Raw genomic sequence first — 286,593 nt, forward strand, 5'->3', positions numbered from 1 at the left:
AACCGTAAATCTGGTAACACCTTTTCCAAAAAATTCTGACCGCAACTCCAAACAATTAAGGGAATTGGCGAGAACAAAGGGACGGTCCAGATTAATCCAATTTAGCTATCAACGCCCTAACGGTAGAAGCTTCCTAAACCTCCGTTTTCAAAGCGTGATCGGCATTTCCCGGAAAAAGGGAAGGACTGTTTCGTACCGTCTCACTGGGAGAAATTTTTGTTATCTCTAATCTCAACATCCCTTTTCTCCAAACATCTCCAACACCAAAAGAAAAAAAAAAAGGCAAATATAACACAGCAAAAAGGGTAGCAAATGCTACGCCACACTCACCCCCCGCCCCGATCCCGTTATTTTACTGCAAAGCAATTTTAACTAAAAGGAAAAAAAAAGAAAAAAAAAAGCCAACTTGTGGGCCGAGGGGGCGTGCACCCCAAAGAACGTTAACTTCAAATCAATGGGGCGCTGATGATCGGCGGAGACCCGAGACTGGAACCGAAGAGAGGAAGCGGGGAGGAAGGCTCCCCCCGATCTGCGGAGGGGGAGGGGGCCGAAACCCCCGCCACGCGGCCCGCGCTCCCGCGACCGCCTGGGAGGATCAGCGGCCGCCGCCCTCGCTCCCACGCGGCGGTTGAGCCGGCGGCGCGGCCTAGTTTGGGCCGGAAAGCCCGCGCGGTACCCGCCATCTTCACCCCTTCCCCTCCCCCCGACCCAGGCCCCATGCGTCGCCGCAGCGGTCTTTCCCTACCGCCTGCGGCCTCCCCTGTACATACCTGGTATCGTCGGCTACGTTTCTCACGAAGAGAGACGTGTTGGGGGGGCGCAGGTACCGGGACATGACGCCGGCGTTGAGTCTCCGAAGGGACACTAACGGGCTCAGCAAACCGTCTGCAGCTTCGGCGCCGGATCCTCCTCAGACACACACACAGCCAGAGGGCTCCGCTACAGCGACCGCCTCTTCTCGCGAGACTTCACTCCCGCTCCCCCACCCACTCCCCTCCTACCTGGGCTCCACGCCGGGACCTGCAACGGTTCTTTCCCGCGAGATCACTAGGCGTGCGCCTGCGCACACGGGCGGCCGGTGTACGTGCCGCAGCCTCGGTCTCATTCATTGGCTTCTTGAGCTACCTCCCCCCTTTGCCCGCAGCCCGCTCTTTCTTTCTTTAAGGCTTTATTTTCCCGCCTTTTCCTTCCTTGCGTCGCTTTCCCCTCTCATTCACCCCTCTAAGTCAGGAAGCAGATGTTTTAACTTGTGCGCCATACTGTACAGTCGTTACAAACTGGACAGAGTTTTAAATGTTATCATTCGGAGAGACAGGCCTTTTTTTCTGTCTGGTCCATGGTATGTCCTGGCTTTCACGAGATCGCTGACCTGCAAGAGAAGAATTTACGGCCTCTCTAGTATTAGTGTGAGAGGGAAGGACATGTGTGTCCTTGCAGAGAGATCGGCCTGCCTCTCCGGTGCTTTCGGCGGATCCACTCCCTGGGGGCCTTTGCCCCGGTGGCCCCTAGCCACCACCCCACTTGTTCTTTTCCCTCCACCCATCCACGCGGTTTCCTCTCCATGAAAGGCCAGTTCCTCCCCAAATGGGACGCAAACCTCACATATTAGTCACCATTGTCATCTACACCGTCTCTGTTGCTAATGGCTTCCTGAGCGTGCTTCGTTCCTGTATTGCAGTGTTTCTCCAAATTTTTGGTCTCAGAACTTCACACTCTTAAACAGATTATGGGAAGATTTCAAAGAGGTTTGTTTATATGGGTTGTCAAAGTGAAAGTCGCTCAGTCGTGTCTGACTCTGCAACCCCGAATTCTCCAGGCCAAAATAATGGAGTGGGTAGCCTTTCCCTTCTCCAGGAGATCTTCCCAACCCAGGGATGGAACCTAGGTCTTCCGTATTGCAGCTGGATTCTTTACCAGCTGAGCCACAAGGGAAGCCCAAGAATATTGGAGTGGGCAGCCTATCCCTTCTCCAGCGGATCTTCCTGACCCAGGAATGGAACCGGGGTCTTCTGCATTGCAGGCAGATTCTTTACCAACTGAGCTCTCAGGGAAGACATGTGGGTCATAGCTATTAATATTTACTTAACTTAGAACTTAAAATGGAGAAAATTTTGACACAACACAGAAGCACATATCCCACCATCCTTCATCACATATCTTGTAGCCTCTGGGAAACGGCAATTGTGAGAGACTGGACATGAAAGGGCTTCCCTGGTGGCTCAGATGGTAAAGAATGCCTGGCGGGTCCATGAGGTTGCAGAGAGTGGGACACAACTTAGCCACTAAACAACAACAACAAGGAAATTAACATGTGGATAAATGTTTAGAACAGAGTCTGTTGCATATTGAGTGCTCTATAAATGTTAATGGGATGGCTACATAATTTGTGGGACTCAGGGCAAATTGAAAATGTTCAAAAATTAAGATGACAATGGCAGCACTCTAAGCCAAGGGCAAGGTGATTCTGAGTGTGGGCTCCCGTGCCTGGAGCCTGCCCTGAATGTTAGCAATTACTATTGTTACTCCTAATGCCTTGAGAAATAATAGGAGCAAGTGAATATAATAATAGGAGCAAATATTTACTGACTAGAATCACTTTCTTCCTCACATGCCAGAGCCCCTTTATCTTTTGTGCTTTAGAATCCCAGAGTCTTGAAAAGATGGTATTGGGAAAATAGAGAAAGTAAGCACTTTTTAGCTGGGGCTTGAGCTGGGCACTTTACCAAACTAGCAATCTGCTGCAGGTGGTGGTGGGAGTGGCAGAGGCAGGTGGGGGAGGAGATATGTCAAAGAATTTTGGAAGTGCAACACTTCCTCACAAAAGTGCTTCCACGTGCGGTTAACAGCACCGTATTTCTTTGTGAGCACAATGCCAGAGTTGGTAATTTTTTTGAAAGCCAAATGTTAACCTCTGAAAACCGTCTGCTGGCACTGCTTCACTTCTTGAAGAAATTATGTTTCATTGGGATTTACATCAGAAAACCACTCTCCTTGCGTTCTATTCTTAGAATTGCACAAATAAGATCCAAGTGTAAAATACATACCTATGAATTTCCTTGATGCTGAAACAACTCTCTCCTGATTTGTGGGTGATGGTACAGACATCACACCTAAGAGGGCTGTGCTGCTTGTTGGAGGGAGGCTCAGGGATCAATTCTGTGTTGTTATTAAAGCCTTGGAATGATGTTATGAGCCTGTCTCCATAAACAAAACCAAAATCTTGAGTCAGTATATCAAGCTTAAGTTTATTGCTACAGTTGTTTAATTCAGACAATTGCCCTGCATGGTGCTCAGTACTGCCTCTGTCTCCATGAACAAACAATCAGTTAGAAGCATGCTCTTTAAATGTGTTTAATAAGTCATGCCTGGTGTTTCCCTCTCACTCTAATGAGTAGGCAGCAAGCCAAGTTCCCCACATTGAGGACTCCGTGTTCCCTTTTAGACATTCCTTACCTGTGGATTCAGAAACTTTAGGACACACATAAACATAGAATCAATTTATCTATGTACAGTCCCTTTTTTGAAGTCCAGCTACCACTAGCTCTGCTGTGTGAGTGAATTCACCACTAATGTAACTAATTTATCTTATTCCTTAGATGATTTGTGCTAGCACGTGGATTGCTACTTTAAGTCTGCTTAAGATAAAAATCATTTGTTATATCTTAGCCTCCTTTTAATGTCTCAAAATAACATCTTTCCCAGTTATAAACGTCCTATATTTATTGTTAACATTTTGGAAATAGAGAAACTTTTAAAGACAACAAACATTACCTGTGATCATATCTCTCAGAACTAATTCTTTCTAAAACTTTTCCAAATTTCTGAGCATTTCTTTTTTTCCATTTATTTTTATTAGTTGGAGGCTAATTACTTTACAATATTGTAGTGGTTTTTGCCATATGTTGACGTGAATCAGCCATGGATTTACATGTGTTCCCCATCCCGATCCCCTCTCCCTGAGCATTTCTATAATGGTTTAAGTTGGGGTCATACTATATATACAGTTTAATGAAGTGTTTTTTCCCTCACTAAACATTTTATAAAGAATATCTTCTCTGACCATTAGAAAGTTTTAATAGAGTTTTTAATCATTGCAGTATTAATTATGAACTCCATTAAATTACCTGTAACAAAAACTTGAAATAATAATAGTGTTGCTCATGATAGCTTACACGTTATTGAGCACTTAAATGCCAGACATTTTTCTCACAAAAGAGAAAGAAGTAGCAGATTGTTACAACTTTTAGAGGTCATTCTGCTCATAGTTTTCAATTATTTTAAGTCACATATATTAACTATTTAATCCTCATACCAAACCTATACACTAAGTTACTATTATTCTCTACATTTTATAGATGAAGAAACAGGTATACAGTATGGTCTAAACAAATTAGAGTTTCACTTATTTGCTTTTTGTATGTTGAGAAGTCAGGAATAGGGAGTCCAGGAGTGGTATGGCAGCTTCAGGCTATCCAGGCTTCTCCTTCTTTCTTCTCCACTATCCCCGCTGCTGGCTTCTATACTCAAATTGCCTCATAGTCACAAAATAGCTGCTGGAGCTTCTGGCATCATGTCTACATCCCAAGAAAAAAGAAAGAGTAGAAGAAAGTTCAAAAGACATATCCTACTTGAATCATCACCTACCCCACAGCCTCAGCCACAGCACCTTCAGGATCCAGTCCAAGAGCAGAAGACCAATGTCCCAGTTCAATCAGTTAAGCAGGTGAAGTTCTCTCTTACCCAGTCTGTTTCAGACCTTCTATTCAGGCCTTCCATTGATTGGATGAAGCCCACCCACTTAGGGAGGGCAGCCTCCTTTACACCACACTCAGTTCTGTTTGTAAGGAATAAGAGGGAATGTAAGGATGTTATGGATACATTAAAAGAATATATTTTATTACATAGTTGTAGTATAACTGATTTATGTAGAAATGGTGATGATGACAATAAAAGTGAACACTGGATAAGAACTAACTACATGCATATACTGTATGTAGTTACTGTTTATCATTTTATCTGCATTATCTAATTTGATCATTTAATCCCCATTCTACAGATAAAGAGATTGAAACTTTGAGACCCTATGAGGCTTCCTGACAATATATAAGGCTAAGGGGATAAAAGATAATTTAAGATAGTTGCCATGTTTTCAAGGAGTTCTTAAGTGGGTGAGGTACACAGTATTTGTAAAAGTGAGTTTCAGGTTAGTTTTACATGGTTCATAATTGGCTTGTTTTAATTTTAATCAAATTAGTTTTATGTTGTCCAAAATACCAGTCAACTATTATCCAATCCCAGAGTAACAATAGGCCAAGTAAAAAAGCTTGCTTAAAATATCTACATTTTTTGAGTGTCGCTGAGCCTAAGTCAGAGACTATCTCAAGCACAACACACAAGTAGACAAACAAAGTCAACTTGACCAAGTTTTGCTGTGCCAGATATTTGGTCAAACATTATGTTGTGTGTGTCTGTGAAGATATTTTGGGAGGAGATTAACATTTGATCAGGTAGACTGAGCAAAGGAGGTTGCCCTCCCTAAGTGGGTGGGCTTCATCCAATCAATGGAAGGCCTGAATAGAAGGTCTGAAACAGGTTGGGTAAGAGAGAACTTCACTTGCTTAATTGATTGAACTGGAACATTGGTCTTCTGTTCTTGGACTGGATCCTGAAGGTGCTGTGGCTGAGGCTGTTAGCTAACCTCACATAGGGTCGGGGGAGGCAGGAGGGTCACTCTAAAAAGGAGACCTAAGCAGCACATTTCTGTTACCAAATGCAAGTTCCAAGATCATGTGCCAGATGCACAGTGAGGTCAAATAAACCGAAACATTGGAGTTTTAAGCTGAGAAAGATTTATTGCAAAGTCATGCAAGGAGAACAGGTGGCTCATGCCGCCAGACCCTGAACTCCCGGAAGGGTTTCAGTAAATCATGTTTAAAGGTCAGGTGAGGGGTGAGGGTCGCAGGGTGTGTGATCACCTCATGCTCATGTCTCTCATTGGTTGATGGTGATCTGTCTTTAGGTGCCAGAAGGTCTGGGGCTACATGCTCATGATCATCAAATGGTTAATTTTTTCCATTTGGTGGAGGCTTTTAGCATCTGAAAAATTCAGGAAATATGTTTGAGATACTATTATCTGGTCCTTCAAAGAGGGCTACCTACAGCAGAGGATACGGGGAGGGGTATGTCCCAGGAAGGCCCCGTAGGGTCCTTCATGGTTTCACATCCATGGTGGCTAAAGTCCACGCCTTGATCTATGCAGATTCCCTTTCTCTTATATTATTGGGAAGCATCTCCTTCGTGGGTCCCATGACTCTCTTACTAAGGGGAAAACTTGGACGAGGGAGGCTCATGGGATCCCGTAGCTGCAGTTGGTCTTGGGCCACATCTGGCATTTTTCCTCTCCCTCCTCCTCTGTCTTCACACTCAAGTCACTTCTTCCAATCTTGATGGCTTGCCTGGTGGTGGTCTGCGCCCCTCATCACCGTGTCCTCAGGTCAGGGTTGCAGCACTTGTCCACTCACAGTACAGTTGTCAGGGGACATCAAGGGAGACCTAACTAGGTCCCCTGGGTTCCACATGCAGTCCTCCCAATGCCAGTGGTATCACAGTAACCCTTCCTCTTGTTGCCAAAGGGGTCGACCAGCTGGTTGTGAGACACTGTACCCAGGGCTAAGCATTGATCTTTGTTTCTGGCAGATTGGCAGCAGCTAGGTTGGTCTTGATAAGTGGAAATGTATGCCAGGGGTTGAAAACTACAGCCCTTGGGCCAAGTTGGGCTTGTAGCTTGTTTTTGTATCATCCTCATACCCTGGTGGCTCCGATAGTAAAAAATCTGCCTACAATGCAGGAGACCTGGGTTTGATCCTTGGGTTGGGAAGATCCCCTAGAGAAAGAAATGGCAACCCACTCCAGTATTCTTGCCTGGGAAATCCCAAGGACAGAGGAGCCTGGCAGGCTACAGTTCATGGGGTTGTAAAGAGTCAGACTTGAATGAGCAACTAACAGTTTCAGTTTCATATTAAGAATGAGTCTTACGTTTTTAAATGATTGAAATGATTGAAATGATTAAAATAAAAAGATTAATATTAATTTGTTTATTACCCAGATCCCTCTGCTGAATGTCTGTTTCTTAAAAGCATGGACTTGTCTATTTTATTCATGCTGGGACAGTCTCACATCGCAAAAGCATGTAAGAAAATGTGAATCTATGGAACCTTTGTGCATTGCTGGTGAGAATGTAAAATGGTGCAGCCACTGTGAAAAACAGTTCAACCCTTCCTCGATAAACTTAACATAGAATTATATAGAACATAAACATAGGAATACCCAGCAATTCTACTCCTGGTGCAGATACTCCAAAGAATTGAAAACAGTGTTCAAACAAAAATTTGGACATGAATGTTTACAGCAACACTATTCACAATAACTAAAGATGGAACAACCCAAATATTCATTAATTGATCGCTGAGTAAATAAAATATATTATTCATGCAGCTTAATATTATTCAGTCATAAAAAGGAATGAATTACTACCACACGGATGAATCTTGAAAACATTATACTAAGTGAAACAAGCCAGACATAAAAGACCACATGCATTAATATGAAATATCTAAATAGGTAACTATAGGGACAGAAAGGAGATTGTGGTCACCAGGGGCTGCTGGGGAAGGCCTGCTCAATGGGTACGAGGTTCTCTTTTGGGGTGAAGAAAGTGTGTTGGGAAGAGGAACACGAAAAGGAAAGAGGTTGTAGTGGTGGCTGCACAACAATAACATTGTGATGTATTAAGTGTCCCTGAATGGCACATTTTAAAACGGTTAAGATGGTAAATTGTATGTTATGTACATTTTACCACAATAAAAAGAGGTCATTAAAAATAGGAAAAAAATTTAATGTATTGCTGAATGTTGGGACATCTGCCTGGTTTCCAAATTTTCTTTATGAAAACTAACCCTGAGATGAATATCTTTGTACATTTTGGTTAGGACAAATTTTTAATTTGTTTTGAATCACTGAGTCAAAAAATACGAAAAACTTCAAGGGCTTGATAGACATGATCAAAATGCCCTTTGGGAAGCTGTATCGATTATACTCTTCTTATTCATTCAATACGAAACATGTGCAGAATTGATACTTTCTGCTAAAACTGGGAGTACACTGAGGAATAAGACACAGTTCTCAGGGGATCGAAATTTAACTGGGTGATACAATATGTTAGGAGGCAGTAACAATAAGGGATAAGAAATGGAAGTTTAGGGTGATGCTGACACAAAGAGGGACTTAATTCACGGTTGGTTTGGAAGGGAGGTGATATTTGGCAGACCTAGAGGATTTCTCAGTCTGAGGCAGCCACTGTCACCAATTCTGGACATTATTTTAAAAAAGAAATTTCAATTTTCTAGATTTTTCTGGATTAAGATTTTTGCTTCTTTAAACTTATATCTATTTGATTTCTAGTGAAGATGAAGATTTTCCCCATATTTATTGACCATTTCTATTTCCTCTCTAGCCCATTTTTTTCCATTCGTGTGTAAACATTTTTCTTGGAAGTTTGGAGAGTTCTTTATATAGTAAGGATAACTCTATTCTAGTTATTTTCATGGCAAATATATTCTGCTACTTTGTAATCTGTCTTCAAACCTTGTGTAGGTTAGTTTTTAAAGATAGTTTTATTGAGGTATAATTTACATACCATAAATACCCCCATAGTAAATGTACAATTCAACAATTTTTAATAAAATTTAAAATGTAAAATGTAATTATTTTTATGTATATACATTGGGCTTTACTGGTGACTCAGCCAGTAAAGAATCTGCCTGCAATGCGGGAGACCCTAGTTTGATCCCTGGGTCAGGATGATCCCCAGGAGAAGGGAATGGCTATCCACTCCAATATTCTTGCCCAGAGAATCCCATGAACAGAGGAGCCTGACAGGCTACAGTCCATGGGGTTGCAAAGAGTCAGACATGACTTCTTTCTCTCTCTCTCTCTCTATATATATATATATGCACACACATATATACAGGGCATAAAATATATAGTAACTATATAGAATTGTGCAGGATGTTTTAAAAATATGTATATATCTTTCATTTATATAGTCACAGTGTTTTTGTTATTATTTTTGAGCTCAAACTATTGTAGAGATGAAAAATACCAGAAAAAAAGTCAACATTCTTTCTGGAACCATATTTCATAATCCATTGTTATTTATTTTCCTGTCTGGAACATGAGAGGAGACACATAGCTAAGAGGAAAAAACATCGCATTCGATTTTTTTCACGTGTAGAGACCTTAGGCATGAAAAGCAAAAACGCAGAGGTTTAATTGTTTAGCTTCAAGGCTGCTGTGCTGCGACTCTGACTTGGTTAGCAGGCAGCCCACAGGCCTGTGGGAGGATCAGATGACTTGGAGCCCTGGGTGAGAAGTTGCCGCGGTTACCCAATTCTGATTTCGGGCAAGATGACCTCTGTTTCAGCACTGCCCTGCGTTTTGACTTCCCTCCCTCTCCTGTGCAGCCAGTGTCCTATTTTAAAGCATCTTTCCCTTTCTCCTTTCCCTTTCTTTCAGTCCGACTCTTTCTAGAATCCTCTGGGCTTAGTGATAACTGTTGGAGAGGAATGACTTCTGGATGATTCCCACTTTTAGAGGGCATTTCAGCTCAAGTCCTGGCCTTGATGATCAGACCGTAATCAGCTCCAGGCCTGCGCTTTACATCTCCTCCCTCCTTTCCTGGGATTTCGTCCTCCTTTGCCCCATCCTGCCATACCACTGAGGCAGGGAGGCTGGGCTACCCAGGTCTGCCTTTGCTTCCTGGTCTTTCACTCTGTGAAGTCAGGATCATTATCTCTTTTTGCAGTTGAGGAAGCTAAGAGGAGACAAGGTGGGGCCGGGGAGGAACTTCCCTGGCGGTCTAGTGGTGTCAAACTCCACACTTCCACCGCAGCGGGCACAGGTTACATCCCTGAGCAGGAAATTAAGATCCCACATGCCGCACAATGTGACGGAAAGAAAAAAAAAAAGACAATTCAAGGGATTTCACCAAGACCCACAGGTTAAAGCAGGGCAGACACTGTCTTTTGTTCTTGCGCATGCCCTGTTTGGGGAATCCCCTGTTTTCCATGTCTTGGTTAGAGGCAGAGCCTGTCTCACAGTATGGATACTTGCTTTCCCAGTCTCCCTTGCCGCGAAGGTGAGGACCTGTGACCTAAGCTTCACCCATCACACGCCCCTTTTCCAGGGTTAGACAGCAGGCTGGAACCACGCAGGAGCAGGGACCCCAGAGAGCTCTCCCTGGTGGCAGTGGCCGTCACGAGAGTGGCCCGGACCAGTGCCCAGCCACCATGCAGTGTTCCGAAGGAGTGGCTCCTCTGTTGGAAGTGAGGCATGGAACCTGGGGTTTAAACCTCAGCATCATGGGAGTCTTGGGAGTGAGTGAGGTCCCCAGGGCTGGGCTATGAACTGTCATCTCTTTTTAAATATTTATTTTTGTTTTTATTTATTTACTTATTGGACTGTGCCAGGTCTTACCTGCAGCATGCAGGATCTTTGGTTGTGGCTCGTGAACTCTTAGTTGCAGCATGTGGGATCTAATACCCTGATCAGGGATCAGACCAGGGCCCCCTGCATTGGGAGTGTGGAGTCTTAGCCACTGGACCACCAGGGAAGGCCCTGAACTGTTATCTTTCAATGGGCCACATAATTTTAGTGTCTTTTAGTGTCAACCTCAACAGACTGAGAATCAGAGTACTTTCCCCCCAAATTTTTGGGATTACCTAAGCACCCCAATATGCAAATACAATTCTGGGCAAAGCGGAAGGAGGTGGGCCTCTACATATAATGAAGGTTATATTTTTTTTCATCCGCATAGATAAGAATTCAGAGCCAGATAAAGAATCCACCTGCAACGCGGGAGACCTGTGTTCAGTCCCTAGGCTGGAAAGATCCCCCGGAGGAGGGCATGCAACCCACTCCAATATTCTTGCCTGAAGAACCCCCATGGACAGAGGAGCCTGGCAGGCTATAGTCCATGGGATCACAAAGAGTCAGACATGACTGAGTGACTAAGCACACACAGAGACAAATAAAGAAAACATTGCGTCTTGTATCCAAGTGGTATGGAGAAGAAAACATTAGCTGTGTATGGGAAATAATTCCCATGTTTTAATTTAGAGCTCCATTTTCTCCTACCCTCATAATCATAGTCATAATGAATGATTATTCATATTGAGAAGGAAAACCTGGTCTGGATCTAAAACTTCTATGGCTGTTCATTAGGACATCCTCTAATTCTATCGAGTGAAACTGAGCTGAAAAGACAGGGTCTATGTAGGAGCCAGAGAGCATCCATCCTTCCACTTCACCCCCGGCTTGACCACATCTCTGACACCAGCCCACTTTAGGGATGCAATGGACGGTTCACTGGGAAATCCAGAAAGAGCTGGGGACATGAGAGGGAAGGGCAGGGCTGCTGATAATAAGCAAGTGTCTCAAAGCCTACAGATCTACATGGAATAAGCTCTCAGACCTGGGATCTTGAGGATGAGGGAGAAGAAGTATAGGAATGCCCTGTGGGAGGCTTAAAGAAACAAGAACCACAAAGAACTCTGTTTGGTGTCTGAAGTGATCACAAGAGTGGTGCAAGAGTTTAGTTGGGGCCAAAAAGACTAACAAAAACTCGGAGAATGCAAATAATTAAGTGCTCATTGCCGTAGGAATTGTTAGTACTTAATTATCCTAAAAAGGTCCCAAGACATTACCCCCATCTGACAGATGAGAACACAGGCCCATCGAGAGGTAAGCCCATTTCTAGTTAGTGACAACATCAGCATGGAAATGGGAATGTTGACTTCTTTCTATGGTGATTATGCAATATTACTGCTGTTTCTGGTTAATTGAATGTCCTAATTACTTGTTCTTATTCACTGATATCACCAGAGCATCAGGCTTGTTGGGAGATTATGGAGCTTATATAACATTTTATAGAAAAACTCAAACGAACTTTTTGGCCAACCCAAGAGTAAGTGTCATGGAAGATGGAGTGAACTTTTGAGTCACAGGTGGCTTTGAATCCTTATCTCGGCCACTTTCTAGCTCTGGTTAGGAACCCTTGGGGTAGTTCAGTTAGTTCCCCTGAACCTCAACTTTCTCATCCAAAGATAAGAATGAAACTTTTATCCCTGATAAGATTTCATAAAGATTAGATGTAGTAATAATGTAAAGAGTCTTGCACATAGGTGATCAATAAATGTATATTAATGTTAATAGTTTCATTTCTTATCCATGATTAAAAGTTAATCAATAAGAGAATACTGGGACTTTTCTAGTGGTCCAGGTGCTTGGGGCTCTGTGCTCCCAATGCAGGGAGTCTGGGTTTGATCTGTGGTCAGGGAACTAGATCTCACATGCTGAAACTAAGACCCAACACAACTAAATAAATAGATAGATATTAAAAAAGGAAAAAAAAGAGTACTTAGATCAGTACCAGATATTAATGTAGTTTTATTTCTGCTGGGAGGGACCCAAGGTCAAGAAACAATGGGTATTAAAAAAATAAAAGGTGAGGGACTTCTCTGGTGGTTCGGTGGTTAAGACTCTGTGCTTCCACGCAGGGGACATGGGTTTGATACCTGGTTGGGGAACTAAGATCCCACATGCTGCATAGTGCAGTCAAAAAAGAAAAAAAGTACACCATACATTTGAAAAAAAAAGGGAAAATAAAAGATGAAAACTTAAATATTTACAAAATTGAAGAGCACAGTCAAGGCTGCTGTGTTTAGATGTTCAGATTGTACATCACACAACACAGGGGTATAGTTTACATAGACTATAACGTAGATGGTGGCCTCTGGATTTGTTCAGTGTACAAACTGAACCATCACGTGTGGTAGCTTTCAGTATAATGGGTAATTAATAACTTATTAATTCAATGAATTAATTGGGTATTTTGTAAAAGGAGACCAGAAAGCAGTTAAAGATGTCTTCAGATTTTATGATTGCAAGGGCCCTTGGGGATTATCTATCAATAATCTGTCTATCTGTGTTCTCATCTGTCAGTTCAAATTCCTCATTTTTCAGATGAGGAAACTGAAATCCAGAGAGAGAAAGAGACATAGCTCATCCCAGGCAGAACTGGGACAAGAATCATGTCTTTGGTTCTTTGCTTCTTGCCCTTCCTGTTGATGAAGAATTTTTTTTTGTTGGTAGGAGCTAATCATAAACTTCCATAGAGAAGGAGGGTTTATAGCACCTTTGCTTCTTTTAATCTTTGTCAGTAGGAGACTCAGGATGGCTATGCAGAAATTTGTTCAGTTCTGAGTCTTTGCAAGTTTTCTCACAATTCCTGTTGAGCAACACCCTCAAAAACATTTTGTTTGCTTCTGCTTTGACTTGATACTAGCTGGCAAGCTGTGTGGCTTAGTAATACCCTCAATCAGGTTGCTAGCTTGGTAGTAATCTGAGAACAATATCTCTGAAGGCCAGCTGAGCTCCCTTGAAGTTTGCTATGGAAAGCTGACAAACTGCTGCAAATTACAACTCGGAATCAAACAGGTGGAGCCTAGTGGGGCCTACGGGAGGCTGCAGGAAAGCTGATATCAGGCAGGCAGTAAATGCCTGGGCTTCAAATTAATAGCTGGCTATGCATTGCCAATTCATTTTCTCTATCTTCCACTGCCAGAAATCAGTCGGTAAATGGATAGGTTGGAAGCAATATGCCACTAGTTGCCATAGGGGTGCCAGGAAGGCTAATTGGTCACTATCAGTGGGATAGACGTGAGGAATTCAGAGGGTGGAAAAAGTCCTGAGGGCTGGTGCCTTGGGGAGGGGACGGTGAGCAGGAATTGAACCTGATCCATGGTGAGAACACTGGGTAGGCTTGAAGCACAGGAGGTAGAAAAGATGAGATGGGGAATGCGTTCTGGGTGGGGGAAATGACAAGCTCAAAGGCTTAGAGGTAGAAACATACAAGATGTGTTTGGGAAATGAAATATGGATCAATCTAACTGGGATAGTGAGAAGTGAAAGGAAGCTTGGTCTAGCTTGGTAGGTTCTTAACCTCCAAACTATGGGGCTTTAACTTTACACTGAAGATAATGGAGACCTATGAAAGGCTGACTTGGTGGGTAAAGATTCTGCCTGCATTGCAGGAGACACAGGAGATGCAGTTTCAATCACTTTTTCAGGAAGATCCCCCGACAGAGGGCATGACAACCCACTCCACTGTTCTTGCCTGGGAAGCCCATGGGCAGAGGGGCCTGCTGGGCTATAGCCCATGGGGTCACAAAAAGTCAGACATGACTGAGCACACAGCACACGTGAAAGGTTTCTTAGATGTAGGCAGCATTGGTAAGTAACTTCTATTCAGTCTTTGAGTCTAAATCGAAGTAGAAGAATGGGAAGGGATGCTCCGTGACCAAGAGGGTAGCCTGTGCTGGTCATTTGTTTACTGCTTTCAGTCCTTATGCTCTGCTATATATCAGTGAGAGAGAAATTATATTTTCCAGATTCCCGAGCTAGCTGGTTTCTGTTTAGGTTTTGTCAACGTAAGGCATTGCAAGATGAAAGGAAGAGGGAATTGACTACCTTTCTGACTCTGGTTTCTCGTGGCGTCAGCGACAGCAGAGCAGCTGAGAAGACAGTGTTGGTGGTGGTGACCACTTTGGCTCTAGTGACAATGGCAGCAGTGAATCTGGGTGGTGGCTGTGGACAAGAAAGCAACCACCCGAAAGCGCAGGCTCCCAGACTCCTGCTCAGACAACTGGGCTCCAACAGCCAACAGGCGCCTTAGGGATACCGTGTCCCTGGGCTTTAGGTAACACTTTTGCTCCTCTAGCCCAGAGTGGTGATGGTTTCCTGAAGTTAGTAATCTTTGAGAGATCACCCCTTTCCTCTCTTGCCCCTTCATCTCTTCTAATACTCTTGTAGCCATTTCCTTTATTAATTACTTCTGTTTGAAATGCTTAAAACTGTTTTTCTTTCCTTTAATTAGATCCTGAACCAAGAACTTCCAGATGTTCAAGCTGGATTTAGAAAAGGCAGAGGAACCAGAGATCATATTGCCAACATTCATTGGATCATAGAAAAAGTAAGAGAATTCCAGAAAAAAAACATCTACTTCTGCTTCATTGACTATGCTAAGACCTTTCACTGTGTGGATCACAGCAAACTGGAAAATTCTTAAAGAGATGTCAATACCAGACCACCTTACCTGCCTCCTATATGGAGAAACCTGTATGCAGAGAAACTTTATGCTGGTCAGGAAGCAACAGTTAGAAATGGGACATGAAACAACAGACTGGTTCAAAATTGGGAAAGCAGTATGTAAAGGCTGTAATGACACCCTGTATTGTCACCCTGTTTATTTAACTTCTATGCAGAGTATATCATGTGAAATGCCAGGCTGAATGAAGCACAAGCTGGAATCAAGATTGCTGGGGGAAATATCAATAACCTCAGATATGCAGATGGTATCACCCTTATGGCAGATAGCAAAGAGGAACTAAAGAGCCTCTTGAAGGTGAAAGAGGAGATTGAAAAAGCTGGCTTAAAGCTCAACATTCAGAAAACTAAGATCATGGCATATGGTCCCTTCACTTCATGGCAAATGGAAAGGGAAAAAGTGGAAGCAGATTTTATTTTCTTGGGCTCAAAATCACTTCAGATGGTGACTGCAGTCATGAAATTAAAAGACACTTGCTTGCTGCAAGAAAAGCTATGACCAACCTAGACAGCATGTTAAAAAGCAGAGACATTACTTTGCCAACAAAGTCCTTCTAGTCAAAGCTTTGTTTTTTCCAGTAATCATGTAATGGATGTGAGAGTTGGGCCATAAAGAAGGCTGAGAGGCAACAAATTGATGTTTTTGAACTGTGGTGTTGGAGAAGACTCTTGAGAGTCCCTTGGACTGCAAGGAGATTCAACCAGTCCATCCTGAAGGAAATCAGTCCTGAATATTCATTGGAAGGACTGATGCTGAAGCTGAAACTCCAATACTTTGGCTACCTGATGTGAAGAACTGATTCATTAGAAAAGGCCCTGATTCTGGGAAAGATTGAAGGCAGGAAGAGAAGAGGAGGACAGAGGACAAGATGGTTGGATGGCATCACCAACTCAATGGACATGAGTTTGAGCAAGCTCCGGGAGATGGTGATGGACAGGGAAGCCTGGCGTGCTGCGGTCCGTGGGGTCACAGAGTTGGACACGACTGGGCGACTGAACAACAGCATGTAGCACCTAGCATACTTCATTTACTTGGTTTCTAGGACACTACACAGCTCAAAACATTTCCTTAGTGATAATTTCTATACCATGTTTTACTTTTTGTTTTTCTTTCTTTGTTTGCTTTTTTGGTCTTATTGAACCATGTCTTATAACATCAGCTTTATTGTGTTATTGTGTTAAGCAGGTCCGGGGTTGCACAGAGTCCTTTGAGGAATATAGCTTAGAGTAACTGCAGGGTCAATTGCAAAAGCCAACACAGATATTAGTGAAAATTTAAATTTACCTTGAATAACTTCCTAACCATATAAGCAAGATTTTCTTGCCAACATTAGATATATTAGGTTCACAAACTCTTAGCTACTTCATTGTGGTTAAAATTTTGTCTATATTTTGATCACCTCAAACCTGAAAATTTTGTGCATCAAAGAACACAGTGAACAGAGAGAAAAAGCAACCTATGGAATAGGAGAAATTATTTAAAAATCATATGTCCGATAAAGGATTAATATCTAGAATAAATAAAGAATTCTTAAAACAAAAGCCCCTAAATACTCTGATAATAAATAGGCAAAAGACTTCACTAAACATTTCACTGAAGGTGACATTCAAGTGGCCAGCAAGCACATGAAAAGATGCTCAACATCACTAATCACCAGGTTTGTCCTTTATAATTATGGATATTTATTATTTGTTTTGATGTAAGTTGGATTAGTCATTGTTGAAGAGAAATTATGTGATTATTAATTAATCGGTTAGATTTTGGGAATAGAAGGCTTGGAAATACGATCATCAAAATGAATACAGGGTATCCTATAATTGTTGCAGAGAAATGCAAATCAAAACCACAATGACATATCACCTCACGTTCATTAGAAAGGCTGCTAAAAACCCAGAAAATAAGATGGTTTGGTGAGGATATGGTGAAACAGGAACACTTGTGCACTGTTGTCAAGACTGTGCAATGTTGCAACCACTATGGAAAACAGTAAGGAAGATCCTAAAAAAATTAAAAATAGAACTGAGTGTGTATATCCGAGATAAATGAAAGCAGAGTCTCAAAGAGATACATGCATACAACCATATATATAGCAGCATTATTCACAATTGCCAAGAGGTAAAGCACTCCAAATGTCTGTCAACAGATGAGTAAGATATAGAAGGAAGAAATAAAGGATAAAGAAAATACAGTATATACATACAATGGAATATTATTTAGCCTTAAAAAGAAAAGAAATCTTGTCACATGCTACAACATGGGTGAAAGTTGAGGGTGTTATGCTAAATGAAATAAACCAATCACAAAAAGATAAATACTGTATGATTTCACATATGTGAAGTAGATTCATGGGGTACCAGGGGCTGGTGAGTGGGGCAAAAGTTGAGAGCGTTGTTAAGTGAGTATAAGGTTTCAGATTTACAAGCTGAAAAAGTTCTGGAAATCTGTTTCACAGCAATGTAAATATACTTAACATGACTAAACTGTACATTTAAAGATGGTTAAGATAGAAAATCTTCTGTTAGATGTTTTATACTACACACAAAAAAATAGCCTCCATTTTGCTCTATTTCAAGGATTTTGTGGGGGAGTCACTAATTCAATCTTTACTCAAATTTAACTTGAACTTAAATGTCTTGATAATACTTCCTGTTACTAATTGGCCATGCTAAATTCCATCACAAATAGTATAAACCAGTAATCATTCAATTAACAAGAGTTCCAGTTTAATTCAGTCGCTCAGTCATGTCCGATTATTTGCAACCCCATGAACTGCAGCATGCCAGGCCTCCCTATCCATCACCAACTCCCGGAGTTCACCCAAACTCATGTCCATTGAGTCGGTGATGCCATCCAACCATCTCATCCTCTGTTTTTCCCTTCTCCTCCTGCCCTCAATCAACAAGGGTTTAGAGAGCTTCTTTCTGGTATGCACGGTGGGCATCTGTTAGGTTCTGGAGTTACAGAGCTGAGTAAACCAATTTTGTCCAGGAACTTGCAGGCTTACCCTGTAGTGCTGGCTGATTCTGTCAGAAGCAAATCGGTACAGGCCATCGCCGACACATTCCTGGAAACCTGAATCATGTCCACTCCCTCTGCTGGGTTCAACTGCTGATAGAGCTGTGGGGGCTAAACAGAACTCTCACCGATCAGTGTACTTGGATGACACTGTCTTCTGCTGCTGCTGCTAAGTCGCTTCAGTTGTGTCCGACTCTGTGCGACCCCATAGACGGCAGCCCACCAGGCTCCCCCGTCCTGGGAAGTCTCCAGGCAAGAATACTGGAGTGGGTCACCATTTCCTTCTCCAATGCATGAAAGTGAAAAGTGAAAGTGAAGTCGCTCAGTCGTGTCCAACACTTAGCGACCCCATGGACTGCAGCCTACCAGGCTTCTCCGTCCATGGGATTTTCCAGGCAAGAGTACTGGAGTGGGTTGCCATTGCCTTCTCCACAGCCCAACAAATTTAGGATAAGACTGACTTCTTCTAGAATGTTCTAAGTTCCTCTTATATCCATCAGATAAGTCTGTTAAGAATGATTCTTTCCAAATATGTGGCCAGTTGAACCTGGTATTCCCCACAATCCTCTGGCTTCGTGGTCTGTCTTTGGATCAGCAAGAATTGCCTGGACAGCCACTCCGGCTGCCTTCATTTTTGTCTGCAGCTCTCCGAGCTCTTCTATTTGCAGCAGAACTTGAGCAACTTCACAGAGAACTGCATTTCCTGTGTCAAAACCAAGAATATGCTCGTCTGAAGCACCAGGCAAGCCTCCTTTTGTTTGGCTTGCCCCAGCAACAACATCCTGTGTCAGGAGCTCCTGGACCACAGTGAGAATTGCCTTAACCATCACCTGAAGCTTAACCACTATCGTAGTCACCATGACACGGAATCTGAAGAAGGATAGCAAAGCCTATACCCAGCCTTCCAAGCAGGATTATTTACATCCAAACTGATGCAGGGCTCGGCAGTTTTAGTTGTACTGTCTACATGTTTGGGCTTCCCTGGTGGCTCAGAGGGTAAAGCGTCTGCCTGCAATGTGTGAGACCCAGGTTTGATCCCTCGGTCGGGAAGATCCCCTGGAGAAGGAAATGGCAACCCACTCCAGTCTTCTTGCCTGGAGAATCCCACGGACGGAGGAGCCTGGTAGGCTACAGTCCACGGGGTCACAAAGAGTCAAATGTGACTGAGCGACTTCACTTTCTTTCTTTCTACATGTTTTGCATTATCAGGTCCCAAGTCCTTATAGTTTTCAGCATTATCTGCATAATCAAGTCTCATGGCTGAACCAAGAAGCCAGTCAACTGTTACCTGGAGATCTTGAATCTGGAAAAAACAGTTCATGTCTGTGAGATATCTTTCGAAGAACTTGTCGAGTCAATGCTGTGAATGTTTCATAAAGTCTTTCTGTCTTCAGTCTTATCTGCTGGTGTCTGATGTTCTGGTCTTCAAGCCAAACCATGGTTTCTAATTCTATTTCATCTTTGCACTTAGCTGGTAGGGGTTGCAGTGGTCCTGGCCCCCCAGGCTTCGGCCAGGAGGGGAGCGGGGCGGAGGAGTGGGTGATGCAGGCACTAGCAATATTGTGAGAGCAGCCTGGTGGTTCTTGGGCCTTCGTAACTCCCGTGACCTTACTTCTGTTCCACCTAAGTACCCACTGCCACGGTCACACCCTGGACCTTGTATCATCACCACACCCTCTCATCCTTCGCAATTTTTATTTCTTTCTTTATTTTACCCAGTTGCTCCCACGACATCTGTTCTTCAAACTGGTTAAAATTGCCAAGGTCCTGGCCTCTCCGTGGTCTCCCTTTCTACTCACTTTCCTGTTGGCGGACATGAAGAGACGTCTGCCAACCCCCAGCTGTATCGCAGAGGCTGCTGGGGCTCTGCCCACGTCATCTTGGATTCCTTTCACTGTCTGGCAGCACACAGCCCCCCCATGTGCCTTCACTGCCCACAGCCAGCACCTCTGACTCTTGTCCGAGCTTTGCCCTCAGGCTGCCCGAATCCCTCTCCCTGCGCAGAGAAGCACAGGTGGCCTGGAATTTCTGCCCTCCCCGCCTCCACCCACAAAGGGCGCCTCTTAACCTCTGACTGATGGGTTTGGGAGTACAAATCGCCCAGCAGCCCAGCAACCTTGCCCCATGACTGGAGTGACTCTGGGGTGTGAGAGCTTCCCTGAGCAGGCGGACAGCCCAAGTCAGGGTGCCCTTCGTGGCACTTTGCTATTGTGGCATGCTTCCCTTCCTACTCTGTCTTCCTACTTCCCTTCAGGTTATTCTTGAGGATATTCCGGCTTCCTGAAAGGTCACTCCCCAGGAATCCTCATCTCACCTGCATCCGGTTTTGCCTTCTTTCTCTCATGGAGAAGAAGAAACTCCTTCCTTCAATATAGCCCCAAATATTCACCCTCCCTCTTCTTCCCTGAGTAGGGTAGGAGGTGGATGGGCCTCCAGGCTGGACAGCTGGTATCTGTCAAGTGGAATAAAATTGAAGCTTTGTTTTTCCCCAGACGCTCCAAGGACAAAGGTAATGGCAGAGATAAAGTGCCCGCAGCTGAGGTCGAGGAAAACGTTCCTGTCTGCCCATGCACAGGAAGGCTTCTTGGGGGTCATGTAGGAAGGGGCACCACCCCACAGGCCTGTGTGGTGGAATCCATCTTGGTAAAACTCTGCGCCACACGGGTTGGGGAGGGTCCTTGGATGGATCAGATGTGAAAAAAGAAGTAATTGGCCAAAGGGAATCAAAGACCTGGAAGGACCGCCCTGCATAAGTGATTCACATCACCTCCTCACTGTGCTCCTCCTCCTCAGGAATGATGCTCACAGCGGTGCTCTCTGGCTGTGTTTCTCTGCCTTGCTCCAGTCTTAAAAACAATTTGCTTCTTTGTGTGCTGTCCCACTTGTGCTGTGCCTCTGATAATAAACTTTGCACCTGTTGTTACAGTTGCTGCCTTCTTGAAACATTCTTGCTTTCAAATGGGGTGGGAGGGTGGCAGGAGCCAGGGCCACTTTAGCTCTAACCTATAACCCTTGGTGGTCTAGCAGTTAGGTTTCCCCGTTTTCATCCAGGCTGTTGTTGATCAGCCTCTAAGTCATATCAGACTCTGCAACAAAAGTCAGGCCCATTGAGTTGATGATGCTATTTAACCATCTTATCCTCTGTCGCCCCCTTCTCCTTTTGCCTTCAATCTTTCCCAGCATCAGGGTCTTTTCCAATGAGTTGGCTCTTCTCAGCTGGTAGCCAAAATATTGGAGCTTCAGTTTCAGCATCAGTCCTTCCAATGAATATTCAGTGTTGATTTCCTTTAGGACTGACTGCTTTGATCTCCTTGGGACTCTCCAAGAGACTCTCAGTACCACAATTCGAAAGCATCATTTCTTTGTCTCTCAGCCTTCTTTATGGTCCATCTCTCACATCCATACATGACTATTGGAAAAACCATAGCTTTTACTCTACTGACATTTGTTGGCGAAGTGATGACTTTGCTTTTGAATATGCTGTCTAGGTTTGTCATTAACTTTCCTTTCAAGGGTCTTTTAATTTCACCATCCGCAGTGATTTTGGAGTCCAAGAACATAAAATCTGTCACTGCTTCCACTTTTCCCCCTTCTATTTGCCATGAAGGGATAGGATCAGATGCCATGATCTTAATTTCATCCAGGCTGCCCAGGTTGAGTTTCTGGGCAGGGAACTAAGGTCTGTCTTCAGGACCACTCCCTCCTGTCTCTCTGAGATCACTTCCCTTTGCATCAACACATCTATCCTAGGCAAATTACCTAATTCCCTGGCTTAATTTACCATCTGTGTTAGTTTCCTAAGGTTTCTGTAGGAAAACACTGCAGACTGAGTGGCTTAAGCAACAGAAATTTATGGTCTCACAGCTCCGGAGACTAGCCGTCCAAGATCAAGGTGTGGTGGGGTTGGTTCCTTCTGAGGTCTGTGAGGGGAAAAAAATCTGTTCCATCCCTCTCTCCTAGCTTCTAGTATTTTGCTGGCATTTTCTGATGTCTGTTGGCTTGCTGCCTTTATCTTTCCATGGCAATCTGTGCGTCCAAATTTCCCAGTCATGTTGGATTAGGGCCAACTCTCATGATCTCATTTTAACTCGATCACCTCTGCAAAGACCCTGTCTCCAAACTGAGGACACATCCTGAGATACTGGAGGTGAGGACGTGGGCGAGTGTGCTCAGTCCTGTCCAACTCTCTTGTGACAGGTTCCTCTGTCCGTGAGATTCTCCAGCTAAGAATACACGATCCCCTTGCGTCTGCCGCATTGGCTGGTGGGTTATTTACCACTGGCATGACCTGGGAAGCCTCACCTGGAAGGTGAGGATATAAATTTGGGGGAGACACAGTTCAACCCATAGCACCATCTCTGTGCTTCTGAGCCCATGTAACTCTCCCAAACTGTAGATATGCCTTGTCATCATTGGCCAGATTGCTCCACTTGAGTGCCCCACATAACCCTTCATCTTTTCTGGCTTCTCAGCACTTTTTGCTCTGTTTGGGGAGTTTCTAGCCACTTGAATCCCGTCTCTACCCCAGAGGTGTTTTCCAGCCTCTTTTGTGGTCAGGCTCAGGCCTGTGAGCTCTTCTCCACCAAGAGGACTTGTCCCTATGAAACTCTGATTCAGAAGGAGCAGTTTGAGGAAGGAGGCTTGGAGTGGAAACCACTTCCCGGGCAGTGGCAGAGGCTTTCAGGGATACAGCAACTGCAAGCTGGGTTGAGCTCTTGATGCACAAGTGATGGTGTTACTAGTATGTGTGTGTGCATGTGCGTGCTCAGTCGTGTTCAATTACTTGTCACCCCATGGACTGTAGCCCGCCAGGCTCCTCTGTCCATGGAATTTTCCAGACAAGAATACTAGAGGGGGATGCTGTTTCCTACTCCAAGAGATTTTCCTGATCCAGGGATCGGCCAGATCTCTTGCATCAGCTGCAGTGGCAGGCAAATTCCTTACCATTGCACCGCCTGGGAAGCGCATTACTGGTGTAGCAGTGGTTGGAGTCAAATGGAGAGTCGGACTGAATTGCAGATGGGGGCCTTGGTGCATCCTGGTGGCGGCCACAGTGGCAGAGCAGTAGTTTCTCCATCAGGCCAGGGTTTTGGTTTTAGAAACTTTACTTGGAAGCTTAATCTTGAGCCAGTTTCTTCAGTTCCACACAGATTCTGTGGGCTATTGAGATCATTGTAATACCCTTATTTTCTGTGTAACCAGCCAGGATCAGCTTCTGTTGCCTGCAATTAGGAAAACTGATGCATGTAAAATTTAGTATTTTAAGGTGGTTTCTGGAAGTCACAGGTCCTAATCTGTGGAATTAACTGTGAGGAGGAGAATAGTAGTTAGTGAGGCTGGAAAGCTGGTGCACTTTGTTATGAAGTGGCATTTGGTCAAACTGTTTTTTTGCTACACAATGGGACAGAGTCATAGTCATGCCAATCAGGGCTAGAGGAAATGGTGGAAAAAATTTAGAATATTGATGTTGTTGTACTGGTGATTTCCTGCCCCTTTGGCAAAGTCCTCCAAAACAGGTTTTCTGTAAGAATTATCTGCCAGTTCAAGGGAGTAAAGTCTATTAGCAAAGTGGGCACTGGTCATTTCCTTGTCCACTGCAGCCCTCCCTTATCTATCTTTTTTTCCTTTTAAATTCATTTATTTTAAATGAAACAAAGATTAATATTTTTAATGATAAAGGGTACAATTCACAAAGAAGTTAGACATCATAAACCATTAGACACCTTAACAACAAAGAAACAAAGATACATAAAGCAAAGATCAGAAGAAACATAAGGGAAAAGAAACAATATATGATCATATGAGACATATAAACATTCTTCTGAGAGTATTTTATCAAAGTGCAGAAAAAAATAATAGGAGTGTCTTGAATGACATCATTAATAGTTTAAGTATAATAGATTTATATTTAATTAATTTATATTAATTATATCCTACACAAACATATTTAAAATTTTGTATCTCATACACTGTTATTAGATGTCCATAGAACATTAAGAAAAAGTGCCAAAAAGTTACACACTACTAAATTTCAAAAAACAGAATTCTTTTTTTGTGTGAGTCAGTTACATATACACATGTTATTTTAAAAATTATTTTCCATTACAGGTTATTACAAGATATTCCCTGTAGTTACCCATGTTTATAGTAAATCTTTTTCGCTTGCTCTTTATCTATTTTTTAAAATTAAAAATCTAGCATTCTATTCATACGAAGTCAAACAAGTGGAATCAAAATGTCATAAATTTTTAGTTAGGTAAAAATTCATAAATTTTCTAATATATATTATACATATTATTTATATGTATGTTTACAAAAGCTTTTCTACTATGTCCGATAAAGGCTTGAGAAAGAACATCAAAAAGAAAAAGAGGCGGAGGAATTGGAAAACGTAAACCAAATGAAATGGGAGCTGACTATGAAATAGAAAAAGTGAAACAAACTAGATAAAAGCAAAACATCCTCATATAGTCCAGTCGTTTTTAAACATGGCTGCTCATTAGAAATGTATCTGGACCTCTGGCAGGAAAAAAAACCCAAGCAATACCTGGGCATTTGTATTTTTCAAAAAATTCTAAGATAATTCTGATATGTATCTGGATTTAAAAAAATTATTACAGGTTTTTCTATTAAAAGGTAGCTTTGGTGATATAGAATTTTATAATTTTTCTGTTGACTAATCATGACACAATGGTATTAAGTGTGTAATACTTAAATAATCACAATAGTAAAAGATGTTTGTCAGTTTTCACAATCACTAGCTGGACAAAAAATAAAAGATAACTACAATGGCAAGCCATAATGAGAACACGATTAACCTAACAATATAAAATAATTACATACAATTTGGGGGGTCAAGCAGAGTGATGTGGTAAGTGGATGTGCATACATGCACATGTTTTCATCTGCTCAGCCAGTCTATGCATTTTGGTTGGTGCATTTAATCCACTTACATTTAAGATAATTGTTGATATGTATGATCCTATTGCTGTTTTCTTAATTGTTTTGGGTTTATTTTCTGCAGGTAGGGCTTTTCCTTCTCTTGTTTTCTCCCTAGAGAAGTTCCTTTAGCATTTGTTGTAAAGCTGGTTTGGCAGTGCTAAATTCTCTTAACTTTCGCTTGTCTGGAAAGATTTTAATTTCTCCACCAAATCTGAAGGAGAGTCTTGCTGGGTAGAGTATTCTTGGTTGCAGATTCTTCCCTTTCATCACTTTAAATATGTCATGCCATTCCCTTCTGGCTTGTAGAGTTTCTGTTGAGAAATCAGCAGATAACCTGATGGGAGGTCCCTTGTATGTCCTTTGCTGTTTTTCCCTTGTTGCTTTTAATATTTTATCTCTGTGTTTAATTTTTGTCAGTTTGGTTACTATGTGTCTTGGTGTGTTCCTCCTCGGGTTTATCCTGCCTGGGACTTTCTGTGCTTCCTGGACTTGGCTGACTATTCCCTTTCCCATCTTAGGGAAGTTTTCACCTATTATCTCTTCAAATATTTTCTCATCTTCTCTCTCTCTCTTCTACCCTTATAATGCCAATGTTCATGCTTTTAATGTTGTCCCAGAGGTCTCTTAGGTTGTCTTCATTTCTTTTCATTCTTTATCCTATATTCTGTCCTGAGGCAGTGATTTCCACCATTCTGTCCTCCGTGTTATTTACCGGTGCTTCTGCCTGAGTTATTCTGCTATGGATTTCTTCTAGTGTATTACTCATCTCTGTTTGTTTTTTTCTTTAGTTCTTGTTCAGTTCAGTTCAGTTCAATCACTCAGTCGTGTCCAACTCTTTGTGACCCCATGGACTGCAGCATGCCAGGCTTCCCTGTCCATCACCAACTCCTGGAGTTTACTCAAACTCATCTCCATCAAGTCGGTAATGCCCTCCAACCATCTCATCCTCTGTTGTCCCCTTCTCCTCCCACCTTCAATCTTTCCCAGCATCAGGGTCTTTTCCAATGAGTCAGTTCTTCTCATCAGGTGGCCAAAGTATTGGAGTTTCAGCTTCAACATCAGTCCTTCCAATGAATATTCAGGACTGATTTCCTTTAGGGTTGACTGGTTTGATCTCCTTGCTGTCCAAATGACTCTCAAGAGTCTTCTCCAACGTCACAGTTCAAAAGCATCAATTCTTCAGTGCTCAGCTTTCTTTATAGTCCAACTCTCACATCTATACATGACTACTGGAAAAACCATAGCTTTGACTAGACAGACCTTTGTTGGCAAAGTAATGCCTCTGCTTTTTAATATGCTGTCTAGGTTGGTCATAGCTTTTCTTGCAAGGAGCAAGCGTCTTTTAATTTCATGGCTGCAGTCACCATCTGCAGTGATTTTGGAGGCCCCCAAAATAAAGTCTGTCACTGTTTCCACTGTTTCTCCATCTATTTGCCATGAAGTGATGAGACCAGAGGCCAAGATCTTAGTTTTCCGAGTGTTGAATTTTAAGCCAACTTTTTTTACTCTCCTTTTTCACTTTCATCAGGAGGCTCTTTCTGCCGTAAGGGTGGTATCATCTGCATATCTCAGGTTCTTGATATTTCTCCTGGCAAGCTTGATTCCAGCTTATGTTTCATCCAGTCCAGCATTTCTCATCATGTACCCTGCATATAAGTTAAATAAGCAGGGTGACAATGTACAGCCTTGATGTACTCCTTTCCTGATTTGGAACCAGTCTGTTGTTCCATGTCAAGTTCTAACTGTTGCTTCTTGACCTGCATGCAGATTTCTCAGGAGGCAGATAAGGTGGTCTGGTACTCCCATCTCTTGAAGAATTTTCCACAGTTTGTTGTGATCCACACAGTCAAAGGCTTTGGTGTAGTCTATAAAGTAGAGGTAGATGTTTTTCTGGAACTCTCTAGTTTTTTTGATGATCCAACAGATGTTGGCAATTAGATCTCTGGTTTCTCTGACTTTTCTAAATCTAGCTTGAACATCTGGAAGTTCACGGTTCACGTTCTGTTGAAGCCTGACTTGGAGAATTTTGAGCATTACTTTGCTAGCATGTGAGATGAGTGCAATTGTGCAGTAGTTTGAGCATTCTTTGGCATTGCCTTTCTTTGGGATTGGAATGAAAACTGACCTTTTCCAGTCCTGTGACCACTGCTGAGTTTTCCAAATTTGCTGGCATATTGACTGTAGCACTTTCACAGCATCATCTTTTAGGATTTGAAATAGCTCAACTGGAATTCAATCACCTCCACCAGCTTTAGTTTTTGTAGGTCTTTGGTAAATATTTCTTGCATCTTCTCAATCTTTGCCTCCATTCTTTTTCTGAGATCCTGGATCATATTCACTATCATTGTTCTGAGTTCTTTTTTGGGAAGATTGCCTATTTCCACTTCATTTAGTTGTCTTTCTGGGATTTTATCTTGTTCCTTCATCTGGGATGTAATTTTCTGCTTTTTCATGCTGATTAACTTGCTGTAAAGTGGTTTTGTTTTAGTCACTGTGGGACTGTGGTCCTTCTTTCCTCTTCTGTCTGCCCTGATGAAAGAGGCTAAAAGGCTTATGTAAGCCTCCTGATGGGAGGGTGTGTTTGTGGGAAAAACTGGGTCTTGCTCTGGTGGGCAGGGCCTTGCTCAGTAAAGCTTTAATCCAATTATCTGCTGATGGGTGGGGTTGGCTCTATCCCTGGTAGTTTTTTGGCCTGAGGCGACTCAGCCCTTGGGTTTAAGGCCTCTGTGGTCGGGTTCATGGCGACCTCCAAGAGGTTTTACACCATAGGTGACCTTCCCAGACATCTGTTCCCAGGGCCCCCAGCCCGGCGGTGAACCCCTGCCCACCCACGCCTCCACAGGAAACCCTCAACACGAACAGGTAGTTTGGGTTCAGTTTCCTTTGGAGTTACAGCTCCTTTTCTATGAGTCTTGGTGTGTGCAAGGTTCTGTTTGTACCCTCCAAGACTGGAACCTCTGTTTCCCCCAGTCCTGTGGAAGTCTCATAACCAAATCCCATTGGGCTTCAAGGTCCTGTTGGAGACTCCCAGTCTCTTTGTCAGGTCCCCAGGCTGGGAAGCCTCATGTGGGGTTCTGAACCTTCGTAACAGTGGAGAACTTCCTTGGTATTATTCTTCTCCAGTTCGTGGGTCACCCGGCGGGTATGGGATTTGATTTTACCGTGACTGTGCCCCTCCTACGTCTTGCTGTAGCTTCTTCTATATCTTTGGACTTGGGGTGTCTTTTTTTGGTGGATTCCAGTGTCCTCCTGTCGATGGTTGGTCAACAGCTACTTGTGATTTTGGTGCTCTCACAGGAGGAGATGAGTGCATGTTCTATTCCACCATCTTCCCCCCACCTTTAATTTTGGATTGTCTCGAGACAAAGACCTTTAAATTAAGTGAGAAGTAGGTTGGTGGGATACAGAGGTAAAAAATCAGGTCTTTAGACTTAAAGATTCTGCAGGGGAGGCAGAATTTTATCTTTATTCTTTCTGGGTCTCTGGCTGGGCCTGAGAATTAAATTCACTAAAACAGATTAACAGGAGAAAGCATAAGGATTTTTTTTTTTTTTTTAACTTTTGGCCATGGCAGGTGGCATGTGGGATCTTAGTTCCCTGACCAGGGATTGAATTCACACCCCCTGCTTTGGAAACTCAGAGTCCTAAATGCTGGGCCACCAGGGAAGTCCCAGCATATGGATTTTGAAAATGAAGACCGACCTGCTTCCTGCCCAGAACCCAAAGAGTAGAGGCCTAAGTGCTTATATACCTGGTTGAACAAAGACAGGCAACAGTGGAAAAGTAAAACATATGGGGAGACTAAGGTAAGATGAGTTATTTTAACAAGGTCTGTTTGTATAGATTTCTCCTGCTCCCACTCCCATCTCTGGTGGTAAGAATGTTTCTTTCCTCCTGGCATCTTGCACTACGGAGTTTTGTCTCCTGCTTTCAGGAAGAATAGTACAGGCTGTGGGGAGGTGGGCAGGGGTGGTCAGAATGTCCTTCTTGTACCTTCTGTTTTTCAAATGTCTTTATCTTAAAATAATCCTTATGCCAAAGTAGCATATTTGGGGTTGACATATTCTGCCAATTTTCAGCTCTGGAAAAAAGCTGGCTGGACAAGATCTTTTGATAAGGGTTATTCATAGAACTGAAGCAAATAGAGGACGCCTGCTAAAATCTTAAAAGTTTCGACTATCAAAGAGCCTCCTGGGCTGTTCAACACAGCCTGTGAAGCCCCTAAGGTATTGATGGGACCGGATATGCATGAGCAGGAGTGTCGGCAAAGCTTGACAGATTCCAGAAAGGGCATTCTTCCCAGTGCCTGACTCAGGTGCAGCTGTGGTGATGGGGAGGGAGTAGGATAAATAAAGTTATTTTAATTAAAAAATTCCACTAGCAGATTAAAGCAGAGAGGGAATTTTAAGGGAGTTTGGGAGACTGTTACAGGCTAATGACTACTCAAAAAAAGAATCCAGTAACCTAGCAACAATCTAGGCTACCTTGAAGGAAGACCAGACACATCCTGCGCCAAGCATGCTCAAGCCACAAACCCTGAGAGCTGAAACACAAGACAATAGATATGGGTCAGAATGTTGGCTACATGAAATCAGGGAGTTAATGATCCTTGAAGAGTAGCATCTCTGCAGGCAGCCAAGATAGGACTAGAGGTGAAAAGGGAAAGAAATTAAATGAAAGGGGACATTATACTGAAATCTGAGATGAATTACCAGATTTTAGTACGTCACCACACTTCTGCTAACATACATATGATTTAATTGGTGCCATGACAGTCCCGGTTAGACCATACAGTGTTAAAAGGAGGAATTAATGATGTAAGCCTTGACGGCTACCCACAATGTGAGGAAAGGAGGCGGTCTTCTTCCCCTCCCCACTTTTCTTTTGCTTATAAAAATAACGTCCTCCAGTCTTGGGGCAGAGACTGTATCTCTCACAAGCATCCTGTGCTAATAAGCCCACTCTTTGCCTGCCACGTGGCCTCTCACTGAATTCTTCCTGGCTCTGAGACATAAGAACCTGAGCTTCCGAAACTCCAGGTATCAGGTGAATGGTTTTAGTTAGAAGACAGTGGTTCGAGTCCCCTCCTAAGTCCGGGATCGTGGATTCTTGGCCCAGTCTGAGCTCTGGCTGGGTTCAAGTGCCATCTGGTTTTAGTAGGGAATAGCAAACAAGGAGACTCCCCCCAGGGGCTAGAACAGGGGCTGCTGAAGGGGCTGGTCAAGGAGCTCCACGGCCAGGACCGTGAGTGCTCACTGTCCTGCCCAGGGACCAGGGGCTCCGGGGTGTTTGCCATGCTCCCTATTCCCAAAGAGGGTTTAAAAAATTCATTAATCAATTAACCCATGAATCAGTCACTTGTAGAAGTGATCCTTTAGGTTATGTCTATCTATGTCTGTATGTCTCACTTCTCCTGTTAGGGAGAGAAATTTGTCTTTAAGCTTAAGCTTATGGATCCTTACTCAAGCAATATCTTGGCTCTAAACCTCTAAAGGTCTTGAATTTTGCACTGGAGTCACCAGCTAGCGTGAACTTCGCAGCTCTATTTCTTGGGGGAGGGGTAAGTTCCTTTTATTTATGGGAAGAAGGATGTGTTTGAGTGTTGGCTAGCCAAAATGTTGGACTGGGGTAGAAACTGTGAGTGTTATACCCCAAATATACTTTCTCTTTATTAATTTTTTTAGCAGAGCTTTGACTTTGTTTATGGCTGAAGGTACTGTCCTCTTCAGTCTCCTTTGTAGGCAGAGGTGGCCAGATGACACACAAACTCAGGATTTCCGGGATGTTTTTGCTTTTCTGACTGAATTTATTCCTGTTTTCACCTTCTGCTGCTGCTTGTCTGGAACGTGGTCGTGGTGCTGGAATTGTACTAGCCTGTAGGTGACCAGGGCACATAGATAGGAGGGTAAAGCTCTACACTATAAGGTTGGCAACTGGAAAGACAGAAGGAGCGTGGCTTCCTAATGACAGGGTACAACTTACCAACTCTGGATTGCATACCTCTGGGCTTGCTATATGGGAAAAGGAAACCCAAGAGCCTTGGGTTTTTTTGTTTTTGTTTGTTTTTTTTTTTGCAGCTGAACACATTCTTAAGTAGATACACATCCAAAATGAAACATCACCTTCTCTCTGAAATCCACTCCCCTTCCTATGTTCCCTTGACCATCAGTTACTGAGAAATCAACATGCAATACTTGACTTCTCTCTTTTATTTGCCCTCCCCCAGTGCCTAACAATTTGTTAGTCTTACTGATTTGAAATCCTGCACAAGTCCCTGTGTTCTTGTCCTTAGAAGTAAAATGCTGACTCAGGTGTTAATGATTGGCAAATATGAAGGTGTAGAGAAAAAAAAAAGCTGTTGAGCTGGGGAACTGGTAACAATTTAGACTATAAGTTGCCACATAGCAGAATCACCAAACTTCTAGTTCCCTGAAAGAGATAAAGGTCTGACACACATTACTAGGTTGTTTTTATAGGAAGCAGACCTCCCTCCAGATGAAAACTGCTGACCACAAGAAGATAGACTCTAGACTGGTTGAAACCAGAGGGTTGATGATGCTTGAAACTTCCTCTTGATGCCTACCAGTCCCAGAATTGTCCACAAGCTGATCATGCCCTGCTCCTTGAACACTATAAAACTCCTCACTGTCCCCTACAGGGTGGGTCACACAGTTTTGAGGGCATTAGCCCGCTGTGGCCCCCTTTGCCTGGCAAACCACTAAAAGCTACTCTTTTCTGTGTTACCCCAAATGCTGTCTCCTTTTTTCTATTCGGCGAACAGAGCCTGAGTTATGGCAACAGATTCAGTGTTTAAATCTTTTCCTGTTTTAAGTTGAATTGAGTGTGTACGTACTAAGTCATTTCAGTTGTGTTCGACTCTTTGCGACTCTATAGACTGTAGCCTACCAGGCTCCTCTGTCCATGGGATTCTTCAGGCAAGAATACTGTAGTGGGTTGCCATTCCCTCCTCCAGGGGATCTTCCCGACTCAGGGATCGAACCCGCGTCTCTAATGTCTCCTGCATTCACAGGCAAGTTCTTTACCACTAGTGCCACCTGGGAAGCCTCATAAGTTGAACTGTGTCCCCCCTAAAAGATCTCTTAAATTCCTAGTCCCCAGAATCTCAGAATGGGACCTTACTTGGAAATAAGGTGGTTGCTGGTGTAATTAGTTGAGATGAGATTATGCTGAAGCAGGGTGGCTCCTTAGTCCAATACAACTGGTGTTGGAAGATGATGTGAAGAGACAGAGACCCACAGGGAGAACACAGAGGTGGAAATCGGGGAGAGGCAGCTGCAAGCCAAGGAGCCTGAGGCCTGATGGCCCCCAGAGGCTACGATGAAGGAAGGGTGAATCTATCCAGGGGACAGAGGGAACACAGCCCTGCTGGCACTGGGATTTTGGACTTCTAGCCTTCAGAACTGTGAGAGAACATATTTCTGTTATTCAAGCCACCGTATCCATGGTACTTTGTTACAGCAGCCTCAGGGTACTTAGACACGCCCTGGTGCATTCACTCTCTACCAAGTCACTGGACTCCCATTTTGCTGCAAGTCTCTGAACTGGTCCCCCAGTTTCCAGTGTTGCTTCCTTTCCATTCCTGCCCCAGATAACAGCCTGGATGAACTTTCTAAAGCTCAGATTACTCTCTTGTTTACACATGTTTCAGTGGCTTCTCAGTACTCTAAAGATAAAATTCTGATCTCCCTTACTTGATACAAAAGGCCCCGTGTACCTTTCCAGCGTCCACTGGTCTCATGCTTTTCAGTTCCTTTTGATGCCTGTGAAATTCCCCCAGTGTTCCTACCCAGTTTGACCCCTGGGTTTAAATCCCATTAGATGTCTTTTCTCCCAAAAAGCCATCCTCGACTCTCCCAACACTGATATCGCCCCTGCTGGGCGCTCTCTTGAAGCCTGGTTCTCTATCGGAACACAAATCCTGTTTGTTATGATGCTTGCCTGCTTGTCTATCTGCCTCCTTAGTCTGCAGGCTCCTGGGATCAGGGACTGCGTCTTCCCTGGCAAGATAGCCTTGGTGACCAGGAGTGTCTGCCCCATTTCAGGTGTTCAATACATTGGACTGATGGGAACACAGGGCTGACTGCTTTTATTATCTTTCCCTTGAGTTTCAGGTTTTGAAAGATTTTAACCACTAAACATAATTTACTATTTAAGTTAACCTATTTGGTCTTATCCAGAGGTTCATACATGGCTTTCTTTTCTTTCTTTCTTCCTACCTTCCTTCCCTTTTCCTTTCTTTCATGTTGCATATTGCTCGATTGAAGATTACTTTCAAACCATTTTCTTTTTGAGGAATAACTTGGGGACCTAACAATCCTGATTTTTTAATCTAGTCAATCTCCCTCCATTTAATAGACAAGGAAGCTAAGGCCCCCGGGAGATAAGATGACTTGCTTGAGGTCAAAGTAAGTTAGTAATGTCACCAGGCTAAAACTCAAGTTTTCTAACTTCTATCAGGATTCTTTCTGCTCTTTCACAATAGCTGAGCCAGTTGTGTGTTGGTGCAACATTTAACAACCGGCTCTCAATGGGAAACAAAAAAGAGCCTCGATCTGCAGCATTTGTCAGTTTCTGCCATGTACACGCTTTCACCTTGGCTAATTTCAAGCTACCTCTGTGAAGTCACTGAATATGAGAGTTGGTTCCAGCAGCCTCCAAATTCCACGCTTTCTTCAAGGTTTGTAGCGTTGGAGGCTTCAGCTCCTCTGAAAGTGGCTGTTGCCAGAACTTGCTAAATTCTGGCAATGAAATGATGTAAACGGCTATAAATAAAAGTAAAGGATCCCTAAGGAATGACCTGCTGAAAATGTGACAAGATGGAAAACTCAAATGAACAGAAAATGTTGTTCATTGTCATGGGTTGGAACCAAAAGCTAGTGATAACCTCTGCAAATATGAATTAATGAAATAGAAATACAAGTCCCCAAACAGTCCCGCCTCTACTTGGTAGCTTTTCTGACTTACCTCAGGCAGAAATAATTCTTCCTTCCTTTAGTAGTTCCCATATATTTATAGTCAGTCGCTTTTTCTTATTTTTAGAATTGCCTACAGAATGTATCCAAAGTTCCTAGCTTGGCAAAGAGGTCTTTTACCCAACGAATTTTCAAAGGAGGTGGAGTGGGGCAGCAGGAGGAACACAGGCGATGGGGCTTGTTGATTCTGGGTTCACCTTTTGTCCCATTTACTGCTCTGCAGCCTCAGGCCAGAGTCTTGACCTCAGTTTGTTTCTTCTTGGATACGTTTCTTATAAGGTTGACGCAGGATGAACCAGTGTAAGAATCTCAGGTACCTAACAGGTCACCTCGCACATTCTAAGAGGCAAGAAATACCTGTTCTCTCCTTTGATAGGTTAAACATTTCCTGTCTGTACAAATCATCTGTACGTTTTTTAAGACCTGTTTTTCTATGAATGAATGAGTTCATTTGCTCACTCTCCTAACAAATATTCAGAGAGAGAAAAATGCCTCTGTGGATCAACTCTCTGATCCCACTGTCTTTAAGATCTAGTGGTTTTGCAGAAGAAGGACACAGGTAAGTTCTTGAACTCAGGGGTCAGGGTGGCCAGGTAAGAGCCCAGGAAAGTTGCTCTTAAATGTGGACCAAAGTGCAGGGTGGGAATGAGGAGCCTGCTCATGATTAAGCCTCCCCATGATTAAGTCTCCCCAAAGACTCTGTGAGTTGCCCTAGTGCCCCCACTAAGGTCTGGGTACCTAACTCACAGCCTTATACCCACTCCTTTAACCCTCCCTTTAGCCTCATGGATGGAGAAGGAAATGGCAACCCACTCCAGTATTCTTGCCTGGAAAATCCCATGGATGGAGGAGCGTGGTAGGCTGTAGTCCATGGGGTCATAAAGAGTCAGACACGACTGAATGACTTCACTTTCACTTTCGCCTCATGGGGGTAGAATTATCCCCATTCTGCTGATGAGAAAACTGAGGTACAGAGAAGTCCATGCTCTGTCGTGTTCCTTGTGCATCTACTATGCGCCAGGCCCTGTTTTAGGCATTGGAAAGAGAGCATGGACAGACAGACGAAAAGTCCTGCCCTTGTGGAACTGACAAGAACAAGGCAACAAACAAGATGAATAAGTAAGTATATATAGCATATGTCAAGTGGTGCTAAGTGCCCAGACGAAAAATAAAACTGAGCAGGAATTTTGGGGCAGGGGAGACTGCAGTTTGATGTAAAGTTGTGGGGAAAGGTCTCAGGAAGAATGTGGCCTCCAGGCAAAGAGGAGACAAGTGGGCCAAAGGGATAACTAGTTCAGAAACTTGCCTGAGGTTACTGGGAAGTGTCACTGGGCACTGGAAGGACTGTGTGTCAGGTTCTAAAGCCAAGGCTTTCATTTCATCTGGCCTCTTTTTCAGGAAGCAGTGCTGCTGTCCCCTAAGCACCGTGCATGTGTGTGTGTGTGTGTGTGTGTGTGTGTGTGTGTGTCTGTCTATCTGTGAAAGTGTTCCATTTCCCTGGGCTGATCCCTGTGGGCCCCTCTGAGCTTCTCTGACAGCTCCCAGGGCCTGAGGCCCCACGTTATTGGTTTTCATGGAAACTTGGCAACTTTCTCTCCACCCGCCCTTTGCCCTGCAACCACATTCCAATGGCTTTATTTGTGTGCCTTGGAGCCAGGCCAGGGCTGGGCCTGGGACAGGTTGCCATGGTGATCTCCTACTCCTTCCAGATAGAACTTCTCAAGGATGTTGCCCTTGGGCCTGAAATAGTTCAGGCCAGCTCTCAGCTGCAGCAGGAGAAGCTGAGATAGGGAACCTCACTTGCTCAGCTTTTCAACTCACGCAAACCGAACCCTGGGTGAGAATGACTTCTGGGGGGGGTCGTTCTCCAGGGCACCCTAGATTTAGGATCGGGGATGGTTTTTCCCTTGGACTGCAAGGAGATCCAACCAGTCTATCCTAAAGGAAATCAGTCCTGAATATTCATTGGAAGGACTGATGCTGAAGCTGAAACTCCAATACTTTGACCACCTGATGCCAAGAACTGACTCACTAGAAAAGACCCTTATGCTGGGAAAGATTGAAGGTGGGAGGAGAAGGGAATGACAGAGGATGAGGTGGTTGGATGGCATCACCGACTCAATGGACATGAGTTTGAGTAAACTCCGGGAGTTGGTGATGGACTGGGAGGCCTGGAGTGCTGCAGTCCATGGAGTCACAGAGTTGGACATGACTGAGCGACTGAACTGAACTGAACTGAACTGAGGTGTCATATTCAGAGCCTATCTCTGAGAGTCCTGCAGAAACAGAACAGTTTTTTAAAAACTCTGCTGAGGAAAGAGCATTCAATAAAATGCACCCATTTAAGTGCAGGGTTCCATGAAATTTGACAATGCATACACTCGTGTAACGACTACCACAATTTAAGATATAAAACTTATCCACCCCCACCCCCGCAAAGTTTCTTCCTGTTGCTTTGCAACAGGAGTTCAGTTCAGTCGCTCAGTCGTGTCCGACTCTTTGAGACCCCATGGACTGCAGCACACCAGGCCTCCCTGTCCATCACCAACTCCCAGAGTTTACTCAAACTCATGTCCATAAAGTTGGTGATGCCATCCAACCATCTCATCCTCTGTCATCCCCTTCTCCTCCTTCCTTCAGTCTTTCCCAGCATCAGGGTCTTTTCTAGTGAGTCAGTTCTTTGCATCAGGTGGCCAAAGTATTGGAGTTTCAGCTTCAGCATCAGTCCTTTCAAGGAATATTCAGGACTGAGTTCCTTTAGGATGGACTGGTTGGATCTCCTTGCAGTCCAAGGGATTCTCAAGAGTCTTCTCTAACACTACAGTTCAAAAGCATAAATTCTTTGGCGCTCAGTTTTCTTTATAGTCCAACTCTCACATCCATACATGACCACTGGAAAAACCATAGCTTTGACTAGACAGACCTTTGTTGGCAAAGTAAAGCCTCTGCTTTTTAATATGCTGTCTAGGTTGGTCATAGCTTTTCTTCCAAGGGGCAAGTGTCTTTTAATTTCATGGCTGCAGTCACCATTTGCAGTGATTTTTGGAGCCCCCCTAAAATAAAGTCTCTCTCTGTTTCCATTGTTTCCCCATCTATTTGTCATGAAGTGATGGAACCGAACGCCATGATCTTAGTTTTCTGAATGTTGAGTTTTAAGCCAACTTTTTCACTCTCCTCTTTCACTTTCATCAAGAGACTCTTCAGTTCTTCTTTGCTTTCTGCCATAAGGGTGGTGTCATCTGCATATCTGAGGTTATTGATATTTCTCCCGGCAATCTTGATTCCAGCAACAGGAGTTATTGGATCCTATTTGCAGTTAGTGGATGCTGTTTCCTCAGTAGGGGAAATATACAGAATAGCCCATTCTCAAGGTTCTGAACTTTAAAGGTGTAACACTTTCCCCTTTATATTGAGATGAAAAGTTGCAGAACAGAGAATAATATTTGTTTGGTGGAAGGTTTATGGGAACACGGTGACCTGACCTATGCGGACAGTTGCAAGAACAAAGGATTCCAGCACCAAGAAGTTTGCAATAACTGCCCTCTTTCCCCTTTCAGCATCAAAGAAGCCGCAATTCTACTTCAGGTAAGCTGGTTCTTTGGGACACTGGTCTTCTCAGCCTGCTGGCTTTCGCTCTTCCTCGCCCCAATGCCTGATCTTTCCATTTATTAGCCTGTTGCATAGACAGCAGTACAAGCTTGGGCTCGGTAACATGATCACAGCTTGTCCATTCTCTTATTGTTAGGCATCTGGGTTGTTTTTCATCTTTAGTTATTTCAAATACAGTTGCTATGTACATTTGTGCATAAATCTTTGTGTGAATACACACTTTCATTTCCCTTGGATAATACCAGGACTGGAAAGGCTGGGTCATGTGGTAAATACTGTGGAACGTTAGCAGAAACTGCCACATAGCATGTTTGGCAGTAGCACTGACTGGGTGCAATTGGGTTTTGCTCACAGGGATTAGAACTATTGAAACCAAGCTCCCTTAAAACAGAGTTCCCCTGCTGAGTTCATGGTTAACCTTTCTATCCAAAACTGTATCCTTTTGTTGTCCTGTTCCTCACGATTGAGGAGTATCAAAGAGATGGTTGGATAGCATTACGGACTCAGCGAACATGAGTTTGAGCAAGCTCCAGGAGTTGGTGATGGACAGGGAAGCCTGACGTGCTGCAGTCCATGGGGTCGTAAAGAGTCGGACACGACTGAGCAACTAAACTGAACTGAATTGAAAGAAAAGGGGGGATTGAAACTGAGCAGAATCCTGTGGGACCCTCCCGAGTACAAAAGCCCCTCTGTGTTTCCTGTTTCTTGATTGTAGGAAAAGATCTCAATCTCCTAGGCCTTCCCTGAGTTTCAGAGAACAGACTTGAGCAGTGACTAATTAGGGGGGTGAGGGAATGCAGAAACAAAGGAAAAGCAGTCAAGAAACAAGAGTGTAGGACTTCCCTGCTGATCCAGTGGTTAGAATTCTCTGCTTCCAATGCAGGGGGCCCAGGTTCCATCTCTAGTCAGGGAACTAGATCCTGCATGCCACAACTAAAAGAATTGACATGCTGCAAGTAAGGATCCCGCATGCTGCAACGAAGATCAAAGACCTTGTGTGCTGCAACTAAGACCCCGTGTAGCCAAGTTAAGAAAAGAAACAATACTTCAACAGATGGAGTCCTAGTTCTTCCTCAAGGGATATATCAATACGTAATAATCTGCTGCATATTTTTGAGTTGTTCTGCAGAAACTAAGATCCTCACCCAGTTGGAGGATGCTGACAACATGCTGACCACAATCACGTAGACTCTAGACTGGTTGGAGCCGGAAGGTTGATGATTAAAATTCCTGAAACACCAGCGTGTAACGTCACCACAAACCAATCCAAAGAAAGTCTATGAGCTGCCACAGTCACTGCAAATGTTGCCCTGAAAAACCCTCCCCTGAGCACCATCTGAAGGATCAGGTCTTTTGAGCCTGAGTTGCCTGTTCTCCTTGCTTTATGTCTTGCAGTAAAAGCTCTACTTAACCGCAACCTGATGTCAGGAGACTGACTTTGCTGCACGTTGGATGAGCAGACCCATGTTGGTTTGGTAACACTACCGGTACCTTGTGAAAAGGGCAGAGCGGGGATTTCAAGGTAGCAAGAAGGGAGAGCAGGGGCCTCCATCAATGAGTAACTTATCTGCCTATTTAGGGAAATTTCCGTGAATACTTATTGGTAGGTAGCTAAGAACACGTGGGGAAAGAGTCAGGTAGTGAAGTGGCCACAAGGAGGAATGCTTGAGGGCAGTAGGGTGAATGGGTGAAGGGGATGGTGGGGGCTTTAGAAAGATGTGTGTGTAGTGGGGAGGGGACTCAATTATAGACCCTCAAAATCTCAGTACAAAGTCTGGTTTTCAGTCACTGATGGTTCTCCTTAGGGCAGCTTGCTTTTCTGTCCTTGTTTTCCACTTCTGAGTATGCCCTACTATCCAAGAGAAAGGAAGGCAAAAGGAAAAACACATATTTGTTGTGTCTGGGCACTAGACATACTTTTCTTGTTTAATCCTTCTGAAGACTTGGCAATGTCTGTGTTCTTCATCCAGTCTTTGAGATTAAAAGAATTTTAGTGATTAGCTGTAAATAATCATCAAAGGAGGGTATTAGGCAGAGTCACTGTTCTTCGTAAGAAGGAGATAGCTGGACCGGGGTGGGTGGAGGGGTCAGGCTAGCAGGGGATCAGCAACTAAGAAGGGGAAGATGTGAGAGAGAAGGAGAGATGGTCAGAGACAGAGAGACAGCCAGAGACAGTGGGAGGAACAACTGTGGCAGCTACTGAAGGGAGAGGAATTTGAGGAAAGAGCTGAAAAGCTATAGAATATGTCACCCCAAAACATGACTGTAGGCATTTAGGAAGTGCTATGCCACCGAAGTTCCACTCTAATGGCAGAAAGCGAAGAGGAACTAAGGAGCCTCTTGATGAGGGTGCAGGAGGAAAGTGAAAGAGCCGGCTTAAGATTAAATATTAAAAAAACGAAGATCATGGCATCCGGCCCCATTACTGCCTGGTAAATAGAAGGGGAAAAGGTGGAAGTAGTAACAGATTTCCTCTCCTTGGGCTCTAAGATCACTGCACATGGTGACTGCAGCCATGCAATCAGAAGACGATTGCCTCTTGGCAGGAAAGTGATGACAAACCTAGACAGTGTGTTGAAAAGCAGAGACATTACTTTGCCGACAAAGCTCCGTCTATGGTCTTCCCAGTGGTCACTTAAGGTTGTGAGAGCTGGACCATAAAGAAGGTGGAGCACCAAAGAACTGTGGTCCTAGAGAAGACTCTTGAGAGTCCCTTGGACAGTAAGGAGATCAAACGGTCAATCCTAAAGGAAACCAAACCTGAATATTCACTGGAAGGACTGATGCTGAAGCTGAAACTTTAGTATTCTGGTCACCTGATGTGAACAAACAGCTCATCGAAAAGGTCCCTGCTGCTGGGAAAGATTGAGGACAGAAGAAGAGGGCATCAGAGGATGAGATGGCTGGGTGGCATCACCGATGCAACAGATATGAACTCGGGCGAACTCCAGAAGATGGTGAGGGACAGGGAGGACTGGCGTGCTGCAGTCCATGGGGTCACGAAGAGCAGGATACAACTGGAGGACTGGACAGCACCAACAACACCTGCTTCGTATTCTGCTTCGGTACATCCGTTATTTTGAACTGTAGATACTTGAAAAACAGCAAGGGCGTGGAGAGGCTTTCTCTGAACTTCCCTATCTGCCTAACGATAAATTCTCCAAAAGGAGCTCAAATGCCATAAATCCCCTCCCTGGGAGATTCATCAACCAGGGAAGAGTCATTCTTATCACAGAAGAGGAGAATGGATGTCAATAGACACCCAGACAAGGTTGTCACAGACTATCTTATCTCCCACATAGTCTTCTAAGGGCCCATTCATCTTTCCTAAACATCATGTACCTTAAGAGGCCTACATTCCCTTTCCTCTTTCCCATTAACATAGCATTTAATTCTGAATTCTAAAACCACCTCTTTGGGGTGCTCATTTTTCCCAGGTATCTCCCATGTATACATGACCCATACATGTTAATAAGCTTTTGTTTGTTTTTCTTTTACCCTTTCTTTTTCTTTTATTACAGGGTTCTCAGCCAAGAACTCATAAGTGTAAAAGGAAAATTATTTCTTCCTTTACAGAGTCAAGATTTTGGGGAAGTTTTGCTATGCGATGTGTACTATAATTTTATTTTATTTTTTTGTGTGTGTGAACATAGCTTTTTATTGCTTTTTGGTAGCTATCTAGATATACACTGGGTCACAGGATAATTTTATATGATAAATTTTATATGATAAATTTATAGGATAATTTTTAATTATATTTTATCGATGTGTACTATAATTTTAGGAAAAATACTCATTGCGCATCTTTGCCTTCAGAGGTTGCATGTGTGTGTGTGTGTCTGTGTGTGTTTTAGTGTGATTATGTGTGAGATTGATTTGAAGTCTTTAAAACACTTTAAAATTTTTTTTAAATTTTGGAAGTATGACAACACATTTACAGGAAACTTGGAAAATACAGAACAAAGTTACATATAGTTCCACTGTATATTTGTTATTTTTTAAGTAGATAAATTAAGATTTTTAGTTGGAGTTTCAATTTTAAGCTCTCAAAAATTAATAATAATGAATAGACAGAAAAGTGGAACGATACAGTGGACCTGAAAAGCACTATGAACCAATTCAAAATAATTAAGATTTATACAATTTTCACACAATAACAGGATACAAATTCTATTCGAGTTCCCATAGACTATAAACTGGGGGACACTGGAACATATCCAGGGACATAAAACAAGGTGCAAAAATTTCGTGGTTTAAAGGTATTGAAATCATACAGAATTTGTTCTCTTATCACTGTGGAATTATGTTAGAAATCAATTTCAAAAGATATTTGAAAATAACCCTCTTATTTTCAAGTGCAATGTGACATTTACCAAGTGATCTTTGACCTAGCCATTGAAAGCCTCAATAAAGTCAAAAGACTGAAAAAACAGAGGATGACTGCAGAAAAGAAAGTATTTAAATGAGAAATTAACATCAAGGATACTTTAAAAAACCCATGTATTTGGAAATTAAATGTCCACTTTTAAATGATGGGTTTATCTAAGAAGCCATAACAAGAAAAATTAGAAAATTTTGCAATAGAATAAAAATGAAAAGAGAATTTATCAGAATTTGTGGCACGCTGCTAAAGCTGCTCAATGCAGATAAGTACAATGTGGAATCTTGAATAAAATATGAAAACAAATAATGGATACTAGCGTAAAATTTTGTGAAATTTGAACAAAATTTGTACTTTAGTTAATAATACTGTATCACATGTTAATTTCCTGATTTTTTTTTTTTTACAGCATAGTATTTCTTTATATTTTTAGAATTGGATTAGAAGTTTCAAGCCTCATTCAATTTTTTTTTCTTTTTTAGAAATCACCAAAATAATAAGCTTTCTAATCTTTAGCGGTAATATTGGATGCCAGAAAAAAATGGAACTATATCAAAAGTTTTGAGTGAACATAAATTAGAAATCTAGCATTCTATTTATACTTAGTCAAACAAGTTATTGGAAAACATAAACTAAATGAAATGGGAGCTGTGAATATGAAAAGGAAACAGTGAAACAAACTCGATAAAAGATCATCATATAGGCCAGTTTTTAAATACGGCTGCTTAGTAGAATCACATCTGGAGCTTTGGAGAAAAAAACAATAAATACCTGGGCATCTGTATTTTTCAAAAAATTCCAAGATAATTCTACTGTGCATCTAGATTTTTGAAAAGTGATTGCAGGTCTTTCTTTTAAATGCTGCGTGCATGCACACACCATACCTTTCATCAACTTTTCAAAGCCTTCAGATGCCCCGAGGGTTACAGTGCACTGATCAAGACAGAAAATGAGCAGCCTCTCCTTCCTGCCCCAAGCCTGGAGGCATACACCTCCTGTTTGGGGGTCAGGAGGCAGAAAACCTTCTAATTCATAGTTAGGAGGCAGTCAGGCTTGTGCTGACATGACCTGGAGAAGATCTGGACGACAGGAAGGTCCTACCTCAGTACAGACCCTACCTCTAGGAGAGGTGGTCCTGCTTTGGGGCTCCACAGTGCACTGAAGAAGGTCCAAGAGCAGAGTAAATTCTGCCTCGCCCTAGGGTCTTCTGGATGAGGGGAAGGATTCAGGGGCAAAATCTACAACAGCACCAGGGCTTCCCAGGCGGTGCTTTTTGTTAGCTGCTCAGTCATGTCTGACTCCTTGTGACCCCATGGACTGTAGCCTTTCAGGCTCCTCTGTCCATTCTCCAGGCAAGAATACTAGAGTGGGTTGCCATTCCCTTCTCCAGGGGATCTTTCCGACCCAGGGATCGAACCTGGGTCTCCTGCATTGCAGGCTGTTTCCCTACTGTCTGAGGCCCCAGGGAAGCCCCCAGATGTGGTGCTAGTGGTAAAGAACCCGCCCCTGGGTGGGGAAGATCCCTTGGAGGAGGGAATGGCAACCCACTCCAGTATTCTTGCCTGGGAAATCCCACGGCAGAGGAGCCTGGTGGGCTACAGTCCATGGGGTCGCACAGAGTCGGACACGACTGAGCGGCTGAGCACACACAGGAGCACCAGGGACAACAGTGTGAACTTGGTCTCACTGCGGCGTTGAGCTTACCTGGTCGTATTCACTGTGGTGGGGGTCGTATTCGCTGTGGGGGTGGGTGCTGTGGGATCCACAGCAGCTAAACTGTAGGTGGAACTGTGAGCCAGGGAGAGGCGACCACAGGGAAGAGGGAATCTGGCCGTGGCTCAGTGACAGGGCCTTGGACGAGTGTGGGCAGTGGTCCTCTGCCCAGGGGGAGGTGGTAGTTGGAACTCCTGCTGGTGGCGCACGGTTCCACTGGGGCGGGAAGATGCTCTGGGTGTAACCGCTGAGAGAGTTGTAGTACCAGATACTCAAGCAAAGAGGAAGTTAACTCCTTCCCCTGCCAGCACCTGGTAAGCGGGCAGCAGACTCAGATGCCTAAGTGGCCACTGGGGGTGGTGCTGTCGGCAGCCTGTGGACAAGAATTGAGGTGGGTGGCGGCAGGCAAGTAGCAATAACAAGGTCAGTAGCCCAGGGGTGGGAATCTGGTGAAAGGGAAGAAGAGATGCAAGAACTCTTGTCTCTTGATGACTCCATCCAAACCCATGCACTAAGAGACTTGACCCACCCCAGCTTGGCTTCTAGTAGTTTAAGTCTGTGTCCGTGAGGCCTCGGGGCCCACTTTTGAGTTCCTGTCTGGCAAAGCTCAGGGCCAATCAAAAGAATTTACTGTTTGTTTTAACCAATACCTGATAGAAGTCTCTCACCTCCCTTTCTTAGAGCATTTACTAACAAATTTATTCCTAGAGCATTCATTTTCCCTCTATCCCTTTGAGATGTATATGTAATTCTTACAACTCAGGGGCATCTTTCCCAAGAGAGTCATCCTCTTGAAAGGTATCATCAGAAAGGATGGGACTTCCATCTCCCAGTCTCTTCCCTCCGTACTCCCTCATTCTGTTTAAAATACCCTGTGTGGGTACCCTGTGTGGGACTTCCTATGTGGTCCAGTGGTTAAGACTCTGTGCTCCCAATGCAGGGGGCCTGGGTTTGATCCCTGGTCCAGGAACTAGATCCCACAAGCCACAACTAAGACCCGGCCCAGCCAAAAAATAAATAAATAAATAAAAATGCCCTAGTCACCTCTGCACGAGTATCGCAGAGCTCAGCAATATCCTTAATGTTGGTAGTTACTGAATTAAATTTGGCTTCATCGTTTTAACTCAGATCCAGTTTTGTTTATCTTTGACAGTTGCTAAGGCGTTGGCAACGGCCTGGGGGGCTCAAAGCTCCGGACAGACGAGCGGCGAGTCGGAGGCGTGCCGGTGTCCAGGCCAGTGTGACGAGGACCGGCGGACCGCTGCCTCGGACGGCAGTGGTCTGGGCAGTGTCTGAGGACACAATGGGGGCTGCACACGGGGGCTTTGGTCCAAAAGGGGCAACAAGATGTGCAGTCCGGAGTGGATGGGTGTGGGCAGACAACATGGGAGATTCAGTCTCTTGCAAGCCCTTGGAGAGAGGCAAGAGGGGGCCAGCAACCCCAGAAAGGAGGCAGCTGGCATTCTGCTTCCGCACCGGTGTCAGTGCTGGGTCAGTCTTTCTCTCTGTTGATGGGGCCACATTTGTGCACACAAACAGCAGAAGCAAACCCCTGTTTATTACTGTGGCAGTTCTTAGAGATTCCTGTTCACCCATTATTCTCTTTACTGGACACCGTTTCTAGAGCTCATGATCATTGATCTCTTGACTGAAAGGATTTTTTTTTTCTCTGTTTTTCCCAGCAGGAGGGAAAAAGTTCCTTTTGAGGGGAAAAATAGTGAAAAGAAAATTCTAGTAAGTGGGAAATAACATGGAAGGCCCCTCTCGTATGTGGTAGCTAAATGAATGGGCTCTCAGGGTGAGGCCAGACTTCTGGAAAATTAAGGAAGCCCTATTGAGGGGAGGGGTCTTCCTCGGTGGTGCTAGTGGTAAAAAATCCACCTGCCAATACAGGAGATACAAGAGACATGGGTTTGATCCCTGAGCTGGGAAGATCCCCTGTAGTAGGAAACGGCAACACGCTCCAGTATCCTTGTCTGGAATATTCCATGGGCAGAGAGAGGAGTCTGGCGGGCTACAGTCCACGGGATTGCAAAAGAGTCAGACATGACTGAGTACTTGTCAGCAGTGATTCCAGGGAGGAGATGGGGAAGAGAGTTGGAAACAGGGGACAAAACCGAGAACCCAGGACCAGAAGCCTTTTGGTGACTAAGGGTTATAATTTCAAACCTGAATTTGGAGTGATATTCAATTTTTACATACAGGCTTCATATTTGCTATAGTTCAGCTTGGTTCAGTTCAGCCACTCAGACGTGTCCGACTCTTTATGACCCCATGGATTTGCCATAGTATTTGCAGTTAATTATGTTTCCTCCTCTAGTTTGTGTTAAGAGGAATCACTGTTGATCCAGATATTTTTCTCAGGTTAAGTTGTGGGGAGCACATGCTATGTGAAGTGGGGGTACCCCAAAAGGAGATGGTACTTACCTAGACACATGGCTTCAGGTGGGTGAGTTTAGCCATCTTACAACCTTTCTTCAAAAGTAAACTTCAAAAAATTTTTAAATTTATTTTTTCATTTATTATTTTGAAAGAATTAAAAAAAATTTTTATTTGGCTGCACTGGGTCTTAGTTGGGATATGCAAGATTTTTAGTTGCAGCATGCAGGCTCTTAGTTGCAGCCTGTGGGATCTAGTTTTCTGACCAGGGATTGAACTTGGGTCCCCTGCATTGGGAGTGTGGAGTCTTAACCATTGGACCATCAGGGAAGTCCATAAACTTTTTTCTTAATTTCAAAATATATTTAGGGTTGCATGAAAGAAGCAAGATTCAGAAAGGTGATTCTGTATAATTCCATTGACATGAAGCTCAAAAACAGGTAGAAACTAATATATGATTGTAAAAAGCAGAAGAGCAGTCACCTCTGAAAGAGCTTGACTGTCAAGGGCTCATGAATCTTCATGAAGAAACTTACTGGGTTGATAAAAATGTCTTTCATCTTGTTTTAAATACGGGTATTCTTGTTTTATATATTTTTCAAAACTCAACAAAATACACACTTAAAACCTGTGTAGTTTCTGCATACAAATTATATTACAACAATAATTAAAAAAAATTTTAAAGGCATAGTGAGCCTTCAAGTTTTAGATGAACTAGCTTGGATTACTAGCTTCCTTCCTTGAAATCAAACTTGGAGAAACTATGGAAGCCGGAAGGAAACACAGACTCCAGAATCAATGGAAAATAACCTTGAGGCCACCAAATTAACCACGAATTCTCTCTGTACCTCTCCCCCCACCCCAGACGGAGGCTGCGGTGAACCGGAGTGTGGGAGGTGGGTACCTTTAGGCTGTGACAGATGGAAGAAGCCTGCAGTGGGGGTGGGGTGGTCTGGAGGAAAACGGTTTTGCTTTTTTTTTTTGGATTTGTATGTATATTTGGACAACAGCCTGTTTGATCTGGACTTACTTGGTTTGGTTTATGTGTCTCCTTTGCTTCTCCTTACCCTCTGGTGTCTTAGAACGAATCTTTACCTTCCTCCAGGGTAGGTACCTGTTGCAGGAAAAATAGGGCACAAGATGATGGCCCTATCCCAGGTCTTGGGCAAGTCCATGGGATAGGCTGCCAAGTGAGAGTTCTTGGCTTCTCGAAAGTAAGAGTTCAAGGTCGAGTCACAGTAAGGTGAAAGCAAATTTATTTACAGAGAAACACTCCATAGACAAAATGCAGGCCATCTCAGAATGGAAAGTGGCCCCAGGGTACAGAGTCATCTTGGAAAGTGATAGCACCCCAAAATATGGCGTGATTAGTTTTTATGAGCTGGATTATTTCACAGGCTAACAAGTGGGAGGACTATTCCAACTATTTTTGGAGAAGGGATGGGAATTTCCAGAATTTGGGCCACCACCCAGTTTCGACCTTTTATGGTCAACCTGTCTTGGCATCTGTGGGTGTGTCACAGATTATGCTAATGTATTACGATGAGCATATAATGAGGCTCAAGGTCTACTGGAAGTCACATCTTCTGCCATCTTGGATCTAGTAGTTCTAACCAGTTTTCATCCAGTCCTCAATGGCTGTCATTCTCTTAAAGGTTATGCCCTGCCCCCTCCCTCCTGTCTCATGTAGGGTGATGTTGGTCATATAAAAGCCCTGCTAGGGTTAGAATGCAAGTGGAAACATGATTTACTGTTCTCTCTCCAGTCCTCAGGGCTGGGGAATCAGTTTAGGGAGACTGCTTCCTCTTGAGATTTCTTCTTTCTAAGGGTTTGAGGGGGAAATGTGAGCAGTGTGAGCTGCATGGTGGGGTGGCTTGGTCACCAGGCAGCACTCTCGGTCACCTGGGGATACCTGGGGTGGGGGTGCTCCTGGACCTGGGGTCATCCCCTTCCTTCTTAAGGATTCTGAAAGGTTGATGTAATTTGGACTTTAACTTTCTACTTCTTACTTCCAGACAAATTAGCTGATCCATAGCTAATTCGATTCTGATTATTTAGCCACAGATTAAAACTTGGTTCCATTTTATCAGTCTCACTTTTCTTTTTTTGAAAAGATATTTAAATATTTGCTCACTTATTTGGCTGCCCTGAGTCTTAGTTTAGGCACACAGGATCTTTAGTTGCAGCAGGTGAACTCTCAAACTCCAGCCCCCTGCACCTAAGTGCAGGGTCTTAGCCACTGGACCACCAGGGAAGTCCCTCTTCATTGCTTTTCTGATTAGTTTGGATGGAATAGACACAGCTCTTTTCCTCTATTGCATGCTTTATTTTTTTGTTCTTTAATATCCTTCCCACCTTGGCAATTCCTTTCAGATGCTCCTGTAACTTTCTGTTCCTCATTTTCTCACCTCTTGCAAACTAAATGTTATCTCTACATTGTTACTTTTATAATTTTGCTTCTTACTAGTGCTGTCAAGATTATCACAGGCTTAATGCTTATTGGGTATGATGGGGCCGATAATGTGTGAAAAATTACTTGGGCACAAGATATCAACACAGTTGAATAAGGGACTGTATTGTGCAGAGGCAGGTCTGAAATGACCTTTCGCTATAGCCGGTGCCATCTGTCGGTGGAGGAAGGGTTGACATTCTTTTTTCTGGAGTTCTTATTTCTGTGAATCTATAGACGTTGAAATTTAAATGGAAAAGTTTCTCTATACATATTCATCTGTGGCTTTAAAAATAATTCATTCTTAGGGAGTAGAGGAGGGATGGATTGGGAATTTGGGGATTATATATCTTAATCACTCAGTCATGTCTGACTCTTTGAGACCTTATGGACTGTAGTCCACCAGGCTCCTCTGTTCATGGGATTATCCAGGCAAGAATACTATTCTGGGTTGCCATGCCCTCCTCCAGGGGACCTTCCCAACCCAGGGATGGAACCTGGGTCTCCTGCATTGCAGGCAGATTCTTCACTGTCTGAGCCACCAGGGAAGCCCAGTTTGGGATTAGCAGATGAAAACCATTATATATAGAATGGATAAACAGTAAGGTCCTACTGTATAGCACAGGGAACTATATTCAATATCCTGTGATACCATAATGGAAAAGAATATGAAAAATAATGTGTATATACACATATGTATAACTGAATCACTCTTCTGTACAGCAGAAATTAACAACATTGTAAATCAACTATACTTCAATAAAATAAATTAAAAAATAATTCATTATGTACAGTGGATGTATTTCCTTGTCAGTGCACCTTGATTTACTTCATTCATTTTGTCCTATGTAGTATTCCATGGTATGGTTACACTATAACTTATTCAATCATTCCCCTATGGATGGATACTTAGGTTTTTCCTAGATTTTCTTTCTACTGACATTGTCAAATACATTTCTTTGGGTTTAAATGTACCTTTCTTTAATTTTCATTAAAGCTGAGCATGTTTTTATGTGTTTATTGGCCATGTCAATAAGAAGACTTCTACATCATGATTTTTAAGTACTGTACAATATTACAAGATATGGCTTTATCACAGCTTACCCAGGTAGCCCTTGGTGTTGGAAATTGTTTCTTTACAAATTAAATGTTTTCTTATATCTCTTGAGATGTTTTTTGGCAGAGGTTGGGAGTGGGGCTTTCAGAGCTGCCCAGCTCTGAAAATATCTTGCAGTTAATGAACTGGATTTGTCATGCTCTTGGTTAGGTGGTTTCAAATATTTGTATTTTATTGTGGAGACACAGAAGCCTAGTTTTTGAACTGTATGCTCAAACAATGAGTGCCAGCCAAACTTCTACACTCTCCTTTATTATTCTAAAGAATAATGGTCAAATTCTAGTTGGGTAAGCTTTATATCATAACTACTTGTTTCCTTTTATGATTGATGTATATATTTGGCTAACTGTCTTTTTGATGAAGACTTGCTTTGATTTGTCCAAAGGAAGAGTTAAGATACCACTATTTGTTATACAAGAAGAAACACGGACATGAAACTAATAGGACAAAATTATTTAGTATTTTAAAGCTTTTTGTTTTTTTTTCCTTAGTGTTCATCAAAGGCACTTGTCCAGCTTGTGGAGCTGACTAGAGTAACCTTCAGAGAGCAGCTTGAATTTTGTTTCTTGTTGGTTTGTTCTAAGGTGTTTCTATTGATTGATGAAGCTGTATCATATTTGATAGATCTGAGCACATACTTTGAGCAGTCAGCAGGTGACTATAGACTTTCTGATTTCTATTTTTAAAAATTTTATTTGTTTATTTTTGGCTGTAGTGGGTCTTAGTTGTGGTGTGTGGGCTCCAGAGCATGGGCTCCATAGTTGCAGCGTGAGGACTTAGTTGCCCCGTGCCACATGGGATCTCAGTTCCACATCTAGGGATCTGCTGCGTTGGATTCTTAACCACTGGACCACCTGGTAAGTCCTTAGACTATTTGATTCTTATCATGCTTCCTAAGAAAAGATGCTTACCTCCCTCCTTTCTTCTCTTTTTCTTTTTTCTATTGAGGGATAACACACAGGTTACAAAATTCATAGCCATGCTAATCCTAAATGCTTGATGGATTCTCACATATGTACCTATCCACATGAACGTCACCCAAGTCAAGGTGGAGAATGCTTTCAGTAATCCAGCTAGCTTCCCTATGCCTTCCCTGTCCATACTATCCCCTTGCTGGAGGTAACTGCAGTCTGACTTCTATTATCATCAGTTTTGCCTGTTCTTGCACATATGGTATGTGCTCTTGTGTGTGACTCCTTTTGCTCAATATTTCTGTTTTTGCGATTCATGGAAGTTGTTGAGTGCATGACAGAACCAAACTTGAGGCTGCTCACACATGTATCAGTAAAGCTGATCTACTGACACGAGGCTGCGGTGAAGAAAAGTGCAGTGTTATCCGCGGGCACCAAGCAAGGAGTCCAGGCAGCTAGTGCTCAAAGGCTCCGACTCCTCAATGGCTTCCAGGGGAAGGTTTTTAAAGATAGGATAAGGGAGGAAGATTGTAAGGTGTGTGATTAACTAGTGAACATTCTTCTGATTGGTTGGTAGTGAGGTAACTGGGAATCAACATCATCAACCTTCCGGTTCCAACTGATTTGGGGTCTATGTACTTCTTCCATCTGGTGGGGGTTTCGGGATCTGCAAAACAGCTCAAAAGATATGGCTCAGAATATTATCTATAGCCCTTGAGGAGGAACAAAAGGTCTTTGACTCCGTTTATTGGCTAAGCTATTATTATTTTGTCTTGCTTGACTGTTTCCTTCACTTCTGCATTTTCTTGCTTCTCTGATTAAATTTCTTCTTTGGAACTTGGGGAAGGCCTAAGAGGCTAAAGTTTTTCTATAAACAAGAGACAGGTGGAGGGCGTGGGAAGGTCTGTCCTGGGAAGGTCCCATAGGGTCCCACTTGGTTACAAGTGTACGGATGTCTGTTTCGTTGTTGCTGTTGTGTAGCAACTCATTGTATGCCTCTGCTGCAGTTTGTTTATCCATCATCTAGTGACTGTGAATGTCATCTAGTGCAATAGTCATTGGCTATTACAAGGCGAGCTTTCAAGAACATCTTCTACATGTCTTCTCCTGCAGCCATTTCTCTTGGGCATATACTTAGGATTGGCATTGCTGAATGAGAAGACAGCCGTATATTTAGGTTTAGGAAAATCTGCTAAACAGTTTTCTAAAGTGGTTGCGCCATTTTATATTCCTGATAGCAAGATATGAGCATTTCAGTTGCTCCAGGTCCTTGTGAACATTTGCCAATCTTTTAAACTTATCCATTCTGTAAAAAAAAATTTCTTTTTAATTTTGTTTATTTGTTGGCTGCACCATGCAGTATGTGGGATCTAGTTCCCTAACCAGGGACTGAACCCATGTCTGCTACATTGAAAGGCAGAGTCTTAACCACTGGACCACCAGGGATGTCCCTAATTCAGCCATTCTGATGGGAGTCTTGTGATGTCTCCTTGTGGTTTTCATTTGTATTAATATTTCAAGGCTATTTGGTTTTGTGGGTCACTCTACCTAGGCTTTTACTTTTTGTCTGAAAAGACCTTATATTGTGTGTAGTGGAATATGCCAGTGCTTAAAATGGTGTCTGAGATGACTAGACAGCTTTTACCAACTTCCTTATTCCCAACCTTGGCGTCAATATTCGCATAGGCTTGAGAAAGCCTGTGTGTCTGTGTTTATACCTGGTGTCTGTTTCAGAGATGAAGCTTTCTCTGGAATGTTCTTGGAATATTGTGCAGTGCCAGGTGACTTTGGGCATGTGTGCTGAGTCGAGTCAGTCTTGTCTGACTCTTTGCAACCCTATGGACTGTAGCCCACCAGGCTCTTCTATCCATAGGATTTTCCAGGCAAGAACACTGGAGTGGGTTGCCATTTCCTACTCCAGGGGATCTTCCCAACCCAAGGATCGAACCCAGGTCTCCCACATGGCAGGCAATTTCTTAACCGTCTGAACCACCAGGGACTCTGCATAGACAGTGCCTGCTGGAGGTTGCAGGGATGGAGGAAGAAGAAAGGACTTGCTCCTTCCACTTTGCTTCCTGCTCCTCTGGGCATCTCTGTAGCTACAGATCTTCACCCCGGCAATGGCAGTTCCTTCCTGTAGCTGCAGCTGAATCCACTCTGCAGCGTTTTTTACATCGGCAGAGGCAGCTTCACTGTATCCCCCTCAGAGATACCAGCACCAGCCAAGCAACGGCCCCTCCCTGTCCACCCCTTTCCATCCTCACTATAATAGCAGCTTCTTAAGGGCAGGGATTGTCTGTGTGGCTCACAGAGCTATTCCAAGCAATTAATACTGCGCCTGGGCACTTTGCTTAATAATATTTGTGGGCTGATTGAGTGGGTGTAGGTACATGGGTGGATGGTTGTTCGTTTATGATTTCGTGTGAATTACTTGTTTGGCTGACTTTTCTATTTCAGTTTTTGTTAATTCTGAGCCAAGATTAACTGTAAAATGAGGTTTAAATAAATTAGAATGGCATGTTCTTTTTTTGAGATAGATGCAGTCCCTAGAACTTGGGTGTTTTGACTTAAGGTTCATCTAGTGAAGTTTTGAGGACAACCCCAGATTGGGAGATAGAAAAAGCAGGATAAAACTACTAATGACAGAGACAGAGGAATATTCCTGTGGTCAGTGGTCAGCTCAGGAAATCAATGTATTTAACAAAACATGTTTGGAGACAAACTCATTCTGGACCAACCAATAGCCTTGCACTCTTTTTTTTTTTTTTAAAGACACTAGCATTTTACAGTCAGGGCAAGATCACTGGTGAAAGATTCTGAGTTATGGAGATAGGAATAGAGAACAATCTCTCCAGCAAGAAGCAGCAAGACCAAAAGAAGTCACAGTGGCAACTAGTCCAAACAGAATTAATGTAGTGGTTTTCCACTTGATCAGAGAACCACTGAGTGATTAGGATCCAAGCGCTCACTTCAGCAGCACACATAGAACTACAGTTGGAACAATACCGAGAAGATTAGCTTGGCCCCTGCCCAAAGATGAGATGAAAATTCGTGAAGTGTTCCACAATTTTGAGCTCCCTCACTCTTTCCATTGTGCAAGGACACAGCAGGAGACAACCCTCTAGGGGTCAGGAAGCGAATTCTCATCTGCAGGCATCTTGATCTTCCCAGCCTCCATTTCTGCAGGAAATGAATATTTGTTCTTCAAGCCCAGAACGAACAAAGCAAAACTAAACAAAACAAAAACCCCCACAAAGGTATCTTGAGACACCAGTGACTCAGAAAGTCACTGTTTATAAAGTAACTATCTTTTTTAATGCTAGAATTTTAGTTTATCAGTCACCGTTTAGATAGCTCCAGATTTTTAGTTTGGACCTCTGAAAACTCTTTGAAAGATTTTATTATCTGTTTTTAGAGTTGTAAACATTGTCACAGGCCTCAGGGACAGTTTAGAGTGGAAATGTGTTATTAATACCTAATAGCAGCATGGGCCACAGAGTTGTCTCTTTAAGTTTTGGCTTCCTGTGAAGAAAATGGGATTATTGAGTAATTTTGGTTGCTTTGTTAATGTGTGTATGTGAAGTTTAACTCATGGTGATGTTGCACACAGAGGGGTTTGGTTCACTCATTTTATTACTAGTGTTGTTAATGTCTATTATAAATGCTTAAGAAAAGAGTCTAGTCCTCTGAGTGTTTGTAGGGGGTACATGGGTTTCCCAGGGGGCACTAGTGGTAAAGAACCTTCCTACCAATGCAGGAGATGTAAAAGACTCGAGTTTGATCGCTGGGTTGGGAAGATCTTTTGAAGGTCTTTTGAAAGTCTTTTGGGGTCTGTGTGGGGCCTGTTTTCTTCTTTCTCCCTCTCTTTTTTTCAATAATAAGGTTAAATCAGGATTATTTTTTATGCGTGTCTTCTGACAAGATGGTATGGGTTCTGATTAGTTTACCTGTTGGAGTTTCTACAATGTTTATTAGCCAGCATGCTAAATCGCTCCAATTGTGTCTGACTTTTTGCAACCCTATGGACTGTAGCCTGCCAGTCTCCTCTGTCCATGGGATTCTCCAAGCAAGAATCCTTCTCCATGGGATCTTCCCAACCCAAGAGTCAAACCCATGTCTCCTGCATTGGCAGGTGGCTTTTTAAACTAGTACAAACTTGGAAGCCCTTTATTAGTCAGAGGGGAGAGATTTAGGCCACTTAACATTTGTGGCGGCACATATTTTAGCTAAATTTATCTTCTAGAAAAAAAAATGTTTGAATGCTTCTAAACCCTGGAGATCACAGAGACAATATAAACTGTGTTGAATCAGGAGGAATTGTGAGGTGTTTAAAAACAAATTTTCAAGTGAATTGAGCACCTCTGACATGGAGAGGGTTGATTTCCCGTGGGGATTCATATCACAAAGCAGTTTCTTAGCAACAGTGGCAGAAGCAATATTTGTGTAGAGGAAGGGTTTAATTATCCCAGGGGGGAGAAAAGCCCCACAAAACATCATTTAATTGTGAAAGGCGATTGATAGAAATTGGCCTTGGAAAATTGAAGGAGCATCACTTGGAGATGCAGGAAAGGACCGGGAGACCTTGCTTCATCATTTACCATCTTTACAGGCTGGCCTCATGGTGAACTAAGTTGGACTAAGTGGACTTCCTTGAATGGGTCATCCAGGAATCTGTGTATGAAGAAACAATACTAGCTCTTTGTATATAAGACAAAAGTATAAAATTTAAAAAAACAAAACAAAACTGGTAGGTTTGGCAGACAGTGTAATTAAAAAATCCTGATCCAGTCTGCTGTAAAAACTTCAGAGTCTCATCCAATTTCACTTTTCCCTTTTCCCAGGCTCAGAAGCCTGCAGAGTAGGAAGGTCGTGTGGTTGGCATCTTCTGTTTTTTTTTTTTTTTTTTGCATCTTCTGTTTTTAACCTTCCCTTCCCTCCCCACTCCCTGGATGCTGTTTTGGGTCCCTCTAGGGCTTTCCTGGTGGCTCAGACAGTAAATAATCTTCCAGCTATGCAGGAGGTCTGGGTTCAATCCCTGGGTTGGGAAAATCCCCTGGAGGAGGGCATGGCAACCCACTCCAGTATTCTTTCCTGGAGAATCCCCATGGACAGAGGAGCCTGGTGGGCTGCAGTCCATGGGGTCACACATAGTTGGACACGCCTGAGTGACTAAGCATAGCACGCACGGGGCTGGGGCGGGGAGGCGGGAGGGAAAGAGCCTTTTCAGTGGCTTGACTCGTCATCTGGCATTGTTACTATTCAAGTTGTGGAAGCTGAAGGATGATTGTCCTGTGAAGAGATTTTGTGGATTTTTTTTAGGTCCTTTCTTCGGGGACCCCACTTGCAGTTCCATGGAGTGGACAATGACTCTGTGTTTGATCAAAATGGTTCTGTGTTTGATGGTCTAAAACCCAGCCTCTTTCTGCTGATGTCATCTGGCTTCTGGCAAGAAACTCTCTTGGGCAGATTTCTTTGTAGGTATCCCATTCCTGGCAGTTCCCTGGGGTCTGTCCATGGAAAGCACGAACCTTTAACTTGCTATGAGTCAAACTTCCCCATGGAGACAGGTATTTTACCGGTTTCTTTCCTATCTTTCTAAGGATAGTCTGGGTTATTGTTTGTGCGGTCAGTTAATAATGTATTGTGTCTCAGCATTAAAATCACCCTTCATTGCCCTGCTCTGTGATAGGTAAGCTGGACCCTGTAACTATTTCCCCTCTGTCAGCTGGCGTGATGCTCAGGCTTGTCTGTAGAGCAGGCCCAGGAACAAGACAGGAGGAAGGGGGGCTTCTCATCAGGATTTCTGTGTTTTTTTTCTTGCTACTGTGATGCGTGGTGGCCAGCAATGTGTAGTGACCAGTGGTATGTGGAACAACCAGTGGTGCTCATGCCAATGAGTTTATTTTTTTCAATTTATTTCATTGAAGTATGGTTGATTTACAGTGTGCCAAATTTTTTTCTTTGGCCTTGCCATGGGGCATGTGGGACCCTAGTTTCCCCACCACGGATCGAAGCCCCCGCACCGCCCTCTAGTGGAAGTGCAGAGTCCCAACCACTTTACGTCCAGGGACTTACAGCATCATCGCAAAGGGCTGGTTCCCAGTGAGTTTCAGGGGCGCCACATGGGCATCTTCCAAGTGAGTTCTGCTGGTACCCACTGGGTGGCTTCCCAGCTCTTCGCCAATAAATGGTTTCCTAGTGAATTTTGTTTTCACCCAAGCACGGACTTTTCTGCTTGTCAGCCCTGGGCTGTAGCATCTCAGTAAATGGTGTCTACCAAGTAGGGGGGCAACATCTCTTATGAGGTCTAAATCTCTTCCAGGTTCATTCTTTCCTTGGGCACACTGCTCAGTCCTATAGGTAAGGCCTGTCCCCTTTATCAGTTATTGCTTCATTCTTGTGCATTCTCTTTACACCTTATTTATTAATTATTCTAATAGTCTTGTATTATTAAATAACAATTTTTATATTAAGTGTTCCCTGTTCAAATTACTATGTGGTTTCTCTCTCTTGACTGGACCTTGACTGATACATTTGTTCTTTTTCTTATTGCTTTTTTGGTAATTCTTCGTATATTCTGAGGGCTTTCCAGGTGGCGTTAGTGGTAAAGAACCCACCTGCCAGTGCAGGAGATGTGAGAAGCCCGGGTTCGATCCCTGGGTTGAGAAGATCTCCTAGAGAAGATCTTAATGCTATGTTGTATATTTGTTACATATCTTTCCCCAGACTCTTACTTATATGAAAAGTACACCTATGTATAATGTAACTAATAATTATGAAGAGGACCCTTATATATTCTTCCACCCCAAGGTCAAGAAGTAGAACACTGTAAACACCCTGCAAGCCCCAGCATGTCCCTCCCACAATCACAGTTCCATCTTCATCTGCCCTCATAGCACTCCAGATAACTGCTATCCTGGCTTTTATGGTATACTATCCTTGCTTCATTTTTATTTTTAAATTTCTGTTTATTTTTGTCTGTGCTGGATCTTCGTTTCTACTTGGGCTTTTCTCTAGTTGCAGTGCATGGGCTTCTCATTGTGGTGGCTCCTTTTGTGGAGCAAAGGCTCTAGGGTGCACGGGTTTAAGTAGTTGCAGCTCCAGGGCTCTAGATCACATGGGCTTAGTTGCTCCACGGCACCTGGGATCTTCCTGGACCAAGGACTGAACCCATGTCTCTTGCATTGGCAGGTGGACAGGCTTCCCTCATAGCTCAGTTGGTTAAGGATCCGCCTGCAGTGCAGGAGACCCCAGTTCGATTCCTGGGTTGGGAAGATCCTCTGGAGAAGGGATAGGGACTCCAGTATTCTTGGGCTTCCCTTGTGGTTCACACAGTGAAGAATTTGCCTGTAATGTGGGAAACCTGGGTTCGATCATGGGGTTGGGAAGATTCCCCTGGAGAAGGGAGGCTACCCACTCCAGTATTCTGGCCTGGAGAGTTCCATGGACTAGAACAGTCCATGGGGTCACAAAGAGTGGACACGACTGAGTGACTTTCACTTTCACTTCTTCACCACTGAGCCACCAGGGAAGCCCTGGCTTTACTTTAGAGTTTTAGTCCATTTCTATATGTCTGACTGTTAGCATGACTGATGCCATCTTGGGCCCATTCAGTTCTTTCATTCTTCCAATGACCCTGCCTAGGGATGTACTGTGTAGTAAATCTCTTTGTTGTCAAGGTCTCTGTAGTTAGTAGATATTGTTTCATGATCGTTAGGTCCAGGTGGCCTCCATGCTCCCATGTTTGTTCCCAATGATGAGACCTTGTCTGACGTATTCCCAGTGCTCACCAGCCTAGTTACCCATTCATAGATCTTGACTTAGGAAAGCACTCTGTGTTTCCAAGCACATACCCCCCACACCCTAGGTTAACTATAGAATTGTCCCTATTTTGCCTTCGTGCTATGGAGCATGAATGCAAATGCTTCCGGATTGTCATCTGCCCAGTCCTACTCTGTGAGCAAACTGTTGTGTGATAAACTGACCCATTGAGTTTACGGAGCGGTCTGTCTCATTTTTCAGCCTTAAGGCACTCTCAGTTCCGTGGGCACTGTACATTCTCTTTGTCCTCCAACAGTATGTATCCTCAAAGTGTAATTATATTTATTTTTAGTTCTATATGAATACAGTCTTACTGGATGTGTGTGTGTATGTGTGTTTTATCTGCACCCGCGTGGGATTCCCTGGTAGCTCAAAGGGTAAAGAGTCTGCCTGCAATGCGGGAGACCTGGGTTTGAACCCTGGGTCAGGAAGATCCCCTGGAGAAGGAAATGGCAACCCACTCCAGTATCCTTGCCTGGAAAATCCCATGGATGGAGGAACTTGACAGGCTCCAGTCCATGGGGTCACAAAGAATCAGACATGACTGAGTGATTTCACACGCGGCTTGCAGGATCTTAGTTCTCCAACCAGGGACTGAACCTGCATCCTTGGCAGTGAAAAATGCTGAGTCCTAACCCCTGGACCACCAGGGAATTCCTTGGATATGTTCTTCCATCTGGGACTTCGCAGGTGGCACTAATGGTAAAGAACGCCCCTGCCAGTGCAGGAGATGAAAGAGACACGGGTTCGAGGGCATGGCAGCTCACTCCAGTACTCTTGCCTGGAGAATGCTATGGACAGAGGAGCCTGGCAGGCTACACTCCGTAAACGTGCAAAGAGTTGGACACGACTGAAGCCTCTTAGCATGCATGCACATTCTTTCATAATTAATGTTTATGAAATTTATCCCTGTCATTGTGTGTGGCCCTAACTCATCGTTGTATAGCATTTCGTTGTGTGAATGTGTAACATCTAGGGTATCCATCTTACGGGTGATGGGCAACAGAATTGTCACAGTTTTTAGCTACTGAGAATATTTTCCAATAGGTCTGCTCCACTGGGCTCCCTCGACAGCCAGCGAGCCCCTTGCTGGCGTTGTCTCTGCCTGCAGCCTCCTCCCCACCGGGACATTCTCTACTTGACTGTGCCTCTCTCACGTATCGAGTCTCAGTTCAAATGTCAGCCTCTCAGAGACCTGCCTTGATAATGCCACCTAAAATAGCTCCGTCCTCGTCCTCAATCTCCGGCACCTCACTCCATTCACATGCTGCTATGTGAAGTTGTTAGCTTTTTTCAGTTGATTTTTTTATTGTTGTAAAAATATATGTAGCATACAATTTACCATTTTAACCACTTGTAAGTGCACGATGCAGTGACATTGTACATTCACAACGTTGCAGAACCGTCACCACTATCTATTTCTAGAACTTTTCATCATCCCAAACAGAAACTCTACACCCATTAAATAATAACTCCCCCATCCCTCCTCCTCTCAGTTCTGGGTAACCTCTGTCCCGCTTTTTTTTTTTTTAAACTGTTCTATGAGGCTCGGGGAATCTTAGTTCCCCAACCAGGGATTGAACCCAGGCCAGCTGCAGTGGAAGCATGAAATCTTAACCATTGAACTTCCATGGTTAAGATGGTTAGTCTTAACCATCTATCCCACTTTTTGTTTTTATGAATTTGCCTATTTCTACATTCCTCATTTAAGTGGAATTGTATAACATTTGTCCTTTTGGGTGTGGCTTTCAAGATTCATTTATGTTGCAGCGTGTGTTAGAATTTTGTTCTTTTCAAAGGATAAGTAGCATTCTGTTGAATGTATATACCACATTTTGCTTATCCAGACTTTAGTTTGCTTCTACATTTGGTGGTTGTGAATACTGAATTTGTTTCCGTCCTTGTTTTCTATTGTTTTGGATATATATCTTGGAGTGGAATTAAAATGATTGTTTAGACTTTCATTAGACTACAGTAGACCCCAACGCCTAGAGCAGTGTCTGACTCACAGTACGAGCTTAAAATACATTTTTGAAATGAACAAATTCCTCAGGTAAACTGAACAGGGCATTATTATAGTTACCTACGTCATTGTTAAGGAGATTAAATGCCACATATCCTAGCATGGGGCCCTAGCATCTGATCACGGTTCAGTTTACATTAACCCTACATGATGACTTCACTCAGCCCAAGTTCCTTAAGTTGTTGCTGGTTTTTGGGCTTCTATTTAGCTCTCTGTTGCCAGAAAAGATTATTAGTTTTTTTTTACATTCTCCCATTTGCCGAATGCCCTGAGGGTAGCAGATATCAAGATGGTCAAGGCCCTGCACCTGTTCTCAGGTTTTAATTTTAATACAATTTGTTTCATAACAGACAGTGTGGCTTGGGAGGCCTATTCAACATGGGTGAAAATAGAGCAAAAAATCGTCCACTGTTTGTATTCTGTGACCTATGATGATTCCAGTAGGATCCCAAGTCCTGAGTTAGAAGATGGCACCACCCTTCAGCTTTACACTTCACCGCTGCATGTTGAGTGACAAATTGCCTAAATTTTGCTAAGCTACACTCTTATTTCACATTCCTTGGAATTGTAATGTGTGACTCTTTGGGGAATTCCTGGGTTTGGCGGGGGGAGTGGAGAGATGAAGGAAAAGGAAGCAGGCGGGGGCTGTTAATAACAGACTTTAAACAAGTTTCAAACCAACAGGTTATGATCAAGTGCCTACTGTATGCTGACTGCAATGCGGTGAGGCGGGAGCCGGGGGACAGAGAAATTCTATCCTCAAGGAGTTTATGATTAAGGCAGGGCAGGCAGAACCCCAGGCAGAGGTTAGTGAGTGCTGAGAGCTGAGCGAGTAGCTGGTACGGACCGGACTGTCAGGGTGGAAGGGCACATTGGAATAATCTGATCTCATTTTAGAGAGGGGAAACTGAGGCTCAGAAAGGGTGAGAGGTTTGCCTAGGGCCACACAACTAGATGATGTCAAATCTAGGGCTTGAACTCAGGTCTCCTGACTCTTCCACCAGTGTTTTTTCTTTCTAAAAAAATATTATGTATTTATTTGACTGTGCTGGGTGTTTGTTGCAGCATGCAAGATCTTCAGTCTTCGTTGTGGCACGCGAGATCTTTAGATGTGGCATCTGAACTCTTAGTTGTGGCATGTGAGATCTAGTTTCCTGACAAGGGATCGAACCAAGGTCCCCTGAACTAGGAGCAGAGAGTCTTAGCCACTGGACCGCCAGGGGAATCTCTCCACCAGTGTTTTTTCTATTGACACACAGATATCTCTGTTAATTCAATGGTCTAGTTTAGCTCTGTCCAATAGATAAAATTCTATAGCATGAGCCATATGTAGAATTAAAAAATTCCTAATAGCCACATTGAAAAAAAACACAAAAAGAAACAAGTGAAATTAATTTTAATAACATGTTTTATTTAACCCAACATATTTGGAATATGATCATTTCATCTGTAGTCAATATAAAAATTATTAATGAGCTATTTCATATTTTTCTCATTGTACTAAGTCTTAGAAAAGTGTTAGTCGCTCAGTTGTGTCCAACGCTTTGAGATCCCATGGACTGTAGCCCTCCAGCCTCCTCTCTCCTTGGAATTCTCCAGGCAAGAATACTAGAGTGGGTTGCCATTCTCTTCTCCAGGGTATCTTCCTGACACAGGGATCGAATCCAGGTCTCTTGCATTGCAGGCAGATTCTTTACCATCTGAGCCACCAGGGAAGTCTTAGAAATTGGTGTATATTTTATACTTTGGCACATTTCAGTTCAGACCAGCCACGTTCAGGTGTTCACTGGTCACTCGTGGCCAGTGGCTGCTGCATTGGCCAGGGCCAGCTAGCTATTTGAATTGAATCATTTATGTGCCAGATTTTCAGGGGATATCTTGAAGAACGTGAAAGGTGTTATACAGACATCATGGTTTATAGTCAGAAGAGTCTTAGAGCTGGCAGCCTGGGCTTTGAATCTTAGTTCAGGTGAGACAGGCTGGAGCCTGGGACCCTTTGGTGCGGAGCTGCAAAGCTTGCACCTGAATACACCTCTGCTTGAGCAACAAGATAGAAAGACACGGTATGGGACTAAAAATAGCTGAGCTGGTACATGTGCAGCTGGGGCCAATTCTGGACAAAAGATACAAAGAGACCAAAAAACCCAGCTGCCACTTTTGAAAAGCCTAGAGCAAAAGCAAGGTACTGTGCATGCCTCCCGTACACAGTACCACCTAAGCGGTGGGCAAAACACCTAAGCCACCCCTCTGACCGAACCCCTGGACATACCTCTACTTCACTCTCAGTATAAGGAACAAGCTCGCCACTCCCCTTAAGGAACAACCAAGCAAGGGAAACTATTGTTTGTCCCCCTTCCCCCTGCTGTAGCAGGGGCCCCGACAAAACCTTGCCTGAATTTCTTGTCTGGCCTCTGATCAATTTCTACTGATTAAGGAGGCCAAGAACCCTGGTCGATAACACAACCATTTATTAACTGTGTAGTCTCTAACGAATCAATTAAATCCTTGATCGTCCTTTGGTTTATATCTACTAAAGGGCAATTGTAGAGATCAGTTGGTCAACATAGATAAAATATATTTCTGTATATATATGTAAGTACATAGGGCTCAGTGGTAAAAAATCCACCTGCAATGTAGGAGACGAAGGAGACCCTGGTTTGATCCCTGTGTTGAGAAGATCCCCTGGAGGAGGGCATGGCAATCCCTTCCAGTATTCTTGCCTGGAGAATTCTATGGACAGAGGAGCCTGGTGGGCTGCAGTTCATAGGGTCACAAAGAGTCGGACAGACTTAAGCGGCTGAGCACGTGTGCACTCACATGTAAGTATATATGATGCGTAATTATATATGTATGCATGTATAAAAGTGATTTGCTAGTGCAGCATCTGGTACTCAAAGTATTATTCTTATTTCCTGAGAATACAAAAGATTTAGAAATATCATCATGTGGTGAGCACCAGATGGATAAGACAACTTTATTAAGCAAGTTTAATATCCTGTGAAATTGGTATGAAAGCAAGTGGGAAGCAACTGCAGACGTCACAGGAGTCAGAGCTGGGACAGCCAGCCCTTGTGGTCAAAGTCAGGAGGGGCAAGTCTCACCGAGCCGCCAGTGTCTCTGCCCAGGGCGCCCGACCCCAGCTGCCCGCTGCCGGGGAGATCTGAGCTCTCGGGCCAGCGAGCTGCGTGTTGCGTAATCTATTCTGTTAACATGTTCACTTCAATTTCTGATTCAGAGTTACACAGGGAAAAGCTCTGCTGGAAGCTGAATCGCCTCAAAACCCAGCTCTAACCAGTCCTTTGAGAATGGAGAGACTTAAAATCACCAGTGTAGGCAGGCACGCTTGATGTCCCCACTTGGCAGATGAAAACACTGCATTCTGTTGGGAGATTGGGACTGACATATATATGCTACTGTGTATAAGATAGATATGAGAACCTACTGTATATCACAGGGATCTCTACTCAGGGCACTGTGGTACCTACATGCGAAGGCAGTCCCAAACAGAGGGGATGTGTTTGTATACGTATAGCTGATCCACTTTGCTATACAACAGAAAGTAACACAACATTGGAAAGCAACTCCTGCAGCACAAATTTTAAAAGAAGAAAAAAAGAAAAAACTGAATTCTAGAAAGGTTAAGTGATCGGGCCAAGATAAGTGAGCAGAGCTTTGAACTCACAGAGCCTGTCCCCGAGGCTGCTTTCAGGACCAGAGATTGTTACTGGAGAAATACCAAGTAAACTAGGTCCTGTAAATTGCCTTCCCATCTTCAGAAAGCAATCTGGAATCTGCTACTTTAAATGACTCTGTTTTTAGTTCTCCTAGTGGTCATCCTACACCTCTGAAGATAGATTTGTGTGTTTACTTCTCAATGCATTGATTTAGATGTTTCTACTGACTTCTCATTGTGGGTTATACAATCTTCAGTCTCTTCCTGTTGTCATTTTGATAAGCGGTACGTATTTGAACTTCATAAACATCTTTTCTTCTCCATCAGCTTTCCACAGTTATCTTTTGATCTCTAATACAGAGAGTTTACATATTTATCATTATGTAAATAGAGCCAAGTAATGCGCTAGGATGGCATTTTCTTTTCTGCTAATTCAATGCCACTCAAGAAGAAAGTCCCCAGAGTTAATTTCAAGTGAATTCTTTCATACACATCACCAATTGTTTAAAATCATGACATATTTTATTTTTGGATCACGTCTTTTCCATACCTTTCCCCCTCAGTTTTCTTGTTGGGAGAAGCTAATAAAAATTGCAAATCTTTTTTGAGCAATTACCATATGCTGGGCACATTACAAAGTGCTTTACACATAATGATTAATTTAATTCTCACAGCTAGCTACCCAAGGAGGAAAGTGCAATAGTATCCTCGTCTTATGGACAAGGAAATTGAACCACAGAGAGGTTAAGTGGTGGAGCTGGGGTTTAATGCAGACTCTGATTGGCATCCATGTCCATACGCTTAACAACAATACTGTTCTCAAAGGGGACGTGAGCCATCTTCACCATATTCCTAATCTCCACCCACTCTGTGTATGCTCCCCTGTTCTAATTTAGATCTGTTTCTTTATATTTGGACCACGTCTTTCTTGTCCAGCTTTTAATTTAATAAATTAAAATTTATTTTATTTATTTTTAATTAATTTATTTTAATTGGAGGCTAATTATTTTACAATATTGCAATGGTTTTTGCCATACATTGACATGAATCAGCCATGGATATACAGGTGTTCCCCATCCTGAACCCCCCTTCCACCTCCCTCCCCATAAAATTTATTTTAAATGGGCATGTTTGAAGAGCCTTTATTTTGTCTTCCACATCTGCAGAAGCAGTCCATGCGGTCCTGGAAGTGAGCTGGGACCATTTGACCAGAGAATTCTGAGTTCTGCGTATGCACGGTTTGGAAAGGGGAGATGTCACGGGCTCTGGGCAACCACGTTCCCTTGTCTCCAAAGACTCCTTGGCCCATGGAAAAGTGTGCAGCCAGCAGAGGGTCAGAGTGCTCACGAAAGCATGAAAGTGAAGTGAAAATGTTAGTCACTCAGTCGTGTCTGACTTTGCGAGAAGGGAATGGCCCAGGATGAGTTTCTCATTTTTAAATCCCTTGTAGCATACCGCAGCAGCACCATTTGAGGGTACGCTATGCATAGTTTGGAAAGGGGGACATTTCCAAATGTTCTACGTCTTACGTCTAACATTTCAATAGAAAACCTGCAGTGTTTCTGACCTGAAACCCCAGAGGACAGAGCTGAGGGCAATAACAGCTACTGAAAAGTGAGGGGGAAACCCTGGCAAGGTGAGAGGCAGAGAGAGGGGTTCCTTGTAAGCTCTGTACCAACCTCTGGGCAACCTCGAAATCATACATACGGAGGACAGAACTAGAAACAGACCAGCAAAGGATCAAAGAAGCGCGCTGACATTTGAACTGCTTGCCCAAGGACAGTGTTTGTTATTTTGAGTTCACCAAGTTAATTACCTGACCAAACAACAACTGCCAAAATCAGCGCTCTGTAGGAGTTGTATAACACAATCCAGAGTCTTCATAACATAATACGCAAAGTGAAATCCAAAGTTATGTGACATCCAAAGAAAAGGAGAATGTGATTCTTTTTCAAGAGAAAAGATGATCAAAAGAGACTGACACTGAGATGATCAGATACTGATTTTAAAGTAGGTGTTGTAGCTGGTTCTTTACTATAAAGGAAAGTAGGCTCATAATGAAAGACAGGAAAATCTTGCTAGAGAAATAAAAACTCTAAACATGGCTAAAAACTCTAAAAAAAAAAAAAAAAGAAAAAAAAGAATCAGCTGATAATTCCAAAACTGTGAAATTCAGTATCTGAAATTTAAAAGCCATTGGTTATGCTTATATCTCAAATGATTGTGAAGTGAGGGTGCAAGGTAACATTGATGAATGATGTTATGAAAGCAAAATAAACAGAATCCTGGAACCAGGAACACAGAGAATAAGGAGAGGCTAGATTGGCAGAGACGGGCTGCGTATCTTTTTTTTTTTTGCACCACACTGCATGGCACATGGAGCTTCCCAGACCAGAGAAGTCCTGTGGTAGCTTTTAAAACACTAAAAAGTTTTGTTTCTCTCTCTTGTTTAAAATATAATGCAAGTTTATAATAGAGATTTTGAAAATGTAGATAAGAAAATAAATATCAATTATAATCTCACCACTAGAGAATTCACTGTCAATATTTTGATGCTTATTCTCATCTTCTAAAATATATACAATTTTAATTTTCATTAAATATGTTCACACTCTATAAACCGTTTGAAATCTGCCTTTTTATTTTCAATGTGCTTCTTGTATTTATTTATTTATTTTTCTTTTTTGGTTTTTTTCCCATTTATTTTTATTTGTTGGAGGCTAATTACTTTACAATATTGTAGTAGTTTTTGCCATACATTGACATGAATCAGCCATGGATTTACATGTGTTCCCCATCCCGATCCCCACTCCCGCCTTCTCTCCATCCCATCCCTCTGGGTCTTCCCAGTGCTCCAGCCCCGAGCACTTGTCTCATGTATCCAACCTGGGCTGGTGATCTGTTTCACCCTTGACAGTATACTTGTTTCAATGCTGTTCTCTCTGAACATCCCACCCTCGCCTTCTCCCACAGAGTCTAAAAGTCTGTTCTGTACATCTCTGTCTCTTTTTCTGTTTTGCATATAAGGTTATTTCGTTACCATCTTTTTAAATTCCATGTACATGCGTTAGTATACTGTATTGGTCTTTATCTTTCTGGCTTACTTCACTCTGTATAATGGGATCCAGTTTCATCCATCTCATTAGAACTGATTCAAATGAATTCTTTTTAATGGCCGAGTAATATTCCATTGTGTATATGTACCACAGCTTCAAAAACATGGAACGCTTCACGAATTTGCATGTCATCCTTGCGCAGGGGCCATGCTAATCTTCTCTGTATCGTTCCAATTTTAGTATATGTGCTGCAGAAGCGAGCACTGAAATCTGCCTTTTGATTTTTAATACCTATCCTGAACATCTCTTCACACATCTAAATGTTTTTCATTATTTTTGATGATAGCATACCAGTCATGATATATTTGGACTGTAATTATATATTAAGTATGAGCCTTATACTTTTCATATCAGTTCAGTTCAGTTGCTCAGTCATGTCCGACTGTGACCCCATGAACCACAGCACTCCAGGCCTCCCTGTCCATCACCAACTCCTGGAGTCCACCCAAACCCATTTCCATTGAGCTGGTGATGCCATCCAACCATCTCATCCTCTGTCATCCCCTTCTCCTCCTGCCCTCAATCTTTCCCAGCATCAGGGTCTTTTCAAATAAGTCAGCTCTTCACAACAGGTGGCCAAAGTATTGGAGTTTCAGCTTCAAAATCAGTCCTTCCAATGAACACCCAGGACTGATTTCCTTTAGGATGGACTGGTTGGATCTCCTTGCAGTCCAAGGGACTCTCAAGAGTCTTCTCCAACACCACACTTCAAAAGCATCAATTCTTTGGTGCTCAGCTTTCTTTATAATCCAACTCTCACATCCATATGTGACCACTGGAAAAATCATAGCCTTGACTAGACGGACCTTTGTTGACAAAGCATAGATCACAAATATTTTTCTCAGTTGGTTTTTGCTTTTTAGCTTTATGGTGAGCATCTCCACTCATTAGTTGGCCATGGTTCAATAAAAACCAGTCACCATCCTTCTGGGCAGCTATCTGAGAAATGCTATTTCCCACGTGGGCAGGACCTATGTCTGTTTCAGTCATCACGGTATCCAGCAGAAAGCAGAAAGCCTGGAGTGAAATAGTTATTCAATAAATATATATTGGATGATTGACTAACTTTTGATTTGTATCCCTGAGGGGAAGGCCAGGGTACCATCAGTTGTTTGCTGGCCTCCACTCCTGCCATGTACTAGTCTGCTTTCGACCTAGTAATTCACGTCCTTTGACTTAGTAGTTCCTCTTCTAGATATCTTAGAGAATTTTTCAGAGACGCAGGCAAAGATTTATACATGAGGATATTCATCCCAGTCTTAATTACTAGTGAAAAATTGGAAACTATTTCTGGCAACATGGAAATGATATATAGTTACATGTTAGACAAACATTAATATGGGGTTTTGGAATGTTTTTGGTGGTGTGAAAAAACTTTTATGATTTTGTGTCATAGGAAAAAACTCAAAATGTAAAATTATAAGAGTTCTCAATTCTGTTAAGACTGGTAGGAAATCTATCAAAAACATATTAACAAGTTGTGTGTGAATCTTAGCTCAAAGGATTGGAAAACTTGACTTATGGTGCCTTTTCATGCATACGTTTTCTGGGGATCTGAGAATCTGGCATCAGCAGCTTGGTGATCTTGGGCTGGCATCTCTGCAGTCCTCTTTTCTTTATGGTCACAAAATGGCTGTCCCAGCTCCAGGCATCGTGTCTGCATCTGAGGCGGGAGGGAGGAAGGGGAGCAGTCTGGTGTCTGCAGTGTCTGTCTCCTCTATCAGGAACATGAAGACCCTACTAAAGGGCCCCAGCAGATTTCTCTTTAGGTCTCTTTGACCAGAACTGTGTTCTGTGGCTGCTCCAGGCTACAAAGGAGCCTGGGAAAGTGAATATATCACTTCCCAGTCTCTAGAGTGGAGGTGGTAATGGAGAAGAGGTGAGAATATCTGTTAGGCTAGCTATCAAACAGCTCTTCCATTGTACTTATTTCTGGTTGGCGGGTTTATGGATTTATTTAAAAAAATTTTTTTGAAGTATAGTTGATTTGCAATGTTGTGTTAATTTCTGCTCTATAGCAAAGGGGTTCAGTTATACAAATATACTTTATTTTTCATATTCTTTTCCATATGTTTCATCACAGGATATTTAACATAGTTCCCTGTGCTATACAGTAGGACCTTGGTGTTAATCTATCCTATATATAATACCTTACATCTGCTATTCCCAAACTCCCAATCCCTCCCTCTCCCTCCCCGCCTCCACGGGCAACCACAAGACTATTGCGCTTATGGATATTTTTGCTTTTCTTCTTGGCTCCTTTCTGTCTTGTCCAATTTTTTCTACGACAACCATTTATCATTCCTATCATTGGAAGGATACAACAGATGCTACTTTAAAAATCCCCTGTGGGGTTGTGGGCTCTTGTCTCTGGAAGTGTCCGTCCTGTCATCAGTCAAAAAAGTGCAGAAGGAACTGTTGAATTCTGTGGGAGCTGGATCAGCCCCTCTACCTTCCCCAGCAACTGTGATTGCAGGGAGTGGGTGGGTGGGGAAATCTGCCGTTTATTTCGATCCTCCCAGTCTCCACGCTAGTTACTCGGCAAGCATCCCCTCATTTAATTCTCACAGCAGCCCTCCTTTACAGACGAGATACAGAAATTTTAAATGACTTAACTAAGCCACATGCATCAAGTAAAGCAAAACTGGATCTCAGATTATAAGCGCCAAGCTTTCTCTATATTCTTACCACATAGTAAGCTCAGCCAAGCTTGTGCTGAATGAATGCAGAGTCAATGGGATCACTGGGATGTGTAATTTTTTAAAAAACACTATAGTCATGACTTGATCATTATTTCTTACAGGACACCTCAGTTCAGTTCAGTCGCTCAGTCGTGTCCGACTCTTTGCGACCCCACGAATCGCAGCACGCCAGGCCTCCCTGTCCATCACCAACTCCCGGAGTCTACCCAAACTCATGTCCATTGAGTCGGTTATGCCATCCAACCATCTCATCCTCTGTCATCCCCTTCTCCTCCTGCCCCCAATCCCTCCCAGCATCAGGGTCTTTTCCAATGAGTCAACTTCCCATGAGGTGGCCAAAGTATTGGAGTTTCAGCTTCAACATCAGTCCTTCCAATGAACACCCAGGACTGAGCTCCTAAGATGGACTGGTTGGATCTCCTTGCAGTCCAAGGGACTCTCAAGAGTCTTCTCCAACACCACAGTTCAAAAGCATCAATTTTTCGGCGCTCAGCTTTCTTCACAGTCCAACTTTCACATCCATACATGACCACTGGAAAAACCATAGCCTTAACTAGACAGACCTTTGTTGGCAAAGTAATGTCTCTGCTTTTTAATATGCTATCTAGGTTGGTCATAACTTTCCTTCCAAGGAGTAAGCGTCTTTTAATTTCATGGCTGCAATCACCATCTGCAGTGATTTTGGAGCCCAAAAAGTAAAGTCTGCCACTGTTTCCCCATCTATTTCCCATGAAGTGATGAGACCAGATGCCTATATTACCATTAATTTTAATTCATGTGATTGAAAAACAGCAGGCTGTATAAATTGCCTGCCAGAGACCAATGGCTGTGCTCACTCACCTGTGTCTAATGTCCTTGACAATTAAACACCTTGTGTCTAATTGCTGGATTAATGATTCATATGACTCCAGATGAAAAGATGGCCAAGGGTTTGTTTCTTGTGGAATCTTTAACATTTTTTTTATTATGAAAAAATTCTAAATAAGTGCAAAAGTAGAGAGCATGGTACCCATGTACCCACTATCCATTTCAAGAATTATCAGTGTTTTACTTTTTCATTTATTTCCCTTTATTCCTTTTCCTCTGAAGTTTTTTTTTTTTTTAAACTGGAGTATTTTAAAGCAAACCCAAAGGCTCCTTTCACCATGAACATTTCTATAATTGGAATGAAAAGGCTCTTGTGTGGCCCCGTGTTTCTCTTTCTTTAGATCTGCTAGGACAGGAAGCAGTGCTAGAAAGTCAGCCGGGGTGTGCAAGGGCTTCTGGGAGGCCCAGGAGAGGAGGGGCACATTCCTTGCAGGCTGTGCAATTTGTTTTGCTCTCAAGCCAGGGCCCTTCTTGGCTGAAACGCCTCCCGCCTCAGAATCGAAACTTTTCTCAAACGCTCAAAATAAACTATCTGGCTTCCTCTAGCTAGAGACATCTGGGGAGTGTGGCTTCTGAAACTATTTTTGGCGTGCAAATGTCACCCAAGTTGCTTGAAGTGCTTTGGAAGTTTTAAGGTATTGAAAGCATCTGATGCGCGGTGGCTGAGGCCCAGTGGGGAGAGGTTAATTATCACACAGGCCGGGCATCCTTCCCACCAGGGTTCTTGCTTCTCAAGCGCTTCCTGTTTACAGCTCTCAGTGCTTCAGGCCGAGGATCAGCGCCCGGGGTTGGTGTGTGAAAGGTGGCATCACGGGTGTGGGGGCAGGGGACTGCTGGGGTGATACAGGGGGAACCCACTGGCTGGTGGGCCTTCCTTCAGCCTATGTCTGGCCTGGCTCTCTGGAAGCCCAACATGCCTGGAGATCAATGGAGGGTTCCTGGAGAATGCTGGGACTGTGTGTTTGCTGGTGGGCTTTGCCAGATGGGCTTCCCTGGTGGCTCAGTTGCTAAAGAATCTGCTTGCAAGGCCGGAGACTGGGGTTCGATCCTTGGGTTAGGAAAACCCCCGGAGAAGGGAATGGCTGTGCACTCCAGTACTCTTGCCTGGTGAATCGCATGGACAGAGGAACCAGGCGAGCTGCAGTGCATCAGGTTGCAAAGAGTTGGACACGACTGAACGACTTAACATACACAGATAAGAGACAAAAGTTCCTAAATTTCTAAGCCCCAAAGGTGTTACCAAACCAAACTTGAGTCCCTTCGCCCGGGAGCAGTACAGCCAACTATCAACCGAGGAATATGGTGAAGGAAAATGCAGCATATTTTGTAAAGGAAGGCGGGCGACTTGTGCTCTAAAACCGGGAACCCCCGCCCCCTCACCCCGGAAGGATTTCAGCAAACCTTTTTAAAAGGCGAGGTGGGGGAGGGGCATCCCAGGGTGTGGGGTGCATTCATGCACAATTCTCTGATCGGTTGAAGGTGCTCAATCTTTAGGCACTAGAGGGTCTGTGAGTTATGTACTCATGATCATCAAGTAGTCAATTTTTTCCCATTTGGCTGTGGTTTTAGTATCTGAAAAACTCAGGAAATATGCATCAGATACTATTATCTAGGTACTTCAGAGAGGAGCTAATGCAGAGGATATGGGCGAGGGATCTGTCTTGGGAAGGCTCCATAGGGTTTTGCTTGGTTACAAGGGTACCAGGGATCAGGCTGAACCCAACTGAGATGCTTCCCAGGATGAACCAGTAAAAGAATAACACAAGGAGAAAGTGGGAATTGTAGCTGTGGAAGAATCAGAGGGGTCCAGAAAGCGGGATGCTGGAAGTAACCCAGGCTGGGGGCAGGAGTGGAGGCTTTCGGAGACAGGTTGCGGAGAGGAAGATAAAGTCCAGGCCAGTGGTTCAGGCTACAGAATAGGAAAGAGGTGAAGCTGGGGTACCTGGGTTCACTGGATGGAGTGCCACCAACCACCTACCCTGCGCTCAGGAAACATAGAATGGATGGAGATGGAAAGGAACCCATGGGAAGGTGGTCAATTCATAACTCTGAGTTGCTTTGGCTCACAGCACTTCGGACACAAAATGTGTGAGTTTTTTCAACACCAACAACCAGTTCTCCAAGTCTCCAGACGCCGACTGGGGGCCCTACAGTTCGGTTCAGTTCAGTTCAGTTCTGACTGACCGCACAGAGGGAGAGTCGGCTCCACGGGTTTAAGGGCTCAGTCCCACGAGGCTGCCCGCACGTCAGACACCAGTCCCAGATTATCACCTGTGCTTCTGACCAACTGGCTATAGACCAGGCGTTCCCACGACTCCTTCCTCAGCGGATAATTTGCAGGAATGGCTCACAGAACTCAGGGAAACATGTTACTTACAGTTGCTGGTTTATTGTAAAGGATACAAGTGGACAACCTAGCGGAAGAGGTCCATGGGGTGGGGGGTAGGGGGTTGGGGGGCTCTCAAGTGAACCACCCTCCCAGCACCTCCATTTGTCCACAAACCCAAAAGCCCCTGAAATCTTGTCGTTCAGCCATTTTTAATGGAGTTTTCAGCACTAAAGCATGATTCATTAAATCATTGGCCATTGGGGAGTAACTCAATCTCTTATCTCTCTCCCCTCTCTAGAGGGCAATGGAGGTGGCTGGAGAGTTGAAAGTCCCAACCCTCTAGTCCTACCTTGATCTTTCTGGTGACCACCTCCCAATCGTGAAGCTATCTACGGGCCCCCAGTCACCAACCATCTCATCAGCATACAAAAGATGCTCTTTTGTCTGAAGATCCGTCTGGAGACCCCACCCTGGAGATCCCAAGGGTTTAGGAGCTATATATTCCAAACCAAGAACAAAGACCAGGCAGAAAGTTTTTTTTTTATTTTATCACGATATTCTTCAGGAAGGCCCTTTCTCCCACCTCAGTGGTTAAAGAGTCTGACTGCAATGCAGGAGACTTGGGTTCGATCCCTGGGTTGGGAAGATCCCTTGGAGAAGGCAATGGCAGCCCACTCTGGTATTCTTGCCTGGAGAATCCCATGGACAGAGGAGCCTGGCTGGCTACAGTCTATGGGGTCGCAAGAGTCGGACACAACTGAGCGACTAAGCATGCGCATGCGCAGTGTTGTAGTGCTAGTTCTCCCACCTGAGTGGTACTTGAAGTTTGCTTGGGATTAAGCGGGAGGAGCTGAGACAGGGAACAGGGAAAGGTCCTAGGGACCTCCATCCCCATTGCCCCGCCCTTGACCTTCCCGGTCCACAGTCCTCCTAGGTGGGGGCCCAATGGAAAAACTGGCTGAGCCTGGCTTCTGTAGAAGGTAGAGCAGAGAAAAGAGAGAGGAGCGAACAAGGACAGTGAGGATCCCGGTCTTCAGCAAGATTGCTCCAGGATGCAGGACACCCTATCCAAGGAGACTGGACAAAGAAAAATTGTCCATATGCAGCACAGCAGGGACCAACTCCTGCTCCCAAATTGGCTTGTCACCAAGTCAGGAAGCTCCCAACATCTCCGGTCTAACGACGCACTGCTTCCGAGCCGCTTCTTAGACTGCAAAACCCACTCTCCACCAACAGGGGGCGATCACACCACGTTTCAATCAGGGTCAACCCGGCAGGTGCTTCTCTGGCAAGAACATGACAACTTGCTGGGGACCCTTGTAATGCCTCCTGCTTCCCCGTGGAGATAATTTTTACTGTTCTGGACACTGGGGCCAAGAAGCCACCTCCATTTATCCACCTGTTCACTGATCTGCTCACTCAGCACTTTGGTGATTCTCAGGGATTTAGTGAGAACCACAGCAAGAGTTCACCTCTGGGCTCTGGACTCTGTGTAAAGTGAAAGTGAAAGTCACCCAGTCATGTGAGACTCTTTGCACATGGACTGTACAGTCCATGGAATCCTCCAGGCTAGAATACTGGAGTAGGTAGCCTTTCCCTTCTTGAGGGGACCTTCCCAAACCAGGTATCGAACCCAGGTCTCCCACATTGCAGGTGGATTTTTTTTTTTTTGTGCCAGTTGAGCCACAAGGGAAGACCCTGGTCTCTGTGTACCCCTCTGCATTGATCATGGGCAGGGTAGCAGAGCAGAACGTCCTCCGAACCAGGACCCAGGGACTCTGGTTCTTGTCCCAACTCTGCCATGTACCACTTTGGTTCTCAACTGTCATGTCTGTAAAAATGTGGCCAATGATGATGTTCCATTGGATCTGATGAGCACTGAGACATGAGAATGCTTCATAGCCTTCTAAGTGCTGTGCCTATGCGATTTATTGTCACCATCACAGCGTCTGCCTGCTTCCCTGTATTGGGGCGATGATCATACAAAGGAGAAGAGGAGGTGCTCTGTGTGAAGATGAAGAACCTGTGTAAGCATATGTCAGGCTGCTCTGGTTTTATGAATAAAGTGCATGGATACCGTGCTTCCTGATTTCTTTGAAATTTGAAACATTTTTCATGGACAAATGAAAGAAGCCGAGTCTCTCCTCTGAGATTCCAAGTATGAGACTGGGAGAGTGAATGAGGGCAGGACCTTTTTCTTCATCACATCGTCATCAGAAGAGAAAAGCAAAGGAGAACCAAGTTCTGGGAAATAATCAAAATCTTAGTGTCAGCTGAAAGGGCCTTCAAAAATGATCTTTCAGATTTGTTTTATGGATGAAAAATCAAGGCCCAGAGAAAGGGGGAGAAAAAATGGCCAAGATCACACAGAGAGATCTTGGCTTTCAAGCCTGGCTGTGTTTGCCTCCAAGACCCACTCAGTTCTCCATATTGATTCCCAGCCAGGCACGGCAGGACCCCTGGCCCCTTGCCCCCCACTGCCATCACTGAACACCTGGCCTGAACTGCACCTGTGGCTGCTGGGGGTATAAGCTACCCATCATGCCTTGATGCGCGTGTAGGTGGTAAATGCAGGAGTGATTCATTTTATCTTTAAATTCAGAAATCATTTCAGCAATCAGAGGTGGGTGTTATGTTCTGGTATGGAGAGTATAGATGAGTTTTATTTTCTCTTTCATCATTTTCAAGGTTATCCAAAATTTTACAACAAACATTTCTAACTTTATAAATGCTTTCCCCTCCCCATCTGATTTTAAACAAGGAAACCGGAGGGTGGTGAAATGCCCAGCTCTGTATGAGGTCAAGCAAGCAAGGCCAACCAGTATGTGTCCTGCCAGGCAGAGGCCCTGAGCTGGGAGTCCTGAAGGTCTGACCTCTGTAACGTGGTGTCCCAGGCCGCCCAGGCGGTATCACCTCCACGCCTCACCTTTGCTCTCACCAGCCCCATTCCCGAAATCTCCTTCCATGACCATCACCACATCCCACTCATTTTTGAGGACCTAATTCCGCTAATTCCATGAAGGTGTTTTAAAGCTCACCTTCCCTAGTTGGGACCAACACCTGCCTCCCTCCTCTGACCACCAGTGGAACTTTATCTGGACCTTGTAGAATTCCGATCATCTGACTCGTCCTGAAGTCATCTGCACCCAGGTTTGTCTCTTCTCCTGGGCTGAGGTGCCCTTGAGGGTGGGGCCTACATCTTTGTGCTCCCAGTGCCATCCAACAGCCCGGCATATGCTAGACTTCAAATGAATGTTTGCTGAACTTCATCGAAAATACAGTATCCTCAAAGAGGGGTATTATGATACATCCATTTATGGCTGGGCGCATTAGCCTCAGCACTGTTGTCATTTAAGGTTGAATTCTACGTGGCGGGGAGCTATCATATTTAGCAGCATTCCTGACTTCTATCTACTAGACGCCAGTGGACACCCACAGTTGTGACAACCCTAAATTTGGACACTGCCGAGTGTTTCCTAGGGGACAAAATTGCCTCTCATTGAGAACCACTGATACATGACTTCATAGAGTTTTCAAAAACAGTCCCTAGGAGTAGGAATCCCCATTTGATAGATGAAAAAGGCAAGGCTCACGGAGCGTTTCGAGTTGAAACAGTTGAGCACGTAAATCCTCCAGTCCAAGTCCAGTCCGTATCCTGCAATCCTGCAGGCCTCCCAGCACCCCATCTTTGCTTCTCCACTTGGGTGTGTCCACTCCACCCACTCCCATGCCCTGGGTTCTGCCCTGGTCCCTCCCCTCCAGTCTCACCCCCGTGGCCTGTGCCAGGCTGTGACCCTCTGGTTGACCCTCCTAGTCCAGCGCGGACTAGACCTCAGGCTGCGGTTGAATCTGACCGTCACATCTTCAGCATCTTTTCCTCTTCCCCATGCTTAAACACGCTGATGGTCACCTGGCCCGTCTCAGACCCGTACTTGTTCTTGACGAAGACACCGTAGCGCCCGCTGTCCTCACTTTTGACCCTCTCGATGGTGATGGTGACCTCTGTCCCCTTCACATCCATGTGGTAGCGGTCCAGGAAGGTGACCGGCTGGTCATTCTTCAGCCAATAGATTTCAGGGGCAGGATCTCCTGAGACGACGCAGGTCAGGCACAGGGTCTGTTTGAAAGAACAGGAAAGGACCAGTCAGTTTCATCCTCTGGGACTAACCCTTGGCATCACCTTCACGCTCCCAGGGAGCTCCCAGGACAAGTTGCTCCTTGTGACACGTTAATTATGTGTGCTTTATTGTAACCCATAAAGTAATAACACTAAAGGGAGACATTTTACTGCAGGCCCACATCCTCCATTCTCAGCTTCATTCTAGAGGAATGCTTGCTAGAATTTCAGATCTTTATTACTTGAGCAGTGACCTGCCCTAGAGTGGCCTGGACTTTGCTTTATTGCTTTCTGTTGTACATTTCATTATGATTTTACCAGGCAAATAAGCCTAGATTGCTTTAACATAAGATGTTAAGAATTGAGTTTGAAAATGCTCAGGAGAGCAGTGTCTCGGTGCAGAGCACTGTAGTGTAATGGGCAAATACCCGGAGTCCGGAGCTGGGCTGTCTGGGTGTGACTCCCAGCCAGCACTGTTCCTTTAAGCTGTGTGCCCTTAGCTAAGTCCCTTAACCTCTCTGGGCCTCCGTTCCCTCAGTTATAAAGGGTGACTAGTAACAACACACTCTTCCATGTGGTTGCCTCCATGGTTAAAAAATGGAACAGTGCCTGGTACAAGGGGAGCAACGTGAAGACATGAGCTGTTATTTTCTAGAATATTAGACTTGCATAATTTCAGTCTGGAAAGGGCTTTTCAGGGCTCATTGAGTCGAAGCCCGTGACATCCGGGTCACCCTGGAGAGATGGGGTGAAGCTGGGGCCAGCACCCCCCGCCCCAGGCCACACCCACACGTGTGACCATCGAGGGGTGGCCGCTAAGCCAGACTCTGGCGGAAGCAGCCCTCGGGCTCTGGGGTCCACAGTGCCCTGTTGTTTTGTGCTCTCTGGCGGGTGCGGGAGGGAGCCCAGGGTGGGGCCGCTGGCTGTGGGCCGGGGACCGTCAGTACCTTGTCTTCCATGATCGTGGCCACGTCCGGCAGCCCCCTCACCACTTTGGCACGATCTGGAAGGGAAAAAAATGAGACCCCCCGCGTGATGAACGTTTACCTGGAGTGGTGGTTTATTTTTCAGCAATGCTTCTTTTCCTATCGGCATTGTTTGGGGTGGACATCTTTAAACCTGTATTATGTTATTTCCTTGCAGGCAGAGGACATAATGTTTCTGTCATTGACTTGAGGTTGATATCATGGTTGGTGGTACCTGGAGGTGATAGGGAGGTGCCCTTCCCCTTGAGAACGGGGAGAGAAGGTGAATAAGATTGCTCTGAGCCTTAAACTGGCAAAGTGCACACAACAGGTGTGATGATCCAGCTAAGGGAGGGAATTGGAAGGAAGCTTCTGGGACACTGATTCTGGTCAAGGGAGGGGACCTGGTGGCCCTGGTGGTTGGGCAGGAAGAGAAGTTAAAGTTAAGTCACTCAGTCGTGTCCGACTCTTTGCGACCCCATGGACTATAGTCTACCAGGCTCCTCCATCCATGGGATTTTCCAGGCAAGAATACTGGAGTGGGTTGCCATTTCCTTCACCAATCACTAAGCAGAAAGCCAACATATCCCTTATGCTGAAATCGAGACTGTGGGAACAGCCCCTGGATCATGACTGGGGGGATATGCAAAGACCCTTGAAGCGGTTGGTGTCCGCAACGGATGTAAGGGAGAAGGACCCTGGATCAAGGTTGGGGGAAGGGGAGAGATGGACCTTCATGTGGGCTTAATGTTCACCAGGCAATAATCCACCGCCCTAAACTCTGGACTTCACAAGTCCCGGCAACCACAGATGGTGAGTCCAGGCTCCTGCTGGTAGGGCCCTGGGGTGGGTGTCCTGTCCTGAGACTCAGAATCCCAGGATGGGTTGTGGGACGGAAGTAATTAGACAGAGATGTGATGGGCTGAGTCAGGTCTTCAGCCTCTGGTCCTCTCACCAAGGTGGCCGCCCCCTGTGAGGGCTCCTCACTGCCCTTAGACCCCGGATGACCAACCCCCTTCCAGATTTCAGTTACGAACAGCCTGCACTTCCTGCCAAGTGGGGACATTCGGGAACAAGAAACCATATAGGGTTAATCCCTCCTCCTACACGTGACCGCAAATGGTCGGTTTCCTTTCTCAGGTTGTCTGGAGCGGCTTTACTCTGCTGCCTGGGGTCTTTCCCTCTTGAAAGGTCCCATAGTGACTGCTGGGTCAGTGGGACCAGCAAGCCAGCCTCCCGGAACGGGGTGGTTTAGCACTGGCTGTGGAGACCTGATGAAGCTCCAGCGCATGGACTTGGTGGTGCCCCTGGGCAGCTCAGAGGCTGTGTCCTGGATTAGATGAAGTCCTAGTGCCCCGACAGCCAGAACCAGGTTCAGCATTAAAGTCGTCCATTCCCAGGCCTCAATCAGAAGGGCCAGCGCAGCCTCGGTCCCGTCTACCCCTGCCTTCGGAGTCCCTCTGACATCAGCCGATTGGATGCTGGGTGCACCCATGGTCTCAGGTATCTTCGGACTCCTTATCCGCCTGTCTCCATGCTGCCGCTGCCCAGGTCTCCTGGCAGCTGTGTGACAGCCCAGAGCCACACAGCCACACAGCCACACAGCTGGGCAACCGGGGCTCCAGCTGCCTTGCCAGGAGCTGTGAGCGGCTGGGAAGTCACCCCCAACTCAGAAAAGGAAACCGCGGCAACATGGCTGGACTTACTCTTCTCGATGATGGCCAAGGCTCTGGAAAACAGAAATGGGAAAAGGGCTTAACAGATTGTTAAAGGATAATCCTGCCTGGGGTTGGGGGAGGGGTGGTAAGGGAAAGGCAGATCCAGCCAGCTGCACCTCCCAGGAAGGGTCCTGTTTGTGTGTGCCCCAGGGGCCTTGATCACACTGGGAAACGCTGCCAAGGGAACTTACTTCAGTCTCTGGTGCTCAGCCAGGGCATCTTCAAAAGCTATGAGAAGGAAAAGGGGAATAGCTGTGTCAGAGCATCCCCCCTACCCACCCTCTACTACATCTCCCTGACCTTTGCAACCTGAAGGTACAAAGCTCAGCTGTGACTGTTCCTACTCTCTGTTCCAGCATTCTCTTGGGGGCAGTGCTAGGATTGGGTGGGGAGATGGGAGTATCCCCCCAGCCCCCACCAAAGACTGTGGGGTTTTCTAAACAGGTTTCCCCCAAGGACAGACGGGTGGAGAGATCACCTTGCCCTGAGAGATCGGCAGAGAGCTGCCTGACTTCCTTCCCAGCGGCAATCTCCAGGATGTATTTGCCCTTGTCTGAGTCCTTGGGATCCAGGATATGGAGCCAGATCTCATCCAAGGTGGTACCAGCCCTCACCCGGTCGCCACTCTCCAGGCGTTTCTCTCTGAACGTGAGGGCAAAGAAATGGTTAAGAGGGCTATGCCCAGGACAAGCTGGCTGCCTTCCCAGCTGTAGGCACCCCTGCCCCAGACTCCTCTCCTGGGGTTTTGTCTCCAGATGTGTGGGCTGACCATCCATGAGACATCCGATAAGTATCTACCCACTCATCCATCCATCATTCATCAAAGCTTGTGCCAGTGTTGAGTCTCTATTTGCGACATGTCCTGCAGGCTGGGACCTTGAGCAAATGGGGCCCCAGGATCAGTGGCCACCTCCCTCCATCCCACCCATGGGAGCCACTTCCTCACCTCATCCTTCTCCTCATCTTCAAAACCTCCCAGGAGCTCCTCCCACGATAACTGGCCCCAGGCTCTTACAAACTGTATACACTCCCCTCCTTCTTTACTTAAATTTCGTACCTAAAGACACCTGGCCCATGCTCCCAGTGTCGTGCTGCAAAAGGGACACTTCTGGGCTTAGTCACGGGGCTCAGAGGCTCCGGGGAAAGAGCTTTATTGTTCTGAAATTCAACTTGGCCTTGGTCTTACTCACAAGGCAAGTTTGACTAAATCAGTCCAGCCTCCTCCATAGAATGGGTGCAGTAATGTCTGCTTCACGAGGCTGAGGTATGCACGTAAGGGAAAATTCTGCCCCCAAACTCTCTGGGGTCACTTAGCTCTGGCTGAGTCCCTGATGCCTGATCCTGCCTTCAAGGCCTGGCCCTGTTAGCTGTCAGCCCCCCAGGTGCCTCTGCCTGCCTGTCTCCCCTCAGCCTGGCTGCCTGAGTGCATTAAGGCTGCAGAGACCCACAAGGGCACCACAACCCACTTGACCACCTGGTTTTCCTTCCTTCCTGAGTCCTTCCCTCCCTCAGTTCCCAGGTGCTGCTCTAAGACAATGGTCCATCTGTGGTCATGGAGACACTGGGAAAATGTTCTCAGCACCAGGGGTCCCACCTTCCCTGGGGAGCCTCCCTTCTTCGCCCCTGACAGCTGTTCCCTTCCTGGGCTCCCTCTGTGGGCCGGGGGTGGGGGGGCGGCTGGGCTCAGGTGTGGGTGCTGGCCCCCTCCCTCCTGGGACCCCAGGGCAAGGGCAGCCTACTTGTGGAACCAGGTGGTCTTCATGTACTTGACGTTGTAGTACTTGACCTTGCTGAAGAGCCGGATCCCTTCCTCCGTCCCCTGGATTTTCAGTGGGGTCGCAGAGAGGGCTGGCGGTAGCGGGGGGGAGGGGGGGACGGGGCAGAGGAGAAGGCTGAGTCTTCCCCAAGGCCCTTTGGGCATCACATCTGGGGGGCAGCCAGCTCACCCCTGCTCTGGGGTGCGGTGGGGGGAAGGCAAGTGTGGTCACGGAGCAGGAACATCCCCCCCCCGCCACAGTCTCTGAGGTTGGAGTCTAAACCCACCCCACCCTGGCAGCCAAGGATGGCTGGAGGCACCCCGGAGGCTATGTGGCATCAGATCAGGGCTGGGCAAAGAGGGGTGGGGGACTTGCTTACCACCGATCCTGCCCAGCTCAGTGAAGATGGCATCCAGGGCTGGAGGGAGAAGATGGAACGGTCAGCTGATATGGGGGGGCTCCCCGAGGGACGCACCAGGGTGGGCTTGGCCTTGGAAAAGGCTGGGGGAGCTTATGAGCAGCTCTGAGGACACAGGTGTAGGGGTGAGGAGGGAACCCAGGGCACTCCATGACGGAAGGGGTGGGGCCATACAGATGGCGGACAGATGGGCTGACCTGACGTTTCCTGCAGCCTGAGGCTGCCGGCCTGGTGAGGACCCTGGGGCCCACTGTGGGGCAGAGCAGAGAACCCAGGCTCCACATCACGAAGCCTGGGCTCGCTGGGGGCAGGGCAGTGAGCTCCAGCATCACACAGGCCAGGCCCTGACCTGCGGTGCAGCCGTGGGTAGGTCACTTAACCCCCTTGGGCCTCAGTTGCCCCCAGTGACACGGGGATGACAGACTGCAACTCTTGGTTCAGCGAGAGACTTCCTGGCCCATCTCTGACATCGCCAGCTCCTACCTTCATCTCTGAGGTCCAGGATGGTATCGTCCTCCCCGCGATCATCGGAAACCTCTGCTCTGTAAACTCCCTGGTCCTCTTTGGACAGCTGGAAGGAAGGAGAGACGGTGGTATCGGCATGGGTTCCAGAAAGAGTGATGGACAGTAAATTAGGAGGCCTGGGCTCCGGGCCTGCCCCTAACTCTCCTGCTGGGGCTCAGTTTACCCCCCTGTGATGGGCCACCTCTGGCTCCTTCCAGCTCCAGAGCCCTTTGATTCCAAGCTCTCGGCTCGTCGGGGCGCAGAGGTGGGGCAGGGAGGCGGACCTGAGGGCAGAAACAGACGCCCCCTCCCCCTCTCCCCTCCCCCAGGGGGATTCTGAGTCAGCTGCTCTGAGCAGAGCAGACAGTCCTCCTTGCAGAGCTGGGCTGAGCTGGGAGCACCCTCCACCAGAGCTGCCCTGCTTCTGGGGGGCCCGGGATGGAGGGGCATCTCTCTGCATCTCTCAGAAGAGGTGTGCTTTCTTTTGCTCAGGACAAGGGTGTCCTTATTGGCATAAGCTTGTCAACCTCGACAAGCCTGGGTCAACACTCAGCAAAGCAAGAACCTGGGCTGTGCTTTCAAAGCAAAGTCAGAGGTCAACTGTGCCCTCTCATTACCCAGCATCTCCTCCAAGGGCTGGAGGGTGGGGCAGGGTGATGTCTGCCTCCCTGACCTGTCAAAGGGCCCCTTGCAACCATCTCCACATAGCGTGTTTTGAGGCAGGATCTGAGGCAGAGACATTTCTTTAAAAAAATTATTTATTTTTAGTTGGAGGATAGTTGCTTTACAATATTGTATTGGTTTCTGCCATATATCAACATGAATCAGCCATGGGTATACATACGCCCCCTCCCTCGCGAACCTCCCACCCATCCCATCCCACTCCTCAAGAAGCATCTCTTAACCCGGGGATCAAAGGACTGAAACCCCAACGATCCTCTCCTCTGTTCCCTCCCCGCTGCTTCAGTGAACGCTCCAAAGCCCCAGCCACATTCTGTGGAGGGTGATTGGAGAGACTTTTGGGTCCACTCTCCAGCCTTGCATCTTGGTACTTACACCCCCTGAGTCTCAGTTTACCCATCTGTAAAATGGTGGCATAAACTTTGCCCTGACCACATGCTACAGTTTCCATGAGGATCGAGGGAGATAACTTTTTGGAAGCCAGAAAGTTCTCACACCAATAGGCCAGATGATTATGACAAGACTCAGTAGCAGTTAAGCACCTCCTTGATGCCAAGCCCTGTGGAAGGACCTGAACTGTGATGACAAAGGCCCACTTCTCATTATTTTGGCTGAGATTTGGGCGAGGACCCTGACATCATTAGTTCTTTCCTTGTCAGCAAACCTGCGTTTGCACAGTGCTCCTTGGCACACGGGCCACAGAAATCAGTGGCAGGGCAGAAAAACACTGAATATTTAAGAATGAGCTCTGTATTTCTATCTTAACCAGGTCACACTCCTCTGAGAGCCATGGGGTGGAAGTGGATGGGAGAGGTAAGCTCCAGGCCTGCTTTGCTCTGCCCAGAACTGCCTCCCATGGAGACAGTCTTCCTGCCCTGAATCTCAGGCTGCAGCGGCAGGAAGGAATCTCTGAGACAGCATCCTGCCCGACCCTCTCATGTTACAGGTGAAAACTGAGGTCAGAGAGGGACAGTGACTAGCCCAGGGCCACACAGTCAGGGGCAGGGCCGGGACTGGAATCCAACGAAAAGGAAAAATCAGTATGAATGAGCCTGTCTTTATTTACAATTTTGGTATTGTTTTCCCCCATGGTCTTCTATTTTGGCATTAATTTGATTCTTACTATTGCCTGAAAAGGGCTTCCCTGGTGGCTCAGATGGTAAAGCGCCTGCCTGCAATGCCAGAGACCTGGGTTTGATCCCTGGGTCAGGAAGATCCCCTGGAGAAGGAAATGGCAACCCACTCCAGTATTCTTGCCTGGAAAATCCCATGGATGGTGGAGCCTGGTAGGCTACTGTCCACGGGGTTGCAACGACTCGGACATGACTGAGCGACTTTACTTACTTACTGATTGCCTAAAATATTGTTTATCTTGATTACTGAGCTTTTTGGTGCCCCCTTAAAGTGCGTGCATGAGGTTAGTGCCTCACTCGCCTCGCCTTGGTCCTGACTCCCTGCCCAGAGCTCCTGGCCCCGCAACTCCATGAGCTCTCAAGTCAGGGCTGTGCTCACCTCTTCGATGCAGAGAAGCCCTGCTCCAGTCTGTGGGTCGTACTGACCAGCGGGGAACTCTCTCTTCTGGAAGAACCACTGGAAGCGGGTTTCCTTCTTGGTGTTGGTCACCTGAGGAAGGTCAGGAGTGAGGAGACTCCTTCAGGCTTTCTCTTTTAAGTGAAGACCCAGTTCATCTGAACTTTCTTTTACAAAAAACGATTTCCCCCTCCCCCTTCCCTCTTGCTCTCCCCCTAACTCTCAGCCAACCCCTTCCTCACACAGCATGTCTTCTCTGATGGCTTCTGAACTCTGGACTTTTGCTAATGGCATTCCCTCTGCTTCTTGATCCCTTTCCTACCCTATTTTTCTTTGTAAATACCTGTGTTACCTCCTCCAGGAAGCCTTCCTTTCTGCACCCCAGAGTGCCCCCTATCATGAATAATCAATTTCATGCATGTCTCCATCACAACACCAGGTATGCTGTTTTCACAGGCTCTTGCTTTGGACTGTGGGATCCTGGAGGCCTAAGGAGGCCACGTCTTCATTCTTGTAGGCCCAGGGCTTGCAGAGTGCTTACGTTTGCTGAACGGATGCCCTTCTGGGCGTGCGCCCTCCCCTAGTTATCTGCAAGGCTGCAGGGTGCTGCGAAACAGCGGCGCCAGCTCTGGAGTCAGACACACTCGGGTAAACCCTGGCTCCAGGCTCTGCCTCTTGCTCTGCGGTCTTGAGCTACTTCCTCACTTGTTTTTCATCCTAAAGCGGGGATCCTAACGCCTCTCTCACAGATGGTTGTGAAGTAGATGAGATAAAATAATGCTATAAAGCGCTGGGCAGAGTGTCTGGCGGGACACAGGGGCTTCCCCTTAATCTACAAAGCGCTCTCTTTCTCCCAGACTCCTGGTCTCCGGACTCTCCCCCAGAGCAGCTAGGAGACCTAGCTTACGGCTGACCCAGCGCACTCTAATTCACCCCGACTCTGCTCCCTGGGCTTTTGTTTTCCAGGTTAAAGGCAAAATGCATGGGGCTACTTCCCCTGCTTGGGACCAGACTTAGAGCAGGGTACGCAGTTTCCCGGGGGTGGGGCAAGACCGACTCTTGGCGATCCTATGGACTGCAGCACGCCAGGCCTCCCTGTCCATCACCAACTCCCGGAGTTTACTCAAACTCAATGTCCATAGAGTCGGTGATGCCATCCAACCATCTCATCCTCTGTCGTCCCCTCCCCCTCCCGCCTCCAATCTGAAGACAGCCACTGGGCTTGGGGAAAACCACTGGTCTGGGCGCACGTGGCCCGGGGGCAGGGCTGGAGGGGGGGAGGCGAGGCTTTGCCTTGCAGGTCAGCAGCACTTGGCAGTCCTCCGTGACCTTCCACTGCAGAGGCTCCACGAAATACGGACCTGCGAAGGCACAACGACACGCCCGGCGGTCAGAGCACCAGGATCGGCTCGCGCGCCACCTGGTGGCGAGACGGGGGAAGGCACCTGGGGCGGGGCACCTGAGGCCCAAAGGCCCCTCGGATGCTGGGATCCCGCCGCTACCCAGGAGGGGCCTGGGGTGAGGCGAGGGAGGCCCCTGGGGTGCAGAATTTAAGGAGGCGCTCACTCTCGGGCTTGGGCAAGTTTTGGCATGAGAACAGCACTGGATCAAAAGGCAGTGGCCGTCCCTCGGGGCCCCAGCAGGACACAGGGATCTATTAACCCACTTGTCCGGCAGTTTCCCGGCGCTAGTGGATGAGGGTTTTGGACTCCGTCCCAGCAGGTCTTACCCTGTTTTCTCTTCCAGTCTCTTCTCTTAGCATCTGCCGCCCTTAGAAGTTTGTCGAACTCTGTGAACACAGAGGGTAGGGGAGAACTGGAGTGAGCCAGGGGCGCAGGTCCGGGGAGTCAGGGAGTCGACTATGGGGGCGTGTGGATGGACCAGGAGAGACCCCAGGGCTGAGAGCTGAGGCCGGGGGCCTGGGGCGGGGCGGGGCCCGGGGCACGGCTGACCATCGTCCACCAGCGCCAGGGTGATCTGGTTCTTGGCTTTTCCGTCTTGGAGCTGAGCCGTGTACGACCCTTTGTCGTCCTCGGTCAAATGCTGGATGATCACTTCTACCAGGCCCTTCTCTCGGACGAAATTGATTTTGCGGTTCTGGGGAGAAGGAAACAGGAGAGGTTGTTCTGCTGTCTTCCAATTATAGGGAATGTGTGTTGTAGGGGTGCAAATCGGGGTGTAGCTGGACTTGGGGTGGTAAAGTTAGAAGCCTTCAGGTTTGGGGAAGGGGTCCTGGGTACCTCTCTTCATGTGTATAGACACACCCGGCTCCTGAGAACACCCTGGGGCCCCGCGGGCACAGGAGAATCTTGTGCCGGAGTCAATTTCAGTTACTAATAATCTCCCAATCTCCTACTGTGCCATATTTTTTTAGTTATTGTCTAAATTTTTTTTTTTTTTGCAGTTTAATAGACAAAATTTCCCATAAAATTATAAAGGGTACTATAAAAATCCTGTGTGTCTGCTACCCAGAGTTAATACTTGTTTATATTTTGTCACATTCTAACAATTTTCAAAACATTTTGTTTTCCACATTTAGGACCCTATTCCCCCTGGCTTCACTTGTATGTATGATTTGAGGGAACCGCTCGTTTTGTTTGTTTTTCTATAGTCTCAGTGCTGTGTGCTGAGTCCAGACTTTGTTACACTTCCTCCATCATGAGCCAGTGTCATGCGTGCTTTGACTTTATGCAAAACTTTCTCTGTTTTCTCAATTGTTCCTCCTGATCCTGGGGCAACCAACCCCATTGTACAGATGCAGAAACTGAGGCACAGACAGGCGAGGAGACCTGCCCAGAGGCACACAACCCACAGGAGATGAACAGGAACCTTCTGACATGTAGCCTTGAGTTCTTTCTCCTCTGTCAGAACCAGCTCCTCTCTTGATAACACATATGTAATGACGGCCAGTTGGCCATCTGGAAGTGGAATTCACAAATAAGATCATTTTATGATTAAATCTCTCATGAGATTGAAATTGGCATCTTTGTAAGTAAAAACAGTTGAGCTTGGGCAACCTATATGGTTCAATTAATACAACTTACTGCACATGAAAATTTTTAAAAAGCAATGTAACACCACAACTATAACAGGAAGAGGAAATGAAAGTAATGTTTTTCAATACACAGATGCTCATATCACTCATGGGTGCTTCATGACTTACAGTGAATTCATTTTAACTTAAGAGAAGTTAGAATAGCAAAAAGATTAAAACTATTCTGTATGGGGGAATTCCCTGGTGGTCTAGTGGCCCAGATTCAATCCCTGGTCAGGGAACTGAGATCTTGCAAGTCAAAGCAAACGAAAACTATTCTGTACAAGAATAGGAAAATGAATAAAAAGAACAGGTAACGGGGCTAATAGAATAAAATCTATCAGTGTATATTAACACTGCAAAAAAATTTTAAAAAATTGGTGTTTGTGTCTCAGAGTCAGGGTCTCGGCTTGGATAGTCACAAGCATGAATGTAGGTTTTTCATCTTACGAATGTTTGTCAGGATACTCAAAAATTGTGGGGAGCATGGGAAATTCTTTGTGGGAGTGTCCCTTGCATTGGTAAATGTCTAGCATCCCTGCCCCCGTCCCCCGGGTACTACAATCCAGGTGTCCCCACCCCGACTCCTTCACTGTGACAGCTGAAGCAGGTGGCTATTTCTGAAATGTCCGCTAGGGAGCAGTGCTGGCTGGTAGAGACCACTGCCTGCGAGGCCACCTCCTGGGCCAGGGACCTCACTTAGGGATGCTGAGCCCCCAATTACCGGTGAGCTGAAGATTTCCTTCTCGTTGAAGATTAGATGCAACTCAGCTGCCGGAGACAACTTTTCCACTTCCAGCCAAAGCCGCACCTCTCCTTGTTCGAGGATTTCAACGTTCCAGCCGGAGATCAGCTTGATCACTGGGAGGCAGAGGACAGGAGAGGGTGGGCAGGGCACCCTCCTCCCCTCCCCACTCCCGACAGCCCCACTTTGAGCGCAGCGCGGACAGGCCACGTGCAAAGTGCTTCAGAGTCTGGTGGAGACATAGCTAGGGTGAGGATCTGGGGAGGGTTTCCCACATTTGGTCACCCGAGATTGAATTCATCTCAGGGAATTCACCCTCCTCCTATGGCTTTGAGGCCATGCTTCTCACCCTGGCTGGACACCAGAAACGTAAGGACTTTTAAAAAACCACATAATTTCATTTATTTTGTTTCATTTAGAAATAAATTGACTTGCAAAATGTTGCAAAAACAGACAGAAAATTCCAGTATCCTGAACTTTCCCAAATCACTGTATATTTTTTTTAAACCAGGAAATTAATATTGATACCATTCTACAGATATTGTTCAAATTTTGGCACTATTTACTAATATGATTTTTTTTTTCCAGTGTGGGATTCAATCCAGGATCCCACATTGCATCCATGAACTTTCAAAACACTAATATCTGGCTCCGGTTCCAGAGATTCTGATTTATCTGGGGCATGGCCTGGGCGTTTGGATTTTGAAAAGCTCCCGGGGTGATTCCAGTATACACCCAAGTTTGTGACCCTTGCCACAGGGACTACAAACATACTCCTGGCCAATGGAGGAAAGCAGGGGTTTAGATGATCCACAATCCAAGAGGAAGAAGAAACCATTCACTCTGCCCTCCCTTGCACCCCACATGCTCCCTGCTGGCCATTCTTTTCTCTTTACGGACTGAGGACTCCCTGGGTGTCTGACCCTCCAGCCCCAAGATGACCCCATTCTCCCCTACCCCCAACAGCTAGTGTCTGGCTCTTGGCCGACTCAGCTCTGCTCAGGACACCCCAGTGGGCCTGGCGTGACTGCCTAAGTCTGGCGGCTTGGACCACTTACCTGGGTTTCTGATCTCATGGCTCAACTTCTTCAGCTTGTTCAGCTCTGGGACAGGGAAGAGCAAGGAAGAAACCAAAGAGAATGAGATACCCGGGCCAGAGCGGGTCATGGGAACCTTTCTAGCATTCACACTGAGTGAAAGTCCCGAGAGACTCAGCTCGGGGTCACTTGGTTACCAAAGAGGTTGATGATGACTATTGCGAGCCTTGGCTCTGGGGCACCGAGGGGGCTTCAGGGGTTGCTGTAGGACCCCCTGAGATGGCTTATTTTCCTTGTCTTTCAAGGCCTGATCAAGTGCCACTTCCCCAGGGAAGCAGCTGCTGTCTGCTAGGCTCTCAGTGATCCTCACACCGTGTTGTGGGGTGAGCGTTACGGTCTGCCGCCTGAGCCCCCGTGTTAATCCACTGCAACGTGCTGTCCTAGAATCGGAGGGTCTGGACCCTCCAATGACTACTTCAGGCGACAGGTGTCTGGGGCAGGTCGGCACAGTGCTGTCTCATCGCTAACTGCTTCTTTGTGTTAGGCTTGTCTCTCCTGCTAAGCTGAGCTCTGGACCTACATGGGTGTCTGACACACAGCAGGTGCTCAATAAATACGTGTTGCATGAATGAATTGGCAGAGGCAGAGCCCATATCTCATTGTCCCTTGTAAGCTTAGAGTCCAGAGTAGGGTGAGTCTAGGCACATGGCAAGCATCCAATCCCAAACCAAAAAACAAACCCCATTGCTTTTGTGGATGGTTTTATGCTTTTGTGGTTGGCTTTAGCTTGCAAGGAGTTACGTTAAGTGTACTGCATAACATCATTGTTTCACTTGGGGTATCAGGGATTATTACCCCCCTTTTACAGGTGAGAAAACTGAGGCCCAGAGAGGGATCATGACTTGCCCAAGGTCAAGCAGCCAGGAAACTGTGGAACTGGAATAGAAATCTGGACCCGCCTGGCTACTGTGTCTTAACAAAATCAAAGGGCCCCCTGTGCATTCAGCAGGGAGGACCGTGGCCGGCCCAGTTGCTATGGAGACAGCAGAGGGTGAGTCTCCTGGACGATGGCTTTAGGCCCAGCCTCCCCTCTCTGGTGGCCGCGGCCCACACTGCTGCCTGTGGCCGTCCTCACCCCTTAGGCTAACTGCCTTTGGCAGTTTATCATTCCACTTACACTGTGGTTTTTTTAGGCTATGGAAGGAAGTGAAATAATTCACCGGGACCTTTGCTTTTATCAAAAGTAGAAAAAGGAAAGAGAGAGATGAGAATAGTGTGAGCTCCATCAGGCAGGGATTTCTGCCAGCAGAGTTTGCTGATGTAATTCAGTGCCTGGGACGCCTTCTGGCATGTGGTCAGTGCTCAACAGACACTTATTCATGGATCGGCTGACCGAGTGGGTGGGTGAGGACCTACTTTTCTAGGAATCTCTGCTTTACTCATTTTTGTGGCTACTTTCTGGCCTCTGGGGTATCTGTGTTTGGTACTCTGGGTCTGTCTCTCTGGGGTGGTGGCGGCAGAGAGGGGCCTCACCATCCTCTGTCAGTGTGTGGCTTGCTGAGATGTCTTCGTCAGCATCTGTGACCACCACCGAGTAGGTGCCCAAATCCTCGAGGCCGGGATCTTTCAGGATGATCTTGGATCTGCAGAGACAGCAGAGCAGGGGCTCTGAGAGGGGACTTGTGCCCTGGAAGCCTGGGAGCTGGGGAGTCTGGGTCGGCCTTGGAAGTCCTGCATCCCAGACCCAGACCCTGGCCAGGCCAGGAAGCAGGGGCGTCTACCTCCTTACATGTTTCCAGGGTCCCCTGCCCGGAGCCAGTCTGGCCTGCCACCCTCAATGGCCCTTGCTAGCCAGCCTCTCTGGAACCGTCTTCATACTGGCCACATCCCCCAGGCCTGCCTCTACTTGGGCTCAAGTCATTAGCTTTGTCTCCTGCCAGATGGGGCCGAAGCCAGAGCTTCTACAGATGGAGGAGCAAGACGTGGAGGCCCTGGACATCCTAACCCCTCTTTTACTGATGAGGAAGCATAGTCCAGAGAACGTCCAAGAGCAAGTTGCTGGTACCCAGGCTAGAAACCAAATCCTGAGCATCTCCTTGGAAGCACCCACATAGAGGCACTTTTCTTACAGAAGAAGGATCTCCAGATGAGGGTCACTGTTTCAAATCGTCTGTTGCCCCCTCCCTCACTTCTCCCTGAGGTGGCAGTCAGCATCCTTCACGGGAGACCACACAGCCCCCTCAAGCTCGTCATCGGGGGTCATTCCAGGTGGTCTCACCTGCGAGCTTTTGCCCACTCACCCGGCAACATCCAGGACCTGTGCCCTAGGTGTGTCGCCCCCTCCCCTCACTTACTTGTTAGGCTGCTCCTCGACCTTGACCCTCTCTGGGTCCGGCGGGCCCTTGTAGTCCTTGGACCACTGAAACTCGGCAGAGTCGGGGGCCTCTGGGGCTTCAAAAGCCATGTAGATAAAGCCCTCGTCATCCACACCAACCTCTATCTCCCGGGCATCTGAGGGCAGGATTCAACAGAGGGTACCAGACATTTAGAAAAAATAAACCAGGTAAGGCCTGTTCCCTGCTTAAAGCCTCCAATAGCTGCCCATTACACTCGAATAAAATTATAAACTCTAGACTCTTGTGGCCTCCAAGGTGTTGCATGATCAGGCTCTTTCTAAGCTCAAATGTCACCTCCTCCAAGAGGCCCTTCTTGACTACTCTGGCTAAAGTAACGCCCACCCCACCCTATCACCTTGTTTTATTTCCTTTATTGCCCTTATCATTGACTTTTTCATCATTTACTTGTTTACTGTCCATCTGTCCCCACTCCTGTCACTAGAGCGGGAACCTTGCTGTCTCATCACTGCCTCGTCCCCAGTGCAACGTGGGTGTCATCAGATACTTGCTGAATGAATGAATAACTAAAAGAATGGGAAAAGAACACACTTTATAGTGGGAAGAACTGAGCAATTTCGTCATACACGAGCTATGTGACTTGGTCATTTAACTTCTCCGAGCTACAACAAAATCAGTTCTTAAGTGGGGACAATGAGGGCTTCCCTGGTGGTCCAGGGGTTAAGAAGCCACCTGCCAATGCAGGGGGCACGGGTTTGAGCCCTGGTCCAGGGAGATCCCACGTGCTGTGAGGCAACTAAACCCATGTGTCACAACGAAGCAACTAGAGAGTAGCCCCCGCTCGCTGCAACTAGAGAAAGCCCTCGAGCAGCAACGAAGACCCAGTGCAGCCAAAAATAATAAATAAATAAAAATTTTAAAAATGTGGGGACAAGGACAGCTCTCTCAAAGGCTTGCTGGGAGGGTCAGACAGTGTAAGGACCCACTATAGCATCTGGCCTGTGTGGCAGGAGGGGACCCCGGGAAGGACCTGTGACCGCAAGGCAGGCAAAGCCACACAGTGTATCTGAAATGCAGCTGGCTATTATTTTAAATATCCACGAAGAGTTTTAAGAGTTTAGGAACGTGGCGTATCTGGGATGGAGGACCCATGACGTGGAAGGAGACCGTGTATTCAGATCTTAGGATCTGTCTCAGGATCCCACAGAGATAAAGGAGAGTGGGGGCTGGGAGAGAAATGGGCAGGAAGGGGTGTGGGGGGAAGGGAGGCCCAGCCGGTCTGTCTTCCTGCTGCGGATCCTCCCCTCCGCCTCCCCCTACCTGGCTTGTCCTCCAGGAGTACTGGGTCGGTGGGCATGGATGGCTGCCCTGGGCCCGCTGAGTTCACAGCCTGTACCTGGAACACGTAGGTCTTCCCTGGCTGCAAATCAGAAATCTGGAGAAAAGGGGGGGATAAGAGTGAGCCCTGAAGATGGCAGAGGCCCATCCTTCCTGCAACTCTGGCTAAGGGATGCAGGGGATTGATTGATCACCATCCACCATCCACCATCCACCCCCCAGGGGGTGGGGGGCAGGCTTCCTGGGGGTGGGGACAGGCTGGGGGCATGTCGCTTTCCCGAGTTCCAGCTTCAAACAGGCATCTCCACTGAGATTAGCTCCCATGCCTGTGACGCCTGGAACTCCATCTGCTCAGAGCTTAGCTTACCATCAGCTTGCCAACAAGAAAACTCTTTCTCCTCCTGGACCTGCCACCTCTCCTCCAACCGTCACCCCGGAAAGAAGCTTGGGGATCATCTTTGACATCTTTTTTTGAGCCCCACACCTCTCATCACCAAAGTTCCCATTTTATTTCCCTAACGTTTTTTTCTTTCTTTTTAACTTATTGGTTGATTTTTGGCTGCGCGGGGTCTTTGCTGCCGCACGTGGGCTTTCTCTGGTGGCGGCGAGCAGGGCTTGCTCCCTAGCTGCAGGGCACAGGCTTCTCACTGCGGTGGGCGCTCTTGTTGCGGAGCACAGGCTCTGGACCATGCACACTCAGTAGTTGTGGTCCATGGGCTTAGTTGCTCCGTGGCATGTGGAATCTTTCCAGACTGGGGGCCGAACCCATGTCCCCTGCATTGGCAGGTGGATTCTTATCCAGTGTACCACCAGGGAAGTCCCTCTAACGCTTCCCGAATGTGACCTCTCTGTGTCCCAACCATGCCTTGATTAAAGTGTTATTTTTTCTCACTGTTGATTAGCGCAACAGTTTCCTAGATGGTGCCTCTGCCTCTAGACCCATCTTCCTGGTCTATATTTCCCTCTACCAATCTTTCCAAGATGCCAGTCTGATTACACTTAACTCTTTCAGTGGCCTTTGGGGGTGAACGTCAGATTTTGTGGCTTCATACCAAAGTCTTCCTCATCCAGCCTTCTTCAGCCTTCTGTCTTCCTTCTCCCCTCTGTGCCCCCTTCACCCCCTGACTCCTCAGGGTCCCCCGCGCATCACATTGCCTCATGCCTCCCTGCCTTTGCCCTTGCAGTGCCCCCTGTCTGGAATGCCCTCCCTTCCTCTTGGTCTAGCAACTCCAAGTCATCCTCAGCTACTCAGCGTGGCAGATGGGACGAGTCCAGGAAGGGTCTCTTACCTTCCTCCTTGGAGCACCCAGAATCCCTTGAACCTGCCTCGATAGTATGACACACAGTATTTTAATTGCCTGTTCCCCAAGGACTGTGATTTGAGCCTTGAGCTTTTTACACCCAGGATCTAGTTCCCGGTCTGGCACTAAGGAGGTGTCCAGAAGTGCTGAGTGAATGCTGGCCAATCATCCACACGCAGAAATGGTGTCAAGTCACTGAAGCTCCCCGACCCTGGAGAGCAGAGGGATGAGCCGTCTCTGTGGCTCTCGAGGGTCAGCTGTCCCGCGCTGGCTGACTCTACCACAGCGGGGCAGCGGCTGCAGAATCTCAGAGCACCCCATGGACTCATGCCTCTGCAACTCAGTCTTAGACAGCCTTAATATTATTGTTTCAAAATGAAATATTTTTATTTTTCCAATTATGAAAGAAATGCGTGCTTGGGGGAAATATTAAAGCAATAGAAAATAATATAAAGTGAAGGCTCTCCTGGTATTCCCACCCCTAGAGATGACCAAAAAATTGACAATATTGTAAAAATCCGTTAGTACTTGTATTAAATGCATGTAAACCACATTGAGGGCTTTCCTGGTGGCGCTAGGGATAAAGAACCCTCTTGCTAATGAGGAGATGTAAGAGATGCAGGTTTGATCCCTGGGTAGGGAAGATTCCCCTGGAGGAGGGCATGGCAACCCACTCCAGTATTCTTGCCAGGAGAATGCCATGGATAGAGGAGTCTGGCATGCTACAGTCCATGGGGTCCTAAAGATTCGGACATGACTAAAGCGACTTAGCACTCAAACCATGTTGAAATGCAACATGCACCATACTCTGCTTGTTAGCATCTTCTTCCCACATTGTTTTGGGCCTCTCGAGCATGCTTTTCTTTCCTCTTGGTGCTAACAGAGTGTTCACCTGTGGTGTTGAAACCCACACACCTTCCTGCCTGCTGGTGAAAGATGCCTCGGGAAAATGAGTTGGAGAAAATATTCCCTCTCTCCTTAGAGCTGCAGAAAATAAAATTGATTACATCTCATGGAATTTTCCTTAAACCAAGGAGGCCTATGAGACATGCTGGCTTCAGAAACAGATACTACCGTCTGGAAGTCTGTGGATTGTCTGTTAGTAATTTGTGTCTGCTAAGAATGCTACAGGCTTCCATTGTAGCTCAGTTATTAATGAATCTGCCTACAGTGCAGGAGACCTGGGTTCAATCCCTAGGTTGGGAAGATCTCCTGGAGAAGGGCATGGCAACTCACTCCAGTTTTCTTGCCTAGAGAATCCCATGGACAGAGGAGCCTGGTGGGCTGCAGTCCATGGGGTCCCAAGAGCTGGACATGACCTAGTGACTAAATCACCACCAAGAAGGCTTCAGTGGACACCTTTGTTTTCTGACAAGACAAATATTCGTGAGTTGTCTTTGTTATGCCAGAAGAGTATTATTTGTGCTTTCCCTTCTACATATGTGGAAGTCAAAACAACCTCCACAGGTGAATAAAACCAGTGATTCGGCTAGATTTATTATTTATCTAAACAGTCTAGAATTTGCTTCTCATTTAAATTAAGAAACATGTATATGTATAGAGAAGTTGCTCAGTCGTGTCCGACTCTTTGTGACCCCATGGACTGTAGCCCACCAGGCTCCTCCGTCCATGGGATTTTCCAGGCAATAGTACTAGAGTGGGTTGCCGTTTCTTTCTCCAGTGGATCTTCCCTACCCAGGGATCAAACCCAGGTCTCCCGCATTGCAGACAGATGCTTTACCGTCTGAGCCCACCAGGGAATATGTATATGCATATATATTCATTAATATACAACGTGATATACATATAGTACACGTATGTGCTCAGTTGCTCTGTCATGTCTGACTTTTTTGTGACCCCATGCTCTGTAGCCCGCCATGCTCCTCTGTCCATGGGATTTCCCGGGCAAGAATACTAGAGTGGGTTGCCATTTCCTCCTCCAGGGGATCTTCCCAAACCAGGGATCAAATCTGCATCTCCTGCATTGCAGGTGAGTCCCTTACCCATGAGCCACCAGGGTAAATAAAATAAAGCCCATATTAAATGTTATCTGACATATAAATGTCCTGCTCTGTATTGTGCATTTTTAAGCCATATATGATGGATTCATGTCAAAACTTACATGTCGCTCTACCTTGTTGTACATACTATTACTGCTCCTTAAACTACCACAGTCTTTACACTCCCTGGCACTGAGTTTGCATTAAGGATACACCGTGATCTATTTAAACAAACCCACTACTGATGGACGTTTAAGTTGTTTCCAGCTTTTGCCTTTATAAGCAACACTACAATGAGCATCACTGCCCCGAGGTCTTTGCACATTTGACTAATTGTTTCTCTACAGTTCAGTCCTAGAAGCAGAATTCCTAGCTTAAGGGATGTGCATATCAAGGACTTCTCTGGTGGTACAATGGGTAGGAATGCATCCAGCAGTGGGGGAGACAAGGGTTCAATCCCTAGTCTGGGAAGATTCCACATGCCACAGAGCGACTAAGCTCCATGCACCGCAAGTACTGAAGCCCACACGCCCTGGAGCCCATGCTTGGCAGGAACAGAGACCACTGCAGTTAGAACCCAGTGCCCCACAGCTAGAGAGTAGCCCCTGCTCTCTGCACCTAGAGAAAACCCACTCAGCAACAAAGACCCAGCATAGCCAAAAGTAAATAAGAACTAAGTGTTTTAAAGAGGGATATGCACACCCAAATGCTGCTACACCTTGCTGATTACAAGTGAGGTTTTAGGGAGGAGTCTACTCAGCACAGAGCAAGTTAAGGCCAACCTGCCAGCCACACCTCCTGCCAACTCACTGTGTGACCCTGGCTAAGCCGCACCCCCTTTCTGATCTTCTGCTGCCAGTAAGTGAGGGCAGTGACCTCTGAGGGCCGGTCCAGCTCTGATGTTCTGTAGGCCGGCTGCACCCTGTGGCAGGCGGGGACTCACCCTCAGGTGGGTGCCAGAGATGAGGTCTGGAGTGACTGGCTTCCACTGCTCAGAGCCTTCCTCCTGGAAACTGATGCGGTAGCCTGTGACAGGTCCAGCCCCTTGGTAGAGAGGGGGCTCCCATGTCAGCATCAGGGAGGTGGCCCGCACCTCAAACACCCGCAGGTCGTACGGGGGCCCTGTGGGTGAGAGAAGGAGATGAGCAGCCAGGCATCCAGCCAGACAGCCAAATGCCAGCCACACAGTCAGGAGGCAAGCAGGTGGTAAGTCAGCAAGCTTGTCCATCTTTCAGTCCCTTCCAGGCCTGGAAGTGCCCCCTCAGGGCTGGTGGGGACCTGGCCTGCCTTGGCTTCATGGCAAAGCTTGGTCTGGCTCGGAAATAGAGTTAACTCTTCAGTGCTCAGTAGCACTTCCTCTGGGAAACATCCCTGATCTTCCTCATTCCCACCCCCCACACAGCATTCATCCATTTGATCTCTTTGTCATTTCAGTCTTTAATGTAGAAGCTCAAGGTATGGGGTTCAGGTCCCAGCTCCAGCCTTTCAGGCTATGCAGACTCTGGGCAAGTTACTTTACTTCTATGTTCTTGTCTCCTCATCTGTAAAATGGGGATAATAATAGTTCTTATAAAAGAGTGCTGTTGTGAGCATTAATGACAGAATTGATGGGAGGTGTCAATACACCTTATTGTTAGTACCCAGTAAGCATCAGTTGTTTATAATGTTGTCTCAAGCCTCACACGGAATGACTATCTGCCATTCAGGTAGAAGGTTTGTGCAGAAAACAGAACTGAGCTAAACAGAAAGGTGGAAGGCTGGCGTCCTCCCTTCCTAAGTGGGAGGTGCAGGGCTACCGTGTGAGAACGCTGATGTGACTCTGTCCAGGACTGCACATGACACTTTTGATGATAATGCAGGGAAAGTGCTGGGCAAGCTGGAATGAGTTGGTCACCTAGCCGTGTGCCTTTGGGGGTTGAGATTGGTCTGTGGTGAGAATCAGAGCTCCGATGGAGTGCTGAGCTGGAGAGTAATTTGGACGGGGGGTGCAGGGCCAGTCAATGGCCAAGGTCAGGGCTCTTGACTTGCCTGGGTTAAGACCGTCTGTGGATAAGATTACAGGGCCCGTTGGTGGAAGGGGGCAGGGGAAAGAGAGCCTGGCGGTGGTGTTCATCGTCACTGGTTAGCTTTGGGGAGGGAGGTGAGGACTGATACTGGGCTTCGGCTCCTCCCATCCGCTCACCTGGCTGGGGCATCGTCCACTCTTTGCACTCAAACAGCTTGCTGGGCGCCGACAGCTCGCCAACACCTGCCCAGTTTACGGCCCGGGCACGGAACTCATAGAAGTGACCTTCATGGAGGTTGCTGACCTTGAAGAGCAGAAACACAGACTGTGAAGGCCGAGGCTGGGGAGACAGAGGATCAAGCTCACTGCAGGAGGTCTGTGGGGACTTTCGGTGAGATTGGTCTGCCCTTCATAATCAGCCGGATCATGGAGGCTGAGGAGCCTGAGGTCTCTCAGCCTCAGAACCTCCAACCCCGACCTCTGGTCTCTGCCTGCGTAAGTCAGAACCTCAGGCCGGTGGCCGCCTTCCAGCCTCACCTTGCAAACCTGGGTGGGGACGGGCTGCTGGTTGACCGCATGCCAGTCCAGCTCCTCCGAGTCATGCTGGTCTAGGAAGTAACCCAGGATCTTGCCGCCTCCACGCCGCTTCGGGGGTTTCCATCCAATGACCATTTCATTTTTCCCACAGTTCAGGAGGGTGAAGTCATATGGTGCAGACGGTGTAGCTACAGGGAGGCAAGGGGGTCAGTGCTCCCAGGGGGTGGCCAGACTGGGCAGTGGGGCCCAAGAGAGGTAATGAGCCTCCCCTGGTGGGTGCCCACCCTCTGGGGGCGCTGACTTAGCCGGCGGTGTCCCTTGAAAACTCTGATTCTGCTACACGGAGGACACCTGGGCTTCCACTCTGGCCTCAGGCCACTGTTACTCTCCTCTCAAAGGATCGGGTGGTCAGGGGCAGCATCTGACCCCCCAGGGAGGCTTCTGCCCTGTGGCCTCTGGAATTGGACCCTCCAAGAGATGGTCGATAAGCCCCCAGCTCTCTGCCCAGGCCACGGCTGCCCACCCCCCAGGCTTGCAGGCTGCACCTGCCCTGTGGACTCACCCAGAGCCTGCTTGACCCTGATGGGTTCCGTGACAGCTGAGCTCTCCCCGACTCCGGCTTCGCTGACGGACCTGATACAGAATTCATACTCCTTCCCTGTCCTTAGCCCGGGAATTGTAAACCTGGGAGAGAAATGTGCAGCCTTCAGGGATGGCCAAACGTTTGGAGACATCCCTGAAATTTCTAGAACAACCTTGTGGGGGATAAGTGGCCCCCAGCGTGGGAGGACTGGAGGTCTTCAGTTCTCACCTAAAGACCATGTCCCTGCCCCCAAAGTCATGCCTGCATCCTGGAGGGTGAGGTCCTTAAGGTTTTAAAGGCTGTGACTTCTAGAGCCTGTCATTAAAGTGCAAACATGCTGGGGACTTCCCTGGCGGTTCAGTGGTTAAGAATTTGCCTTGCATTGTAGGGGACATGGGTTCAATCCCTGGTTGGGGAACTAAGATCCCACATACCACGGGGCAACTAAGCCTGAGTGCCACAATTACAGAGAAGCCTGTGCACCATCGCAGCAAAATTTAAAAAAAAAAAAAAAAAAGGCAAATACCTTGGGAAAGGTACCATTTGAAGGCCCAGGTAGCCAACCCCTGAACTGAGCAATCTAGTAGATCTCCAGGACTTTGGGCCTCATCCTGGGAACACGAGTGGTCTTTTTATCTGTACAAAGGCTGTAACTCTAAAATAGAGTCCCTTTAAAGACCCCCAAAGAGAATCATCAGCCAGAGACATACAAGGGCATTCTGGCTTAGAGAAAAATGTCCTCCCATCCTGTCCCTTCTTGGTAAGGCCCAGATTGTGACCCTCTTTTCCCCTCTCCATTTATCAACATTTTCCTGGAGCAAATCTTATTCTATAGGGAGCTTCTCTTGGCCAGTTGACTTCAAGGAGTTGAATGTTGGAAGGTTGGAGGGGCCCTTATGGAGCAAACCAGTTTCTTCCTTTTACAGGTAGGGAAGGCCTTCTGCAGGAAGAATGAGGTGAACCAAGAGCACACAGCCCATCAGAAACACAACCTGGACTACAGCCCAGGCCTCCTGAATCCCAACACAGTGCCTGCCCATTCATTATTCGTTCATTCAAGTCTTTTTTGAGCATCTCCTGTGAGCCAGATTCTGAGGAGCTCGTGGCATGGTGGTGAACCAGGCCCTGCCTTCCAGCTGAGCTTGCTTTAGGCTATCACCTCTGGCAACACTCCTGGGCAGCTGTGTTCAACCTCTTCCTGGCCCTGACACGCGTAACCGATGAGATGTACACACGTGTGATGAGCTCTCTGCATGTACCAGAGGAGCACGCCACTCTCACGTGTGACACGTTCTTCCGACACGCCACTCTTGTCACGTGACTCTCGCTCAGCCCCCAGGGATGCCCACAAGTCCTTGGGGAGATATCATTCCAGGGATAACTTGGACTCTGAGCTCATTTGTCCACAACCCGAACTTTAGAGGTGACAGCGTGAGTGACTGAGGCACCGTGAGCCATTGCGACGCCAGCTCCTGTCTCTTTCTTGGGGTGAAATGATCTTGTAGCCCAGGGTGAGGGGAGCCCACAGGTGCGCTCAGGGCCTGGTCAGTCGTTGGATGGAATGGGGGGGTACAGTTCAGTTCAGTTCAGTCGCTCAGTCACATCCGACTCTTTACGACCCCAAGAACCACAGCACGCCAGGCCTCCCTGACCATCACCAACTCCCAGAGTCCACCCAAACCCATGTCCATCGAGTTGATGATGCCATCCAACCATCTCATCCTCTGTCGTCCCCTTCTCCTCCTGCCCTCAATCTTTCCCAGCATCAGGGTCTTTTCCAATGAGTCAGTTCTTCGCATTAGGAGGCCAAAGTATTGGAGTTTCAGCTTCGACATCAGTCCTTACAGTGAACACCCAGGGCTGATCTCCTTTAGGATGGACAGATTGGATCTCCTTGCAGTCCAAGGGACTCTCAAGAGTCTTCTCCAACACCACAGTTCAAAATCATCAATTCTTCGATGCTCAGCTTTCTTTATAGTCCAACTCTCACATCTATACCATTGGAAAAACCACAGCCTTGACTAGACGGACCTTTGTTGGCAAAATAATGTCTCTGCTTTTTAATATGCTGTCTAGGTTGGTCATAACCTTCCTTCCAAGGAGTAAGCGTCTTTTAACTTCATGGCTGCAATCACCACCCGCAGTGATTTTGGAGCCCAGAAAAATAAAGTAAGCCACTGTTTCCACTGTTTCCCCTTCTATCTACCATGAAGTGATGGGACCGGATGCCATGATCTTAGTTTTCTGAATGTTGAGCTTTAAGCCAACTTTTTCACCCTTCTCATTCTCTTTCATCAAGAGGTTCTTTAGTTGTTCTTCACTTTCTGCCATAAGGGTGGTGTCATCTGCATATCTGAGGTTATTGATATTTCTCCTGGCAATCTTGATTCCTGCTTGTGCTTCCTCCAGTCCAGCGTTTCTTATGATGTACTCTGCATATAAGTTAAATAAGCAGGGTGACAATATACAGCCTTGATGTACTCCTTTTCCTGTTTGGAAACAGTCTGTTGTTCCATGTCCAGTTCTAACTGTTGTTTCCTGACCTGCATATAGATTTCTCAAAAGGCAGGTCAGATGGTCTGGTATTCCCATCTCTTTCAGAATTTTCCACAGTTTACTGTGATCCGCACAGTCAAAGGCTTTGGCATAGTCAATAAAGCAGAAATAGATGTTTTTCTGGAATTCTCTTGCTTTTTTGGTGATCCAGCGGATGTGGGCAATTTGATCTCTGGTTCTCCTGCCTTTTCTAAAATCAGCTTGAACATCTGGAAGTTCACAGTTCATGTATTGCTGAAGCCTGGCTTGGAGAATTTTGAGCATTACTTTACTACCATGTGAGACAAGTGCAATTGTGTGGTAGTTCGAGCATACTTTGGCATTGCTTTTCTTTGGGATTGGAATGAAACCTTTTCCAGTCCTGTGCCCACTGTTGAGTTTTCCAAAGTTGCTGACATATTGAGTGCAGCACTTTCACAGCATCATCTTTCAGGATTTGAAATAGCTAAACTGGAATTCCATCACCTCCACTAGCTTTGTTCATAGTGATGCTTCCTAAGGCCCACTTGACTTCACATTCCAGGATGTCTGGCTCTAGGTGAGTGATCACACCATTGTGATTATCTGGGTCGTGAAGATCTTTTTTGTACAGTTCTTCTGTGTATTCTTGCCACCTCTTCTTAATATCTTCTGCTTCTGTTAGGTCCCTACCATTTCTGTCCTTTATTGAGCCCATCTTTGCATGAAATGTTCCCTTGGTATCTCTAATTTTCTTGAAGAGGTCTCTAGTCTTTCCCATTCTATTGTTTTCCTCTATTTCTTTGCATTGATCGCTGAGGAAGCCTTTCTTATCTCTCCTTGCTATTCTTTGGAACTTTGCATTCAAATGGGTATATCTTTCCTTTTCTCCTTTGCTTTTCCCGTCCCTTCTTTTCACAGCTACTTGCAAGGCCTCCTCAGACAGCCATTTTGCTTTTTTGCATTTCTTTTTCTTGGGGATGGTCTAATGGGGGGATATGTGTCATTAACTGAGCCTCTGATCCCACAGAGCCTCAAAATGGAGAGACGTCATGAGCCCAGAAGCCTGAGGCTTCTGCTTGCAAGGACGAGGCCACCGAGTGAGGAGGGAAGCTCAGAGGGGATGGGGATGGGACAGGCAGGCTGAGCTGAGGTTCAGAGAGGGCGAGTCTCTGTGCAAAGGTCCCTGGTGAGCAAGAGTGGGTGAGGAGCCCGAACCCTGGCCTCCCAGCCTGTACCCTCTGCCTCTCTGTCTCTGAGCTCCTGGAAGGACAAGACCTAGCCAGTCACCGCTACCTCCCAATAGCGTGCCCTTAAGAGAGAGTTTGCCAGAGAAGAGGCTGTTTGTCCTGGTTCCTCTACTCACTGGCTAAGGACGTTTTGGCAAGCCACTTATCTGTGCTGTGCCTCAGTTTGCTCTGTGCAATGACAATAAAAATAGTAGTCTTGGGACTTCCCTGGTAGTCCAGCGGTAAAGAATCTGCCTAGCCCTGCAGGGGACTCAGGTTTGATCCTTGGTTGGGGAACTGAGATCCTACGTGCTATGAGGTAACTAAGCCTGTGAACCACAACTAGAAAAGCCTGTGTACCACAATGAAGACCCAGAACAGCCAGACAAGCAAAAAAGTAGCCCTAAGTTCCTAGGATTGCAGGTAGAACTAAATGATCTAACATATGAAAAGAGCTTAGAACAATGCCTTGTGCCCAACCATGTCTTGAATGGCAGGCTTCATCATTATTACTGTATTATAATTATCATCATTATTATTTCTGGGGCAGGAAGTGTGCGGGCAAACTCACCTGCTGCCCTGGATGGGTTTGTTGTTAACTGTTCGCCACTCAGATGATCCTGCCTCCCGGGAGTAGATGTAATAACCCAGGAGCTCTGGGCTGTCTTTCACTGGATCCCAGGTCAGGGAGACAGAGGTCTGTGTGTCTCGGAAAGCTTGAACTTGCGTTGGAGGCGGGAGAGTGGCTAAAACACAGAAATATGGGCTGAGTGAAGATGCTGTCCCATGGCTGGGAAGGGGGAGAGGTGTGGGAGAGGCAGAGAGGAGCGCACACGGGATGGGGGGTGGCTGGGGGCAGCCACAAGCATTTCAGACATGCCCTGGGGCTTTGGGCGGCTCTTTCTAGTCCCAGAGGTGTGCTCCAGGCTCTTGTATTCTGAACGTCCTCTCTCACCTCCAAACATTTCCACTTCCTCATTAAAATTCTTTTATCAATCCTCACTGTCACTTTCTCTCTTAGAAGTCACCAGATCTCACAATATTCCTCAGCGTTTATCTTCAATCTCTAGGAAATATCTTTTGTTTCCCGTTGAAATGTAAACATTCATGGCTTTCTGAGACAATGTTCCTTGAGGTAGGGTCTGCCATGATTTGTTAAATGAAGAGATCTGGATGAATGGATGGGAGAATGGATGGAGGGATAGATGGATGAATGGATGGAAAGATGGATGGATGGATGAATGGATGGATGGATGGATGGATGAATGGATGGATGGATAGAGGGATGGATGGATGAATGGATGGATGGATGGATGGATGGATGGATGAATGGATGGATGGATAGAGGGATGGATGGATGAATGGATGAATGGATGGATGGATGGATGGATGGATGGATGGATGGATGGATGGATAGAGGGATGGATGGATGAATGGATAGATGGCAGACACAGGACCTTCCTAGTACTCTTTGTTTTTCTCAAACTCCTTACACATCTGTTTATGTTTTCCCCTCTTCCCTTTGTCCCCAAATTTGAGACTCCTCCAAGCTTCAGTTCCTTGGCTTGCTCCATTTTTCTTGAACTCTTCTCAAGAAAGGCATGAAGGGTCCACCTATGCCAGTGGCTTCAGTCCTCACCTCTCTGCAGGTGAATTCCCAGGCTTTACTGCCAGCCCTGCTCTCTCTCCTAAATTCTAGAGCCTTGTCTTCCATTTCCCCTGGACACTTCTCCTTGTGTTCTAGTGGTCCTTTGATGTCAACAGGCAAAGGTTGAACTCAGCATCCATCCAACACAAACCCAGCATCTATTGAGTGCCTACTCTGAGTCAGGTTCTGTACTTGGCCCGGGGGAGGTAGAGATGGGGTCCTGGGCTCAGGAAGGTCCTATCAGAAACTTCCGTCTCAGGTTGAAGACAGTGTGGCAGTGGATGAAGGCTGGGTGGTGGGGAGAGGCTTGAAGGAGTTCACACAGGGACCCCATGTATCCAGGAGACCCGATTCTACCAGTGGGCAAGAACTGGAGCTGAGGGTGTCCATGTATGGAGTCGTCCTCACACACTAAAATCTTGATTTCAAGGCCTGAGGATGTGTTTGTGATATAATCTTAATTTTAAAAAGTATAATGCAAAGCTCTACATACGGCTTGATTGGACTTTCAAAAAGATGCACTGGTAGGCATGTGGTCGAAAGACCAGAAGAAGCCCAGGTACCTGGATACTCACAGTGCTTACCCTGTCAGTGGGATTTAGAGGGGTGGGGCATTCTTGCCCCTCCTTCCTTCCTTCCTTCCTTCCCTTGCTTCCATTCTCTCTTTCTCTCTTGCTTCTTTTGTATTTTCCTATTTTTGTATGATACTTTTGCTTTCATAATACAAGTCAATTCCTTTTCTTTTTTCCTCTCCTCCCCTCCTCTCTCTTCTTTTCTTCTCCTTTCCTTCTCTGAACTGTACCAGAACCTTGTCCAAAGGCTACCTTGTGGTCCAGAGACTGCCCACATCCAGTCACAAACCACTCACTGGCTGGGACCCTGAATCAAGCTTAATTGTTAACCAGACTAGAACAAAAGAAAAAGTCCATCTGCCCACCAACCTATTTATGCTTACGATGAATATGTATATGCGTTCACATGTGCTAAGTCGCATCAGTTGTGTCTGATTCTTTGCAACCCCATGGACAGTAGCCCTCCAGGCTCCTCTGTCCGTGGGGATTCTCTAGGCAAGAATACTGGAGTGGGTTGCCATGCCCCTCCTTCAGGGGATCTTCCCAACCCAGGGATCGAACCTATGTCTCTTACATCTCTTGCATTGGCAGGCAGGTTCTCTACCACTAGCACTACCTGGGAGGCCTGAATATATGCGCATATATATATTTATATATATCATTTTTCTACATTATTGAACACTACAAATCTAGGACTTGGTAATCTTCCCCACACAGGCCTTGTAGCACATCAGGCTTTTCTAAGATGGGCAGTGCTGCAGTTGGTTCCTTAAAAGGCTCGTTGGTGATGGCAGCTCCAGGGACCCATCTGGTCTTATCAAAGAGAGAAGGACCTCACAATCCAGAGGCCTCAGAGGAGAGAGGGCACCCCGGCAAGTCAGGCCAGGGTGGAGCTGCTGCTGGGAGGCCCAGGAAGGAGCCAGAGGCGGGGGCGATAACCAGACCTCCAGAACAGTAGGTTTGGCAGGTGAGGACATCAAGGTTTGCTGCTCAGAAATGACCTGCCCGGGTCCACGCTGTGCTGCTATTGAGAGGGGTCCCACCTGACGAGGCAGGGCTGGGGGTGGGACCAAGGAGAGGGCGGGAGGCCTGCCCAGGGGCTCAATCCTGGCTGCACGAGGGGGATCAGACTCTGGTTGGAGACCTTTAGCCCTGAGGGGCCACTGGTCACAGACAGCTCCTGTGCTGGACCCAGCTGGATTCTGCAACCCACGAATTGTTGATTTGGAAAAAAAAATGCCTGTACTTCCAAGAGCCTCTTGCCCAGAGAAATGTAATTCTTGATGGTCTGAAACTTTACAGGCCCGTGATCATGTTGCTTCTCGGCTTCGTGATAGGCAGAGTGGTCAGGAGCAGAGAAATGCACGTGGCTGTGTCCCTGCAGCCACCGGGGGCCTGAGGCTTGGTGCTGACGGCCTGGCTTGGCCTGCGCCCATCTCCTGCATCCCCGGTACCTGGCTTCCCCCTCAAGGCGATGGGCTCGCTGGGCTCTGAGGGATCGCTCATGCCGTACTGGTTTATCGCTCGCACTCTGAAGACGTACGACTTCCCTTTCTCCAGATCCAAGAGGGCGAATCTTGGGGATTTCACAGGAGTTTCTGAGTTGATGGCCTCCCAGGTGCCACTGCCTATGACCGACTGCGACAAAGGAGAGGAACTTGGCATTGGTTAAGTGGGAGAGCACTTGCCACATGTCCTCTCGTTAACCTCTCTCCCCACCCCAGGATGCCCCTCAATACCTGAGCTTTGAATTCACCTTCCTCCGTGATGTCTCTACCTGGATGCCCGTGGAGCATCTCACATTCACGGGAACTGACCCTGAACTTGCCTCCACGCCAGTGCTTCCCACATCTAGTCAAAGCACTTATCCTTCCCGCTGCTCAGGTCAGAGTCCTGGAAGCCTTCCTGGATTCTTTCTCTCATTTCTCACCCTCAGATATACTCCATCAGTGAATTCAGTTGGGGGAATTCCCTGGCAGTCCAGTGGTTAGGCACTGCCAGGACCCAGCTTTGATCCCTGATTGGGGCACTAAGATCCTGCAAGCTGTGCAGTGCGGCCAAAAAACAAAACAAAACAACCAACCAAAAAATACCCCCAAATCCCAAATCCAGCTGGTTCTACCTTGAAAATTTATCCAGAATCCAACCATGGTTTACCACTCTCAAGTTCCCTTTCCAGAACCTTGATCCAAAGCCACCATCGTCTCTCACCATCTGAGCTATCTCAATAGCCTCTGATCTGGTCTGCCTATTTCTAACTTTAACTCCCTTCAATCTTTTCTCCAAACGACAGGCAGAGGAATCCTCTTACAGCTCAAGTCAAATCCCATCCGTGTCTGCTCAGAACCCTCCCAAGTCCCGAGTCTCCCCAGAGTAAAAGCTGCTTCGTGGTCTGACTCCCGCCATCTGTCTGGTCACATCCCATGTCCCACTTTGTCCACCCACCAGGCTTCGTGGCCCCCTGCTGCTCCCCAATGGTGCCAGGCCCCACCCCTGCCTCTGGGTCTTTGCACTTGCTGGTCTTTTTTCCTGGAATGTTCTTCCTCCAGAAATCTCTGGCTGGCCCCTGATTTCCTTTAGTGCCATGCTTAGCCGCTCAGTCGTGTCCGACTCTTGCGACCCCATAGATTGTAACCTGCCAAGCTCCTCTGTCCATGGGATTCTCCAGGCAACAATATTGGAGTGGGTTGCCATCTCCTTCTCCAGGAGATCTTCCTGACTTAGGCATTGAACCCGGTCTCCTGCATTGCAGGCAGACTCGTTACCGACTGAGCTTTGAGGGAAGCCCCATTTCCTTTAGGCTTTTACTCTAAACTCACCTTCTTGGGGAGACCTCTCCAGTTCCTCCATCTAAATGTCAGTAGCTCCTTCCCCTCAACACTTCAAATCCCTTCCATAGCTGGAGATAACCTCAAGGTTAATCCACTCCCCTGCCTCCGTGTAGGGCTATGTTCAGGACTTCCAGACAGAAAATTCTCTTCTCATTAGGGTTCCCCAGGGGATGCCGCTGGGGTCTCTCAGCACCTCCCTGGACCAGCACTCCCCCTCACATCCTGGTCCCACAGCGTTTCTATTTCTCTGGCTGGCCTGGGGCCGGGGCCCTTGGGGTCTCCATACCTTCTCCAGGAAGTACGTCAGCGGGGCTTTGCCCCGGGGCCTCGGCTCTTCCCAGCCCAGAACCACGTAGGCCTCACGGATCTCGCTGCCGTGGACGTTAGTCGGGGGTGAGGGGATGGTCACGAAGTCTGGAATCAGAGTTGCCCGGGGACTGAGATGTGTGGGCCCTCAGAGATCCCAGATCTCAGCCCCTCACTTCACAGAGGTGGGGGTCGGGGCCCAGAAGAGGGGCAGGAACTTGCTTTAATCACACAACAAGGCTGGGCAGGCAGGGCCGGAACCAGAGCCTGGGTGTCCCCATGTCCTGCTGGAGACTTTCCCCAATGTCTGCGTCCCCCAGGAGGGGCACAGGCACTCACCCAAGAGCCTGGCCCCAAGTTGGATTCCCCACGCTCACCACCCCACCCACGCCCACAGACAGCTTCTGCCTCGGGCCAGTTTGTGTCCCAGAGTTTCCAGACTGCAAAGGTGGCGGGCTGGAGTCTTGAGGCCAAGGATCAGGGGGTTCACACATACCATCAAACTCATCTGTGCTGACCGTGATGGTTTTTCCCATATCAAAGGGGATCTCTAGGATGGAGAATGGAACCCGTTAGCGGAGAACCAAGGGCTGCAGGGCGTGTGGCTGGGGCAGGAAGGGGCAGGGCAGGGCCTGTCCGGCTCTGGGGGCCAATTCCTCCCCCACCCCTGGTCCTGGCCTCTCGGCCCCTCTGTGTGTCCCCAGGCAGGTGGCATTCTCAGACCCCGGAGGTGCTCTGCCCGATGGGGACAAAGTGGGACAGAAAGGAGGAGCGAAGGGGTCAGATTCCGAGGGCACAGCATACCCGGGTCAGGGTGACTCCTCGGGGCTGAGAGGGCTCTGTCCCCCACTCTCTGCCTCCCCACCTCCACCCTCCAGGCTGGGAGCTTCTGAGTCAGGGCAGTTTCCCTCCTGTGGGTTAAGGGCATCTGAAGAAGGTGCTGTGGTTTCACCCCAGATTAGCATCTGGTGCTAAGATTTGTGTTTCTTCCAGCAGACAAGCTCTAAATCCCTCCTCAGGCTAGGGGTTGCTAAGGATAGCACTATGTCTCCTCCACCAGACTAGGGGTTCCTGAGGCTGTGTCAAAGCTATGGTTTTCCCAGTAGTTATGTTTGGATGTGAGAAATGGACTATAAAGAAAGCTGAATGCCGAAGAATTGATGATTTTGAGCTGTGGTGTTGGAGAAGACTCTTGAGAGTCCCTTGGACTGCAAGGAGATCCAACCAGTCCATCTTAAAGGAAATCAGTCCTGAATATTCATTGGAAGGACTGATGCTGTAGCTGAAACTCCAATACTTTGGCCACCTGACGCAAAAAACTGACTCATTAGAAAAGACCCTGTTGCTGGGAAAGATTGAAAGCAGGAGGAGAAGGGGACGACAGAGGATGAGTTGGTTGGATGGCATCACCGACTCAATGGACATGAGTTTGGGTGAACTCCGGGAGTTGGTGATGGACAGGGAGGCCTGGTGTGCTGCAGTCCATGGGGTCCTAAAGAGTCGGGCATGACTGAGCAACTAAACTGAACTGAACTGAGGCTGTGTCTCCTCCATCAGACTGGGGGTTCCTGGGGGCTGGGCTGTGTCTCGTCTTCTGGACCAGGGCTGGGAATGGGGGCCGTGCACCTGTCTCCTGTGTGAGGCAGTCCTGGGTGTGCCCTGATGGAAGCTCTAGCCCGTCCTTTCAGGGCCTCTGTGCCCACCTGTCTTCCTCTGAGCTTCGTCGCGGTCACCCATGACAACCGGCTCGGAAGCCTTGGAGGGGACGCTGCTGCCTGCTTTGTTGACGGCTCTCACCCGGAACCGGTAGCTCTGGCCTTCGATGAGGCCTTGGATTGGGCACCGACAGGTCCCGCCAGGAGCCTGGTGGCATGGCACCCATTCCTCAGACTCTCCCTGGCACCTGTGGGAGAGAATCCCCGGCTTCAGACCATGCCCGTGACTCACACCTTCAGTCTGAGCCTATAGCAGGGTCTTCCCCCCACCCTGGGCTATCCGCCCAGCTTGTCTCGGCCAGGGAAATACTTGCTCTCCATTTAAAAGCCCGGCTCCAGCCTTGGGTTCGTAGGAGGCCTTCTCACCATCCTCCACCAACCAGGATGCTAATCAAAAGAGCTAGTGCTATTCATGGGACTTTTCTGTGGGTTGGAGCTGTGCTGTGCCCTTCACAGCCATCATCTTGTTTAATCTTGAAGGTCCTTGAGGTTAGGTGTGATTACCTTCACTCTACCAGTGGGATCTGAGTTTAAGGAGTGAGATGACTTGCCCAAGGTCACGTGGCTCATGAGCGGGTAACTTAGCATTTCCCCAAGGACTGTCCACTCCCCTGTTGGTGTGTGTTCTAGAGGGATCCTCAGAGTCTGGGATCTCTACACCCTCTGGGTACCACTATTCTTAGCACTGGCTGGGTGGGGCAGTGTACCTCAGTTTCCTCATCTGTAGAATGGGGCACTAGCGCATCCCCTACCCCCTCAGATAGGGGTTGTTGTAAGGATTCAAGTGGCTGGATTAGGCCTTATCTCCAGCTAGGGCCTTGGAGCTGGCGGTGGGTGAAGGAGGAGGGATGTATGGGCCCTCCCCCTCCTGGGAAGACCCTCCCTCCAGGCTCAGGACTCCTGGGTCTCTCACTCAGGGAGGAAAGCAGCCACTGAAGCCACGTGTGCTCAGGTTTCAAGCTCTGATGTTTGTCCCTCCCAGGGTCAGCTTGTGCCATAAAGCGTCCGGGGCAGTGGCTGACTCCAGTGGTGGACACACTTCTGTTGCCCCTAAATAACACAGCTGCCTCCGACCCTGTCCCAAGGAGAAGCATGGGGTCCCTCTTTCCTGTGGCCCCCACTCTTGTTCTCACAGAGCCATCTCCCACCGTGGGCTCTGCCACGCAAGAGACCCACTCACAGCTCGATGGAGTAGCCGGTGATGGGGTTGCCCCGGGTGTCACTGGGCGGGGTCCAGGTCAGGATGAGGCAGTCTCTGTTCACATTCAGGCATCGAACATTCAAAGGGGAGCCTGGGACCCCTGGCTTCTCGGCTGCAGCATCTGAAACCCGGGATGGTGCGGGGCGCGGGGAGACAGTAGGGGCAGCTCTTCCAGTCAATGTCCACTTGGCAACCAACCCCCTCCCATTCCCACCCATCATTCCTCTTCTCGCTAACCCCCCAGGGGTGCAGTTGATCTTGAAGACCAAGACCAAGACAGCCTGTTCTTTTAAATAGCAGCATCTAGGGGTAGGTGGGTGGGAGTCCAGTTTATTAGGGGCCCATTCTACACCATCTGCCTGAACAATTGGCACAGTTCGTCTTTGAGTCCCAGAGCAACTCTCCATTTTGCAGGTGGGAATACTGAATCTCCTAGAGAAAGAGTCAATCGCCCAAGGTCACCCAGCTGGTGAAGTGGCAAAGCCCAGAGGCAGAAATCAAGCAGGACTAGAAGGATGCCAGCTCACGCTCAGCCCTCCTCTCCAGCTCCCTCCCAGCCTGAGACCCTCAGGCTGGGTCCCTTTGGAGGGTCATGGGATGTCACAGGCAATCTTGGAAAGACTCTGCCTCAACACTCCCATTCACTATATAGCAGGGACACCGAGGCCCCAAGGAGCTGGGGACTCGCCCCCATGTCCCACGGCAAGTCGGTCAAGGCAGAGTCCTGGTCCCTGGGCTCTGGCTGGGCCCCCTGCCCCTAGCCACCCCTTACCTCTCACAAACACGTAGGCGCTCTGCTCCCGGAGCCCAAAGGGCGATGGCACCTGGACCGTGTAGAGGCCCTCATCCTCCTTGTAGGCACAGGCCACCTTCAGGACTGCCTGGCGGTCAGCATAGAGGATCTGCCGGCGGCCGGAGGACCTCAGCAGCCTCCCTGCAGGGAGAGGGGGTGCAGGGTGAGCTTGTGGGCAATCCGGAGCTCACCCAGGAACCCGTAGGTGCTTTGGGATTCAGGCAGAGATGAGGCTGGCCGGCGGTTGGAGGCTCTGCTGGGGAGTTGGGGAAGCGGGTGGCGACCTTCAGGACTCTGCCAAGGTGATCTCTGAACTTTCCTCTGTAGCAGGCTTGGTGGGGGTGGCAGGGGTGGGGAGCGCCCGAGGAAGGGGCGGGGGGCTGCTGGCTTGGTGAGGAGTTGGAGGTTCTCTGAGGAAGTGGGAACAAGAGCAGAGGGGGCCTGGTGTGAGAGTCAGAGACTCTTTGGGAGGCTGGGGGCTCAAGGAAGGAGATAGGGCTCGGTGGGTGGGGGTTGTGAGCTCAAGGAAGGGAGGGGGCTTGTTCGGGGGATGGGGACTCAGGAAAGGGAGAGAGGACTTACTGAGAGGGTGGGGGTGTTGGTGAGGGGGGTCAGGGTTGGGGAGGAGGGTGGGAGGTCGGCAGGTGGGACCTTAGGGAGAGGGGCGGGGACTCAGGGAGGGGGCTGTGGGCTCCAGGCCTCCCCCGAGGTCCTGCTGCGCACCATGCTGCTCCTTGTCCCGCAAAGGCCCCTCCTGCCCGTCAGCACCACCTCTGTCCCCGAGAGGTTTGGGGGACGTCTCGGCCTGTTATCACAGCAGTTTCTCAGGGCTCGTGGCTTCCCTACTCCTCCGCCCCCAGGCCCCCAAGGGGCACCTCCCTAGGCTCAGGCTGCTGGGGGTGCTGCACTCCTGGCTCTTCGGCTGCAGGCTTGGTCACGAATGGGGCAGGAGGTTCAGCCACCCGTCTCCTCCCTGGCTGATCCGTCTCTTTCTGCCTGAGCTGACTGGGCCTTCCCCAGCCCTGGCCCGTGATCCCCCAGCGGTCTTCCAGCTCACGAGCAGCAGTTCTTGCCTGCACCCACACGCTGACTCTGAAAAGCCCGAGGCAGGTGTCACACCCCGCCCTGACCCTCCTTAGGCTGACCTGCCTCCTGCGCTTGGCCTCTGTTCCTCTTGCTTCAGAGTCCTCACCCGAGCGTGCTGATGGCGAGCGTGTGTGCCTGAAGGCTCTCAACCAGAGGCTCTCGAGGGGCAGAGGCTGCAGCTGTGTTGTTTTGGCTTCCTGCCCGCTCTCGGATGGAGAGCCCCCTGGCCTCATGCGTGTCTGTGCCTGCCCCTGCCCTGGCACCCAGCGCAGGGCTTGGCACTGTGAACGCTCGGTGACCCTTTGCAGGGTGATTTGATCTGAGCCCACCTGGCTTGTTCAGCTTCCCTCTGCCTCGGCCGCACTCATCACTCAGCTTGTACGGGCTGGGGAAGGGGCATAGCTGAGTTCCTCTCTCCACCAGGGGTCTATCTCTGCCTCTGCAGGCTGGGGGCCAGGAGCGGGGGTCCTCACCGTCTCGGAACCACTGGATGTTCTGCTCAGCGTCCAACACATCTTCAGAAAATAGGCAGTTCAGGGAGAAGGCTTCCTTCTCACGGGCGAAGACTGGCTTCAGCACTGATGTGAATTCCACGCTGGGGCCAAACATCAGTCCTGGTGGGAACAGAAATTTAGGACAGAAGTTTTCTGAGGCTGTGTCGGCTTAACCTGGGGCTTAGATGGAAGTGAGGAGGACCCTTCTGGGGTGTCCCCACTCTGCTGGGTCAGGATTCACAGTTCTCCAGGTGGTCTTAACAAGGAGAAGAGCCTGATGCTGGGGGCTGTGGGGTGGGGAAGAGATTTCTTTAGGTGGGACCAGGTGAACTGAAATGGCAAATATCCATTTGTCTGTTTGGCTTTGCCTTTTTCTCATTCAGCTTTGGCCACTGGACAGCCCAGAGGCTAGGGGCAAATATGGGGTGCCTAGGGGCCCCCAGAAGCCAGTCCACAAGTATTAACAGTTTACAGGCAATCCCCACATGAACATCCCTTTGTGGACAATGGATGGTTATATTCTAAAGGGGCCCCAGACACCCTCCTCCCTGAAAGCCCATCCCTCCCCAGCCTCCTTACTTTTAAAGATCTCCGAATCGAAGCCAGCATCCTTTCCCAGGTAAGCTGAAATCCAGAGCAAATGGGAGTTGGAGAAGGCTCAGCATCCACACTGCTACTGGATTTTGGGGGCATGGCCTCTGGGTCCTGATCTAGCAGGGCCTCCCTCTTCAACTTGGAGAAAGTTCCCTGGCCTATCTGTGCCTCATTTCCTTCCTGAGTCCTACCTGATGGGGGTGGTGGTGGGTTCTGAATGCCTGAGTTCACATGAACAAAGCCCTTAGCAGGACCCTGGCATATAGTCGGTGCTCAATAAATCGTGTTTTCCTTCCCAAGGGCTTCCCTGGTAGCTCAGATGGTAAAGAATCCACCTGCAATGTGGGAGACCTGGGTTCGATCCTTGGGTTGGGGAGATCCCCTGGAGGAGGGCATGGCAACCCACTCCAGTATTCTGGAGAATCGCCATGGACGAAACCCACCCACTGCTAGGATCACAGAGTCCTAGAGGTGGAGCATGGTCAGACTGGAATTTCTGGTAGGTTCAGGGCTGCGCTAGGAAAGTCTCCTGGGGGCTTCAGGGTGAAGTCCAAGGTGGTGTGGACACAGATCACCAGGGGACAGTGAGAACAGTTTTTGTTCACATAGCACGCACCACGTGATGCTCATTAACTCATTTAATCCTCACGGCAGCCTTGTCTCTTGGTGACATTATTATCCTCTAATACAGATGGGGAAACTGAGGCATGATCACCCAGCAAGCACCTCAACAGCCTAAAACCGCCGCATGACACTGGTCCCTGGGAAGGCTCTGATGGAGGGAGGGACGGGGATTCAGAGGAGGTGATGGGAAGGAGGGGCGGACAGAGGGAGGCAGGGTCTGAGGCCCTGATACCTGACCTTGCACTAGACTTTGGATGGCTCAGATTCCACCCAGAGAGCCTGGCTCGGCAATGGGACAACTGCCTCCCAAGAGCTATTTGGGGAACAGGGCAGAAGGGTGGAGAGGCTGTGAAGGACAGTTGAACAAGGACTGATGAGAACTGGGGAGGTGGGGCTGGACTCCAGCCTGCCTGCCACCCAGTATGTGTGTGAGTGTGAGCGTGTGAGTGTGTGAGTGTGTGTGTGAGTGTGTGTGTTTGAATTTGCATACATGGAGTTTCTCTCTCTGGGTCCTTAGGGCAAGGCCTTGGGCTAACCAGTCCATCCTAAAGGAGATCAGTCCTGGGTGTTCATTGGAAGGACTGATGTTGACGCTGAAACTCCAATACTTTGGCCACCTGATGCAAAGAGCTGACTCATTTGAAAAGACCCTGATGCTGGGAAAGATCGAAGGCAGGAGCAGAAGGGGACGACAGAGGATGAGATGGTTGGATGGCATCACTGACTCAATGGACACGAGTTTGAGTAAACTCCGGGAGTTGGTGATGGACAGGGAGGCCTGGCGTGCTCGTATAGAGTCAGACACGACTGAGCGACTGAACTGAGCTGAACTTGGGCTCAAAGGTGTGGCCTCCTTGGCTAGACCCTGCCTGGGCCATGGGCTGATAGGGTGGTTGGGGGAGGATTATCCTTCCCCAAGAGTCTGCTGCAGCCAAGCTCTACCTAAACCATCACATTTAACCCACAGGAGCATCTGGGGCAGCAGGAGGATTCCCTGTTTGCAGATGGGGAGGTCAGGGAAGCGTGGTGGTGCCCAGGCTCACACGGCCCACCAGCATCAGAGGAAGCTTGCGGCCTGGGGTCTGGTGGACTCGAGGGTCTCTCCTGCTTTGGGCTCTGATCAGTGTCCAGGAGGAGCCTGAGCTAACTGGGAAATATGCACCAGAAGCTTAAAAGGGCAGTGAGGGTCAGCAGGGGAGGTGGTAGGACTCAGCCTTTGCCCTCTGAGGACTGCTGGTGGCCAGGCCGCCTTCCCAGAAGTCCTGAGCTGGATCTGGACCCAAAAGCCCAACCCGGTAGGACAAGCCTGCTCTTGAACAGGCACTGAACTGGTATATAGGTTGAATAGCCTGAGGGTGGAGAATCTCACTTGCTCTGAAGGCCTCGGGGAAGCAGGAGTCCCGGTGGCTGCCCTGGTTACTCAATCCCAGGACAAATACCCCTGCCCCGCCCCGAGTCTGGTGCAGACCCACGTCCTCATCTGCTCATCCAGGGCTGGCTGTGGGCCACCTGGCCTCTTGGGCACGGGAGGACTCACTGCGGACAAGGACTTTGGCAAAGGAGGAGGCCTGGCCGAAGGCGTTCTTGACCTTCACCGTGTAGGTGGCTGCGTCCTCAATGGTACATCTGAAAAGGAGGGAGGGAGATGTTTCCCCGAGGCTGCTGGGCTCCACGGAAAACTCAAGCCCGGAGAGCAGGGTGGGTGGGGAAGGGGGTAGTTACAGGAGGACTTTAGGCTCTAGGTCAGGCTCTGCCCCTGAGAAGCTGGGTGCCTTTGGGATGCCCCTGTCCCTCTCCACACCTCCAGGCCCGCCTTTGAAAAACTGGGAAAACATAACACCGCGGCTTAAGGTGAAAGTGCTTTGAAAGTACGATTGTTATGATAACATTTGAGCTAAGTGACTGGTCCAGAGTCCCAGAGCAACTGGAATTCAACCCCACTTCAAGGGGACAAGCCCGCTCTGGGTCATGGCCTCCCCGCTCTGTCAACACCTCCTGGGCAGAACCCTGGGGCAGGAGATGCCCAGGCACACCGCCAGCCTGTGTCAGACCTGGGCCAGTTGCCCAGGTGTTCTCAAGCCCAGGCCTGGGGCTCACCACCAGCCAGGCCAACCCTGCTCCTTGTGGAGGCTGGGGCTGGCTCCACCCCAGGGCCACCGTGGCGGTAGGGCGTATCTGGCCCCATCGGCCAGCAGAGAGGCCCCTTGGTGGCCCCTCTCTTCCCCTGCTTGCTTGGAGCAGGCATCCCTCTGGTTTCAAAGGTCAGTTCCACCTGCTCCCCGAGGCTGCCCCAGCCCTGCATGCTGTCACCGACGGTGTGGTCCATGGGGCACCTCCCTGTGGAGCCTTAGAGGATCAGGTGTTTATGTCCACTCAGCCCCACTTGGCTTCTGGAACCTCCTGTTTATATTTGTGTCTCCCAGAGCCCCAGTGGGCTGAGGCGGAGGGCTTGGTGTATTGGAAAGAACCCAGGTGGAAAGAACTGACTCAATCCCAGGCCCTGCCCTGTACAAGCTGTGCAAGAGCCTTAATCTTTCAGAGCCTCAGTTTTCTCATCTGTCACATGGATGGAACAATGTTTCCTAGAGAGAATGAGGATGGGCCTTGACAACTATATTCGGAAAGCAGCGAGCACAGGGCTTGGCACCTGGAGGAATTCAGAACCTGGCAGTTCATACAAACAGTGCGTACTTTGGGGAATACTGTGCTCATTTCCTCCATGCATACTGCCTCTTCCTTCAACACTGTGCTTAAGACTTACTACCTCCTGAAAGGCCTACCTCTCTCTGTTCTGCTTCCCCTTGCACGCGTGTGTGTATATGTGTGTGTGTGTGTTCTTGCCCCCAGCAAGGAACTCTCCCACATACTTAGCTGCTAGCCAAGTCCAAATTTCTCACTGTGTATTCTAAGACATTGGAATCACATGGGGGTGTCTGTTAAATACCAATTCCTGGGCCCCACTTCAGGCTTATTTAATCTGACTCTATGGGAGTGAAAGGAGGGTCCATCCCACATTCACTCTTTTGAGGCTGACGTGGCTCATAGCTCTGAGGAGCGGTTTGGACCTGCTCTGGCCTTGGCAGTGCTGGGGCTTGGGACCGTGGGTCTCTCTGGGGCTCATGGTCTCACCTCCTGATCTCCAGCGTCAGCAGTCCATAGTTGTTGGTGATTCGATACTTGCCGGCAGGAAAGAGGCGGGGATCAATTCTCATGTCATTTTTGTACCTGTGGAGACACACTGGCGTGTGGGAGGCAATGTGGTTCTGAGCGGGAGGGATCCCGAGCCTCTTGGGCCTAGATTCCAACCTCAGTTTTGTGCTGCTTATTCATCTGTGTGACTCAGGGCAGCTCTAAACCTCAGTTTTTCTCATCTGTGAAATGGGAATAATAATTGTGCTGACCTTGTAGGGTTGTTGTGATGATTAAATGGGATAAGATATGTAAAGTTTGAAGGCTGTGGATGCTCAAGTGTTTATTCCCTTCTGGAGGGCAGAGAAGAGGGAGCCATAATTAGGGGTATCTGCCCCTTCCCTTACCAGGGGTACCCCCAAGGACCAGGCTCCAGCTTTCCTTCCTCTCTGAAGGGGTACCAAGGAAAGTTCTCCATCCCTTCCTTTTTGCCAACCCCCAGGACAACAGTTCTTAATCTCAGTTCTTGTTAAAGTCACCAGTTCAGTTCAGTTCAGTCGCTCAGTCGTGTCCGACTCTTTGTGACTCCAAGGACCACAGCACACCAGGCCTCCCTGTCCATCACCAACTCCTGGAGTTTACCCAAACTCATGTCCGTTGAGTCAGTGATGCTATCCAACCATCTCATTTAAAAATCTCCATGCTCAGAGTCTGAATGTAAGCCTTTGAGAATTTGTATCAGAATCTGCTCCTTGCAGGGACTTCCCTGGTGGTCCAGTGGTTAAGAATCTGCCTTGCAATGCAGGGAATGTGGGTTTGATCCCTGGTTGGGAACTAAGATCCCTCATGCCACAGGACAGTGAAGCCCTTACACTGCAACTAGAGAAAAGCTTCAACTAAGACCCAGTGCAGCCAAACATGAACTAAATAAATATTAAAACATAAACTTCTCATTGTTCTCCACCAGCCATTCTCCTCTTATTCTAAAGTAGATCTAACATGTTTCCTAGTCTCTGCTTCTGCTAGGTGTGACCACGTGACTAAATTAAGTCTTGTCAACAGAAATAAGTCCAAGAGTCACGTGGCTGCTTCTGATGACACTCTCTGCCCGGTTTCACATCATCTTTCCTTCCAATCTTGAGGCAAGAATACAGCCATAAATACGGCTGCCATCTTGAACCAGGAAGACCCGAGGTCTCCAGCCGTGCGTGGGAACAGGCCTGAGTCCCTAAGCTGAAGGGTGGAGTTGCCATGCAGCCCCTCCCCATCTACATCAGATATTTACATGAAGGGGAAAAAAATCTATCTTCTGTAAGTCATTAAAAAAACTCCATGCCCAGGCTTTAGCCCAGATCCATGAAATCAGAATTTCTGGGCGTAGAATCTGGGCATCAGTTATTTTGAAACTTGCCAGGTGATTCCCAACCATGGCCCCACCCCACTGTACCCCGGATACTTCCTTTTGTTTTCTGTGAAGTCTTGTTCCCTCTGCTGCAAGCCCTGGACAGCCAGGTGGCCTTGCCTCTGCCCACAGCCCACTGGGGTATGTTCTGGAGGTCTGATGAGTGAATGTCTGTGAAAGTTAGGAGGTCTGGGTTCCTGACACTGTTTGCTGTGTGACTTGAGGCAAATCACTCTCCCTCTCTGGGCCTCTGTGTCCATGAGGACTTTGGGTGAAGAGTCAGCCCCAGAGGTGTGTGTGTGAGCATGCTCATTTGCTTCATTCATGTCCGACTCTTTGCAACCCTACGGGCTGTAGCCCGCCAGGCTTTGTCCATGAGATTCTCCAGGGAAGAATACTGGAGTAGGTTGCTATGCCCTCTCCAGGGGAATCTTGCCAACCCAGGGATTGAACCCGGGTCTCCTGTGTTGCAGGAGGATTCTTTACCATCTGAGCCACCAGGGAAGCCCAAGAATACTGGAGTGGGTAGCCTATCCCTTCTCCAGGGCATCTTCCCGACCCAGGAATTGAACTGGTGTCTCCTGCATTGCAGGCAGATTCTTTACCAGCTGAGCTACCAGGGAAGCCCAGCCCCAGTGGTGGTTGAGGTCAAAGAGGAGGCCTTGGCCAAAAGAGGGCGCCCCAGCCTCAGCATATCACCTTCCTTGGACCTGTCCACTCCCCATGCCCTGTTTGTCTCCATGGCGACCAAAACAGTGTTGTGTCTACACCCCACCTTACGGCCGTCAGGCCGTGCCTTCTTCTGAAAGGAGCCCAATTAAGTCTTCTGTGGGGAGGGTGGTGCCTAATATGGATGTCCTATCTTTCCACCTCTCCCAGGCCTGGGGGGGGGGGGCAAGGTCAGCGCCCCCATCCCCCAGCTGTCAGGAACATTCCAGACACCTCAGCCTGGGCCAGCCTCTGCCTTTCCCAGAAAAAGCAGCAGCTGCAGCTCTGGGCATGACCTGGACAGCCTGGGACCTCAGCTCTCATTTTGCCCCCCTCTGGGCGTCAGTCTCCTGCCTGTTCCTCAGGCCCTTGAAGGCTTGGCTGTGTGGATGAAGCTGAATGGCAGCCAATCATTAAACAGCATTCAATGAGACAACTGAGGCAGGCACCCAACCCAGAGCCTGGCTCAGTGAGGCCTACGTAAAAGAGTGAGATTTTTTATTATTTATCTAAGTTTATTTTCCCTTACATATTCTGGTGGGTCTTTTTCCTCCCCCCACCCCCAACCTCTTTTATAAATTAAAGAAATTTTTTGATTGCGTGGCTTGTGGGATCTTAGTTCCCTGACCAGAGATCCTGCGCTCCTGGCAGTGAGAGAACTGAGTCCTAACTACTGGACCACCAGGGAATTTGCCATATTTTGGTGTTCACTTTACTTTTGCAGGTGGCTTGACCTGGGAGAGTGATTCTGATGTTCATGAACTGTGGCCAGGACCCAGTTCTGCAGAGTAAACATAGCCAGCCTGGACCTTGTCTGATGTGCCCTCTTGCTGCCCCTGCATTCAGGAAGTGCTCAATAACTGCTGAATGAATGGACTCTCCTGACAAGCCTGGGGAGCCAGGATCGTCCTGCTGACTCGGGCTGGGTCTCTACCAGAGCCTGGGCGAAGCTCTGGAAGCCAATCCGGGATGAGCCGGCCCTGTCAGAGGTGCCTGTTGATAGGAAACCTGATCCCCAAAGCCTGGAGCCCCTGGGGCCCCCTGAGTCCCTCTGGTTGGAGGTGGGCCTGGCCTGGGCCTCCAACACTTGCAAGGAATGCTCAGCTCCTTGTTGTGGCAACCTTGCTGGCAGGGGTGGAAACAAGCCTCCCTCCCCAGAGGCTCCCATGGAAAGCCTTAGATGTGAGCCTCGGTGCCAGGGTGGGGCAGGACTTGGCTGCCAGGCTGACCGCCGCTTAGCCCAGGTCTTCCTACTGACAGCCTTGGTCCCCACAGAATTTGAATGAATGCCATCTGGCAGCGACCAGCAATGACACTTCCCTGAGGACATTTTTCTTGATTGCTCCTGGCCTAAGTTCTTCCCCTTTCTCTCACTTCAGAGGCATTATAGATGCTTTAAAGAAAAACGAAACCCAAAAACAACTGTAATGATCACTTTTTTACTGTCTTGGCCAGTAGAGCTCTGGGCTGGAAGGCAAGAAGACCAGAATTTGAATTCAGGCTCACACTAGCTGTGTGACTTAAACAAGTCACACTACCTCTCTAAGCCTCTATATCCTCACCTGTGAAATGGGGATGTAGTCCTAACCTCATGAATGGCCCAGAGACTCAAATGAGAGGAAAGTGCTGGGTCAGTGTAAGGGAGGCTCAAGCGTAAGATGTTGTTTTTTCCTTTGTGACCTCAGTTATTTGTGTGCTTATCTTCTCTCTCCTACCAAGACCCTGGTCTGTTCAGCCTTGAGATTGGGCTTATATGTCACCTCCTCTGAGAAACCTTCCTGGATTCCCCAGGGGGAGGCAGCTACTGCCCTTCTTCACCTCCACTCTTATCTCAAATATCGCCCTTGGACATATTTCTCATTGTGTTGACATTTCTTTTCTGGGTTGAGAGTTCCTTGAGGTGAGATTGTGTCTGGGTCATTTCAATGCCTCATTGCCTGAGTGAGGGCCAGGGACAGATTATGCTCCTGGTAAATATTTGTTGAAATCATTTCCTTGTCTCCCAGCATGCCTGACAATGGGCCTTAGACCCTGGGGAGCTCAGGATAGACTGAGCTCAGCTGTGTGAATGACACATTTCCCTCTGGGGTGGAGAGAGACCCCAGATGCTGCCATGCCCACCTCCCCAGGTCCTTTCAGAAGACTCCTGCCTTCACTCCCCTCTGCCAGCAAGGCCTCAACTCCATGTTCTTTTATGAGTACATTCCCAGGAATGGTACCTCCTGCTTTCCCAGCAGCTTTCAAGTTCTGAGGGCTTCCACATTATTGTGGCCTTAAATCCTCAACACACGCAAGCTGGACAGGAGATCTTCAACCCATTTCACAGACCAGGAAACTGAGGCAGGACCAGAGAGGTTGAGCCATAGCTGAGACCACACACAGAGTTAGCAGAGAGAGCAAGCTGGGCCTGGGCTCCTTCTCACTGAGAGCCCCCACCCTCCCTGCCTCCTCTCCTGCCCCGACCCTGGACCTGCCTCTGCCATCTTCCTGCAACCCTGGAGATGCCCAGCTCGGGGCAGCTGCCTTCTCAAGCCACCAGAATCATATTTTCACAAGTGCTGGCTCCCCAGGTGGCCCAGACATCTAGCCCCAGGCTGGCTGGGAGGCAGCTAAGAATAACCCCTCCGGAGCTTCCCCAGCAGCTGCTGCTCTGTTTGGGGGTGGGCAGAGCTCAGGGCTGTGGGTCCGCGGCTTTTCTAAGGCAGCAGGAACTTGTGGGGAAGGGGCCAGGCCCCTGGCGGGGAGGTGTTGAGTAAGGAAGTCACATTCAAGGGATCCCTGAGGTCCGGAGCCTGGAGGCAGGGCAAGGATCCCTTCTCTCCTGCCCTGGGGGCTTACCAGGTGACCTGGGGTGGAGGTGAACCCTGGACGGTACAGGTCAGCAGGACCGTGGTGTGCTCCCAGACCGCGTGTGAGCGCAGAGGGATCCAGAACCAGGGCCCACGGCCGGAACACAGCTCCCGCAGCTCCTTGGCCTCCCGGACCTTCTCCTCTGTCTGGAGGCAGGAAGGGCCTGTGAGTCCCAGGAGCCAGGGCAACGCTTCCCCCGTCTTTGCTGTTACCTTCCCCCTGATGCCCAGGCTGGACTCTCCTCGCCAGCCGCTGACAGGCAGCATGGCACAGAGAGCAGGGCGTGGGGCTTTGGGACCTGACCTGAAATCAAGGCCAAACTCTGCCGCTTACTGGCTATGAGACCAACCATAGGCCAGGCCTGTTTCCTCATCTGTAAAATGGGGATGATAATCATATTGCCCCACCCTCCTGTAGGATTGTAGGGAGGATGACTTAAGTCTCTATGTGAAAAACATGAGCAGTGATAACACCCATGTAAGTATTACAGCTCTTCCTGTCCTGCCCAGGGATGGGGCACGGAGGTGGCTTCAGATCCCTGACATTTCCCGAGTGTCTTCTGTGTCCGAGGAACTGGGAAAGTGGTTTTATAAGCGTGTTCTCATTTACTTCCCACAGTTGACACTCAGTATTGGACCAAATACGTCCATTTTACAGATGAGAAAACTGAGGCTCGGTTAGAATCATAGCTTTGCCCAAGGTCATGCAGCTAGAAGGTGGGGGCCCTGGGAGGTCCAGCTTTTCTGGAGAAGGGGGTAGGGTGAGGGGGGGCAGCATGAGAAGGGCTGTGGGTCCCAGGGCCCCGGAATCCCCTGCCCACCCCTCTCACCCGCCGTCTCAGTGCCTTCCTGTCTCGTCTCTGGCGCAGCAGCCACTGGGTCCGGAGGAAGGCGATCTCTGTCCTCTCCCACTCGTTGCCAAAGCCCACTCGCTTCTGCCCCCGCTCCTCCAGCTCCACGGTGCTGGTCTGGCGCCTCAGCTGGGCCTCCCTGCGGTGACAGAGGCCGTCAGAGGCGGGGAGCCCATGGGTGGTGCTGTGGGGGCGCATCCTGGCCCTGCCTCTCCTATGCCTGGCCTTGCTGGCCACACTTGAAGCTTCTTGAGGACAAGGGCAACTTTAATCCTTTCTTGCCTCCAAAATCCCCTGAATGGGCCCGGGTTTTAGAAGGTGGAGAAGGGAATGGCAACCCACTCCAATATTCTTACTTGGAGAATTCCATGGACAGAGGAGAATTCCTGGTGGGTTACAGTCCATGGGGTCACAAAGAATTGGACACGACTGAATGACTAACACTTAATATTATCAATACAGTTCACAAGGGTGTTTCACAAGCCATGGTTCCTCTTGTTTTCAGTAGAGCCAAGCCAGCAGGCTTAGTCTCCCCATTTGACCAGGTAGAGATTTGCTTTACAGGCTGAGTGACTTGCTCTGGGACGTCCAGGAGCAGGACACAGGCCTAAGGATGCTCCCAAGCTTGGAGGCCCTCCTATCTCAGGGCTTGTGTTCGACATGTGGGCTGGTTTACTTGCCTCCCCTCTCTGTCCCTAGACTCCTCCCCTGGAAGCCGGGTGGTGAAGCATGGAACCCCACCCTCTCCCCTAGGGATGGTCCCTCACTACCACCTGTGGACCCATCAGAGGGTGGTGCCGTGGGCTTTGCCATCAGTCAGCCCTGGGCTTACACCTCTGACTAGTCACCCGTTCCAGGTGTGTAATTTCGGGCATGTTTTTTAAAGCTGAGTGTGGGAGCCCAGTAGGGAGGAAGGGGACTGGACAAGATGACCTCTTCCTAGGCCAGGGCTCTCTGGAAAGGTCACTTGACTTACCACGTTGTCTCTGAGGAGGCTGTCAGAGCCAAGGCTGCTGCGAGGGCGTAGTCTGCAGCGCTGAACTGATACTCTTCCTCGCTGCCCCGGGGAAAAGAGAGTTCATGGCTCCTGCAGATTTGGCTGGGGGTCTGGCTGGGGGCTCCACCTACCCACCTCAGGGTACTAGCAGGCACAGCTGTGCCGCCCTTCTCAAACCATGGTCTCAGAACAGGGCCATGCCTCCTCTCTTAGCCTGGGGGCTCCACAAAGCAGAGCTGTGCTTCCCATCTCAGGCTGGGCTCTCCAAAAAGAAGGGTCATTCCTGCCCTTCCAACAGGAACCTCCCAAGGTCAGGGCTATGCCTCCCCCCTCAGACTGGAGTATGCAGAGGTCAGGCTGTGCCTCCCTGCTCAGACTGGGGGTCCTGGGGGCAGGGCAGTGGCTGGGGGTGCCCTGATGCCCCACCTGCTGCGGAAGGTCCGTCTCCGCGTCGAGGAGTCCATCTGCAGGCTGTGCTGCCGCTCTTCCTTCTGCTCCTCCTCCCGGCGGTGCTCCCGCCGGTGCACTTGCACGGCCTGGGGGGGCCGGGGCTCCCCCACACCTCCCGGGCTGTGAGGCAGAGTCATGGCTGCGAGAGCGGCAACCTGCAGAGCCGAAGTGCACGGTTATTCCACCAGGTGTCCACCCGCCCCTTCCCCGTGGGGCCCGCCAGCATCTCTCCAGAGGTCTGCTGGTGGGGGGGGTGGTCTCTCTCTGGTGGGCAGGCAGGCTATCTCAAGACCCAATGGGGGGGACCCGCACCTGCCCAGGTGACAGAGGCAGGCTTCAAGCTCTCAGCCTGGCTCGCCCGCCACCCCATGGGCTGCCCCTCATTGAGGAGCAGGCCCTGACTTCCAGCTGCACTCTGTCCTTGCCCCTCCACGTGGCCTGAGCAAGGCCTTCCCTTCTCCGGCCTCAGTTTCCCACACGTGAGGGACTGAGCACTGTGACGTCCAGGGCAAGGAGAAGTGGGCAGGAGAGTGGGGGCCCCAAGCTAGCTGGCTCTGAGTTCTTGCAGTACATTCTTTCCCGGACCTGGGGTACAATGTTACCCCCAGGCCTCTGAGAGCCCTCTGATGCTGAAGCCCTAGGGTGCTTCTCGGTGGAACCCCTGGAATTGGCAACCGCGCTCCTCCAGGTGAGAATTTGGGACAGGCCTCTTACCTGGAAAGGTCCTCGCCAGGTTTGGCCCTGATGTAGACCCTGGGCACGAAGGAGGAGACAGAAGAACAGACCCGCGCTTAGCCTTCTCCTGTCTGCTTCTATGAGGGCAGGCTCTGTCCTGTCCCCGCCTCTCCTTCGGGGCCTGCTGGCCAAGCTAGAGTGAGTGTGTGTGTGTGTGTGTGTATATGTGTGTGTGTGCGTTCAGAACACACCTGTGGGGGGCCATGTCCCTAAGTTCATGATGGGGGAGGTGGGCTCACTCGCCCCATCAGAGATCCTTGACCCGGAAAGGCCTCTTCTGGGGTGTCAGAGGGCTCAGGCTACTAAGGGTCAGTCTTAGTGGAAATTTATTTCTCCTAGTTCCTTAAAGTTTTCTCCCTTTGGGCATCCAGAAAAGAACCCCCAGGAGAGCCTGGGTCACTGCAGAGTGTTAGCTGGGACCTAGGACTGTCTGTGAAGCTTCCTGCAATGACCTCGCTGAACTCAATGGGACGTCATCCTTTGGGCTTCCTATCCAGCACCCCCGCACCCCCAAGGAAGAGGCTGCCTGCACCCAGACAATGACTGGCCTGCTCTTTCTGCTCCTTTCTCCTCTCGGCCCAGAAGAGAGCTGCTGGGTACCAGCGAGGGAGGCCCCGGCTCGCCTGGGACGTGGCCCCGGCCCCAGCAGCAGAGGGTTAACGTTCCCTGGCCTCAGCTGCTGGCTGCTTTCCCCGGATGCTCTGTTCCTGACGAGCGCAGCGGGGCGGGCCTGGCGCTCATCCTGGACCTCCTGGGCCGCCCGCAACCAGACCCCTGGCTTTAGGGATGAGCCATCGGTTCTTTTTAAAGCGCTGACTGAGGCTTGGGATTAGGTCGTGAGCAGATTGCAGCTTTCCAATGCTCGCTCTCCAGAAGGCGGTGTGTGCCTGCTGGAGAGGGGTCAGCGATGTGTGGCGGGTCAGGAGGGGACCTCGGCCCCCACTGCCCTCCTCTGAGGGTGCAAAGCCTCCTGGGGTCCTGACTTGTGGCCTTCCCCACCCACTCCATTTTCTCCACCTTCCTCCCAAGCCTCAGTCTGGCCGCTGCCCTGTCTGTAACGCCCCCACCCCCGGCCATCCCCCCAGCTCTCTGACAGCATCTCCCAGTGAGAAGGGTCAAGGAGGTCTCTCCATTTCCTCAGGACGGGAAGAGAAGTGTATGAGCCAGAGAGACTCTGAGTCCTGACGGCAGAAAGCTGGGTCCTGCGGGCGGGAGTGGAGACACAGCCTACCCAGGGGGTCTGGGCAAACAGGGACGTGCTCTTAATGTTCCCCACCAGTTTCCGAGGCAGGAGTGCTGGCCCGGGTTTGGTGCCAGTGAGTCCAGGCTGGATGAGCGCCCTCCCAGCCCTGCGATGTGGGCCCCGCGGCCTTGCTCTCATCCCCTGCCCACTGGGCGGGCCAAGCAGGGCTCCGCCAGGACAGCTCTAGGTTGGCCAGACCTGCCAGCCCACCCGGGTCCCTGCTGATCCCTGATGCCTGCAGGAAAGCCTCCACTTCCCAGGGCATCCCCAAGGGATCTGGGAGGGTTGTACTGTAGCTTTCATATCACAGAAGGCTCAGCTCGGAAGACCCAGGGCCACACAAAACAGTGAGGCAGGGCAGGGATTTCTTTTTCTAGAGTCCCCTCTCATGTCCATGGCTGAGCACAAGTCTGCTTCTTCCTTCCCGATCTCACAGGATCCTTTTCACACACACACACACACACACCCCTACCCCACTTCCGAATGGAAAGCTGAGGGTCTCACTATCTGGAGGTCTCTCTCCGCTCCCCTGATCTCTGGAGGTGACTCACAGAAGCAGCTGTGCCCACTCAGGAGGCTCTGGGGAGACGATTCCAGAGGATGAGAGGGTCCTTGGTTTCTTCTTGCCCCGGACTCAGCGGGGACTGGGAGAGGAATGTGATCCTGGAGCTTGCACGGGCCTTAAATATAGCAGTGTGATGACAATGGATGAGAACCATGGGGGGGGAGGTGAGGGGGAGGGGCCGTTCCCTGGGTCCAGCATTGCCGGGCAGCGACAGGTGGAGCTGTCCCCACACCCCCCCACCCACCTCCCACAGACAGATCCTCCCCTGGGTGCCATCCCTTCCCCAACCCTCGCCCCCTGCTGCAGTGGAAAGAAGCTCATAGCTCAGGCCTGGGTATATGGAAAATGGATCAGGGACAGCTTTCTCAGCTGCTGAGAGTTCTGCTCTGAATTCCTCCCCCGGCTGCCCCCAGTGACAGGTGCTTTGGGGAAGACACGCAGCTTCTCAGATCTGATTCCCCTTCTGAAAGTGGAGACAGCGAGGCTGGGCCCCCAGTCATCAGGAAGACATGATGTGTGACTGGAAAAATGAGTCTTTAGTGCTCATAGGTTATCACTGCTAAAATAGAAGTGGGTTTCTTTCCATCTATACCCCTGCTCCCCACGCAGCAGCTACTGACCGGCCCTGCTCGCCTATGGTGAGGTGTGTGTGAGGGTATGTGTGTGTGTATGTGAGGGTGTGCAGGTGTGTGTGAGAGTGCATGTGAGGGTGTGTGGGGTGTGTGTGTGATGGTGTGTGTGGGGTGTGGGATGTTTGTGAGGGTTTGAGGTATGTGTGGGTGTGCATAAGGGTGTGCAGTTGTGTGTAAGGGTATGTGTGTGTGGGGTGTGTGTGTGAGGGTATGAGGTATGTGTGGGGATGTGTGTGAGATTGTGTGTGGGCTGTGTGTGCGGGTATGAGTGTGTGTATGTGTGTGAGGGTGTGTGGGTGGGTGTGTGGGCTGTGTGTGAGGGTATAAGGTATGTGTGGAATGTGCGTGAGAGTGTGTGTGGGGTGTGTGAGGGTATGAGGTGTGTGTGGGGATGTGTGTGAGAGTATGTGGGCTGTGAGTGAGGGTATGAGGGTGTGTGTGTGAGAGTGTGTGGGCTGGGTGTGAGGGCATGAGGTGTGTGTGGAATGTGTGTATGTGGGCTGTGTGTGAGGGCATGAGGTGTGTGTGGAATGTGTGTGAGTGTGTGGGGTGTGTGTGAGGGTGTGAGGTGTGTGGAATGTGTATGAATGTGTGGGCTGTGTGTGAGGGGACGAGGCGTGTGTGGAATCTGTGTGAGAGTGTGGGCTGTGTGTGAGGGTATGAGGTGTGTGGGGGGATGTGTGTGAGAGTGTGTGGGTTGTGTGTGAGGGTATGAGATGTGTGTGGGGATGTGTGTGAGAGTGTGGGCTGTGTGTGAGGGGATGAGGTGTATGTGGAATGTGTGTGAGAGTGTGTGGTGTGTGTGTGAGGGCATGAGGTGTGTGTGGAATGTGTATGAGTGTGTGGGCTGAATGTGAGGGTATGAGATGTGTGTGGAATGTGTGTGAGTGTGTGGGCTGAATGTGAGGGCATGAGGTGTGTGTGGAATGTGTGTGAGTGTGTGGGCTGAATGTGAGGGCATGAGGTGTGTGTGGAATGTGTGTGAGTGTGTGGGCTGAATGTGAGGGTATGAGATGTGTGTGGAATGTGTGTGAGTGTGTGGGCTGAATGTGAGGGCATGAGGTGTGTGTGGAATGTGTGTGAGTGTGTGGGCTGAATGTGAGGGTATGAGATGTGTGTGGAATGTGTGTGAGTGTGTGGGGTGTGTGTGAGGGTATGAGGTGTGTCTGGAATGTGTGTAAGAGTGTGTGGGGTGTGTCTTAGGGCATGAGGTGTGTGTGGAATGTGTGTGAGTGTGTGGGCTGAATGTGAGGGTATGAGATGTGTGTGGAATGTGTGTGAGTGTGTGGGGTGTGTGTGAGAGGATGAGGTATGTGTGGAATGTGTGAGAGTGTGGGCTGAGTGTGAGGGTGTGAGGGTGTGCAATGGTGTGTATGGGGTGGGGTGAGGGTGTGTGGGCTGAGTGTGAGGGTGTGAGGGTGTGCAATGGTGTGTGTGGGGTGGGGTGAGGGTGTGCGGGCTGAGTGTGAGGGTGTGAGGGTATGCGATGGTGTGTATGGGGTGGGGTGAGGGTGTGCGGGCTGAGTGTGAGGGTGTGAGGGTGTGCAATGGTGTGTATGGGGTGGGGTGAGGGTGTGTGGGTTGAGTATGAGGGTGTGAGGGTGTGCGATGGTGTGTGTGGGGTGGGGTGAGGGTGTGTGGGCTGAGTGTGAGGGTGTGAGGGTGTGCGATGGTGTGTATGGGGTGGGGTGAGGGTGTGCGGGCAGTGTGGGGGACATGGTACAAGCAGCAGAGGAGGGCAAGTCATTTCCTCCTTCACCATCCAAAGTTCCCAGGCTTCCGGAGAGGCCACAGGGGAGGTTTCTTCTGGACCTTTGCTCCTCCTCCCCGTCTCAATCCTCTCCCCTTACGGACATTCATACCTAGGCCTGCAGGGCACTGGGGCTGTAGAGGGGAGAGATAAGATGCTGGTCTTTAGGATATGTCTCATCTAGATGGGGACACAGGCAATTACGATAGGGGGTGATCAGGAGGGGGCTCCTGAGCCAGTCTCAGGGGATGAGCAGGTTTGTGGAAGGCGGTGCTGGCTCCACTCCAGAGACACAGCTCCCCTCCTGGCCTCTTCCTGGGGCCTCAGGGGCCCAGCAATATTGAGTCTGTCTTTCTTCCTAGGCCCTAGGGACTCCTCAGGGGGGAGACAGACAGACAGACAGACAGACAGAATATACAAGCGAGAGCTTCAGCCAAAATCTCAGTCTCCTAAAAGGGAACTCTCATATATTTCTCACAGGAATGTAAATTGGTACAGCCCCTATGGTAAACAGTATGAAAGTTTCTCAAAAAAATTAAATAGAACTACTATATGATCCAGCTATTCCACTCCTGGCTACATATTTTAAAAATGAAAAGATTAATTAAAAATATGCATGCACTTCAATGTTCATTGCAGCATTATTTACAGTTGCCAAGATATGGGAGCAACCTAAGTGTCCAATGAAAGATGAATGGATAAAGAATATGTGGTAAGTATAAACAATGGAATAACAAAGAATGACGTTTTTCCATATGCAGCAACATGGATGGACTTGGAGGATGTTATGCTAAGTGAAATAAGTCAGAAAGAGACAGACAAATACTGTATGATCAGTTTCAGTTCAGTTCAGTCACGCAGTTGTGTCCGACTCATTGCGACCCCATGGACTGCAGCATGCCCAGGCTTCCCAGTCCATCACCAGCTCCTGAAGTTTGCTCAAATTCATGTCTATCGAGTCGGTGATGCCATCCAACCACCTCATCCTCTGTTGTCCCCTTCTCCTCCCGCCTTCAACCTTTCCCAGCATCAGGGTCTTTTCTAATGAGTCAGTTCTTGGCATCAGGTGGCCAAAGTTTTGGAGCTTCAGCGTCAGCATCAGTCCTTCCAATCATCCTTTCTGGGCTGCTTCTTTATGTGCAAATTGTATGCAAGCTCTGAGACAACAGGGAATTACCTGCCTGTCGTGTTCACTGTATCCCCAGCCCCAAGAACAGTGCTGGCATACAACTGGGTCTTTGATATACGCTTGTTAAAAATGAATGAATGAGTACCTGTCTTGAAGAATGTTTACGAGATTCAAATCAGGTTAAAATGCAAGAAATTGTTGTTGTTTAATAGCTAAGTTGTGTCTGATTCTTTGTGGCCCCATGGATTGTAGCCTGCCAGGCTCCTCTGTCCACGGGATTTCCCAGGCAATAATAGTGGAGTGGATTTCCTTCTCCAGAGGGTCTTCCAGACCCAGGGATTGAACTTATATCTCTTGCTCTGCAAGCGGATTCTTTACCTCTGAAGCACTGGGGAAACCCTTGCCCTCTGGGAAGTTCTAACCCATGAGTAGTACTCCTTAAATATTTCATTCTTTCTCCCCTTCCTTTTCCTTTTCATTGCCTTCTTTGGATTTATGAATATTAAGGATTCTCATCTGAACCCTATTTTTTTTGGTAAATTAATTTATTCATTTTAATTGGAGGCTAATTACTTTACAATATTGTAATGGTTTTTGCCATACATTCACATGAATCAGCCATGGGTGTACATGTGTCCCCCATCCTGAACCCCTCTCCCACCTCCTATTTTACCCACTGACCACCCTGAACTGCCCCAAGGGTTTCTGAGACAGCAACCGAACTGTCTTCGGCTGATGGTTCCCCCTGGTGGCCAAGGGGAGAACTGTCTGGTCCAGAGCCTCCCGGCGCCTCCTTTCTCCTGCGTCCGTCTCCCTTCCCTGCTCTGTTGCTCTCACACTTAAGTTACTTCCGGTTACAGTTCGTCTCTCACTAACAGGTCAAAACGCGTCTTCCTCCTGCCCCTTCCTCATCAGAGTGGGAAGGGAAAACTGGCTCAAGCAACTGAAGGGCCGAGTGGGGGTGCGGGTGGGAGGGTAGGGGACGGGGCTGGGGTCTCAGAGCTGTGTCCCTCTGTCCAGGATGACAGACTGAAGAGGGGCACAGAGGGATCCAGCCTTGCCCTGTGGGACCCTGGAGGAGCCCTCATCCCCCATGGCCCTGTTCTCTCGGTGGAAACTCAGGCAAATCCTGCGCGTTCCTCGGGCTGGGGGTTTGGGAGGCCGGGAGTCTTCAGATATCTCAGATTGAAATACTGCCCCCCCTACTTTCAGCTCCCCACCCCCATCCAGGGGGTTAGATGGGGGTGGATCTAGGGGGATATTTGAGACCAATGAATAGGAAAACTATTGATATAATAGCATGGGTTTTTCCACTTGCCTAAGAGGAATCACTAAAGGACTTTATTAAAAGCCTGATTCCCTAGGAGCTGTGGATCCAGCAGGTCTGGGCTGGGGCTGAGGAAGATGTATTTTTTGTAAGCTTCTCAAGGGCTTTTCATGGTGAGGCAAGTTTAGGAAACCTCACCTAAACCCTCTGAGCCACATTTTCCTCCTTTGCAGAATATCAGCGATGCCGCCTATCACGGCAGGTTAATGGAAGAAGGAGCCATCAAGAGCAGGAACTTCCCAACAGCGAGGCTGAGTCCCGCCTCCTCTTACTACTCCTTGACCGGCTCTGCTGGACTCTTATTCATTTGCTCTTGGGCTGGGCTCTGCGTGACTTGGAGGCTGGTGACACCAGACTCACCTTTCTCTGGACTGGGTGGGGCCAGGCTGCAGTGTGGTCAAGGTCTAGGACACTCAGGAATGCCAGCGCCCCAGCCGGGCTCCGGGGCCTCGGACGCTCTGCCCCCTAGCTAGTTCCAGCTGTTTCTGTAGCCTGAGTTTCCTGCCTGGCAGGCCGGAGACCTGAGAGGGCATGAAGCCTAGCGGACGCAGGGCCAGGCTGAGGAGGGTCACAGGACTCAGAGACTCATGGACTGTAGGAACAACAGTTACCCCAGGGAGCTTAGAGAGCTTTGCAGCCTTGTGAATTGGAAGAGATGTTTACAGCTTTTAATTAAAAACTCTCTGACACCCTGACCCACTCACCTGGTGAGAAGAGTCCAGCTGGCAAGTTGGTTTTCATGACTAAACCAGGTGAGACAGTCCACCTTTGGCCAAGTTCACCCCGAGTGACAGGAAGCAGGCTTGTTTGCAGTGTGGGGGCAGAGAGCAATCATCAGGGCCAATGTAGCAGCTGCCGGGAGGAGAATGGGCCAGCCCACCCTCCACCAGGGAGATACTGGGTCTAGACCAGTGACCCTGAAGAGATGTTAAATATTAATTACAGATAAGGACTGTGCTGCCTGGCGCTGTGTTGCAGGGAGGGGAGGGGTGAGGAATAGGAGGGGAGACGTGCTGGGTACAGTGAAGGGAGGGCATTGCCCACCCAGAAAGTGTCTCACCAGGGCAACTGCACTTTGACCCTGTTGCTCAGCTATGTTCAGACAGGGCTTTGGGATGTTCAGAGGGGGATGGGGGCTCTGGCCCCTCAGGGTCCCCATTGGGGCCCTCCCCTCCTTGTGTCCCTGGAGTCTCATCCGGCACAAATCCAAACTGCTGTGGGAAGTTCCTTCTCTTGATGAAGACAAAACATACTAGAGTTGGGGGACTTCCTTGGGGGTCCAGTGGTTAAGACTTCCCCGTTCAGTGCAGGGGATGTGGGTTCAATCCCTGTCCAGGGAGCTCAGATCCCACATGCCTCGCTGCCAAAACACCAAAACATAAAACCAAAGCAATATTATAACAAATTCAATAAAGAATTTAAAATAATGGTCTGCATACATTTTTTTTTTTTTTAGAGAAAGCACTAATTTTGAACTCTAACTGTGTCATGGCTTTAGCGGGGGCACAGTGGGGGAGCCCCCTTCTTCTCCTTGGGCCTCTGTTTCCTCATCACAAGGATCACAGGAGATGCAGTGACACAAAGGATGTGACTGCATGCTGGAAGCTCAGATGAGAACCTGCTTTTACGGAGGAGCAGAGGCAGGGGCAGAACGGTGGCGTGGCCCTGCCCTGCCTCTGGGGGTGGGGGCTGCTGGGGAGACAGGTCCTCTGAGAAGGCTGCTGCCACCCCCAAAATAGCTTCCACCTAAGAGCTCGAGGAGGAGGTTCCATGTGTCTCTGGGACCCTGTTTCCTGCAGTCCCTTCCCTGGCCTCCTCCTAGGCAGTCCAGACCCTCTGGCTTGGCCTGGAACAATTCTGAGGAAATCAAGAAAATCTGAGAAAATGCCTGATCAACCTGAATTGGGGGGTTAAAAAAAAATCACAATAGAAGACAGCTAATAGTTTATTGGACATGGCCCATGTGCCAGGCGCTGTGAAACACTTTACAGACATGATTTAATCTCAGCCTCGCCACAATCCCATGCGGTAGGTGTGACTATCTGCATTATACAGATGAGGAAACTGAGATTTCAAACAGTGATTCATTTGCTTGTAGTCACATGGTTGGGAAGTATTAAGGCTGGAATTGGAACCCAGCTGGGCTGAACCCAAGGCTGAGTTTCCAAAGTTGGGAAGTAAGTACAGTTTGTGGTTGTGTCTCCTTCAGGCACCCCGTGGCCCCAGGTTCCTTTCAAACCCCGCTCCCAGGATAGGGTCTGAAACTCCTGCTGACAGAGAGGGTTTCTGTATTCTCCCTCCCTGCTGGACCTGCCTTTCACTTGGGGTCCAGCCTCCAGCAGAGGATGGAAGTTGAAACAGTGCAGTTTCAGGCAGTAGCCCTGGTTGGGGCTGAGCCGCACCCGGCCCTGGAGTCTTGCCATCTCACAGGTTGTTCTGGTTCTGCCCAGTCTGCTAGGAGGCGTCCCTTTTCAGGCTCCTTTTTTCCTTCTTTGGGGAATCATAGAGGAGGCAGAGACCTCAGTCTGCTGAACCAGATTATGAAACTGGCCAGGAAAGGAGTGAAGAGGGGTAGGCTCCAGGAGGACTCTGTATCCGGTGCGTTGGGAGCCGGGGCCCTGGGTCTCTGGGAGGTCTCCTCGCATCGACCCCCTCTCTCTGACTGTGTCCTGCCCTGCCGAGCTCGGCTGCTCAAGCTCGTTTGCCCATGGTACGCCTCTGAAACTCTGGCTGGAGCTCTTCTCACATCTATTTTGCTCCAAAGGGATCATAGCCGAGGCAAGGGTCCAGCCTCCTCCTCTGCGGGTTCCTCAAGGGCACCCACCCGGGGCCGGGCTGCAGAGGGCGCAGTGTCCCTGGGTGAGGGAGGGACGGCCAAGGATGTGAACTGGGGGCTGGTGGGGACAGGAGGAAGCCCCAGGCCTGCCCTGCTCTCCGCTCAGGACTCCCACTGCACGGTCAGGGCCAGGCCTCGGAACAGCGAGTCCAGCTCCGTGGACGACTCCAGGTCTGGGGCCTGAAGGCCTGGGCTCTCGGCCTCCATCTTGGACGCCGGATCCTCGTCACTGGGACACACGAGGGACTCCAGCAGGCCCCAGGGACTTGGACACTCGTCCATGGGGGAACATGGGAGGGACGGAGTCTGCAAAGGGAGGGCCCCGGGGTGGCCCTCGATCTGGACAGAGGAAAGGAGGGGCAGCTGGCCCCGTAGGGAGCTTCGTGTTCCTGGCCCCCTTTGGCCGATGGAATCAGAGTCAGAGTCTGAGTCTGTGTGAACCCCTAGATGCTGGTGGAAGGATTTTGCTTCTTGGGGGTCCTCCATGGACAAGGGGGTCACCTCCTGTAGCGAAAGGCCACCTGGGCTGCAGCTGCCAGCTGGCGCCTCTTTCTGGAGCTGCCCCTTAGTTCCGAGGTGTTTGGGACCAGAGCGTGTCACAGGTGGGGAGTCTCTCCCAGACCCTTCCCCGCACAACCCGTAGGAAGGAGGCCAGCTGTCCGGAGTGGCCCGCGGGGTGTAGGAAGGAAGCCGGGCCTCTGAGACAGCCTGTGGGGTGTAGGAGGGGGGTTTACCTTCCAGGGTTACCTGAGGTGCGTAGGATGGGGGCCTGCCCTCGGGTGCAGCCTGGGGGGCATAGGACGGCGTGAGGAGTCCTGGGTGAGGTGGTCCTCTGGAGGGCTGGAGGACGGGGAGGTCTGGCTGCCCGAGGTAGGCAATCTCAGGCAGGCCATGCCGTGGTGGGGGTCCCAGGGTCTCCGTGGGGTCATAGAACTTGACTTCGGAGTACTGGACAGGCTGGGCCAGACTGCCAGAGCTGCTGAGGTCGAAGATGGGGATCAGGGTGTGCTCCTGGATGAACTGCAGAGGCTGGAAGGGCAGGATATGCTGGACATCCTAGGCAGGGAGAACAGCACGCCCATTAGAGTGCCTTCTCAGCTCCCCCCCACCGCCCCCGAGGATGCTGCGGGCACTGCAGTCCTCCCCCGGGGTGGGAGCGAGGGCATGGGTAGACTGTCTGAGGGCTTTTCCAAGATCTATAAGCCCTGCCTCCTTTCCCAGGGATTCCTCTAAGTGCTGGGGCCTCTGTGAAGGAACAGGGCTCTGGCCCCATTAGCTGAGGCCCACTTCCAGAGTCTGGCTTGGCCAGGGAGAGCGGTGAGTCAGGCTGTGATTTCCCCAGGAGGTGGGTATTCTGGAAGGAGTTGGCTCAGATTTGGGATGACCTTGGGTGATGCTCCCCAGGTGGTGCTTCAACTGCTCTTCAGCTCCCAAAGGGTCTCATGGAGGGAGAAAGGAGGGGAAGGGTGGGGGAAAGCGGAGGCCAGGAGAGTTTACAGGAAATGGCCCAGATGGGCTTTGACTTGGAGGGGCCGATGGGCCAACTCCTCCAGCCCCAGACTATCCAGGCTCTGCAGCAGGCAGAGATGCCCCAGGCTCGGGCTGCTGATATGACACATGTGGTTTGTTAAGGCTTAATTTAGAAAAATTAGTTGCCAAGACTTGAAACATGGGAGAGTTCACATTACCATCTGAAATTCTGACTTCTGAAAAAAATGCAAAGATGTGGCCACACTGGGCCCGTGATCCCACGTGGCAGAGCCTGCCTGGGCTGCCCATTCAGATAGGGCGTGTGCCCCCTTGAAAACCACATGGCTTTTCTGTTCCACGCCTTCTCTTCCCAAGCTCCTAGCTCTCGTCGGTCCACCCCAGGGGCTGCCAGCCATGTCTCTAGGTTGGCGGGAGAAGCGAGAGAGAGCCGGGGGTCCCTGGGCCCATGCCCTCCCCAGGGCCCCTGCTCACCAGGGAGCTGGGAGGTGGAGGTGGCTTGGTGATGTATCTGTAGCTCAGGTAGCAGAGCCCTGCGACCAGGAAGCCCATGGAGAACAGGAAGGCGCTGGAGAAGGAGTAGGTCCACGTCCGATCTGGGTCAACAAGAGGCAAAGCAGGAAGGCTGAGGCTGTCAGTGTGGGCGCTGGCAACTTGGGCCTTGTCCCCCAACCCCACCTCTCGGGTCAGGCTCGGGAAGCCCTCTTCTACCCCCAAGACTTACGGGGCCGGGGCAAGGGCATAAATGGAGGGCCACACACCATACGTCTAAATATTAAGAATTTATAAATCGTGTTTTTACATTGTTAAGTTAAAGATGTTCTGTGCCCCCTTCTTGACAAATATACTTTTCATAACAACCTGGAAGGCTTGAAGCTTGCTTCTTGGATGCCTTGGGGTGCAGAGTAGAAAGACAGAAGTGCAGGGGGGAGTTCCTGCTTGGCTCCAACCCACACTGTCAGGGACATCATGCACAAGGATATGGGCTCATGGTCAAGTTCATCCATGGCCCCTACAATACCCATCCTTTGGCCACCCTTTGGAGTGAGGGCTTGCCCTCTGGAAAAAAGACCCAAGGAGGAGACCTGCCGAGACTGGACACAGGCTCCAGCCATTGATACAGGGGGTTTGGGGCTCACAGATTCCATGGGGATCTGCCCGCTTGGACCTAAGGACCCTTCATCTTGTGGGGAGGGCCATGACCAGGGCAGGGCTGGAGCAGGACCTTACAAGGGCCCCTCTTGTCTGGGTCTAAGGGAAGTCCTGCCTTCCCGGTGGGGGCTTGGGAAAGAGGCAAAGGGAGGGGAGATGGACAATGAGAGGGACCCGACTTGCCCATGTCTCAGTCAAGGTCTGAGCTATGTATTGGGAAGACCTCACTCAGGAGGGAGCCTGGGAGGCATCACCCTTTCTAAAGTAGAAGGAGAGGACAGGTAAGGGCTTTAGTGCTGAGCCTCCTCCCTATAGTCCTGTATCTTTGGAATGGGTGCCTGCAGCCAGTTCTTGGCATGACACACTTCTTGTCACCAACCCAGGTGGGACTGGAAAGTAGTTTGGTAAAGAAGAGGTAGCTGGGGTTTTTGTTAAAACTGGTGATTTGGGACTTCCCTGGTGGTCTAGTGGTTGAGAAGCCATCTCAAATACGGGGAATGGTGGTTTGATCCCTGGTTGGAAAACTCAGCTCCCACATGCTGCCGGGCAACTAGACCACTGTGCCGCAATTAAAGAAGGCCCGTGCACTGCAACAAGGACACAGTACAGCCAAAACAAACCAACAGGAAGCTGATGATTTGGATTACCCAGCAGTCTTGACTTTCCAAGTCACCCTCCTTTGGTTCCTGGCCCCTGTGTGGCTTCAGCTTGGGTGATCATCAGTTGCCAGTGACCTTGGCAATGACTGTGAACCCTGGGAACTGCTGGAGACTTTACTTCCAGGCCTCTCCTCTCTCCTTCCCAAGTCCCTGTGGCTTGGGCCTCTCTGGGTAGCTTCCCACTTGAGTGATACCCTGTCCCCTGGCCCGTGATACTCCCATCACTCTACTGGGGAGAGGACAGGAGCCACTTGTTTCTACACGACATGCCTAACGTGACTGGAAAACTGCAGCTCCCTGTCCCAGGACACGGACTTGGAACATTTCTGCCATCTCACTCACGGGGAAGGAGGAAGACATGACAGAAACAGCACTGGAAAGTGGGGTGTTAGAGGTCTGGTCCAGTCACTGATGTGTTCTTCTGCATGACCCTCTCTGGTCTAAGATTTATTATTAATAATAACTGTAGCCAGTGATGACTGAGCTCTTAATACATGTCAAGCACTGTGTAGAGGGCTCTACCAATGTTATCCTACCAAACAGATGGCTATGTATGCTCCCTCCTTACAAATAGTGAAGCTGAGTCTCAGAGAGGTTAAGTGACTTGTGTGACTAGGTCAACCAGCTACTCAGCGGCGGAGCCAGGGTTGACATGTGTAACTCTAAAGCTCATCCTCACAGCCAAGACACAACGATACCTTTGTTTTCTTGTCTGTTAAATTAGGATATGGGGTAAGCCAAGCCCTAGACCCCTTTCCAGCATCAGGATGCTGGCATGATGGCCCAAGACATTCAGAGATGTAGATAAAGGAGGGGTCCTGGGCTCTGGGGTAAGACAGACTCCTGGATACAGGGTCAAGGGCAGGACGGTTCATCTCGAAATAGAAGTAAGAGGAATAAGTGTGCAGTAGAGGGGACTGGCTCTAAATGAAATTGCAGAGTGGTGATTAGAGCCCAATCTTCAAAATCAGATGAACCTAATTAGGTTCACCGATCAGCTGTGTGATCATGGGCAAGTTGCTTAAGCTCTCAGAGCCAGAGTTCCTCCTCTGTAAGACGGGGATGAGGTTACCCAACTTGCCGGATTGTAGTAAGGATTCAATGGGATAATATATGTAAAGCATTTTCCACAGTGTTTGGCACTAGAGTACGTACTTAATAAATTGTAGGACTTCTTATTAATATTCTTCATTATAAAGGATAAGGCACCTTCTATATGTCACCAAGAAATGGTCACTAAAAAGTATGATTCATATAAAAGCAGCTACAGTCTTAGAAAAAAATGATATCATGAGTTAGATCATGTAAGATATGGGTAGATCAGAAGGATATGGGTGGAGTGGTCTGCAAGTTGTCAATAAGCAAGGGGACGGGGCGAGCCGGGAATGGAGGAGATTTATCCAGTAAGGTCCGAGGAGAGGGTCACAAATCATATATACACTCCTAGCTCACTGCCTGTGACGTTGGTTTCTTTTTTCTAGTTCTTCCACTGCCAAGTTCTATTCCGGTCTTCGTTTGGCCCTTTCCCCAGGAAGGGCATGCCCCGTTCAAGTGGCCGGTGCTGGCTGGTCCACCACGCATATTTTCCCATGAACATTAAAGTACTGGGACTTGGGTAGAGAAGTCAGTCTCTTACGGGCTCTTGGAGAAACCGTTGAGCTGAATTTCTGAATAAAGCTGAGGACCAGAACCTAACTGATGATGATTCTACCAAGCTGCAGTTATACCCTTGGGTCCAGCCTCTAAATTGCCTGACCTCTGTTCATCAGAACAGAAATCACCTACTGACATCATTAATCTAAAATGAAGACTAGGGTGGAAACTGTTTTCCAAATCCATCCAATCCAATGCTATCACTTTCATCCTCTAAACTTACAGCATTACATTTCTATCTCTATGAAAATAAACACAAGTAAAAATATCATGATGCTTACAATGAGAGTTGAGTTTCAATGTGCTAGAGGAAAGGAACATGGGACACCACCTCCTTGAGCCAGTGACTCAAAACGATTTCTATAGAAGCATAGTGATGACAGTGTCTTCCCTGGAATTAGGCCTCGTTCTGTCTGTCACCACCGATGCAATTTTGGGCAAGTTACTTAACCACTCTGCACCTCAGTTTTCTCAGCGGAACCAAGATGCTTCATAGATAGCTCATGAGAATTGTGTTTTGTCGTGTCTGGTCCCTGGCTGGTACTGCAGAAATGCTATTATAATCACTTATTTTTATTTGACCTGGGAAGGTATTGAGGGATCTTTTTATCTTTTCTGCTCTCCCATCAGCAGATTATTTCCCAGGATGTCTCACTTGAGTTAATATCAAGTTGAATTTGCTTTGCCAGGATACACACGCAGTTTGCCAGAGAGAGGAAATTCAGACATAGGCTGGAGGGTGGAGATTAAACATTTGCTATGATAACCCACCAGCTAACTCATTTATGGATAAACAAAGATTGACTTTAATAATACACTGGTAATCCTTCTGTGTGTGTGTGTGTGTGTGTGTGTGTTTGTGTTTGTGTTTAGAGCACTTTCAAGCCTCACCTGGGTAATTAGGAGGAAAGCACAGAGTCAAGGTTTGAATTCAGCAGTCCCACCTCCCTCTGGCTTCAGCTGAACTTACCTGGCAGCGTTTTCACTTGGCATACATAAGGGGCGCTCTCCCTGAATAAGTTTGGAATACAAATCATGATGGTCCCAAGGAACTCCGTGTCAGGGGTCAGGCCGACAAACTCAAATTCTCTCTTATTCCCTTCAAGGTCCTGAATTTGACAGAGAACACAGAGCAACACCTCTTATACACCAACCTCCATAAGAAGCCTGCTTACAACTCTGCCAGGGTCATTGCACTTAGTAAAATGGTGAGACCAGCTGCCCAAACCATACACTGGCAGGGCAGTCTGCAGTGCTCCATTCCCAGTCCCCTAACTTCTGGTTTCTCCCTAAAGTTGCAAGCTCTCCCTAAAGTTGCAAGCTCAGTGTACTTTCACTTGGAACAGTGCCTGGGATTTAGTATGCACTCTGTAAATACTAGTTGCTGTTATATTACCACCATCAGGGTGGCACCACCACAATCACTGTCAGCAACACCATCACCATCATGACCACCATGACCACCACCATCATCACCACAATCACTGTCACCAACAACATCACCATCATGACCACCACCACCACAATCACTGTCACCAACATCACCATCATGACCACCATGACCACCACCATCATCACCACCATCACTGTCACCACCACCATCACCATCATGACCACCATGACCACCACCATCATCACCACAATCACTGTCACCAACAACATCACCATCATGACCACCATGACCACCACCATCATCACCACAATCACTGTCACCAACACCATCACCATCATGACCACCATCACCACCACAATCACTGTCACCAATACCATCACCATCATGACCACCATGACCACCACCATCACCACCACAATCACTGTCACCAACAACATCACCATCATGACCACCATGACCACCACCATCACCACCACAATCACTGTCACCAACATCACCATCATGACCACCATGACCACCACCATCACCACCACAATCACTGTCACCAACATCACCATCATGACCACCACCACTGCCACCATCACCACCACCATCACTGTCACCAACATCACCATCATGACCACCATGACCACCACCATCACTGTCACCAATACCATCACCATCATGACCACCATGACCACCACCATCACCACAATCACTGTCACCACCACCATCACCATCATGACCACCACCACTGCCACCATCACCACCACCATCACTGTCACCAACATCACCATCATGACCACCATGACCACCACCATCACCACCACCATCACTGTCACCAATACCATCACCATCATGACCACCATGACCACCACCATCACCACAATCACTGTCACCACCACCATCACCATCATGACCACCACCACTGCCACCATCACCACCACCATCACTGTCACCAACATCACCATCATGACCACCATGACCACCACCATCACCACCACAATCACTGTCACCAATACCATCACCATCATGACCACCATGACCACCACCATCATCACCACCATCACTGTCACCACCACCATCACCATCATGACCACCACCACTGCCACCATCACCACCACCATCACTGTCACCAACATCACCATCATGACCACCACCATCATCACCATAATCACTGTCATCAATACCATCACCATCATGACCACCATGACCACCACCATCACCACCACAATCACTGTCACCAATACCATCACCATCATGACCACCATCACCACCACAATCACTGTCACCAATACCATCACCATCATGACCACCATGACCACCAACATCATCACCACAATCACTGTCACCAACACCATCACCATCATGACCACCATGACCACCATCACCACAATCACTGTCACCACCACCACCATCATCACCACAATCACCACCACCTCTCCATTCTTCCTTCTTCTATTCTCCTTTTCCTCCTTTTTAAAATAAAATAACAAAAACCCTTCGAATATCCATCAATCTCTTACCTCCTCATTGCTTCTGTCTTGACTGGACCTCAATGTATTTGCCCTGGACTCTTGCAGTGGCCTCCTTACTAGTCCCCAGTCTCTGGTTTCGTCCCTGTCCACCTTTAGATTTAACCTTGTGTCATAGCGATCTCTCTAAACAATCAATATAATTGCAAAGCTCCTTTATTCAAAATCCTTTGATGGTCTAGGTCATATTACAGAGTGAAAAACCCTGGTCCTTGCCCACCTTGTTCACTCATCTCTCCTTACAGCTCACCTAATTAGTACTTTAGCCTCTGGTGATGTTGAATGCCTGCCACTCCTGCAGACACTTTGCTTCGGAAGCAAGCCCTTGCATTTTGTGCCTGCCCATCCTTCTGCTGGAGTTGCTTTTCAGTTCTTACCCACTTGTATGTCTCAAAACTCTCTGACCTTGAACTCCTTCCTTGGCTGCCTCATTCCATCATTCTGGCTCTCTTCCTCCCTCTCTAATTGTTCTTTTACTGGTTTCAGCCCCTCAGTGTTGTTTTTCTGAAAGTTTCACTCTTCATCTATTTTTTTCCCTCTTCTTCCACGTATTTTCTTGTTGATTTTTTTCTCAATCTGTGGCTCCTGTGATCACCAACGTGTGGATAACCCCCAAAGTGATCTCAGTAAGAGCTATGGAATTCCTGGGGCACATGGGCTGCTCCTTCCTGAACATCAGTCTGCGGGCTTCTCTAACCTCACATGTCTAAACATCCCGATCTCCTCTCTCTCGGTTCTGTCCCATCCCCAACCCCAAACTGGCAACTGTATTTGATTCCCTAGTTCAGTTCAGTTCACTTGCTCAGTCATGACCGACTCTTTGAGACTCCACGGACTGCAGCATGCCAGGCCTCCCTGTCCGTCACCAACTTCTGGAGCTTACTCAAATTCACATCCATTGAGTCGGTGATGCCATCCAACCATCTCATCCTCTGTTGTCCCCTTCTCCTGTCTTTAATCTGTTAATAATGTCTTTCTTATTCTAATATCCAAAGCACAAACCTTAAAGACATTTTTTGACAAATGCTCTCTCATATACTTTGTATATAATTGCCCTGAAATAATACACAAACTTTTCTTTAAAGGTCTAGGACCTATGTTCTTGGGAGTTTAAAGGCTAAGAATTTTCTTCTTTGGTTCTTTGCCTTTCAGCTATGCCTTCCCTCTTCCAGACACATGGAGGCCAAGGTTTAGGGTTATTTATTGCTTTTCTTTTGAAGGGGGTGAAGAAGTGCATGTGTGGATTTAACAACTTATTATTTTATGGAACTCTTATGGTTGAAATGATCTTGTGATACAATTCCAGTAGCGTTTTCAAGGTCCCAAGAGTCCTTCTTTCCCCAGTATTTTACTGCCTCCATCCTGGTTCAGGCCCTTTCCATTTCCAGCATGTACCATTGCAATAGCCCTCTGACTTCCCACCCTGATCATGCTTTCATTTCTATGTTTGATCTCTCTTCTTTCTCAGTAATTTACAGCTTCTATTGGACCAATCTCCCCTAAAATAACAACTATGAATTCTGGTTAAAATAAAAATTACTTTTAGGTATTGGAAAGTACATAAAGCAGGCAGATACTGGAGAAAGAAGGAAGGGAATGGCACCGAATAAATTTTTCTCCCTCTTTAGTATCTTTTGGCCTGAGGACAGGCCCCCATTTATACCACGTGGGGTGGGTAACAGATAGACAAAAACCTTGTGATCTTACTGGTTTGAACAAACAGAAGACAGAATTCAGGGCAATCATTAAAGTTAGAAAGTGAGGAGAGAAACCACAGATAGGAGAAGTTCCTAGAGAGGGAAGCCTAAACTCTATGTATAAACTTTGTCCAAATTCTTGGCTGATACCTAAGGTATGCACTAATAGAGTAGACTCCAAGCAGTCCAGGTAAGATTTCAACTGAACATTAAATAACTGAGATTTTGGAGCTTGAGGTTCAGCCAAATTAAGTGCCTAGAAAGACAAACAAAAATCAATATTCTTTGGAGGAACATAAGAACCCAGTCCTTTCAACATATCATTCACAATGTCTGGGATGCTTTCCAAAATTTTTAGGCATATAGAGAAGAAAAAAGTGTAATCCATACTCAGGAGAAAAGACGGTTAATTATGACTTACCCCAAGATAACCAAAACGTTTGAATTAGCAGACAATGATTTTAAAGTCAGTTAAGTTGCTCAGTCGTGTCCGCTCTTTGCAACCCCCATGGGTTGCCAGGCCTCCCTGTCCATCACCAACTCTAGGAGCTGGCTCAAATTCATGTCCATCGAGTTGGTGGTGCCTCCAGCCATCTCATACCCTGTCGTCCCCTTCTCCTGCCTTCAATCTTTCCCAGAATCGGGGTCTTTCCTAATGAATTAGTTCTTCACATCAGGTGGCCAAAGTATTGGAGTTTCAGTTTCAGTCCTTCTAATGAATATTCAGGACTGATTTCCTTTAGGATTGACTGGTTTGGTCTTGCAGTCCAAGGGACTCTCAAGAGTCTTCTCCAATACCACTGTTCAAAAATATCAATTTGTTGCCTCTCAGCCTTCTTTATGGTGCAACTCTCACATCCATACATGACTACTGGAAAAACCATAGCTTTAACTAGATGGACCTTTGTCAGCAAAGTAATGTCTTTGCTTTTTAATATGCTGTCTAGGTTGGGCATAGCTTTTCTTCCAAGGAGCAAGGGTCTTTTAATTTCATGGCTGCAGTCACCATCTGCAGTGATTTTGGAGCCCGAGAAAATAAAGTCTGTCACTGTTTCCATTGTTTCCCCTTCTATTTGCCTCAAAGTGATGGGCCTGGATGCCATGATCTTATTTTTTTTGAATGTTGAGTTTTAAGCCAGCCTTTTCACTCTTCTCTTTCACTTTCATCAAGAGGCTCTTTAGTTCTTCTCCACTTTCTGCCATAAAGATGCTGTCATCTGCGTATCTGAGGTTATTGATATTTCTCCCGACAATCTTGATTCCAGCTTGTGTTTCATCCAGCCCAGTGTTTCTCATGATGTACTCTGTAACAAGTTAAATAAGCAGGGTGACAATATACATCCATGATGTACTCCTTTCCCAATTTGGAACCAGTCTGTTGTTCCATGTCTGGTTCTAACTGTTGCTCTTTGATCTGCATACAGATTTCTCAGGAGGCAGGTAAAGTGGTCTGGTATTCCCATCTCTTTAAAAATTTTCCAGTTTGTTTTGATTCACACAGTCAAAGGCTTTGGTGTAGTCAATAAAGCAGAAGTAGAATGTTTTTCTGGAATTCTCTTGCTTTTTCTATGATCCAAAATTGGCAATTTGACAATTTGGTTGGCAATTTGATTGCTAGTTCCTCTGCCTTTTCTAAATCCAGTCTGAACATCTGGAAGTTATTGGTTCATGTACTGTTGAAGCCTAGCTTGGAGAATTTTGAGTGTTATTTTGCTAGCATGTGAAATGAGTGCAATTGTGTGGTAGTTTGAACATTATTTGGCATTGCCTTTCTTTGGAATTGGAATGAAAACTGCCCTTTTCCATTCCTATGGCCACTGATGAGTTTTCCAAATTTGCTGGCATATTGAGTGCAGCACATTAATAGTATCCTCTTTCAGGATTTGAAATAGTTCAGCTGGAATTCCATCACCTCCACTAGCTTTGTTCGTAGAGATGCTTCCTAAGGCCCACTTGACTTCATATTCCAGGATGTCTGGCTCTAGGTGAGTGATCACACCATGCTCTTTATCTGGGTCATTAAGATCTTTTTTGTATAGTTCTGCTGTGTATTCTTGCCACCTCTTCTTAATATCTTCTGCTTCTGCTTAGGTCCATACATTTTCTGTCCTTTATTGTGCCCTTCTTTGGATGAAATGTTCCTTTGGTATCTGTTATTTTTTTGAAGAGATCTCTAGTTTTTCCCATTTTATTGTTTTCCTCTATTTCTTTGCACTGATTACTTAGGAAGGTTTTCTTATTTCTCTTGCTATTCTTTGGAACTCTGCACTTAAATAGATATATCTTTCCTTTGGGAGAAAGCAATGGCACCCCACTTCAATACTCTTGCCTGGAAAATCCCGTGGATGGAGGAGCCTGGTAGGCTGCCGTCTATGGGGTCATAAAGAGTCAGACATGACTGAAGCCATTTAGCAGCAGCAGCAGCAGCAGCATCTTTCCTTTTCTCCTTTGCCTTTCACTTTTCTTCTTTTCTCAGCTATTTATAAGGCCTCCTCGGACAACCAGCTAATATAAGTATGCTCAAGGAAGTTAAGGAAAATGTGCTCATAATGAATGAATGGTTTTTCAGTAACATATAGAAACTATGAAAATTAGAGACTTCAGAACTGAAAAAAAAAATCTAAAAATGCCCGCTGAATAGTCTTAACAACAGATTGGAGATGACAGAAGCATCAAAGAACTTGAAAACAGATCAATAGAACACACAAAATTAGATAGTGGTGATGGTTGGAAAATTTCTTGAATATATGAAAACCACTGATCCTTATACTTTAAAGGGGGTGAATTTTATGGTAGGTGATTATATCTCAATTCTTAAAAAGGGAAAGACTATCAGAATGCTGTCTAAAGACATACATTTTAAACATAAAGGCACCAGCAGGAAGGTTCAAGAGGGAGGGGACACATGTATACCTGTGGCTGATTCATGTTGATGTATGGCAGAAACCATCACAGTATTGTAAAGCAATTATCCTCCAATTAAAAATAAAAGAAAATGTAAAAAATAAATATAAAGGCACCGATAGATTGAAAATATATGGATATAAAAAATATGCCATGCAATTATAGATATAAGGCTTTGTTGTTGTTAAGCTGCTAAATTGTTTCTGACTCTGCCCATGGGAATTCCCAGGCAAGAATACTGGAATGGATTGCCATTTCCTTCTCCAGGGGGTCTTCCTGACCCAGGGATCAAACCCACATCTTCCGCATTAGCAGGTGGATTTTTTTACCACTGAGCCACCAGGGAAGCCCCAAGTACAAGGCTACTGCTCCTGCTAAGTCACTTCAGTCGTGTCCGACTCTGTGCGACCCCATCCCTGGGATTCTCCAGGCAAGGACACTGGAGTGGGTTGCCATTTCCTTCTCCAATGCATAAAAGTGAAAAGTGAAAGCAAAGTCGCTCAGCCGTGTCCGACTCTTCGAGACCCCATGGACTGCAGCCTACCAGGCTCCTCCCTCCATGGGATTTTCCAGGCAAGAGTACTGGAGTGGGGTGCCATTGCCTTCTGTCACTATATTAATAGTAGACAAGGTAGAGTTCAATAAAAAGAGTATTACTAGAGATAAAAGGGGACAATTCATAATGATGAAAGGGTCAATTCACCAGGAGGCTGTAACAACCATGTCTGTAACTGTCTGATAATAAAGTTTCAAATATGCACAGAATTAAAGGGGAAAATAGACAAGTTCATAATCAAAGCTGGAGATTGTAATACTCTCAGCAATTAAGAGAACAATAGAGCTCCCCCAAATCAGGAAAGACATAGAAGATATGAATGACACTCTTAGCTGCCTTTATCTAATTGGTATTTGTAGAACACTCCACAAAACACCCGCAAAACACATATTCTTTTGGAGGGCGTGTAAAACATTCACCAAGATAGCCCATATGCTGGGCCATAAAACAAGTCTCCATAAAGGAGTGAACTCATACAGAATATGTTCTCTTGTCACAAATTGAATTAAACTGTAAATCAGTAACAATAAAATATTCATTCAAACCCCAAATATTTGCCCAAAATGAGTTGTGATAAAGCCTCTTCCTGCTCAGTAATCTCTATTCACTCCCCTTGACAACCGAAGCAAATAAAGACTCCTGATTCCTCCATCTGCCCTCCAGACCTCTACAGCATGGCCCCAGCCTGTCTTTTCAGGGTTATCATTGTTCCTCTGCATCAGTGGTTCTTAAACTTTAGGGTGAGTAGTGATCACTGGGTTCCTACTAAAATTCAGATCCCAGAGGTGAAACTCTAGAATTTGATGAAGCAGATTATAAGGGGGCCCAAGAATGTGCATTTTAAACCAAGGCAGTAGGAGATTGTGATGCCACTGGTTTGGGACCAGGTTTATTTATTGAGAAACTGTTCTACATGTCCCTATGATTCAGCTCAAATGGGTAGTTTTGTGCTTTCCAACACTATCCTAAGTTTCCCTGCTTTTCTCTCTGATCATAGTGGGACAAGGTAGACCAGTGAAGGGGGCAGGGGAGGAATGTGAGCTTGGAACAAGGTTGGCTTGGAGTCTTGACTACATTATTATTTGCTGACCAGTCTTGAGCAAGTGACTTAACCTCTCTGAACCTCTGCTTTCTCATTCAGAAAATGGAGATAGAATCACCTACCTCATAGTGGTGTGATGAGGAATAAATGACACAACCAGCATATATTACCTGGTACACCTCAGAAACTGGTATTGGCACAAGAGTCTCCTGTTCTAGAGGTTCGTTCAGATCTCTCTGAGCTGACACCTCCTCTCTCTCATTCCAGCCCCTGTCCCGTCTCTCACACACTCGTTTCCCTCTGCCTCTAGCTGTATGAATTCTTGCTTTCATTCTTGCCACACCCATTAGATTATAAACCCCCTGAGTGCAGGAATAGTCATTCAGTGGAGTTATGGATTAGTAGCACACACTACAGGGGGTAAGGGGACATACTTCATATTTTATTTTCTGAATACAAAAAGAAATATGTAACGTTTGACAATTTATGTCCCTGCCTTCCACCTTTCATTATTACTAATCTTAAGACACTGCCTGTATCCAGTTCCCACAAAAAGTGGAGAGTCAGCAAAAAGAATTGCAGCTGTAGAAATTGATTCCTTGAGTACAAGATGAAGCAGGGCAAAGGCTAACAGAGTTTTACCAAGAGAACGCACTAGTCATAACAAACACCTTCTTCCAATAACACAAGAGACAACTCTACATATGGACACATCAGATGGTCAATACTGAAAGCAGATTGATTTTTTTTTTTTTTTTTTTTTTGCAGCCAAAGATGGAGAAGCTCTCAAAAACAAGATTGGGAGCTGACTGTGGCTCAGATCATGAACTCCTTATTGCAAAATTCAGACTTAAATTGAAGAAAGTAGGAAAAACCAGTAGGCCATTCAAGTATGATCTAAACCAAATCCCTTATGATTATATAGTGAAAGTGACAAATAGATTCAAGGGATTAGATCTGATAGACAGAGGGCCTGAAGAACTATGGACGGAGGTTTATAACACTGTACAGGAGGTGGTGACCAAACCATCCCCAAGAAAAACAAATGCAAGAAGGTAAAAGTTTCTCGAAGGAGGACTTACAAATAGCTGAGAAGAGAAGAGCAGTGAAAGGCAAAGGAGAAAGGGAAAAATTTACTCAACAGAATGCAGAGTTCTGAAGAATAGCAAGGAGAGATTAGAAAGCCTTCTTCAGCGAACAGTGCAAAGAAACAGAGGAAGACAATACAATGGGAAAGACTAGAAATATCTTCAAGAAGTTTGAGTAAGCTCCAGGAGTTGGTGATGGACAGGGAAGCCTGCTGTGCTGCAGTCCATGGGGTCGTAAAGAGTCGGACAGGACTGAGCAACTGAACTGAACTGAACTGAACTTCAAGAAATCTAGAGATACCAAGGGAACATTTCCTGCAAAGTTGGGCATAATAAAGGACAGAAACAGCAAGGACCTAACAGAAGCAGAAGATATTAAGAAGAGGTGGCAAGAATACACAAAGAACTGTACAAAAAATGTCTTAATGACTTGGATAACCATGATAGTGTGGTCACTCACCAATCACCTAGAGCCAGACATCCTGGAATATGAAGTCAAGTGGGCCTTAGGAAGCATCTCTACGAACAAAGCTAGTGGAGGTGATGGAATTCCAGCTGAACTATTTCAAATCCTGAAAGAGGATACTATTAATGTGCTGCACTCAATATGCCAGCAAATTTGGAAAACTCAGCAGTGGCCACACGACTGGAAGAGGGCAGTTTTCATCCCAATTCCAAAGAAAGGCAATGCCAAATAATGTTCAAACTACCACACAATTGCACTCATTCCACATGCTAGCAAAATAACACTCAAAATTCTCCAAGCTAGGCTTCAACAGTACATGAACCAATAACTTCCAGATGTTCAGACTGGATTTAGAAAAGGCAGAGGAACCAGCGATCAAATTGCCAATATCTGTTGGATCATAAGAAAAGCAAGAGAATTCCAGAAAAACATTCTACTTCTGTTTTATTGACTACACCAAAGCCTTTGACTGTGTGGTTCACAACAAACTGTGGAAAATTCTTCAAGAGATGTGAATACCAGACCACTTTACCTGCCTCCTGAGAAATCTGTATGCAGGTCAAAGAGCAATAGTTAGAACCAGACATGGAACAACAGACTGGTTCCAAATTGGGAAAGGAGTACATCAAAGCTATATATTATTATCCTGCTTATTTAACTTATATGCAGAGTACATCATGAGAAATACTGGGCTGGATGAAACACAAGCTGTAATCAAGATTGTTGGAAGAAATATCAACAACCTCAGATATGCAGATGATACCAACCTAAAGGCAGAAAGCAAAGAGAAACTAAAGAGCCTCTTGATGAAAGTGAAAGAGGAGAGTGAAAAAGCTGACTTAAAATTCAACACTAAAAAACAAAGATCATGATATCTGATCCCACCACTTCATGGCAAATAGATGGGGAAAAAGTGGAAATAGTGACAGATTTTATTTTCTTGGGCTCCAAAATCACTGTGGATGGTGACTGCATTCACAAAATTAAAAGATGCTTGCTCTTTGGAAGAAAAGCCATGACAAACCTAGATAGTGTATTAAAAAGCAGAGACATTACTTTGCCAACAAAAGTCCATATAGTCAAAACTATGGTTTTTCCAGCAGTCATGTATGGATGTGAGAACTGACCCATAAAGAAGGTTGAGCACCAAGGAATTGATGCTTTCGAACTGTGGTGCTTGAGCAGACTCTTGCGAGTTCCTTGGACAGCAAGGAGATAGAGATCAAGCCAGTCAAACCTTAAGGAAATCAACCCTGAATTTTTGTTGGAAGGACTGATGCTGAAGCTGAAACTCCAAAACTTTGGCCACCTGATGCCAAGAGTGGACTCATTGGAAAAGACCCTGATGCTGGGAAAGATTGAAGGCAGGAGAAGGGGACGACAGAGAATGAGATGGTTGGATGGCATCACTGACTCAATGGACATGAGTTTGAGCAAACTTCAGGAGATAGTGAAGGACAGGGAATCCTGTGGGGCAGTCCACGGGGTTGCAAAGAGTTGGACATGACTTAGGGACTGAACAACAAAAGAAATTGATTCCAGTATTTTCCAAAGCAGACATGTGAGAATGTTAATAGAAGATGTTCTTCAGAATGCTAGAAGGCCTTAGGCAAAACAAAACAAAACATGTAATGCAAAATAAAGGGACTTTCTCTGATTAAATATGTGAGAACAGTTGTATTAAACAAACTGAAACTGGAGTCTTGAGTTTGCAGGACTTGTCAGAGACTTTAGCATGCTATTGTGTGCGTGAATCTATAAGAGGTAGCCTGTAGATGTATTTTGAGAAATGCTGATTTATATAACACATCTCATTTCTACTTAAAACAATGCAGAGAGGAAAATGGGTTTTGGAGGCAGGGGAGGACCACGGTGGTGTGTATATTTACCCTTCATTTACCATTTGGTAGGTGTGGTTGATGCGCAGCTTTAAGCGGTAGAGCAGGCCTTGGAAGATGTTCTCCAAGGTCAGCTGGTGGCCATTCCGTGCGCGGATCGGTGTGTAGCTGGGATGGACAATCATCTGGATGGATCTCACCTTGGGGATACAGGTCACATCAGGTGGTTTGATGATAGCTAGAAAAGGGAGAGAGAAAAAAAGAAATGAAACAGTTGGAATCAGCCAGAAGTGTCTAAGAGGCTGCCGTGGACCTTGGGAAATGACTGCTTCCCACCCCCTCCCACCCCAACCCCAGCCATGTTTCTGAAAGCGTCTGCTAAATTAACAGGTGAGAAGAGACGCGACTGGTGCTTAGGTGTAAGGTTGGCAAAGGGGTGACCAAGGGTGGTCGGAAGAGCCCAGGGAGAGGGGCCCTGGCCCCCTAGGCTGATCATGCCTTTGCCCCAGCCTCCATACATCCCTACCTTGAGTCTTGTTGGACACCTTGGCAATGAGAGTTTTGGGGAGTGATGTTTCAACTATGCATCCTGAAGAATGTTTGCGGTTTGCAATATCATTGATGCAACCTCAAAGGCAAGGCCTAAGACTTCAATCTCTCTCAAGATGAATATTCCAAATAACCAAATGACCTTTCCTGGTTTATAGACCCTTTTGTAAATTTGATGAATGCTATGGTTCTTTGCTCCCCCAAAATGTACATATACAAAAATCTTGCAAACAATTTCAGGGATTCATGTCTCCCCCTGAAGCTAACTTATAAAAAGTCCTCAAGGGTCCATTGACCTCCAAGATTAAAATGATCTGCACTAAAAGAATGTTTGCTTCAGTGTTGTTTATTAAAAAACAACAATAACAAAAAAACTGATTGCCTCCAAAAAGGGAATCAGGGAAGTCAGTTAAAGTACCTCCATAGAATGGATCATTTTTGTAGTTGTGAGATACCATGATGTGGAAAAGTATTTAATGACATCTGCCTATTTGGAATATCCGAGGAGCAGCAGCTGCGTGGGCCCAGGAGGGCCAAGAGGAGCTACTCCACGTTCAAGGTCAGGAGGGGCAGCCCTGAGGAGATACCCCTCGTCCAGGGTAAAGAGCAGCAGCTGTGCTTTGCTGGAGCAGCCGTGAAGAGATACCCCACGTCCAAGGTAAGAGAAACCCAAGTAAGACGGTAAGTGTTTCGAGAGGGCATCAGAGGGCAGACACACTGAAGCCATAATCACAGAAAACTGGCCAATCTGATCACAGGACCACAGCCGTGTCTAACTCAGTGAGACTGAGCCATGCCGTGGGGGGCCACCCAAGACGGACGGGTCATGGTGGGGAGGTCTGACAGAATGTGGTCCACTGGAGAATGGAATGGCAAACCACTTCAGTATTCTTGCCTTGAGAACCCCATGAACAGTATGAAAAGGCAAAATGATAGGATACTGAAAGAAGAACTCCCCAGGTCGGTAGGTGCCCAATATGCTACTGGAGATCAGTGGAGAAATAACTCCAGAAAGAATGAAGGGATGGAGCCAAAGCAAAAACAATACCCAGCTGTGGATGTGACTGGTGACAGAAGCAAGGTTTGATGCTAAAAAGAGCAATATTGCATAGGAACCTGGAATGTCAGGTCCATGAATCAAGGAAAATTGGAAGTGGTCAAACAGGAGATGGCAAGAGTGAATGTCGACATTCTAGGAATCAGCGAACTAAAATGGACTGGAATGGGTGAATTTAACTCAGATGACCATTATATCTACTACTGTGGGCAGGAATCCCTTAGAAGAAATGGAATAGCCATCATGGTCAACAAAAGAGTTAGAAATGCAGTACTTGGATGCAATCTCAAGAACAACAAAATGATCTCTGTTTGTTTCCAAGGCAAACCATTCAATATCATGGTAATCCAAGCCTATGCCCCAACCAGTAATGCTGAAGAAGCTGAAGCTGAACGGTTCTATGAAGACCTACAAGACCTTTTAGAACTAACACCCCAAAAAGATGTCCTTTTCATTATAGGGGACTGGAATGCAAAAGTAGGAAGTGAAGAAACACCTGGAGTAACAGGCAACTTTGGCCTTGGAGTACAGAATGAAGCGGGTCAAAGGCTAATAGAGTTTTGCCAAGAGAACACACTGGTCATAGCAAACACCCTCTTCCAACAACACAAGAGAAGATGCTACACATGGACATCACCAGATGGTCAACATCGAAATCAGATTGATTATATTCTTTGCAGCCAAAGATGGAGAAACTATATATAGTCAGCTAAAATAAGACCGGGAGTTGACTGTGGCTCAGATCATGAACTCCTTATTGCCAAATTCAGACTTAAATTCAAGAAAGTAGGGAAAACCACTAGACCATTCAGATATGACCTAAATCAAATCCCTTATGATTATACAGTGAAAGTGAGAAATAGATTTAAGGGACTAGATCTGATAGACAGAGTGCCTGAAGAACTACAGACAGAGTTCGTGACATTTTACAGGAGACAGGGATCAAGACCATCCTCATGGAAAAGAAATGCAAAAAAGCAAAATGGCTGTGTGAGGAGGCCTTACAAATAGCTGTGAAAAGAAGAGAAACAAAAAGCAAAGGAGAAAAGGAAAGATTCCCATTTGAATGTAGAGTTACAAAGAATAGCAAGGAGAGATAAGAAAACCTTCCTCAGTGATCAGTGCAAAGAAATAGAGGAAAACAGTAGAATGGGAAAGACTAGAGATCTCTTCAAAAAAAATTAGAGATACCAAGGGAACATTTCATGCCAAGATGGGCTCAATAAAGGACAGAAATGGTAGGGACCTAACAGAAGCAGAAGATATTAAGAAGAGGTGGCAAGAATACACAGAAGAACTGTACAAAAAAGATCTTCATGACCCAGATAATCACAATGGTGTGATCACTCACCTAGAGCCAGACATCCTGGAATGTGAAGTCAAGTGGGCCTTAGAAAGCATCACTACGAACAAAGCTAGTGGAGGTGATGGAATTCCAGCTGAACTATTTCAAATCCTGAAAGAGAATACTATTAATGTGCTGCACTCAATATGCCAGCAAATTTGGAAAACTCAGCAGTGGCCACAGGAATGGAAAAGGGCAGTTTTCATTCCAATCCCAAAGAAAGGCAATGTCAAAGAATGCTCAAACTACCGCACAATTGCACTCATCTCACATGCTAGTAAAGTAACGCTCAAAATTCTCTAAGCCAGGCTTCAGCAATACATGAACCGTGAACTTCCTGATGTTCAAGCTGGTTTTAGAAAAAGCAGAGGAACCAGAGATCAAATTGCCAACATCTGCTGGATCATCGAAAAAGCAAGAGAGTTCCAGAAAAACATCTATTTCTGCTTTATTGACTATGCCAAAGCCTTTGACTGTGTGGATCACAACAAACTGTGGAAAATTCTGAAAGAGATGGGAATACCAGACCACCTGACCTGCCTATTGAGAAGCCTGTATGCAGGTCAGGAAGCAACAGTTAGAACTGGACATGGAACAACAGACTGGTTCCAAATAGGAAAAGGAGTATGTCAAGGCTGTATATTGTCACCTTGCTTATTTAACTTATATGCAGAGTACATCGTGAGAAACGCTGGGCTGGAAGAAGCACAAGCAGGAATCAAGATTGCCGGGAGAAATATCAATAACCTCAGATATGCAGATGACACCACCCTTATGGCAGAAAGTGAAGAGGAACTAAAAAGCCTCTTGATGAGAATGAAAAAGTTGACTTAAAGCTCAACATTCAGAAAACTAAGATCATGGCATCTGGTACCATCACTTCATGGCAAATAGATGGGGAAACAGTGGAAACAGTGGCAGACTTTATTTTTTTGGGTTCCAAAATCACTGCAGATGGTGACTGCAGCCATAAAATTAAAAGACGCTTACTCTTTGGAAGTAAAGTTATGACCAACCTAGATAGCATATTAAAAAGCAGAGATATTACTTTGCCAACAAAAGTCCGTCTAGTCAAGGCTATGGTTTTTCCAGTGGTCATGTATGGATGTGACAGTTGGACTGTGAAGAAAGTTGAGTGCCAAAGAATTGATGGTTTTGAACTGTGGTGTTGGAGAAGACTCTTGAGAGTCCCTTGGACTGCAAGGAGATCCAGCCAGTCCATCCTAAAGGAGATCAGTCCTGGGTGTTCATTGGAAGGACTGGTGTTGAAGCTGAAACTCCAATACTTTGGCCACCTCATGCAAAGAGTTGACTCATTGGAAAAGACCCTGATGCTGGGAGGGATTGGGGGTAGGAGGAGAAGGGGGCGACAGAGGGTGAGATGGTTGGATGGCATCACCGACTCGATGGACTTGAGTTTGGGTAAACTCCGGGATTTTGTGATGGACAGGGAGGCCTGGCGTGCTGCAGTTCACGGTGTCGCAAAGAGTCGGACACGACTGAGCGACTGAAATGAACTGAAGTGTTCATGATACCATGATATGAAAAACAAACCACCTGGTCACAAAAGAGTAGATACAGCTGCTAGTAACTGCAGTTATGTTTAAGTGTTCAGATTATTTGGGCTTAGCTTTATTTTTCTTTGCATATTTTTATATTTTCCAAATTTCCTACAATAACTATGCATTAATTGAACAACCTGAGAGACAATATAAAATAACTTGCTGAATTTTATTTTTTATTTTCTTAAAAAACCATGTGACTTTTAAGTCAGTTAGTGAACATCACCGGCTTAACTTGCGTGAGAAGTTTAATGACTCATCCGTTTACCCATCCACCCATCTAACCCTTCATCAGTTATGTATGGAGCATCTCCTATGTGCCAGGCGCTACGTTAGGGACTAGGAATACAGTGGATCCCATGCCCACGCATGCCTTCATGGAGCTCACATTTCAATTCAGATGATACCCGTGCAAGCAAACAATAAAGACAGGTTATGATCTGAGCTCTGAAGTCAGTGAAGAGTTCATGGTAATGGAAAATAGCAGGTGATGACCTGTATCATACAAGGGAGTTGTTGGGGCTGTGTGGTGGGGATGTTCACTTAGGAGATGATGTTGAAACTGAAACCATGACTGAGGATTGGAAAAGAGTCAAACAAGGAGTAAGGGGATGGAGTTAGGAGGCCTTGGTTGCGCTAAAGTGGTAAGGTGAATGTGGTCTGCATACGAGAGGTCTAGAGATGGAGAAAGATGGGGGATCCACACGGGGGATGCTGTCCAGTCTGGGGCGTCTTCTGTAAAAGCCACATCCTTAACTGGCCCTGAGAGGCAGAGCCCCTCTGGACGCTCCACCCACTCCAGAGGGGAAAAGGTCATCCTTGCACCCCAGATCCCGTGCAACGAAAGTCCCCCACTCACTGTGCTGCAATGAGTTGAAGCGGTCGGTCATCTTGGTGGCAGACCGGCCTGCCCCGTCAGTGGCGGTGACCCGGGCGTAGTAGAGCTCAGTGAGGTTGCCTGTCTCCACGGTAAGGTTGCAGGATTTCCGGGTGATCCGCTGGCAGCCCTCCTTTTCCAACCACTCTCCTTCTCCATACCTGTGGGCCAGGGAGGGGCTGGAGCACATCCTTCATGAACAGGCTTGGCAGCCAGCCTGTGGTTTATTAATATTGATAACGATATTGAATATTTACTTAGCACGTGTGTCCCAGGCTTTTTATGCAGATGATCTGTTAGTCTTCAGATCAACCTCACAACAGTGTTGCGAGGTTCACACATTATTAATATCTTCCTTCCTTTTCAAGTCAGGAAGCTGGGGCTTCAGGAAGTAAAATTTGCCCAGGTGTTTGCATCATGCATGCAGGGAGCCAGGATGTGAACTCAGACAGTTTGAGTTCATATTCTGGGCACTGGTAGGCCCATTTAAAGGTCAGGGACCTGGGCCTCGGAGAGGGCAAGTGACTTGCCACAGGATGAAGTGGTAGGACCAGGAATGGCACCCAGGTTTGCAGATTCCTGAGCCCACGTAACCCCCCTCTCCTGCCTGGGAAGGGAGATGAGCAGGAACGGGGCTGGGTGGGGGCTGGAGGGGGTGAGCGGGACTTTTTGTTGACTGGCGTGCGTGCGTGTTCAGTCACTTCAGTTGTGTCCGACTCTGTGCAACTCTATACTGCAGCCCACCAGGCTCCCCATCCACGGGATTCTCCAGGCAAGAATACTGGAGTGGGTTGCCATGCCCTCCTCCAGGGCATCTTCCTGACTCAGGGGTGGAACCAGCGTCTCTTCCGTCTACCTGCATCAGCAGGCAGGTTCTTTACCACTAGCGCCACCTGGTTGCTGACTTAGTCTTCCCCAAATAACAAAGCAATGGTTGGGCATTTGTTCTTTGCCAGGCACACATGCTAATGACTCACTTAACCCATCCAACAACCCTAAGAGGAAGGTATTATTGCTATCTTTACTTCATGGATGGGAAATGGAGGCTTGGTGAATTTATCTACCTGCCTGGGGTTATAGTACGAGGGGCTGGAGTTTGCCTTCAGAGCCCGTATTGTAACCATCATTCTAACCTCTCCCTGCAGAAGAAACATCAAGGAACAAAGCCATGTCTTGGGGGAGGGTTGCTGAGTGACACCAGTCTGGGTCCAAGGGGGATGTAGGGACATATGGAAGAGGGGAGGGTTTGCTTTGGTTTCAGAGCAGAGTCAAAGGGGTCACGTTGCTGGGGAGCCTACGTCTTATACTGGACGCTGTAGACAGTGTCAGGGGCACTCTCCGGCCTGCCGTCCCACGTCAGGATGTTTTCGAAGTTGCTGGACTGGAACTTCACGTGCTGAAGGAGATCCGAGGTGTCCTCAGCGATGTGAGCTGCAGGAAGTGGGAGCAGGGTGAGCAGGTGGGTGCATAGACCCCGCCCTAGCCCCCTTTCGAGTTGCCAGCTGAGGGGGTGAGCCAGCAACCACTTAGCAGGAGACTGTGCTAGCTGACCCTCCCACTCCCTTCACTTCTTTTTTTCCTTTTTATTGAGCTATGATTCACATTCCACACAATTCACCACTTAAAATCATACAGTTCCGTGGTATCCTAAATATATTCACAAGGCAGTGTAGACCACTGCCGCAGGACGTGTTCATCGCCCCCAAACAAATCTTGTATCCGTGAGCTCTCATTCCCATCTCTCCCCGTCCTCCCAGCCCCAGGCAACCAATAATCTGCTTCCTATCTCAATGACTTTGCCTATTTGGACATTTTGTACAAATGAAGTCATCCAATTGGCCTTTGGTGTCTGGCTTCTTTCACTTAGCATCATGTTTTCACGGTTCATCCATATTACATGAATTGGTACTTATTTCCTTCTTATGTGGCTAGGTCACATTCTGTTTATTTTCCCATCAGCTGATGGACGTTTGGATTGTTTCCATTTTCTGGCTGTTTTGAGTAATGCTGCTGCAAATGTTAGTGCACACATTTTTGAAGTGGACATAAGTTCAGTAGGAGTGGGATTTCTGGGTCATATGGCGATTCTATGTTGAACTTTTGAAGAGCAGCCAAACTGTTTTCCAGAGAAGTGACTGCACCATCTCACATTCCCATCAGCAATGTCTGAGTGGGTGCGGTTATTCCACAGCCTTGTCGACACTTGCTACTGCGTTCATTCATTTCTCAGCACCATCTGAAGTCAGTGTTCTCACCAAGGGAATATTTTAGAGGTACTCAACTAATGTCTAAGAAGTAACTTTCCTAGAACCAATAATTTCAAGCAAGGGAGAAGAAGATGTTTGTGAATCCTTGCCTCTCTGTTGGTGGATCCAGTCCCTGCCCACCCACCACACACCTGCTGAGGAGGGCAAAGGAGCCTTCCCCAGCCCCATGGATTTCATAGCGGGAGGATGCTGACCGAGGCCACATACAGCTTCATGGGGTCGCAAACAGTTGGACACGACTGAGTGACTGAACTGAACTGAACAGGCAGTGTGACCTTGGGGAAGCTGTTTAAGTCATTAGAACTTCAATTTCTTCAGCTCTATAATGGAAATAATTGGACCACAGCAGTAGCTGACATGTCTGCAATGCACATCAAGTGCCAGGCACTGGGCTAAGTCTCTGCATCAAATCCTCCTGACCACCTGAAGAGGTAGGTTATGCCCATTTCATGGATGAGGAAAACTGAGGCTCAGAGAGGCAGTGTGCAATACTCTTCACAGCAGTTAGCCTGCTTTTGGGGCAGATACAATGGGCCGAGGAAGGGGAAGCAAAAGCCAGAGCCCCAAGAAGAGGACCCAGAAGGAGGCACCGACCCTGACGCAAATCTTCACTGTAAAGGAGAGCCCTTGACTTACAAATAGATCTCCTCTCAGCCCTCCCAGCTTGGTCTGAAGAAAGGAGAGCACAGGAAAATGGCGACCAGAGCGGCAGCTGGCTCTGCGCATGCTCAAAGGGCCTGGTTGGCCGGGATGGGAAATAAACAGGTGCAGACCCAGCTGAGTCAAGGCCTTGAGGCCTGTGTGTACATGTCTTTGATGTGATGTGTGGCCTCCCCCCACCTCCAACCCAGTCAATGACGATGACCGCCAGAAGGTCCAGAGAGTGAGGCGGTGGAGAGTTATTTACTCCTCTATTCCAAGTCTACGTACAGGATTTCTGCAAGAGAGGTCCATGGGCTTGGGAGGCATTTGTGGGGAAAGGAAAGTATCTTCGGACAGCCTGACTCGGCTGTGTATCCTTGTGCTAAATCTAAGGCCACGTCCTCCTTTGAATCTGGGTGGATCAGGCAGGCCTGGCAGCTGCAGAAATCTTTGTGTTCTCGGGGCCTCAGACTGGGGTCTTAGGGCGCGGGGGTTTCTTCCTGCCTCTAGCCAATGTGATGGATATGGTGCTGAGTCCCAAGGTGTGGCTGGGATCTTGTTTGGATCTGAGTTTTGGCAGAACTGGGGTCTGTTCTGGAGTGAGGGATTCCCAGATGGCGCTAATGGTAAAGAACCTGCCTGCCAGTGCAGGAGACAGAAGAGATGCAAGTTCGATCCCTGGGTCAGGAAGATCCCCTGGAGGAGGGTATGGCAACCCACTCCTCGAATTCTTGCCTGGAAAATCCCATGGACAGAGGAGCCTGGCAGGCTACGGCCCACAGGGTCACACTGAGTTGGACATGACTTCCTGACTGAGCACGCACTCACTGAAGGGAGGGGCCCTGCATTCAGAACTGGGTCATAAGTTGAGGCAGGGAGCCCACTTGAGGTCAGAACTCAATGGTGGCTTCGGGCAAGGTGGTGAGGTCAAGAGCAGGCAAGAGAGAGGGATTTGAGAGAAGGCCAGGGTGTGCCTGGAGGCGGGCTCGGCTATGGTCTGCAGGCGGAGGGTGGCTGGTTGGGGTCAGTATCTTGGGTGGGCCACGTGGGTTTGGAGGAGGCAGGTGGCTGAGGCTGGGATGTGCTAGGGAGGTGAAGGGCCCAGGTTGGATGGAGATGGGGACCACTTTCCAAGAGGGAAGTGAAGTTGGCTTCCTGAAGTTAGGTTGGTGGACCTCGGCAGCCCCCCTCTTTTAGGAGGTGTTGAGGGCTAACAAGATCTCCCCCTTTCCTCCTGCCTACTCATTCCTTTTCCCTCTCAAATTCATCATCGGCTCCTCAGCCCACATCGTTTCTGCACTTCCTGGGTAAAAGTCTACATTGTGAAATCATAGGGACACGTGTATTGTCTAGAGATTGACAGCCTGGGAGATCTGATCAAAGGAAGTTTTTGCATTTGCTAGGAAAAACAATTCTACATCAATCAGTTGGGAAGCTAAGGACAGACGAGCAAAAGCAATTCAACTTGCTCTGGAATCAGCTGAAGAGTTTCGAAGAAGGCATCTGAGTCTCCAGAGTGAACTTAGACTCCTAACAACTTTCTAAAGGCTGGTACCCCCTGTGTCCCACATCGTGAAGGGCCAATGGCCCCCAGCCAGAACGGGTGGGGATCTGGAGGGACAGATCTGGGGTCTCTTGCGGGGGAAGCATCAAGTCTCCTGAACTTATCGTGAGTTCAGTGTGCTGGGAATGCCCGGCTTGATGCCCAGGGGAGGGTGAACTGGAGGGCTGGGACGGCAGCTGGAAGCCCCGTGCATCCACGCAGCACACACCACGCGCGGCACTGGAGGGGCTGGAAGCTCCAGCCCTTTATGGCCTTCACCCTGCTCTTGAGCTCGAAGGGACCTTGCAGCGGCCACCGCTCCCCCTTCTTCAGCTGGGACTATGCTTTCACTTTCTCAGAAAGTTCCCTGAATTTTATTAAACATCTCAGGGAACAGAGAGACAATCTAGGATCTCAAGCACTGGTCCTGAAGTTCTCCATAACCACACATCAAAGAATTCTACTTTATTGGCTGTGAAGACTATGCCCTTGAGCCCCATTTTCTTAAGAGCGCTGGTGTTTGAAGACCTATTAGTGAAACAGACCTGAGCACTCTGTGAGAGAGGGCTCTTTCAGGTCTGCCACAAAGGGGTTGCAAGAGGCTCCCTTGGGGAGCATGGAAGGCGGCAATGGCCGGACTCAAGCTTTGTCCATCTTGATGCTTCCTCACCTCCCCAAGTCAGGCCAGCGCCAGCCAGAAGCAGAGGAACAGAAGCACAACTTCCACCAGAAAGATGTGAGTTGTCCAAGGATGTCCGTCTCCCTCAAGCTAGTTCTCCATCCGCTGGGGTGGGAGCATCCACAGATTCAGAATGGTGAGAGTCTTAAGGGTCAGCTGAGTCTCTGGAAGAACCCAAGATCTCAGGGACCCTCTCCCCCGCCCCCCTGCCCCCTCAGCAACCTGAGCTGGTATCTACTTCTCCCCAGAAACTCCCAGTGCAGCCCAGCAGAGAAGAAACTGAAATTGCTCATGCTGGGGCTGGATGGGGTTCCGGGGGGAGGACAGCCCTGATCATCAACTCCTGGTAGGGGCACGTCTGACCGTAGGGTGGTGGGCACTCACCGACCAGGGATCCCGCCGCCAGGATGGTCAGTAGCGTCCTCATCGGGGCCGGGCACAGAGCCCTCTTTCGGTCTCCGCTCCAGACTGAGCCCAGAGGGAGGGCTGAGAAGCTTTGGCGCCTTGGCAGCTGGCTCCACCCAGGCACGAGGGCGGGGAAAGGAGGAAAGGTGGGACCTGGGCAGTGGGGAGCTGGGTACAAAGGTGCCTGGTCCGTGTGCTTCGGAATTCCAGATCCTGGGCGGGATCCAAGGGAGTTTCCTTCCTAAGTGCAGAAAACAGCAACAGTGACGGACTGGCTTGTTTATCTGGTCCGGTGGCTGATTCATCCTAAGACTTCAGTGCTTTATTAGGGAACTGATAGGCAGAAAAGACAAAAATAATCCGTGATGTACAGCCTTATCTGGGAGCAAGTTGGCACTGGGTATCAAAAGCTTGCAACTTACAAATTACCTTTTGCTCCGGTGATTCCATCCACAGGGATTCACCCTGAGGAAAGCAACTGGAGCAGAGGCAGGAGCAGAAGATATGTTCTGGAAAGTTCCTTGTGGCAGAGGAAAAGCTAGACTCCTTGGTTTTGTTCTGGCAAGAAGAGATAAATGTCTTTGCTTGTGTCTTGTGCTATGTATTGGTGTAGGTCCGCCATGATGGATGCTGGGCTTGGGAATAGCTTTCCACCCAGAGAGGCTGCTGGGGGTGAGAAGCCCAGGCCCTCCTACCTTGAGCCTTGGGAATTTGGAACCTGCAAAACATCAGGGGAAAAAAAAAGGATCTGAGATTTCAGTGACTTGTTCTACTGTGCTAGAGATGGGGGCAAAATTCAGGAATGGGCTTTTGACTGGGGACCATGAAGATTCAAACTGCTCACCCAAGCTGTCCCATCATGTGCAGCTGGATCTATAGGGATTACATGATATCCACTGGGATGGGTGTTTAGGCAATGATTTTCCCCTCCTCACTGGGCCTCAAGAGAAGGTTAAAGGGGCCTGGACTCTGGCTAGGGTGGACATTATCAGAGATCTCTACCTCTGGGGAGAGTTTGACCAGTTCCAGTCACACAACAGCTGGCTGAGTCCTGTGGCAGGACAGCTGGGTCCTCAGGGAGGGCACAGAGGCCTTGGTTTTCGGATATAGTAGGTTGTGACAGCCAGGGATCTGTATTTAAGTTTTTCTTTGCTGTGTTGTCCTTGTTTTCTGTCAGTTCCGAGTCCTTGGCAAAGTTTGTTTGACTAAACAGCCGCAGTTGAGCTGTGCTTTGGGGGAATGAAGGTTTGTGCCAGTCCTGTCCTGTTCGTTGCAGGAAACTGCATTTCCCAGAATCCTTTGCCAATGGCTTCCTGCTCGGTTCCGCCAATGGGAGGCACGGGAGGCAGACAGGTGAGCTGGAGGAGAGAAGTCAGGGGACTTCTCCCCCTCTTCCTCCACTTTGAGTGGCCTCCCCCAAAGGCAGTGTCTCCTCTGGAGCTCCCGCTGCCTCCAGCCAGGCAGCCGCCATCTTTCCGTCAGGTGGCCTGGGCTCTGATAACATCTCCTTCCATTTTCCCCTTTAGTTCAAAGGATGGAGCAACTTCCTGCTGTGGTGACTGTCTGGGCTGCTTCTCAGTTCCTGAGTGAATTCTCAGCTCTTTCATCACCCAGGCAACCAACTCCCTTACGTGAAAGTCTCTTGGTTTGAAAGACTTAAGAGGTTTCTGTGCTCCTGAGTGGACTATGATGGCTCTAGGGCCTGTGATGACTTTAGGGACAAGGGGGTGTGGGGAGATCACGGTCAGAGAAACAGGTTACAAAAATGCCAAGAAGGGCTCGTCAGGAGAGGAGCAGTCGCTGGAGCAGTCTGGGCTGGTTGGATGAGAGGACAAGCTGCAAGCCTGTAGGTCTGTGGAAAGTGAAGTCTTCTTTGGAGACTCTCAGAAACTCCTGGAAGAAGGAATCTGTGAGAGAACTAGGCCCCCCATACTTGGGAGGGACTATGATTAAGAGACTATTAATGACAAGGAAGACACCTGGATTGTTAAAGAGCTTGAGAACATCCAGACATCATTTCTAATAGTAAAAAATAAAAATAAAAGAGAACAACATTCATATCTGACTCTAGGGGTTTGGTTAAATGCATAACTGTTAAGTCCATCCAATGCAGGATGAATGCGGCCTTCAAAACAACGCTGGAGAAAACTGTTTTGTGACCCAGGTAAAGGGTCACCATATTTTACTAGATGAAAAGAAGCCTGGGGAATTCCTTGGTGGTCCAATGGTTAGGACTCAGCGCTTTCACTGCTGACGGTGCTGGTTCAATTCCTGGTTGGGGAACTAACATCCCATAAACTGGCCAAAAAAAGAAAAAAGAAGCATGGCAGAAACTATGCACAGTACAAGGCATGCTAAAACACATGCACGCATAAAGAAAAAAGCCTGAAAGATATATATGAAAGCATTCATGGAATTATCTTTGGGTGGTAGTAGAATTAAAGGTATTTTTATTTCCCTGTCTTTGCTCATTTGCATTTTTTGAAGCTCTTATAGGAAATATATTATTTTATGACTGCAGCCATAAAATTAAAAGACACTTGCTCCTTGGAAGAAAACCTATGACCAACCTAGACGCATATTAAAAAGCAGAGACATCACTTTGCCAGCCAAGGTCCATCTAGTCCAAGCTATGGTTTTTCCAGTAGTCATGTATGGATGTGAGAGTTGGACTATAAAGAAAGCTGAGTGTAGAAGAATTGATGCTTTTGAACTGTGGTGTTGGAGAAGACTCTTGAGAGTCCCTTGGACAGCAAGGAGATCAAACCAGTCCATCCTAAAGGAAATAAGTCCTGACTATTCATTGGAAGGATTGGTGCTGGTGCTGAAGCTCTGATATTTTGGCCTCCTGACGTAAAGAGTTGACTCTTTGGAAAAGATCCTGATGTTGGGAAAGGTTGAGGCCCGGAGGAGAAGGGGATGACAGAGGATGAGATGGTTGGATGGCATCACCGACTCAATGGACATGAGTTTGAACAAACTCTGGGAGATAGTGAAGGACAGGGAAGCCTGGCATGCTGTAGTTCATGGGGTCACAAAGAGTTGGACACGACTTAATGGCTGAACAACAAAATATTAAGGAAAAGTAAGGTGACAGTACAACGCAAGTGGACATTGAAGAAATGCCCTTGTCTGGGCTGGACCTGTCTCTGTGGGTTTCTTTTCCCTCAACCAGAGACCCACTTCTTCAAAGCCAGCTGGGATGGTTTCTCCTCTGCTCACGACAGCTCCAGACTGTCACAGATTCACTCTGAAAAATCCTTCCAGAAGATGTGGTATATACATGAATATATATAATGAAATATTACTCAGCTTTAAAGAAGAACGAAATAATTCCACTTGCATATTCATTGCAAATGGATAATTCATGGATGGACCCAGAGATTACGTAGTAAGTGAAGTCAGACAGAGAAAGACAAATATCATATGCTACCACTTACATGTGAAATCTAAAAGAATGATACAAAGAAACTTTTTTTTTACAAAACAGAAACAGACTCACAGATTTAGAAAACAAATTTATGGTTACCAAAGGGGAAAAGAGGAGAGGGATAAATTAGGAGATTGGGCTTGGCATATATACACTATTAAATATAAAATAGATGACCAACAGGGACCTACTGCAAAGCATGAGGAACCCTATTTAGGACTCTGTAGTGACTTATACAAGAGGGGGATCTGGACAAGAATAGATTTGTGTATATGTATAGCTGTATCACTGTGGTGCACCTGGAATGAAAGCAACATTATAAATAAATCCTACTCCAATACAAAATTAAAAATTAAAAAAATCCTTCTTGAACTCTGGTATGCTGTGTACTTGGCATTGTCCAATATTATTCTTGAGTTGTGCTCATGCCTACGACTGGAAAAAAGAGACTCTGGTGGGGGCAAAGTGGGGTGCCAGCGTCGTCTTCAAATACCAGACAGGCTGCTGCATGGAGAAGAGTTGAGCCCCTTTTTGGTAACTACCTCCAAACAGGAAAACCAGAGTACAGAGTAAGGGGACTTATTAAAGAGGCAAATTCCTTTTGGTTTAAGGAAGCAGCTCTCCCCACGAAGGTGTGGCCGACTTTGTGATGGGCTGCACTTGGTTGCTGGGAGTATTCAGTGAGAAGGTAGGACCACTGGGAGGTGCTCCCTGGATGACCTCCTTCTCTGGTCTGTCAAGTTCAAGGTGTTTGTCTCCCCAGTGAGGAAGAAAATGTTCCGAGTACAATAAATAAGTAAGTGAAGTCGCTCAGTCATGTCAGACTCTTTGTGACCCCATGGACTGTAGCCTACTAGTCTCCTCTGTCCATGGGATTTTCCAGGCAAGAGTACTGGAGTGGGTTGCCATTTCCTTCTCCAGGAGATCTTCCTGACCCAGGAATTGAACCTGCGTCTCCCACATAGGCAGACGCTTTACCGTCTGAGACACCAGGGAAGTAAAGAGCACCCCTTGTATTTCTTTGTTCCCTCCTCTGTACTCTCTCTGTATCCTTCAGAGAGCAGCTCTCCAGCACTGGCTTACAGAACTGACCTTTATCTCAGCAGATTGCCCTTGCTAGCTCTTTTACACAGACAGCCAGAAAATGCACTTGTTTTCCCTCTGATGACATTTTCCAATTACACCTTGCATTGTCCAGCCTCTGAGCCTTTGCACAGGCTGTACCCACTGCCCAGAACACCTCGTCCATCCCACTTTAATTCCTCTTCATTCTTGACCGCTTCTCAAGCTTACTTCCTTCAGGAAGCCTTCCCCATGTGATCAGTTCATCTGGGTAGATTAGGAGCTGCAGCTCCCATGGCCCCCTGTCTCTCCTCCAACCTGGTATGTATCTCACCACATTATTTGTTTCCCCATTTCGGGGACAAAGCATGTAACTTGCGTCCTGCATGAGCTGACACCAAGTGGGTACCCAGGAATATTTGCCGGATGAATGAATGTGCTGAGGGAGCTGGCCAGGGCTTCCCTGGAATACCCCTAAGGTGTGGAAAAAGCATTTCCTAAAATGCCAGATACTCAGGGATGTGACCTGCTCCGGTCCTGTCTCTGAACACCCAGGGATGCCAGAACTTGTTCTGTAGAAGCAAGAACATTAGCAGGGAGTGGGGTGGCTTTAGGGGAGGGGAGTGCTGTTTCCATGGTGATTCAGTGGTGAGACACTTGAAAGGGGTCCCTGACCACTTGTGGGAGGGAGGAACAAGGGATGAAGCTTTGACAACTCACCCCACGGCCTTTTCTTAAAGAAAAGGAGCATCAGATTCGCATTGGAGTCATCTGCCTCCAAGCTTGGCTGTGTTAATTAGGGACAATGACTTAGATGTTCCAAGTTGGGAGCCTGGGTCTGCTCCCACCCCTGCACCTGACTCTAGGTAACCCAGAGTAGATTTTGGTCCCTCTCTGGGCCTCTGTCTATAAAGGAGGCTGGGGTTTAGGAGTCTCTAAGGGCCCCTGGAGCTCGAATGGCCTCTGCTTCTATATCACTTTGAGGTTGGAATCCTCTCCTGACATCCTGGAATTCCCTACCTGGTTGCTGTCAGTGACCACAAATACAAATTCAGCTCATCAGTCACTGACTCTGCTTAGAATTTTAGCTGTCTCTCTCAGGGTAAGGAGTTCCAGTAGCTTATTACATGCTAACAAGATCATGCTGCCTCATAAAACATTAAGAATACCCTGCATCTCATGCCAGGATTGGGGCAACAGGTTTATAGGTACCCTGGGAGTCAGGAAGTGAACAGAATATGGGCCTTGGGCAGACAGACCTAGGTTCAAATCCTAGCTCTGCCAATTGCTTGCAGTGTGCAGATGGCTTAAGCTCTCACCCTGAACTTTCTTATTTACAGAAGATCAAAAGAGCCTCTACTCTCAGTGATGCTGGGAGGATTAAACAAGCTGATGTCTCTGGGCAGTTTCAAAGGACACTTCCTGCAGTGAGTCTTCTCTGTTACAAAATGAGGAACCAAGGATCAAGAGAGGGCCCTTAAAAACCTTCATGAAAAAACAGCCTCCTGGGTATGTAGACATGGAGATGGCAGGAGGTGGCAATGAGGACAGTCATAAATATCCACTTAGAAGTTTCAGTTGGCAGTAGTTTGTGAGGCCAAATTCCAGCGATGGGGGAGGTAAAGGACTCCATCCTGTAATTTAGGCTTTGAGGCTGGATTAGAGCTATTTAGAGGAGGCTCGACTGAAGCGTCTGAGCGCGCACGCCGCACGCATCCCAGGAAAGGGCTTCCCAGGTGGCGCTAGTGGTAAAGAACCCCCCTGCCGATGCAGGAGACATAAGAAATGCAGGCTTGATCCCTGGGTCAGGAAGATCCCCCGGAGGAGGGCATGGCAACCCACTCCAGTATTCTTGCCTGGAGAATCCCATGGACAGAGGAGCCTGGCAGGCTATGGTCCATGGGGTCACTAAGAGTTGGACATGGCTGAAGCAGCTTAGCATGCATCCCACGAAAGGGCCTGGAACTCCGAGATGGGAGTTGGAGTCGGGGAGTCTGAGCCCCTGTTGGAATCTGGCTTCCAAGACATCCATTGAGCGCCCAGAAAAGCCAAGGCTCAGAGTGGGATGGGATGTGCTGAGCAACCTGAAAGAATGGATGGGACTCACCTTGGAGGCACTGGCTCCTGGAGAGCAGCCTCGCATTCCCTGCTGATGGTTTGTCCCATCAGGACCGTGTACTCTGAGGCATTCTTTTGGGATCGCCACCTTCTGCTCCTAAGCCCACTTAAAGAGACAGTAAGGGAAAAAACAGACTGCTGATAATTGATAAAATGTAGTCACACCTCTGCATCCTATATTATCACATCACTTGCCAAGGGGTGCGGAAACCCTGGCACCAACCAGTATCTCTTGAGCAACTGATTCATGGAACTGACTGACTCATTTAGACTGACGTATAACTTCTCGAAAAAGCAAGAGAATTCCAGGAAAACATCTACTTCTGCTTTACTGACTATGCCAAAGCCTTTGACTGTGTGGATCACAACAAACTGTAGAAAATTCTGAAAGAGATGGGAATACCAGACCACCTGACCTGCCTCCTGAGAAATTTGTATGCAGGTCAAGAAGCAACAGTAGAACTGGACATGGAACAACAGACTGGTTCCAAATAGGGAAAGAAGTACGTCAAGGCTGTATATTGTCACCCTGCTTATTTAACTTATATGCAGAGTACATCATGAGAAATGCTGGACTGGATGAAGCACAAGCTGGAATCAAGATTACTGGGAGAAATATCAATAACCTCAGATATGCAGATGACACCACTCTTATGACAGAAAGTGAAGAAGAACTAAAGAGCCTCTTGATGAAAGTGAAAGAAGAGAGTGAAAGAGTTGGCTTAAAAATCAACATTCAGAAAACTAACATTATGGCATCTGGTCCCATCACTTCATGGGAAATAGGTGGGGAAACAGTGGAAATCAGTTCAGTTTAGTCATTCAGTCATGTCTGACTCTGCGACCCCATGAATCGCAGCACGCCAGGCCTCCCTGTCTATCACCAACTCCCAGAGTTTACCCAAACTCATGTCCATTGAGTCGGTGATTCCATCCAGCCATCTCATCCTCAGTTGCCCCCTTCTCCTCCTGCCCCCAATCCCTCCCAGCATCAGGGTCTTTTCCAATGAGTCAACTCTTTGCGTGAGGTGGCCAAAGTATTGGAGTTTCAGCTTCAGCATCAGTCCTTCCAATGAACACCCAGGACTAATCTCCTTTAGGATGGACTGGTTGGATCTCCTTGCAATCCAAAGGACTCTCAAGAGTCTTCTCTAACACCACAGTTCAAAAGCATCAATTTTTCGGTGCTCAGCTTCCTTTACAGTCCAACTCTCACATTCATACATGATCACTGGAAAAACCATAGCCTTGACTAGATTGACCTTTGTTGGCAAAGTAATGTCTCTGCTTTTTAATATGCTATCTAGGTTGGTCATAACTTTCCTTCCAAGGAGTAAGCGTCTTTTAATTTCATGGCTGCAATCACCATCTGCAGTGATCTTGGAACCCAAAAAAATAAAGTCTGCCACTGTTTCCACTGTTTCCCCATCTATTTGCCATGAAGTGATGGTACCAGATGCCATGATCTTAGTTTTCTGAATGTTGAGCTTTAAGTCAACTTTTTCACTTTCATCAAGAGGCTTTTTAGTTCCTCTTTACTTTCTGCCATAAGGGTGGTGTCATCTGCCTATCTGAGGTTATTGATATTTCTCCCGGCAATCTTGATTCCTGCTTGTGCTTCTTCCAGCCCAGCGTTTCTCACGATGTACTCTGCATATAAGTTAAATAAGCAAGGTGACAATATACAGCCTTGACATACTCCTTTTCCTATTTGGAACCAGTCTGTTGTTCCATGTCCAGTTCTAACTGTTGCTTCCTGACCTGCATACAGGCTTCTCAATAGGCAGGTCAGGTGGTCTGGTATTCCCATCTCTTTCAGAATTTTCCACAGTTTGTTGTGATCCACACAGTCAAAGGCTTTGGCATAGTCAATAAAGCAGAAATGGATGTTTTTCTGGAACTCTCTTGCTTTTTCGATGATCCAGCGGATGTTGGCCATTTGATCTCTGGTTCCTCTGCCTTTTCTAAAACCAGCTTGAACATCAGGAAGTTCACGGTTCATGTATTGCTGAAGCCTGGCTTGGAGAATTTTGAGCATTACTTTACTAGCATGTGAGATGAGTGCAATTATGTGGTAGTTTGAGAATTCTTTGGCATTGCCTTTCTTTGGGATTGGAATGAAAACTGACTGTTTCCATAGTGACAAACTTTACTTTTTTGGGCTCCAAAATCACTGCAGATGGTGACTGCAGCCATGAAATAAAAAGATGCTTGCTTCTTGGAAGAAAAGCTATGACCAACCTAGACAGCATATTAAAAAGCAGAGATATTACTTTGCCAACAAAGGTCCGTCTAGTCAAAGCTTTGGTTTTTCCAGTAGTCATGTATGGATGTGAAAGTTGGACTATAAAGAAAGCTGAGCGCTGAAGAATTGATGCTTTTGTACTGTGGTATTGGAGAAGAATCTTGAGAGTTCTTTGGACTGCAAGGAGATCCAACCAATCGATCCTAAAGGAAATTTGTTGTGAATACTTATTGGAAGGAGTGATGCTGAAGCTGAAACTCCAATCCTTTCACCACCTGATGCGAAGAACTGACTCATTGGAAAAGACCCTGATGCTGGGAAAGATTGAAGGCGGGAGGAGAAGGAGATGACAGAGGATGAGATGGTTGGATGACATCACCAACTCAATGGACATGAGTTTGAGTAAGTTCCAGGAGTTGGTGATGGACAGGGAATCTGGTGTACCGCAGTCCATGAGGTCACAAAGAGTCGGACATGACTGAGGGACTGAACTGAACTGATAACTTCTCATCTGTTTTTTTTTTTCAATATTTATTTATTTGGCTGCACTGCATTTGGGTTGCTGCATGTGTGATATTCTATCTTCATTGTGGCATGTGGGGTATTTTTTTTAGTTGTGGCATGTGGGATCTAGTTCCCTGACCAGGGATTGAACCCCTGTTTTGGGGTTATGGTATCCTAGCTAATGGACCACCAGGGAAGTTGCTGGTTTTTTTTAAACCCCCAAACTCCCATCACTTTAGCTTGATTTTGTGCACACAGGAATGAACTCCAGGAAGCTGTAAGCAAGCAGTCATAGATGCTAAGTTTACAGAAAATAATAGATTACAGGTAGGGGATTAAGGGCTTTCCTGGTGGCTCAGACAGTACAGAATCTGCCTGCAATGTGGGACACCTGGGTTTGATTCCTGTGTTGGGAAGATCCCTTGGGGAAGGGAATGGCTATCCACTCCAGTATTCTTGCCTGGAGAATTCTAGGGATAGAGGAGCCTGGTGGGCTATAGCCCATGGGGTTGCAAAGAGTTGGACATGACTGAACGACTAATAGTGGGAGGACAGAAGGGAGAACTCTCGTGCTCTACCTCTTGCTGTCAATCGCAGACTCCCCAGAAAGAGATATAACCTTGCATCGCCCAACAGGAAGAGGGCTACTATGTTACTGCCCAGCAGGAGGAGGAATTTCTCTTTGCCTGGCAACAGTCTAGCCAATGAGAGACTGTCCTAACTCAGCCAATGAAGAGTCACTACCCTTCAAACTCCCAGTTTCCTCCAATAGATGGTTTATAGTGGCCCCTCTTTCCCTTATAAAGAAACATTCCTCTCCTTGTTCTTTGGACTTGCTTGTTGTTCATCATGAATCGCATGTCCCAAATGGCAATTCTTTGCTGTTTCTGAATAAATCCATTTAGCTGGTCAAATGACAGGCTGGTTTTTTGTTTTGTTTTGTTTTTTTTAGGTTTTCAGAAGTTACCCTGAGGGAGAATTGGTGGGAGCTGGGAGACCCTTCCCCAGTAGAGAGCTACTAGAATAAATTTGGGCTTATAAGGCTGCCACATAGGATATTCTATATCCTTCCAGAGACCATTGTTGCAAAAAGGCAAGCTGCCGGGGTGGTAGGCACAGCTCTGGCCACACTGTAGCACTTGTCTTGTGCACTCAGTTTGATGGATCCCAATTGCAAGTACCTGCACCTCTCTGGGAGGGAGTGGCTCTCTACACAGGACTGTTGGGAGTTGGTGGATAAATTCCCCAGTTCCTGTCTCTGGTAGTGGAACATATCTAGAGGGTTTAATACTGAACTCCCAAAGCTCCCTAGGAGGACTGAGTTCCACTTGCTCAGAGACCTGACCTGTCTGACTGTGCACCTGGACTGGCTGCTTCCCCTCCCTCTCTTCCACTCTCCTATTGGTGCTTTCTGAAATCATTGCACTGCTGTGTACCCCCAAGTCCTTGTCTCTGGTCCACTGCTGGGGACCCAACCGAAGACCCTATCCAGTAAAGCCCCTACATATGAACTTTCAAAGATGCAAACATGCATCTGATTCCAGCAGGAACCAGAATCTGTGTCATCAATGTCAGGTGTGAGTGAAACTGCAGCTTGCCCTCCATCTCCTATTGCTGACGATCCTTCAGCTCCACCATCTCCCATCTCCTCTCTCTTCTCCAGTCAGTAGTTCTTCTTGCCTGCTCACTCGATGCCAGCCTCTGTAAGCCAGTGGTTGTACTTTTCAAGGTACTGTGCATGAGTTCAGTTGTGTCTGATTCTTTGAGACCCCACGGACTGTAGCCCACCAGGCTCCTCTGTCCATTCTTTAAGGAAGAATACTGGAGCGGGTTGCCATTCCCTGCTCCAGGGGATCTTCCTGACCTAGGGGTCGGACCCTTGTCTTCTGTGTCTCCTGCATTGGCAGGCAGATTCTTTACCACTGTGCCACCTGGGAAGCTTCAAGGTGCTGTACTGTGAGGTGAAATATATTTTATTTTTGTGTGTTTGTTTGTATGCATTATTTGTATAAGACATCTATTACAGTATAGTACTGTATAGCTGATAGTGTTAGCTGGGTACCTAGGCTAACTTCTTTGGACTTAGTGAAAAAATTGGACTTACCAATGTGCTTTCAGAATGGAACACATTCGTATGTAGGGGACTTACTCTAGTCTTAACAGTCAAGACTGGTGAAGAGCCTTTGAGAAATAAGAGCACACACTTTTCCATTCGATTTTGCCTTTTTCTCTAAAAATAGAGCTCTTTATTTAAACAGTTTAGGGTAGGTCCCAACAAGCATTAGGAAATTATTTAAATATGATATAAACATAAAATAAAGCTAGAAATAAATACAAATATCTCAGAGCAATATATAAACTTCTCAGTACCCTAAAGAATCGGAATCTTGCTTTTACTTAGGGCATTGCCTGCTCCACCCCCATTGTTCTTCACATGTGGCCTTGGAGTTCAAGCTATACAGTTCCTGGCCATTGAGTTTATGAAAGGGCTTTGTAAACAGTTCAGTTGCTGAGTACACCTAACTGATAATATTGGCCAGCATGTTCTTTCCTAATGCTGCCCATAGTTTTTTGTTTATAACTTAATGACCATGAAGGAGCTGAACTTTTAGAATTCAAGGAGGGTTCAGCCTATGTCAGAAATTAAACTTTGAAAAAAATACTTAGAAAACACACAAGGTTTCAGAATACAGTGGTTAGTTACTTCACACCAGCCTAAGACAACAGTGACGATAGCTTTTAGGGACTTGGAATTACCTCCTTGAAGCAGCTCAACAGGTTCCAGAAAGGACACTGGGCTTGGTCTGGGCATTTCCCTGGAAACTGGTCCTGAGCCTTCCCCAGTGCCACAGGTACAGCTTGTTTTTCTTCTCCTGTGATGAGTGATGGATGCAGACAAGCCTCATGGGAGAGAAACCCCTGCAGACAGGCACGTGTGTGTGCCTGGGCGTGCAGGCACGTGCATGCCTCCCAGCAGTGGTGAAGGCCCCTGCAACCCTGTGCTCCTTGCCGAGACCTTCGTACTGTTTACTTGGCCAAGGGGACTGGGGTTGCCCTGGCGGGCCAGAGACCCAACCTCCCTCTTAGCAATATATACAGTGAAGTCAACATTTCTGCTTCCTCATCTGAGACAGAAGACAGGATTTGCAGCTTCAAAGGGGGTTTGTTAACTTTTTCTTTAGCAGTGGAGACTCCCAAGCACAATTGCACATGGAAAGTGCTGGAGAAAAATGAGGGGTCCAGGGAGGCTGCTCTGGTTGAACCTGGGGGAACCTCTAGCTTCCCCTGAGATTGAGACTCCTCCTGTGAAGCCCAGGGTCTTTTGGGAACACAGTTTGAGAAGCCCTGGAAGTTTGAGAAGCTTTTCCAGATCATTCTCTCTATGCTATACCTTTATGCTGACTTCTAAACAGCACAGCCCTGTGGGTACAAAGCTTATGAAGATGCTTTTTGCATCACTGGAAAAACGTGTAAGTCCTGGCAGGTGAAATGGCAGAGCCAAGGTTTGTTCTGATCTCTGTGGTTCCCGCAGGGCCACAAAACTGACAAAATTAGGTTACCAAATCAGTTGTTTGAGAACATCCATCACTACCCCCAGGGAAGAACAGTCACCTATTTCCAGAAACAGTGGTTTCTCAAAACTGGAAAGGGAAATAGGACATCTTTACAACCACAATGGGCAACTGAAGGGTCTAAAGTTCTAAGCTGGGGATCACAGGCTTGGGGGCCCAATTCCCTGCTGGGTTGCTTCTTCACCATCAATTAATCAGGCTCCCTAGACAGTGGACCATTTGGTTCTTTCTTTGCCGCGAAAAGGGAGAGGGACCAGGGATCCCCTTGACTGGGCTTCAGCTTTTGAGAACTCAGTTTCCTGACCACAAGGCGGGGGGCAGTGAGGGTGGGAGGTAGGTGGGAGACTTGGAGTGAGAATCCAGTCACTCTGAGTTTAGGATCACAGGTGGGAGATGCCCAGTGGTTCCCCCCCCACCCCCCGCACCGAGCCTGGGTGGATGGGAGAATCCTACTGGTCGCCACGTGGTGAGTGCCAACGATGTGGCAGGCATCACGCGTCTGCCAGAACTCTCGCCACGCCCCAGGTGGTAGCTGGAGAGGAGACTCAGGCACAGAGGAGGAGGGTGTCTCCCCATCCGTCACACAACTGGTAAATGGCAGAGCTGGGATCTGGACCCAGGTCTGTCTGATATTATAGATTGTGAAACGCGTGACTCAGAGACTGGGCTTTCAATGACGACGCCCTTCCCCTTCCTCTGCCTCTCCAACACCCTTGGCCAACTAGATTTTTCTTCACTGGGGCCCACCCTAGGGAACTCATAAACCAGAAGGCCGAGTTCTGCGGAGGAGGAAGCCCAGCGGATGCTGGAGAAAGATGAGAGTCTCTGCTCCACCAGATGTGCCTCCAATTCCTTCTCTCCCCAAAGCCGGATGGGCCCTTGCACTGTCGGCTTTCAGTGTCCACTGGGACCTGACCTTGCCCGTTTCACATTGTCTGGAGATAATCTTTCCAGCTGGCCTATCACCCCAGGGTCAGTGGGGTGATCTGACACCCAACCAACCTCTGACCTCCTCCCATTCTCGTCTCCACCTCTCCTGGTGCTTGGCACAAAGCAGGCAGGTCAGAGGGCGGGTGGCTTCTGATGGCTCAGCCTGGTGGACAGCCTCTAATGGCTGGGGTTCCCCGAGGTACTCTGAAGACCATCTGCTGCCCCAGCAACGATACTCCCAGGATTTTAAGTCTTGGTGACGCCTTGGGTTTCCGGAAAACTCAGCAGCAGCCAGACTCGGAGGCACAGCTCACCTGGCCAAGTAATGCCCCAGGGGTCTGACCTCGGTCCTCTGGAGGCTCTTAGCCCCGCAGCTGCCAGCACCGCTGTCCTCACTTTCTGACTCCCTCCAACCCTCTTCCTCCTCTTCTTCCTCCCCCTCAACATCCTCAGGACTATTGTCCCAGCAGAAGGTCAGTGTCCGAAGAGAAACCGGGGGTTCTCCAGGGACTAGATTTAGCCCTGGTGATGATAAGCCCCAGGTGGTCCAGGAGGAGAGGTTGTCTTTGGGGGGCTCTCCTGAGGAACTGGAGTCCTCGGAGAATTTGGGTGGTGGGAGAGGCTTCTGGTGTTCCTCCCGATGCAGCCCCTGGCCTGGCCCCTTCTTGGCCAAATAGCCGGAGGATCCAGCCTCATCCCAGGAGGAGGAGGAGCCGGCAGTGCTGGCCCAGCTTCTGCCTGAAGAATCGTAGGCAGAGGAGCCTTCCCCCTGGACCAGCGGAGTCCAGGGCCCTCCTGCCTCGGCGGGCCCCGGACTCTGGAGTTCCTGCCCCAGGAAGGGGGGCGGTTCAACGTAGGGCTGGAAGCTGACACCGGGATCCGTGTCCTCTTCATCTGTGTTCTCCTCACCATCCTTCTCCTCAGCGCTGTCCTTCTCTGGTCCGGCCTGGACGGGGGCTGGGGCCCTGACTCTAGAGGTCAGCCTGACCCTTTTGGTCAGTTCCTTTTGGGGACAGAGGATCAGGTTGTGCACGCACTCTGGGCCACTAGGCTGAAAGGTTGCCCTGTAGTGTCTGTGTCCGGAGAAGTTCTGATTTGGGGAGAGAAGAACAGAAGATTAGCCTTTCTGGAAGCATGATTGTTCTAATTTGGGTTCCCTGGGAAATAGACAAGGAAAGAGACAAGCGATTCAAATGGAAGCCGTTTCTCTGGGAAGTCATCCTGGGAAGTGCCAGCAAGGCGCAGCAGCCCGTAGCGGGGTATGGTGAGTCAGGTCACCTCGAGGGCAGCTGGAGCTGAGCCTTGCTGGGGACTTGGAGCGGCTGCAGCACCGGGGCCTCAGAGCACCAGTGGGGGAGGGATGGGGGGGGTGGTGGCGTGAACTCCCTGGCACACGCAGCCTGTGATGTGCACAGGCAGAGAGGGCACCAGAGGCCAGAGAAAGCGTCCAGGTTGCAGGCGCTGGCTTTAGGAGATCGGGCTGGTGATCTACCATGTAACGGAAGGTGGACAGAGGAGCTTGGCAGGCTATGGTCCATAGGGTTGCCAAGAGTCGGACATGACTGAAGCGACTTCGCATGCGTGCATGCTCGGGAAGGTAGAGGGATGGGGCAGGTACGGATGTCTAACACAGAGGTAGTCCTCCAGTGAGTGGGAATCCCCTGCAGGTCCAGGAATGTCAAACACTTCCATGTGGCGAACGCTCAGAGCCCATCCTCAAAGTTCCCACCCAACCCAAGTGCCCACTGAGCCCCATGTATGACTCAGCTTCCCTTTCCAGGCCTCCACTGAACAAATCTGGCCTCTCCAGGCTTCCCTTGTCCCAGTGCCCCAGGTTCTAAGTGAGTGAGCCAGCAGACCAATGAAGAAATTGCAGGGTCTGCCTGTGTAAGACTTACCCTCAGTTAGACGGTGAACAAAGTGCTGGGACCTTTTTAAGATGTCTCCTTTCTGTTCCACCCTCCCCACCTCCCCTCCCGGCACCTCTCCTGAATCCCAAGGCTGGGGGTTCTGCTCTTGGCACTTGACAAATTCTTAGCAGAGATGAAATTATTTTCAAGAGGGATTTAAGGCACTTGTCCCTCCCAGGCTTATCTGCTATTTTAATTTGGTGCCAAAGGAATGAATCACTAATGGTGAAAATTTAGATGGGTAGATAGACGTTTTGCAGTCTAGGCGATCTTGATATTCTACCTGAACTATCTACCAAGTCTAGCTCCACTTCCTTCCTCTTGGACAACCCTCCCTCCCTGTCCCATGCCCCCAGATTTGCCATACCAGGGCCTGTGGCATCTTTGTATGCTGAAGCCAGGGGTTCCCCCTGAAGGTCTTCCACATCACAGGCCCTATGGCAACAGCCAATAGCAGTGGTAGCAGAAGCGGTAGTAGCAACAGGAGCGCCCAGTTGGATCCTAGGAAGAAAAAAAATAATGACTAGAGAAACAGGGGCTCCTATCAGTTGCATCTGAGCTGAGGCTTCACATACATTATCCTATTTAATACTCATAAGAATAAACCCAGGACTTCCCTGGTGATCCAGTGGTTAAGTGCCAACTCAGGTGACACGGGTTCAACCCCTGGTCTGGGAAGATCCCACATGCCTCAAGACAACTAAGCCTGCACACCACTACTTAAGCCCACGCTAGAGCCCGTGCTCCTCAGTGAGAGAAGTCACCGCAATGAGAAGCCCCTGCACCCCAACAAAGAGTAGCCCCCACTTGTGGCAACTAGAGAAAACCCTCTAGCAGCAGTGAAGACCCAGTGCAGCCAAAATAAATGAATACATAAAATTTAAAAAGAAAAAAAAAAACTGAATTAAACCCATCCTACAGATGGTGGAAAGCAAGGTTCACAGAGATTATGTAAACTGCCCAAAGATACATAGTGAGCGGAGGCGAAGCTGGAATTTTAATGGAGGCGAGTCTGTCTCTAGACTTGGGCTCTTAACCACCACGTGATGAAGATCCTAAAGCTCAGGGGGGAAGTCCTCACTTCTGTACCACTTGGCACTCACCCGGGGCTTCCAGGAAGAAGCAGGCGGGCTCGGAGAACTCGCTGTATTTAGGATTGCCAAAGGTGTAGATGGTTCTGGCGCTGAGGCAGTGGTACCCGCTGGTGTCTGGCTGGAGGGGAATCTGGACTGGCTGGCCATGGGGAGTGGCTGGAAACTGGGTCTGTGTGGAAAGAGAAACAGAGGAGAGTGGGCCTGTGGGGGGAACTGGCTCCATGCAGTCAGGATGGGGTGTGTTTGGCAGGTATGGCACAGCTGGGATTCCCACAGCTTCTTTACTTGCACTAAGGCTTAAGCATTAAGTGAGAGCACTTCCCAACACTATCTGGCTTCTCTTCTTCGCTGAGTCTCAAGGTAGAGACGGTTTGGGTTCAAAAGCAGCCCTGCCACTCAAGGTCACTCCCAGGCACACCCCACCAGGGCCCAGTGGTCCTCACTTTCAGGGGCAGATGCCTCAGGTTTCCTACCCTCAGGGCATGTCAAAATATTAGGGTGGAGGAAATCACCCCTGAATATTCACTGGAAGGACTGATGCTGAAGCGGAAGCTCTAATACTTCGGCCACCTGATGCGAAGAGCCGACTCATTGGAAAAGACCCTGATGCTGGGAAAGGTTGAAGGCAAAAGGAGAAAGGGGTGACAGAGGAAATGGTTAGATAGCATCATGGACTCAATGGACATGGATTTGAACAGACTCCAGGAGATGGTGGAGGACAGAGGAGCCTGATATGCTGCAGTCCATGGGGTCACAAAGAGCTGGACCTGACTTAGTGGCTAAACAACAACACGGGGGTATTCACTCAGCCGTTACAGACACAGAAAACTCTAGGGCTGCTTGTCCAACACAGTAGCCACTGGCCACATGGGGCTATTGAACACTTGGAACGTGGCTGGTACCAACCAAGATGCGCTCCAGTATAAAATGCATACCAACTTTCATGAGAGACCAACCCAAAAATCTCAGTAATTTTTATATTAACTACATGTTGAGATGATTACATTCTATTGAATGAAATAAAATCTACTGTGAAAACTAAATTCACTTGTTTCTTTTTACTTAATTGAATGTGGAATGTTTAAGCGACACAGTGTGTTCTGCATTATGTTTCTACTGGACAGTAGAAAGAACAGAAGAACACCTATGAGGTTCTTGAAGGCAAGGATCACATCAGATGAAGATCTTTGTCTCTGGGATCCAGAGTGTGCAGGAGGTCAGGAGTGTGAGTCTGGGTTCAGTAAACAACAGAATGAACAAGAAAAGGGGTCCATAGACTTTAACCTCACCTTTGTTTGAAAATAGTTTTCCTGGAACATGACTATGCCTCTTCGTTTACCTATTTACTTATGGCTCTTTTCATGTTACAGATAGAGCTGAATAGATGTGAGAGACACTATGGCCTGCCAAGTCAAAAATATTTACTCTCTGGCCATTTACGGAAAAAATTTGCTAACCATAAACAAATTTGCTAACCATAAACAAATAGATACAGACATAAGCACACGCATACACAGAAACAAGTCTGAAATTGTATATATGCTGCTGCTGCTAAGTCGCTTTAGTCGTGTCCGACTCTGTGCAACCCCATAGACGGCAGCCTACCAGGCTCCCCCGTCCTTGGGATTCTCCAGGCAAGAACACTGGAGTGGGTTGCCATTTCCTTCTCCAATGCATGAAAGTGAAAAGTGAAAGTGAAGTCATTCAGTCGTGTCCGACCCTTAGCGACCCCATGGACTGCAGCCTACCAGGCTCCTCCGTCCATGGGATTTTCCAGGCAAGAGTACTGGAGTGGGGTGCCATTGCCTTCTCCAAATTGTATATACACCGAAGAGCTATTTCAAATCATCTCTGGATACTTTCGGTTTTCTTCCTAGAATTTATCTGAATTTTCTAGTTTTTTTTTCCTAATGAATCTGGTGCCTCAGCAAGTAGGCCTCCCAGAGCCCGTCACACTTCAATCAGATTTTATTTTTTTAAAAAAGTTTCATAATGAAAACAAAAACAAAAACAAAACTGCCTTGTTGTTACTAGCTGTAATACTCAGGGGAAGGATGTCCTGGACTTGGCCCTTTGGGTGGGGGTTTGGGGCAGAGGTGAGCCACAAGTCAATCACACTGCAAAGTCAAGGGGGTGACTGCAGCAGTGAGGGGTAGGAATGGAAGGCTTCCTGGAGGAGGCATTCAGGGGCAAGGCTCGGAGGGTGAAGAGCTCGGAGGGGATCTGCTGGGAGACTGGGGAAGGGGACTCAGCCTAGGGGGGCGTGAAGGGGGCTTCTCACCTTGTTCTTAGTCCCCTCCTTCCAGAAATCCACCTCATAGTTCAGATCTGGTTGGGGCACACAAGGCGGCAGCTGGTACGTAGCATTGACAATCAGGATCTCCTCTGTCTGGTTGAACACCAGGACAGGCGGGGCTGGCTCCACTGGTGGAAACAGAACGGGACCTGTCAGGACCTTCCGCGGGCCACAGAGCACGCAGGCCCCCGCCTCCAGGCAGGCCTGCTCCTCACCCAGGGCGGAGACAGTTAACCTGCCTTGACGCGCGTTGTCCCTTCCCCCGGGTGCCCTTCACCCGTCCCTGGTCTGTCAGCTTCCTGCCTATCTGTATCAGTATTCTGTTGCTGCCATAACATTGCCACAGCCTTAGTGGCTTATATCAACACAGATTTATCATGTCACAGTTCTGGAGGTAAGAGTCTAGGTGGGCTTGATGGGGTTCTCAACGCTGGGTGGAAATCAAGGTGTCAGCCGGCCTGGGCTCTCCTCTGGGAACTTTGGGGGCAGAATTCACTCCCTCACTCATTATTGTTGTTAGCGGATTTCAGTTCCCTGTAGCTGTGAGGCTGAGGTTTATTTCCATGCTGTTTGTTAGCCGGGAGCCTTTCTCAGCTTCTGAAGACACCTGTGCTTCTTTCTTCTTTTTCTTTTTAAAAAATTTTTTGGCCACACTGCATAGCATTATGGGAATCTTAGTTCCCCGACCTGAGACTGAACCCATGTCATCTGTAGTTGAAACATGGAGTCTTAACCACTGGACTGCCAGGGAAGTCCCAGCACCTGCATTTCTAATCACGTTACCCCTTCATCTTCAAAGCAGAAACACCATATTGAATCCTTCTCACATTTCAACTCTCTCTGATTTCCCCTTCTTCTACATGTCTTCTGCCTCCAGCTGGAGAAAGGTGTCTGCTTTTAAGGACTCAAGGGACTAGATTGGGCCCATTTGGATAATCCAAGATAATCTCACTATTTTAACACCCATAAACTTAAGTAAAATCCCTTTTGCCATCTAATATTAACATTTAACATATTCATAGGTTCAGGGATTAAAGCATGAACATCTTTGGGGGGAGTCATTCTGCCTATCATGGTTCTCCGTATGATTCCTGAGAGACTGAAATTCTTGTCTCTCTCAAGGGCAACATACATTCACCCCATCCTGTGCGTGCAGGCTCAGTTGCTCATCTGTGTCCGACTCTTTGTGACCCCCATGGACTGTAGCCCACCAGGCTCCTCTGTCCATGGGATTCTCCAGGCAAGAATACTGGAAGGGGTTGCCATTTCCTTCTCCGGGGGATCTTCCCAACCCAGGGATCGAACCTGTGTTTCCTGTGTCTCCCGCACTGGTAGGCGGATTCTTTACCATTGAGCCATCTCACCCCGTCCCAAGGCCCCCCAGGGTCTCATCCCTTAACTGCATCAACTCAAATTCCAAAATCTCATCTTCTAAAGTATCTAAATCAGGTTCAGGTGAGAGTCTGGGTACAATGCACTCAGCATGACTCCTGGACTCAATTCCTGTCCACTTGTGGACTGGTGAAAATAAAGTACAAGTTATCTGCTCCCAGTATAAGGAGGTGGGATAGGCAGCGGACAATAACCATGGACATTTTGGTTCAAATAGGGAGAAACAGGAGGTAAAACACTCACTGAGCTGAAGCAGTTTTGAAATCTAGCTACACAAACTGTATTAGATTTTTAGGCCTGGGAACTACATTTCCTTGGCTTTCAACACTGCTCTCTAGGATCTTGGTTCCACTCTCTGAATAATCCTTCTTTTTCATGAAAGATATTTGCAGCTAAATAGTTTACAGTCTGCTTCTTTCCAGTAGAAATTGGGGCACCAATAGCCTTCTTTCATTTCATATTCTCTCTGCTCCTTTTCATCCAAACTGACGCTGTTTCTGCTGATATAAAATGCTCAAGAAGCTTATGGATCTCCTACAGATGTCACGGGGACCTACTGCATCCGACAGAAGCCAGTTCCACATATCTTTTTGGGAAGAGCTATTTCTACTTTTGGTTTTAGCTGAGCTGGCTGAGGGATAACACTTCCGCTTTCTAGAGGCCCCTTAATTTGATTGAGGGGACTGTGTGTCATACCCTTAAATTTCTTCCAAGAGCCTTTTTTCTGGGCCAAACACGTTGATCTGAGGTTTTAGTAGGTGGTTGTACAATCACGTGGGTGTATGAATGCCCAGTTGCTTCAGTCCCGTCCAACTCTTTGCTGCCCCATGGACTGTGGCCCGCCAGGCTCCTCTGTCCACCGGGATTCTCCAGGGAAGAATACTGGAGTGGGTCACTGTGCCCTCATCCAGGGCATCTTCCCCACCCAGGGATCAAACCCGTGTCACCTGTGTCTCCTGCATTGGCAAGCAGGTTTTTTATCTCTGGTGCCACCAGGAAGTCCTGTACAGTTACACCCTTGGCTATTTTTATGTGTCCCACTCCTGGAAGAAATTTCTTAATTTTAGTATCTTTTGCCATCTGGATAGGTTGAGAGTTGTCCAGACATTTGAGTCCTAGCTCCTTTTTGTTTAGGCTCTTTCCTCAATTTCTCTTTCCTCCTTGCATTTTGCTATAGTTGCCAATAATAAACCAGACCATGCCTTCAATATTTTGTTTGGAAATCTCCTTGATAAAGGACCAAAATAATCATTTATGAGTTCTGTTTTCCATACACATGTAGGATACAAATTTGCTCATCATTTTTCAGTATATAAGAGGCATCCCCCTTCCCGAAATTTTCAGTAACATATTCCTCACTTCCTTCTGTGAGGCAGTACCTTTAGTATCCATACTTCTACTAACAGTCTGCTCATGATGATTTAACTATTCTTGAAAGAGATTTCTGGCTTCCTAGGTGGCTCAGTGGTAAAGAATCTGTCTGCCAACGCAGGAGAGGCAGGAGACAAGAGTTCGACTCCTGGGTTGGGGAGATTTCCTGGAGGAGGAAATAGCAACCCATTCCAGTATCCTTGCCTGGAAAATCCCATGGACCTGAAGGGGATGTAGGCTTCCTCTATGAAGTTCTTCACTTCCTTCTGAGCCCTCACTGGCAGAATCTTTAATGTCCATTTCTACTGACAGTCTGATCAAGATTATTTAGGTTTGACTGATGGTTTGAAGATGGAGGGGGCAGTGACAAGGAATAAAGCAACAAGAGAAAATTGATATACCATTGTTCGAAGTCCAGTTGAAATGCCACTTTTTCCATGCTGCCTTCCCTGAGTACCAAATGGCAGGAGCCCTGACCACATTGGTCTTCCCTGCTCTGATTGTGCTCAGGGAAAGCATGGGGCTTCTGCAAGGTGCCACTACTTATGTGATCAGGAAACACCCACTCGACATTGATATGTATTAAGCCCTGGGCAGGGAGCTGAGAGAAGTGGGGAGACGAGGCCCCCATAAATTTTGACCTCAAGGAATGGAGGAAATTAGAGGGAAAATGAAATATTCAAAAACTAACAAAACTCAAGAGAGAAAGTGACCAGGGTCACGGTTGAGTGCAGAAAAAAGGCAGGAAGGATCATTTAAGCCTGAGGTGTGCTCTAGGAGAATCAGAAGAACTTCAGGGAGGAAGAAACAATATAAATTAATTAAAAAAATAAAAAAGTAAGTATGTCTCTGCATCTGTCCCTTTTTTGTTCTAATTCTTATTCCTATTCATCCATCATTCTTCTAGGCAGACAACCTTTTTGTCTGCCTTCCCAGCTTTCTTTTCCTTTTCGTCCATCTGTCCATCTTTTGTGACTATGCTTCTTTTCCTTCCCATCCAAACATCCTTCTCAGTCATCCTTCCTTCTTCCTAATTATCCAATCTTCCTTTCTTTCCAGCTGACATTTCTTCCTTCCTATCCATCCTGTCTTCCTAATCATTTATACTTTCTTTCTTCCTTTCATATAGCCAATCAGCCTACTTTGCTATCCCTCCATCCTTCCTGGCCATCCATTGTTTTCTTTCCATGTATCTTTTCTTCTTGCTTTTCCTTTCTCCTTTGCTTCTCCTTCCCTCTCACCCTTCCCTCCCTTGCCAGGCAGCCAGGCTTCCTTCTATAGTCTCTAGACACTGACCCATCCATCTGAGTTTCATTCCTATCCTGTGCTTCTCCAGCCATACTAGTTCCTTCATAGTAAGCATTTATCCATCCTTGTAGCCTCATCCTTCCCACGCATCCATCACTTCCTCCCTATTGCTTCCACATTTCCTTTCTTCTCATTCATCCATCCTTTTCCTCCATTTGTCAATCCACCCTGCCAGCTTCCTCCCATCCCAATCACTGCTTCTTCCTTCTCTGTCACTCTTTCCTGCCATCCTTCATTAAATCCCTTCCTCCCCTCCGTTCAAGCCCTATTTTGTCCTCAAATATTTTGAGAAGCCTGAATGACAAATTACAGATTTCAGCTCCATGAAGCTATTGTCTGAGTATTTATACTCCCTTTCTTACTCTTGACCCAATCCAGCATCTTGTCCAAGGTCAGAAAGACCTATTTCACATCACATCTCCATCAATTACTAGCCAGTAAGTTTCTTAACTTTTTTAAGTCTTAATTTTTTAATTTTTTTAAAAACATGGGTGGATTAAAATGAACCTCACAGGCCTGTTGTGAGGGTCCGAAATAAAATACACTGGAGAAAAAATTGCTCTCCTCACTTAATGTTAACAATGGTGATTCCTGAAGGTTATAAGCATGGGGAATGTTTTCCTTCCTATTCTTCTCTCTCTTTCCCCTGAAATTTCTATGGTGTACAGAAATTATTTTTTCAACCAAAATTTTAAAAAAATATTTCTGAAAGAGAGAGATTGAACATTAACAAAAATAGGAATAAGTAAAGTGCTTTGTGTAGTTCATAACCAAGGTTGTACACAGTAGAAGATCATGAACCTCATTAGTTGGAGGCACAAATAGAACTGGGTTTCCTTGGTGGCTCAGACAGTAAAGAATCTGCCTGCAATGCAGGAGACCCGGGTTTGATCCCTGGGTTGGGAAGATCCCCTGGGAAAGGGATAGGTTACCCACTCCAGTATTCTTGCCTGGAGAATTCTGTGCTCAGAGGAACCTGGTGGGTTACAGTCCATTCAGTCACAAAGAGTCAGACACAATTGAGTGGCTCACACACACATACACACACACACACACACACACACACACACACACACACACCCCTAACTGCTGGGGCTGGCAAACGCTTCTGATTCCCGGTCACAGAGTCAGGCTACTTGGACTACAGGCTGGGGCCCATGGCGGATGGCTCCAGAGCTGCCCACCGCTTTGGGGAGTGGAGGGCAGATGGCTAGGACAGCAGTGTCACTGAGCTGAGCTCCTGGGCAGACAGCCTCCCTCTCACAGCCCCTTACCCACCTTCAAAGAAGTAATCCATGGACTTGGACTCTACCCAGGGGGACCTGGCGCCGTGTGAAACTGCTTGCACACGCCCCTTGAACTTGTTGCACAGGTCTTGCTTCTCCAGGCACATCAGAGAACACACCAGTTCTTTGGTTCCTGCACACTTTTTCACTCTCCGCCACCTTCTGGGGGGTGCAAAGCTGAGGGAGGAGACAGAAGAGTGTGGGTCATGGATTTGGCCTCTTGGGGTGAGGAAACTTGGAGAACATGTGATTACTTGTCCCTCCATCCCACCTGGTTGTCCAACCATCCATCTGTCCGGCCAGCCAGCCATCGACTGAGACAGAAGAAGGACCGTCCTGTTAGCAGCTTGGACTCAAGAATGACAGATGAGGGTGGGAACCCAGGTTCTGCCCATCACTAGCTCTGGGACCTTCAAGTCCCTAAGCCTGAATCTCCTCATTTGTGATGTCTCCCTCACAGGGCTGCTCTGCTAGTAACCATTCTCCACCACGTTGATTCATTCAGACAATTACAGGCCCCCCGCTGTGTGTCCCACTCTGTGCTGGGTGCTACGTGAATGTCGGAGGGGACACCCAAGTCCATGACTCCAACTTCCTGAGAACACTGAGGTGCAAAGGAGGGACCCACTCGCTGGGCATTATTCTCGGGGAATCGGCAATTCATGGCGGATGAGGTCCTGCCCTCGGAACCGACACTCAGGAAGGAGGGGATTTCCCACCATTGTCACATGACAAGATAAACCCAGGAGCTGGTAAGTGCGGTGAAAACAGGGGAAGGTGAGGTGACTACTTTCTGAAGGCAGCTCAGGAAAGGTCAGGAAGACAGTGCTGAAGCTGAGGATGGGATACTGAGAAGGGAGCCATAAGAAGGGGTGGGGGGAAGGAAATCACAAAAGCAAAAGCCTTGCGATGGGAAGGGACTTGATCAGTCCAGAAAAAAAGCAAGACCAGGGTGGCCAAAGCCCAGTGGACAAGGAACAGAGAGGGTGGGCAGACTGGAGATGAGGACAGAGGTGGGTGGGCAGAGCAGGCAGAGTCTCACCATCTTGGTATGGAGTTTGGATTTTATTCCATATGTCATAGGAAACCGCTGGAAGGTTCTGAACAGGGGGACTGAAGTTATCTGATTTACTTTTTTAAAATATCACTCTGATAAGCCAGCATTTAAACTGAGTTTAGGCCCCCAGTCTGGCATTTTGTCACTGCAGCCCTGGCAGACTAACACATCAGCTTTCTTTCCTTTTGGTGTCCTAATCCTAACAAAGGTCCGTCTAGTCAAAGCTATGGTTTTTCCAGTGGTCATGTATGGATGTGAGAGTTGAACTATAAAGAAAGTTGAGCGCCGAAGAACTGATGCTTTTGAACTGTGGTGTTGAAGAAGACTCTTGAGAGTCCCTTAGACTGCAAGGAGATCCAACCAGTCCATCCTAAAGGAAATCAGTCCTGAATGTTTATTGGAAGGACTGATGTTGAAGCTGAAACTCCAATACTTTGGCCACTTGATGCAAAGAGCTGATTCATTTGAAAAGACCCTGATGCTGGGAAAGATTGAGGGCAGGAGGAGAAGCGAACAACAGAGGATGAGATGGTTGGATGGCATCACTGACTCAATGGACATGAGTTTGAGTAAATTCCGGGAGTTGGTGATGGACAGGGAGGGCCTGACGTCCTGCAGTCCATGAGGTCGCAAAGAGTTGGACATGACTGAGTGATTAAACTGAACTAAACTGAACTGAAGAAATGTTTGCCTGATTCAAGGTCACGAAGATGCTCTTCTGTGCTTTCTTCTATGAGTCTTATAACTTGAGCATTTACATTTCAGCTCTCTTTTATTTTAAAAATTTTCTCTCTTTTCACCTTCTGTTTCTTTTAAGGCATTATCTGCTGTATTTGCTCTTATATTTCTTCTAATTTATTCTTCATTTATGAAATATGGTGGTGGTGGTTGTCATCTGCAGCAACATGGATGGACCTAGAGATTGTCATACTAAGTGAATTAAGTCAGACAGAGGGAGACAGATGTCATATGGTATCACTTATATGTGTAATCTTAAATGATACAAATACTTTGATTTCTCACGGTTCTGGAGACGAGAAGTCCAAGATCAAGGTGTCAGCAGGTCTGCTGTCTTCTGAGGCCTCTCTCTGGAGATGGTCACCTTCCTTCTCCCTGTGTCCCTGCCTGGCCTTTTCTCTGTGTGAGAGCAGCCCTGGTGTCCCCTCCTCTTCTCATAAAGGTGCTAATCCTATTGGCTTAGGGCCTCACCCTTAGAACTGCATTTAATCTTAATTGCCTCTTACATCTTAAATACGGTATACTTGTGACTTTATCTCCAAATACAGTCTCAAGGGTGTTAGGGCTTTAACACATGAGTGACTAAGGGGTGGAACACAATTCAGTCCATAACAAGGAATTACAAATTAAGCTGCTATGAAAATTCACATACAAGTCTTCATATGGATATATGTTTTCACACCTCTTGGATATAGATCTAGGAGTGGAATCTGGGAAGCGTGGTCACTGAATGTGTGACTTTACTAGAAACTGTAAAGCTGTTTTCCAAAGTGACTATATCATTGTAGTTCCCACCAACAATACATAGTCAGTATCCACAAGGGATTGGTTCTAGGATCATCCACTGATACAGAAATCTGCAGTTAAGTTCCCTTACATAAGGGGCTTTGTATCTGCATACAACACTTGCACATCCTCTCATATACTTTAAATCATCTCTAGATCACTTATGATATTTAATATAAATGCAAACACTATGTAAATAATTATAAATATGATGCAAATGCTACATAAATATTTGCTACTGTGTGGCAAATTCAAGTTTGTCTTTTGGAACTATCTGAATTTTTTTAAAAAATATTTTTTTTTCCATGGTTGGTTGAACCTGTGGCTGCAAAACCTCCAAATATGGAGGGCCATATGCCCTCCATACCCAATCCAGTATTCTTGCCTGGGAAATCTCATGGACAGAGGAGGCAGTGGGCTACAATCCCTGGGGTTGCAAAGACTCAGACACGACTTAGCAACTAAACAACAAAATGCCCTCCACATGCTTGTCTACGTTTAGTACTGTCACATCTTTTAATTTTAACCATTCTAGTGGTGTGTGTATTTCCTTGTAGCTTTAATTTGCATTTCCCTAAAGACTAACGATGTTGAACATCTCTTCATATGCTTTTGGGCCATTTACATATCTTCTTTTGTTAAGTGACAATTCAAATATTTTGGGGTGATTCATCTTATTTTTGAGATGTAGGAGTTCTTTATCTATTTTGGATATAAGTTCTTTGTCAGTGTATGTATTGTGAATATATATTTCTCAGTGACTGGCTTTTTCATTGTCTTTGGGGTTTTATTTTTTTAAAGAACAAAAGTTTTAAATTTACTGAAATTCAGTTTATCAGTGTTACTGACTAAATTGTACAGCATCCACCCCCACCCCCCAGCCCCGGTTCATATGTTGAAGCCCTAACACCCCAATGTGACTGTGTTTGGAGATGGGGCCTTTAAAGAGGTAATTAAGATTAAACGCAGTCCTAAGGGTGAGGTCCTAAACCAATAAGACTAGTGCCTTTATGAGAAGAGGAAGGGACACCAGGGCTGCTCTCACACAGAAAAAAGGCCAGGTGAGGACACAGGGAGAAGGAAGGTGACCATCTCCTGAGAAAGGCCTCAGGGGAGCTAATGTAACAAATACCTAAAAATGAGTTAGTGGCTTTACAGTTGGGCTACGGGTAGAAGCTGCAAGGGTTTTAAAGTTTATGTGAGCAAAAGCCAAAATTGCCTTGAAAACACTATTGGTAGGAATATAGACCCCCTTCATGGATTACAGCCTTGTCATGGTGAAGGGGCTTATGTAACTCAATGAAGCTATGAGCCATGCCATGCAGGGTCACCTAGGATGGACGAGTCATGGTTAAGAGCTCTGACAAAATGTGATTCTGGGAGTGATCAGATGGGAAGGAGGAATATCTTATTGGAAACTGGAAGAAAATTGATCCTTGTTATAGAGTAGCAATGAGTGTGGCTGAATTACATCCTAGTGTTTTTATGGAAAATAAGAAATGGAAAGTGATGAATTTTGATACTTAGCTGTGGAGATTTCTAAGAAATATGCTGCAGATGTAACCTGATTTCTTCTTACTGCTTACAGTAAAATGAGAAAGGAGAGAGAGAGAGACAGATAGAAGGAATCGCTAAGCCAAAAGGAACCAGAACTTGAAGATAAGGAAAATTCTCAGCCTATGAATATTGCAAAAAAAAAACAGAAAGCATGTTCTGGAGAGAATGCCAAAGTTGTGGCTTGAAAATCATTTGATAAAGAGATCATGGCTGTGACTCGCAGATTTAATCAGCCATCTCAGTAGAAGCCAGGAATAGAGATGGGATTTTTAAACATATTACCTCAATTCTGTTCATTGAAAAGATCTCAAAGCGATAGTGCAGTACTGATCAGATAGCTACACAGTGTTCTTTAAAACCATTTTTTTTAACCAAACGGAGACATGGCTGATTTCAGGTTTCAGGTGAGGAATTGTGCAAATGAATCTGGAACATCTATTTGCAACAAATGACAATAAAGATATCAAGACTTACTAGGGTCAAGTTCAAAGGACCCAGGAGCCAACCTGAAGGGACTTGCATTGGCCAAATGTGAGACAATTCAAGCTTCAATGAGTAGAATCAATTGCAATGGACTAAACCATTAGATATGTTTAACTACTTGAGTTGGTGATGATAATTAAAAAAAACCAACAAGGTAATCCCCTTTGGGGCATGATAGGGAACCAATTCATTATCTTCCAAGCTGGTCAAGAAAAAAATTCCAAGCATTTATTCTGTCTTGCCTGTATGAACAGTACCACTGAATATCAAATACTACATGAAAGGAAGCATCTTTTTATAAAATAATTCTAGCTAATAAATGAGAAAATAGTACCATTAGAATATCACAGTTTTGGAATCCTCACAGGTGTTTCAAAAGCATAAAAGGAAAGGAAAATATCATAAAAGTCTGAGGTTAGGCTTTCAATTCTTTAATCAATTTATCCCACCTCCACTATGCCTAGCTGTGTGCTTTTGAGCAAAACACCCTCTTAGGGTTTCAATTCCCTCACTGGTAGAGCAGAGTCACTGAATCCTTCCTTGCAGGGCAGTGTGAGATTAAATATGTTTCATGTATGGACACATGCAGACACACAGCAAACACACAGGACAGGCTGGGTATTTTCTGCCTCCTGACACAGTTCTGCACCATTCTTTCTTTTTCTTTTCTTTCTTTAGTTTGGGTGCACTGGGTTTTCGTTGCTGTGTGCGGACTTTCTCTGGTTGTGATGAGCCAGGGCTACTTCCCCATTATGGTGGTTTCTCACGTTGTGAAGCATGGGCTCTAGGGCGCACAGGCTCCGTAGTTGTGGCCCCCGGGCTGAGTTGCCCTGCAGTATGTGGGATCTTCCCAGACCAGGGATTGAACCCAAGTTCCCTGCATTGGCAGGTGGATTCTTAACCACTGGACCACCAGGGAAGGTCCCATCCTCTCTTTTGAAAGCTCTCTACAGTCTGTCCTTTCCCAAGCCAGGCCCCCACCGTTCATATCTGGAGGCTACAGATGGAGGCACCATGATAGAACAGGAAGAGCACAAGCTTTGGGGTCAGACAGATGTGGGTTTTTCTTCTGCTTCCATCACTGACTTCCTTAGGCAAGTCACAGCACCTCTGAGTACCTCCTCACCTCTAACACAGGGGAGATGCAGAGCCTGCAGAAGGGAGGCATTCACGCTAGGCTCCTAGCACTCAGCCTGGCACAGGAAGAGTCCTGAGTATATGGCAGTTCTCCTTCCTGCCTCCTCCTTCCCACCAATTCTAGATTAATGCTGCTGAGTATCTGCTTTTATTAGCTTACTCTCTAATGAAAGATCTTCAGATGACTTCCACCTGTGTGCAAAGATGACAACTCTGCTTTCACTTTTAGACTCCTCTGCATCAGCGGTGGATGCCTGGGCTGCCAAGGTGAGAAGGACCCCAAGGCTCTGTGCAGGCTCCGTGGGGAAAAGGGTGATCATTTTGTGATGCCTATCACAGCTCTGCAAGAGATATTCCTGCTTCCTTTACCTGCTACAGTGTCAAGCACTTTGTCCAGGCTCTCAAGAATTCCATCATCAGGCAATCACAGCTCCATCCATGCCCTGTTCTGACTTTTCTCAAAGATCCTGCCTCGCTCCTGGCAGGTCCATCACCTGGGCACTGTTCTCCATTCAGCATCACCCCCACCTCCAGAACTTTCGTGAATATCCTCTCCCAGTACCTGCCGCATGCTGTCACCCATGGGACTCAGAGAACCAGTGGGTGCCTGCTGGGAGCCAACACATGAGATCCTACCCATGACAAGGTCATGAGGGAGAAAACCTGACAGGGAAGGCGGATCAGGTTTTCAGGGGTTTCAAAAAGGCCAGCTCACGAGATCCCACCCATGACAAGGTCACGAGGAGAAAGCCTGACAGGCAAGGCAGATCAGGTTTTCAGGGATTTCGAAAAGCTGCCCCCGGCGCTCACCTTAAAGATGATGTCTGTCTTTCTGATGCCTGCCTCAATAGACTACTCCCTAATTTCTGTGACACAGGCAGAAGGCCTTCCCCAATCTCTTCCCAAATGAGAATCGATTTAGAACTTTAATCAATAAGTTTCCCAGGTGGTGGTATTTTATGAGATTATACAGGGTGAAAGGAGTGTTTTAATTTAAACTCCTTTGCTGGTATTTTAGTTTGTTTGGCAAATGCATTTATGCCCTTGGTACTAATATGCATGATTGCTTATAATACCCTAATCATAAAATAACATAAAGAACCTGATCATATAAAGGCCCTAACAGACATAGAGCCCTTCGGGGGGTGAGGAAGCCCTATTAGAAAACACAAGAAAAATTATTCTAAAAGTAGCTATTGGGTTAACATTTGCTTGCTGTGTTTTGTTTGCTGTGTTTTTGCTTTTAATGTGCTAAGGTTGTGTTATAGAAACCATTGTTAATATAGTTAAAGATCTAGAGAAATAAGAGCTTAGCCCTAGTGTGGTAACAATGAGATGGTTGTTAATTGTCAGCCAGGAGTGCTAGGCAGAGGCTGCCTCATCAAAGTCACAGAGTCAGTCTGGGGTAAACTTCTCAGATAAATGCAACTGACAACTTCTGCAGAAGGATTAATTTTTGTGTTAACAAGGTTATACTTCTACTCTGTACTGTTGCCCTATGAGACTGCTACCTTTCAGTTAAGGTCACCATAGAAACAGAAAATAGGTTTACATTCACCTGACTTGCATAAAATGTTAATAGGCCCCAAGGCCAGAAGATAATGTACAAGACTGTCATAAACAAAGAAGTGTGCAGAAAACACCCTGGTTTCGTGAAGAACAAGCTGATGTAATGTTAAACTATCTTCCCCTTAGAAATGTACTAATTTAGGGTATAAAAGCCACGGTAAAAAATAAAGCATTGCCAGACTCTGCCAGACTCTGCACCCCCTGTCTGGTCACTCTCTCTCTCTCTCTCCCCCCCTCGCAGACTTGGCCCTATCAAGGCTGGTCTCACGTGTCTTCTCTCTCTTGCCGACGCTGTTCATCCTGAGGGTACCCCCTGGATCCTGCCGAGGCTGGATGGACCCCGGCAGGTGCTGCCCACACTGGATGTAGCTATTTATTGCAGAGAAGCCCCTCTGGCCCCTGCCCACCTCTTCAGGCCCACTGCCCCCCTCCCACCCCCCCCACCAGCTCAGAGGCATCCTTCCACCTTTGATAGGCCACAAAATAGGTCACGTTCTGGGGGTTGCCAGGCCCTGGGAGCCACGTCAGGTACACACTGAAGTCCCGCGAGAGCAGTGTCACGTTCTGGGGAGGGGCCAGGAGGGGCCGCCCTGCGGAGGAGAAAGAGGTCATGAAGCCTGGAGCCATTCTGAGCAGAAGCGTGGCATGGCAGGCGATCGGGTGCTTGCTCAGCTTGAGAGGCAGGCATTGTCCGGGGTGGCTGAAGCAGACGGGATGTGATGTAGGCGGGAGACCCCCGGGGGGCACGATTCCAGTTATAGTTGTGCGACCTACTGGCTGACTACAGCCCCTTCCCCTCCTTAGACCTCAGCAGCCCCTCTGTGCCCATCTGTGCCCACCCTGGCACCTGAGGATTCCAGCAAAACAGCACAGAGCAGAACCATCTGATAGATCCCTGGCCTTCAGGAGGGAATGGTCCTGAGGGGCTCATGGAACAGAGGCTCTGTCCTGTCCTCAGCCATGTCCCCAGGGTCTGCCTGCAAAGGTCCCTAGGCACATAGTAGGTGCACAGTGAAAATGTGTTGAGTGAATGAATGAATACTGTGATGACCTGGATTATCCCCAAGGCCTCCTAACTGCTGTCCCTGCTTCCAGCCTTGTCCCCTCAATCCATTTACCATATGGCAGCAACGGTTAAAATGAAAGTTAAATCATGTCACCCTTTTGCTTTAAAGCCCCAGTGGCTTCTGTTTCACTCCAGGTAAAATCCAAAGTCTTTACAGTCACCCACAGGGCCCTACCCAGTCCGACCCAGGACTCCCCAGGACTCTGTCCACTCCAGCCACACTGGCCCCTTCCTGTTCCTAGAGTGCGATGGGCCTGCACTCACCTCCAGGCCTTTCCACAAGCTGTTCCTTCCGCCTAGACTGTTCTCAACCGGATATTCCATCCGGCTCACTCCTTTGCTTCCTTCCCACCTCTGCTCAGACGTCACTGTCCCAGCGGCTCCTTCCCTGACTGCCTCTAACTTGCCCCTGCTGCCCTCCTTGGCACTCCTTCCTTCTCACTGCTCAGCTTCTGAAATATGCATCTGCTTACCCAGTGGCCCAGTTCCTGCCCTTCCCACGCTCTCAGAATAAAGTCCATGCTCCTTATCAGGGTACGTGCAGCCCTGCCCAGCTTGGCCTGGCCATCTCGTTGAAGTCTTCCTGACAGCTCACCAACACACCTCACTAGGCTGCAGCCAATCTTCCTCTCGCCCTTCTCAAACCACTGCCTTCCTCTGTGTGTCCTTGAACCCACGCATTCTTGAAAGCATGGTATTCACCATCCAATCTTTTAAAGACTTGACTCAAATGTCACTTCCTCTGGGGAGTCTTCCTGACATGTCAGAAGTGGTGGCAAGGCTGCTGCTGCTAGTAAGAGCAGCTAATGTGTCCTGTGTCCTAACTATGTGCCAGGCACGATGCAAAAACTATGTCATCTGCATTTTCTCCTTCAACCTGCCCCACATCTCCAGGAGGCAGGTACTAATTGTGAGTATCACATTACAGATGAGGAAACTGAGGCCCTCTTAGCTAATACATTGCAGAAATGGAATTCAAATCCATCCAGGCCTAGTCAATCCCAACGTCTGGGCTCTTTTAAAAAAATTTTTTTTTAAATTCATTTTTATTTTTGGCTTTGTTGCTATGGGAGGGCTTTCTGGAGTTGTGGGGGGCTGGGCTCTTCATTTTGGTGCATGTCCTTCTCATTGCCACAGCTTCTCTTGTTGCGGCAAACTGGCTCTAGGGCATGAAGGTTTCAGGAGTGGTGCACTGGCCTATTCGCTCTGAAGCATGTGGAATCTTCCCCAACCAGAGATCGAACCCATGTGCCCTGCCTTGGCAGGCTGATTCTTAACCACGGGACCACCAGGGAAATCCCCAAAGTCTGAACTCTGATCACACTTCCTCCCCTAGGTTCTCACGGGGCCTGCTGTTCTTCAGTCACGAAGGCATGCTCAACTCTGCGATTCCATGGATTGCAGCACACCCAGCTTCCCTGTCATCTCCCGGAATTTGCTCAAACTCATGTCCATTGAGTCAGTGACGCCATCCAATCATCTCATCCTTTGTTGCTTGCTTTTCCTCCCACCCTCAATTTTTCCCAGCATCAGGGTCTCATCCGAAAAATGAGTCAGTTCTTCAAATCAGGTGGCTAAGGTATTGGAGCTTCAGCATCAGTCCCTCCAGTGAATATTCACGGTTGATTTCCTTTAGGATTGACTGGTTTGATCTCCTTGGTGTCCAAGGGATTCTCAACAGTCCTCCAGCACCACAATTCAAAAACATCAATTCTTTGGCGCTCAGCTTTCTTTATGTGAGCCCAACTCTCACATCTGTACATAACTGGAAAAACCATAGCTTTGACGAGACGGACCTTTGCTGGCAAAGTGATGTCTCTGCTTTTTAATATGCTGTCTAGGTTTTTCATAGCTTTTCTTCCAAGGAGTAAGCGTCTATTAATTTTGTGGCTGCAGCCACCATCTGCAGTGATTCTGGAGCCCAAGAAAATAAAGTCTGCCACTGTTTCCACTTTTTCCTTCTATGTTCGGCATTATTCTTCCAACATCTGTGGCTCACTGCTGCTCAAGAACATCTCTTGATCACTGCATGCCAGAAGTTTCAAAGAGGGCTACAACTCCACTCCTGCCCTTTAAGTACCCATGGTCCCATGGAGAATTCAGTTACCTGAAGGGTCACATGCGCCGTGATAGAAATCCATACAGTATACAGAAGGGCATCAGGGAAGGTGGGGCCCATTCTGCTGATGGCCCTCAGTTCAGGTCCACACTCCCGCCTTTTTAGACCCAAATGTGGGCTCCTGCTTTCACCCCAACCTGTGTCCTGTCGTTGGAACTGGATCACCAGGACGCTGATGCTGACAGTGCTCCCAGTTTCTGGACTTTCTAGCAGGTGGCTGGCAGGAGGCCAAAATCCGTCTACCAGTGGCTTATCTGAGAATAGGCCTCAAGTCTGAGCTCGGCCGCAATGGAGAAATAGCAGCCAGAGTAGTTGCCCTCTGGGTGCTCAGCTGCTCTGTGGTGTCTGACTCTTTGAGATCCTGGACTGTAGCCCGCCAGGCCCCTCTGTCCATGGATTTCCCAGGCAAGAATACTGGAGTGGGCTGCCGTTTCCTTCTCTGGGGGATCTTCCTGACCCAGGGATCGAACCTGTGTGTCCTGCATTGGCAGGCGGATTCTTTACCACTGAGCCCCCTGGCAATCCGTTACCCTCTACTGAGCCTTTGAAAGGTGCCAGGCACAAGGGTGGCATTCAGTCAAATCCCCATTCAATCAAAACCTCACTCAGTCCTCAGGACAAACCACTATGTGGTGTAGGCGTCAATCCCCTTCCACAGAAGGGGCTACACACCCTTTAAGACAGAAGTGGCTACACACCCATTACACAGTAATAATTTAAGAGCTAGAAGGGCCCTTGGACATAATATAATATTGATGTTAAAAGCCAACATTTGTCTGAGCAACTTTTTTGTGCTGGGCACCACATTATTCTAATTAAGTGTCACAACCCAACTGCCTGAGGCTACACACCCATTATGTGTGGGAGCCAGGATTAGAACCTGGATTCAGCTTTGCTTCATCCTAAACCGTCACACCACAGCTTGTGTTCTGTACATTAAATATTCATCAAGTGTAAGGATAGCTAGGGCTAGACAGCAAAACGATTGAGTTTGATGGTGAAAAGGGGAGTACAGAGGACCCCTCCCCTCCCACCACGTAGGTATCCTGTTCCTCATCAGCTGCTGTAACACTGCGGTGAAGGCACCAGGAGCTGGGGAGTCCCTGAGCTGACCCGGGTGGAAGAACCGGCCGCCCGCAGCACCGCCAAAGCTGGCCGTGCTCGCTTCAGCCTCAGTCTTCCCTGTTCTGTGTGTCTCACCAATGCCTTCCTTCTTGGGTAATTCCCTTAACTGCTCTGAGCCTCAGTTTCCACATCTGAAAAGGGAGAAAATACTACCTACCTTTAGGACAGTTGGGCTGTGACGCTTAACTAGAATAATGTGGTGCCCAGCACAAAGAAGTTGCTCAGACAAATGTTGGCTTTTAGCATCAATATTAGATTATGTCTAAGGGCCCTTCTAAGCTCTTAAATTATTAGTCTAAGATCAGGGCGATATCCTGGCTCCAATCTGGGCTCCTTCTCCCTGGATTAGCTGGGGTTTGGTGGTTGGATCCCAACCACCCAAGGTGTTTTGTACCCTGTCAACTTATTTACTAGTGAGGGCGCAGAAAAAAAAAAATGTGACTTGTTAGAACGGTAGCACAGCTTAGACTAAGCGGGTGGTCCTTCCCCCCAGGCCTGGGTGGAACTTTTGACACCTCGAGTTGGGAGGAGGGGGAGGATAGGGGACTCCCCCAACCCCTCCACACTCCCCAACCACCGGCCCCCCACCCCCCGCCCTGCCCCCAGCCAGCGAGGGCAGAGCACTTTTGCTTGGTTTCCTGTACCAATGAGGGTCAAGTGTGGTGGTATTCATTCAGCGGACAGGGCTTTTAGGAAACCTTAAAAAGAGCTTTATAAAAGACAAATGCAGCTGACTTTTGAACTGTCACTATCTGTTTTTCTGTGTTCACCTGGACCTAAACTGGCACTAGAAAATTGGATCAGTTCCTTCCCGTAAAGGAATTTCAGACTCGAGTCTGTTAAGAAAGTGAAGTGAAGTCGCTCAGTCGCGTCTGACTCTTTGCGACCCCATGGACTGCAGTATGCCAGGCTCCTCTGTCCGTCCGTGGGATTTTCCAGGCAAGAGTACTGGAGTGGCGAGTCTGTTTAGTCCCCGGTTAGAAAAAACCAGGTGGTGGCGGGTTGGGGGCGGGGAGGGGGGAGGGATGGGCTCTGCTGATTCGCACCACCAGGGTTACCCCGCACAGACCTCCGCCCGGGCACTCCCTCCCAGGGTCGGTCTGAATTGGGTGCAGACCGGATGGAGCGCCCCCGCGGCCCCGCGCCCGCCCCGCGGCCCCGAGCCCTTACCTGGAGCTGACTGCAGCAGGCACAGGAGCAGGGGGGCCCAGCGTCGGGCCCCCGTCATGCCGGCCCTCCCGCGGCCCCGGGGGGTACCAGATCAGGCCTCCGACACCTCCGGCCTCCTGGTTCACACCGGGCAGGTGATGCGACTGGCAGCCAATAGGAGGCCGAGTCACGGGCCCGCCCCTCCGGGGGCGTGGCCAGGGAGGCGCCCGGGGCTTCCCCTGGGGCCGCCCCGCTCAAACCCTCCAGGAGCTCCCCAAAGCCTCTACTTCGTTTTTTTTCTGCCGGATCCCGGTGAGGGGATGGAGTGGGGGGGAGATCAGTAAATCCGCGTATGGAGGGAAGGGAGAAGAGGAAAACTGTTCATAGTTAGTAATCACAGGAATTTCAACACGGGACTTGAAACAAGACAAACTAGTTCAGGGCCAGTTTAAGAACGTAGTCTCAGACACCACTGGGTGTATCCGGGTGCGTTCCAAGTGCCAGGTTCCAGGTCAAGCACTTTGGCCCGTTATTTACTTTAATTCCAGCGACAATGGGGGGGCGGTGCGGGGTCCGTCCTGTTATTCTCTACACCCTTCACGTGGGAATGACAGCCTCCAGAGCTTCCTGGGCATGTTCCCGGGAACACTGGTCCCTCTGATGCCAAAGCCTGTGGCGTGGTACCTGCCACAGGATCAGTAATCGCTTCCAGACAATGGAACAAGCCTCACCACGGAAGAGTCTACAGTCATTAAAAAAAAGATGCTGCCAAGACATACGTAGTCACTCAGGGATATTTACTCAGTAGCAGAAAAGCAAGTACCAAAATACGAGCACATTAAAAAAGTGTGTGCCTATAGGCATTTGTGGGCGTCCCAGGAGGCACGGGTGGTAAAGTATCTGCCCATGCAGGAGATGCAAGAGACTCAGGTTCAACCGGTGGATGGGAGGATCCCCTGGAGTAGGAAATAATGGCCCGCTCTGATATTATTGCCTGGAAAATTCCATGGACAGAGGACGCTGGCGGGCTACAGTCCATGAGTTTGCAAAGAACCGGATACAACTGAGCAGGCACACACACATAGGCATAGAGAGATTTGGAAGGGTATAACCCCAGTATGTTCCAGTAGTCATGTATGGATGTGAGAGTTGGACTATAAAGAAAGCTGAGCGCCGAAGAATTGATGCTTTTGAACTGTGGTGTTGGAGAAGACTCTTGAGAGTTCCTTGGACTGCAAGGAGATCCAACCAGTCCATCCCAAAGGAAATCAATCTTGAATATTTGTTGGAAGGATTGATGCTGAAGCTGAAGTTACAATACTTTGGCCACCTGATGCAAAGAGCTGACTCGTTGGAAAAGACCCTGATGCTGGGAAAGATTGAAGGCAGAAGGAGAAGGGGATGACAGAGAATGAGATGTTGGATGGCATCACCGACTCAATGGACATGAATTTGACCAAACTCTGGGAGATGGTGAAGAACAGGGAAGCCTGGTGTGCTGCAGTCCATGGGGTTGCAAAGAGTTGGACAGGACTGAGCAACTGAACTGAACTGTACTGAACACCAATACGTTAGCGTTTGTTATCTCAATGGTGAGGATATTTTTAAGTTTTCTTCTTTCTGTTTACGTCTAACTTCTAAAGTTAAGTAATTAAATTAATCCAAAACTAATTTCTAATTAATATATATTGTTTTTCCAACAAGAAAAGTCACTTGTATTCTAAAGAATAATCATACCTTTCCTTTATGAACTCTATTGTTTTCTGTTCTTCCACAACTCTCAAAGGAGGTTTTGCTTCCTCTTAACAGATGAGGAATCTGCCATTCTGAGAACCCAGAGAGCTCACGCAGGTGCTGAATTCTGGATTCAGTCCCAGGCCTGTCTGACTTCACGGCTACACTGCCTCTGGGTAACTGCTTTGTTCATTCTCTGGGCCTCAGTAATGGGCCTGGTAACTGTTGATCAGTTGTGACCAAGCCCGTGAACCAGGACCAGTGAAGTTGCAGAGAGAATCCTGGGGCTCGTCTGATTGGGTTCCGGCAGCTCTTGAGAGAGAATGCATCTTCTGGGGACTTGGTTGCCCTGTGTTTGCCCCTGGGTGCAGATGTTCAGACATTTCAGGAGACTTCTGGGATTTGCATCATGCATTGAATTCAATCAGCACTTCTTAACATGGGCTCACAGAAGCCATGTCCAGACCTCAAAGGCGAGGAAAATAGAAGCAGTTTCATCTGGGAGCATACTTAAGTATCTTTGAATCATCTACGGAACTGTGGCTTCATCTGACCAACTGCAGTTCTTTCAGACCCAGCATCCCGCTGAACTGGGAGCAGTTTAGCAGGGGGCACAGAAGTGTCTTCCTTTGCCACCTGTTCCACATACGTGGCTCATCTGAATCTGGCACCTGTTCTTTTTGACAAAACCTGCCACGTGCTCGCTCCCCCTTGTTCCCTTTCTCCCCACCCCGTAATTTCAAAGTAGGAAGCTGTGTGTCTGAATGCCTTGCTGCAACAGTTCGAAAGGACTTTTTGTGACCACAGAAGTCGGGTAAGCTGCATCTCTCAAAATGTTAAAAGATGTCATCTTGAGAAAAAAGAAAGATGAAAGAGAAAATCTCAGCTAGTTACCACGACCTAACCTCTATGTAGGTCCTCAGGGAGCTCCTTCTGTTTCTTTCCAGTATCTCAAACAATGATTATAAGTCCATTCTGGAATAAAATGAGTGTATCTCTATCGAGAGCTCTTTACCTAAAACAGCGTTCAATAGCATTAGTCCTTAAGTCTATAATAGTCCTTATTATTCAGCAGGCATTACAGTTTACATGTATTTAGTACACACATCAATCCCATGAGGTGGGTATCAATATCTCTTCTAACAGATGAAATTGAGAGATTGTGCTGCTTGCCCAAGGTCACACAGCGGATTAGTGATGGGGCTGGCATTTGGATCTCAGTCTGACCTGTGGGTTTAAAACTTCTTCTACTCAGCCTCCTGATGGTTAAGGGCAGATGAAAATGAAATGCTCCGATCTTGATCACTTCCTGATTTGCAAAGATCATTAGCACTGAACTCACCAGTGCTGGGGTGCCAGCTTCCTCTTTGGTGAAAGCAGAGGTGCTGGTGTTTAAGGACTGGGTCTTGTGGGGCAGGGGAAAGCCCTGCTTGGTAGCATTTGCCAGTTTCTGTGGTATACATACCTCCATCATGGTCAATTTCGGTTTGAAGTCACTGAATACAAAGTTGGGAAGAAATGCACACCATGGGCTCTCCTGAGTCTGCGGTAGCCTGCTTCAACACAACACAGGGTGGAAGAACCAGAAATGAGCTTCTCCTTGTTTGGAACAAACCACTATCTCAAGACCTAGGTGGCCCATGGGGATTGTGTTGAAGTCTCTGGTCCTGACTCATGATCCCTTACGTGGCAGTCAAAGGCTTTTACAGCGGGGCCTCCACTGACCTCTTGAACCTTCCTCTAGTTCTCTGTTCTCCACCCACACAGAGAGTCCTCCTGGAGGCTCTCTCTGTCTCTCTCTCTCTCCTTCCTCCTCTTGCTCTCGCTTTCATTCTCACTCTCTCTTATCTTTCAAATACTATGCCCAGGCTTCCCTTCCCGTGCCCAGGATTCCCTTCCCTGGCTCATCTCCCCCCGAGTCTTGTAGTCTTTTAGCCAGTTCCTATTCTTGCTTCCTGTCTCAGCTCATGAGTCACTTTCTCAGGGAACTTAACCCCTGACTTTGGTTTGTTCTCAGTCCCCAACATGTTTCCTCCGGCAGTACTAACCACCATTTCATAGAAATCATTTTTGTGCCTTTAATATTTCTCTGCCTGGATATATCCTCACAGCCTAGGACATAGTAGCTATTCAGTGATGAGTGAGTAACAGCCTTTTTTTCCCCTTAACCTTTTATTTTATATTGGCCTATAGCTGATAACAATGTTGTGATCGTTTCAGATGGACAGCAAACGGACTCAGCCATGCATATACGTGTATCCATTTCCCTCCAAATCTCCCTCCCATCCAGGCTGCCAGATAACATTAGGTGGAGTTCCTTGTGCTATACAGTAGGTCCTTGTTAGTTGTCCATTTTATTTTATTTTATTTTTTTAAATAAAGAAATATATTTATTTAAATAAAGAAATATATTTCTTAAAGAAATATATTTATTTATTTAACTTGTCTATTTTGGCTGCATCAGGTCTTTGTTGTGGCATGTGGCATCTTCATTGTGTCATTCAGGATCTCTCAGTTGCGGCCCATGCTTCTCCACTTGTGGCACATGGGCTTAGTTGTTCTGCAGCATGTGGGATCTTAGCTTCCCAACCAGTGATTGAACATGTGTCCCCTGCATTGCAAGGCGGATTCTTAACCTTATTGGACCACCAGGGAAGTCCCAGTTATCCATTTTAAATAGAGCAGTGTGTTCATGTCGATCTCAAACTCCCTAACTATCCCTTCCCCCCATTTCCCCCACTCAGCAACCATAAATTTGTTCACTAACAGACTTTTAATGTCTGGAGTTCAGGCAGCCACATTTCCAGATGCCTGAGACAACTCAGCCCCACTCCTGGCTCTTAGCTGGCACATGGTAGTTACTCTGTAAATGTTTACTAGGCTGTACTTGGCTTATGACTCATGCTTGAAAGAGCTCAGTATCTCTTCTGAAAGTATGATTTCACAGTCATGCCTCACTCCATAGATGGGATTTTACAATCACACCTCTTCCATTGACTCTGAGACTGATCTGCATAAATCCACATTACTGTACAAGGAGTTACACCTTTCTTCTTTCCTTCCTGCTTCCAAGATCCAGCAAGGTTGGATCAGGATCAGTGGACATTGAAAAAGGCTGATGAGAAGGAAAAAGCTAAGAGCCAACTGGGGCTTAGGTGTTTGGAGAAGAAAGAAGCAAATTTAGGAGCCAGCTGCAGTGACTATGAGATGAGAGAGATGGAGAAAATAGATTTTAAAACTTTTTGTTCTGTGTTGGGACTGGAATCTGTTTTGGCATTTTTTAAAGAGACTAAAGATTTTAAATGGTTTGAAACTGTTGTTGTTTTGTCTGCTGTTTTTATTACTCTTGCTGTTTTAATGCAATTCCAGGCAGGCCTCGAAACAAGGACAGAAAGCCCATTTTTGTACGGTAGTATTACTTAAAACTTTTTTCAATGGTAGGGACAGAAACCCCAAACTGTCTTAAGCCAAAAAGAAATTCTGCAGGCTCACCAGATTGGGAAATTCAAGAATGGATGTGGCTTTGAGACGGCTCTGGCAGAAAAAGATTTTGCTTGGGTCAGGTGCCATTCCCTGAGCCAATCAGTGTGGTCAGGATCAGTTCAGTTGCTCAGTCGTGTCCGACTCTTTGTGACCCCATGGACTGCAGCACGCCAGGCTTCCCTGTCCATCACCAACTCCCAGAGCTTGCTCAAACTCATGTCCATCGAGTCGATGATGCCATCCAACCATCTCGTCCTCTGTCGTCCCCTTCTCTTCCTGTCTTCGGTCTTTCCCAGCATCAGGGTCTTTTCAAATGAGTCAGTTCTTCGCATCAGGTGGCCAAAGTATTGGAGTTTCAGCTTCAGGATCAGTCCTTCTGATGGATATTCTGGACTGATTTCCTTTAGGATTGACTGGTTGGATCTCCTTGCAGTCCAAGGGATTCATGGGAAAGTCTAATTGACTAGTCTGGGTAGTGTGCCCTCCCCTGGGGTGTAAGGCATGAGTGGAACACCCTGATTGACAGCCCATCCAACCACATGGAGGTGGTGAATGGGCAGTTTCCCAAAGAATGGATGTGGTGGGGATAGCGCATATCCACTACAGAGGGTCACATGTGAGGAGACCTCAGAGATCATCCACAGCAACTTCCTACCCTGGAAATATTGGCATCCAGATGTGGTTTGGAATTCTCCAGTGATGAATCCTTTGGGGCTTCCAATTCTGTTTCTGAATAGTTCCATGTAGGAAATTCTCTCTTAAATTGGTCTACCACCTTGTAATTTTTCACTAGTCCTCTGGCTCTTCCTTTTGGGGTCTCTCAAAATAAAACAAAGCCCTTCTTTCCATGTCAGCTTTTCAAAAGTTATCTCTTGAACCTTCTTATTGGATGGTTGGGGTGACAGCTAGTTTTCTAGGGGTAAAAGCACCAGCCTGGAAATCTGGGGGCCTGAGTTCCAGCCCTCATTCTGCCTTTAACGTAGAATCATGGCCATCTTGGGAGCAGGTATATGCTGTTCCCATGTTACAGATGATTGTACCCCAAATTCATATGATGAAATATTGACCCCCAAAGTGATGCAGTTGTGAGATGGGACCATTAGGAGGTAATAAGGTCATGAGGGTGGAGCCCTCGTGAATGGGATTAACACCCTAAGAAGAAGAGACACAAGAGAGATGGTTTTCCTCTTGGCCATGTGGGGGTAAGAGGAGAAGACTTCTGCTGTCAGCAAACCATGAAGAGCACTCTCAGCAGGAACAGAATTGGCTGACAAATTGGTTGATATCTTGAACTAACCCCTGGTAGCTCAACTGGTAAAGAATCTGCCTGCAACGCAGGAGACCCAGTCCGATTCCTGGGTCGGGAAGATCCGCTGGAGAAGGGAATGGCTACCCACTCCAGTATTCTGGCCTGGAGAATTCCGTGGACAGTGTAGTCCATGGGGTTGCAAAGAGTTGGACACGACTGAGCGACTTTCCCTTGGAACTTCCCGGCCTCCAGAACTGTGAGAAGTAAACGTTGTTTCAGTCATCCAGTCTGTGGTATTCGGTTAAAGCAGCCTGAACTGACTGAGGCAGACACTTAGGCAGGGAGAGGCAGGCCCAAGGTCCCGCAGTTGGAAATGGGGAAGCTGCAATTTGTAGCCAGGACCACATGATTCCAAAGCTTCCAGTTTTAATCACTCCATGGGCTTACACACAAGTTACATCCTTTCTCTGGGCCTCAGTTTTCCCATCTGTAATTTGGGAACATTAATGTGCCATAGAATCACCCCGAGGGTTTGTTAAACCACAGATTGCTGGGGCTCATCCACAGAGTCCCTGATTCCGTGTTTCCGGGGTGGGGCCTGAGGATTTGCATTTTAACAAGTTCCCAAGTGCTGCCAGTCTAGGTTCCACACTTTGAGAATTGCCATAGTAATGGATTCCAGCTCTAACGTACAGGTTGCAGGATGGGAGAATTTTTTCCTTTCCATTTAGCTTAGCTTAGTCCTTTTTATGGAGGAGGGCATGACAACCCACTCCAGTATTCTTGCCTGGAGAATGCCATGGACAGAGGAGCCTAGCAGACTATAGTCCATAGGGTCACAAAGAGTCGGACACAACTGAAGCGACTTAGGACGCATGTAGTCCTTTTAAAATCACGTGTGTGTGTTGGGGGGGGGGTGGGGAGAGAGAGAGAGAGAGGAGGAGGGAACAGTCAGCAGGAATTTTGCTACACAGTAAAATTAATTGGAGGGAAATTCAAGAAGTAGGTAAACAAATGGGGATAATGTGGAGTTGATGCTCATATTTGAAGAGAAACAAAAGGAACAGGTTCAGAATCTTATAGGTTTTCCAAGTATGATAATTCCACTTATTGAGCACCTACTATGTACCAAGTGCCTCCGCTACTTTATCAAATCTACGTCTTACAGCCAGTCTATAAGGTGAGTATCAATACTGATGCTTTGCCAGTGAGAAACTAAGGTTCAGAAAGGTTAAGAATCTGAGCTAATGGGTATGTAGTTAGGTGCAGCTGCTGTAGAACACATTCTGGTGGTTCCTCAAAATGTTTGTATAGAGTGATGATATGACTCGACAATCCCACTCTGGGGTATACAGCCAGGAGAACTGAGAACATTTCCACTCAAAGACTGCACACAAATGTTCAGAACAGCATTATTCATAGTTGGCCAAAAGCGGACACAGCCCAACTTTCCAACAACTGATGAAAGTATAAACAAAATGTGTTATATCCATACAGCAGAATACTATCCAGTAATACAAGGAATTCCATATTGATACAAACTATAACAAGGGTGAACTTTGAAAACATTATGCTAAGCAAAAGAAGCCAGACACAAAAGGCCACATGTTGTATTCTACTTGTATATTCCATTTATACGAAATGTCCTGAACAGGCAAATCTATAGAGACATTAAGTATATTAGTGATTGCCAGGGGCTGGGGGAGGGCAGAATAGAGGAGTGACTTTCTTAGTGGGTATGGGGTTTCTTTCCCAGGTAACGAAAATGTTTTGGAATTAGTGGTGATGGTTGCAAGGACTTTGTGAATATATTAAATACTGAACACTTTAAAAGGGTGAATTTTACAGTAGGTAGGTAAATTATACTCAGATATAGAGGGGGGCGGGGTTCCTAAGGGCACACAGTTAGAGAGAGGTGAAGCTGGGAATTGAACGAAGGGGATTATAGCAGCCTGGAAGGAGCCCATGGCTAAGGATCTTGGATCAACCGTTAGACTTAGGTAAGGCCCCCGCTTCATCCCTTCTGACCTCAATCTCCTCTGCAACAGGGTGAAGGGGTGGGATCCCTCAGGGGCCTGAGGTGAGAAGACTCCAAGTGTCAGTTCAGTTCAGTCGCTCAATTATGTCCGACTGTTTGGGACCCCATGGACCGCAGCATGGCAGGCCTTCCTGTCCATCACCAACTCCCGGAGCTTGCTCAGACTCATGTCCATCGAGTCGGTGATGCCATCCAACCATCTCACTCTCTGTCGTCCCCTTCTCCTCCCAACTTCAATCTTTCCCAGCATCAGGGTCTTTTCCAATGAGTCAGTTCTTCACATCAGGTGGCCACAGTATTGGAGTTTCAGCTTCAGCATCAGTCCTTCCAATGAATATTCAGGACTGATTTCCTTTAGGATGACTGGTTGGATCTGCTTGCTGTCCAAAGGAGTCCAGTCCAGTCCCTTGGACTCCAAGTGTGGGGCTGCCTCATTGGACTGCCCCGGCGGCTGCGGGCACAGAGAGAGTCGGGGAGAAGGGGCAGGACCGCCCTCTGCCCAGAACCCCTCCCTTTCCTGTAAGAAAAGCCTGGCTCCTTCCAAACCTGCCGGTAGCACTCTTTCCCGGCCTCGGTTCCCAGGTGTGCTGGGCTCCGGGCGTGCAGGGGCCAACGCTGTGCCTGCCGAGACTGGCGGCCTGCCTGCTCCTTCTGGGAAAGTGCAGGCGGCCGTGCCAAGCGGGCACCTGAGGTCCGATCTGTGCATCTCGGCCCGGAGCCTCTGCTTCCAGTGGCTTCCTCCTTCTGACCCCTTTCCCATCTGCCTGTCCTGGCCGACAGATTGTGCGCTCCATCTTCCTGGGGCCTCCTCCCTCCCTCTTTTCCTTAATTATTTACTCCTTTCCTCCCTTTTAACTCTTTCTTGTATCTCTTCTTAATAGTGAAGTTTTAATCACACCCGCAATAGATGAATACGTGTTCCTTTTAATGCATAATCCTCTGTCCTTTCTCCTTTCCTCCCCACCCCTCCATACATAGAGTAACTGAACAGTTTGGGGGTGATTTTTCATGAACCCATAGAAAATATGATATTGTGTGTCTCTGTGTGTGGTTTTTAATATATATTGTTTTCCATAAATTGTCCTACTCTACCTGCTTCTGGCATTTTTCACTCAACAAGACTTTGATGAGAACTTTACATGTTGTTACATAGACTTTTTTCCCCCTCACTGCTCAAAGTATTTCATATTTCAGGCGGATGGCGACTGCAACCATAAAATTAAAAGACGCCTGGCTCCTTGGGAGAAAAGCTATGACAAACCTAGACTACATATTTAAAAAATGGATACATCACTTTGCTGACAAAAGTACCTATAAACAGTAGTCATGTACAGACGTGAGAGTTAAACCATAAGAATTGATGTTTTCGATTTGTGGTGCTGGAGGACTCTTGAGAGGCTCCACAACAAGGAGATCAAACCAGTCCATCCTAAAGGAAATCAACCCTGAATATTCATTGGAAGGACTGATGTTGAAGCTGAAGCTCCAATACTTTGGCCACCTGATGCGAAGAGCTGACTCACTGGAAAAGACCTTGATGCTGGGAAAGATTGAGGGCAGGAGGAGAAGGAGATGACAGAGGATGAGATGGTTAGATGGTATCACTGATTCAATGGACATGAGTTTGAGTGAACTCTGGGAGACAGTGAAGGACAGGGAAGCCTAGCATGCTACAGTCCATGAGGTGGCAAAGAGTCGGACACAACTGAGCGACTGAACAACAACAAAGAATTTTATGGCCTGGATGTGCCATATTTTATTTAACTGGTCTCCAATTGTTGAATATTTAGGGTGTTTTAAATTATTCATGTTGACAAAACGCCTTGACAATCACATTTGTACACCACACATGCTTGGGCACGTGTTCCCTGGGAATAGATAACACAGAGTTATATATATCTGCTGGGTCGCAGGGCGTGTACCTTTGATAATTTAATAGATACGGCAAATTGCTCTTCACAAGGCTGAACCAATCTATTCCCTACCTGGAGTATACATGAGATTATCCTCTTCTAACATCTTTGTCAATCTTTGCTTTCATCAAGCAATTTTTTTTTTTTTTGTCAATAGTGTTTTCTTACTGTAGTGCTAATTTGCATTTGCATGGAGACTATTTTGAAAGTCCAGGTTGCCAGTGTGGGGGAAGAACTCAGGAATCGGGATTCAGTGGCCTGAATGCTAGACCCACTCTGTCATCATCTGCTGTATGACTTGACCATGCCAGTCACCTCTCTGGTCCAGGCGTGTTCACATATACCATCTCTCTGCATCTGTATTTCTCCTGCTGCCTGAGAAGCTTGGTTATGAGTTTTCTTTCGGGTTCCCTGTTTCTTTGTCTCTGGGATCCAAGGTTTCTTGGTCCCCAAGGAGCCCATCCTTCCCTCTCTTCTCTCTACCAGGACTCTGAAATGCATGGGTAAGGCACAGTGTCCTGAAGTTCTTGTTAACATGCACATATGTGCCCACCAGTGGACAAATCTTCAACTTGTCCATTGCTCACTGAATTCTGACCAGCTTACAACAGACAACAGGGGCGGGACACCAGACAGAAAGGGTTTTAATTTTTTCTTTTGTAAAATTTCACTGTGTTGTTGTTTTTCAACCTCTAAGTCATGTCTGCGACCCCATGGACCGCAGTACACCAGACTTCCCTATCCTTCACTATTTTTGGAGTTTGCTCAAACTCATGTCCATTGAGTTGGTGATGCCATCTCATCTTCTGTCACCCGCTTCTCCTCCTGCCCTCAACCTTTCCCAGTGTTGAGGTCTTTTCCAATGAGTTGGCTTTTTGCATCAGGTGGCCAAAGTATTGAAGCTTCAGTATGAGTCCCTCCAATGAATATTCAGGGTTGATTTCCTTTAGGGAATGACTAGTTTGATCTCCTTGAGGTCCAAGGGACTTTCAAGAGTCTTCTCCAACATCACAGTTCAAAAGCATCAGTTCTTTGGTGCTCAGCCTTCTTTATGGTCCAACTCCCACAACCATATGCGACTACTGAAAAAACTATAGTTTTGAGTATATGTACCTTTGCTGGCAAAGTGATGTCTCTGCTTTTTAATATGCTGTCTAGGATTGTCATGGGCTTCCCTTGTGACTCAGCTGGTAGAGAATCTGCCTGCAATGCAGGAGACCTGGGTTCGATCCCTGGGTTGGGAAGACACCCTGGAGAAGGGAAAGGCTACCCACTCCAGTATTCTGGCCTGGAGAATTCCATGGACTATATAGTCCATGGGGTTGCAAAGAGTCAGACACGACTAAATGACTTTCACTTCACAGGTTTGTCACAACTTTCCTTCCCAGGAGAAAACATCTTTTAATTTTGTGGCTGCAGTCACCACCTGCAGTGACTTTGGAGCCCAAGAAAAGAAAACATGTTTCTGTTTTCACTATTTCCCTATTTGCCATGAAGTGATGGGACCAGATGCCATGATCTTAGTTTTTTGAATGTTGAGTTTTAAGTCAGCTTTTTCACTCTCCTCTTTCACCCTCACCAAGAGTCTCTTTACTTCCTCTTTACTTTCTGCCATAAAGTGGTGTCATCTGCATATCTGAGGTTATTGACATTTCTCCGAGCAATCTTGATTCCAGTTTGTGATTCATCCAGCCTGGCATTTCTCATGATGTACTCTGCATATAAGTTAATAAATACATAGGTTAACAGTATATAGCCTTGACACACTCCTTTCCCATTTTGAACCAGTTCATTGCTCCATGTCCGGTTATAACTGTTGCTTCTTAACCTGCATACAGGTTTCTCAGGAGACAGGTAAGGCGGTCTGGTAAGTCACCTGAGTCGTGTCTGACTCTTTGGGACCCCATGGACTATAGCCCACTAGGCTCCTCTGTCCATGGGATTCTCCAGGCTAGAATACTGGAGTGGGTTGCCATGCCCTCCTGCAGGGGATCTTCCCAACCCAGGGATCGAACTGGCCTCTCTTATGTTTCCTGCATTGGCAGGTGGGTTCTTCACCACTAGTGCCACCAGTTATGAGCAAGACTTTACTACAAAAACTAGAATGTGCTCAGTGTATAAAATTAGAAAGAAAATTTAAAAAATATAATCCCCCTCCCTAAAGAGACTCCTTGCTGCCATTTATGTGTCTATCTTTGATTTATGTGTACATAGATAGCATTTTTATACACATTTTGATACTAATTTTCCCCTTACCATTATATGATGAGCATGTTATTTAAAACATTTTAAAAAATCAACTATATCCCAGTAAAATTTTAAAAATAAAAACCATATTTTTTAAAATCTTGATTTTTTTTTTGAACTGCTTTCAGAAAAGTTGTATCAATTTGGGTTGCCCTGGGGAGGTTTGAATGGGTAAGCTTTGGAAGGAGCAGCATGGCCCTCATCCACTCTGGTCTCTAAGGATCAGAAGACTGTATCTAGGAGAGAGTTCCTTTGAGAGGGTGGTCAGAGGAGCCCCAGGTACCACCTCCACTGGCTCTTCAAGCTCACAAGCCACTAGGAAAGCCCTGTCAAGCTCACAGTTCAGTTCAGTTGTTCAGTCGTGTCTGACTCTTTGTGACCCCATGGACTGCAGCATGCCAAGCCTCCCTGTCCATCACCAACTCCCAGAGCTTGCTCAAACTCATGTCCATCGAGTCGGTGATGCCATCCAACCATCTCATCCTCTGTCATCCCCTTCTCCTCCTGACTTCAATCTTTCCCAGCATCAGGGTCTTTTCCACTGAGTCAGTTCTTGGCATCAGGTGGCCAAAGTATTGGAGTTTCAGCTTCAGCATTAGTCCTTCCAATGAATATTCAGGACTGATTTCCTTTAGGATTGACTGGTTGGATCTCCTTGCAGTCCAAGGGACTCTTAAAAGTCTTCTCCAATACCACAGTTCAAAAGCATCAATTCTTTGGCGCTCAGCGTTCTTTATAGTCCAACTCTCACATCTATACATGACTACTGGGAAAACCACAGCCTTAACTAGACAGACCTTTGTCGGCAAAGTAATGTCTCTGCTTTTTAATATGCTGTCGAGGTTGGTCATAACTTTTCTTCCAAGAAGTAAGCGTCTTTCAATTTCATGGCTGCAGTCTCCATCTGCTGTGAGTTTGAAGCCCAAAAAAATAAAGTCAGTTGCTGTTTCCACTGTTTCTCCATCTATTTGCCATGAAGTGATGGGACCAGATGCCATGATTTTTGTTTTCTGAATGTTGAGCTTTAAGCCAACTTTTTCACTCTCCTCTTTCACTTTCATCAAGAGGCTCTTTAGTTCTTCTTCACTTTCTGCCATAAGGGTGGTGTCATCTGCATATCTGAGGTTATTGATATTTCTCCTGGCAATCTTGATTCGGGCTTATGTTTCATCCAGCCCAGTGTTTCTCATGATATACTCTGCAAATAAATTAAATAAGCAGGGTGACAATATACAGCCTTGATGTACTCTTTTTCCTATTTGGAACCAGTCTGTTGTTCCATGTCCAATTCTAACTGTTGCTTCCTGACCTGCATACAGATTTCTAAGGAGGCAGGTCAGGTGGTCTTGTATGCCCACCTCTTTCAGAATTTTCCACAGTTGATTGTGATCCACACAGTCAAAGGCTTTGGCATAGTCAATAAAGCAGAAATAGATGTTTTCTGGAACTCTCTTGCTTTTTCGATGATCCAGCAGATGTTGGCCATTTGATCTCTGGTTCCTCTGCCTTTTCTAAAACCAGCTTGAACATCAGGAAGTTCATGGTTCACGTATTGTTGAAGCCTGGCTTGGAGAATTTTGAGCGTTACTTTACTAGCGTGTGAGATGAGTGCAATTGTGCGGTAGTTTGAACATTCTTTGGCATTGCCTTTTTTTTGGATTGGAATGAAAACTGACCTTTTCCAGTCCTGTGGCCACTGCTGAGTTTTACAAATTTGCTGGCTTATTGAGTGCAGCACTTTCACAGCATCATCTTTTAGGATTTGAAATAGCTCAATTGGAATTCCATCACCTCCACTAGCTTTGTTTGTAGTGACTCTTCCTAAGGCCCACTTGACTTCATATTCCAGGATGTCTGGCTCTCGGTGAGTGATCACACCATCATGATTATCTGGGTCGTGAAGATCTTTTTTGTACAGTTCTTCTGTGTATTCTTGCCACCTCTTCTTAGTATCTTCTGCTTCTTTTAGGTCCATACCATCTTTGTACTTTATTGTGCCCATCTTTGCATGAAATGTTCCCTTAGTATCTCTAAATTTCTTGCAGAGATTTCTAGTCTTTTCCAGTTTATTGTTTTCTTCTATTTCTTTGCATTGATCTTTGAGGAAGGTTTTCTTATCTCTCCTTGCTATTTGTTGGACCTCTGCATTCAAATGGGTTTATCTTTCCTTTTCTCCTTTGCTTTTTGCTTCTCTTCCTTTCACAGCTATTTGTAAGGCCTCCTTAGACAGCCATTTTGCTTTTTTTTTTTTTTTGCATTTCTTTTTCTGGGGGATGGTCTTGCTCCCTGTCTCCTGTACAATGTCACGAACCTCCGCCATAGTTCAGATTTAGTCCCTTAAATCTATTTCTCATTTCCACTGTATAATCGTAAGGGATTTGATTTAGGTCATACCCGAATGGTCTGGTGGTTTTCCCTACTATCTTCAACTTAAGTCTGAATTGGCAATAAAGAGTTCATGGTCTGAGCCACAGTCAACTCCCGGTCTTGTTTTTGCTGACTTTTCCCCTTGTTTTTGCTGACTTTTGCTGACATTTTCCCTAAAACGCTCTTAGAAAATCAACTGCATTTCACAATAGTGAACACCAGGAGGCACCACACACCAAGGGAAAGTAACCTTGACTGGGCGATGTGTTCGATCAAGAGCTTTCTTGGGCCACTCTAAGGCAGAGAGAGCTTCCCTGGTAGCTCAGATGGTAGGGAGTCTGCCCGCAATGCGGGAGACCTAGGTTCAATCCCTGGGTTGGGAAGATCCCCTGGAGGAGGGCATGGCAACCCACTCCAGTGTTCTTTCCTGGAAAATCCCCATGGACAGAGGAACCTGGTGGGCTACAATCCATGGGGTCGCAAAGAGTCGGAACACAACTGAGTGACTTAGCACAAGGCAGAAAGAAGGTCACTTCTCCTGACTTCCTTGACATCCTCCTTAGTGGACCTCCTGCAGCCTCTGGGGAGGATTACCCTCAGATGTGCCCATAGGAAGCTCTGGGAGTTGGAGGGGCATGTCTGGGAGCACCATGGCAGGGTGCAGGATGGTGGTGGGAGCCACGGTCTGCAGTTTCCCCATTGTGTGTCTTTGGGCCAATCACACCACTGCTCTGAGCCTCAGTTTTTCTCATCTGTCAAGTGGGAGTGACAGTTCCCTGCCCCCCCCCCCCCTTTTCTTTCTTTCTTTCTTTTTATTTTGTGTAAAAGTTATGCAAAAGTATTCAGTTGGCCAAAAAGTTTGTTTGGGTTTTTCAGAACACTGTATGGAAAACCCGAGCTAACTTTTTGGCCAACCCGATACTTTGAAACCAAGGCATATGGGCTCTGCAGTGTAAACTGTAGACGGCAAGGGTGCATGTATGAGGACTAGTTAGATGGCTGCTCCTCCAGAGCAGGGCAGATGAGGATGCTGGGAGCTGTGGAGATGAGCAAGCAGAAGTTGGATTCTGGGTATGTTTTAAATGTAGAACCAATGGGATTTGTTGAAAGATTGGATATGGGGTGTGAGAAAAGGACAGGGTCAAAGGTGATATCAGAGCTTTTGGCCTGAGGAGAGACCAGTGATGCCTGGTACTTAGATGGGGAAGATGGTGCAGGGATGGCTTGGAGGTGCATGTCAAGTGTTCATATTTGGACATGGTAAGTTTGAGACACCTTTTCAGTCACTGAGAGAAGATAGAGGTCAGAAGATTGAGCCCCGATCCCTTTCTTCGGGTACTGAGAAAAGTCACTCTACATAGTAGATTAGACTAGATCAGAGATGAAAACACACCTGACATACACGCTGTCACATCCCTTCCAGCATCCCCGGCAGACTCATTGACTCATCATGACACCCAGAATCCTTCTCAACCCAGGGTTTTATCAACCAAGTGGAGGTGATGCAAAGGGGGAACGCTCTCATCATCCTTGGACTTTATGGGGGGCTTGAGACCCTGATGCTGGGAAAGATTGAGGGCAGGAGGAGAAGGGGACGACAGAGGATGAGATGGTTGGATGGCATCACCGACTCAATGGACATGAGTTTGAGTAGGCTCCGGGAGTTGGCGATGGACAGGGAGGCTTGGCATGCTGCAGTCCATGGGGTCGCAAAGAGTTGGACACGACATAGTGACTAAACAACAACAACTGAGAAAGTAGTTAAAAGCATAGATCAAAAAAAAAATTTTTTTTTGGAGTATAGTTGCTTTACAGTGTTGTGTTAATTTCTCAGTTCAGTTCAGTTCAGTTGCTCAGTCGTGTCCGACTCTTTGCGTTAGTTTAGTTAGTTAATTAATTTAGTGTTAGTTTAGGTAGTTTAGTGTTAGCTTCTACTGTACAACAAAGTGAATCAGTTGTCCATATACATATATCCCCTTTTTTAAAAACATGGAACTCTTCGTGAATTTACGTGTTATCCTTGTGCAGGGTCCATGCCAATCTTCTCTGTATCATTCCAATTTTAGTATATGTCCTGCCAAAGTGAGCACAACAGCCATAGGTTTTGAGTCAGAAAGACCTGGACCAGAAAGCTAATCTTGCCACAGACTAATTTGAGACCTCAACAAAAACAATTTATCCTTTCTGCCTCAGTTTATTCACTTGAAAAATGGCACTAATAATAGATCTTATCTCATGGGTTTGTTGTGAAGATTAAATGAGATAATACAAGAGGCCTACTTAGCACAGGTTCCCTGGTGCCTCAGATGCTAAAGAATCCATCTGCAATGTGGGGGATCTGGGTTTTATCCCTAGATTAGGAAGATCCTCTGGAGGAGGAAATGGAAACCCACTGAAGTATTTCTTGCCTAGAGAATCCCCATGGACAGAGCAGCCTGGCAGGCTACAGTTTATAGTGTTACCAAGAATCAGACACAACTGAGCGACTAAGCGTGCACGCATGCTCTTAGCATAGCACTAGGGAAGTAGTCAGTTCTTTATCCATATAAGCAGCGGCAGCAGTAATGTCATTGACCTGTATTGTTCCAGCTGAACCAGTCTAGATTTCTTACTTGGTATTTCTGACCTCCAGGCCAGAGACGTTGTAATGCTATGGCTTTCCGGCAGGAGGCACTGTTGACATTCACTGCTCTAAAGCCTGCAGAGATTCAGGAAGTGGGGAAAAATTTTCTGTGGGGGACCGTCCTCCAAGGACTGTCCTGGCCACTGCCTAGACCCTTTTTTTCCCTCAGCTCTTGGTTCTTCCCAAACCACAATGTCTCAGCTTTCTTCACTGGGTCTGTTCTATCTTCCCCGGTATACTTCCTGGGCTCCTCCTGCTGTGGTCCATCCAAGCTACTGAATCTGGCATCCCAGGCCCCTGCCGACCTCGCCTCGCTGTCCAATTTCCCAAGGTGACCAAGTGCATGCCGGCGGTCTTCCCTTTGCACATCGTGTCCACTTGGTATGTGTCTCGGGCCCTCTCTCTTCCCCTCAGCTCTGTAGGAACCCTTTTCCCAATTCCTCCTCTTCGGGGCAGGAAAGAGACAGAGGTGGGTTAGTAGGGACAGAAGCCAGACACGTGTTCCCTGAACCGCCCAGTCTCGGTCGTGGGTGAGCTCAAGAGGAAACCAGAACCCGGGTCTCCCCAGCCTCAGGCGTGAGTGAGTCACTTGCCACCCAGACCGCATTCATCTTCCGACTCAGACTCTCGTTTGGCCTGTGTTGAGCACCTGTGATTTGCCAGGCCCCGTGCCCAGCGCTGGGTCAAATGGAGATTGAGGAAGACTGTGTGCCAGGCCTCAAGGGGCACGGTCCTGCGTGGGGGAGATGGGTACAGCCCTCCAGTGGGCACGACAGCGCAGGGCCAATGTGCTACAGTGGAAGGATGGGCCCCCAGTGCGTGGTCTGGGGGTGACCTCTGTCTAAACAGCAGATTCCATGGAGCGTGTGCCTGTGTTAAAGGGTCCCTCCTGGATCCATCTTTTCTCACACTCAGTGGCCAAAATGGACCCTTCCTCAGCCTCCATATCCCTTTCTTGGCCAAATATCACATCCTCCCCACTGCCTTCCGCACCCCCAACACAATTAGACACATATAGACCACACACACACTGATGCTTAGAGTAAGATGACCTCATGGGAAAGCCCTGGAAGAGGGCCAGTCGCTTGGGAAGTAGCCTCTGAAACTGCCCCGTTTCTCTCCCTCCCCTCCTGCTTTCCTGCCCCCCATCCCTTTCCGTGGGCCCCCTCCACAGTTTGGCATCCAAGGCCTAGAGGATATCTGTCACCAACCTTTATCCTTCTCTGCTGGTAACCCCAGTTTGTACACAGAAGATGCCAGGACTTATGGCCTGATGAACTACAGCATGCCTCTGCCGCCCGCCCCTGCCCACCCGCCCCTGCCCACCCCCCGCCCTCCAAATATGAAATCTGCAATCTTTGGCATGTGTTTGCTACACAGAATGCCCCCAGTAGGTCATTGGTTGTCAATATGAACAAACGAGAAAAAAAAAAAAAACACACAACAAAAAGTGGACTGCTTCTCGGGACTCTGGTGCCCCAAACCACAGTGATATGCCTGCTAGTTTTCAGTGGAAGGAGGCATGGCGTCAGCGGAGGTGCTGGCTGGGGTGTCACATGAGTTGAAGTGGGTAGCAGTTATTCTATAGGTTAATCAAAATAATCTCTTTATTTCTTCACAAAGAAAGATATACATTAGATGTTAGAGAAACTAGGAACTAGACATTTTCTTTTCCTTTTTTTTTAAGGAAATAGACATTTTTGATATAACAAGCAAAAAGCAAAGGCGTATGGGCCCCCCAACCATATAGTAGGGGCTTCCCTGGTGGCTCAGATGGTAAAGAATCTGCCCACAATGCAGGAGACTCGGGTCTGATCCTTGGGCTGGGAAAATCCCCTGGAGAAAGAAATGGTAACCCACTCCAGTATTCTTGCCTGGAGAATCCCGTAGGCAGAGGAGCCTGGCAGGCTATAGTTCACGGGGTCGCAAAGAGATGGACATGACTGAGCAACGAACACCAAACACGCCATATAGAATTGATCAATTCCTGAGAATTTCATACAAAGCACACGCTTCTTTTTTTCCTTAACACAATGAACTCTTACTGTAGAAGCTGTCTTTTTAAAGAAAAATGGAACAATATATCATAAGTGAAAATAGCTAACACTTGCGAAGACTGACTCTGTGTAAGGCACAGTAGAAGGGCTTTGTATATGGAGTTTCATTTAGTCAACTGTGTAAGATTATTTACTGGCCCCATTTTACAGAGTCAGAAAGTCAGAGTCAAGTGCTCTTTTGACCCTAAAAGGCAGTTAAGAGACAGGCAGAAGACTGGCCTGGGAAGCGGGAGACCAGGCTCCAGCTCATCTTCTCCTGGGTTCAGGGCCTCAGTCTTCTCATCTGAGAAATGGGGGAGCAGGGCCAGAATGACCTTCCCTATGTGGAGGGGGTTGCAGACCCCTTCCCCACTTACAGAGGTCACCTACTCTGAGGCCTTACTTCACCCTTGTTCTGAGGCTGACGGCAATCACTCATGTTCACTGAGTCATTCTAAGCGCTTCTTTTTATCCTCCCAACAGTCCTAAGAAAACCTGGGTTATTTTCATCGCCCGCTTTGACAGGTGAGGAAACTGAGGCATGGAGAGCTAGAGAAACTTGCCCAATGTCATTCCATGAGTAAGGGTCAGTGTCCAAATTCAACCCCAGATCCAGTCAGCCCCACACCTGTGTTCTTAACCACCCCCAGTTGCTTTTGAATGCTTCCTTACCCATAGGAAGACAGACACTTTACCTCTTGACTGGGTAAACACACATATATCAAAATTTAACTGGGATACAAATTTCATGAGCTAAAATCATATCTGTACCATGTGAGATGCTCTCAATGTTGTTTTTCTATTCCATTAAAAAAAAAAAGAAAAATCCTGGGTGCAACCGCTACATTTGGGCTCAAAAGGGGTCGTGACCCATAGTTTGAGAACCATTGCTCATGCAGTCCCTTCTCTGCCCCTGGGGGGAGGCCTTTTTAATGGGTTCACAGTCTTTCTCTTTTGATCCTAGGAGTAGCTGGTAGAGGCACTGTGACCTATCTCAGACAGGAGGGAGCTAAGGACCAGAGAGGGGTAGGGCAGGTCCTGCCGGGGGCACACGGAGAGCCCCGGCGTTCCCACCTAGGGCCAGGTCGGGGGCAGATTCAGGCCAGTTGACACAGCGCCTTTACTGATCAGCTGCTCTTTGTAGGGAGTCACATACCTTAGAGCACAAGCTTTAGCTCATTCAACTTCTCAGCCACCCAGGGTGAGGGAGAGATTAGGGGCCCCTTGTTACAGATGACACAGCTGAGGTTCAGAAAGGTTGAGTGACTTGGCCAAGGCCACACAGCCCGGAAGAAGCCAGGCCTGGCTTGGGTCCCCACCGAGCTCCCGGGACCATGCTGGGGACCTGAAACCTAACAGATGCTCAGTGGGCGTGTGCCTCTGGCCGGCCCCAAGCCCCCTCCCACTGCCCGCTGCCAGGGCTCCGTGATTTCCACTTTAGTCCCCCTTTCTGGGAAGCACGGCCGCAGGCGTGGACTGCTCCCCCAGAGCTCGGGGCTTGCTGGGGCTCGGCCTGGACGAGGGTCCCTGGGGTGCGCACTCTGCCGAGTTTCGGTTCCAGGTCCCTGCACGCTCGCTGGCCCTGCCCTGTTGGCTGGGAGGGACGGAGGGAGGAATCGAGACCGCTCCCCTGGGCTTGGGGCGGAGGAGCCCTGCTGGCGCCTCTGCTGCTGGGCCTCTCCCACCCCGCCTCGCCTCTCACTCCCAGGCTGGGTTCTGGGGCCTCCTGTGGGGCCCAGGCCCTCTCTGGTCCTTCCTCCAGCCGGGGTAGGGGCTCTCCCTCTCCGTCTGCCCTTTCCCTTGGGGGAGAGATCCCAGGGAGAGGGTTGAGCTTCAGGTCTGACTCCAGTGCTGAGGTCAAGCTTCCCCGGTGGAGAGGAACAGACGCGGAGCCCTGCACTCTCTGTTCCATTCATGCTATGCACTGTGCCTGCCCCAGAGGAGGGGAGGGGGGGCCCCTGCAGTCCTAAAGCTAACCCTCCCTTCCCCGAGCAGGAAGGGGTCTGACCCCACCCCCCTAGCAGGAAGCCCAGAGCTGACTCAGGACACCTTCCAGACCTGGGAGGGGAGGAGGGGGAAGGAAGGAGGGCTGGAAGCCAGGGCAGAGGGCCAACAGCTGGGCTTTGACAGGGTTCCGCATGGTGTGGAAGTGCCAAGTGTTCAAGGGGAGTGCCATTTTCACCTCCACCCTCCTCCCTGCCCATCTGGGCCTCACCCCTCCTAAAGAGCTGGCTCAACATTGCCTTCCTCCAGGAAGCCTTCCCGGGTTGACTCCACCTCCCACTGCCTGGCATCGCTTTGCATCTTCTGTGAGGGAAGGAGGTGAGACTAAGACCCAGCACTGCATACACTCACAGCTGGGAGCTTACACATCTCAGAGGGCTTGGTCTGCTTTCCATCTCTTGCACAAATGTTTGAAAATGACCCTCTGAACCAGTTTGCAGATAACACACACACACACAGGCACACAAGTACCTCTATCATTTCTTGATTGTCCTATCTTGGTTTTGGCCAGGAACAGATGTTTCCAAAGTGAATTCTGGACTGTCCATCGATGTTATTCCACCCACCTGACTCTTCCACCAGAACAGAGAGTCCTATGGTCAGAGAGACTTGGAGCCTTGAGATTTAGGGATTAAACAATGCTAATCTGATTTCTGTGCTGCAGGCCTTCTCAGATCCTTTAACAGTTAATGCACGTTGTGAATCTCCGAGTGTCAACAGTTTCCCAAATTTACTTGACCTTAGAAATTTTGTATAGTGGAGCATCTTATGTCTAGCGTGCTACTGAGCACCCTTTGGAGAACATTGGGATATGGAATATTCTAGAAAGAGCTGACACAACTGAGCAATAACTTATATCAACAACACAATATACTTCCATGGACTGAGTGCTTACTCCCTGTCAGGCTCGGTACTAAGCCTTGATGTGATAGATCTTAGCAAATTCTCAGAACAACTCGTGAGATGAATATTATTTTGGAAGTAAAGAGGATTTTCTAAGTCATTGGGTAGGCTAATTCATGACGATCTCCTAAGCTATGGATTCTGCACTATCTGAAGTGATATTCAAAATACTTATCAACCTACAAGGCACTGATCAATTTATCAGAGATCTCAGATTCCTGGGTAGTAAGCATTCGCCCTTTACTCTTTGGGTTGTGAGGAGACCTGGAAGATTTGAGTGTAGGAGCAACGATCTCTGGGGTGATGAGGAGGGTGCATTCAACGTTAATCCCGCAAGAGGGATCTGGTTCAGTTCTCTGGGTGTTGAGCCCTGGGAACCACAGGGCTTTTTCTGTACATTGAGAAGAGAAGAGGTACCGCCTGTCTCGGTTGGCTTGAGCTGTGACCTGGCTTCAGAGGCGGAGGCATGGATGACCTGGGGGGTCCCGGAAGTGCACCATGGGCAGTATGTACGGCTGAGGCCCTGCTGGACCTGCAAGGCTCCCTGGATAAGTCACTTTTCCTCTCTGGCCTCAGCCTTCCCATCTGTCTGATGGGGGCGCTAGAGATGTGATTGCTTTTTGGCCCTGTCCCCAAAGTCAAGCATGGTCCAGTCTTGCCACTGCCTCTCAACTGATACCCTCTCTTTCAACCAGATCCTGGGCTGTGTCTACCCTGACATCATTCTTTCTCTCCTCTGCACTTCCCTTCTCTCAGAGCTGCAAGATCTGACTAAACTCGCTTCTCCTCCTAGAAGTCTAAAGTCCTTCTGGCTATACCAGCCTCACTCTCTCCAGTGGTTTCCACTTGTGGAGCCAGAGCCTCTGAACTTTCTCCAGGCTTCGGGAAGATTAACAACAACTCACACAATATAGCATGCTTATGTGCCGGGTACTGTATTAAACGTTGGATGTTGACTCATCTAATCTTCACAGCAGCTCCTCTGCTCTTATTCCCAATTTACAGATGGGAAAAGTGAACCAGAGTGATTCAGTAACCTGCCCACAGACACACAGCCAGTATGTGTTGAAGCTGGGATACAAACCCAGATGGTGTGGCTGTTAGGGCTTTGTTGTCCAATGAGGAAGCCTCCTCCAGCCACATGCGGCTATTGAGCCTTGGACATATGGTTAGTGTGAACTGAGATGCACTGTAAGCATTCAACGCACAACAGGTTTTAAGGCGTGGTATGGCACAAAGGATGTCAAATATCACATTAATATTTTTTGCATTGTTTGTATGGTGAAATTGTATTTTAGACTTATTGAATTAAATAAAATAGATCATTAATGTTAATTTCACTTTTTCTTATTACTTATTGATGTGACTGCTTGAAAATTTAGAGTTATACATGTGGCCCTTTTATATTTCTATTGGATAGTGCTGTTCTAAACTCTGTGCTCATGGGCTCTCTGTTAAATTGTCTGCTTCTTGGGAGGAGGGAGGTGGGGCAGGTGATGAGAGTGGTAATGGTAGTCACGGTGATAGTGGTGATTTGTGGGTGGCGTGGTGGTGATGATGGTGATGGTGATGATGGTGGTGGTGATGGTGATGATGGTGATGGTGATGATGGTGGTGGTGATGGTGATGATGGTGGTGGTGATGATGGTGGTGGTGATGATGGTGATGGTGATGATGGTGATGATGGTGATGGTGGTGATGGTGATGATGGTGATGATGGTGATGGTGGTGGTGGTGGTGATTGTGGTGATGGTGGTCGTGGTCATGGTCGTGGTGATGGTGGTGGTGGTGGTGGTGGTGACAGTGGTGATGGTGGTGATGGTGGTGGTGATCATGGTGATGGTGATGGTGGTGGTGATGATGGTGGTGGTCGTGGTGGTGGTGATGGTGGTGATGCTGGTGGTGATGATGGTGATGGTGGTGATGGTGGTGGTGATCATGGTGATGGTGATGGTGGTGGTGATGATGGTGATGGTGGTGATGGTGGTGGTGATCATGGTGATGGTGGTGATGGTGGTGATGGTGGTGGTGATGATGGTGATGGTGGTGATGGTGGTGGTGGTGATGGTGGTGGTGATCATGGTGATGGTGGTGATGGTGGTGGTGATCATGGTGATGGTGGTGATGGTGGTGGTGGTGGTTGTGGTGATTGTGGTGGTGGTGGTGGTGATGGTGGTGGTGATGATGGTGATGGTGGTGATGGTGATGATGGTGATGATGGTGATGGTGGTGGTGGTGGTGGTGATTGTGGTGATGGTGATGGTGGTGATGGTGGTGATGGTGGTGGTGATCATGGTGATGGTGGTGATGGTGATGATGGTGATGGTGATGATGGTGATGATGGTGATGGTGGTGATGGTGATGATGGTGATGATGGTGATGGTGGTGGTGGTGGTGACGGTGGTGATGGTGGTGATGGTGGTGGTGATGATGGTGATGGTGATGATGGTGGTGGTGGTAGTGATGGTGGTGATGGTGGTGGTGATCATGGTGATGGTGGTGATGGTGGTGATGGTGGTGATGGTGATGGTGGTGATGGTGGTGGTGGTGATGGTGGTGATGGTGGTGATGGTGGTGATGGTGGTGGTGATCATGGTGATGGTGGTGATGGTGGTGATGGTGATGGTGGTGATGGTGGTGATGGTGGTGGTGATCATGGTGATGGTGGTGATGGTGGTGATGATGGTGATGGTGGTGATGGTGGTGGTGGTGATGGTGGTGGTGATCATGGTGATGGTAGCGATGGTGGTGATGGTGGTGGTGATGATGGGGATGGTGGTGATGGTGGTGGTGGTGATGGTGGTGATGGTGGTGGTGGTGGTTGTGGTGATTGTGGTCGTGGTCGTGGTGATGGTGGTGGTGGTAATGATGGTGGTGGTGGTCGTGGTGGTGGTGGTGCTAGTACTGGTGGTGATGATGGTGGTGATGGTGGTGATGATGGCAATGTGGTGATGGTGGTCATGGTGGTGGTGGTGGTGGTGGTGATGCTGGTCATGGTGGTGGTAATGGTGGTGGTGACAGTGGTGATGATGGTGGTGGTGGTGATGATGGTGATGATGGTGGTGATTGTGGTGGTGGTGGTGCTGGTGGTCATGGTGGTGGTGATGGTAATGGTGGTGGCCATGGTGGTGGTGATGGTAATGGTGATGGTAATGGTGGTGGTCATGGTGGTGGTGGTGAAGGAGGTAATGACAGTAGGGAGGGAACATTAGTGGGGTGGTGATGGATGAAGCCATCTCATTTATAGCATCTAATATTTTAAAAGAAACATCTATTTTTTTTTTTAAATACATATCCATTATAAAAGTGCTTTCCAAGTGGCTCAGATGGTAAAGAATCTGCCTGCAATGCAGGAAACCCGGGTTGGATCCCTGGGTGGGGAAAATCCCCTAGAGAAGGGAATGGCAATCCACTCCAGTATTCTTGCCTGGAGAATCCATGGACAAAGGAACTGGTGGGCTACAGTCCATGGAGTCCCAAAGAGTTGGACACAACTGAGTGACTAATGTAAAATGCATATCCATTATAAAAAATAATTTTAACAATAGAAAGTGAAAGTATCCCTCTACTCTTTTACTTCAGAGATTACCAGTAGTTTAATGGGTGCAATCTTCTAGCCTTTCTGTAAATAGAAACAGCAAGAGGATATAAACTTAAAAAAATAGATGGTTTGATAATATATGCTGTCCTGTAACCTGTTTTTTTTTTTACCTAGCAATGTATTGGGTCTATTTTTCTCCATCAATACAAATGAACTTAATTCATTCTTTTTACCATCTTATAAGTATCTCACATGGTTCCGTCCAAGTTATTTAACAAGCCCTGTATTAGTGTTCATTTGAGTAGCTTCAAATTTTTACTATTTAAGCAGAGATAAAATGGCTATCTCATATACCTGGTGTATCTTCAAACTTTTGAGACAACATCTCTGTAGGACTGACGGGCCAGAGCAGAGCTGCTTCATTTACTGTTTTGCTCAGGTCGCCAATGGCCCTCAGAAACTACCCTCCAGGGCACATGTAGGCCCCTGCCCCATCTCGGCATCATCAGTTGCTGCTATGACGTGAGCACGAGCCTCTCAACTCCCTGTCCTCATTCACCTGCCACCCTCCAGTTTTTCTCCTCACAATAGCCAGAGTTGCCTTTTCAAAACACAGATCTGATCATGTCATTACTTGTCGCCTCCTCCAAAAAAGCCCCTTTGAGGTCAGACTGCCCTTGGGTTAAAGACAGAGTCCTTCCCACGCCCTGGAAGGCCTGTAGGATCTGGCCTCCGCCCACCTCACCAGCTGCTTCTGATGCATGTTCCCCTTCAATCTCTGCAGCCACACTGGTTCCCTGTGAGTGCCCTGCATTCTCTGTTTTTTTTCCCACCTCAGGGCCTTTGCACGAGCTGTACCCTCTGCCTGGAACACCCTTTCCAGCCCTTAATTTACCCTTTCATCTATTTAACTCCTGCTTATCCTTCATCTCCCAGCCCAATAGCACTTTCTCAAGGAATCCCTCCCTGATGCACCCCCAGACTAGGGTCTCAGAGGACTCCCCACCCCCACTTCAGCACACTCCTCACTATTGCTGAGCACACAGTTGTCTATGTGATTATCCTCCTCTTTGAAGACCAAGGCCCCTCCCCATGGAACTCAGGTTCCAGCACAATGTCTGGCTTCCAGACATTCAGTAAAGATTCATTGGATTTTTTTCTTTAACCACATCAGTTCAGTTGAGTCGCTCAGTCGAGTCCAACTCTTTGTGACCCCATGGACTAAACCACATGCTTGTTCATAAAACCCTAACCCATACAATGTGTTATTTATTTATTAATTTTTTCGGCTGCACTGGTTCTCCATTGCTGTGTGCGGGCTTTCTCCAGTTGCGGCAAGTGAGGGCTGTTCTTCATTGCGGTGCCTGGGCTTCTCACTGCGGTGGCGTCTTTTGTTGTGGAGCACAGGCTCTAGGCTTGCTGGGTCAGTAGTTGTGGCACACATGCTTAGTTGTTCCACGGCATGTGGGATCTTCCCAGACCAAGGATTGAACCCGTGTCCCCTGCATTGACAGGCAGATTCTTAACCAGTGGACCACCAGGGAAGTCCCAAGATATGTTCTTGTTTGACTCTCCCTATGACTTTGCAAGGTAAACAAGGGTATTGTAGCCATTTTACAGAGGAAGAAACTGAGGTTTGGAAGAGGAACCTGCTTTGACTAAGATCCCTCAGCAAGTAAATGGGCCGGCTGCAGGACTCGAACCCCGCCTCCCGCTCTGATACTTCTCACACCTGGACTCTCAATCTTTCCTTTACTCTCTGCAGAAAATTACACCTTTATTATTTTCATTTTGCATCTATTGCTGATCTTCCATCTGGCCTTCTGTAATGGGAAACCAGTGGGAAGTTCTGGGCAGCAGAGTCATACAATCTGATTTATAGTCTTAAAATACCGTTCTGGCCACCATGTGCAGATGGACTGTGAAAGGGCAAGAGTAGATGGGACATAGGTTAGAAAAGATGGGTGATTCGGACCAGGGTGGTGGGGGGGGGGAGAAGGGATCGGACATGGGGTATATTTTGACAGCAGACCTACAGGAGGTGCTGATAAATAGGCTGGGGGCAGCAGGGGTTGGGGGGGGGTGTGAGGGAAAAAAGGGGAATCCAGAATGACTCCTGGACTTTTGCCCTGAGCGCCTTTTACTGGGTTGCAGAATCTGGGAAATGAACAGGGGTGGGGTGATGATCAGAGTCTGGGGGCATGTTAAGTTTGAGATGCTAAACTCAAGACATCCAAGACAGAGTATGAACCCAGCCTAGGGCAGGGGTCTGAAGAGGTACACACTTGGGAATCATCAGCTTACAAATGGGACCAGGGTGGCGTCTAGACTCCTGGCCCAGTGCTCTTTCCACTGTTTCTCTTTCCATCTGGCCCTTTCTTGCTCTCTCAGCTCCCTGGCAGATCCTCCCGGGAGCAGGCAGTGGGGGTGGGTCTCTGGGGTGACACAGAGCCCTGCCCACCGTTTCCCCCACCTGCCCTGGCCGCGTTCCCTTGGCAAACAGCCCTGGGCCTCCTGGGCTGCTGTATTTCAGAAAAGCGTTCCAGTTTGGCAGAGCAAATACAGCCGAGGAGAAAGGCAACACCTTGCAAAATTGCACCAGGCCCTCAAAGGAGAGTTTTCTTGGTCTTTTCTTTAACTTTCTCATCTGGCCTCAAGCCAAGAATGTGTCCTGTATTTTCTTCTTTGGTCCCTCCCCACCGCCCACCCCATCCCTGGTGTCTGCAATTCCCAGAGTGTTAATCTCCCATCACGAGACTGGGAAATCTCAGAAATGGCCTGGAGCTGCACAGCTGGCCTGGGTCCCTCCTCTGCCCTCCCACAAAGCCCAGGCTTCCAGTGGAGTGCCGGGAAGGAGTGTGGGCCCTGGAGTGGGACTGCTTGGATTTCAGTCCTAGCATGGCGGCTGTGTGACCTTCAGCAAGTTACTTCCCTCTCTGTGCCTCAGTCTCCTAATCTGTGAAATGGGGACAATAATAGTACTACTTGTCAGGCTTGTTGTGAGGTGTGCATGAGTTAGTATAGGTAAAGCCTAGAATGGTGATAATTATGATCTCCCTGGATTAGGTCAAGACAAAGAACACAGGCCCCAGAGGGGTACTGCCTGAGTTCCAGGTCCAGCTCCACAACTTACCACTTAATCCCTGAGTGCCTTGGGTCTTGTCTAGGGCAGAGCTGTCCTCACAGGGGTGGGGGCCTGTGCAAGTGCTGCAGGCGGAGCCCTTACCAGTGCCTGACACGCATCCTCAGTGCTCTGTGGATGTTGACTTAATGGAAAATCAGTGCGCTTTCTTATCTGGGCTTTCTAAATCTGGCCCAGGCCTCTGACCTCCTCAGCCCAGGCTGAGATCACTCCCTGGCAGACTTCTCTGCCCAGACTTATCTTGCTGATGCCTGAAATTCCACCATTATTGCCTCACTTCTTTGGCTGAACGCTTTGCCATCATTAAAAGACAGATAGCCAGGGAAAGGGTCACCAGTTCTATATTCTGTCTTTTATTCCTCAGTGTGAGGACATTCATCAGTGATTTTCCTGAGAGGGATACGGGAAGGAAAAGCATGCTCTCCCATTATGTCCCCTGCCCTGGGCTTGACCCCAGGCTCTCCTGTTGCCCCTGAGGGGAGTCCAGTTTCCTTGCCCTGGCCCCCCGCAAACCCCGTCAGGATCTGGTCCAAGCCCACCTCTCAGTGTGCATGCCCCCCGTGATCCCTTGGCCAGCCTGGATGTCTTCTCACCCATCGTTTGGGCTTTCTGGCCCCAGTGTCTTTGCTCATTCGAGTCCCAGCACCTAAACCATACCCCCATCCTCCCAGCCCACTCGCACTGTTCTTCGCCTCTCTTGGAGGGTCTGCATCATGGTTTCTGAGCCTCAGCACACCTGACCTTTGGGACGAGATAACTCTTTGTTGCGGAGACTGCCCCACGGTGCACAGGGCGTTTAGCGTCACTGCTCGCTCCTACCCACTCTTGCACCTCTCCAGGTGTCACAGCCCCAAATGTCTCCAGACATTGTCCAGTGTCCCCTGGGGTGGGGTGGGGTTGAGAATCACTGGTATATAATGTATGACAAGGGGTTTGGAGTTGGCTAGACCTTGGGTTCACAGCCTGCTCTGCTCCTGCTAGCTGGGGGATGGGTGGTTTGTCTTGGTTTGCTCAGCTGCAAAACAGACACCAGAAATCCTGTCTCATAAACAGTGTTTTAAATCTATTTTTATTCATTTATTTAAGCCATGCCATGTGACATGCGGGACCCTAATTCCCCAACCAGGGATCAAACTCATGCCTCCTGCAGTGGAAGCATGCATGCCCCATGCATGGATTCTCAACCACTGGACCGCCAGGGAAGTCTCCAGACAACATTTTAAAATGATAACTGTTGCAAGATTATGTTGATAGATGCTTGAAAAAGTGAAGCAAAGATTCAAATGGCAACCATGCCTTCTGCTCAGACTAAATTCATCCCCTGTCTCCTTTTTTCAGGAAATGCACCCCTGGCCTTCTACCTAAGTACTGTCAGGCCCCAAACTCTTTGGAGTTTTCTTTGATTTCTACCTTTGATTTCTACATCTGTTCATTTGTGAAAGCTTTGAGCACCTCCCAAACCAGTCCCAATCCAGCCCTTCTACCAACTTCCACTTCACTCACCCCAAGTCTCCACTGTGGGCATCATGGCAGCCTCCCTACCAGCCTCCAGGTTCTACGCTGTCTAGTCCACCGTCCACACAGCAGCCAGCGGGCTCTTCTTACAACAAACTCGAGTCAAACCCTGGTTAACCTCAAACTCCATACCAGGACCCCTAGAGCCTCCTGCCTGGCTCTGCCTTCCCCGCCCCTTGCCCAGCGGACAGCATCCTCCCTGGCCTTTTCCTGTTTCTCAGACAGCATTGTGACCACTGCTGTCTCACCAAGGCCCTCACACTGGTGGACTCTCTGCTTGGCACGTGGGCCTCAGTGCTTACATGGCTGGCACCTTCACACCCATCCTATCCCTGCTCCAGTGCAGTCTGGGGACCTTGCTTGAGTCCCCACCTACAGCAACCTCCCCCACCGCCAGTTACACTTGGTCCCTTTATCCCACTTTATTCTCTTCACAGTCTTTATCATGATCAGAAACTATGCTCTTTATTTATTTACAACCTTGCCTGTTAATAGTCTTCCCCAACCAGAATGGTCAGCTTCTTGGGAGAGGAGTCCTGTCCACTGTTGCATCCTCAGGGCCAAAGACAGCACCTGGCACACAGCAGGCATCCAAGAAATGCTCGATGGATACGTGAATCCAGTTGTAAAATTTCATCATCTTTCAAATGCAGCCCAGAGGCCACCTGCCTGTAGCCCGTCCCTCAGTGGAAGCCATATTCCCCTTCTCTGAGCCTCTGAAGGATCTGTATCTCTCCCTTGGCTGAATCACTTGGCCCTATTACTTTCTTTTTATTAAAAAAAATTATTATTTATTTATTTGACTGTGATGGGTCTTACTTGCATTATGTGGGATCTAGTTCCTTGACCAGGGATCAAACTGGGGCCCCCTGTATTGGGAGCACAGAGTCTTAGCCATTGGGCCTCTAAGGAAGTCATGGCCCTGTTACTTCTTTATGGCAAATGGCCCATTTCTCCAGATTTACTGCGAGCTGGAGGGCAGGGACCCGGACAGGCTTATTTCTGTATCCCCCGTGAGCTTAGCACAATAAATACGGATGGGGACAGTGGGTACCTAGGGAGGGGTAAGAAGGGCCCTGTGATTTGCTGGTCATTTCTGGAGCTTGGCAGACAAACTTCACCTCCCTTGCTAGAGCAGATTAAAGATGGCTGCAAATTCTTTGATGTTCCTCCCATGGAGAGGTGGGGTCAAGGTCCCCTTCTCTTGAACCTAGATGGGCCTGTGACTGCTTTGACCAACAGAACTCAGGAAAAACGGTGCCCTTCTAGACCCTGGCTCAGACCTTGAGAGGCTGCAACTTCTACTTGCTGTCAGGTGGAGTTTTGAGCTGCCCCATGGACAGGTCTTACCTCCCTGGCTGGTGAAGTTACACACGGAGGTCCCAAGACCGTGGAAAGGGAGAGCGACCCACCTGGGCCCAGCCGGTGCCCATCAAGTCGCCAGGAATGTGAGCAAAACTGATGGACCCTTCAGATGAGCCCAGCTGCCAGCTGAATCAAGCAATCTCAGTAGCCATGTGGAGCCAAAGTATTGCTCCACCGACCCCTGTCTGAATTCCTAACCCACAAAATCACGAGATGTCATAAAATGCTTGTTTAAAACCACTAACTTCGGGGAATTTCCTGGTGGTCCAGTGGTTAGGACTTGGAGCTCTCACTGCCGGGACCCTAGGTTCAGTCCCGGGTCGGGGAACTAAGATGCTGCAAGGGGTCTGTGATCTATTAGCGATGTCTGCCACGGGTACGGAGCGGAGTACTAGAGTTATTACCTGGGCTGCCCTTTCCATATGTCTGGCCGATTCATGTTGAATACAGTTAACACATGATTTCGTTTAATCCTCATAGGTAGGGCTCATCATCTGTATTTTATTTTCTGTGTTTTTTTAAAAAATCTGTATTTCCTTATAAATACGGAAAACGAGGAACAGAAAAGCTACATAGCTTGCCTAGTCGTTTACTCAGCTCATGGGGCAGAGGAGATTCTGGGGCGCAGAGTCCCCTAAACAAAGGCAGAACGCAGGCGTTTCCCCAGAGGCAAACCTCCCCTCCTTCCTGATTGATGGCTGACCCCTCACCCACTCTTCTGTTTGCTAGCGCTCGGTCAGGCTTTACTCTGGGACCGAAGAGAGCTGGCACTCAGCCAGCGTCACCAGGGCCCCAGGACTACTGACTTCCCCCGCCCCCACCCGCGCTTGTCATGGGAGGCTGGCGCTTAGGTATCTCTCAAGGGTGGAACCGTCTAAGTTTGTAAAGAGCTTAAGGTAATACCGGGTTCACGTCTCCCAGCTCCCGGAGCCGGGCAAAGCCAAGCGCTCCCCGTTCAAGGTTCTTAGAGAGCAGTTACGCAAAGCTTTCTTGGGGGAGTCAGAACCCAGGATGGGGGAGGGTGGGGGAGGGGTTGAGAGCTCAAGCCCGGCTCCACCCCTTCCTGGAGGTGTGATCCCGCACAGGTGACTTCACCATTCTGACTCTCAGTTTTTTCATCTGTCAAGTGGGGATTATTAGACCTACCCTGCATAGTCATTTTAAAGATAAAGGGATTTAATGTGAGTAAATTCCTAGAGTCATGCTTGGCACACATGGGTGCTTATTAAATATTTCTTGATGAATGAGTGAATGAATGAATGAACAGCTGGATATCACTTTACCACGCTGAGGCGTACTTAGTTCTGGATCCCAGCTGGCACAGCGAGGGCACCTAATATATATTTGTCAAAATAATTCTTCTAAGTCTAGGCTAAGGAAGTCGTTTTCAGGCACACACACACACACAAAATCATTCCATACTGTAGATTCCAAAGCAGACAGAATTTATTCAGGTGATGATAGCACCTATGGTCTTCAGACTCCATATCAGGCAGCCTCATCTGTGAATCAGGAAATAAGCAAAAAAAAAAAAAAAAAAGACCTCTGAACACACAAAACAGACAGCATAAAGTTCATGCACCGATACCTGTGGCTTTTCTTCTGAAAGTAACCTCTGGTCCTCATTTTTAACCTAGTAACTCTTGGTTTACAAGCAAATCCAACAAGCATCATATGATGGTTTTGAAACCCACCTTTCTCAGATGAGAAGGCACAAGCTGGAAAATAAAGAATGAAGAGGCACTCAAGAGGAGATGTATCCCATGGGAAACTGGGCTTTGCATTCCTAAGATAGGAATGATAACAAAATTCAACAAAACCCCACAATGATACAAATTCTGATAAACTGCAACTGGCAATTGGCTCCTGGTCCCCTGTAAGTTATGACCAACTAGCTACTTTCGACCCCATGGACTGTAGCCTACCAGGCTCCCCCGTCCATGGGATTTTCCAGGCACGAGTACTGGAGTGGGTTGCCATTTCCTTCATCAACTAGCTACACAGGTGACTTCAAATTTGCAGTACACAATCTTGCTTGTCATATGATTGAATCTAACCCCTACCACCATCCTATGAGATGGGTTATTATCCTCTTATTACAGGGCAGAGTTTCTCATTGAATTTATGGATAATATTGATATTTGATATCAGTTGATATTTAGGGATGGATAATTCCTTGTGGGGAGCTGTCCTGCGCATCGCAGAATGTTTAGCAGCATCTCTGGCCTCAGCCCACTAGATACCAGAAGCACCTCACCACTCCTGACTTGTGACAACCAAAATTGTCTCCAGGCATTATCAAATGCCCCTGGGGCAGAATTGCCCCCATGAGAACTGTTAAAGATTTAGGGACTGAGGTTCAGAGAGACTGAGGGTTGTCCAAGATCATACAAGTCCATGGAGCAACCTAAGCTCTGAGCCCTTAAAAATTATGCCAAGTTACACTTGACTGTATAGTCAAAGCTATGGTTTTTCCAGTAGTCCTGTATAGATGTGAGAGCTAGACCATAAAGAAGGCTGAGCACCAAAGAACTGATGCTTTCGAACTGTGGTGCTAGGGAAGACTCTTGAGAGCCCTTTGGACAGCAAGGAGATCAAACTAGTCCATCCTAAAGGAAATCAACTCTGAATATTCATTGGAAGGACGGATGCTGAAGCTGAAGCTCCAATATTTTGGCCACCTGATGCAAAGAGCCTACTCATTGGAAAAGACCCTGATGCTGGGAAAGACTGAGGGCAGGAAAAGGGGGTGACAGAGGATGAGATGGTTGGACGGCAACCTTGACTCAATGGACATGAGTTTGAGTAAACGGCGGGAGATAGTGAAGGACAGGGAAGCCTGGCATTGGGTAGTCCATGGGGTCGCAAAGAGTCAGACATGACTTAGTGACTGAACAAATAACAACAATGCTGTAGAGACTGTTGCGAGGCTCATATCCTGGAATAAAGGTCACAAATAGCCATTCTTGAGCCATCAGTGACTGCCCTGGGTCCTGGGGGGATGACCTTTGTCCTTGGGGATGAATTTCCCTGAACTGCATCCTTGGTCTCCCTGACCCTCTCCTCGTCGACCTTGACAGCATCTGCATCCCTCTGGGCCTCACCCTCTGTGATCTGAACCCGGAGGAGTCTAGGTGGAGGGCTCTCTTGGGGGTGTGTGTGGAGTGGGGGCCTCTTGCACACAGAGGTAGACAGGGAGCTGGGTATTGTTGAGGTCGCTGAACGCAAAGCTGCGGGATCCTGGCTTGTGACAAAGAGAATTCAGCAGCCTGATGTAGTCTGTGTTTATTTCCCTCTGATCCACCCCCACCCTTCAATTTAGTTCAGTTCAGTCGCTCAGTTGTGTCCGACTCTTTGTGACCCCATGGACTGAAGCAAGCCAGGCCTCCCCATCCATCACCAACTCCCAGAGCTTACTCAAACTCATGTCCATTGAGTCAGTGATGCCATCCAACTATCTCATCCTCTGTCGTCCCCTTCTCCTCCTGCCCTCAATCTTTCCCAGCATCAGGGTCTTTTCCAATGAGTTGGTTCTTCGCATCAGGTGGCCAAAGTATTGGAGTTTCAGCTTCCCCATCCTTAGTAGTGTCTTATTTAAAGGGTCTCAGCTGTGCTGTAGGGAATGAAGCAGAGAACTCTAAGGGTGCACATTAAGCAGACCATCAAAGGGAGCACCGTGCTTCCTTCTCCAAGACAGCAGGGACCCGGGAGAAGGCGAGTCTAGAACCACAGGACCTGGAGTTGCCCGGCTCTGTGGCCCACCTTGGAGGCTGGGGCTTTGGCAGGCAGATTCCTTGTAAAACACCGTGCTCCCCAAGATTAGGGGCTGATTCAGATCTTGAGCGGGAGGAATCTGGGAAACATCTGAACACAATCACACCCGTATGGCTCCATATGCATGTCACAGCCCCGGGTGAACACTTGAAAGAGCCCACAGTGTATGGAGGCCACAGACCCTGGCTATTCAGGGCAGCTGCTTTCAAATAGTCAGATGTCTTATTCCAAACCGTTAAATGATAAAAAGCTTTAAAATAATGGTAAGCATGAACCTCTTCTTGGGATGAATTAATTCATTCAGTAAATGTTTACTGAGCGCCTCTGTGTGCCCAGGATACTATTAGGCACGGCGCTGAACAGAACAGACAAAGATCCCTGCCCTCTCACTCTAGGGAGAGAGACAGACAATGCCAAGCAAGAAAGTAAAACAGAACGTGTTACGCAGTGGTGGTGGTAAGGGAAAAAGACAAAGCAAGAAAGAGTAGGTGAGGTGGGAAGTAACCTATTAAAGGAAGGAGATGACAGTGAGAAAGTGGTTGTCAAGCAAAATCCTGGAGGACACGAGGGTGCCAGCCACGGGATAAGAGGGGAAGAGCATTCCAGGCAAAGGAGACAGCAAATGCAAAGGCCCTGCGGTAGGCCTGTGCCCGCCTCATAGGAGGAATAGCTGTGAGTCTGAGCAGAGTTGGCGGGGGAGGGGAGGGGGGCGGGGGGCAGAGACATGAGAGGCCCAGGCCGTGCTGGGTCCACAGGGTGTGGTAAGGAATCTGAATTTTTCTCTCAGTACAGAGGCCATGTAGCACAATGTTAATAGTGTTTTGGTTTGTTTTTTTTCCCAGGAAGTAGAATTTTGGATAATTTGTCTTTGTTATTTGTGTGTTTGCTTGTTAATACAATGAATATCCATTGCTTTTAGAGTAAGGGGAAAAAAAAAGCCAAACAGCTTTCTAGTTTGAAAAGTTTTGCTGAGTTTCAAATGTTTTTGAGTATTTTTGAAATACTTGAAAATATTTTGCTGAGTTTTCTGTTTTCACCCTATATTTGAAGACAGTTCTTAAGAATATCACAACATTCAATTTGTATTATGAAAGATTGTCCACAGAGGTAAAAACCACCCGAAGTCTTTAATGGAACGAATTGGGTAAAAAATTAATTGTATTAAAAATACAAAGTAAAGGTACTTTCCTGGTGGCCCAGTGTTTAAGACTCCACACTCCATGCAAGGGGCTCTGGGTTCAATCTCTGTTTGGGGAGTTAGATCTTGCATGCCCCAACTAAGACCCAGCACAGCCAAATAAATTTTTAAAAAACACAATGTATAATATGTTTATAAGGTAGGAAATATGTTTTCCTCCAGTCCACTTATTGAGGGTGTCCCCAGGGTGTAAGGAATGCTGAGAAGGGTGCAGACACCTGCAGAGGGCCTGGGGCAGCGGCTGAGGGCACCGGCTGGGAAGCTGACCGCCGTGTTCTCATGCCCATTCCCACTCTGCCACCCCGGTAGGCTTCCTGATCACCCGAGGCTCAGTTTTCTCATCTATAAAAAGAGAATAATAATTATGCCAGTGACAGTGTAGGAAACAGAAGCCACTCAAGGTACATTAAACAAGAGGGATTTAACACAGGGGAGCAGGGGCTTATAGAATTGGTGAAAGGGCTGAAGGAGAAAGCTCTAGTATGGGCCTCTGGGAACTGTGTCCAGAAGTGACCCATCAGGGGAGCTGTAACATCTGAGACTGTGTTCAAGACATAACCCCCCTCACTGCCAATCACAGAACAGGAAGGCAGAGTTTGAAGCCACCATTACAGTTGCCTCCTGGCACCTATGTTTAAGGGGCACAGGAATTTATTGCAGAAAAGCCTCATATTTTCCCAAACTTCATTGGCCAGAAGAAATAATTAAAAGCAGAGGAAAAGGGGGCCCTGCCTCTCTTCAAATCTCTCACTAGAGCCACTAACTGGCAGAATCTAATTCATAGCTAGAACCCTAGGTGCAAGGGAGTGTGGGAAATATAGTTTTTAACTTTCCAACCTTTTCACAAAAGGTGAGATCATCTGGGTCTTCTGAGAAGCAGAGGCCAAGACAGAATATTAGGAGAAATGTCTGAGTAGAGTAGAGAAAATAAAGTAGTAGGTAAAGGGCCGAGTGAGGCTGGAAGAATTGTCAGGTTGCAAAGAAAGTTGACTCAGTGAAGGGGAGATGGAAAGAAGTTTGGGTGGAAGCATTTGAGGAGGTTTCAGCAACGCAGTCTGAGAATCCTTGAACCAACCTTGGTCTACAAAGTAGTCCACGTCTCCAAGGAAGGAGTCTGTCTTAGCATCTCCATTACAGTCAGTCATTAGTGGCGTCATTCCATGGGGATGGGTTACAAAGCACCACTGCTGGGGTCCTTAGGCAATATACTCCCTGTAGTTGGACGCCTTCTGGGCCTGTTTTCATGCCTCCCCCATAAGGATAGGAGGTCAGGCAAATCAGTCCACAGAGCCTACCCTGATAACAATACCCGTTTCCTGGGATTCCTGTTCTGTTTCTCCGTGCATGCTCAGTCGTGTCTGACTCTTTGTGACCCCATGGACCATAGCCCGCCAGGCTTCTCTGTCCATGGAATTTTCCAGGCAAGAATACTGGAGGGCATTGCCATTTTCTCCTCCAGGGGATCTTCCTGACCCAGAGTTTGAATTTGCGTCTCCTGCATTGGCAGGCGGGTTCTTTACCTAGGGTAATGTAAGGGTTAAATGAGATAATAGAAAAGTGCTTAGAATAGTACATGCCAGAGAATAAGTGTCCAGCAAATGTTTGGGGAAGGTTGGAGATCACGGAGGCTCTTTCTGGCCCTCCAGGCCTTCCACCTTCTGTGGGAGACCATGCTGACTGTCCTAGAAACAAATGAGAAGACGATGTGCTGCAGGCAGGGAGGGTGTACATGGCTGCCTGTTCTTAACAACAGGGAAGCTTATCACAGGACGGTCTCCAGGTCCCGCCCTGGAAGTGCTGATTCAGCTGGTGGGAGGTGGGGCCTGAACACGCACAGTTTGCTCATGAGGCCTGGGGTTCTGAGACCAGCTGGTTTGGGATCCCAATTGTAGATATCAGAGGAAGGAGTGCTTAGCGAGGTAGCAGGTAAAGAAAGGAAGGTAGGAAAGACTTTGAAGAAGGGATGGAGCCTGAATAGGGTCTTGAAGGATGAATAGGAGTTGAAAGTGAAGGAGCAGAGGACATTCCAGGTGGAGGGAACAGTCTATATGAAGGCAGAGTGACTTTAAAGAGCTCAGGGTGTTTAGGAACCCACAAGGTTTGGTGTGATTAGGTCAATGATTTTTTTTTCTTAATTGAAAATTTACCAATGGCCAGGTTCAGTGCTAAGGGTTTAACATGCTTTATTTTACTAAGTTCTTACAACAATTCTATGAGGTTAGTATCATTATTCCTCCCATTTTGCCGATGAAGTAACTAAGGCTCAGAGAGGTTGAGTGACGCCCCCTAAATCACACAGCTATTTTAAGATGAAGTCAGGGTTGGAATTTATTTGTGTCCAAAGGTTGTGCTGTTGACATTCCTGGGAGAAGAGGCTAAAAAAACAGGCAGTCATCTGTGCAGGTGGAATGTGGCATCTATTAATAGGAACACAGGCTTTTGTGTCCTCAGAAGTGGGTTCAAACTGCCTCTATGGGCTCTGGTGCTTTGGGCAAGTTAGTTAGGGTCTCCAAGACTTGTTTTCTTCATGTGTAAAATGAGGTAATAATGCCCATCTTAGGGTAGGTCTTCCCTGGTGGCCCAGAGGTTAAAGCGTCTGCCTGCAATGTGGGAGACCTGGGTTCGATCCCTGGGTTGGGAAGATCCCCTGGAGAAGGAAATGGCAACCCACTCCAGTATTCTTGCCTGGAGAACCCCATGGACAGAGGAGCCTGGTGGGCTACAGTCCACAGGGTTGCAAAGAGTAGGACATGACTGAGCGACCTCACTTAGGGTAGGTCATGAGATCGAGTGAGTTATGTAACACATCTAGCACAATGCCCTTTTCATACTGTTCATGGGGTTCTCAAGGCAAGAATACTGAAGTGGTTTGCCATTCCCTTCTCCAGTGGACCATGTTTTGTTATTCATTGGAAAGACTGATGCCGAAGCTGAAGCTCCAATACTTTGGCCACCTGATATGAAGAACTGACTCATTTGAAAAGACCCTGATGCTGGGAATGTTGAAGGCAGGAGGAGAAGGGGACGACAGAGGATGAGATGGTTGGATGGCATCACCGACTCAATGGACATGAGCTTGAGCAAGCTCTGGGAGTTGGTAATGGACAGGGAAGCCTGGCATGCTGAAGTCCATGGGGTCGAAAAGAGTTGGACATGACTGAGCGACTGAAATGACTGAGCACAATGCCTGGTTCTTAATAAGAACATGGTGATTGACAGCTGTTATTATTAACTCATTGAAATGTGTTGGGACTTCAACTTGTAGAAGCTGGGGAACCTAGAGAGTTTCAAGCTGGAAGATCATAAATATTTCTAGAAGGTCCATGAGGGAGCGAAGCTGTGAGTTCAAGGAATGCCACTCAAATGGTGAGCTTTCAGGCACGAACTGGAGGCCCAGGAGGCTTTGGGGGCAGGTGTGATCATGGAGCCGGTTGACTCTGTGAGTGTTCTGGAAGTCTCACCAAGTGGTCAGTTACCCACTGCCCAGTCCATCAGAGAGCGTTGGATATTACTTTGGAAAATCTCAGGAGGGGCTTCCTGGGCTGGGCTGAAGGAGAAGGCCATCTCACGGTGCCCACTGCTCTAATGTGGGGGTCACAATCCTGTAAAGACTCAGTTCCCCAGATATTAGAACAAATACCAAACTGTGACATATGCATATTCCATGGTGGTGGAATCACTGGGGGTCCCTTTTGTGTTTTTGCATGTCTTCTACCCTGAGTATGTACTGATTTCTGTTTTTTGAAATAGCAAAGTAAATGTTATTTAAAAAGGAAAAAATAGGGACTTCCCTGGTGGTCCAGTGGTTAAGAATCTGCCTGTCAATGCAGGGGACGTGGGTTCAATCCCTGGTCCAGAAAGATGCCACAAGCCTTGGAGCAACTAAGGCTGTGTGCCACAACTACTGAGCTTGTGCTCTGGAGCCCATAAGCTGATATTACTGAGCCCACCTGCCTAGCACCCATGCTCCACAAAAAGAGAAAGTGAAAGCCGCTCAATCATGTCCGACCCTGTGACCCTGTGGACTCGTCCATGGAATTCTCCAGGCCAGAATACTGGAGTGGGTAGCCTTTCTCTTCTCCAGGGGATCTTCCCAACCCAGGGATGGAACCCAGGTCTTCCGTATTGCAGGCGGATTCTTTACCAGCCGAGCCACAAGGGAAGCCCAAGAATACTGGAGTGGGTAGCCTGTCCCTTCTCCAGGGGATCTTCCCGACCCAGGAACCAAACCGATGTCTCCCGCATTGCAGGCAGATTCTTTACCAACTGAGCAACAAGAGAAGCCACTGCAATGAGGAGCTGAGCACTGCAACTAGAGAGTAGCCCCCGCTCGCCACAACCAGAGAAAAGCCTGCCCACAGCAATGAAAACCCAGCTCGGCCAAAAATAAACAAATAATAAATTAATTAAATAAAAAGAGAAAAATAGCCCCTGCGTGGGAAAGCTGATTCACATCTCCCGCAGCAGCCCATCAAGAAGGGCTGTGACCACCCCCTACCCCCACCCCACCCTGACTTCCTCTGTGGCAGCAGTTCCATCAAAACCCTCCGGGGCTGACAACTCCTTTATCCTCATCAGCAAGCCGGTGGTGGCGTGTGTGTGTGTGTGTGTGTGTGTGTGTGTGTGTGTGTGTGTGTGTGTGTGTCTGAGTGGGGGTGGGGGTGAGGTGGGGGAAGGGTTAGGGGAGCCGTTCTCAAACTTCATCGTCTCAGGATCAGTTTATACTCTTAAAAATTATTGAGGAATTTTATGGGTTATGTCCGTAGCTAATTTACCTGGCTCCAAATGTCGATATTGCCAAGCTTTGTTGTCATTGTTCAGTTGCTAAGTCATGTCCGATTCTTTGCAACCCCATGGACTGCAGCACGCCAGGCTCCCCTGTCCATCACTGTCTCCTGGAGTTTACTCAGATTCAAGGAGGGTGCTAAACCTAATTTAAAGCAAGGATAATAAACTCACTATATGCTAACATAAAAAAAAATTTCATAAAAAGTAGCAAATTTTTCCAAATTAAAAACATTAGTGAGAAGAGTGGCTTGTTTTTAGATTTTTGCAGATCTCTTCCATGTCTGATTTAATAGATGACAGATGGATTCTTGATTCCACAGTTGCATTCAATCTGTTGTGATATCACGTGTCATGTAGCTTCTGGAAAATTCCAGAGAATGAGTTTAGTCAGAGAATGACAGTGAAAAAGACAAATAACATCTCAGATCTACTATGAAAATAGTTTTGACCTTGTAGACCCCTTCCGAGGGTCTCAGGGACCCCCAAGGGGTCCACAGTCAACATTTGGAGAACTGTTGCTCTAGGCGGATTCTCCCAGACTGTTTCCAGAAACAACCATTGTGATTTCGGTGTGAACACATCTGGCCCACTGTCCCGGGGGAGGGCAGTGGGGGGAAGGGATTGATGAAAAGCCAAATGTGTGTCTGTGCCCCGAGCAAGCACAGCCCCTTTCTCTCACGGCATTACTGTGTCAGCTGCTAGACAATCCGTGGTAATTTCTAATGACAGCTCTCACGTTTCACCTCTGCTGAGAAAACAACAGGCCAGACAAGGGGGAATAAAAGGCCAGAGGAGGGAGGGTGGGGGAGGTGGGCTTTGCTGGCTGTTCCGAGGGGCAGAAAGGGGTGCTCTGGCTTTGGGTGTGCGTGTGTGCAGAGGGCCCAGGCCTTGAGCTGGGCCCCGGGAGCAGAACTTGGGGTGGCCCGCCTGGTCTGTGACTCACCCACTCAAGTTTCACCGGATGCAGTTGGCTAATTTTTGGAAGGAGAGAGGGAGCCCCAGTCTCTGCGGTCTGGGAGGGGTGAGCCTCACCCCTCGTCTCTGAAGAGGCCATGAATCCAGGTCGGGAAGCGTGGTTCCCTCCGTCCTCCTCTGGGGCACATCCTTCCTGGTCCCCACGCCCCCTCCCCAGGTGGTGGGGGCTTCCAGCTGCCATTCTGGGAGGCTGAGGAAACAGGAGTGTGGGGGCTTTACTGAGCGCTTGCTGTATACAGTGGGCTCTGAGCTAATCCCTTCCAGCGCCTGCTGCATTTAACCCTAACCTGTGCTGTGGGAGTCGTTATTATTCTCCTCCTTTTATTTTTATTTTTTTAAGGGTTAAAAGTGCAATCTTATTTAGATGTTACTTGTACATCATCTATAGTAAGATAGATAAACAGATAAACATTGTTTACTGGTAGGTGTTTTTTTTTTAAATACCACTTTAAATTCAATTTACAACAGCATTGGTAATACTGCAAGATGACAGACTCCAGGTTACAGAACAAAAATTACTTACTACACTGGTTGATACATTCCCATGAATCTTCAATGGTTGAAAATGTGTCATGAATTTCAGCTGCAAATTATTACAAAGTTTTCACAACCTAGCCACTTGATGTTCAGAAAATATTTCTGTCTTCTAAAAATGTACTTAAGTGAAAATGCTGTTTCCAACAGTGTGGTCGATTTTCTGTTGTTAACCCCAAACTGTTCCCCTTTTATCTGTGAGGATACAAATCCCAAGGAGGAAATGGCTTGTCCATGTGCCAAGCCAGGGACTGAAGCTGGGCTTGGACTAGGTTTCTCTAGACCCGTAGCCCAGACTAGTAACCTCTCCTCTATAAATTGTTGTGCTAAGAATCAGGCTCTGTGGCTCAGTTGGTGAAGAATCTGCCTGCAATGCAGAAGACGCAGGTTCCATCCCTGGGTTGAGAAGATCCCCTGGAGAAGGAAATGGCATCCCTCTCCAATATTCTTACCTGGTTAACCCCATGGACAGAGGAGCTGGGTAAGCTATAGTCCGTGGGGTTCAGGAGTTGGACACGACTTAGCTACTAAACCACAATGAACCAGAAGAATCAGGCATTTACTAACGTACCATATTACTGAACCCTGGGCTAGCTGGCCCCACATAGAGTGAAGCAAACCCCCTGCTCTCCTGCCAGCTTGTGGTCTACTTGGCTGGGAGATGTGGGGTGAGTGAGGGCTGAGCAAGCAAACAGGTGATGGCAACTGGTTGTGCCAAGTACTGTGATGGGGCGAGCAGGCAAGGGAGCCAGAGGAGATCCTAACTCAGACTGCGGAGGGGGTGGGCAAGGATGGCTTCCTGGAGGAGGTGGTGTGTAAGTGAGAGACAGGTTGGGCCCTCCAAACAAGGAGGAGGAAGATAAGTATCCCAAGGAGAAATAGCAACTTAGAGGCACATAGCAAGTGACCTTGTTCCCCTTTCCACTCATTCCTGGGACACTCTTTCCCAGCCCAAGAGGAGTCCCAGGATTTTTACCATGAGTCTTGACCCCCATTTACATCTTATTTCTGGAGTGAGAATCAGATGGTGGTATCAGCTGGGAGAGTAACTGCAGCCTCTTCCCCTTCCTGGAAGCTGGGGCCAGCAGTGGGGATGGGGGTCTCAGGGTGTCTTCCAGCGCCCAGGGCGTGGGAGATCAAGCCACTTTTAGAAACTGAAATTTGTACATGGAGCCTCTTTTCATGTCAGGCATTGACCTGGGCTTTCCTTGTGGCTCAGCTGGTTAAGAATCCACCCACAATGCGGGAGACCTAGGTTCGCTCCCTGGGTTGGGAAGATCCCCTGGAGAAGGGAAAGGCTACCCACTCCAGGATTCTGGCCTGGAGAACTCCTGTATAGTCCATGGGGTCACAAAGAGTCAGACACGACTGAGCAACTTCCACTTTCGCTTTCATTGACCTAGGTGCTGAACATAAAGTATCTCATTGGAATTTGACAATCCGCTTGAGATTCAGGATGAATTTGTTTTAGGTGGGAACATTTTCACTAAAACCTTACATATTTCCAAACTTTCGTGCTATAAGATCAGTCCTGGCAAAGGTGTCTCGTGTTTATTTTTACCATCCAAAACGTACAACCATGAGGCTGTGGTGTGCAGAGGCTACTTGCTCAGCCTGCTATGAAATCATGTGGGTCTTGATGCTTTTCTTGTGGGGAGGAGCCGCGTATACTCTTTCATAGTTTGGGTGATGTTTTGTTAACATGTCCTTGTACTGCACAACCTCCTTCCTGGCACCATCACTAACACTACTTTGCAGATAAGGTTTTGAGAGGTTAAGGACCAGCCTGGGGTACATAGTGGAGCTGGAATTGGGTCAGGCAGACTGACCCCCAACCTCCCAATCTTTGCCTTGCTTCACTTGTTCTAGAAACATCCCTGAATCTGGGAAGACCTCCTTCCTCCACCTTTCCTGAGCCTCGCCTGGCCTAACTCTTAGATCACTTTTCAAACCTTTCCTCCGAGAGAGAGAGCAGCAGTGGAAGAGGGAGGAAACTGTCTGAAGCGTGTGTTTAAGACTTTCCCAAGTGACTGGAGAAGACTCTTGAGAGTCCCTTGGACAGCAAGGAGATCAAGCCAGTCAATCCTACAGGAAATCAACGCTGAATGTTCATTGGAAGAATGAATGCTGAAGCTGAAGCTCCAATACTTTGGTCACTGGATGCGAAGCGCCGACTCATTGAAAAAGACCCTGATGCTGGGAAAGGTTGAGGGTGGGAGGAGAAGGGGGCAAAAGAGAACGAGATGGTTGGATGGCATCACTGATTCAATGGGCATGGGTCGAGAGATAGCAGACATAACTCTGAGAGGTAGCGAAGGACAGGGAAGCCTGGTGTGCTGCAGTCCATGGGGTCGCAAAGAGTCGGTCACAGCTGAGAGACTGAACAACTGGTGACTCTGGGGCTGGGCCCTCAGAGAAAGTCAGCCCCAGAATGCCTGGGCAAGCCACCCTGTCTCTGTCCGCCCTTCCCTCAAACAAGGGAATGAGTGTGGGGCCAGATGGGGTGAGAGAGGCTCTAAGAGGGGGTGCCAGTTGTGGGGGTAGAATAAAAATATCTTAAAGCTGATCAACAGGAGTGAAGTCATTTCTTACTGTTTCATAATAACTTCTCTCTCTTCCAAAAATAATAAAGAAAACTCAGAAACTCCTGAGAAGCCCAAAGAAGAAAGTGTAAAAATCCATAATCCTAGCACTCGTGCAGAAATGCTGTTAGTATTTTGGGTGTGATTCCTTCCAGTCTTCTTCTACGCACCTATCTATAGACCTATTTATAGTTATAATAAAAATGTATTCATAACATTTTATTATTGTCAAAATAATACACGTTCACTGTAGAACAGTTAGAGAGTAGAAATGCACAAATGAAGAGAGTAAAAATGTTACTCTTAGCTAGCATGACTTTCTAGGTTTTTCTCTTTTTTCTCTTGATTGTGTTATAATGCTATTATCAATAAAAAAAAAAGTTATCAGCATGTAGGAACGTTTATTGAAATCATTTCTCCAAGCCATCAATTCAAAGATAAAACAAAGTTGTGGATTTTAGCCTCTTTTAGGTCACAGAGGCTCTTGAGAATTTAAGCGTGATGGACACACTAACTGCACATATAAAGTCTCCCTAAACTGTCAGGGGATCTGAAAACTCTCCAGAACCCCTGCATAGGCAGCTGAGCCCCAGTGTGAAATTTCCCCAGTTATTCATGAATTACTATCAAGTGAAGAAGGGCTTTTCGCTTCCCTCAAGTTGAAAGGAAAGTTATACCCAAAACCTCTGCTGCCCTTAATAATCTCCTCTTTTTCATCTGCATTTGTTAAAATTTGTGTTCATTTATTTATTGGTGGCTGTGCTGTGTCTTTGTTGCGGTGTGTGGGCCTCTCTTGCTGCAGAGGATGGGCTCGAGAGTGCATGGGCTTCAGTAGTTGTGGCACATGGGCTTAATTGTTGCAGCTCCCAGGCTCTAGAGCAAGGCTCAATAGTTATGGTGCTCAGACCTAGTTGCTCCGAGGCATGTGGGATCTTTCCGGATCAGGGATCAGACCTGTATCTCCTGCATTGGAAGGTGGATTCTTAACCCCTGGATGACCCAGGAGGTCCCTATAAGGTGCTTTTTAACTATAACAGTTTCAGTCCTCATGTCTAAAATGGAAAAACGATAGAGTTGTAATAATGAAAGAGCCAGTATGTGGACCAGAGCAGTAGCTGACCCTCAGGGAAGCTCGGCGGTCGTCCCCAGGCGGGGCCAGACCTGCCTGCAGAAGGGTCACGGAGCCCTTGCCCTGTGCTGAGCGGAGGCTGAACCACAGTGAGAATGGGCCAAACAGGAAGGCAACCACGTCGAGAGGCCAGGAGGCCACTCTCTCCCCGAGACTCCACAGGAAGGCTGGATCACTAGTCCCCTTCTCCGGATCCTCAATAGGTGAGGAAAAATGACATACTCAGACACATCTGTTGGACTTGAGTCTTGGCCCCAGAGATTCCTTTGTTGAAAATTGATGGGCCAGGTCGCTAAGGGGGTGGGGCTGGAACCCCCAGCACTGTGGAGGGGGATCTGAATTTGGTGTATGAGCACATGTGTCCCCAGGCATCACACAACACTCATGATGTAAAGACTGGAGTGTGGACTGTGAGGATCTCCACTTGTGTGTTTTTTTTAAGAACGACGGAGAAGTATCTTACTTCAATATTTGGACAGAGGTTGGTTCACACCATCATGCAACCATAGCCTCAGGTTTAGGAGGGATCTCACTGGTTGTTACCCACTCTTTCTCACTCCTTCTCCTCCTTTTGAGGAAAACAGAATAAGACTATAGGTAAACTCAGGTTTCTGAGACCACAGACCTGGGTTGTAATCTGGCCTATTCTGGCAGTTTTTCAGATAAATAATGCTTGCTTTCTCTCGCTTACCTCTGGGCCTTGGCACAGGTTGATCTGTCTGAGCTGTCTCCCTCAAACTTTTATCAGACCAGTACCCACTCCTTTCTTGAGACTCAGCGTAGACATCATCACCTCCGAGGAGCTTTCTCTGACCACTGCTCACCCCATTTCCCCTGAGTGTAAGACTTTCCAAAGATGTTGGTTTCATCCAGCATATCACTTATTATTTTGAACATTCTTTGGCATTGTCCTTCTTTGGAATTGCAATGAAAACTGACCTTTTCCACTCCTGTGGCCGCTGCTGAGTTTTCCAAATTGGCTGGCATATTGGGTGCAGCACTTTCACAGAATCATCTTTTAGGATTTGAAATAACTCAACTGGAATTCCATCACCTCCACTAGCTTTGTTTGTAGTGATGGCCCTCTTGACTTCACATTCCAGGCTGTCTGGCTCTAGGTGAGTGATCACACCATCGTGGTTATCTGGGTAGTGAAGATCTTTTTTGTGTAGTTCTTCTGTGTATTCTTGCTACCTCTTCTTAATATCTTCTGCTTCTGTTAGGTCCATAACATTTCTGTCCTTTATTGTGCCCATCTTTGTATGAAATATTCCTTGGTATCTCTCGTTTTCTTGAAGAGATCTCTAGTCTTTCCCATTCTATTTTTTCCTCTATTTCTTTGCACTGATCACTGAGGAGGGCTTTCTTACTCTCCTTGCTATTCTTTGGAACTCTGCCTTCAAATGGGAATATCTTTCCTTTTCTCCTTTGCTTTTTGCTTCTCTTCTTTTCACAGCTATTTGTAAGGCCTCCTCAGACAGCCATTTTGCCTTTTTGCATTTCTTTTTCTTGGGGATGGTCTTGATCACTGCCTCCTGTACAATGTCATGAACTTCTGTCCATAGTTCTTCAGGCACTCTGTCTATCAGATCGAATCCCCTGAATCTATTTGTCACTTCCACTGTATAATCGTAAGGGATTTGATTTAGGTCATACCTGAATGGTGTAGTGGTTTTCCCTACTTTCTTCAATTTAAGTCTGAATTTGGCAATAAAGAGTTCATGATCTGAGCCACAGTCAACTCCCGGTCTTATTTTTGCTGACTGTATAGAGCTTCTCCATCTTTGGCTGCAAAGAATATAATCAATCTGATTTTGGTATTGACCACGTGGTGATATCCATGTGTAGAGTCTTGTGTTGTTGGAAGAGGGTGTTTGCTATGACCAGTGCATTCTCTTGACAAAACTCTGTTAGCCTTTGACCTGCTTCACTTTGTACTCCAAGGCCAAATTTGCCTGCTACTCCAGGTATCTCTTGACTTCCTACTTTTGCATTCCAGTCCCCTATAATGAAAAGGACATCTTTTTTGGGTGCTAGTTCTAGAAAGTCTTGTAGGTCTTCATAGAACTGTTCAACTTCAGCTTCTTCAGCATTACTGGTCAGAGCATAGACTTGGATTACTGTGATGTTGAATGGTTTGCCTAGGAAATGAACAGAAATCTTTCTGTTATTTTTGAGATTGCATCCAAGTACTGCATTTCTAACTCTTTTGTTGACTATGATGGCTATTCCATTTCTTCTAAGGGATTCTTGCCCACAATAGTAGATATAGTGGTCTTCTGAGTTAAATTCATCCATTCCGGTCCATTTTATTTCACTGATTTCTAAAATGTTGATGTTCACTCTTACCATCTCCTGTTTGACCACTTCCAATTTACCTTGATTCATGGACCTAACATTCCAGGTTCCTACGCAATATTGTTCTTTACAGCATCGGACTTTACTTCCATCACCAGTCACACCCACACTGGGTGTTGTTTTTGCTTTGGCTCTGTCTCTTCATTCTTTCTGGAGTTGTTTCTCCAGTCATCTCCAGTAGTATATTGGGCACCTACCGACGTGGGGAGTTCATCTTTCAGTGTCCTGTCTTTTTGCCTTTTCATACTGTTCATGGGGTTCTCAAGGCAAGAATACTTAAGTGGTTTGCCATTCCTTTCTCCAGTGGACCACGTTTTGTCAGAACTCTCCACCATGACCCGTCCACCTTGGGTGGCCCTACACAGCATGTCATCGTTTCATTAAGTTAGACAAGGCTGTGGTCCATGTGATCAGATTGGTTTGGTTTCTGTGATTGTGGTTTTCAGTCTGTCTGCCCTCTGATGGAGAAGGATAAGAGGCTTATGGAAGCTTCCTGATGGGAGAGGCTGACTGAGGGGGAAACTGGGTCTTGTTCTGATGGGCGGGGCCGTGCTCAGTTAATCTTTAATCCAATTTTCTGTTGATGGGCAGGACTATGTTCCCTCCCTGTTGTTTGACCTGAGCCCAAAATATGGTGGAGGTAACGAAGATAATAGCGACCTCCTTCAAAAGGCCCCATGCAGGCACTTCTGCCCTCAGTGTCCCCAGCCTGCAGCAGGCCACGTCCGATCCACGTCTCCACCAGACACTCCTGGACACACACGGGCAAGTCTGGGTCAGTCTCTTGTGGGGTTGCCACTACAGGTCCCTTGGGTCCTGGTGCACACAAGCTTTTGTTTGTGCCCTCTAAGAGTCTGTTTCCCCAGTCCTTCTTTAAGTTCTGGTGGCTCTATGGTGGAGTTAGTGGCCACCTCCTCCAAGAGGGCTTATCCCATATCCAGTTCTACTGCAACCAGAGCCCCTGCCCCAGCAGCAGTCCACTGCTGAGTCGTACCTCTGCAGGAGACACTCAAACACAGTTTTGGCTCAGTGTCTGTGGGGTCTCTGGGTCTTAGTGCACAAGGTTCGTTTGAGCCCTCTGAGCATCTCTGGCAGGTATGGGGTTTGATTCTGAATGTGATTTTGCCCCTCCTACAGTCTTTTTGGGGCTTCTCCTTTGCTCTTGGACATGGGGTATCTTTCCTTGGTGGGATCCAACATTCTCCTGTCAACAGTTGTTCAGCAGCGGGTTGTAATTTTGGAGTCCTCTCGGGAGAAGAATACACGTCCTTCTACTCCACCATCTTGCCACATTATAGTGTAGCTCTGTATTTTTCTGCCTCTGCTGTTGAATGTATAATCCTCAAAGGCAAGGCTTTCTGTTATTCATCTTATTGACCTCCCACTAGTCTCTCCTGCTATAGCTCTGGCCACACACATGTACATTTAGTGAGTGGCTCAATAGTAAAGAATCTACCTGCAACTCTGGAGACACAAGAGCCACAGGTTCAATCCCTGGGTTGGGAAGATCCCCTGGAATAGGAAGTGGCAACCCACTGCAGTATTCTTGCCTGGAAAATTTCACGGACAGAGGAGCCTGGCGAGTTATAGTTCATGGGGTTGCAAAGAGTCAGATACAGCTGAGTGACTGAGTACACACACACACACACACATCAGTCAGTCAGTCAGTTCAGTCGCTCAGTTGTGTCCAACTCTTTGCAACCCCATGGACTGCAGCACGCCAGGCCTCCCTGTCCATCACCAACTCCTGGAGCTTACTCAAACTCATGTCCGCTGAGTTGGTGATGCCATACAACCATTTCATCCTCTGCCGCCCACTTCTCCTCTTGCCTTCAATCTTTCCCAGCATCAGGGTTTTTTCTAGTGAGTCAACACACACACACACAAATATGGTGCCAGGCACCATGCTGAAGCCCCTGAGTGCATCACCTCGCCACCTCTCACAGAAATCACGAGAGTGGGTCATGTTAACCACATTTTACAGATGTGGCAACTGAGAATTAGAAAGCTAAAGTGATTCAAGTAAGGTCACCCAACGAAGAAGAAGCAGCATCAGGTTCCAAGGCAGGTCTGTCTGAATCTGGAGCCTACGAGGCTGACCACTGAGCGCCCAGCCTCGTTGAGAAGTTGTGCGGTTGAGTCAGCCAGCAGCCAGTGTGGCATGAGGCTTGTCACCTGCACTTCCTTAACTCTAGTGGCACCTGAAAGAGGCCTTTCTCTAGTCAGACTCTCTTTCTCCAGGGCCCTGGAATCAGGCTGCTTTCATGGGGCCAAGACCCACCTCCTCTAGTCCCACCAGAGGGGGCAGAGGGCTTGGCACGGTGCTGAGCATAGGGTAGGCACTCTAGTCACCTTGTCAGCTGATGCATAGAACAATTGGGTGACGCAGAGAGCCCATGGGTCACGGCCCTTGTTGTGAAATGGCTCTGGGTTCTAGAGCAGGGAAAATTCCTTCCTGCCCACCTTGGGAGGGATGTGTTGCCAGAAGGCCAAACACCCGGAGCTTGAGGCAGTCATAGGGACAGCTGCAGGTGTGGCAGATGATCACAAAATTTTCCAGTCCCTTCCCCTCTCCTAGTCCTGTGACCATCTCCACATGCACTGCCAGTCATCCCATGCACTGGAGTTCACAACACGCTTTCACATCCATGAGCCCGTCTCCAGGTAGGCGTGGATGGGAGGCAGCTTGGCCTGGTGACAGAATCCAGGTTGTAAAGTCCTCAGACCTGGTTAGACCCTGGCTCTGCCATTTACTAACCTGAAGTCTTTGGGAAATTTACTAAACCTCTCTGAACCTGGGCATCTTTTGTCTGTAAAATGGGGATAAGACTAGCCCCTTCATCATAGGGTCCAGTAGGAATTCAACGATAGTTGTCACACTTGGAAGAACTAAAAAAAAAAAAAAAAGAACATTAAAAAATTAGGTATGCCTTACATAATTATGACAGAGTCTGCGGCCCATTGGATATGTGACTTACCCAAGGTCACCCAGCTCGTAAGTGGTAGATCTGGGGATCACACTCAGTTCTGCTGATCCTGCTGCAGGGACAGTATCAATAGGTGCTTTTTATATAATCCAGCCAAGCTGAAGAGGATTGGAGAAAGGTTTCAGGCTGCCCTTCAGCTTTTATCAAGCTTCTCAAGGACAGGAAAGGGCAGGAAGCTGGGAAGCAGTCTGGCGCTCAGAGGCAGCAATGTGGGAACAGGGAATGGTGGAAGGAAGGAGGGACCCCCTATGATGTGCTTGCCTCCTTTCCTTTCCACGACCCCCTAAACCCCCACTGCCTAAGGCCTCCTTCCTGCCAGTCTTCTGCCTGGTGCTGAAACTTTCCAGTCTCTTAGTGATTTCCCAAGAAGAATGCACCACACCTCAAAGAAGCTATTTGCCTAAATCATAGGATGTTCTTGGCTCACCCAATGAATGAATATTTATGAAATCTCTACAAAGGCAGACAACCCTATAATCAGGGCTGGAGGGTGGAGGTGCAGGACCGAAAAAGATCTGGGCCCGCAAGGATCTTCCGATATAGAGGTGGACCCAGGAAGCAGTTCTGGGTGGAATGTATTTCTGTCCCCTCCACCTCATTCCTGGTTCACACACACTCAGGTTCTTTTAAAATCAGTGTCAATCCTTCAGTTTAACTGGCACGCCGTGGGTGGAGTTTGGCTTCTTTTAGTCCCCAGGGGCTGTCTGGCTGGGTGGGTTTGGAGGGAGCCAAGAGCAGACAGCTATTTAACATTCCCTGGGAGAGGGCCGAATGACTCACAGGTTGTCTTGGGCGGTGAGTGCCAACTGGCCTGGTGTCATATCAATACCCGGGAGTGGTAGACTCCATGCCCCTGGTTCTCAGGCCCTGCCCTGAAGGCAGCTGATGTTTCTGGGAGGAAAAGATGTCGGGCAGAAGTTCGGATGCTCTTAGCCTCATATCGGCATCTTCTTAAGCCTGTGGTCTCCTTTGTCCTAGGTTTTCACCTCAACGGGATGTGACAAACTTGAGAATATGTTGCTGTCAAGGCCAGCTGGGCCCACTTTCATTTTCTCTCTCCCCCTTAGAAAGAAATGAGATGCAGAGAAAAGGGAACCCTCTTGCACTGTTGGTGGGAATGTGAGTTGATACAGCCACCATGGAGATCAGTGTGGAGGTTCCTTTAAAAACTAAAAACAGAGCTATCATATGACCCAGCAATCTCACTGCTGGACATACACCCTGAGAAAACCACAAGGCAAAAAGTTACATGTATCCCAATGTTCATAGCAGCATTATTTGCATTAGCCAGGACATGGAAGCAACCTAGATGTCCATCAACAGAGGAATGGATAAGGAAGATGTGGTACATATACACAATGGAATATTACTCAGCCATAAAAAGGACAAAATTGGGTCTTTTGGAGTGATGCGGATGGATGGATGGCCATCATACAGAGTGAAGTAAGTCAGAAAGAGAATAACAAATTATATTAACGCATATATATGAAATCTAGAAAAATGGCACAGATGAACCTGTCTGCAGGGCAGGAACAGAGATGCAGACATAGATAATGGACATGTGGACACAGAGGGAGAAAGCACTGATGGGACAAGTTGAGGGCATAGCATTGACATAAATACCCTACCACTTGTGAAATAGACAGCTAGTGGGAAGTTGCTATATAGCACAGGGAGCTCAGCTCGGGGCTCTGTGATGACCTAGGCGGGTGGGAGGGGGGCTCAAGAGGAAGGGGATGTATGTATACATGTGTTCATGTAGCTGATTCACTTTGCTGTACAGCAGAAACTAACAGCATCGTAAAGCAATTATACTCCAATTAAAAGAAAGAAATGAGTCACACAAGATAGTCACTTGAATATTAGACAAGAAATACGCATCTACACAATTTGAAAAAAGGGAAAAAGAAAAAGAATTTTTAAAAACCATATTTAGACCCACCACCCAAAGTCAGTCACTACACATTTTGGTATATTTTATTTGAATCCTTTTTATAGTATCATTTAATAAAAACATTGATGCTAGGCTTAATGAAATAAGCCAATTACAAAAAGACAAATACTGCATGATTGCACTTTTCTGAGGTATCTAGAGTAATCAATTCAAAGAAATAGCAAGTAGGTGTTGCCAGGGCCTTGAGGGTGGGAGACATGGGGTGTTGTTGTTTAATGGGTTATAGATTGCAGTCGTGCAAGATGAAAAAATTCTAGATCTCTGTTGCACAACAAGACACTTATAGTTAGCAATACTGTACTATACCTTTAAAAATTGTCAAGAGGGTAAATTTATGCTTTGCGTTTCCTGCCATAACAAAAAAAGTTTTTGGTCTTACATGACTGTTCTGGTATACATGCAGCTTTTTATCCTGCCTTATTCATTCAATGTAAAATATGCAAGTAAATCCACATTCTTTACTAGCACTATTTTTAGCAGCTACATAATATTTACTAGGTAGCAGTTTCATAATTAACATTCTCCTTTTGAATATTTAGATTGTGACTTTATTGAATAAGCACAGATGCAGTGAGTGTATCTTCTCTAAAGATTTTTTTAATTTAAGATTCCCTGAGTTAGTCTGTCTAGAGAGAAGGTGCAGGATCACCGGATGTAAACATACCATGGCTTCTGATACCCATTGCCACATTGTTTTCCAATGTACTAATTTCCACTCTGACTAGCAGTTGAAGAGAGTGTTTCACCATGCCTTTGGCAATACCAGGTGTTATCATTCGCTCAAATCTGGGCTGATTTGGTAGGCAAACATTTGCATCTTGTCTTAATTTTCATTCCTTTCATAACTAATGAGAAGGAACACCTTTTGTGAATTGTTCATTCCTATCTCCTAACCATCCCTTTCTTTCATCCCTTTAGCATCTGGCATCTTCAGAGTGTTTTGGATGGAGTTGCATAAGACCATCTTCCCAGGATTGAGCTTTTGATCCATCACATAACCTCCATGGAGTGATATGTGTTCCATTTTCTCTTCAGACTTGGGGTGGCCCTCTTCCAACTCCTGCACCTTCTTCAAGGCCCTATTAAGGCTCCTCTTTCTCTCCAAAGCCCACTCTGCTAGCCCCATTCTCTATTTTTCCTTTCTACTTTGTTCAGCACAATCAGGCTTTCACAACTTTGGTTGTGTTTTTTAGAATCGTTTGGCTGGGTCTCTAGTGTTTCACAGGGTCTCAGCTTCCCAGGGAGCCTGGTCTTCCCTGCACTTTTGCAAGATATGCAAATAAATGCACGTTGAATGGACTTGCCAGATACCTGCCAGCTCTGAAACTCTCAGACTTCCTCTGCTCCCTGCCCAAACCACAGCCAACCCCCGGGTCCACTTCAGGAAAAGCAGTGATGAGCGTGGCTTGGGTTTGAATTCCAGCTTCTCTCCTGACTTAATGTGGCTAAACTACCCATACTTGCTGGGTCTCTGTGCTTGTCCTTCCAGGGTCCCTGTCCTCTCAGCTGGCAAACGGGATGACAGTTTCTATTCACTGGTTGATGCAGAGGTTAAATGAGATATTTTGAAACAGAGTTTTGAACACTGCTTGTAGCAAAGTAAACACACATATACCGGCGTTCTTATGATTTCTTCACCGCTGATTCATGTCTCCTCATTCAGGAAACTCGACTGTTCTGAGATGACATCCATATTAGTTTCCTATTACTGTATTCTCTAGCACTTCTGAAGGTCAGAAGTCTAAAACTGGTTTCTTTGGGCCTTAATCAAGATGTTAGCAGGGCCCCGTCCCTCTGAGGCTCTAGCGAAGAATCTGTTTCCTTCCCTTTTCCAGCTTCTGGAGGCTCCCTGCATGCCCTGTCTCATGGCCTAATCCCCATCTTTAACAAAAAAAAAAATTAAAATGACTTCAAGCCCTTTAATATTTATTTATTATTAGAACAGTGACTCTGGGGTAAAGAATGACTTCTATATCTTTAAATTTTCCTTGTAGCATAACCTACAGTCCATTCCCGTACTTGTTCTTATGATTCTCAAACGTACTTTTCCGGAATCTGCCATTTGGGAGGCATCTACTCTCGTCTCCTAGCCAGGTTTTCCTGCTCATGCAGTTGAGACATCACTACAGTATTAGTCAGTGAGAAGTGGCAAAGGCAGTTATTAAAAAAAAAAGCTAGCATCATCTTGAGGGAACTATTTTGAGTGAGTTTTTGCAGGGGCTCAGGGCTCTTCCTCCATCTTTCTCTCACGCTGCTGACTGTCCTGCCTCTGTCTTAGAAGAACCCTTGTGATTACACCTGACCCACCAGATAATCTTTCCATCTCAAAGTCCTTAACTTAATCACATCAGCAAAGTTTCTTTTACTTAGTAGGGTAATGTAGTCACAGTTTCTGGGGATAAGAGGTGGACATTTTGGGGGCCATTATTCAGCCCACTGTCTCCCCATGCCTGCTTGATTTGGCTTCCCACATCCTGTGCGCTTGGCTATTTTGCATTCATATAGGAAGAGACTTGGACGGAAGCATGATTGATTACGGAGCGACTCTTGGGGTAGGTGACCCGATTCACCTGGGGGTGGAGATTCTTATAATGCCCTGAGGAAATCAGGACTCAGGGAGGCCAGTGCCAGCCCAGGAGCAGACAGTGAACTCCAGACAGAGCCAGAGCTGGGGCCCACCAGGGCTGCCTGCGTCTGGGTGTGTGTCCTCGGTTACCATCTGTGTGTCTCTGGGATGAGAGTCTGCATTTACCTCCTTTGAGATGGGGCTCAAAGACCACTATCTACAAGATACCCGAAGAAATTAATTTTCATTTTTTTTCTGGACTTCTGCTTTTAAATATTTGTATTTATTTTTTAATTGAAGTATAGTTGATTTACAAATTATGTTAGTTTCAGGGGTACAACAAAGTGCTCTTTTTCAGATTATTTCCCATTACAAGTTATTATAAGATGTTGAATATAGTTCCTTAAGCTATACAGTAAATCCTTGCTGCTTATTGTATGTGCATAGTGTGTGTCTGTTAAACCTACACTCCTAATTTATCTTTCTCTTCTCTTTCCCCTTTGGTAATCATAACTTTGTTTTCTTTGTCTGTGAATCTGTTTGTATTTTGTAAATAAGTGCATTTGTATTATTTTTTTAGATTCCACATATGAGTAATATAGTATTTGCCTTTCTCTGTCTGACTTACTTCTCTTAGAATGATAATCTCTAGCTCCATCAATGTTGTTGCAAATGGCAATATTTCATTCTTTTTTTATGGTAGTATATATGTGTGTATATATGTGTATGTGTGAACATATATCACATCTTTATCTATTCATCTGTTGATGGATGCTTAGGTTGCTTCTATGTCTTGGCTATTATAAACAGTGCTGTTATGAACATAGGGGTATATGTAACTTTTCAAATTAGAGTTTTCATCTTTTCTAGGTATATGCCCAGGGGTGGGATTGGTGGATCACATGGTGACTCTATTTTTAGTTTGTTTTTTTTTTAAAGGAGCTTACATACAGTTTCCACAGTGGCTGCACCAATTTACATTCCCAACAACAGTGTAGGAGGGTTCCCTTTTCTCTACAGCCTCTCCAGCATTTATTATTTATAGACATTTTTGGTGATGGCCATTCTGATCAGTATGAAGAAATTAATTTTCCATGTTTTCAGAATAATGTGCTTGGACCTCTACCAGGGATAGCTGCATATAAGCACTGTAGTCTAGCATTTGAGTGTGGGCTCTGAAGTAAGATAAACCAAGCTTTGCCCCTTACTAGCTGTGAAATGGGGAACATAACCTCTCCCCGACAGTGTTGTACAAACTAAATGTAAAAATAAGCAGAAAACACTTCATAGTGACTGGCAGACAGTAAGGGCTAAACACATGGACATTCTCCCCTACTACCCTGTAAGTCCTTTTATGACTAGAAATAGCCCTTATCCATCCTTCTATCTCCCAGAGAACTCAAAGGGAAAAAGGAAATAACCAGTGACACTCATTTACTGCATGCCAGCATCTTGCTGCATATACATATTTCCTTTTACTTTCCACAACAACTGGTATTATAATTATCTCCATCTTACAGGTGAGGGAATAGAGGCTCAGAGAAGTGGAGTGACTTATCAAAGGCCATGCAGAAAGTCACTGGCAGAGCTAAGGTCTGAGTCCAGACCGTGTGCCTTCAGAGTCCAACCTGACTCAATAATTCACCCACAGTTCAACGCTGCTTCAGTTCAGTCGCTCAGTCATGTCCAACTCTTTGTGACCCCATGGACTGCAGCACGCCAGGCCTCCCTGTCCATCACCAACTCCCAAAGTTCACTCAAACTCATGTCCATTGAGTTGGTGATGCCATCCAATCATCTCATCCTCTGTCATCCCCTTCTCCTCCAGCCCTCAATCTTTCCCAGCATCAGGGTCTTTTCTAATGAGTCAACTCTTCACATCAGGTAGCCAAAGTATTGGAGTTTTAGCTTCAACATCAGTCCTTCCAATGAATTTTCAGAACTGATTTCCTTTAGGATGGACTGGTTGGATCTCCTTGCAGTTCAAGGGACTCTCAAGAGTCTTCTCCAACACCACAGTTCAAAAGCATCAGTTCTTCAGTGCTCAGCTTTCTTTATAGTCCAACTCTCACATCCATACATGACTACTGGAAAAACCATGGCCTCGACTAGATGGACCTTTGTTGACAAAGTAATGTCTCTGTTTTTTAAAACGCAGCTTAAGTTGTCACTTTAATTATGTTTCCTTGAGAGCAAGTTCTGTGTCTTACTTCTCTTCGTATCTCTGATAGAACCAAGTATCTGTAGATACTGTGCCTTGGACATGGACATTTTGCTGGATGGATGGATGGGTGGATGGATGAGTGGATGGATGAATGGATGGATGGATGGACAGGCAGATTAATTAATGAGTAGAAGAACAGAAGAGTTCCAAGATAAAGTACTTTCACACCAAGCATTACTGTTTAATAGCTTTCTACTCCCTTTCCCAAGGACAGGTTTAGAGTGGGAAAGACTCCAGTAGACAAGTGCGGAAGGAAACACTCCATGTGATGACCAAGCCTCTTTCAAATGTCATTGTGGGGTGGATACAACGCAGTCAGATTCTGGCCATGACAGTCATGCCAGTCACTTGGATGCCACCATGTGGGGCAGACTTCCCAGGCACTCATCAAGTATGGCGCCAGAACCTAACTCATTCTTTAGCTCTTTCCCCCTCTTCCCCTCCACCAGCACCCACTGCCCTGCCACAACTCTAGAGTATAAGAAAAGAGGCTGTGGATCAGATTTTGCCACCAGAGCCACCAAACCCCCAGAGAGGCCCTGAGACCAACTTTGGCCCAGGAAGTGGGTCAAAAGCCACTGCCTCATTATTGAAATAGTAGCAAAATCCTGAGATGCTTAATCACCATGCTGAGCTGATAGCATCTTTGCCTCCCCATGACAGATACCCCAGGAGGAAGGGCGGGAACCCAGGGCGATGAAGATATCTATCTTCAGCCCACACTCCCTTGGGAGGGATGAAGGAGAGGATCCATTCAAGTGCTTAGTGCAGAACCTGACTCATAGTAAGTGCTCAACAGGTGGGAGCTGCAATTATTTGTGTTATCAATTATGATTAAAGGTGATTAACTGCTACTGAGGGGGCACTTATCTGGCTACATTTAGAAAGTATTTGAAGCCCATGGTTTCATATCCGGGTGCATGTCACACCCTAAAGAGGTGGCAATAAACATAAAAGGAAAGATTGATTTTGACACTAGGCAACCTATAGAGTTCGGAGAGTTGTTCAGTTCAGTTCTGTTCGGTTGCTCAGTCGTGTCCGACTCTTTGTGACGCTATGGACTGCAGCACACCAGGCTTCCCTGACACCAACTCCTGGAGCGTGCTGAAACTCATGTCCATCAAGTCAGTGATGCCATCCAACCATCTCATCCTCTGTCATCCCCTTCTCCTCCTGCCTTCAATATTTCCCAGCATCAGGGTCTTTTCCAATGAGTTGGTTCTTTGCGTCAGGTGGCCAAAGTATTGGAGTTTCAGCTTCAGCGTCAGCCCTTCCAATGAATATTCAGGACTGATTTCCTTTAGGATGGACTGGTTGGATCTCCTTGCAGTCCAAGGGACTCTCAAGAGTCTTCTCCAACACCACAGTTCAAAAGCATCAGTTTTTCAGCACTCAGCCTTCTTTATAGTCCAACTCTCCCATCCATTCATGCCTACTGGAAAAACCATTGCTTTGACTAGACAGACCTTTGTGGTAAAACAATGTCTCTCCCTTTTAATATGTTGTCTAGGTTGGCCATAGCTTTTCTTTCAAGGAGCAAGCATCTTTTAATTTCATGGCTGCAATCACCATCTGCAGTGATTTTGGAGCCCCCCAAAAATAAAGTCTCTCACTGTTTCCATTGTTTTCCCATCTATTTGCCATGAAGTGATGGGACCAGATGCCATGATCTTAGTTTTCTGAATGTTGAGTTTTAAGGCAGCTTTTTCACTCTCCTCTTTCACTTTCATCAAGAGGCTCTTTAGTTCTTCTTCTCTTTCTGCTGTAAGAGTGGTGTCATCTGGGTATCTGAAGTTACTGCTGTTTCTCCCGGCAATCTTGATTCCAGCTCATGCTTCATCCAGCCCAGCGTTTCTCATGATGTACTCTGCATATAAGTTAAATAAGCAGGATGACAATATACGGCCTTGACATACTCCTTTCCCAATTTTGAACCAGTCTGTTGTTCCATGTCCAGTTCTAACTGTTGCTTCCTGACCTGCAGACAGATTTCTCAGGAGGCAGGTCAGGTGGTTTGGTATTCCCATCTCTTTCAGAATTTTCCAGAGTTGATTGTGACCCACACAGCCAAAGGCTTTGGTGTAGTCCATAAAGCAGAAATAGATGTTTTTCTGGAACTCTTGCTTTTTCGATGACAGCGAATATTGGCAGTTTGATATCTGTTTCCTCTGCCTTTTCTAAATCCAGCTTGAACATCTGGAAGTTCACAGTTGAAGCCTGGCTTGGAGAATTTTGAGCATTACTTTGCTAGCGTGGGAGATGAGTGCAATTGTGTGGTAGCTTGAACATTCTTTGGCATTGCCTTTCTTTGGGATTGGAATGAAAACTGACCTTTTCCAGTCCTGTGGCCACTGCTGAGTTTTCCAAATTGGCTGGAATATTGAGTGAAGCACTTTGATAGCATCATTTTTTTAAGATTTGAAATAACTCAACTGGAATTCCATCACCTCCACTAGCTTTGTTTGTAATGATGCTTCCTAAAGCCCACTTGACTTCACATTCCAGGGTGTCTGGCTCTAGGTGAGTGATCATCATGGTTTTCTGGGTCATGAAGATCTTTTTTGTATAGTTCTTCTGTGTATTCTTGCCACCTCTTCTTAAAATATCTTCTGCTTCTGTTAGGTCATACCATTTCTGTCCTTTATTGTGCCCATCTTTGCATGAAATGTTCCCTTGGTATCTCTAATTTTCTTAGGGGAGTTGTTAAAACCATGAAAGTTACTGTATTTATTGCCAGTATTTCTACTGCCATGCTTCAGTGTTCAGGTATGAAGTCAAGGGGACCTGTGAGCTTCTTTTTTTTTTTTTTTTTTTTGAGCTTCATAGAGTTTATTGAAAGTAAAAAAACTACATATTGCTAACAAGTAAAATCACAATAATTTTAAATACACAAAGAAGAATGTTGTTGATCTCTGAAGGAATAGTGGAATTATCATCCCTAGACCTGGGGTTACTTGGAATCAAGCTGATAGAACCAGAAGCTTGGACCAGACAGAGATAAGCACATGCCAATGTCTGATATAAACTGAAGATGTAGAAAAAATAAAGATAGAGCCTGTATTTACTTTAGTACAGCTTAGACCAATGGTCTAGAAACAAATGATCACTGGTATAAGAGGGATGAAACAAGGATGAGAGACAAAGCGCAGAGAGACAACTCCTGCCTCAAATAGATGAATGAAGAGAGTAAAAAAATACAACAGGACCTCAGTGCATTGACTCTAATCTTATAGTAGAGCATCTGTTCTTTTCTACTTCTTTATATACATACTACTTTGTGTATGTATATAAAATGGACTCTTGACTTAGCTTTCAACATATAGGAGAGTAACTACAATCTATTAAGTGAAGGGAACTGAGAGCCAGAACTATATGTGCTAAACTGTGGTACTGGATAAGACTCTCGAGAGTCCCTTGGACAGCAAGGAGACCAAACCAGTCAATCCTAAAGAAAATCAACCCTGAATATTCTTTGGAAGAACTGATGCCGAAGTTGAAGCGCCAATACTGTGGCTGCCTGTTGCGAAGAGCCGACTCATTGGCAAAGACCTTGACGCTGGGAAAGGTTGAAGGTGGGAGGAGAAGAGGGTGGCTGAGGATGAGATGGTTGGATGGCATCACCAACTCAATGGACATGAGTCTGAGCAACCTCCGGGAGATAGTGGAGGACAGAGAAGGCTGGCCTGCTGCAGTCCATGGGGTACTAAAGAGGCAGATACAATTTAGCAACTGAACAAGAGCCACAGTAATAAGAACGATTACTGTTACCAGCAGCCTCTGAGGTGGCCTTAGCTCTCTGTTCCTCACCTCTGTTGGCTGACTTCCTAATTAAGTCTAAATCCATCCAGTGCTCGCCATGTCAGCTGTTACACCTTGGTGCATGCCATGTGGATTCCTGCACTTGGTTTCCAGGCTTGGTATCCCATAGTCTAGTACTCACCAGGCAGCCACAGTGATCTTGTTTTTCAAATGACTAGAATCAGACCTTGACACGTAAAACAAAACCCAAACCCCTTTCCATGATTTGCAAGATCTAGTCTCCCACCTGTCTCTCCAACTGTATCTTGATCTCTCACTCAGCTCCAGCCACACTAGCCTTCTTGCTGCTCCTAAAACAGACCAAACCTGTTCTCACTTCAGGGCCTTTGCACTTACTGTTTCTTCTGCTGAATCCATTCCAAGGCTGGCCCATTCTCATCATTCAAGACTCAGTTCACCTCCTCAAAGAAGACCTTTATGACCACCTTTACAAATGTTCGGTTGTGTCTGACTCTTTGTGACCGCATGGACTGTAGCCCACCAGGCTCCTCTGTCCATGGGATTTCCAAGGCAAGAACACTGGAGAGGATAGCTACTCCTTTCTCCAGGGGATCTTTCCAACCCAAGGATCGAACCTGTCTGCTGCATTGCAGGCGGATTCTCTACCGTCTGAGTCACCAGGGAAGCTTTTGCAAATGTTGCCTCAACATATTGCATTGCTTTCAGCATTTTTTTTTTTTAATTTAAAAAATTCTATTGGAGTACAGTTGATGCATACCTGTTAGGTTCGGGTACACAACAATGTGTATTTGTTTACATATACATATCTCCACTATTTTTCCCCCCATATTGGTCATTACAGAGTATTGAGAAGAATTCCCTGTGCTGTACAGTAGGTCTTTTTCATTAGTTATCTATTTTGTATGTAATAGTATATGTACATCAATCCTAATCTTCCAATTTATCCTCTCCTCATCCGACCCTGTCCCCCTGCTGGTAAATAACCACAAGTTTGTTATTTACATCTGTGACTTTATTTGCATTGTTTTCTTTACAGCACTATCTGAAATGAAAATTTTAATTTATTTTAATTTTGCGGTTTATGGCCTGATGACTCCAGGGAGGAAGAGACCATGTCTATTTTGTCTGTTTCTATGTCCTCAGTGTCTAGAGAAAGGGCCTGGAAAATATTTATGGTTATCATAAATATCTTCCTAAATCAATTAAGGTATTGTTACTGTTGTTATTGTTAATATATTAAAATGTCTGTGATAGACTAGGAGTAAAAGGTGGGTTTTAAGACAGAAGGTTGTGGGAACGTCCCTGGTGGTCCAGTGGTTAAGAATCCTCCCTCCAGTGCAGGGGACGTGAGTTCATTCCCTGGTGGGAGAACTAAGATCCTACATGCCACAGGGCAACTAAGTCCTTGCGTGGCAGCTAGAGAGAAACCCTGCATGCTGCAGTAAACACTCATCACAGCCTCCAAATAATAATAAATAAAACAGTAGGTTGTGATTCTCCTTTTCCTAAACTTTCATTTCCAAAGCACACGCATACAAGCAAAATTTTACACACCCAAATATGTATGTAAATCTGCAAGAGGAGACATCAAAAAGTTGAATGTTTTTTGTTTACAGTCAAGATGCACATATTTAAAATCTGAAACAACCTATAAAACAATTTCTGTTTTGAACAAAATGACGTTTAAGAACTCTATTTAAAAAACAACAACAACAACAAAAAAGAGAACAACCAACAGGAAGAAGAGAAGTCTCATTGTACCTAGAATCTGGGCTTACCATGTGAACATCACATTGCATTTCATTTCTAAACTTTTCACTTCCAAAGAGGTATGGAGCTGTCCCAAGGCAGCATGTGTGTTGGTCCCAAGAGACACAATCTCTCCTAGAGTTTGGCTCTGGGCAAAATAAAGCATGGGAATCTTGAGATAAAGGAAATTGTGCAACTTGGTGAACAACATGCTCGCCAGTAATACCAGCCCACTCTTCAGTGGCTGCCCTCTCTAAAAACCGAGGGAGAGTATCGTATCACAATGCAGCAAAGAAATTTTTGCATGTAGCAAAACTAAAGTAACTTGGGTACACTGCCTAATATACGGCCCTCTCAGACACGCCTATGATGCTGACAGCAGCTTCAGCTAGGCTGCGTTCCAAGCACTTTATATGCGTTTGTTGTTCAGTCTTTTGGTCGTGTCCAACTCCATGAACTGCAGCACTCCAGGCTTCCCTGTCCTTCACTGTCAGCTGGAACTTGCTCAAACTCATGTCCATTGAGTCGGTGATGCCATCCAACCATCTCATCCTCTGTCGTCCCCTTCTCCTACCTTCAGTCTTTCCCAGCATCAGGGTCTTTTCTAATGAGTCAGCTCTTCGCATCAGGTGGCCAAAGGATTGGAGCTGCAGCTTCAGCATCAGACCTTATTATGAGTATTCAGGACTGATCTCCTTTAGGATGGACTGGTTGGATCTCCTTTCAGTCTAAGGGACTCTCAAGAGTCTTCTCCAACACCACAGTTCAAAAGCATCAATTGTTCAGCATTCAGCCTTCTTTATGGTCAAACTCTCTTATCCATACACGACTACGGGAAAAACCACAGCTTTGATTAGACGGACCTTGTTGACAGAGTAATGTCTCTGCTTTTTAATATGCTGTCTAGGTTGGTCATAGGTTTTCTTCCGAGGAGCAATGGTCTTTTAATTTCATGGCTGCAGTCACCATCTGCAGTGATTTTGGAGCCCCCCAAAATTAAGTCTCTCACTGTTTCCACTGTCTCCCCATCTATTTCCCATGAGGTGATGGAGCCAGATGCCATGATCTTAGTTTTCTGAATGTTGAGTTTTAAGCCAACTTTTTCACTTTCCTCTTTCACTTTCATCAAGCGGCTCTTTAGTTCTTCTTCACTTTATGCCATAAGGGTGGTGTCAATCTGCATATCTGAGGTTATTGATATTTCTCCCAGCAATCTTGATTCCAGCTTGTGCTTCATCCAGCCTGGCATTTCACATGATGAACTCTGCATATAAGTTAAATAAGCAGAATGACAGTATACAGCCTTGATGTACTCCTTTCACAATTTTGAATCAGTCTGTTGTTCCATTCCTGGTTCTGTTGCTTCTTGACCTGCATACAGGTTTCTCAGAAGGCAGGTAAGGTGGTCTGGTATTCCTATCTCTTGAAGAATTTTCCAGTTTATTGTGATCCACACAGTCAAAGACTTTAGCATAGTCAGTGAAGCAGAAGTAGATGTTTCTCTGGAATTCTCTTGCTTTTTCCTATGATCCAACAGATATTGGCAATTTGATTTCTGGCTCCTTTGCCTTTTCTAAACCCAGCTTGAACATCTGGAAGTTCTCAGTTCACGTACTATTGAAGCCTGGCTTGAAGAATTTTGAGCATTACTTTGCTATCATGTGAGACAAGTGCAATTGTGTAGTAGTCTGAACATTCTTTGGCATTGCCTTTCTTTGGGATTGGAATGAAAAGTGACCTTTTCCAGTCCTGTGGCCGCTGCTGATATTTTCCAAATTGGCTGCTTTAATCCTCATAGTAACCTTATGTGAGATAGATACTGTTAGACAGCTATCATCATCCCCATTTTGCTGAAAACTTCAGCAACATGACTAAACTTGCACAGATAGCAAATGGGTTTGGATCCAGGTGGGCTGGCACTTAACCATCAAGCAATACTGCCCTCCGAATGAGGGGCTTCTGGGGCAATTATGCACCTCTTTCAACTCATGATGATTTCCTCTGCTCCTGTTCACTGGGGTATTTTGATGTTCAACTGTTTTAATGGTCATCTTTCTAGCCAGTTCTCTCCCATAAGGTCCTGTTCTTTATTGAAGTGTGCCTGAAGATGGCTGGGCCAGTAGGGTGGGAAAGTAGGAGTGTGGGCTTGGGGACCAGACTGCCTAGGGTTTGAACCCCAGTTCTAACACTCTCAGCTGTGTGACAAGTTTTTTTTAACTGCTCTTCACCTCAGTTTCCCCATGGAGAAGATGGGAGAGCCCACACCTTCCTCTTATGGGGGTTGTAGAGATTAACTGAGATCATCAGCATGAGTGTGTCTGTTTGGCAACCTAGCTCTATCAGCAAGGCACTCGATAAAAACAAGTTCTTCTCTGCTGGGAGCCAAGTCCAGCAGTCATTCACTTATCCAGTTTCCTCTTCCATCATAAGACCTAGTTCATGAGCAGTTCTAGTGACTTAATATAATAATGTACCTGCAGTGCTTAGCAGGGTAGCTGGTACATCATCCACACTTAACAACCATTGGATACCCTCATTGTCATCACTGTGGTGTTAGCATAACAAGGTGGGTAAGAGTAGGGGCTCTCCAGGGTCACCCTGCCTGGATTCTGGGGCAAATTCCTTCACCTTTCTAAGCCTCTGTTTCTTCATCTGAGAAATGGGATACTAATAATACCAAATGTGACATTGTGTGTAATGCTTTGGCACACTGCCCTGGCAACGAAGCTCTCAGCTACCCCACTTACTATGCCTGTTTACCCAGTGCCTGCTTGGTCCTAAGTACCTGTTCCTCTGGGGTAGGAGTTGGGCTGATTCTGCATCTCAGGGGTCCTTAGCTTGTAGACCACCTGCCCTGTGCTTGCCACACACTCTACAATTGATGAACGGCTATCCCGGGGAAAGCTAGCCTGGGCCCTGGCCGAGCGGGTGGGTGGAAGAGATTCTGGCTTGAAGCTCAGGCATGAGTGCATCCTGGTGCTTCTGTGCTTGGCAGACACTGTTGAAAGCTGAGCCCCAATTTCAGGGCTGGGTCCTGGCCCCTGGCCCAGAGGAAGCCCTTGGTCTTGCCGATGCCCCGAGCGCACATCGGGTTTAGGCCCTAACAGAGCTTCCTTTGTGCGGTGACAGCAGCAGGGAGCCACTCCTGGGTGGCAAGTTCCTCGGTAGAGGGCAGCCATCAGCTCAGTAATTGGGGGATCACGGGGCTGAGCCAGCTGGGCCACCCCGAGGTGCCTGGGCCTGGAGACAGGACCCCAGGGCCTCAGAGCTCGGGCCCTTTCGCCCCAGGATGTCCAGCCTCACCCAAAGCCCGGGGAGAGATAAACCAGAGGCAGCACAGGGCCAAGGGACAGCTGTTATCTCCACAGTGGAATCTGGAATCTTCGAGGAGGGGAGGGTTCTCAAACCCCGCTGAGGTCCTTAAGCCAGCCAGTCTCAAGCTCCTCTAGTCCTCACAGCAAGCTTTTGCCAGGCAGAAATGATTCTCTTCACTTGGATGCTGAGGAAGTGAGGCTCAGAGAGGTTGCAGCTGAAGGGTCCAAGGGCGCCCAGCTGACCACAAAGCCCTCCTTCCTGCCCTGCCCGGTGGTGTTGAAACAAGAGGAGGATGAAGGGGGCCAGAGCCAGCGTTTCATCCCACTGAACACTCGGTGAGCCTCCGCTGTGTGACAGGTGCTAAGCCAAGCAGCGTATGTTCATTGCCTCATTCTGTCTCAACATTTCCTCTCTGAGGTGGGTATATTGCCGTGTCTCTAACAGATGAGAAAAACTGAGGCCCAGGAAGGTTATTTGTCCCAGGGCACACAGCTAAGTGGCAGAATGAGAATCTGTGCCCTCATGTCTCTGGCCCCAAAGCCAGAATCTTTCCTTTCCATTTTACATTACTCTTCCACATAATGTAGAACCTGGGAGAATGCATTTCAGAATCAGGGGTGGGGGCTGCCCTGGTTGAGGAGGGGGTGCAGTGGGGGTGCTGGGGAAGAGGGTAAGGAGTAAAGGCGGGAGGACGTAAGTCAATGGTGAGTTATTACTGTATACTGATTGAAGCAGGTTGGTAGTAGTGTGAGTCTTTTAGCCTCTTTTTTATTGGACGTCCCTGGTGGTGCAGTAGATAAGAATTCGCCTGCCGATGCCGAGGACATGGGATTGATCCCTGGTCCAGGAAGATTCCAAATGACACAGAGCAACTAAGCCCGTGTGCCGCAGCTACTGAAACCCACAAGGTGTGTGGGTTCTGGGTAGAACCTGTACTCTGCACAACAGAAGCCATTGCAATGAGAAGCCCGTGCACCACAATGAAGAGTGGCCCCCACTCCCTGCAACTAGAGAAAGCTCGTGCAAAGCAACGACAAAGACCCAGTGCAGCCAAACATTTTTTAAAAATAATAAATAAATAAAATTATTTTTAAAACTCATTTTATTAATATACAATACACATACAGAAAAGAATAATATACATGAAAGTGTACCAACCACAAATTTTCACAAACTGAATGCTCCCATAGGCACCTAGATGAGGAAGCAGAACATTTCCGTTGATTCAGATGCCGTGTGCCTCTGTCCTGACCACGTCTACCCTCATCAACTGGTCATATCTAATTTGTTCTTTTGCTAAATGAAATCACACGTCGTGGATTCTTTTTTGTCTGGCTTCTTTCATGCAACATTATGCTTCCGTACAGCCAATGTGTCCTTCAACATTTTATCTTAAATATTTTCAAATATAGAGCAAAATGGAAAGAATTTTACAGTAACTCCCACAAGTCTGCCACCTATATTCTACTATGAATATTTTACTGCACTTGACTTTTTAAAAAATATTTTTATTTATTTATTTGGCTGTGCCAGGTCTTTGCAGTATGCACTTGTTTTTCTTACACATAAACCTATCTCTCCATTCACTAAATCTCCATTCACTAAAGCTATATCTCCATTCACTAATGCCCATTTTACTATGCACTTCAAATGAAATTCAGTACCCTTCCCCTAAAATACTTCAGCATGCATGTCATTAAAGAGTTTAAGGCTTGCTCATGTTTGTATTTTTTATTAAAATTTATATACAATGAAATGCACAAATCTTAAGTGCACAGTTATTGAGATCTGATAAACATACATGTGGAACCCCCAACCCTATCATCCCGTCACCCTAGGAAGTTCCCTCTTGCCTCATCCAAGTCAATACTTATGCTTCCCACCTTCCAGTCCTCCACCCCATGCCTCCAGGCAACCACTATTCTGATAGCTTTCTGTAATCGATTATTTTTCCTATTCTAGAAGTTCTTATAAATGGAATCATACAGTATACACTCTTCTGTGTAAGAGTGCTTTTACTCAGCTTAATATTTCTGGGACTCACCCATACTGTTATACATATCATTAATTTGCTCCTTTACACTGGGTAGGATTCTACTGCAGTAATGTACTACAGTCTGTCCATTCTCCCATTGATGGACACCTGGGCTGTTTCCAGCTTGGAGCTAATGTGAAAAAGATGCTATGAACACTCTTAAATAAGCTCGTTTAGAAATATATGCTTTCATTTCTCTTGAATAAATACTAAGGAGCGTACTTTGTTCTTATAAAAAAAACTAACATTCTTTTCCCAGTGGTTGTATCATTGTCTATTACCACCAACAATGAATGAGTATTTCAGTTGCTCCACTGTCTTGTCAATTGGGATATTGTCAGTTTACCTTAATGTTTCCGATAGGTATATACTAACATCTCATTGTGGTTTTCATTTACATTTCCATGAAAAGGTGGATATAGCTCCTTGCCGAGGCTCACAGTTGAGTGAGCAGAGTACATATTCTCTTGTACAGATCACATCCTGCCCAACTGTACAAAACATCTCTGTTTCTGGTCACCCTGTCTAATGGACACAATGAATAAGAGCCAGCTCTTGAAGTACCATCTTTATTTATTTTAAAATAGCATTTATAATGGTTGAGAATGCTTGGACTGCCTGGATTCAGATCCCAGCTGCCACATACCGGGTGGATGATGGTGGGCAAATTACTTAGCATTTCTAACTCATTCTCTCAGATCTTTTCACAGGTTTGTAATGAAGATTAACAAGATAATACACATACTCTGCTTAGCTCTGTGCCTGGCACACAGTTAGCACCAGCAAATTCAGTTGTTTTGTTATTTTTGGGTCTGACTAGAAAAGTTATACAATGTTACTGCAGAAAATTTAGAAAATTAGTAAAAGTAGAAAGAAGCGTAAAGTTATATTTACTCCACCACTCAAAGATAACTGTTATTAATATTTGGTGCATTTTTTTTTTTAGTATTTCCCACGTAAAATTAAAAAAAAAAAACACAATTGGCATCATACGTTATATGCAATTTCATATGCTCTTTCCCATACTTAATGCTACATCATTGATGTCTTCTCATGTTATTGCATCTTCTTTGAACAGTCTACTCTTAAAGAATATCCAAAGAATGTTGATGTTCTGACAAGAAATATAGCATGTTTGGAGTGTATCCTACGTGTGGAAAGCTATAAGGCAGTAGGTTCAAGATCAACAACTCTAGATGTAGCCTTGACCACACGGGATATTTCCTTAGGAAATTTTTAAAGTCATTGATGAACACTACCAAACCGGAGCCCCATGTAAAAATGTACCTTTTCACTTTTCCCCAAACATAAACGTATGAGGCAAGGGGGAAAAAAAAAAGGAACTGTGAAGAAAAAAATGAGATAAAAACATGAAAAAATAGAAAGTAACATCTTCTCCTCCTTCTCCTGATAATTTCACCATTAAAGGACAATCACTTTGACACACATGCTTCCCAACATTTTACCCGTAGAGGTATGACTATAGGTATAAGGATACCAATAATTGACCCCAAGGCTAGGGGGTTCTGGATCCCACCCAAGCCCAGTTCCAGTTCTGACTCTGTCTTGTGGTAACTGTGTGACCTTGGGCAAGTTAATTAGTCTCATTGGGTTTTGTTTTATCTTTTTCTTTTTCATTAAAAAAATTTTTTTTAATTATTTTATTTTTGGCTGCACTGGGTCTTCATTTCTGCATCTGGGCCGTCTCTAGTTGTGAGGGGGTCTACTCTCCAGTTTCAGCACGCAGGCACCTCACTGCTATGGCTTCTCTTACAGCCGAGCAACAAGACGCTGTAGGGCGCGCAGGCGCAGTAGCCGTGGCGCGCGCAGGCGCAGTAGCCGTGGCGCGCGTGCTTAGTTGCCCCGTGGCATCTGGGATATTCCTGGACTGGGATCGAGTCCATGTGCCCTGTGTTGGCAGGCAGATTCTTAACCACTTAACCAGAGAAGACCCCAGGCCCCATTTTAAATGACTGCAGGCAGTCATTTCTGCAGGGATTTTCAAATGTCTCCAGGGCCCTCAAACGTCTCAACCCTGGAGAGAAACAGAAAAGTGGATGAGAGCCCATGCTTGAAGCTGGGAGTCACCTGGATCAGCCCCTTGGACCAGACTTTCTCCTGCTGAACTGCTTCCTCAGAGTCCTGGCACCATGGGCAAAGTTGGGGCCCCCTAGAATTCCAGCAGGTAGAATGGATTCACCAAGGGAAATGGGCAATTGCACAAATTGCCTGGGCAGATGGGTGGCTCATGTGGAGTCACCCAACACTTACCCAGGAGGATGTGGTTACCTGGGGACAGGTGGGTGTCTGGGCCTCACATACCGCTTAGAAGCCCCCATCATAGTCCCTGTCCTTGTCGAGCAGTGGGATGGGGAATGCCACCACTTATAGCTTCTTCAAAAACAGCATCACCTTCTCTAGCCTGGGGAGTCAAGCTGTGGTTGTCACCATGGGAGAGGGGGATGACTCATCAGACTTTTTTTTAATTTAATTTTTATTTTATATTAGAGTATAATTGCTTTACAATGTTGTGTTAGTTTCAGGAGTAGAGCAAAGTGATTCAGTTTTATATATACATATATTCACTCTTTTTCAGATTCTTTTCCCAGGTAGTTTATTCCAAAATGTTCAGTAGAGTTCACTGTGCTATGCAATAGGTCCTTGTTGATTATCTATTTTAAAAATAGTAATCAGTCAGTTCAGTCACTCAGTCATGTCCAACTCTTTTCGACCCCATGGACTGCAGCACGCCAGGCCTCCCTGTCCATCACCAATACCTGGAATCTACTCAAACTCATGTCTATCATGTCAGTGTGTTAATCCCAAACTCCTAATTTATCAAGGACTTCTAAATAAACATGGAGCAAGTCACAGTGAGTGACTCTCATTTCACTTAGGTCTTCACCAGGAGCTGCCAAATGCCACCTTCAGCTTACTCCTTCCGGAGCCCAGTTACATAGGTGTTTTCATCACCTCTCGGAGCTGACCTCATTCAACAACACAGGGAAAATCAATGGTGAGCTTAATCATTAATCAATGTCATGAGGAATTAAACTAAAACCCCAAGATACTCTCTGTTTTGTCTGGAGACTTCACAGAGCTGCTTCCTCCGGGAGGAGGGAACTGGGCCTTTTGTTTGGTTTGTTTACTTACCTGCACACATCTGGCCTACTACACTGCACGGTGATTCATTTCAGGAGAGGTTGATCAGATGGGAAGGCATCCAGGGAGGAACCAGGCTGGGAAAGGATGCTAGCATCCCAGATTTGCCTTCCTGGTAACCGTGACAGCAGGAGTCTCCTGCTTCCATTCTCTCTCTCCTTCATAAGGAGTTTCCTCCCCGGAAACCCCATTAATCCTGAGACTTTCTGAACATTTTCCACAGGTAGATGGGGCTGGTCTTTGAGGGGAGGGGTTTTCCAGGAAAACCCTGCACGCTCCGGATGCATCAGGGGATCGCCGGGAAGGTGACCTAACCTCCTCGAACCTCAGTTGCCCCATCTGCAAGAGAAGTTTCCTCACGGGGTGTTGCAGGGTTTCAGCGCATTGACACTGTGTCCCAGGCTAGCTTTTGGGCCTTAGCACATGCTGCGGCTTCTCCCTGAGACACAGTTCCCCTCTGCCCACCGCAGCCGCGGCCCCTCCACTTGAGTGACACCTGTAACAATCCTTCCAGCCGGAAGCAAACACTGTTTCTTCAGAGAACACCCACAGCCCGGTCAGGCGCCGGGTGAAGGGCACACACAGCCCCTCCTCGTTTCTCTCCCAGCCCCATCACAGCTGGGGTTTGAGTAAAGCCCGCTTCCTTGGCCCAGACTGGGGACTCTGCAGAGGAGGGTGGGTCTCCGTGGCTCAGCCCTCTGCGCCCAATCCCTGCACAGGCCTGAGCCTTGGCTGACACTCAGGAAACATCAGCGTCCCTTTCAAAACCATGGCCTGTGGATCTGAAACGTCCAATACCAGCCTGAGGCCTTAGGCTCGGCATCTTGCGGGATAAAGTTTGGGCCGAAGCCAAGGAGGCTGTGGCAGAAACCTTGGAGCTCAGCCTGGGGTGCCTCGTGGCTCTGGGCCCCGGAATGGGCTCCCCTAGAACTTGGGGTTCAGTCGGTTCCCTGATTCTGTGGTGAGATTAGGGGTGGGCAGGCCCGGACAGGCCAGTTCTGAGGCAGAGGCCGCTGGGGCGGGCAAACCCTGGGCCTCACCCTGTAGTCGGCACACACGCAGGCTGCTACATGCCTGGCGAAACTCGGAGGGCTGCTCCCCTCCTGCAGTTCCACCTCGTGTCCATCTCGAGAGAAAGGAAGTGCCTGAAGGAGAGCGCGGTCCAATCAGGCTCCTGCGCTGAAAGGAAAACACACAGACACGTGGGCTACCGAGCACATACGTGCACACAGACACACTCCGCTCAGAGAACGCTTTGGAGCAAGGCCCAGCCCTCTGCTGTGGTTTTTTATGGTCCCGAATATCTCTCCTCTTTGGGTTATGGGCTGAGTTGAGAATTCTGATAATCATGGCCCAGGGCCACGGGGACCTGAATGTCTGTGTGTCCTGGGGAACTGTACTGAGAATAAGAATCATGCCAACAGTGGCAAGCCTTTTATCAAAGACTTACTGTGTGCCAGGCCCTGCACAGACTCTTGGGAGACAGTAATGAACAAAAGAGGTAAGGTCCTCTGCCCTTGTGGTTGGAGAGGACAGCTGATGAATGAACTAAATAAGTAAGGTATAGAGAGTTAAAAGGGCTTCCCAGGTGGCACTAGTGGTAAAGAACCCACCTGCCAAGGTAGGAGATGTAAGAGAGGCAGGTTCGATCCCTGGCTTGGGAAGATTCGCTGGAGGAGGGCATGGCAACCCACTCCAGTGTTCTTGGCTGGAGAATCCCAGGGACAGAGGAGCACTCTGGCAAGCTATAGTTCGTAGGGTCACAAAGAGTCAGACACGACTGAAGTGACTTAGCACGCATGCACAGTGAGTAGAAGATGACAAGTGCTTGTTGTTGTTCAGTTGCTGAGTTTTGTCCAACTCTTTGCTACACCATGAACTGCAGCATACCAGGCACCTCTGTCCTCCAAAATATCCCAGAGTTTGCTCAAACTCATGTCCAATGAGTCAGTGATGCTATCTCAACATCTCATTCTCTGTTGCCCCCTTCTCCTTTTGCCTTCAATCTTTCCCAGCATCAGAGTCTTTTCCAATGAGTTGGCTCTTCATATTAGATAGACAAAGTATTGGAACTTCAGTTTCAGCATCAGTCCTTCCAATGAATATTCAGAGTTGACCTCCTTTAGGATTGACTGGTTTGATCTCTTTGCTGTACAAGGGACTCTCAAGAGTCTTCTCCAACACCACAGTTCAAAAGCATCAATTTGACACTTGGCCTTTTTCATGATTGAGTGCTACAGAGGAAAATAAAACAGGAAAGAAAGATGGGCCTGCGAGTCTAAATAGTGCAATCAGGAAAGGCTTCCCTGAGAAAGTGACCATGTACCATCTCATGTAATCTTTTTTTAAAATTTTTATTTTTTACTTTTCTGGCAGCACTGCGAGGCACATGGGATCTTAGTTCCCTGACCCGGGATCGAACTTGTGGCCCCTGCATTGGAAATGTAGAGTCTTAACCACTGGACCCCCAGGGAAGTCCTTCTGCAACCTTCTTAACAAGCTCCTGATGTTGTTACAATTTCAATCCCATTTCATGGATGAGGGTACTGAGGCTGAGAAGGGAAATGACCTTGCCCAGGGATTCTCAGCCTGTGAGGGCAGAGTTGGGATTTGAACTGAGGTCTCCCTGATGTCAAAGGCCTGACCTGCCCTGAGATCCTGGCTGCCGGGCCCGTCGGCGTGCAGGCCCCAGCACTCGGAGCTGTGTTCAAAATTCCAGCTGCTGGAAGAGGGACGGGCATGTGCCTCCAAGTCAGACCTGTTTGGGCTGGACAGCCCAGCCCCTGAAAAAGTTCTTTTGTGCTCTCTCTAAGGGCCTCACAAGAGGGTTAAATGCCCTTGCATTACTGCTAATTTGGGGCTGACTTTCCTATTCAGCCAGTGACAAAGCTGGGTGTTTGCACAAGCCTGAGGAATGGGACCACACGCACTGCCGGGGCGCAGGCTCCATGCCCACAGCCGCCCCGCCCTCGCAGGCACCTGTTTCTCTAAGTGGAGATTCCCCGTCCTCCGGCTCTAGCTCTGCATGTGTTGTGTGTGTGCTCAGCCGATTCAGTCGTGTCCGACTCTGTGCGACCCTATGGGCCACGGCCTGCCTTCATCTGAACAAGCCTTTGTCTGCCTTCCCCCACCCTGCCACCCCAGTCCCCGCGAAAACCTGCTGAGAAGGAAAGGAAGCTCCATCTACAAAGGATCCCGTTGGGCCTTGATTCAGTCATGAACCCCCATTGCCTTGAGCCAAAAATGTCTGTCATGACGAAAAATGAACAACCTAAATGTTCATCGAAGGGGGAAATGGTTAAATAAATGGGAGTATATGCACGCCGCAGATATTTAAAAAGAGTGAGGCAGATCTGTGGTACAGGAACACAGAAAGTGCCACACAGCTTGCTGTTATGTGAAGGAAGAAAATTGCAAAATAATATATATATAGTTGTTGTTCAGTGCTAAGGCATGTCCGACTCTTTGCAACCCCGTCGACTGCAGCACGCCAGGCTTTCGTGTCCTTCACCATCTCTCAGAGTTTTCTCAAACTCATGTCCATTGAGTCAGTGATGCCCTTCAACCATCTCATCCTCTATCATCCCCTTCTCTTCCTGCCTCCAATCTTTCCCAGCACCAAGTCCTTTTCCAATGAGTTGTCTCTTTGTGTTAGCTGGCCAAAGTATTAGAGCTTCAGCTTCAGCATCAGTCCTTCCAATGAATATTCAGAGTTGATTTCCTTTAAGATTGACTGGTTGGATTGATCTCTTTGCAGTCCAGGAGACTCTTAAGTCTTCTCCAGCACCACAATTGGAAAGCATCGATTCTTTTGTGCTCAGCCTTCTTCATGGTCCAGCTCTCACATCCGTAGGCTCTCATTTAGGCTAATTCAAAAACAGCCCCAAATAGGTGCCTATAGCCTTTAATATGATTGTAAATACATATGAATTTGATTAAGAAGATTTAAAAATCATTGCTCTTTCAGAAAAATAATAAAAATACGTTGTGTTCAGTGGTTCAGTCATGGCCAACTCTTTGATTCCATAGTCTGTAGTCCATGGGGCTCCTCTGTCCATGGAATTTTCCAGGCAAGAATACTGGAATGGATTGCCATTTCCTTCTCCAAAGAATATGTTACAAATGCTTAAAAATCAAGAGGGTCTGAAAAGAATCCTTCAAATTGATGATGGGAAAAGAGCAATTGGCTGGGGGTGGGGATGGGAAAATGAAGATGGACTTTCAATGTTTTCACATATCAGCATTTTCTTTTGAGATATTTTTGGAAAGTTTTAAAATAATAGGAATATGTGTGTATTTACACATATGTATTTATGTATGTTTATCTGTGGAGGGGGCAGGGGAGAGAGAGAGAGGCTTTTAATGAAGAATTCCCATTTTTGTTATGCACAATTCTCATTATTCATGATAATTATGTCCTCTAAAGTTGCCACAAACCAATGAATTGAATTGAATGAGCCAGTTCTGAAGCATTGATCCTATAGGAAATACAGATTTCAGTTTCTGTGAGCCTCTGATCACAATATTTTCATTCACTGATCAACATACCACCTGGTTTTGTGTGTTTTTGTTTAAATATATCTTGTTTAATATAAATGGCTGGGACTTCTCTGGTGCTCCAGTGGTTAAGAATTCACCTTCCAATGCAGGGGACGTGGCTTCCATCCCTGGTTAGGGAACTAACATCCCACATGCTATGGGGCAACTAAGGTTTTGCACTGCAATGAAAGATCCCTTGTGCCGCAACTAAGGCCCAATGCAGCCACACACACACACACACACACACACACACACACACACGTATGTATAAATCGTTGACTAGGCTAACATCAACCCCTGTAACTCGTGGCCAAGTGGTTTCTGACTCATATGTGTTCCCCGTGCGCCCCGTCATGGCCTTCCTGCTTCGGGGCACCAGTCAACACTACGCTTGGGAGCCATTTTAAACAGTGAAATCAGCAAGAAAAAGCACAAAAAAATGTGAAAAGAGCAATACCAAATAGAGCACAAAAAGGACCCAGGTTTATTTACTTATTTTTCCTTTTCATTTTCCGGCCACACCCCATGCTTATGGGATCTTAGTTATCCTACCAGGGATTGAACCCAGGGACTGAACTAGGCGTTGAGAGTGCAGAGTCTAACCACTGGACCGCCAAGGAAGTCCCAGGACCCATGTTTATAGGATAAGAACTGACGCAAGAAGGCAGAGCCATGGCCAGGAAGATGCCACTCTAAGTGGCAACTTAGAGTTTTTGCCACTCTGAGCGTGTCCCAGGGTGATCATGAAAGTGCCCTGAGGGACTTCCCTGGTGATCGAGTGGTTAAGATTCCACATTTCCACTGCAGGACGCACAGGTTTGATCCCTGGTTGGGGATCTAAGGTCCCACATGTTGCTCAGCATGGCTAATAAATAAATAAGAAAGAAGATGTTCTGAGTATTGGTTTGAGGATTATAAGAAATTTTTAGCGAGGAGGCAAGTTCACAAAAATAGAATCTGAGAATAATGAAGATAAACTGTGTATAGTTCAGCCTTCCTCCCATGCCCAAGATCATTCTCATTTTGGGTTTTTAAGGTTCTGTTTGGCGTCTGCAGGTTCCCTGGAACCGATGCATAGTAAGTACTCAAAAATGGTACTGCCACCACCACCGCTGCCACCTGTGTTGGGCAGTGGTTCCACTGAGGTTTGGCAAAAGGCTGTCCACACCAGAACTCCAGGCTGGCATCCTTTCCATGTACTCTTTGCCCCATCTTTCCCTTCTCTGGCTGCACCTACAAAAGCAGACAACATCTGATTACTGGATGTGAAGGGAAGTAAAAGTCACTCAGCTGTGTCCAACTCTTTGCAACCCCATAGATTATACAGTCCATGGAATTCTCCATGCCAGAATACTGGAGTTGGTAGCCTTTCCCTTCTCCAGGGGATCTTCCAAACGCAGGGATGGAACCCAGGTCTCCCGCATTGCAGGTGGATTCTTTACCGGCTGAGCCACAAGGAAAGCCCAAGAATCCTGGAGTGAGTAGCCTATCCCTTCTCCAGGGGATCTTCCCAACCCAGGAATCAAATTAGGGTCTCCTGCATTGCAGGCAGATTCTTTGCCAACTGAACTATCAGGGAAGCCCATAATTATTGGACAATTGAAGCCAATAAAATTACTTGGTGACACCAGCTCCAGTGGGAACTTGTCCCCTTTGCAATGCCAGCCCCCTCCTCTTCTCTCGCATCACCTCAGGTGTGGCCCCGGGGCTCTGCTCTCTCCTTGGGAGTCCCGTGAGACTGCCTAGCGAGGGATCCCTCTGGCTTATGGTTAACAGTCCAAAAAAGGCTCAGGCTCAGGGCCAGACTGGCAGCTCCCCAGGGCTGGGCTGCTGCTTACTCAATACTCCCGTGCTCAGCACAGGCCTGGCGCGGACCTGTGCCCTGAGAAAGGCTATCCCCTGAAAAAACAGGGCCCAAGAGTGAACCGAGCTTCCTGCTCCCAACCTCCCGCTGTACCGAGTAGAAGGCAAAGAACATGTGAGGGGTGGAGACAATAGTAGAGTGTTTCTCAGTGCTCTCTGCTTAGGAAGCAGTATCTCACGTTCCTGGTTTTTTCAACTTAGTCTAGTGCATCTAAATTTCCTAAAGGGCCCTAAAAAAATTTTTTTTCACGCTAATGAAACTACTATTTCATCAGAAATTTCACTCTAAGGCAACCTGGAAGAATAATGGGAACTGCAATTTTTAATTTTAAGAAACTTTTAATACTGGAAAGAATGGTTAAGAAACGAAGGAAGCAATGGACAGAGCACTCAAGAGTATATTGGGTCGCTCAATGCAGGAAAAGGGAGGAAACAAGTGCTTGACAAATGGATGACCACACTAGCAAATGAACCAACTTGTGAATGAAATGGAAACGCTGTAGCACTCCTTCCCCTCCCACACCCCCACCAAGGGAAAAGGAGAGCAGTGGAGTGAGTCGGCCAGGTAAAGCACAGGCCTTGGCACACTGCTATGTGACTGGCTCTGTACCAGGCCTTTCAAGTATATTAACTAATTGAATCTTCATGTCAATTCTAGGAGATAAGTACTACTGTCCCCATCTTACAGATGCACAAACTGAGGCCCCTGGGAAGCAAAGCAACTGGCCCAACGTCATGGGGCTGGTCAGCAGGGCAGCTGGACTTGAACCTGCATGGCTGGCTCTATGGGAAGTTGCCTCCCCAGCCACTACCAGATACTGTCCCTCTGGGCTGTGATGGCCCTTATCCGTCAGAAGCACTCCCAGGAGGCTGACATCCTACTGGGTGGTGGGAGAGTGGGGCTGTGTCCTGCTTAGGATGGTGCCCAGATCCCACTGCCCAAATCACTGGGCGTCAACAGAATTTTTCAAACCTTACCTCTGTCCACTTTGTTCCTCGAAACGAACGCTGGGGCCCCAACCTGGCTGCTCCCTGGCCACACCTGTGCATTCCTGTCTCTCTGCCTCTCCCACGGCTGTTCCTGCCTCAGCCCAGAATGTGTTCTCCCACCCGCGTCTATCGCCATCTTCCCCACGTCTCCGAGCCAAGCTTCAGTGCCACCTAGTCCATGCAGCCCTTCCTGGTTGTCCCTGCTGGAGCACATCATATCTTGCCTGCCTGCCCTTGGGCGTCAGCAGCTAACTCTACATCATTGCCCCTCCTCCCCCCTCTCCCTGCCCCCCACCATTCCCACGCTCAGAAAGTCTCATCTGCCAGCAGCCCGGGCTGCACCCCTCCCCACCCCTGACCTTAGGATGCTGGAGAGCAGGGAGCTTTGTCCGGCTCATGCTCTTGTCCCCCAGCCTGGCACCGAGACTGACATAGTAAATGAACGCTTGGATACAAGGAGGATGTTAACAGTAAAAGTCAATGACAGTTTAGGGCTTCCTTGGTTGTCCAGTGGTTAAGAATCCACCTTACGATGCAACGGACATGGGTTCGATTCCTGATCTGGGAAGATCCCACATACTTCGGAGTAACTAAGCCCAACTGAGCCACAAGCACCGAGGCTGCGTTCCAGAGTTCTCAGCTACGGAGCTCTGTCGTGTCTGACTCTTTGTGACCCCATGGAGCCTGCCAGGCTCCTCTGTCCGTAGAATTCTCTGGGCAAGAACACTGGAGTGGGTAGCTGTTCCCTTCTGCAGAGGATCTTCCCAACTCAGGAATCGAACAGGGGTCTCCTGCATTGCAGGTGGATTCTTTACCAGCTGAGCTATCAGGGAAGCCCCTCGACCACGGAAGCCCGAGCCATCTACAGCCTGTGCTTGGCAACAAGAGAAGCCACGGCAAGATAAGCCACCACAATAAGAAGCCCGAGCACTGCCATGAAGAGTGATCCCCGATTGCTGCAACTAGAGAAAGCTGGAGTGCAGCAAAGACCCACCACAGCCAAAAACTAAAATAAATAAATAAATCTTAAAAAAAAATTGTTTAAAAAAGTCAACGACAGTTTGAAAGTCATCTGCTCCGTAAATTAATGTTCAGTCACTAGCTGCTAATAACGTGCTGGTGTCTCAGATCTTTGAGTCCAGGACTCAAGGCTCCCTCAGTGTACATCACTCTTCATCACACCTCTGTGCCTCTGCCTGTCTGTCCGCCTGTGTTTGAAATGGCCTTTCCCATCTCAGCTGTACAGGGAATCCAATCCTTGCAAACTTGGTTCAAAGTCCCCTCCTCCAAGAAACGTTCCCTAACTACTCAGCCCCCTCCTTTGCCCCAGAGTGAACCACTTCTTTTTTTTAAAAAATGTTTATTTTTTTTTTATTTAGCTGTGCCGTGTCTGAGTTGTGGCATACAGGAGTTTTAGTCTTGGTATGTGGAATCTAGCTCCCTGACCAGGGATCAAACCCTGCTCCCCCGCACTGGGAGTGCAGAGTCTGAGCCACTGAACCATCAGGGAAGTCCCCGAACTACTTCCTGTTTCCAGCTGTCTCTGCTCCTCACACCAACCTGCGTGGTGACTAAGGTTGCCGCTACTGCAATGGATTTGTCTGTGTGTCTGTCCCCCGACAGCTCTTTGAGGCCAGGAACATGTCACATCATCTCTCAGGCCCCAGAACCAAACATGGTAATTTTCAAGCATATTTAAGGGTAGACTTCTTTTTCCAAAAGATTCTTTACTGTTCAGACAGTAAAGAATCTGCCTGCAATGAGGGAGACCCAGCTTTGATCCCTGGGTGGGGAAGATCCCCTGGAGGAGAGCCTGGCAACCCACTCCAGTATTCTTGCCTGGAGAATTCCATGGACAGAAGAGCCTGGTGGGCTACACAGTCCATGGGTTTGAAAAGAATCAGACAGGACTGAGCAACTAACACTTTCACTTTCAGTTTAAAACAAATACAAGAAAAGCAGTTCTGGGTGGAGATGGGGAAAGGGGCCAGGGGGGCTCCTCAGACCCTGCCTGGGGACTTCTCTTGGAGTTCCCAAGCTTCTACAAAAGCTTAAAAACTCCTGACTCAGTACAATGCCAGGCACAAGGGTTGTTGTTGTTTAGTCACCAAGTTGTGTCTGACTCTTTTCGACCCCAGGGAAGCACTCCAGGCTTCCCTGTCCTTCGCTATCCCCTGGAGTTTGCTCAAACTCTTGTCCATTGAGTCAATGATGCCATCCAACCATCTCATCCTCTGTCTCCTCCTTCCCCTCCTGCCCTCAATCTTTCCCAGCATCAGGGTCTTTTCCAATGAGTTGGCTCTTTGCATCAAGTGGCCAAAGTATTGGAGCTTCGGCTTCAGCATCAGTGCTTCCAGTGAATATTCAGGGTTAATTTCATTTAGGATTGACTGATTTGATTTCCTTGAAGTCCAAGGGACTCTCAAGAGTCTTCTCCAGCATTTCAGTTCAAAAGCATCAATTCTTCAGCCCTCAGCCTTCTTTATGGTCCAACTCTCACATCCATACATGACTACTGGAAAAACCATAGCTTTGACTAGATGGACCTTGTTGGCAAATTTAATGTCTTTGCTTTTTAATATGCTGTCTAGGTTTGCCTGAGGAGGCCTTACAAATAGCTGAGAACCGAAGAGAAGTGAAAGGCAAAGAATAAAGGGAAAGATATGCCCAACTGAATGCAGAGTTTCAGAGAATAGCAAGGAGAGATAAGAAAGGGTTCTTAAGTGAACAACACAAAGAGATAGAGGAAAACAACTGAATGGGAAAGACTAGAGATCTCTTCAAGAAAATTGGAGACAGCAAGGGTGCTGCTCAACAAGTGCTTTTTTTTTTTTTTTTTTTAAGAAACCCACCTTTACTTTTTCTTTCAGATGTGTTTGTTCATGTTTGACTGCACTGGGTCTTTGTTGCTGTCCTCAGGGGCTACTCTCTAGCTGCTTCTCATTGTAGTGGCTTCTCTTTCAACAAATACTTTTTAAATGATTTGAAGACCAAATACCTTTAGGACCCAGAAGAGAGAATTCCCCAGAGTACAATTTCAGACTCCTTGCCTGGAATGGGGGACACAGGAGGGCTTCCGGTCAGCAGTGAGGGATTTGGGGCAGCCCCACCACTCCCCAGCCAGGCAGGGACCTCACCTCCTGGACCACACTTTTCTCTTCCATAAAATGAGAGTAGGACTGGGCTGTGATTACCGATTATTCCTGGGGTTGGGGCGAGAAGCCCCTCGCTTCTCCTCCAGTCATGTCATCCGTGTCCACCTGAAGGAAGGCCATGTGGGAGGTAGGAGGTAGGCCAGTCTGGGATAATGATTTGAGCCTGGGCATTGGCGCCAGCTCCCGACTCTGATGTTGATTGGCTGTGGATCAGCTCTGAGCCTGAGTTTGCTCACCCATCAAATGGGGACAAACAGTAGTTCACAGGGTACGGAAGTCTTACAGTGTAGGAGGGACCCACGTGGTTAGGTCCGGACGCCCTGCTTTGAGTCCTGGCTCTCTCATTTTCTAGCCCTGGGGACCTTAAGCAGGTTAGGTTATTTAACATCATTGAGTCTCAGTTTCCCCATCTGTAAAAACAGGGTAATAATAGAACCTACCTCATATGATTGGATAAATTACTACACATGAAGTGCTTAGGACAGTGTCTGGCATATAGTAACTGCTACGGATATATGAGCAATTGGTACCACCCAACGGGGCTGTGATGAGGATTAAATCAGAGAATACTTAGAATATGCCCTATCCCAGAGCCTGGTATATGGTAAGAATTCAATTGACAAAAGCTGTTATTTAGCATGAATTTAGCTCAAATTCAGCACGTTACGTATGAGCTCTTGGGGAAAAAACAGACAAAGCTGGACAGGAACTCCAAGGCTTTCGATCTCACTCTGCGATCTCCTGTGAAAGGGGCCTGGGTGGGTGCCCCGCGGTGCGGTTCTGGGTGTGTCCCACCTCTGCCGCAGAGAAAGGCGCCCCCTCCCACCTGTTCCCACCCGTCTCCCTCGGAACCCTGTGTCTGCCCATCCATGTAGCAATCAGACTTGACCCTGGAGAGCAGCAAAGATCCTATCACTGCCCCTGGGGCTGACAGGAGGGGTTATAATTATGGGTTTCACTGAAATTGTGGATATGATGAAGACTGCTCTCTGCGGCTCC

The 286,593-nt window shown here is 47.4% G+C and overlaps 4 protein-coding genes, 3 non-coding genes and 1 pseudogene across 18 annotated transcripts in view; 1 reads left to right on the plus strand and 7 right to left on the minus strand.

Moving 5' to 3' along the window:
* The window catches only part of SRSF10 (serine and arginine rich splicing factor 10), an 11,910-nt gene extending 10,941 nt beyond the window's left edge, over window positions 1-969 (minus strand). For 3 of the 8 annotated variants that reach the window (XM_043909239.1, XM_043909232.1, XM_043909231.1), the window contains exon 1: window positions 771-969. In XM_043909239.1, coding sequence (XP_043765174.1) covers window positions 771-835 — 65 coding nt within the window. In that variant the 5' untranslated portion in view covers window positions 836-969. The remainder of the gene's footprint in view (window positions 1-770) is intronic. The other 5 variants (XM_043909233.1, XM_043909236.1, XM_043909238.1 and 2 more) reach the window with 3 other exon arrangements.
* A 17,607-nt stretch (window positions 970-18,576) lies between these two features.
* On the minus strand, window positions 18,577-19,677 carry LOC122698175 (annotated as a pseudogene).
* Window positions 19,678-53,693: 34,016 nt separating this feature from the next.
* On the plus strand, window positions 53,694-53,803 carry LOC122698972. Its single transcript, XR_006342475.1, has one exon. It is a non-coding gene; the product is annotated as a U6 spliceosomal RNA (small nuclear RNA).
* A 13,659-nt stretch (window positions 53,804-67,462) lies between these two features.
* LOC122699040 lies at window positions 67,463-67,569 on the minus strand. Its single transcript, XR_006342527.1, has one exon. It is a non-coding gene; the product is annotated as a U6 spliceosomal RNA (small nuclear RNA).
* An 8,318-nt stretch (window positions 67,570-75,887) lies between these two features.
* On the minus strand, window positions 75,888-128,541 carry MYOM3 (myomesin 3). Of its 4 annotated transcripts, XM_043909245.1 has the most exons (38): window positions 128,410-128,427; window positions 126,595-126,633; window positions 125,857-126,035; window positions 125,410-125,490; window positions 124,413-124,572; window positions 123,572-123,729; window positions 118,624-118,719; window positions 117,032-117,120; window positions 114,856-114,900; window positions 114,256-114,396; window positions 112,676-112,837; window positions 111,883-112,024; window positions 110,691-110,890; window positions 109,484-109,537; window positions 108,968-109,095; window positions 107,305-107,488; window positions 104,202-104,376; window positions 99,867-99,988; window positions 99,305-99,492; window positions 98,945-99,071; window positions 97,706-97,884; window positions 93,444-93,558; window positions 92,124-92,280; window positions 91,303-91,412; window positions 89,791-89,835; window positions 88,712-88,848; window positions 86,906-87,050; window positions 86,683-86,742; window positions 86,247-86,314; window positions 84,936-85,046; window positions 82,722-82,809; window positions 82,200-82,238; window positions 81,803-81,911; window positions 80,542-80,705; window positions 80,255-80,291; window positions 80,052-80,074; window positions 78,328-78,383; window positions 75,888-77,380 (listed from the first exon to the last, which is right to left on the minus strand). In XM_043909245.1, the coding sequence occupies exons 3-38, from the start codon at window positions 126,015-126,017 to the stop codon at window positions 77,120-77,122; spliced, it is 4,317 nt and encodes a 1,438-aa protein (XP_043765180.1). In that variant the 5' UTR covers window positions 126,018-126,035; window positions 126,595-126,633; window positions 128,410-128,427; the 3' UTR covers window positions 75,888-77,119. The 4 variants fall into 4 exon arrangements, with proteins under 4 accessions (XP_043765180.1, XP_043765177.1, XP_043765176.1 ...); XM_043909242.1 differs by lacking the exon at window positions 126,595-126,633 and having other exon boundaries at window positions 128,410-128,541; XM_043909241.1 differs by lacking the exon at window positions 126,595-126,633 and having other exon boundaries at window positions 128,363-128,508.
* A 6,652-nt stretch (window positions 128,542-135,193) lies between these two features.
* On the minus strand, window positions 135,194-164,678 carry IL22RA1 (interleukin 22 receptor subunit alpha 1). The gene is made up of 7 exons (XM_043909246.1): window positions 164,453-164,678; window positions 160,236-160,368; window positions 158,920-159,098; window positions 153,610-153,785; window positions 142,020-142,158; window positions 138,060-138,181; window positions 135,194-137,153 (listed from the first exon to the last, which is right to left on the minus strand). The coding sequence occupies exons 1-7, from the start codon at window positions 164,493-164,495 to the stop codon at window positions 136,200-136,202; spliced, it is 1,746 nt and encodes a 581-aa protein (XP_043765181.1). The 5' UTR covers window positions 164,496-164,678; the 3' UTR covers window positions 135,194-136,199.
* An 11,365-nt stretch (window positions 164,679-176,043) lies between these two features.
* Window positions 176,044-201,928, minus strand: IFNLR1 (interferon lambda receptor 1). 2 transcript variants are annotated; one of them, XM_043909247.1, is made up of 7 exons: window positions 201,799-201,928; window positions 196,785-196,908; window positions 188,984-189,168; window positions 183,620-183,762; window positions 181,348-181,507; window positions 180,612-180,745; window positions 176,044-179,424 (listed from the first exon to the last, which is right to left on the minus strand). In XM_043909247.1, exons 1-7 carry the CDS (start codon window positions 201,854-201,856, stop codon window positions 178,645-178,647), a joined length of 1,584 nt encoding a protein of 527 aa, XP_043765182.1. In that variant the 5' UTR covers window positions 201,857-201,928; the 3' UTR covers window positions 176,044-178,644. The 2 variants fall into 2 exon arrangements, with proteins under 2 accessions (XP_043765182.1, XP_043765183.1); XM_043909248.1 differs by lacking the exon at window positions 201,799-201,928 and adding an exon at window positions 197,649-197,768.
* Window positions 201,929-218,791: 16,863 nt separating this feature from the next.
* On the minus strand, window positions 218,792-218,898 carry LOC122699063. Its single transcript, XR_006342548.1, has one exon. It is a non-coding gene; the product is annotated as a U6 spliceosomal RNA (small nuclear RNA).
* Between the last annotated feature and the right edge of the window lie 67,695 nt (window positions 218,899-286,593).

The sequence above is a fragment of the Cervus elaphus genome, chromosome 8 (genome assembly GCF_910594005.1).
Source record: "Cervus elaphus chromosome 8, mCerEla1.1, whole genome shotgun sequence".
NCBI classification, from domain to species: Eukaryota; Metazoa; Chordata; class Mammalia; order Artiodactyla; family Cervidae; genus Cervus; species Cervus elaphus.

Excerpts from the sequence above, each read along its gene's own strand:
- MYOM3 (XM_043909242.1), bottom strand. The coding sequence starts at position 126,017 with ATGACTCTGCCTCACAGCCCGGGAGGTGTGGGGGAGCCCCGGCCCCCC. Across the intron at positions 114,397-114,855 it reads CGATTCGGAGATCTTTAAAA|GACTGATGTTTGGCCCCAGC; the intron begins GTAAGGAGGCTG and ends TGTTCCCACCAG. Across the intron at positions 99,493-99,866 it reads CAGGGTCAAGCAGGCTCTGG|CTACACCGTCTGCACCATAT; the intron begins GTGAGTCCACAG and ends GCCTCCCTGTAG.
- IL22RA1 (XM_043909246.1), bottom strand. The coding sequence starts at position 164,495 with ATGAGGACGCTACTGACCATCCTGGCGGCGGGATCCCTGGTCG. Across the intron at positions 138,182-142,019 it reads CCAAGTGAAAACGCTGCCAG|ATCGGACGTGGACCTACTCC; the intron begins GTAAGTTCAGCT and ends TTGTTGACCCAG. Across the intron at positions 137,154-138,059 it reads CTCCACCTCCCAGCTCCCTG|GATGTCCAGCATATCCTGCC; the intron begins GTGAGCAGGGGC and ends CTCCCTGCCTAG.
- IFNLR1 (XM_043909247.1), bottom strand. The coding sequence starts at position 201,856 with ATGACGGGGGCCCGACGCTGGGCCCCCCTGCTCCTGTGCCTGCTGCAG. Across the intron at positions 189,169-196,784 it reads TATTTTGTGGCCTATCAAAG|CTTTGCACCCCCCAGAAGGT; the intron begins GTGGAAGGATGC and ends CTCCTCCCTCAG. Across the intron at positions 181,508-183,619 it reads AGGAGGGGACTAAGAACAAG|ACCCAGTTTCCAGCCACTCC; the intron begins GTGAGAAGCCCC and ends CTTTCCACACAG.